The sequence below is a fragment of the Delphinapterus leucas genome, chromosome 11, assembly GCF_059928025.1.
Source record: "Delphinapterus leucas isolate spDelLeu-1000000601 "Yukka" chromosome 11, BTC_Dleu_Yukka2, whole genome shotgun sequence".
NCBI lineage: Eukaryota > Metazoa > Chordata > Mammalia > Artiodactyla > Monodontidae > Delphinapterus > Delphinapterus leucas.
The window spans coordinates 93,547,501-93,781,366 of NC_143139.1; the positions used below are offsets into that span (position 1 = coordinate 93,547,501).

The 233,866-nt window shown below is 56.0% G+C and overlaps 6 protein-coding genes across 12 annotated transcripts; 5 read left to right on the top strand and 1 right to left on the bottom strand.

The window, feature by feature from the left end:
- The first annotated feature begins 20,160 nt into the window (after positions 1-20,160).
- Positions 20,161-50,195, top strand: MGAT3 (beta-1,4-mannosyl-glycoprotein 4-beta-N-acetylglucosaminyltransferase). 3 transcript variants are annotated; one of them, XM_089921349.1, is made up of 3 exons: positions 20,161-20,552; positions 43,935-44,091; positions 45,351-50,195. In XM_089921349.1, the coding sequence occupies exon 3, from the start codon at positions 45,352-45,354 to the stop codon at positions 46,951-46,953; it is 1,602 nt and encodes a 533-aa protein (XP_089777475.1). In that variant the 5' UTR covers positions 20,161-20,552; positions 43,935-44,091; position 45,351; the 3' UTR covers positions 46,954-50,195. The 3 variants fall into 3 exon arrangements, with proteins under 3 accessions (XP_089777475.1, XP_022452574.1, XP_089777474.1); XM_022596866.3 differs by lacking the exon at positions 43,935-44,091 and having other exon boundaries at positions 20,162-20,552; XM_089921348.1 differs by lacking the exons at positions 20,161-20,552; positions 43,935-44,091 and adding an exon at positions 44,099-44,681.
- Positions 50,196-67,590: 17,395 nt separating this feature from the next.
- Positions 67,591-69,703, top strand: MIURF (mitochondrial elongation factor 1 upstream open reading frame). Of its 2 annotated transcripts, XM_089921352.1 has the most exons (2): positions 67,591-68,312; positions 69,463-69,703. In XM_089921352.1, the coding sequence occupies exons 1-2, from the start codon at positions 68,182-68,184 to the stop codon at positions 69,701-69,703; spliced, it is 372 nt and encodes a 123-aa protein (XP_089777478.1). In that variant the 5' UTR covers positions 67,591-68,181. The 2 variants fall into 2 exon arrangements, with proteins under 2 accessions (XP_089777478.1, XP_089777479.1); XM_089921353.1 differs by lacking the exon at positions 67,591-68,312 and having other exon boundaries at positions 69,491-69,703.
- On the top strand, positions 69,501-79,596 carry MIEF1 (mitochondrial elongation factor 1). Of its 3 annotated transcripts, XM_030760723.2 has the most exons (6): positions 69,772-69,819; positions 74,344-74,408; positions 75,545-75,695; positions 76,608-76,785; positions 76,985-77,247; positions 77,766-79,596. In XM_030760723.2, the coding sequence occupies exons 3-6, from the start codon at positions 75,552-75,554 to the stop codon at positions 78,570-78,572; spliced, it is 1,392 nt and encodes a 463-aa protein (XP_030616583.1). In that variant the 5' UTR covers positions 69,772-69,819; positions 74,344-74,408; positions 75,545-75,551; the 3' UTR covers positions 78,573-79,596. The 3 variants fall into 3 exon arrangements, with proteins under 3 accessions (XP_022452207.1, XP_089777477.1, XP_030616583.1); XM_022596499.3 differs by lacking the exons at positions 69,772-69,819; positions 74,344-74,408 and adding an exon at positions 69,501-69,599; XM_089921351.1 differs by lacking the exon at positions 74,344-74,408 and having other exon boundaries at positions 69,706-69,819.
- Positions 79,597-84,226: 4,630 nt separating this feature from the next.
- ATF4 (activating transcription factor 4) lies at positions 84,227-86,307 on the top strand. 2 transcript variants are annotated; one of them, XM_022596501.1, is made up of 3 exons: positions 84,227-84,431; positions 84,987-85,304; positions 85,395-86,307. In XM_022596501.1, the coding sequence occupies exons 2-3, from the start codon at positions 85,079-85,081 to the stop codon at positions 86,219-86,221; spliced, it is 1,053 nt and encodes a 350-aa protein (XP_022452209.1). In that variant the 5' UTR covers positions 84,227-84,431; positions 84,987-85,078; the 3' UTR covers positions 86,222-86,307. The 2 variants fall into 2 exon arrangements, with proteins under 2 accessions (XP_022452209.1, XP_022452211.1); XM_022596503.2 differs by having other exon boundaries at positions 84,229-84,431; positions 84,987-85,292.
- Positions 86,308-88,977: 2,670 nt separating this feature from the next.
- RPS19BP1 (ribosomal protein S19 binding protein 1) lies at positions 88,978-92,767 on the bottom strand. The gene is made up of 4 exons (XM_022596504.3): positions 92,658-92,767; positions 92,367-92,495; positions 90,147-90,244; positions 88,978-89,750 (listed from the first exon to the last, which is right to left on the bottom strand). The coding sequence occupies exons 1-4, from the start codon at positions 92,707-92,709 to the stop codon at positions 89,616-89,618; spliced, it is 414 nt and encodes a 137-aa protein (XP_022452212.1). The 5' UTR covers positions 92,710-92,767; the 3' UTR covers positions 88,978-89,615.
- Positions 92,768-124,603: 31,836 nt separating this feature from the next.
- Positions 124,604-233,630, top strand: CACNA1I (calcium voltage-gated channel subunit alpha1 I). The gene is made up of 36 exons (XM_022596536.2): positions 124,604-127,744; positions 145,584-145,695; positions 147,299-147,432; positions 166,211-166,308; positions 180,679-180,838; positions 185,404-185,719; positions 186,872-186,964; positions 190,217-190,523; positions 192,908-193,329; positions 200,916-201,067; positions 201,765-201,950; positions 202,262-202,379; positions 203,127-203,282; positions 203,773-203,866; positions 204,537-204,739; positions 205,407-205,898; positions 206,268-206,368; positions 207,111-207,234; positions 207,510-207,578; positions 208,097-208,281; positions 208,736-208,862; positions 210,162-210,287; positions 212,656-212,745; positions 214,143-214,335; positions 214,871-215,022; positions 216,270-216,379; positions 216,975-217,108; positions 218,187-218,257; positions 221,483-221,561; positions 222,260-222,381; positions 222,862-223,206; positions 223,455-223,601; positions 224,453-224,575; positions 226,210-226,375; positions 227,842-228,041; positions 229,359-233,630. The coding sequence occupies exons 1-36, from the start codon at positions 127,440-127,442 to the stop codon at positions 229,998-230,000; spliced, it is 6,654 nt and encodes a 2,217-aa protein (XP_022452244.2). The 5' UTR covers positions 124,604-127,439; the 3' UTR covers positions 230,001-233,630.
- Positions 233,631-233,866: the final 236 nt, after the last annotated feature.

Consider the following 233,866-nt stretch of genomic DNA (forward strand, 5'->3'; position numbering starts at 1 on the left):
TTGTACACTTTCACATGGTTGAGTGTATGTTATGTGAACTTTATCTGAATTAAAAACAAACAAGTAAGAGAGCCGGCCAAGGCTTCTGAGCTCCAAGTGGCTCCTCTAGACTCGCAAAGCACCTGGATTAACCCGCGAGGGTTATGTTTCCAACAGAGAGAGAATTCAAACCACAAACGCCATGCTAGATTCCGTAGTGGTCACACTCAAAAAGTGAAAAGATACAAGAGAAATTGATAAGGACAGAGTAAAGGGACAAAGTAGGTGATTAGTTAATCCCAATAGGGGACTGTAAGTAAAGGAAAAAAGTATGGGAGACCCCTGTAAGTTAATGATAACTCAAGAAAGCAGGCTTGCTTAACCACAAAACCAAGCAGGCTTGCTTAGCAACAAAACCATGCAACAGAAGCATGAGATGCCCCCAAACAATAAAACAATGGTGGCATGAGACCCACGTCCTGCCCAGTGAGCTCAGTGAGGTAATGATTCCCAGGACACACTCCTCTGTGTGCACTAACAAAAATCTAAGGAAAGGGTGACATTATACCTGAGATGATTCACCATATTTTAGTATATGTTATCACGTTTTGCCCATTTCTGTTGCACCACGACAGTCCCAGCTTGACCACGGAGGCACAAGAAAACTCCCCCACCTGACGTGGAGGAGGGGCTGATGATGGACGCTTGACATCTACTCAAGAGTGAGGAAGAAGGCGGTCTTCTCCCTCTCCCCACTTCTCCTTTGATTATAAAAGTGTAGCCCACTAAGTTCTCGGGGCAGCACCCTCTTGCCCGCCTGCTTTTAAGTCTTACAAGTGTCCTATTCTAATAAATCACTTCTTATCTGTCTCTTTGCCTCTTGCTGAATTCTTTCTGCCCTGAGACATAAAGAACCAGGCTCCTTGGAGCCCCCAAGACGCATTGCTGGGGTTTCCAAATTAATTTTAGTACTCTACTTCCTTTAACCCAGCATAGCCAAAATATTATCATTTCAACATGCAATCAATATAAAAACTACTAATGAGATGGCTCTTTCATGCTAAGTCTTTGAAACATGGGTGCCTTTACTCGCACAAAGCATCTCAAGTACAGGAAGGCTGGCCGAGTTCCTGCACTTCATAGCCACTCGTGGCACATGGTCACCCCAATAGGACGGCGTAGCTCTAGAGAGTCTCAAACTAGAGTCTCGGGACATAATTTGCAGAGCATGAGAGTTTTCAAATTAAAACTGAATTAGGGACTTTCCTGGTGGTGCAGTGGTTAAGAATCCGCCTGCCAATACAGGGGACACGGGTTAGATCCCTGGTCCAGGAAGATCCCACATGCCGCAGAGCAACTAAGCCCATGCGCGACAACTACTGAACCTGTGCTCTAGAGCCCGCGAGCTACAACTACTGAAGCCTGCGCGTCTAGAGCCCGTGCTCCACAACTACAGAAGCCACCACAATGAGAAGCCCACGCACCGAAACGAAGACCCAACGCAGCCAACAATAAATAAATTAATTAATTTTAAAAAGAACTATGAATTAAAAACAAATTGACGATAATCCTATTTAGGATCATCTGAGCAATCACCTAAAAATAAGTCCTAAATTAAACATAGAATTACCATATGATCCAGCAAGTCCGTTTCTGGGTACACACCCAGGAGAAGAGAAAGCAGGGACTTGAACAATTATTTATACACCGATGTCCATGGCAGCATTATTCACAGTAGGGAAAAGGTGGAAACAACCCATCGATGGATAAAATGCCTATTGACGATGAATGGATAAATGAAATGTATTCACACAGTGGGATATTATTCAACTGTAAAAAGGAAGGAAATTCTGACACAGGCTACAGCACAGGAACCTTGAGGATTACACTAAAGAGAAATAAGCCAGCCACAAAGACAAATACTGTGTGTCTCACTCCTATGCCGTACTTAGAGGAGTCAGATTCATGGAGACAGAAGGTAGAAGCATGGGTGCTGTGGCGTAGGGGAGGCGGGGATGGGGAGTTAGTGTTTAATAGGGACAGAGTTTCAGTTTGGGAAGATGAGAAAGTGCAGGAGATGGATGGTGGTGGCTCTGCAACAATGTGAATGTACTTAATGCCACTGAATTATACACTTAAAAGTGGCTTAAATGGTAGATTTTATGTTATGTATATTTTACCACAATTAAAAAAAATAGGTCCTGCCCCTCAGTGTGTTGGGTGGGTGCTGACCAGGGCAGTTGAGAGTTTACAGTCTCTGGTGGTTAATGAGAAAAGATGCGGGGAGACTTCGTGCCCAGCGAGGCCTGCCTGGCTGCCCAGGACGGCCAGGAGCTGTCCCAGCACTGTCCCTGCTGGGGCCTCGCAGGGTGGGTGGGAGAGGACAGAGGTGGTGCAAGGAGTGGGGAGGGCCCACACTGTGGCCAAGGCCCCCCGGCCCCAGAGAACCAGCTCTTCGTTGTGTCCCCTGGACTGTGGTGAGAGCTGGCAAGGTCCGTTCCTGTGGTCAACTTGGTTTTTTTTTTTTTTTTTTTTGGCTACGCCATGCGGGATCTTAGTTCCCTGACCAGGGATCGAACCCCTGCCCCCTGCAGTGGAAGCACAGAGTCCTAACCACTGGACCACCAGGGAACTCCCCTGTCACCTTGTACTTTTATTGGTTCTGCTAATATTCTTTATATTTGTTTGTACATTTGCTTTGGTTTTAATGTGGGAGGCAAACGTAAGCACAAGAGGTTTATACCTGGCTCTGAGTCTGTGCGCAGTTAAGAAACACTGTAATAAAAACCATCGAAGACAACCCCAGGGTCCCGGAACTAACTTTTTTCTTTTTTTTTTTTTTTTTTTTTTTGCGGCACACGGGCCTCTCACTGCTGTGGCCTCTCCCGCTGCGGAGCACAGGCTCTGGACGCGCAGGCTCAGAGGCCATGGCTCGCGGGTCCAGCCGCTCCGCGGCATGTGGGATCTCCCCGGACCGGGGCACGAACCCGCGTCCCCTGCATCGGCAGGCGGACTCTCAACCACTGCGCCACCAGGGAAGCCCCTAACTTTTTTCTTTAAGAGAGTGTCCACACGGCATCGCTTGGATGTTGGGGTAACGCTGTGCTTTGGCTTCTGGGTCTGTTTCCCTTGAAGCACAGTCATCTCTGTGTCCCTGCAGGGCCAGCGTCCGGGCTGGGCCAGCGAGGCAGCGGAGCTGGAGACTCAGGGAAGGCTGGGGTGGGGCTGCATCCTGGGTCTTGAAGAGGGAGTTTGAGGAGTAGGAGATGGGGCTGGGGAAGGGCCCATCTCGGGGGGAGGCACCCGCCCCAGCCCAGAGGGTGTCAGGGCGTCCAAACAAGCCCCTGCTTTGCCCGACTGTCAGGGGTGGGCGGCCAAGAGACCAGCCTTCCCCCTCAGACACCCCGCAGCTCCCTCCTCCCCCTACCCCGGACATTACCTTGTCCTGTTGGTCTCAGCTCCTCTCTCAGCGCCACCTCACCTGGCCCAGCCACCATCACTTCTTCCCTACATCCCTGCACCTTTAGCCTCCCCTGCCAGTAAGGGATGTACTGGGTCCAGCAGGCCTTCACTCATTCACTCAGTAAACATGCACTGACTAGGGCAGCACGGATTAGGAACCAAGCAAAGGCCCTGCCCAGTGGGAGACAGACAACAAACAAGGAAATGTAAGTGACATATGACAGCAAGGGGCCGCAAGAGCCAGAGGAAAACAAAAGGAATCGGGGGAGGGGTGTTGTGATACCTTCCCTGGGTCCTAAGGTGGGTCCGCACCTCCGGGCCCCTCCGGGGATGCCTGCCATGATCCAGCCCCCGCTCCTGGAGGATCTGATCATGTAGCCTGGCAGCCCCGGTGAGTGCCCCAGCCACAAGTGGTGAGAAAGCCGCCTTGGTGTGGCCTCAGGAAAGGGGGCCTCAGGGAAGCGACATGTCCAAGGCCGTGCAACTTAGGGGGTGTGCTCCTGGGGCTGGGCCCAGGCCTGACCCCACTTGGCCATCACATTACATGGTGTGGCTGTGTGACGTTGGGCGTGTTACCTTCCAGCTCCGAGCCTCAGCTTCTCCACCTGTAGGATGGGCATGGAATGGTAGGCAGAGACACTGCAGGGATCAGCAGGGCCTGGAATCCTCCAGGGAGGTTGAAGAGGAGCAGCCCAGGGAGGGAGGAGTGGCTGTCATCCCAGCCTCATTTACAGCAGCCCCTCTCCTGGCTCCAGGGCTGGAGACACCGGAATCTCACGGTTGTCTGCAAAGACAGATGTAGGAGGCCTGGCAGACTCCCAGCTCCCATCAGATCGCCCTGTGGGCCAGGAGTCCAGGTAACAGACGCCCCCACCAGCAGCCTCAGAGTCTGCCATGTGACCATCAACGCCTCCTCCTACCCCCAGGGCCCAAGTACTGATAAGCCGGGGAGGTGGAGGAAACCGGTTGGGAAAGCAGGAGCTCTAAAGCCCCCGTAACAACTCTGGGTTCAGGGCTTGCTCTGCACCGCGAGCCCTGGGACTTCCAAACCTCTCCCAGCCTCAGTTTCCATGTCTATAAAGTGAAGATGGTCGCTCCCGAGGTAGTAGGAAGAGTAGATCATGATAGGTAAACCATCCTCTACTGGGAACGAGCTTTTTTTGTTGTTTTTAATTTATTTATGGCTGCATTCGGCCTTCGTTGCTGCGCGCAGGCTTTCTCTAGTTGCGGCAAGCGGGGGCTACTCTTCGTTGCAGTGCGCGGGCTTCTCATTGCGGTGGCTTCTCTTGTTGCGGAGCACGGGCTCTAGGCTCCCGGGCTTCAGTAGTTGTGGCTCGCGGGCTCTAGAGCGCAGTCTCAGTAGTTGTGGCGCACGAGCTTAGTTGCTCCGCGGCATGTGGGATCTTCCCGGACCAGGGCTCGAATCTGTGTCCCCTGCATTGGCAGGCGGATTCTTAACCTCTGCGCCACCAGGGAAGTCCCAGGAACGAGCGTTTTTAAGTTGGTGATCATCTTGGTGGCAGTGGAGTGTTGGTCACAGGAAATGGGGTGGGGGGATCTGGGGTCACCTTAGTCCTCCCTTCAGCCGCAAAGGAGCCATTTCCCGTGAGCTGCTGAGAATTCACTCGGGAAGCTGGGGTCTGGGTGCAGGGCCAGGCCCAGCTCTGTCTCTTTCCTGCTGTGTGGTGTGGGCAGGTCACTCCCCCTCTCTGGGCCTCTGCTTTCTCTTTGGGGGCTGGTCTTGAAGGTAGCGAGGGTTGGCCCCCTAGGGGCTAGCCCCAGGACCCAGCTGCTTTGGACACCCTCCCCACCCCAGCCTGGGGCAAATGGCAAGGTCTGCTTAGGCGGCCCTGGCACCCACCCAGGCTCCTTCCTGCACAGAGATGACCCACAAGATAAAGTGGCGGGAGTGTGGAGACACGGCTTTCAGGAGACAGCAGGCAGTGGGCAGTGCGTGTGTCCAGGCCCACAGGAAGGAGGGTGGGGGATGGGGGAGGGCAAAGCTGGGCACAGGGGTGCAAGTGGACCCCCGGCTGGGGGACAGACACATACAGACAGATGGCCCCACGGTTGTCTTGGCAACCCCCAAACTCCATCAGCCCCAAGTAGACGTGCTTGCTCTGGGGAGCAGCTGAAGACACAGCTCTTCCTCAAGATTCCCCCTTGCACAAGCCTCTCCTGTGTAGAAATGTGGTCCTACAGTCCGTCTGGGGCAGACTGAGTGCCCTTCTTTCCATCGATTTCTCAAACAGGAGAGCCAGAAATGGGATGGTGGGCGGAGGGAAGAATGCGGCCCCCCCGGGGGAGCGCATGGGCCAAGCTGCTGCTCTCTTTCTGTGTGGACTCAAGGCCCTCCAAGGGCCCTTTCAGCCCAGCCCTTCCACACCTGGCCCCGCAAGAGGGACCCCGGTACCGCAGGGGCTTGGTGGGACTGACAGAGGTGTGGCAGTGGACGGCTGTCTGCTGCCCCTGAGTAGCCTGGCTGGGGCCACTGGCACGTCTCCATCTTCCCCAGAGCAGGAAAGGGTGGAGGTGGAGGGGAAGGTGGACAGGTGTGGAGACACAGGCCTAGGTGGTGTCAGGGAGTCACTTTGTCTTTTGGCCTCACCCTCCCCTTCTGTCACTTGGAGCTCCATCATACGTCTCACAGGATGGTCGGAGGCTCAGAAGGGGTGGTGTTCCTGTGCGGACATGGTGGCTAGTAGGTTCCTGTGGCAATAGCCCTGGAGAGCATCCTGGTATCTCTGGGTCCCAGGAGACTTTGGCCAGCTTGAGAGGAGTCTGCCTGATTCAGTCCTGGAGAACTTTTTTAATAAATTTATTTATTTATTTAGGCTCTGTTGGGTCTTAGTTGCTGCACGTGGGCTTTCTCTAGTTGTGGCAAGCAAGGGCTACTCTTTGTTGCGGTGCTCAGGCTTCTCATTGTGGTGGTTTCTCTTGTTGTGGAGCACAGGCTCTAGGGCCCACGGGGATCAGTAGTTGTGGCTCGCGGGCTCTAGAGCGCAGGCTTAGTAGTTGTGGCACACGGGCTTAGTTGCTTTGCGGCATGTGGGATCTTTCAGGACTAGGGCTCGAACCTGCATCCCCTGCACTTGCAGGCGGATTCTTAACCACTGCGCCGCCAGGGAAGTCCCAGTCCTGGAGAACTTTTTAATTCAAAAGACCCAAACTCCAGAAGCCTGATGACTTCCCTGGTATGGGGAAGGAGAATGACCCCCTTGGTCTCCCACAGCTGCCCCCTCAGCAGGTTGGGTGGAAGCAGCAGTTATCAGCCATGGTGCTGTCAGGAAGAGGTGGGGAGGGACCATCGTTCTGCGGGGAGGGCTGTTGGCCCAGGGACCCCCCAATCCCGGGAGCAGGAGTGGCCGGGCCTCCACACCTCTTATCTCTCCAACACAACCTCTGGGCCAGCTTCACTCTGCACCCTCACGCCAGGCCATGTGATGCTGTTGTTATCTCTGTTTGTGGGGGAAACCAAGTCCCAGAGAGGTGATGTTACTGGCCCAGGCCACCAGTGGAAGCAGGACTTGAACCCGGTCTGTCATGTTGCTGTGATCTTGAGATTTCAGGGCCTTAAGATTCATGACTTGAAGTGTATTGGTTAACTATTGCTGAGTAACAAACAAGCCTCAAACCTAGTGCCTCAGTTCAAACACCAGCATGGATTTGCTCACAACTCTGCAGTTTGGCAGGGCTGGGCAGGGACTGTTTGTCTCTGCTGGGTGCAGTGTGGCTGGGGCAGCCTGACCGGTCTCCCTCACCCATCCAATGCGCCGGTGGGAAGGGCAGGCTGGGTCACTCTCCTCCCTCCTGGCTCTAGGGCTTCTCTTCAGTGCAGAGTGGCCTCTCTCCAGCAAGGTAATCCAATTTCTTTCCGTGGTCTCTGGCTCCCAAGCCGAGAAAATGTATGCTGCAAGGCCTCTTAAGGCCTAAGCCTGGAATCTTATCCTATTAGTCACTTCTATCTTATCTTATTAGTCAAGGCAAGTTGCACACAGGCCACCCAGACTCCAGGGGAGAGGAGATGGTGGGCCTTGTGGCCGAGTTACAGGGTTGGGAGCAATTGCTGGCAGCCATCTTGGCAGACATACTTCCACCCAAGGGTCCTGGCCTTAGAGCCACTGTTGCCAGCTGACAGATTTCTGTGTGACGAGGGGTGGGAGAGTGGATGGTGACTCATGAGAATGCGGAGGAGGGAGCGCCCAGGAAGCTCAGAGGCCCAGCTGCAGGGAGACGAGGAGGGTAGACCAGTTCTGGCCAGGTCCAAGGGGACCCAAGGTCTCAGAGCCCTCTCTCTCCAGTCTCCTGGGTCTTTCCCCCTCCTAAGGCCCAGCGGCCCTGCTCCCTGCGCCCCCGCCCCCCAGGAGTGAGACAGCGAGCCCCAGTGGGGAATGAGGCCAGGCCTGCTCTTCCTGTTGATGACAGCACTCTTACAACTCCCTGCCTCGGCTTTGCTGGGGGTGCCTCGCTGGCAGGGAGAGATGCTGTGGCCTTGCCCGCCACCGGCCCTGCCCTGATCGGTCCTCCCTGATACTGAGAAACTTCCTTCCAGCAGTGCCACCTCGGCCCCACCCTAGCCTCACAGGTTCTGAGCAAATGCAGTCCTAGATAGTGATGTTCACGAGGGGGTCAGTGGGGAGGAGACCATGCGAACCCTTCCCCCACCTCCAGCCTCTGAGGACCTCAGAAACTTCACAGCGGCCCCTGAGTACAGGCTGTGGATTCAACCCTGGCTCTGCCACTCTTAGCTGTACCATCTTGGGAAAGTTACCTCTCTGTGCCTCAGTTGCCTCATCTAAAAAATGGGGAGAAGAGAGGGCAAATGTAACCACTCTGCACAGGCCCTGCTCTCAGCAGTTTACATCTAGCAGCTCATTTAATCCTCCCCAAAACTCTACGTGGGCCAGGGGCAGGGGGCTCTGTTATTAGTCTCACTTTACAGATGAGGAGATGAAAGCACAGAGAGGCCAAGTAACTAGCCTGGGCTCACACAGTTGGTCATCATTCCGGAGCCTATGCTCCATCCACTCCTGCAGTGTCTGCTCCCCATCTCCTAATTCCTTCCTTTTTTTTTTTATTATGGTAAAATATACATAACATAAAATTTACCATTTTAACCACTTTTAAATGTATAATTCAGTGGCATTAAGTACATTCACATTGTTGTAAAACCATGACCACCATCCATTTCCAGAACTCTTTTCATCTTCCCAAAGTGAAACTACCCATTAAACAATAATTCCCCAGGACTTCCCTGGTGGTCCAGCGGTTAAGACTGCACTTCCACTGCAGGGGGCACGGGTTCAAGCCCTGGTTGGGGAACCAAGATCCTGTATGCTGTGCAGCCAAAAAAAAAAAAAATACAAAACAACCCAATAACCCCCCATTTCCTGTCAACCACTGTCCTGTCTCTATGAATTTGGCTTCTCTGGGGACCTCATGGAGCTGGAATCATACACTATTTGTCCTTTTGTGACTCGCTTATTTCATTTATAATGCCTTCAAGTTTCACCCATGTTGTAGCATCTGTCAGAATTTCCTTCTCTTTTAAGGCCGAATAATATTCTGTTGCATGTTGACACCACATTTTGCTTATCCATTTATTCATCAATGGACACCTGGGTCGCTTCTACATTTGGCTATTGTGGTTAAAGAGACTGTGAACGTGGATGCGTAATTACCTGTTCAAGTCCGTGCTTTCCATTCTTTGGGGTATATACCCAGAAGTAACATTGCCGGATCACAGGCTAATTCTATGTTTAATTTTTTGAGGAAGTGCTGTACTGTTTTCCACAGTGGCTGCACCATTTTACATTCCCACCAGCAAAACACAAGGGTTCCTTCTTTCACCCAAGTGTGACTCCAAGCCCAGGGAATGCTGGCAGCCCTGGCAGGGCCAGGTAAGAAGCTGGCAGAGACTGTCCAGCAGCTCCTGAGTGAGGGGCATGCGGGGAGGGGCAGTGATGCTGGCCATCCTGGTGGGCACCAGAAAGCCTGTCCTGCCAACATCCCCATCTGTGGACACTGAGCTCTGGGCTCAGTCCTCTGGCTCTGACCTTTCCTGACCCCTCTCTGCCAGACCAGGCTGCCCCAGGGCAGAGGGAATGAGAGGGGCCCACGTGGGAGATGCTGGCAGGCTTAAGGCCATGGGACAGTCAGACCCTGGGGCAGGAGGGTCCCTGCTCAACCAGGCCTCACCCTGCCCTGCTGCATCCCTTTACCTTGTCATCCCCCTTCCCCAGCCTCGGTTACCTCCTCCCCCTTGTAGGGACAAGCCTGAGAATTGGCTTTGTGACCTGGGAGATGCAAAGCTCCTTTGAGGAACTGTCAAGGCCAAGGCCCTCACTGTGCATGTGCCTGTTGGTGAGTCAAGGGGTGTGGCTGTTCTAGAACCCTGGCTCCTGGCTCCCACCCTGGCTTTCTCTACACCCTGCCCAGGCTGCCAGCAGCCTCCCAAGAGGTGTAAGGCCAGCAGGCCCCCGAAAGTCTGGACTCATTGAAGGCCCTGGTCCCAGGCTGAGGGTGGGTGCTCTGCCCTCCAGAGAAGGTGCCAGAAACAGGGTGACTCTTCTGCATAGGCCCCAGTCCTGGCAGGAGGCAGGGGCCAAACATTCTGAAGGTGGCAGCGCAGAGCCCAGGGGAGTGGTCTGGGCTTCAGAGCCTTGGGGCCACACACATGCTCTAGGTTGAAGACCATGGTTATGGGGTCTTGTCCTAGCAGCTTCGTATGGTCTCGGACAGGCCCCAGCCTCTCTCTGAGCCCTGTCTCCTCACTGGTGTAATGGGGATAGGCTGGAACTCAGTGGTCTTCAAAGACCATTCCATGACCCTAAACTTTCAGAAAGGGAGGAGAAGTCAGGGGGGCTCTGAGTGGCTGGAGTTTCTGGACAGTAACCAGCTACAAGTAGTAGTAATAACGGCCCTTGCTATGTTCCAAGCATTTTTTTTTTTTTTCGGTACGCGGGCCTCTCACCGTTGTGGCCTCTCCCGTTGCGGAGCAGACTCCGGACGCGCAGGCTCAGCGGCCATAGCTCACGGGCCAAGCCACTCTGCGGCATGTGGGATCTTCCCGGACCGGGGCGCAAACCCGCGTCCCCTGCATCGGCAGGCGGACTTTCAACCACTGCGCCACCAGGGAAGCCCTGTTCCAAGCATTTTGACACGTGTAAACTTATTTCATCTTTACAACAACCTTATGCAGGAGATACGATTCTTTTTTTTTTTTTTGGCTGCACCCCGTGGCATGCGGGATCTTATTTCCCCGACCAGGGATCGAACCCGTGCCCCCTGCAGTGGAAGCGCAGAGTCCTAACCACTGGACCGCCAGGGAATTCCCAGTAGATACGATTCTTATTCCTACTGATAATTTACAAAAGAGGAAACTGAGGCACAGAGAGGTTCAATGACTGGCCCAAAAGTGCAACAATAGCAAAATTCAAAGCCTGCCTTGTTGACCCATATTCTAACCCACGATCCTATACCATAATGTGGCTGAGGATTTTTTTTAAACCAGAATTTTTATGAGCACCTGAGCCTTTCCAAGTGCCAAGTCCCTGAACTTCAGGTAGCAGCTGGCAGGAAGTGTACAAGAGTGGTCAGAAACCTGACCGCAAAGGCAGGTGGCGTAAACCGGAGGGTCGGCCCGTAGGGGGAGGGGAGAGGCCCTCGGCCTTTGTCTGTACTAGTCAGGCTGCATCTGGGGAAGGGCAGGGGCAAGTGGGAGAGTGGCTGGAATGGAAATTTCTAGAAACCCTGTCATAAGAGTAGCTGCTAAAGAACCTGGGAGGAGAAGTGGTGCAGGGACTCTTGCCAAATTTCTGAAGGACTGTGGCATTCATGAAGAAACTGACTTGCTCTAACCAGTTCCAGGTGGCGGGATCTAGGATTTCTAACAGCCAAATCTGTCCCACAATAAAGAGCTGCTGTGGGAGAGAGTGAGCGCCATGTCACAGGAAGCATGTAAGCAGAGCTGCCTGGGACGGGGGTCGGAGGAGTTGACCTTGAGCGTGAGGCTCAGTTGAGCCACATCTGCGCAGCCACAGTAGCCTCGGGGTGCACATGGATGAGAGGTTACCAGCTGAGCCCCTGCTGCCAGCTTGGGCCCCCAGGTGGAGACCCATCCCCACCTGGGGCCTTTCTCTGTGGCCGACCCACAGAAAGATTTCGGGATGAATTCCTCTTTTCTTCCACTCCCACCCGTCCACCCAGCTCCAGCTGGACAGCCAGGGCTCCCCACACGACCTCATTATTTACATTTCTGGTGTCAAAAGGACCAGAGAGCCTGCTGAGCCAAGGGACATCTGAGACCCCTGGAGGGCCACCTCTGGGCCCGGGGCTTTCAGGCTCAGACAAGTTAAAACAGTCTGGACGTTCCAAAGGTCGCCTTCCAGGCATGGGAAATGTGACCGAGGGGCTGTGGGCAAGGTCCTGGCTCAGCAGCTGTGAGGATAGAACCCCGCTGATGGGCCCCAGGAGCGCAAGCTGCCATCGGGTGGACAGGCCGTGCGTCAGCATCGTGGATTTGTGCCCCTACCTCTGTTCATGGCGTTTCAAGGCGCATTTGCTAAGGCAGGTGCTGGTGGCATGGATGGGAGCCGCGGCTGCAGGAGGAGGGGGCTCTGGGTGGGTGGGGCCCAGCCCTGCCCTCCCGTCTATGGCCCACAGGAATGTTGTCGGGTGAGTCTGTGGGGAGTGCCCAGCAGTGTTTTGTGGGTGCAGGGTGTGTATCCTGTGTGTGTGCACATGGGGTGTGTCTGTGGGTCTCTGTGTACAAGGCTGGTTGTGTATGTGTGAGTGTGTGAGTGACATTAGGGTGGGGAGTCTCCAGTGGGCACACCTGCTCCATGCATGTGCCCGGCATAGGCACGCAGGTGTGGTTGTGTGTACTTCTCTCTGTGGGCACGGCCACTGGTGTGACCCAGCGCGTTCCCCTTGGCGACCTGGCCCCCGAGCCTCACTCCAGCAGGCCCCCCTCCTGGCTGGCATCTGCCACAGTGGGGGTCACTAGCTCAGCTGGTGACAGTCCAGCTCTCAGCACGTTTGGTGTCCTTGGAGCCTGTGGGGGTCCTCAGGCAGAATCCCTCCCTCTGTGTCCCCTGCACACTTTCTGCCTCTAACCAGTCCCTTCCCTGTCCACCCTCAGCCTGGATGCCCTTTCTCCTCTTGCTAGTTTCCAAATCTACCCCACCCTTTGAGGCCTGGCTGAGATGCTGCTTCCACCTTCCCAGCCCCTCAGGGGGATGGCACGGCTGCCTCCTGTTGTGTTTCTGTCTCATCCCCTGCTCCCCATGTCCCAGGTTCTCCTGGGGGCAGGAAAGAGTCTGATTTGTCTAGCCCAGGGCCTGGCATACGGTAGGTGCTCAATCAATGAATAGATGTAACCTCAGCCCCGCCCAAATGTACTCTCCCTCCTCCCTCAATGGGGTCTGCAGATGTGGATGAGAGAACTTGCGGGGTGACCCGCCCCTGGTGGCTGGAGCTCTGCCCTCAGCTGTCGGGTGGGCTCTGTCAATCAGTTTCCTCACCTGGGGTTCCAGTGTGTGAGGCTTGGGGGGGCTCCGGGGAAGGCAGCGGGGTGGAGACGGAACAGGCTCCCGAGTTTCTAGGAGAGGTTGCTGGGGCCCAACTAAGTGTGCAGTTCATGGTACAAAAAGCGACTGGCTTCCTGGGTCACATCCGTTTACAACCACACAGCTGCCCTGGTCCTGATGGGAGGACTCTTCCATCTGAAGGTCTCCCTCGCCCCGCTCCCTCCGGAAGGCTGACACTTCCCTCTCTAGGCTCCCACCAGCCCTCAAGCCCCACACAGAAGACACTTACAGCTGAGGGATGTCCCCCAAACCCACACGGGGGTGAGGCTTCCTTCCTACAAAACAGAGCTTACTGAGCAGCTGCTATGTGCCAGGCTAGTGGGTACTGGGGAGACAACAGTGGGGTCAGGATAAAGATCGCTGCCTTGCTAGGGGTTATATTTAGTGGGGAGACAAGCAAAGAACAAGAAACATAGGAGGGGGTGTTCCCTGGTGGCCTGGTGTTTAGGATTCTGGGCTTTCACTGCCGTGGCCTGGGTTCAGTCCCTGTTCAGGGAACTGAGATCCTGCAAGCCGTGCAGCACAGCAAAGGAAGAAGGGAGGGAGGAAGGAAGGAAGGAAGGAAGGAAGAAAGAAAGAAAGAAAGAAAGAAGAATAGGAAATTACCTAGTGTGCCAGAAGGTGAACTACTGGGCATATACCCTGAGAAAACCATAATTCAAACAGAGCCATGTACCACAATGTTCACTGCAGCTCTATTTACAATAGCCAGGACATGGAAGCAACCTAAGTGTCCATCGACAGACGAATGGATAAAGAAGATGTGGCACATATATACAATGGAATATTATTCAGCCATGAAAAGAAAAGAAACTGAGTTATTTGTAGTGAGGTGGATGCACCTAGAGTCTGTCATACAGAGTGAAGTGAGTCAGAAAGAGAAAAACAAATACCGTATGCTAACACATATATATGGAATCTAAAAAAATGGTACTGATGAACCTAGGGGCAGGACAGGAATAAAGACGCAGATGTAGAGAATGGACTTGAGGACACAGGGAGGGGGAAGGGTAAGCTGGGACGAAGTGAGAGAGTGGCATGGACATATATACACTACCGAATGTAAAAAAGATAGCTAGTGGGAAGCAGCCGCATAGCACAGGGAGATCGGCTCGGTGCTGTGTGACCACCTAGAGGGGTGGGATAGGGAGGGTGGGAGGGAGATGCAGAGGGAGGAGATATGGGGATATATGTATATGTGTAGCTGATTCACTTTGTTATAAAGCAGAAACTAACACACCACTGTAGAGCAATTATACTCCAATAAAGATGTTAAAAAAAAAAAAAGTGCTAAGAAAAAAGAAGAGCAGCAGAGTGATCAGGAAGCCTGCACCTAACAGGGTGCTTGGGGAGTCCCCGCATTTGCACTGAGACTGGGAAGAGGAGGAACCGAGTGGCACCTGGGGAAGAGCATTCCAGAGGAGGGAACAGCCAGCCCGAAGGAAGTAGATGAGCTCAGGGAGCGCTGAGGGGAACGGGGCAGGGGGGCAGCAGCTCAGACCGGGCGGGCCCTTGTGGCTCCTGAAGGACTCTGGCCTCACGCTGGGTGAGATGGGAGCCACAGCAGGATTTGAGCAGAGGAGGGAGGGGGTCGGACTTGTGCTTTCCAGAAACACACTGACTGTTCTATGAGCCAGGAGCAGAAGCATCAGTGGAAAAGCTACGGCAAGAATACAGGTGAGAGCCATGGCAGGGTGAGAGGGCAATGTGGGAGCCCGCAGGATCCTCCACCGTGGGAGGAGAGTGGAAGAATTGGGGGAGGGGCCTCTGAAAAGCCAGGAGAGCCCAGGAGTCCCTCAGCTTGGTCCCCCACCCTTTGAGAATCCGATAACAGCTATGGACCCTCAGTAGCAGCAAAGGCCTTGAGGTGGGAACTCTCCACATAGGGCATGAGCAAGGCCTCTGGGAACCAGAGTGGCTTTCATGGGTAGGGGATATGTGGGTTGGGTCTTGAAGGATGAGTAGGAGTTTTTCCAGAAAGGCTCTCTGGGCAGGGCTAATATATGCCAAGGCACAGAGGTAAGAAACGTTGGAGAAACTACAAACTTTTCAGAGGGCTGCTTGCTGTACGCTTTGGGGCGGGGCTCAGTAATGAAGGAATGGATGAATGAATGAATGAATGAATGGAGAGCACGTGGGGGAGGGTAGGAGAGGATGCCAAGTTTGGTGACTTCATCTGGCAGGTGATGAGGAAGGAAGGGGACTAACATTTATGGAATCCTTCTGCTGCCAGCCCACACGCTGTCAGGCAGTCACCTCATGTCCATTCTGCAGATGAAGAAGCCAAAGCTTTATTTATTTATTTTTTGCCACACCACCAGGCGGCATGCGGGATCTTAGTTCCCTGACCAGGGATGGAAACGGTGGCATCGGCAGTGAAAGCGCAGAGTCCTAACCACTGGACCGCCAGGGAAGTCCTGAAGGCAAAGCTTTGAGGCAGCTCACTCTGCCCGTGGCGCTGCCGTGCTCCTGGCCCCCAAGGAACCTTGGCAGGGCAGGTGCTTGGCCCTCATCACGGGTCAGGGGACTCCTCAACTGGAGACCCAGGGCCAGGCGTGAGATGACCCAGGGAGGGGAGAATGTAGTTCCCACAGGCCAGGCAGCAGCTGCCAAAAGGGATAACAGACCTAGCGATTGTTCCCAGAACCAAACAGGTCCCGGGTGAAAGGGGACAGCAGATCTGTAAGGCAACACCTGCCTTGGGGTGGCTAATCTTGTATCTGGCCTCTCTCAGCTCCAGCCTCCCACAGCCTCCTTGTCAGGCAGCCTGGCCCCAGAGGAGGAGTGGAGAGGGAGGACCACCTACTGAGCCTCTGCCTCCCCACATCCCTCTGATGGCCTGGAGACACAGCAGGGAGTGAGTGAGGGGAAGGGAGAGGATGGGGACATCCAGGTTCCACACTAATATCAACGTGATGACTGGGCAGGGATCATCCCCATTTTCCAGATGGGGAAACGGAGGCTTAGCACAGTGAAATGAGTGGAACAGGCAGTGGAGGTGCATTATAACCCAGATCTTTTTTTAAAATTTTTTTATTTTATTGAAATATAGTTGATTTACAATGTTGTGATGTTGTGTTAGTTTCAGGTGTACAGCAAAGTGATTCAGATATATATATATATACTTCTTTAGATTCTTTTCCATTATAGGTTATTACAAGATTTTTTTAAAATAAATTTATTTATTTTTGGCTGTGTTGGGTCTTTGTTGCTGCGTGCAGGCTCCTCATTGTGGTGGCTTCTCTTGTTGTGGGGCATCGGCTTCAGTAGCTGTGGCTCACAGGCTCTAGAGCGCAGGCTCAGCGGCCATGGCTCACGGGCCTAGCCACTCCGTGGCATGTGGGATCTTCCCGGACCAGGGCTCGAACCCGTGTCCCCTGCATTGGCAGGCAGATTCTTAACCACTGTGCCACCAGACAAGCCCCTAGAACCCAGGTCTTAATCACGACAATACTTGGCTTCTCCCCCTGTCGAGCAGCTACTGGCAGCCAGCCCTCTATAAAAGCTGGAGGGGAAGAGACTGGGGAGGAAAGAACTGGGGGTTGTTTCCCTCCTGGCAGCTATCTCAGAGGTGGGCTCCTGGCGCTGCAGGGCCTGTACAGGGAGGGTGGAGAGGTGGGGCCTGGTGTGCCCAGCTCTGCCAGAGGCAGGTTGTGTGTGACTGGGCAAGTCACCTGTCATCTCTGTTGGGGTGGGTGGCAGGCATTTGCCACGTGCAGTTCCCAACACAATGGGCAGATGGAGGCCGACTGTGGTGTGGCCCCAACCAAGTCTGACTCCCCTGTGGTCTCCCAAGAAGCTTGGGAATCTGGAAAGTTCCGGAGAACAAGGACCCAAGTGGGGAGAGGACACAGCATGCTTGAGCAGGCCCCCAGAGTCTCCCTGTCCCGGCCAGCTCCGAGCAGGGAAGGCCAATCGCACTCTTGTTCCTCCACACAACTGCCCTCCCTGGGGGGTGCCTGCCTTTAGGTCCCTCTCCAGTGCATGGGCCTAAAAGCACCCACATGTGGGTGGAGGTGCCCCAGTGAGGGATGCAGGGTATAGCCTCCTGAAGCAGGACACTGGGGAAACAGCTTTCCCAAGTGGCCATTTTCAGACAGGTCAAAATGGCCAATCACTGTTTTTTTTAATGACAAGCAACACGCACACAGCATGAACTCATTTTTTTTTCTCTGCAAGTGTTGATTGAGTGCCTCCTGCATGTCAAGCCCTGTACTCAGGGCTCAGGAGAAGGCAGCCCTGAAGCTAAGATAGAGACTGGATGGCAGGCCCCGAGGAGGGCCTCGTGTACAGGGACCCATTTCACCCTCTGAGCAGCCTTATGAGGGAGGCTTCCTTATCCACATTTTACAGACAAGGAAACTGAGGATTAAGTCATTTGCACAAAAACCCAGACTGAAGCCAGATGTCTCTGGTTCCTGAACCCAGTTACCACCGTGCAAAGTGACCTGCCCACAAGCCTTACCTCTCACTCGGCTCCATGGGCAGGGCCTAGGGGCTCAGCGACAGGTGACCACATCTATTTTGTACCTTATTAAAAAAACCAGAAGGGAGTCAGGCTATAAGTGGAATGGATTGGTTTTTAGGTCACAACAAAATGGCTTCACATCAAACGAGCTGCATCACAAAAAATGTCATAAGGGTAAAATCCTTACATAGAGGGAAGCGTGCTTTCCACCTGCCACCCTTCAATAATTTTCAAATTTGCCCTGTGTGCAGCTATTCTCTCTTCACTCAAGTCAATTAAAAAATTTCAAAGGACAAAAAGGCATACTTGTGGCTCAGGCCTTGATCTGGACCTGCGGGGCTCGTAGTCTAGGGGGGGAGCCAGAGCTTGTCAGGGGCAGAAAGAGCACACACGAAGTGACAGATGAATACTACGGACCACCCACCATGAGCATCCTGGCAGAGTGAAGACCGAGAAAGCCCCACAAACTTGAACTTGAGCCCAGGGCATGTCATTTCACCACCTCCCCTTTGCCGGAAGCTGTGAAGACTGAGGGATACGATATTTTGTGCCCAGCTTGGTGCTGGGCCGGTGTCCAGGTTTCTTAGATGCCCAGAACAAGTCTGCTGGGGAAGCCAGACCTGAAACAGTGCTCCACTTCTGGGCCGAGGGATGCCCAAGCTACTGCAGGAGGCCGTGGGAGGAGATTCTCCTGGGGACGTGGGGGGCAAGGGGAGTGTCTCTGAGAGCACTCTTTCCAGGTGGCAGGAATCCCCAGGCAGAGGCACAGGGAGGGGCATGGCGAGGTGGAGGTGAGTGTGTGAGCAGTAGTGAGGATTCCGTGGGGGTGGAGAGACAAGGGCAGAGTCTGCTAGAGAGGCAGGTGGGGGAGAAGAGGAGGCTGACATTTTCGGGGTAGAATCGATGGGATTTGGGGGGCGTGACAGATTACCTGAAGCAGGTGAGTCATGGGGATGATACATAGGGCTCAGGGATCTATATACCTAGAGCAGTGCCAGCTAGGAATGGTTTTTACATTTTCAAATGGAAAAAAAAAAAAAATCAAAAGAATGTTTTACCTTGAGTGGTCATAAATAAAGTTTTATTGGAACACAGCCATGCTCATTCCTTTACACAGTATCTGTGGTTGGTTTTATGCTACAGTGGCAGAGTTGAGTAGTTGAGACAGAGGCCCTATGAGCAGCAAAGCCGAAAATATTTACTATCTGGGTCTTACAGACAATAGTTTGCTTATCTTTGGCTTAGAGGGAACTTTCAGGCAGAGATGAACAGTAGGGGGTGATGCTGAAAAACTGGATGGGTCCTGATCTCCGGGGCCTCCTTCTTCCCCGTCCAAGAACTGAGCTTAAGCTGAGAGCAAGTGGGAGCCATCTGGGGTTCAGGGAGGAGAGTGACCTGCTCAAATGAATGTTGAAGAAGGGTCCACCTGGCTGCTTAGCAAGAATGGATAAAGGTGGGCCCGGAGCACCTGGAGTAGGAAGACCAGCAGGAGGTGGCTCCAGAGGTCCGTGGGGCTGCCCTTGGGAACATGTGCTGGGACCTAGCCTTGAGGCATCTCCCCGTCCTGCCCTGCTCCCCTTTGCCGATGGTCTACAGTGGTGCTGCTGTATACCCAAGATGCCTTGCACACACGGGTGGAAGTGAATGCTCACCGGGACCCCCAGAGCGGAAGCTTGAAGCCCACCGCCCGCCCCGGAAGGGCAGGAAGCACATGGAGGGTGCCTCGAGCCCGGAGCAAGAGGGTTAGGGACCAAGGTGTGAAATGGTGGGCGCTTGGAGAGCTAATGTTGGCCGCGTAGCAGGAGAGGACGCCCAAAACGTGGGCAGGGCCAGTGGGCTTTGAGTGCCCGCTGCGAGGGGAGGGGAAGTTTCCGCCCGGAGTCAGTGGGCCATGCCTGGGGGAGAGGGAGCACACAGTTGTGTTGGTCATATGCATGGATGGAGGGGGTCAGAAGGATATAAGTAAGCCAAGGCCCAAGGCCTACAGGCCAGTGTACATCGGAGATCTTTACCAACACACAGACCTGTGTAGACGCAGTAACAGGCCCAGCGCTATGCGCGCACCACAATACAAAACCAGGCCTCTGCCCAGGGTGGTCGCAAATGCGTATATACATCATCACAGACGCCCAGGGCCTGGCATGCACACAGTACAAGACCTAGAGGCCTCTCTGCACACGGTCACAGATGTGTGCACACAATCACGATCCAGGTACACACAGGCACAGCGCCAGGGATCCACGCCCATGCACACACGGGAACAGACCCGGGTACACGCTGCAGGTCACACAGATCCATTCACACTGCAAAACAGACACACGCATCCAGGCGCACACAGAACCGGACACGCAGACGCATGCACATGCCAGACACACATACTCTCCGACCCGCTCCGCCTCCTATCGCACACACACAACCGCACAGGACGCACCGGGCCGTGGGCCGGCGCACGCACGGTCACAGGCAGGGGCGCGCGCGCGCACGCGCGCACACACACACACGCGCACACACACACACACACACACAGACACACACACACACAATTTGATCGCACGCGCGGGAGGCGCGGAGCGGCGGCGGCCCGAGACTGCGGTCCGAGGCACCCCCAGTCCCGGCGCTGCGAGCGGAGCCCGGCTGGCGGCGGAGGGGAGGGGGCGCCGGTGGGGGCGGGGCGGGGGCCGGAGCCGCCCGAGCCCGGAGGGAGCGGCACCTCTGCGCTCGGCGCTCGGGCCTCGGCTCCGCACCCCCCGCGCGCCTCCCGTGGGGCCCTCCCCGGCGCCGGTCTGCTCGTCGGGCCCCCGCCGCGGGCCCGTGGTGCAGGCAGGCGGCCGCGCCTGGCCCGCGGGACGGGGTGGAGGTGGGGGCGGGGATCGGGGCCGGGCCGGGGCCGCGCCGCCTGCGATGCCGGGCGCCCGCCGCAGCCGCCGCCGCCGGAGCCCGGGATGGGGCGAGAGGTTGCGGCGGACGCCAGCATCTCCCCGCCGGGGGCCCCGGGGGCCGCGGAGCCGCCGCCGCCGCTGATGCCGCCGCTGCTGAGACCCGGCGGGCGATGGGTGAGTTGACCCTGGCGTCCTGGGGGCCCGAGGCGCAGCCCCCTCCATCCCTGCACTCCGGCCCTCCGCCTCCATCTCCGCGCCTCCTCCTCCGCGCTCGCTGCGCCCCCAGTCACAGCTCCCACAGACCCTCTCCCTGAGCGTGACCTTTGGGGGCGGGGGCGGGAGAACTACGCTGGGGGGCCGGGGTGGGGGGCCGAGATGACGGGCGGATGCAGAGGCGGCTACTCAGTTCTGGCGCCCCCTCCCCCAACCCGGCTGCTCAGCGGAGCTTTCCGTGGCCCGGGAGGGCAAAGCCTCATCCCCTCGACCCCCCACCCCCGGCCTGGGCTGGGGGCGTCCCCGAGCCTCGGGGCTGGAGCCAGGCTTTGTGCGCTGCGCCCCCGACAAACCTCCCGCGCGGCGCGGGACTGGGGGTGGGAGGCCTCAGCGCCCGCCTTCCCCCATCCACCTCCCCCCACCCCGGGTTGCGGCGGCGGCGGCGGCGGCGGCGGCGGCAGGGGCCCAGGCGCTGTCTGGGTGCTGGGCGGGTGCGGAGGCCGGGACCAGGCAGAGGGGAGTGGGGGAAGAACCCCAACCCTTCCTGCTGAGGGGGCTCCCGCTCTTTCCACTTCACTGCCCAGGGCGGGGGAGGCAGCCAGGCTGGGGGAGGGCGCTATAAATACCTGCAAATAATGAGTTCTGGAACCGGGGTGGGGAGGGGAGTGCACCTGGGTTATACTGGGGGGTGTGCCTGAGCTGGGGTGCCAGAGAGGCAGAGATGGGTCTCAGCCAACCCTGGTGACCTGAGGTCGGGTGACTGTCTAGGCTCTAGAAGACTTCCTAGAAGGGGCGTGGGCAGGGACACTACCTCAATGAGCTCTCTCCAGGGTCCCCCAGCACTGCCACTCTCCACCCCAGAGCACTCCTCTTCACTCCTGGGCCACCAGGCCACACCTTCCTTGATGGGGGAGTTGCGGGCACTGTTGTGTCACCTCCTGGGCAGTTACTAAAAATCCAGGCAATGGGCCAAGCCTGAGGATGGAGGGAAGAAGAAGACAAGTGCCCCCCACCCCCCACCTGGAGGAGCTGGGAGTTCTGTGGGGTTATCAGTGCTAAAGAGATAGGCACAGGGTCCTAGGAAAGTTTGAAAAAGGGGCTGCCAGTCCAAGGGGGAGAGAGAACTTGCTGGGAAACATAAAAGGAAGCTGGAAGGGTTTGTTGGTGGAGAAAGTGGGAAGGGCATTCTGGGAGGAAGGATGGCATGAGCAAAGGCTCAGAGATGTGAGTCTGTGCTGGAGGTGGGGGGATGGTCAAGCACTGCGTCAGGCCAAAATCAGAAGCCAGATGAAGAGGGGGAGCCAGGGCTGGAGGGAAGGAGGGCCAGGTGGAGGCGAGATGGCGGGTCACACCAGGGAGCTGGCACGAGGACAGCACAGTGAGGGGCCGACTTGACTGGGATAGCGCCATCTGGCTCAGCTACCCCCCTTCCGAGGGTCTGCCCAGTGCCCTTGATGTGGTCAGGGCTGCTTGACCCACACTGGTGGTCCCTTTTACTGTGGAAGCTGGACCACCTCCGGCTGGGCAGCTTTCAGAACCTCAGTTTCCACATCTGTCACGTGGGGAGAATCCTCCACAGAGTTGTGGCGAGGACTGCATGAGATGCCGCATGCCGCACCTGGGAAGCACTCGGGAAGCGCTGGCTGCTGCATCCGTATTTTTACGTGTAAAACAGGGACATGGATACCAGCTGGCGGGCCACGTCCACTTCATGGGTGATGGTGAGGATCCTGTGAGGGCTGGATGTGACTAGGAGGTAGCCGAGGCCTGGGGGGGCTGTGTGTCCATGTCCTCCTTCTAGGAGGAGCAGTGAGGAGTGACCAGGGACAGGGTGGTCTGCACAGACAGCCTCCTCTTGCCCTCGTGGGCACCCATCACCTTCTGGCCCCCAGCCATGCCCATCAGGGGGCTCTGCTCTGCTCCCTAAGGCCAAAGCCTCTTTGTTCCCCATGCCGCATGGCGCACCCCACTCCCAGCTAGCTCTAGTCTACCACATGGGGACCAGGGCTCCCTTCCAGAAGTTTCTTCAGATATTCTGACCAACAGACATGATGTCCTCCTGTGAGGGGCACTGTGCCGGGCAGCCAGGTGGAGAGGACACAGGCCTTGCCCCCCGGAGATTGGAATCTAGTTGGCCAGCAGATATCCCTGGGCACCCACGGTCTGCCTAGCTCTGTGCTGGCTGCTTGGGGGTAGGGGGAGAGTCTCAGTAATTGTGCCATGAGGCAGCCAAGTGCAGACGTTAAAAAGCAAGGATTCCAGATCCAGTGACCCAGGTTCGAATCCCGATCCTGTCACTTCTTACTGTGTGACGGTGTACTAGTCAACTCTGCCTCCCTGTGCCTCTGTTTCCTTGTCTCTAAAATGGGGATGATGCACATTGCTGCTATTTGAGCGGCCTGGTTCAGTTTCCATCGGGCATTTGCTGCCCCCCTTCCTGAATGAGTCTCCCTCTTCGCCCCCACTTCCTCAGAGACTACACAGCCTGCCCCAGTAGATGTGTCGTCCACTTCCGCGTTGTCTTCCCCTCTGTCTGTGAGTCCCCATGGGCCACAGCCTGCCTTTCTGTACCCACTGCTTGAGCAGGGGGCAGTGGTATGCTGGCAACTGGGTCTCGAATGAGCTGGGGTGTAAATGATTCTCAGCCCAGGGGAACGGCCCTGCTCTTCCTTCCACCCGTTCCTCCCCCTTCTCCGTCCCTGATGGAGGACGCTGACCCTCCACAGGGCCGCCTCACTTGCCGCAGAGTGGTCACAGGGACCTTGCTTGTGCCCACCTTCCAGAAGGGGAAAGAGAGGCTTCAGGAGCGGGTGGGAACTTCCCAAGGGCTGGAAGCGGGCCTGGGGGGTGGGGGGTGGAAGGGTAGTGGCCCACGGTCCTGTGGCCTAGAATGGGCTGATGAGGGGGCCCAAGGTTTTGCCCATAATCCAAGAAGTTAACAGAGTCCCCAAATACTTTTCCTTGCACTGCTGAAATTCCCCCGTTGGCTCATTTATTTTCATCTTTTCCATAAAAATAAAACTGGAACAATAAGAATCATTCACACACCTAATTACTCTGTTGTTTCATGAATTTAGAGCTTGTTTGGCTAAGACTTTGGTTCCCACTGAAGTGGGACTCCTTGGGGTGGGGTGGGGTGCAGGGTGAAGGCCAGGACAGAAGGTAGGAGTCTGTGTGGACACTGGGGCCTCCTGAGGGCCCAGCCTCTGGCTACCTCTCTAGGCAGGCCAGGAACTTCCCAGAAGGAGCAGGCCTGACAGCGTCTGGTTGAGGGAGGGTGGCCAGAGGCAGTCTCTGAGACTCTGGTTGAGAGACCCATGATGGAGGACTTTCCAGTCATAATAATTTGCTGTTATTTATCGAGCGCTTACTATGTGCTGGGCACTGGGCCAAAGCACTTTGTCTGCGTTCAGAGATGCCTCTAACTTCCCTCGAGGTAGGTGCTATCAGTATTATTATCCCATTTGGCAGTTTGAGGCGGCCTGGGGCCCAGGGACGGGAAGTGGCAGGGCTAAGATTATATCTAGCCTGTAGGACCCCATAGCTTCATGGGGCTGCCTGTCTAGGCCCCCTCAATCACCCAGAGGTGGCTGCTGTCTGAGGCTTGGGTGCCTGAGACAGCTGCCTCACCCGTGTCCTGGCCTCCAGGCCACCCGCTTCAGGGTCCTGGTGCTACTTCCTTCCTTGCCATAGTCCCGGGGCCCTGCCTCACCTGGGCAGCTTGGGGAAAGTATGTATTTCCCAGGCCTCACCCTGCCCTGCTGTGTCAGAATCACACCATGGGAGGCAGGGCTGGAAACCCAGATTTGAATCCCCTGGGGATTCAGAGGCCTGTGGAATCCAAGAACCACTGCTTAGCCCCATGAATTCCAGGAGGAGACCCCCGCCCTCTGGGACCCAGATCCCTATGACTCAGCCCCCTCCTGTGTTCTCGGCCTCCGCTCCACCCCCAGCCTCAACCCAGCCCTGCACACATTATGCCACGCCCCCTGCCCGCTCCTCCCCTCCCCCTGCCCATTGCTCTTATCCCAGCACCTGCTACTGCCGCTTCCTCCAGGGAACAGGTCCTGGGCTGGCTGTGGAACCCCAGAGCTTGCTTAGTACTTTGGACAAATCCCTCGTCACCACTCTCCTCTTGTTACTGGGGACCAGCACACAGTCTGGGTGAACCGTGGTGGCCAGGGAAGGGGGACCAGGGAGAGCTGCCCATTAAGGCGGGGGACTCGTTCCTGGGCTGGGCACACAGGCACTCTCTGGGGGCTGGCACCATGCCTCACACAGAGGAGGCACACGAGAAGCATTTCTTTTTTTTTTTTTTTTTTAATTTATTTATTTATTTAATTTATTTTTGGCTGCGTTGGGTCTTCATTGCTGCGCGCGGGCTTTCTCTAGTTGCAGCGAGTGGGAGCTACTCTTCGTTGCTGTGCGTGGGCTTCTCATTGCGGTGGCTTCTCTCGTTGCGGAGCACGGGCTCTAGGCGCGCGGGCTTCCGTAGTTGTGGCACGTGGGCTTCCGTAGTTGTGGCTCGTGGGCTCTAGAGCACAGGCTCAGTAGTTGTGGCGCATGGGCTTCCTTGCTCCGTGGCATGTGGGAACTTCCTGGACCAGGGCTTGAACCCTTCTCCCCTGCATTGTCAGGCAGATTCTTAACCACTGTGCCACCAGGGGAGCCCGAGAAGTATTTATTTAGTACTTGTTGAATGGTAATTTTGAGAGTGGAAGGTGAGGGCCACTTCCGGAAGCAAGGCAGATTGGCTGGTTTAGGTGAAAGATAGAGAAGGTGCCTTCTCAACCCATCGCCCAGGACTGTGAATGTTAATGGTCGTAACTCATATTTATGGCAGAAATAGGAACGAGATGCTGGTGCTTTCTTGCGTGATTTCATTTCAATACCTCAGGGGCGATGCACCAGCTCCCCCACCCAGACTAGAAATCCAGCTTCCAGCTTTCCTCTCAAGCCTTTTCTGCTGCTGTCCCTCTGTCCAGAATGCCCTTCCCCTCCTCTCCTGACCCATCCTTTAAGACTCCTTCAGGAAGCCACGCCACACCCCTACCCCAATGGCAAGGCTGATCCTCCTCGCTGGGGATTTCTGCCTGTCCGTCCCCATGGGATGAGACCCGTGTGCAGGACAGGTCTATCGAGGGTCTGGCAGGGATGCCAGTGGAGTGAACAGAGAGGACTGGGTCAGGGGATTCGTGTGCAGGTCACCAGGGACAGCAGTGGGGTTGCTTTGCTGTTCCTTGTGTCTAGGTGGCAAAGGGAGGGGATTCTGGGAAAGACCAAGGGACCTCCCGGCGCAGCTCCTGAAGGCAACTGGAAAGTGCAGCCCAGTCGGTGACTGTCACCTCAGTCCAGAGAGGGGGCCATACTGGGGAGCTTGGGGCCACTGGGGAGCTGAACCGGCTCATTTCCCAGAGGGAAGATTGGATCCCGGGGTGCTTGGCACTGACCCAGACCTTTGTGGTCTGTAGGAGGAGAGCCCAGAACTGTGGGGCTGCACCCCACACCCGAGGGGTGTTTCTCAGTGGGGTCCAGGTTAGGGAGTGGATGAGAAGGAGTCAAGGAGAGCAGCGTCCCCAGGGCTCAGGTCTGCCCTCTGGTCCTCCGGTGTGGGAGACAAAGCTCCTTAGGAAAAATGTGTGTTGCCCCAAAGCTGGCAGGAAATCCATGTCAATAGCTCATTCCAGCAAAAATGTGCACAGGAAAAAACTCCGTAAGAACTTAAGCCAAAATGTTAGCCCAGGGGGTGGTGGGATGGTGGGTGGTATCATCCTGTTTCTTTCGCTGTGACGTCCAGATTCCCTAGAATGTATGAGAAACCTTTATAACCAGAGAGATGGAGTAATATTCTAAAAGAGAGAGGTAAGAAAAGGTGTCATGGGCTTCCCTGGTGGTGCAGTGGTTAAGAATCCGCCTGCCAATGCAGGGGACATGGGTTCGAGCCCTGGTCCGGGAAGATACCACATGCCACAGAGCAACTAAGCCTGTACGCCACAACTACTGAGCCCACGTGCCACAACTACTGAAGCCCATGCACCTAGAGCCCATGATCTGCAACGAGAGAAGCCACTGCAATGAGAAGCCTGCGCACCGCAACAAAGAGTAGCCCCCGCTCGCCACAACTAGAGAAAGCCCGCGCACAGCAATGAAGACCTAATGCAGCCAAAAATAAATAAATTAACTAACTTAAATTAAAAAAAAAAGAAAAGGTGCCGTGAGAACAGCCACCTCCCCATATTTTGGATTCTGGGGTCACTGCTTGTGGGCAGCCTCCAGGGGGACTGGCTGTGGAGTCTCAGGGTGGGAGTTGGCCCGTCCCAGGCACATGCCCCAGAACAGGTGCACCCGTGGCAAACAGCTTGCGTCTCTCTCATTCCTGGAAATCGGGTCAGTGAGAGTCCAGGCCTGGGGCTACTGGGATGCAGCGCCCCGAGAATTCCGTCCCAACCTCTGACTTCCTATGGCGCCAGTGCGGCCTTCGCTCCTCTTCTCCCATGTACCCCACTTTCCAGCCTCGGGGCTGTTGCTATGCTGGACCCTCCACCTGGAAAGCCAACCCACTCCACCCCAGGTGCTGCCACCCACCCAGGAAGCCATTCCTGCCCCTTCCAGCCAGGGGTGACCCCAGAGCTGTTGGCTTTACCCCCACACCCCTGTGCCCAGTGGGTGTGCATCGCCATTGACTGCCCTCCTGACGGACTCCTGCCTCGAAGTGCCTTTCCGCAGTCCAGCAACGTGGTCAAGTTCTCCCCTGTGGTAATAGTATTCCTAATCACAGCTCAGCCCTGAGGCCGGTGGGGACTCAATCTCTGACTCCTCCATGGCCCCTGACTCTGTCCCTGGTACAAAGCACTCATTCATTCATTCAGCACTTAATCACCGGGTGCCTACTATGTGCCAGGGGCTGGGCTAGGCGCCAGGGCACAGATCTGCCGACTGCAGGGTGTGAGCGTGTCTGTTTTTGTGCATTTTTGTGTGTGTGTGTGCACGTCACCAGCGCGTGCACACAGCAGGAGCACCTCCGTCATATGAATGCGCGTCCCTCAGTCTGTGCCCATGTGTAACCGTGCCAGTCTTGATCATGCCTAGCTAATTCATTCAGCAAGCGTTTATTGAGTGACCACAAGGGGGTGCCAGGCCATGACCCTGAAGATGAGTGTCCCAAGGTCTCTGCTCTTGGGAAGTGCCCATCTTGTCAGGCCATCCCAGTGCAGACTGGTGGGGACGGTGGCCAGCAGGGGTGGGGGTGGGCAGGATGGCGTCCTGGAAGGACGGGGAGAAGGGTGAGGAGGGGCACTCCTGCCCAGCTGTGGGTGTGCTCTGCGATCCCCCGATGGCCCTGGGGCCCCAAGCTGACCCTCCTTGCGGGTCTCACTGCTCTGAAGTGCTCCTGAAGGCTGATGGAGGTGGTGTTACCAGCCTCCCTTTAATGGCTCAGCAGACGGGCCTGGAGAGGGGAGGACTTTTGCTTGGGGCCACAGAGCTGTGGGTGGCAGCGCCAGGTCAAGCCCATGTCTTCATTCAGCAGTGGTTGCTTGAGGCCAGGCCTGGCTCTGGGCACTGAGCACACAGCGGTGAGCCTTGGTGCGGAGGATCCTGGCCTGCTCGAAGCCATTGCTTCATTTTCCACCTTCTTCCTTCCCGTACTGCCTCCCAACCGTCAGCCGTCACGTTGCTGAGCACCGAGGATGGAACCGTTCCCTTCAGCACCACCAGCCCGTTGGAAGGGACCCTTCGAATTCACATAGATGCGCCGCTTCACTGGGGCGTGCTGAGCCCGAGGTCACGTGGCAGGCAGGACTGGGACCTGCAGGCACTTTTCCAGGCCCCAGACCAGGCCTGAGAGCCCGGCGGTATTGACTGAAAAGTGCAGGTGTGTGGATGTGGGAGGAAGGTCTTTCATTCATTCGGCAAACCTCTGTGTCAGGTGCTGTGCTGGAGCTGGGGACCAGGGGAGTGGGGGGCAGGCCAGGGTTGAAACAGCTCGGCTCTTTCCATAGCCTGGGGTCAGGGAGACCTGGAGGAAGTCTAGTTCAGCTGAACCCTCCCCAGACCGGCATGGGGAGAGGGAGTGTAAGATTACACAGAAACATCGAGCCTCCTGGAAGATCTGGACTTTATCCTGAGGACACTGGTTCTAAGCTAGGAGGGGCAGCGTCAGATGGGGCTTTTGCTTGGCTTACAGGCACCTGGCTGGAGCCCTCTTGGGAAGGCCACTCCTGTTGTGCAGGTGAGCATTGGTGGCGGTACCACCAGTGAGGAACAGTGGCACAGAGAAAAGGGTGGGACTTGTGAGGTATCAGGGCATGGAATAGACAGGCCTAGTCATGCGGGGTCAGTGAGGGAGGTTTTAGGGTGGTTCCTGGGCTCCTGGCGTGGGCGGCTAGGTGGATGGTTACACCCCTGACGGGTTCCAGAAGGAGGAAAGTTGGTAATGCCCGAAGCTGTACAAGCATCCTAGGTGCCAGGCTCAGGTCACAGGTTATCAGCTCAGGTTGTTGGAACAACTGAGCAAGTTCTTTGCGCCCTGCCTTTTTTTTTTTTTTTTTTGCGGTATGCAGGCCTCTCACTGCTGTGGCCTCTCCCGCCGCGGAGCACAGGCTCAGCGGCCATGGCTCACGGGCCCAGCCGCTCCACAGCATGTGGGATTCTCCCGGACTGGGGCACGAAATGTGTCCCCTGCATCGGCAGGCGGACTCTCAACCACTGCGCCACCAGGGAAGCCCCCCCTTTTTTTAATATTGATTGATTGATTGATTTTTGGCTGCATTGGGTCTTTGTTCCTGCGCACGGGCTTTCTCTGTTTGCGGCGAGCGGGGGCTACTCTTCATTGCAGTGCGCGGGCTTCTCATTGCAGTGGCTTCTCTTGTTGCGGAGCACGGGCTCTAGGCGCGCCAGCTTCATAGTTGTGGCACGCGGGCTCAGTAGTTGTGGCGCACGGGCTTAGTTGCTCTGCGGCATGTGGGATCTCCCCAGACCAGGTCTTGAACTCGTGTCCCCTGCACTGGCAGGCGGATTCTTAACCACTGCGCCACCAGGGAAGTCCCTTGCGCCCTGTCTTGCAGTGGAGGGCCCCAGGCATGATGGGAACTGACTCTAAAGCCCAGGTCCCCACCCTCCCTGCAGCCTGGCCCAGATCCCACTGGCTCTGCTCTTCTCTTCCCTTACCCAGCCAGCACTCGGGCCTCCCGCATGCACAGGTGTACCCACCACCTGCCGCCCTGTACATGTGGGGAGGTGCCCGTGGGAGTCCTTCCACTCCTACTGCCTAGGAACACGGGGGCCAACCTCTGCCTCCACCCTGGGCATGGGCACCGCTCCGCCCCCCACGTGGGCACTCACCTACCCCTGCCCCCCAGGGGGCAGCACATGGGACAAAGTCTCTCCAGCTATCGCTTGATTCTGTCACCCACCCTGCATCCTGCCTGTGCTAGAGAAAGCTCCACGAGGACAGAGGAGGGGTGGGGTGTGCCCTCCCCTCTCTTCCCCCACGCTCAGGCCTGCTGGGCTGGAGATGGAGCTGAGGCTCCGAACTGAAGTGGCCCTTTGTACATTGTCCCTGGAGGATGGGCGAGCCTGGCAGGAGGGGCTGGCACTGCTGGGGCTGCCTGGGCAGGACGGCGCTGATCTCAGCAGGGCTGGGGGGGCTTCCTCTGGAGCAGTGGAGGGAGCCCTGCTAGGTGTGGCTGTGCACTGGCGGGCCTGCTGCCTCAGGCACCCCCAAACCAGATGATACTTGCCACCAGGGGTCTAGCATCACTTCTCATATGAGTTCCATCCTCATTCAACAGCTGTTTATGGAGCTCCTGCTCTGGGCCAGGCTTTGTCCTAGGGGGTGGGGAGTAGCAGTGACCGATGACTGGGGCCCATGGTGACCCTGCTCTCATGTTGTTGACATTCCAAGCGAGCAGGGTGTGGGTGGGGGAGACAGACCACTAACACATAAACAAGGAGACAGATAGCTTCAGCGGTGAGGAGTGTCGTGGAGCAGATGACCTGGGAGGGGACGGCCCCTTTAGCTGGCTGGTCAGGAAGGCCCCTCTGAGCAGGTGGCTGGCATGTGGAGATCTGAGGGAAGGGCATTCCAGGAGGAGGGAACAGCCAGTGCGAGGACCCTGAGACGGGTGAGCCTGGGGTGTGGAAGGGATGGGAAGGCAGGGACTGTGGCTGGAGTCAAGTGGACAAGGGAGGCGAGGTCAGCAAAGATGCAGGGACTGGGCCTGTGCGTGCAGAAAGGAGTTTGCATTTTATTCTGAGTGTGTTGAGGGGTTTGCGCAGAGGGATGTGGCCTGATGGGGATTCGCAGTGACAGAATTGGTGGGCTCAGTGCCAGATGAAAATGCAGGGCCCCTTGTTCAAAAATTAAGAATTTCAAGACAGAAAATAAAGGGAAGGCGGGGCCGGTGAGGAGGAGTAGAGGCATTTTGGAGGGAGGTGCCAGCAGGCCTAGCACCGCCCCCAGCCAGGCCATCCAGGCACGTGGTGAGGCTGTGTGGAGAGCCGGCATGAACTCAGCCTAGGAGATCAGAGGACTGGTCTCTGTCAAGGTGCTTTGGGCGTTACCCCGTTTAATTCTCCTGAGGTGAGGGGCTGGGATGATCCCACGTTGTTGACGGGGACTCCGAGGTCCAGGGATATTGAGTGACCTGCCCAGGATCACACAGGGGGTCGAGAAGGCGCAGGGGCCGGATTTGAGTACAGTTCCCCTGGAGTTTGGATTCCAGGGAGCTGCTGCCCCACTGCTCTGTCATTGAGGGCTCTCGCTCCTGAGAGATGGGGCTGGGGGCATCTCACATCGTGCCGGGCCCAGAAATGAGTTCTTGTAGAGGCACAAAGTGCTCAGCCCCGGCCTGACTGGCCTTGTTTTTCCTCACTGTGAGTCTGGGAGGTGTGGGTGCTCTGATTTCCATTCCACAGATGTGGAGACTGAGGCAGGGCAGGGCTGGCCTCGGCCCCTGGACTTGTCTGCTCTGGCCGCCCTCTCTTCCTGACGGGCCAGGGCGGGTCATTTGGGTCTGGAAGGCCGAGCGGCTGGGAGGTGGTCCAGGAGCTGCAAGCCCGAGGTGCAGGGGTCTCTGGGGGGGTTTCCTCCCCACTGGCCTCAGTGGGCTCCGTAAGGATGTGAGCAATAGGCCTGCGTGGGGCGGGGCTCCGTCCACATTCGCTGAAGGACTGGCAGTGTGTTACTGTCATGAACTGGAAGAAGCCGGGTTCTTCTCAGTCCTTCAGTCAGAAGCTCTATTAATGAGTAATAGTCTGCCCGAGTCATTACTGCAGCCTCCTGCTGCCTAGGCTCCACCTCGGCTGGACCCTGGCCTCCTCTCCCTTCCTGCTTTCTCTCCCTTCCGGCACCGGCACCGCACGCCACCCCGCCTCTCCCAGCCCTTTCCCTGCAGAGATGACCCAGCCCCTGGGCCCTTGGGACGTCCCCCTACTTGGGGGTGTCCTCTCACTCGGGCCTCCAGCCACCCTACTGGGTGGAGCTGATCCTATGTGACAGAGGGAGACACTGAGGCACAGGGGGGCTGCAGGGCAGGCAGACAGACCGATAGGAAGTTTCTCTCCCGAGCAAGCTGGGTGGAGGCGCCCCTGCAGCGCCGCACCCCCGGGAGGCGAGGGCTAAGCTGCATTGTGAGGAGGGGGGAGGAGGGGGGAGGAGGAGTCCCAGGGGTGTGGGGCAGTGTGTTTAAAGGGCTCTGATGCATCCCACCCTCCAGCAGCACGAATGCTGGCAGCTCTGCCGGCCAGCCCCCTTCTGCGCCAGGGCCCGATTTACGGCTTCACCCTCTCGGGAGGACCCCGGAGAGGGCCATTCCTAACACAGAGAACTAATGCCTTGCCAGTGGTGGACTTGGACGTGGAGCCAGGCAGTACGGTAGCTGTTTGGGGGTCTGCTCTGAGCCCTCTGATTTCTCATCCCTGGCCAGCCTCTTTTCCCACTCCCGGAGAACCTGGGCCCCCGTGCAGGTGAACAGCCCAGGTTCTCCTAATGGGCAGAGTCGGATTCAGACCCGGGTCCCCCAGCTCCTCTCCCCGCCCCCAGCCCCCGCTTTGTTTGAGCCACTGGGTCCCACCAGTGGGGCGAGTTTGCTTCTGAGTTCTTCTGCGTGGACCTCCGTGTCCCATCCGCGTCCCGCTGGATGTGCCCAGCAGCGCCTTGGGAGTCAGGGCACAGGTCACGGTGAACTTCTGCCCAGAGAGTGAGCAGGCAGAGACTCCAAGAGGAGTTGGGCTCGCGGTCTACTGAGTGCAGGGCACCGACAGGCCCCTCACCTGTGACACGGAAACGCCGGGTGCCCTCACCTCCTCGGCTCTTGGCTCTGGGGAGCGGCTCCCGCAGCGGGAGGCTGCCTTGCCCTGCCGCTCGGTTAGTGTTTGTACCTCGTAGATAGAGGTGAGGCCACCCGGCTGGGAAGAGGTGGAGCCAGGAAACCAGCCCTGATGAAGGGCAGAGCTGGTGTCAGGCCAGGCCAGAGTTGGCTCACCGCATCGCCACCTAAGTGTTGCCTGCGCTCAGCTTGGGGTGGGGGACAGCCTCCAGGGAGAAACAAGCCATATAGGCCGGGAGGGGGGCGGGAAGCATGGTGCAGCCGCCGGGATGGGACACTGCCTTACCTGTGGCGTGCCACGCCGGGACCCGAGGCAGGTACTGGGTCAGGTGAGGGGAGGGTGGGCCTGGGGGTTCCAGGGAGGTGCCAGGCAGAGATCAGGGTGGGGTGGTGGGTACCGCGAGGGCCCAGGGGCTGGTCGGCCACTCTGCTGCCGCCTAGAGGGTGAGTCAGGCTGGTCACTCAGACTCTGAACCCCTCTCCTCGCCTGTGACGGTGATGGGGGCTAATGGAAGGATCAGATCAGAGCTAAAGCACTTAGTGCACCTGCCAGAGAGTGGCTCTGGGATAGGCCTCAGGTGGGCGCTCTTCTTCCCCCCATATGGTGACAGGCTGGTAGGGGTGGCCACGGGCGTGGGGGTCTGTGTGTCCCCAGGCCATACGGCCAGGCCCAGCTGGCAAACTGCAAGCAAACAGAAACCCCCAAGTGGTGGGTGCAGTCGGTGTGGGGCCCTCCCTCACTGTCTGAGCTCCAGGCCAGCAGGGCTAGGGAAAAAGTAAAGGGCAAGGTGGGGATAGAAGTTGAAGAGAGGGAGGGTGTGGGCAGGAGGGCAGTACACATGGGCAGACGACGACCCCTGGCAGGGGTCTGCAGGAGTCAGGTCCCCTAAGGAGCTTCAGGCCGCCAGAGCTCCTGAAGTCCAGGCCTGGCCTCAGAGGTTTCTCGACTTTTTAGAGCACCAGACCCCCTTCAGGCTACTGGAGACCGCGACACGGGACCCTGTCCAGGGTGATCTGTTCCCATTGGAGTTGGTGGGGGATGGGAAAGGGCTCTGGGGCTCCTTCAGCCTTTCAGGGAACCCTGGGTTTTGTGAAATGCGGGTTTTTTTTTTTTTTTCTTTTCGGTACGCGGGCCTCTCACTGTTGTGGCTTCTCCCGTTGCAGAGCACAGGCTCCGGACGCGCAGGCTCAGCGGCCATGGCTCACGGGCCCAGCCGCTCCGCGGCATGTGGGATCTTCCCAGACCGGGACATGAACCCGCGTCCCCTGCATCGGCAGGCGGACTCTCAACCATTGCGCCACCAGGGAAGCCCTGAAATGCGGTTTTAAGTCAATGCAGCCCAGCCTTGAGAGTGCCACGGGGGAAGGGGGCGCTCACACTGTTCCAGGGGGAGTCGGGGTGGGGGGGGTGGGGCGGGGAAGCTGCCGGCAGAGGGGTTTTGGGAGGGTGCAGCTGTCCTGGGCACGGGGCTCTGGTGGCTGGTCTGGGCGTATGCCAGAGCCAGGAAGGACTGTGACCCACAAACGCAGGCCCACGGGCTCCTGCTGGGGGCCGGGGCAGACGTGCAGGGGACCCGGGCTAGGCTCAAGGCAGCAGCCTAGACTTTGTGCGGGAAAGCCTGAATGAGAAGCCGCAGCGGTGGCGTGTGGGTGTGAGTCCTGCTGCTGCCAGCTGAGTCTCAGGCAGGTCCCTCAGCCCCTGTGCCCCTCTCCTCCTGCCCAGTTGCCTTGAGGATAATGGAGTAAGGCCAGCTCACGCAGCGGCTGGCACCCGCGGCACTCAGTAAGTGCTAGCTGCCCTGAAGAAGGCGGTGGTGATGGAGGCGCCATCTCCTGGGAGGAATGTTCCAGGCTTGCTGCTCTCCAGCCCTGCCCAGCCCTGCCCAGCTAGAGGGTGTAGCTGTGTTGACCTCAGTAAAGAGGTAAACTGAGGCCAGCTCAAAGAGGTGAGGACTTGCAGTTTGGGACAAGCAAAGTGGAGCCAGCTATGAGCGAGTCTGTGGAGGGTTTGGGGCAGGTCGTATTTACGGGCAGGGACTGTAGAGGGGAGAGTTCAGTGAGGGTTTGTTAAGATCAGAAACAAAAGGAGACCAGCCTTAAAAACTTCTTGAGCAGACAGGATCAGTCTAGTCACACAAACAAAGCTCAGGGGTTCCCTGGTGGCGCAGTGGCTGAGAGTCCGCCTGCCGATGCAGGGGACGCGGGTTCGTGCCCCGGTCCGGGAGGATCCCACATGCTGCGGAGCGGCTGGGCCCGTGAGCCCGCGCGTCCGGAGCCTGTGCTCCTCAACGGGAGAGGCCACAACAGTGAGAGGCCCGCGTACCGCAGAAAAACAAACAAACAAACAAAAAAAACAAACAAGGCTCATCTGGTCCAGTTTGTGAGACCAACTCGACCTGGGTCATCTTCCATTCTGCCTCTGGCAAAACTTTCCAAGGGTTTTAGGAGACAACCTCTGATCAACCCTCCAATCCAAGAAAATCCCATCGCTATCAGTTTTCTGGAAATCCGGCATTTACGGGAAATCAAGTCTCCTGGTCTTTAAGTTTTGTCTCCCTGAGGGCACATGCGTGAGACTCTCCATTTTACGTCTTCTGGTTCTATTTTAGATTGAAAATCTTTCGCAGCAGCCTTAGGGTTGCTGACCCAAGAGGGTGCTGACCAAGATGGGGTGCCCAGGCTTCTGCCTAAGGAGCCCCTGAAGTGTGGGGAGTGTCCTTGCCACTCCTCGAGGCCCTACACCCCCTCACAAGACTTGGGGCCCCTGCTTTGCTGCCGCTGCACTGGGGTTGCCGACACACAGGCTTCTGTACCCTCGGCCCAATGCCTGGGCCGCTGTCCCTACTCTGCGTGGTGGCTCCCTCTTGACCTTGGGTCTCGGCTGAAGTGTCCTCTCCTCGGGAGGCCCTCCCTGATGCCTGGCATCCTCTGTTGGCCGGTTCTCTCATTTGTCCTCTGTCCCTCCACTGGACTGAGCTCTGTGAGGACCTCATCCCCCCATCTTGCTCCTGCTGCACCCCCAGCTCCACGCCCGGGGCCAGTCTGCTCTCTCCACCCACCCCAGGACAAGGCAGAAGCACCGGTGGCCCGACCTCGGTCCTCATATGCCCGCAAGGCCCTCTCACAGCCCCAGGGTGGCTTCCCTCCAGCCTGGCCCAGCGCCCCCAGATCCCTGTGCCTGAAATTCTGCCGTAGCGCTCCTTGCTCTGGCTTGTCCCGGACACTCACTGAACGTCTGTTTGTCTGGGCCCCGGGCCGGGCGTGGGGAGCGCGGGCCCCACCTGGCTTGGAGAATTCACATTGTGGGAGCGGAGGCTGGAGAGGCAGGGGACCAGCCCAGTTGCTGCTGAGGTTTGCCGTGGCAGGGCAGAAGCAGGGGCTGGAGGAGGCAGTCCGGTGGTGCCCGGTCACACGGAGGGGGGGGTTAGGGTTAGGGTTAGGGTTAGGGCTGGGGCGCCTTGGAGGGGTGCCGGATTTGGGACCACCTGTTTGCAGGGATGTTTGTATGTCTCTGCGTCTAGCCCCTCTCCTTGTCCCCAAGGCCACCCAGGAGTCCCTGCTTCCACCTCAGAGGCCTTGGTCTCCCTCCTCCTGTGACAGACATTCACCGTGTGCCCCTCACCAGCTGTTGTTTCACGCACACTTCCTGTTCCAGGCACTTTAGATATGCGGACCGCTCACCACAGCCCTGTGACATGGACGCCATTATAGCCCCATTACACTGATGCAGGGAAATGGCGAAGCCCTGCCGTCTGGCTGCAGGGTCTGGACACTGCCTCAGGTGGCCTCTGTGCAGATCCAGGCCTAGGCCCCGCCCCCAGGCTTGGGGCAGTGTGTGTCCCGGCCTCGCACTGACCACCGGCACCTGCCTGTCCTCCACGGCTCTGCTTCTACTCTTCTTCCTTCCCAGGCTCTCCCCAGGTCCCGCCTCCAGCCCCCATGCTCGGTCCCGGGATGTCTGGCCCCAGTGCCCCCGGGGCCGCATCCCTCCCGCTCCCTCCCTCAGTCACCGAGTATTTAGCAGGTACCTCATCGCCAGCTCACCGCTGCCCCCTCGCTTCAGCACCGCGGCTGTCCTGCCGTGTGTCCTCCCCGCCTCAGCTCCTCCACAGTCTGTCTAATGCTGGGCGGTCCAATGGAGTAGCCACTAGCACACGTGGCTATTAAAACTGAAAATTAAATTAAATTTTTAATTAGTTCCTCAGTCTCCCCTGTCAATTTCAAGGGCTCAGTAGCCACACGTGGCTAGTGGATGGTGCATGGACAGCGCAGGCCTAGACGTTTCCACCACTGCAGACCGTGCTGTTGGACAGCTCTGGAAGCAAACAGATTGATCACCCTGAGGCACAGGCTGTTGGGGTCGCTCCACTCAGAGCCTTCAGTGGCCTGGGGCTCAGGCCAGTGTCACCTCCCCCTGCCCCCTTTAAAAGTGGAGGCTGTGTGGGTCTCAGACCCTGGAGAGCACTGGGGTTGCACAGATGAGCGGAGGAATGCTCTACAAGTTGATTTACCCTCTGAGTCTCAGTTTCCTCATCTGTAAAATGGGGACAATGATTCCTACCTCCCAAGATGGTTGTGAGGGTCAAGTATAAGTAAAACCCCCAGCTGACAGCTGGCACAGGTTTAAGCACGTACTAGTGGTGACCATCGAGTTAACGTGAATAAGGTAAGGCGGAGGCAGCTTTCAAGACCGGGGTCACAACAGCTGTGAACTTCGGTTCTGGACGGTGGGAGCCACTGCAGGCTTCTGAACACAAACGCCCCACTGGCTGGTGCCTGAGGAAGACTCATCTGTTTAGCCTCCAGTGCTGTCCAACAGGACATTCTGGGATGGTGGAAATGTTCCATATCTTCACCGCCCATGGGCTTTTGGGGACCAGAGGCTGATGTCCTGGGTGGGCCAGTGACCGGTGGGAAGAGGGGAGGAAGCCCCAGGGAGCCGAGGGCAGGTCCCAGCCTTGGAGACTAACTTTCCCAGGCACGTGCTAGCCACTCTGTGGGAAAGTCCTCAGGCACCTGAAGGGGCTGGGGTCAGGCGGAGTGGGGAGGGGTTTGGAGGAAGGAGAGAGAGGGCCAGGGTGCACAGGGGCTTGCTGTGGGGTAGCAGGGAGGGGGTGGGCTTCAGCATGGGCATGGGACTGAGCCTTCAGCCAGGCTCCCACCCTGGAGCCGAGCCAGCAGAGAGAGTGGGGCCCAGACCATTGTGCCCAGGGAAGTGGCCTGGGTGCCCCGTCCGGCTAGTCCAAGAACTGGCTCCCAGTGTGGCTCTGCCTCGCCTCTCTCGGCCTTGGTGTCCTTATCTGTGGATGGGAAGAGCAGCAGCTGCCCCCACCCCCAGCCCATGGTAAATAGGTTTTGCCAGCACATTCTGGTCACCTGGGCAGAGGGAGTTCTTGGCAGGGGCTGGCCCCTTGAGCCGATTCCCTCTCTCCAGGGAGTGCCAGGGGAGCAGAATTCCTGGGGACTGAGGGTCATGATACACCAGACCCTCCCTTGGCCAAGACATTCATGCTTAGCCTGGGACAAGACTCCCAAATCTGCAGCCCCACTGGGCTCCAGGTCTACCTGTTGGCAGGTGCAGGATGCTTGGGGAGTCTCAGTTTCCATCTGCTTCATTCCCACAAGCCCTGGCTGGCTGAGCAAGTAGCTTAGCCTTCTATTTATTTATTTATTTAATTTATTTATGGCTGTGTTGGGTCTCCGTTGCTGCGTGCGGGCTTTTCTCTAGTTGCGGCGAGCGGGGGCTACTCTTCGTTGCGGCACGTGGGCTTCTCATTCCGGTGGCTTCTCTTGTTGCGGAGCACGGGCTCTAGGTGCACGGTCTTCAGTAGTCATGGCTCGCGGGCTCTAGAGTGCAGGCTCAGTAGTTGTGGCACACGGGCTTAGTTGCTCCACGGCATATGGGATCTTCCCGGACCAGGACTCAAACCCATGTCCCCTGCATTGGCAGGCGGATTCTCAAAAACTGCGCCACCAGGGAAGCCCCAGCTTAGCTTCTTGAAGCCTCCATTTCCTCATCTGCAGAATGGAGACACACATATGCCATCCTTCAGGGTTGGCCCCATGAATGTGCCCCTGATTTCTCTCCAGCCCTTGCATCGGCAGTGCCTGGCTCACGGCAGGTTCTTGGTAAATGTCCGCTAGCAGCCTGGATGATGTGCTGGTGTAGGCTTGTTTTTTGTGGAGCCTGCCTGATGGATATGAACCAAGGGAATGAATAAAACAAGGAGAGACGAAGGAATAAACACAGCGTCAGCTGTTTCTCCCATCTTGCCAGAACTCTGGAATCTATCATATCCTGTAGCCACCTCCTCTGCCTGTCTTCTCCGTGTGGGATTATGGAACCTCACGTTGGAAAGACCTTTATTTAGTTTCAGAGTCAGGTGGTGGTGGCCGTCTTCTGATCCCTGAGACGCTGATTGCTTCTGCTTAACTCCAAGGAAGAACCCAGAAGTGGTAGCGGAAGTTCCAGGGAGGCTGATTTAGGCCAATAGGAAGAACGATTTCTAGCAGCACAAATGTCCTGGGATGGGCGGTACTAAGGATTGGACAAGCAGAGGCCAGATGGGCACTTGGCAGGGACACTGGCCTAGGGTGAACGTTTGGGCAATATTCTTTTTCCAGGGTCCTTCAAACCTTGGGAGAGGAGTCTGGACCCTCCATGGGGCTCCAGATTTCCCAATTCTGGCCTTGGTTCTGAAAGCCAGATGAGTCACTGAGAATGCCCTGCAGGGTGGTGGGGGCCAGTCAGTAGTAAGCAGCCCCCCAGTTGGCCCAGTCCTTTAACAGAGCTGGCCAGGAGCAAGGCCTGGCACACGGAACTGGCAGAGCCCTTTGGTAACATGGGGCAGAACTGGGACTGGGTGGAAGTCAGCCTTCAGCTCAGAGTCAAGATGCCCTTTGAAGCAGATGGGTGGTGGTGAGGGTCCATCTGAAGGTACTTTTAGGTTGGGGGTTGTAGATGGGCCAATTCCTGCCAGGAGTGGAGACTGAGGGTGGGCTGTGCGACCTCCAGGATTCCCCCATGGATATTCCAGGAGCACCCTGAGCACCTACTAGGTGTCGGACCTGTTCCCTGCTGGCCCGTTCTCCCAGTTGGAGGAGTTGAGTGCCCTGCGGATCTCCCAGAGCTGAGGACCCAGGGATCACAGCTGTCACCAGGGTGTTGTAAGGCAGGTGGGGAAGGGGCCCAGAGGGTGGCAGACAGGGGAAGTGGCCATCAGGACAGAAGCTGCTGAACCACAGGGGAGGCTGGCAGGGGCCAGGGTGACGCTGGCCAAAGGCATCCCAGGGCCGAGCTAGGACCCTGGTCAGCGCATGTGAGCTCAGGACCACGGAGAGCTCCACAGGAGATTCCTGTCACCCGGTGACAGCTGTCAGGGTGCGTCTGTACCCGGGAGGCTGCTGCCCACCTGGCTAGCCCCGAAGTCACAGCCTGTGGCCTCCAGGGAGCACCTGTCTTCTCTCTGGCCAGGAGCCCCCACTGGATTCAGCCTGAGCCCAGACCCCAAGGTAGTGACTGGGTCGTGGGGTGAGGCTCATCTGCTCCGTCTCACCTCATAATCGTATCAAGCAGAGCCCAAGGAAAGAGGCCACAAGGAGAAGGGAGAAGTGGGAAGCGGGAGGGAAGGAAGAAAATCTGCCCAGCTAGAACCTTCTGGGCACGGGCACGGCTGCAAGTCAGTACAGAAAGAGGAGGCCCGGGGTGGGCTGGTCCTGCCACTATCCTGGGTCTGGATCAGCCTCCCGCATCCACGATTATCTAGCTACCAGGAAGCACCTGGCCCGTCCCCCATCCCCTTCACGCCGGAAACCCAGGCCCCTGGGGCTGGGAGCAACTCACGGAGCGTGTGTATGTGCGTGTGGGCTCTTCTAGGGAGGCTCCCAGAGAGCCTCACAGTTCTTCCCTCCTTTCCTTGGAGCCCCAGGACGCGGGTCACTCGTTTCCCAGCCCACCCCCCGTCAGGCTCAGGTTCTGTCCGGGCTCCACTTGGGCTCCCACTCTGCTCCTTGCTGCTCTTAAACAAGGCAGCACCTGCCAGGGCCCAGGCCCTGCCAGGGGCTTGGCTCCGAGCCTTTGCACCAGCTGCGCCCCCCCGCCTGAAGTCCCTCTCTACTCTTCTTCCAGGCGGGAGAATACCACTAATGATAAGAAGAGCTGAAGCTTATTGGGCTCTTACTATGTGCTAGGCTCTCTGCATGGATTATTATTCGACCCTCATTTTCTAGATGAGCCAAAGGAGGAATGTTACTCACCTGCTCCAGGCCACACAGATAGGAAATGGCAGGGTCGGGACTGGAGCTGGGCAGTCTGATTCTAGAGTCTGTGCGCGCGCGAGTGGCTGTGCGCGTGGAGGCGGCTCTGGAGGCCCCTGCCTCGGGGGCTCGTGTCCAGCTGGGGAGACAGACATCCGCGGAGATGGGCTGAGCATGGTGAGCGCTGGGAAAGGGGCAGGGGTGGGACTGTGGATTGGTCTCTCCGATTTGGTGTCTCATTTGAAGTGGGCAGGGCAGTGCTTAGGGAGAGGACCCTGCAGAGAGAGCTGCCTCCAGCCCCAGCTCCCCCATTGCCCATCTCCATGGTGGCTGTTGAGGGGTGGCCTCCGCCCCAGTCAAAAGCTGGTCCATCCTGCAGGTCCTGGATGCACCGAATGCGACTCCTCGCTCGCACTTCACATCCAGGTCATCGGCAATCCAGCAGAATCTAACCGCTTCCTGCGGCCCCGCCTCTTGCCCAGGCAGTGCAGGGTCCTCACCACTCCCCCTGCTCTGCCCTCGAGGCAACAGTCTGCTGTCGGCCAAGCAGCCCAAGTGAGGCTGTTCAGGCTGGAGGCTCCGCGCTGAATCCTCCCGTGAAAGCCGCACTTCTGGCCGCGGCCCCGGGCCCCGTGTGATCCAGCCTGTCCACCTCCCTCCGCTCTGCCCTCCGTGTGTTTCCTCGCTCGTGGGCGGCAGACGCTCTCCTGGGCGCTGGCTGTCCTGTTGCCCGGAGCCTGCTGCCCCTGCACCCTCGTCTTCTGGCCTCACTCTTCTCAGTGAGGCCCTCCCTGGCCACCTGATGACCACTGAACCTGCCCCCTCCTGTCCTTTACCCTGTTTCAGTTTTCTCCAGAGCACGACTCTTTGTAACATACCATATGATTGGCAGCGGTCCCTTGCCCTGCGCACGCCTGTGCCCGCTCCACGGGGCGGGGGTTCTTGTCACCCGCGTCCCCTGTGCTCCCAGGGCCAGCACAGCGCCTGGCACCCAGTGGGCTCTCAGTAAGTAGTCGCTGAGTGAATGGAGGAGACAGGTTGGGTGACACCCCACGGGGGGTCGTGTGGGTCAAATGCAATTGTGGCTGTTCCATCCACTGGGTTGTGTTCCCTGGTCACTGGTGGACTGTCCGTGGGACCCTTATCACCCCACTGGGGTTGATCTTGGCAGATGGAAGGGACCCAGGACAGCTTTACCACTGGATGAAATCCCATTATTGACCCCACAGAATTGAGTCTGACCCTTACTAATTGTGTGTCACTGAACAAGTTATACCATCTCTCTGGCCTCGGTCTCCTCGTCTGTATAATGGAGAGGACAAGGGTACCTGCTGCGTGTTGGGGGGGTCCAGTGAGGACTGCGTGTAATGTGCTCAGGACAGTAGCTGGCCTGTAAGGGTCAGCAATCTCGTTACACCTGATGGTTCTGGATGAAGCTTTACAACAGAGGGAGAAATGCTGGAGCTGGGGCCAAATTTGGTTCCATGGCTTTAGCCCACAGCCAGGCCAGCTGCTCCAGGGAGGGCTATGGTCTCAGCGGTCAGGAGGGAGAGGCTGGCTCAGGAACAGAACTTATGTTCAGGTCCTGTTCAGTCACCTTCTTAAGGTTTTTTGGGGAAAGTCTCATCATCTTTCTGAGTCTCAATTTCCCCACCTGTAAAAATGGGGCGTTCACAGTCCTCAGTCTCCCAGGGGTGGTGAGACTTACATGAGACCCCGGGTGCCAATGCTTATTTATTTATTTGGTTTCCTATTAATATGCCATTCAGTCTAAAAAATGTATCTGAAGCACTTATCAAAATACTTGAAGATAAGATAAAAAGGGATCGGGCCAAGAAGAGTAAGTTTAAAAAACACAGGCAGCTGTGTGTGAAGGTGTCCTGGAAAACTTGGCCTGTGACGCACTGACTTGCTCTGGGCCAACCACCGTGTGTCTGTGAGCCTCCTAGCAGCCTGAGCGATGAGGGAGACACACTCGGTTCCATGATTATTGGCAGCAAGCCAGGCTGGGGCCTATGTCAAACGGCCTCACCCTGAAGACCCCAGTGATTAAGAGGGGGATCCCAAGCACTGGTGAGTCTGTCCTCTGAAGCGCACAGCTGGCCAGGTGTAACTAGATCCTGAAAGCCAACCTGACCAGGGAGCCAAGGGGCAGCTGGGTCAGTGTGACCTCAGCAGGGCTGTAGGGGCCCCTTTGCTCTAAGCAGGGCGTTCACTTGCCTCCCTGAGTTTCACTGACCTTCCTAAGGCCTTTGTTCACTGCTGCCAGGGAATTTAGTCTGAGCGGCAGCCCCGGCCTTGCCCTTCACAGCTCACGGCCAGTTCAGTCCAGCAAGGGCTGGGATTGGGGTGCCCCACAGAGACACGCCCCAAGTGGGGACAAATAATCCGCCAGAAGGATCAGGGCTGCCTTGCCAGGTCCTACAAGCCCTCGGGTGGGTCACTCTGGAGGCTTCTGCAGTGTCGCCTTGTACCTAGTCCCTACCCCAGCAAGACCTCCTATCCGCCTGCCTCTGTTGGGCCTCAGCCCTTTGCCTCTCCACTCGCCCTGCTGGCCTGGCCTGCCTGGTCTCGCTTTGCCAGAGCAGGGCAGGAACCCATGGTGGGGAGAGGAACCTGGAAGACACACTTCAAAACATTGCCAAGGAGCAGCCCTCCCTCCTGCCTCCCAGTGGAGACCTGTCCCCCCTCTGCTCCTGGGGCAGCTGACATTTAGCAGAGGTCAGGCCCTCACCCCCGATTGTCCTGCCTCCTATAGTCAGCTGTGCCGGCCCCCCGATGGCAGGCTCCAGGGCGTCAGCATTTAAACTGGAGGAGGGGGGACATCTGGGTCCTGAGAGCACAAGTACCGCCCTGGCCAGCGGGATCGGCGACTCGACTGCTTCTCACTAGCATACTCAGGACTCCTCACCAAGGTGAGGCCGGGGAAGGCGGGCCTCCTCCACAGAATGAAAGGGTTGGTGCAGGTGGTCCTTAAAGTTTTGTCCTGGGTCCAACATTTCATGATTTTGTGACTTATGACCATGTAGCTTAGAGAAAATTTATGTTGGAGTCTTCCAGCCTCGAGCTTTGAAAGAAGTGAAAGCTTATCGAGCACCTGCTGCACAGCAGGAACTCTGTGCCCATTTCACAGATGTAGAAACTGAGGTTCAGAATGGTGAGGACCCTTGCTTAGGTTAGGATATGGAGGGGAGGGTATGGCAGGAAGGCACCCAAATGACCCAGAGGAAGAACCAGAGATGTTAAGGGGAAGCCACAGAAAGGAACATTTTAAGGGAAGGGACAGCGTCCCCTACACAGGGATCTATGGAAGGGGACATGAAAACACCAGGTGCCAAAGGCCGCTTTCTGTCCCAGCCCCTCCTGTGACTCTGTAGGTCATCCCAACCAAGTATGATAATAATTATAAAAAACTGAGAACAGAAAAATTGCACGTAAGACCGGTGATACACCTCAAACACATGAACTGTTTATGGCTGGATATCAATCTACTGCCTGGCATGGGGTAATGAAGGGGAACTTTTTCTTAATTTTGTTCTTTAAATATGTTAGAATTAGAAGTGTTCCCTTGAGACCTGGGAATTTTTTCAGTGAAAAAGGTTTGTAAATATAGCCACAGAAAATATAGATAAAGAGACAGAGAGATGGACAGATAGAACGAGAAAGCACCGTGGGTGGTGCAGGGAAGGGACCCCACCTCCGCAGCCTGCGACCCACTCTCCCCCTCCCTTGGGGCCTGGAAGCCCCCTGGGGCAGGTTCTGCACTGCAGGGTTGCGCTTTTCCCAGGATGCATCTTGTTCCTGGAGCAAAGCCTAACAATGCAGCTGGTACAGTCAGGGTGGGGCGGGCAGGTTGCCAGGGGTATGTGTGGTGACCTGGTGGTCTTGGAGGGGAGAGGTTGTGGGAGTGGAGGGGTCCTGAGCCTGGTGGGGTTTCCTTGATGCTGGGGCTTCCAGGGGTCCTTGGTGCAGTGAGTTGGACTCACAGGCTTGACTTCTAGAGGAGTCGCCTGGAGGTGACTTCCTGCAGGGTCACCAGGCGCTGGTCAGGACATGCACAAACACGGTGGCAACAAAGCCCTCCCCGTTCCCTCCCTTAGGAGAAGAGCCTCAGGCTCCCCTTGCCCGGGTCTGCAGACCCCTGACCCATCTGCTGTCTCCCTGTTTCCTGCAGGATGAAGATGAGACGCTACAAGCTCTTTCTCATGTTCTGTATGGCCGGTCTGTGCCTCATCTCCTTCCTGCACTTCTTTAAGACCCTGTCCTATGTCACCTTCCCCCGAGAACTGGCCTCCCTCAGCCCTAACCTGGTGTCCAGCTTCTTCTGGAACAATGCCCCGGTCACGCCCCAGGCCAGCCCCGAGCCGGGCAGCCCCGACCTGCTGCGTACCCCGCTCTATTCCCACTCGCCCCTGCTCCAGCCGCTGTCGCCAAGCAAGGCCACGGAGGAAATCCACCGGATGGACTTCGTGCTGCCCGAGGACACCACCGAGTACTTCCTCCGCACCAAAGCCGGGGGCGTCTGCTTCAAGCCAGGTACCAAGACGCTGGAGAAGCCGCCATCAGGGCGGCCAGAGGAGAAGGCAGAGGCGGGCGAAGGCGCGTCGGCGCGGGGCCCGGGCCGGCAGCTGCTGAGCGCCCGGGAGCGGCCGGGGGGGCGCGGCGCGCGGCGCAAGTGGGTGGAGTGCGTGTGCCTCCCGGGCTGGCACGGGCCGAGCTGCGGCGTGCCCACCGTGGTGCAGTACTCCAACCTGCCCACCAAGGAGCGCCTGGTGCCCCGCGAGGTGCCGCGGAGGGTCATCAACGCCATCAACATCAACCATGAGTTCGACCTGCTGGACGTGCGCTTCCACGAGCTGGGCGACGTGGTGGACGCCTTCGTGGTGTGCGAGTCCAACTTCACGGCCTACGGGGAGCCGCGGCCGCTCAAGTTCCGCGAGATGCTGACCAACGGCACCTTCGAGTACATCCGGCACAAGGTGCTCTACGTCTTCCTGGACCACTTCCCGCCGGGCGGGCGGCAGGACGGCTGGATCGCCGACGACTACCTGCGCACCTTCCTGACGCAGGATGGCGTGTCGCGGCTGCGCAACCTGCGGCCCGATGACGTCTTCATCATCGACGACGCCGACGAGATCCCCGCTCGCGACGGCGTGCTCTTCCTCAAGCTCTACGACGGCTGGACGGAGCCCTTCGCCTTCCACATGCGCAAGTCACTGTACGGCTTCTTCTGGAAGCAGCCGGGCACCCTAGAGGTGGTGTCGGGCTGCACGGTGGACATGCTGCAGACGGTGTACGGGCTGGACGGCATCCGTCTGCGCCGCCGCCAGTACTACACCATGCCCAACTTCCGCCAGTACGAGAACCGCACGGGCCACATCCTGGTGCAGTGGTCACTTGGCAGCCCCCTGCACTTCGCCGGCTGGCACTGTTCCTGGTGCTTCACACCCGAGGGCATCTACTTCAAGCTGGTGTCCGCCCAGAACGGCGACTTCCCCCGCTGGGGTGACTACGAGGACAAGCGGGACCTCAATTACATCCGGAGCTTGATCCGCACAGGGGGCTGGTTCGACGGCACGCAGCAGGAGTACCCGCCGGCCGACCCCAGCGAACACATGTATGCCCCTAAGTACCTGCTCAAGAACTACCACCAGTTCCGCTACCTGCTGGACAACCCCTATCAGGAGCCCAAGAGCACAGCAGACGGTGGGCGGCGGAGCAAGCGTCCGGAGGGAAGGCCGCCCGCCAGGAGCAAATTGGACGTGGTTGAAGGCTAAGGCTGCATGATCTTATAGGGCCGGTGGCCAGGGTGGGGGGTGGGCGGCTGCCCCCCTGTTACCTTCCTGTCTCCTTCCGCCGTCTGGGTGGCTCTTAAGAGAACCAGGAGTGGATAGGTGGGGGAGTCTTTCCTACTCAAGCCCCTGTGAATCCAGGGTCAGGCCTGTGAGCTCAGAAAACATCCTTCCTAGTCAGGAGAGGAGAGCAGGCCCTTTCACCCCTCCAAGAGTGCTGCAGCCAGGAGGTGCCAACGGAGAGTGCACGGTGGTTACTGGGGAGCAGGGGAGGGTGGGGAAGGGAGCCTGCAGGAACTCTCTAGGGCAGCCAAGTGGGAGCTATGGTCCCCTCTGGGGAGAAGCCCACCATTCGGCCTCCTGGGGCTTTGGACCTGCAGTGGGAAAGGGGGATGCCGGGAGATCCCAGGGCTCTGTAAATAGATGCATTTGGGCCCAGGAGGAAGAAGGGACACCAAGGTCGGAGGGGATGAAAGTGGCAGCTGGAAGGAAGCCCCGATGGATGCTTTGTAGTGTCCTCAGGAGTGCTGGGCCAGAGGGAGCAGGGACCTCCACCCCGCTGCCTCACAGGACACACTGCACGGATGGCCCTGTGCCCCCAGCCCCTCCGGACCTGACACAGATGTGGGGCCTGGGAAGCCTGGGAAGTCTTCCTTTTGGTTCCAAACCTGGCCTTGACATTCCTTCTTACTTTTGACATCGCTGTCTTGTGGGCTGCCCACCCAGTCCTTGCAAGACCAGGAGTCCAGTTCTCAGGGTGGGATGTGACTGTCAGCCAGCCTAGTAAGTCAGCCCTGGGGGAGGAGCCTCCTCCTCCCCCATCACCCCTTCCCACTGGAACCCACAGCCCCAGCTCTCCACCATCTCAGGTGGAGTCACCCATGTGCCCCTCCTTGGGGCTGGCTAGGGGCCAGGAAGGGGCCATGAGGTTGCCCTGGGCCCAAGAGGGACATTAAGGCCAGTTGTATGGCATCTCATTCCTTAGTTGCCTCGTGGGGGAGGGGGTGTATTGTTAGAGTAGATTCTAAGCTGCTGTGATTAAGAGACCCCCAAATACAGTGGCTTAAAGCAGACAGAAGCTTGTTTCTAACTTAACTCTCCAGAGGGAGGTTGTCTGGATCTGGTAGGGCAGCTCTGTTTTCCTTCATCCCACTTTCCAATTCTGGGTAGAGTGGTTGCTCGAGCTCCCACCATCACATGTGCATCCGTGTCTGAGGGAACCAGAAAAAGGCATGGAAGGGCACACCCTTCCTGTTAAGAGCATGAGCCAGAGGTGGCACAGTCACTTCCGATGGCATCTCACTGGCCAGGACTTAGTCACATGGCCACAAGTAGCTGCAAGGGAAGCGGGAAAAGTAGTCTTCAGCTGGGCTGCCCTGTTCATTTATTAAAGGAAGGAGGAGGAGAGGATGGATATGGGTACAGGATCATCTCTGGCACAAGGGGAGGAGGGGAGAGGGTAGAAATGACTGTTGTAGTTGTAGATCCTGCTCGCATGTACAGAGCTCCTGAAACCTGCCCCTGCCCCCCTCACTGCCAGCCCAGGGCCAGGGTGCAGTGAGAGCCTGCCGCTGTGGGCTGGGAGAGACGCCTCCTCCCCGAGGCCCCCTCAGATGTTTACCCAGTGATGCCGGGTCGCAGAGCCTGCCTGTGGAACTGTACGTGTTTGTGCGTGTGCGTGTGTGTGTGTGTGTGTGTGTGTGTGTGTATTTATGGGCATGGGTGCATGCTTGCTGTATACTTGTACGTGACTGTGTTGGTGCGCCCCTGTACATATATGCTTGTGTGTGGATGTGGAAGCAGGGCCCAGGCCACCCTTCCCGAGACCTGGAGCCTGGGGCCACACCTCCTGCAACTTCCCAAAATAACTGAGGCAGAAAGCAAGCTGGGGAGCCCGGAAAGCCAGGCTAAAGGGGATGTTGGGTCCGTCTGTCTGTCTGTCTGTCTTTCAGTCCAAGGAATGAGAATCCTCCCGACCAGAGTGCTGTAGGGCTGAGAGCCCACCACAACCCCCCGGCCCCTTCCCTCCATCCCAGCCCCTCCAGCCTCCAGCCGGGATTTTCTTGGGGTGTCTTATTGGGGGTTTCCTGATGGGTCGGGAGAGGAGGGCGTCTCCTTTGCCATAGCTCTGCCTGGGGAGGCGCCCACCGTGGGTGTGGCTCGGGGAGCTGGCCGCAGAGCAGCCTCGGGCGGGTGGGTGTGAAGCAGGTATGGGGGTCTCTGTTGCCCCCACTGTCCCTCCCATTGAGGGGGTGTCCCGAGGGAACCCTTCCCTTGGAGGTAGAGCAGCCCCCTTCTCTCTGGCCCCTCTTGCAGCTAAGGGGCTCAAGAGGTCAGGGTGTCCCTGTGACTCTGGGTCACCCAGGCCAGGGTGACCTGGCCTCACCTCCAGCCACCTCTGCTCCCCGCCGGGCGGGCAGTCCCTAGGGGCTTCTGACTCGTGCCTGAGCCCCAGCCCAGGGCCCCCCTCCCTGACAGCTTCCTCGCCCTACGCCCCTGGCACACTCTACTGCTGAAGGGATGCCCCTGTCCGGGCTGTCAGGGGTCCCTGGCCTCCAGTTCACCAGCTCAGGGGCAGGGGAAGGCAGAGGGGAGGAGCTCAGACCTGCCAGGCCCCACCTTCCCTCTCAGACCCAGGAGGGCCGGGCGCATTCACGGCCACCGCCAAGTGGAGGCCTGGCCACGGAGCGGAGCGCACGGCTTCCAGCAGGCTGTGGGGGCCAAGGCGTGGGGTTGAAGAGTTTCACTTATAGGCATGTCAGACACTGGGAATTTCGGGGGCAGGGGAGCCCTGGGCCACTCCCCCAGTATAAAGGGAAACCAAACTGTGAATGTGAGCGCCAGTGCACTGCTGGCCCTGGCGCCATAGCCAGCTTGCTTTCTCTGGGAACCACCCGCCCTATGGCCTCCAGACTCAAGGAGGCCCAGCACACCTCGGATCATGTTGGTTCCCATGGGCAGGCGTGGAAGAGTTTTGGGGACAAAGGTGACAGGGTGGGGAGGCAGGACTTGCCCAAGCAGCGGGCAGGGTCCTGGGAAATGTGTAATTTAAGGACACCAATAATAATAATAGTATTATTTTTTTTGTAAGGGAAAATCAATATGTACATTCTGAAATCATTTTCTCTGTAAATGGTTGGATTTCATTTCACCCTTAAAGGGATGCTTAAAGGAGAAGATAATATTAATAATAAAAACAGCTACAAAGTCTGCAGTGTGTGCTTGAGTGGCCAGTTTGGGGGTGCTCTGGGGCAGGGAGGGGTGCGAGTGGGTAGCTCTGGTCTTGCTGGGTCGGTGGGGTGTGAGCCTTCCTGGGGACTGGACAGCGGTGAGGGAGGGGCCGTTCTGAGCATCTTCATTTAGACATGCACTTACCCCCTCCCCTTGCCCCGACCAAGGGAGCATCTGTCCCTTCCACCAGTGGAAACGGGCCTGGAAAGGGAGGCGCTAACAGTCCTTCACAGAAGGACCTGGCCTGGCTATGCCCACCCTCCTGAGGTGGGTGGGGACCCCTTTGGGGATCTAGATGAAGACTTTTGTGCCTCTAGTGAGAGTGGGGCGATTCTCCCGCAATTGTGCTCTCAGCGGTCTTCCTCCCTACGCCTGTCAGGGGTCCTAAGGCCACACAGCCACTTGGTGGCAGACCAGGGCCAGATCTGAATTCCCAGGACTAGTCCTGTCACCAGCCCTCTGGGGCAGGTAAGGGCGACAGCCTCCAGGAAGGGTCATCTCCCCTATGGAGCTAATCTGGACTTGGGCTGTGATGGTGTCTGGGCTGTGGAATGTGGGGACTTCCCCGACAGCTTCCTCTAGGCCTTCCAGATCCTGGCATTGTCCTGGGGAGGGGAGCCTCTGGGTATATTCTAAGGACAGTGTCAGAGATGGTGGGAGTGGACACACTTTGAACTCTGCCTTGGTACCTCATGGGGTGGCTGTGAAGCAACTGTCTGTGGGGAGACTGAGGCTGGGGATAGGAAGAGAAGTGACAGAGTGTTGGTGGCTGGAGCAGGGGCTAATGCCTCCTGAGCCCCCGCAAATTGCCAGGCGCTGTACACACGTAACTCTGATGCCTGGACTCCCGGCCACACCCCCAAAGCCCAGGAAGGCGCCCACAGGTGCAGGATTGAGCAAGAGTGGAAGAGATGTAGATGTCGCATCTATCTGGAAGAGAGCGGTGGTGACCCACTTGCCACTTAAGATAAGCTTACAGCCCTTAAATCACACCTGAGGGAATTCCCTGGCAGTCCAGTGTTTAGGACTTGGCGTTCGCACTGCCGGGGCGGCAAGGCCGAAAAAAAAAAAAGTCTGAGAGTGAATCACGACCGTCATAAACATTTACAGACATTATTTATTAAATGCCTATTTTGTGCCAAACTCTGGGCTGAGTGTTCCCTCCCCATCATTCCCATTTTACAGATGTGGAAAGTGAGGCTTGGACATATTAAATAGGCAGTGAATGGCGGAGTCAGAGTTTGCCTAAACCCAGAAGCTGAGCTCTTAACTGCCAAAGTGCACTCCCTCTATCAGCATCCACTCGGGGAGGAGGAAGGGGAGAAGAGGTGAGGACAGGATGGCGGTGATGCCTGCGTCAATGTTCAGACATCATCCAGGCTCCTAACTGAGCCAGGCACGGTGCTGGGTCACGGGACACTGAGAGCGAGGACAGTCCCTGTTCGCAGAAGGACCACAGTCAGTGGGGGAACACAGACAGGTAAGCACGACCTCAGGACGGTGAGGTGAGGCTGGCGCAGAGTCCTCAGAGCCCAGGAACCGGCATGGTGCTCTGTCCGTGAGCATCAGGTACAGCACTCCCCCTCCGCTGGCCATCCAGGAGGGTGTGGGGTGCTGACAGGCTCCATGACCTTGGGAGGGACGCGTATTCCCTTCCAGACTCAGTCTTCTCTCTGTAAAAATGGCCCATAGAAAGCTTTACTGTGCATAGAGGGTAAAATGAAATAAAGGGAAATGCATGGCAACCTGTTAAGCGCCATCAGGATGGAAGAGACAAGAGCAAAAGTGACGACTACAGTCAACACCAGTCATTAACCACCGCCCTGCCCAGTTCGCTTTGCAAGTTGGAGCTTCAGCTGTGTGTACATAAAACCCCCAAATCCCGAAGGCCCATCATCCTGGATCCCATTGGAAGTCCCCACCCATGTGCCCCAAATCATGAAACATCCACAAATCTCTGGTTAAAGCTCAAAGGAGTGAAAGGCCTTGCCCAGGGCCAGTCTTCTGGCCAGCATCCTTGGCCCCTCACCTGCTGTTCTAGTGAATTTCCAGAGACTCCGTTATTGCAGGAAACTAACTCTTTCAAATTCATATAGTCTTTTAATAGTTTTTTTTTCTTACTCTATTGCTTATTTATTGCTGTAACACAAACCACCCTGAAATTTAGTAGATAAAACAACAATCTATCTGCTCACAGTTCTACCATTCAGGCTGGGTTCAGCCGAACAGTTCTTCTGCTCAGCAGCGGGCGGGCAGCTGCTACAGGGACGCACCCACGTGCTCAGACCTGACCTACACTGTTGGTGACAAAGGAAGGGATAACGCACAAAAGAATGAGCCTGTCAGCCAGTCAGCCATCACACACACAGACAGGACTCCCCCAACCTCACAGACCCACTGAAAAGACGCTCTGAGAAGGACCCACATCACCCACGAGGTCTACTGCCAAAAAAGCCATTGCCTGACGATGATCCCAAGGAGCATCACACAAACCCACATTAAGGAACAATCTACACAAAAAATGGCCCTTCATATATACACCCCCCTTATTGCCTGCAACCCTGTGCTGCCGTGTTTGCGAGAAAAGCCCAACCCTGTATCAGTATCACAGACCATCTTTATATATATATATATATATATAAAAATTTATTTGTTTATTTATTTATTTTTGGCTGCACGCGGGCTTTCTCTAGTTGCGGCAAGAGGGGGGCTACTCTTTGTTGTGGTACGCGGGCTTCTCATTGCGGTGGCTTCTCTTGTTGTGGAGCACGGGCTCTTGGTGCACGGGCTTCAGTAGTTGTGGCACACGGGCTCAGTAGTTGTGGCTTGTGGGCTCTAGAGCCCAGGCTCAGCAGTTCACAGACCACCTTTGAAGCACCTATCCTAGACTACTGAAAGCTTCCAGAGACAAAACGTCAACAGTGACACAGATCATTACTAGTGTGGCCTCGACATGTGGCCTGGTTGTCCCCATTATCCCAACTGGTCAAGGCCAGAGAATTTCCCAGTCAAGTCCAACCTAAAGATCAATCCAGTCTCAGCTGAACTGCTTTAGCCACTAAGCTGTGGGGTGATTTGTTACACAGCTAGTTGTGGCTCTACATAACTGATACAGTTTGCTTTCAGTTAATGACAGAAAAGCCAACCCAAACTAGAAAAGCAGAGAAGGAATTTATTGGCTTGCTGGGGGTAAAGTTCAGTAATGTCAAAGGCTTTGGATCCAGCTTGAGGCAGAGCTCAGTGTCACATTGTCATCCAGCTCTCTCTGTGGCTCAGCTCAGTTCCACATCCCAACCTGTGTTGTCCTTATTCTCAGATGGGTTTACCCCTCGTGCCTGCAAGATGGCTGTAGCAGCTGCAGGTCTCACAACATCTCATCTTGTGTATTCAGCACAGAAGAAGTAGAGCTCCTCCCCCTACAAGTCCTATGCCTGGATCTCACTGACTTGGATGTGGTCATGTGATCATGCCTTGAGCACTGAGACTGGAGGGGGGTTGGAATATACTGATCGCCTTATTGAAAAGGAGGGGGGATGGTCCCCCCAAAGTGGGGGCAAAGATGCCACCATTGGTACAACCTCAACTGCCTCCATCAGGCCTTTTACCAGCCCTTGGTAAACTCCCTCTCCTGGATCATCTGGGAAATGAGGCTCTTCATAGGACAGACTTCCAGAGTGGTTGTGAAGATGCTCAGAGCTTGGGACAAAGCCTGGAGCACTGTGGGAGTGTCAAAAGTGTGAGTTATCATCATCATGACTATGTTCTCCCGCTCCACTTCCTCACGTGGTGCATCTGACACACGGATCACACAGCCTGTCTCAACACCCCTTCCCTTAGCCTCTGTGACTACTTCTTCCTCCTCCCTGACATTCCTCCTTGGTTGCCTTTCTGGGCTCCTTTAACGCCATGCACCCCTTCAATAAGGGGGCTCCCCATGGCTTAGTCCTGGGCTCACTGCTCTGCTTACAGTATATGACTCTAGTCAAGGTGGCGTCAGCTCACTCTCTCCAGGGAGTCCTGTCTCCTGAGCATCTGGTCCATGGAACCCACTGTTAGATGAGTCCCCAAGGTGTCAAGGTCACCTCAAACACCAAGGAGCCACATGGAACTCAGCTTCCCCACAGGCTCTTCCTCCTGTTCTCTACTTTCCATCCCATTGATGACCCTTCATCCTCCCAATCACAACAGCTGGAAATCTGAGAGTCATTCTTGAATTCTCCCTAATAGTAGCTACCATTTATTGAGCACCTGCTGTATACCGGGGACTGTGTTATGATCTAACCATCCAGTGTCCAAATCCCAGATTCCCACTTGCTAATCACATGACCCTAGATGTGTTCATCTCAGCATTTGTAAAGTAGAGATGACTGGGCTTCCCTGGTGGCACAGTGGTTAAGAGTCCGCCTGCCAATGTAGGGGACAAGGGTTCGAGCCCTGGTCTGGGAAGATCCCACATGCCGTGGAGCAACTAAGCCCGTGCGCCACAACTACTGAGCTTGCACTCTAGAGCCCGCGAGCCACAGCTACTGACCTGCGTGCTTAGAGACCGTGCTCCACAACAAGAGAAGCCACCACAATGAGAAGCCCATGCACCACAATGAAGAGTAGTCCCCACTTGCCGCAACTAGAGAAAGCCGTGCACAGCAAAAGACCCAACACAGCCAAAAGTAAATAAATAAATAAATTTATTTTTTAAAAAAAGTAGAGATGACAACTCAAAGCGTTAGTTGTCATGGGTATTAAATGATGCCTGTGAAGCAGTTGACACAGAGCTGGGCACCCAGTAGGCACTCAGGCAGTGCTACCTGCCGTGGACATCTGCACTTGCTCTTTCCCATATCTCTTCCTCCCAGAATTTTTTTTGAATTTTATTTAATTTATATTTTTATACAGCAGGTTCTTGTTAGTCATCAATTTTATACACATCAGTGTATACATGTCAATCCCAATCGCTCAATTCATCACACCACCATCCCCAACCCCCTGCGGCTTTCCTCCTTTGGTGTCCATACGTTTGTTCTCTACATCTGTGTCTCAACTTCTGCCCTGCAAACTGGTTCACCTGTACCATTTTTCTAGGTTCCACATACATGCGTAATATACGATATTTGTTTTTCGCTTTCTGACTCACTTCACTCTGTATGACAGTCTCTAGGTCCATCCACGTCTCAACAAATGACCCAATTTCGTTCTTTTTATGGCTGAGTAATATTCCACTGTTTATATGTACCACATCTTCTTTATCCATTCGTCTGTCATTGGGCGTTTAGGTTGATTCCATGACCTGGCTATTGTAAATAGTGCTGCAATGAACATTGGGGTGCATGTGTCTTTTTGAATTATGGTTTTCTCTGGGTATATGCCCAGTAGTGGGATTGCTGGATCATATGGTAATTCTATTTTTAGTTTTTTAAGGAACCTCCATACTGTTCTCCCTAGTGGCTGTATCAATTAACATTCCCACCAACAGTGCAAGAGGGTTCCCTTTTCTCCACACCCTCTCCAGCATTTGTTGTTTGTAGATTTTCTGAAGATGCCCATTCTAACTGGTGTGAGGTGATACCTCACTGTAGTTTTGATTTGCATTTCTCTAATAATTAGTGATGTTGAGCAGCTTTTCATGTGCTTCTTGGCCATCTGTATGTCTTCTTTGGAGAAATGTCTATTTAGGTCTTCTGCCCATTTTTGGATTGGGTTGTTTGTTTCTTTAATATTGAGCTGCATGAGCTGTTTATATATTTTGGAGATTAATCCTTTGTCCATTGATTCGTTTGCAAATATTTTCTCCCATTCTGAGGGTTGTCTTTTCATCTTGTTTATGGTCTCCTTTGCTGTGTAAAAGCTTTTAAGTTTCATTAGGTCCCACTTGTTTATTTTTGTTTTTATTTCCATTACTCTAGGAGGTGGATCAAAAAAGATCTTGCTGTGATTTATGTCAAAGAGTGTTCTTCCTATGTTTTCCTCTAAGAGTTTTATAGTGTCCGGTCTTACATTTAGGTCTCTAATCTATTTTGAGTTTATTTTCATGTATGGTGTTAGGGAGTGTTCTAATTTCATTCTTTTACATGTAGCTGTCCAGTTTTCCCAACACCACTTATTGAAGAGACTGTATTTTCTCCATTGTATATCCTTGCCTCCTTTGTCATAGATTAGTTGACCATAGGTGTGTGGGTTTATCTCTGGGCTTTCTATCTTGTTCCATTGATCTATGTTTCTGTTTTTGTGCCAGTACTGTATTGTCTTGATTACTGTAGCTTTGTAGTATAGTCTGAAGTCAGGGAGTCTGATTCCTCCAGCTCCGTTTTTTTCCCCCTCAAGACTGCTTTGGCTATTTGGGGTCTTTTGTGTCTCCATACAAATTTTAAGATTTTTTTGTTCTAGTTCCGTAAAAAGTGCCATTGGTAATTTGATAGGGATTGCATTGAATGTGTAGATTGCTTTGGGTAGTATAGTCATTTTCACAATATTTATTCTTCCAATCCAAGAACATGGTATGTTGGTATCATCTTTGATTTCTTTCATCAGTGTCTTACAGTTTTCTGCATACAGGTCTTTTGTCTCCCTAGGTAGGTTTATTCCTAGGTATTTTATTCTTTTTGTTGCAGTGGTAAATGGGAGTGTTTCCTTAATTTCTCTTTCAGATTTTTCATCATTAGTGTATAGGAATGCAAGAGATTTCTGTGCATTAATTTTGTATCCTGCAACTTTACCAAATTCATTGATTAGTTCTAGTAGTTTTCTGGTGGCATCTTTAGGATTCTCTATGTATAGTATCATGTCATCTGCAAACAGTGCCAGTTTTACTTCTTCTTTTCCAATTTGGATTCCTTTTATTTCTTTTTCTTCTCTGATTGCTGTGGCTAGGACTTCCAAAACCGTGTTGAATAACAGTGGTGAGAGTGAAGATAGTGGTGAAGACAGAATCTTCACTATCATTATTCTGAATTCTTTTTCTGGAAGGTTGCCTATCTCCACTTCATTTAGTTGTTTTTCTGGGGTTTTATCTTGTTCCTCCATCTGGTACATAGCCCTCTGCCTTTTCATCTTGTCTATCTTTCTGTGAATGTGGTTTTTGTTCCACAGGCTGCAGGATTGTAGTTCTTCTTGCTTCTGCTGTCTGCCCTCTGGTGGATGAGGCTATCTAAGAGGCTTGTGCAAGTTTCCTGATCTTCCTCCCAGAATTTAACCATGCATTTTGGCATGGTTGACACACAAGCACATGTGCACACACACATGCCCACACATGCCCACACCAGCTCCTGAGGTAGCCCTGCATGGCTAAGCCAATTAGTGACATCCGCTGCCAGGTCAGGGCGATTGCTTCAGGGATGGACAAGTGGACCAGTTCAGGCTAGTGATACAGAAGAAATTGCCGGAAGCTCCTAGAAAAGAAGTTCTTCTCTCTTCTTCAAGAATAATAGAAAAGGAACTACCCCCCTTCCACTACCAGAAAAAATACAGGGGTGTGTGTAGAGCATATAGCTTATAGCACTGGCTGCTGTGTGGAGCCTCTGCTAAAACCCACATCTAGGACTTCTCAGCTATGTGAGCCCATAAATTCCCTTTTGTTAAAGACACTTTAAGGGACTTCCCTGGTGGTCCAGTGGTAAAGAGTCCCCTTTCCGATGCTGGGGACGCGGGTTCGATCCCTGATCAGGGAGGTAGGATCCCACACGCCGCGGTGCAGCTGGGCCCTCGCGCCACAACTATTGAGTGCCTCAACTAGAGAGAAGCCTATGAGCTGCAATGAAGAGTCTGCGCGCCGCAACGAAAGATCCCACATGACACAACAATGATCCTGCGTGCCGCAACTGAGACCCGATGAGGCCATAAAGAAAGTGGAATAAATAAATATTTTTAAAAAGATAAAAAATAAAGACACTTTGAGTTGGGTTTTCTGCTACTCACAGCCAAAAACATTTGAACTCATCTGATGGAACTCATCACTCCTCTGCCAGTTTGTACCCACTATTCTCTCCTCCCAGAACTTTCTGCCACCATTATGCACCCAACTTTTTCGCTCTTTTGGGCTCCACTCCGGTGTCAGGTTCTCCACACCCGGGTTAGGTGCTGACTTTCTGGGCTCCCGTTCTGTCTGAATGTCTCCAATGATGCCCTTTCCACATGGACTTAGAATTGTCTGCTTTTGTGTTTGTCTCCCAGAAACAGTTGTGGCACAACTCAATAGCTATCAGAGGAATGAATGACTAAATAACTCAACGCCACTAAACAGTGGAGGCGCCAGGATTCGAACCCGGGACTGTCTCCAGTGCTGTCTGATACCCCCACTTCCCTGACCCCCAGCTCCTTGGTCACCCCACGCTGCCAGCCCAAGGGCTGGCGTTCTGTCACAGACACCCTCCCTGCCCATCCGAGGGCAGTAGGTATTCTACGGCCCAAACGTCCTCCTCTGCAGGGCTTGCCCACAGGATCGGCTGCCCCGCAGTTATCCACCCAGCCTGGCCCAGACTTGCCACTTCTATTGAAGATCACACTGGATCAGCCTCTGTGGCGTAATTAGAACCTCCAGCCTGTCCTGCCAGGCTGCCTCTCTGAAGACCCAGCCTGCCTCACACAAGCCCCACTTTAGGGGGCTCTGCCTTCTAGAGGGTCACACAGGGCAAAGCCAGGCCTTCATCCACGTGACAGTCCATCAAGGAGGCAAAAATAACAATCCTCTCCCTCCCGTGATCTGCTCTGCCCACCACTCCCTTGCCCTTCCAGGAACGGGACTTCTAGACTTTCTCGCATTTGGTTCCACAAACATTGGTCAAGGCCTGGGGCGTAGGTTGAGGGGTGGGAGGAACAAGACACGACATTCTTGAGATTTGTACGAGGCAGCGAGTCTCCTGATTCACCCGTTCCAGTTAATGAGACCACTTCTTGGGACAGAAGGCTCTGCTGGGGGTGCTCAATTCAATAAAACTTTCAAAGAGGCCCCTTGATCGTTAGCATTTGAAGCAATCTGACTAACGCGCTTAGGAGGCAGTTACGTTCTTGCAAATCCCGTTCAGCCCTCAGGAAGCCCCATTGCTGATGCAGTCAGGCACGTGGCCCTGTGCCATGACCATCAGTCCTCTGGTCTGATGCCCGCTGGTCCTACCACCATATCCGGGCCACTACTTGCCTTTCAACTTGACCCTCCACTCAGTGACAGACTGCTGTGTGACAGGCCCTGAGGAAGATACAGAAATGGACAAGACACATTTTCTGCCTTCCAGGAGTTCAAAATCGATGAGGAGTAGACCGGGGTTTCCCGACCTCACCGCTACCAACATGGTGGGCCAGGTCGTTCTTTGCTGGGGGCGCTGTCCTGTGCATTGCAGAGGTTTAGCAGCATCCCTGAGCTCTACCCACTAGACGCCAGTAGAATCCACTCCCCCAAGTGTGACAACCAAACATGTCTCCAGACATTGTTAGAGGTAAGCAGGAGCACCCAACCACTGAGCTTCTGCTGTGTCCACGCCAGGCCCTTTGCATATGCGATCTCCTGTAATCTGAACAGTATTTGGGGGGGGCGGTCCTCCCACTTTCCAGCCTACGAGATTGGAGGTGGGGAGCCTAGGATTTAGGGACATTAAGGGTAGAATTTGCTCAATGGCACGCAGCTTCCCCAGCTGGGATTTAGGACCAGGGTTCCACCAGCCTTCTCGTGGTGCAGCACTGCCACCTGGTGGGAGAGCCGGGCATGTCCGTGACCCGCGGCGCAGCCTTCCCTTTTCTCCTTTCCTTCTTCTTTCTTCCTTCTCACTGGACACCACCCAGGATATGAGGTAGATTATACAAATACAGGCCACAGAATGGAAAAGCAAATGTATAAAAATCAGAACCGTGGAAAATGATAACGATAAAAGAAAACCAAACCTAGGATATAACTCAAAACGCTGAAGGCAGTGCTGGGGGAATGTCAAAGTGCTAGAGGCAGACAGAGGAAAGGGATCCTTTTCTCCCCTTTTACAGAGGAAATGAAGTTTCCAGAACTTGCATGGGAGGTGTCAGAGCTCTGAGGAGGAACACTGGTGGAGGACACACCTCTGGAACATTTGTCTTGTCTACCCAGCAGGGCTGGGCCTCACTTCTGGGTCCCCAGCACTCTGCCCAGGGCCTGGCCACGCTCACTAAATCCTTGTCGAATTCTACTGACCCGAGATGCACGTAGTAACTCACCCTTCCTTGGGTGACTGGTCTCCCAGGCCTCTAACTGGCGTTAGAATTAGTAGTAGTAGATGTTGCTATCTGCTCCACCGGCGTGTCCCCAGTCGGGCCCCAAGGACTCGATTACTGGCCTTGCCATACACCCCAGACCTTGACCTGGAAATGCAGAAATCATCCATTGTTCTTCCTTTTCCCTCTTCCAGTCTCCCCCTACTAGTCCATTCTCCATGCAGGGCTGCTGCCAGCCCATACAGGCTTTTGTGCAAAACTGGGAAGGGCATCTCTTCCTCAAGACATTTTACTTCCATCTATTAGAAAATTGCCATAATGTATTGATTTCATTAGAATGAGACAAATCACTGCCTTCTGCTAAAGAAATGTCATAAGAAACACACAACTCTACAAGGTCTAAGATGTGACAGGTGCTCCTTGGATGTGGTGTCCTTGTGCAGTACGTAACCTGAGCAACCCACCCAGCAGCCCTGCCTCTACATTCTAGATCTGATTCTATTACCACCCCTTCCCAACTTAAATATAGTCTATAGCTCCTCATAACCTACCGTGCCAAGTCAAAGTTCCTGATGCAGCTCCAGGGAGCCTTGCGGAGGGCACACTCACCCGGAAGTTGGAAAATGTAAAGTTGTCACAATATTCTGAAGAACTGGAGATGGGGTGCTTACCTACACACAAGAATTTAATATATGATAAAGGTGGCACTGGGGGAAAGAAGGATTATTTCATAAATATCTGACAGCCATTTAGAAAAAAAGGCTAATTACAATCCCTCCCTCACTCCTTACACTGAAGTGAATTCCAGGTGAATACACCACAGATATAAAAATTTTAAAAAGTACAACTTGGCCAGTATTTTCTGTCTCTGGGTGGCTGTACAGCTGAGCGTGTTTGTGGGGGGGGGGTCAGTAGGGAGGATTGAGCTGGATAAACTCCAGGGTCTAACAACGGTAAAAGCTGCCATTCATTCATTTCACCCCGACTCTAAGCCCAGAGACCTCAGCCCACCACACCCATCTGCCTCCTGTAACACTTCCTCCTTGACTGGAATATTCTCAGCTCTCTGGCACTCCTAGCCCCCGGGTGTGGGAGCCCTGCAGGTCCCAGCATCCCTCCGGAGCCCACCTCCCAGGCTGCACCCAGGCCTTCTGCTTCAGGTCCTTTCCGGGCTGTGGAAGTATTTACCTTGGACTTGAGCACAGCTGTGCTGTTTTGGTTTCCTTGTGCTATATTTTAAGGTTTGGTGCTTTTTTTTTTGTTTTTTTTTTTTTTTGCTGTGTGCGGGCCTCTCACCGTTGTGGCCTCTCCCGTTGCTTGCGGAGCACAGGCTCTGGACGCACAGGCTCAGTGGCCATGGCTCATGGGCCCAGCCGCTCCGCGGCATGTGGGATCCTCCCAGACCGGGGCACGAACCCGTGTCCCCTGCATCGGCAGGCGGACTCTCAACCACTGCGCCACCAGGGAGGCCCAGGTTTGGTGCTTTGTGATTGGAGCTGGGAAGACATGTCAGAGAGGGTATTCATCCTGACTCTGGTGGGCAGTCAGGCTTTCTCTCCGAATCCCTTTCCTTCCCATATCATATGAAAAATGCTCATGAGGCCTTGGCAGACTCAGCAGACCAGAGGAGCCCAACGGGTCATGCAAATGAGTGAACACCCATGGAGGAGACAAGAGGGAGCGGTGGGGATTGGAGTAAGCTGGGGAGCTCATACTCTGTCCAAAGGTGGTGGCTGCTCCTCAGCATAGGTGGGGAGTCCAGTGCTTCCAGATCTCCTAAACATTCAAGCAGGACTTCCCTGGTGGCGCAGTGGTTAAGAATCCGCCTGCCAATGCAGGGGACACGGGTTCGAGCCCTGGTCCGGGAAGATCCCACATGTCGCGGAGCAACTAAGCCCGTGTGCCACAGCTACTGAAACCCACCCGCCTAGAGCCCGTGCTCCGCAACAAGAGAAGCCACCACAATGAGAAGCCCACGTACCACAATGAAGAGTAGTCCCCACTCACCACAACCAGAGAAAGCCCGCGCGCAGCAAAAAAGACCCAACGCAGCCAAAAATAAAATAAATTTAAAAAAAAAAACATTCAAGCAAACCTGGAAAGCTGTCTTTTATAATTGTCTGCATCTTACAAAGTTCTTTGTGGAGCAAGGAGAACACTTCTCAGTCCAGTCCAGCACGTGGACCTCCAGTTTGCCCCTTGAGGAGGTGGAAGCTATAGTCAGCCTGAGTGGTGCTGCCTCATCTGTAAGATGGGCACATTGATACCCAGCCCTTGCAGGCTGTAGTAGTGATCCATGGGGATGAAGGGTGTAAAGGGAAACCAACTAGCATTCATTGAGCGATTGCTCTGGGCTGGGCACAATCCTTCTCCTAAGCCCTGAAATTCCCTGTGCAGAGGTGCACAGGTGGGAACTGGGGAGGTGGGATCTGGGCTCCGAGCCCACACATCTGCTGCCCTGGCCACCCACTCCTGCTGCCTGCCAAAGGGAGGTACTCCGTGAACAAGCCTACGTTCCCTTTGCCCATTGCAACAGTACCTGGCACAATGTGGGCAGCAGAGATTTCACAGGACAACAGGGGAGCCTCACTCCTGTCCAGGGATGTCAGGTTTTAGTTTGGTGAACGCAGGATCAATGACATCTGAGGACAGCAAAGCCCGTTAGGAGGGGGTTGGCTCTCTGAGAACGATTTCCAGGTCCCTGGCTGCTGAAACTCCAGAGCCTCACTGATCTGCCTACAGCCAACATCTCCGTCATCCTGGGTGATAAGAGCATCTGCACCTTCACTCCACCCTGGGTTCCCCTGGGAGGGCTGCGGAGGGCTGGTGGGCTGCACCGAGCCTTCTGTCTTGACATCCAATAGCAATTTCCCTCCACTTCAGAGCACCAAGCATTTACAGAGCGTCTCAATTTTATAAGGCATCCTCCTGGGCAAAGTAAAGGGAATGAGACTGGAAAGACCCAGGCCTCAGGGTTCTCTCTGCCTTCTTAGGGAAGCCTGGGGCTGCGCTGAGCCACTCCTCCTGCAGGTAAAGGGGTACCTGGCCCGCTCTCACTCTCCCCTCCTGCCCCTCTGTGACATCCCTCCAGGGAGGGCTTACTCACGATGGCATTTTCAGCTTCTCTCCCTCTACTGGCTCCTTCCCTCCCCTGCTTGAGGCTAGAACGGGCACCAGCCAACCCCAAGCCCAAGCCCACCCAACCCAATCTGCTTTTCTTCCCCTCTAACTGTCCTCTCATCTTGCTCTTTCCCTTCTCAGCAAAATCACTGTGTCTCTCTCTACTTTCCATTCACTCTTCAGCCCCTGGGCCTCTGCCCCCACCTCTTGCTGAGCCAGTCAGTCAGAGACCAGCTCCTAACAGGGGAAGGATGATATGGGACTTGCTGGGGCGCTGGCCTCTGTGAACACACCCTCCTCCCCCCAAGCCTGCAGGACACTCCTGTCTTCTGACTGGTCCTCTCCAGCATCCTTTGCTTCCGATCGGTGTCGCCAGGGCTGCTCCTCCTTTTCCTCTGCCTCCACCCTTGTCCTGAGTGATTTCATCTAGCCCTTGGATGGTTTGGAGCTCAGGCCCTAGTCCCACCGCTTATGGCTCTTCGAGATCCCGTCTCCTTGGATGCAGATGGGACAATGACAGTCTTATCCTCGCAGGACTCGGATGGCAGGTGGGGGTTGGTGCATGTGTCTTGGCACAGGCGGAGAGCTCAGGAACTGTTCACTCTTACTGCCCACTGATGACCCCTTCGAGGGACACCACAGTGGCCTGGGGACTGATCTCCTGCAGGTCTCAGCCTGCCCGTCCTGTCGAACCAGGTAGAGCCCTGAGATTTCGGGACCACGGACGCATGTGGGTGCCAGATGCCTGCCCCGCTACCCCACCTCCGTTGCCATGGGAGCATGGGGGGGGCAGGGAGGAGGCTTGTGAGTCTGGAAATAAAGAGAAGACCCTGAAGAGTAAGAAGAGTCCGGGGGAGCTGATCTGAAGGGCAGACCCCTCCCTGCCAAGGGACCTCCCTCCTTCCCTCCTAAAAATAATGTTCTGTAGGACAGGGGGATTAGGAGAGACATAAAAGGTTCCCCGGTCTTCCAGCTGGGAATGTCACCAATTAGATTTATTTGTGTCACAAAATTATTCTTTAAAGAGCAAAGTAGGGCAGCCTCGAAGAGCGGAAAGGACACACATTTTGGAGTGAGACAGACCTGGGCTCCACAGCGAGCTTTTTGTCTGCCTGGCTCAGTGTCTTCGAGAAATGCCTGAACCTCTCTCTGCTTTGGTTTTCATCATCAGGATAATCATGCTGACCAAACAGGGATGTTGGGATTAGACACAATACAGCATTTGTAAACTACTCAATCCAGCGTCTGACACACAAGAGACGCTTAATAAAAGCAGATGTAGAGTCTGGTGCCGTCCCAGTGTGCGTGTTTTTCCCACACCAAGCCAGCCCTGGGAGAATGATGCCTAAGATCACAGATGCCACACGCATTATTGCTCTTAAATCTTAAGCTTCCTCAAGGCCCCCATCTGGGCCCCTCCCTTTCCTAGAAGTTCCAGGGGTTCACGATCTCCCCAGTATTGATGGGGCTCCATATGCCATGGAAAGTCTTCCTTTACCTGAGTGGGGACCCTAGGGCCCTGGAAAACTGCCTTCTTTTAGCAGTTTGGGAGGCCTGGAAGATGCTCCTGGTTAGGCTGGAGCAGAGAGGCAGCAGGGCAATTGCTCAGGCAGGACGCTGAAGCCACTGTTGACCCTTCTATCTCACCCCCACATCAGCAACTTCTGTGGCTCTACCTCCAAATACTTCCTGGATCTGACCACTCCCCTCCACACTGCCACCTCCTGGTCTGAACCCCTGTCCTCTCTCCCCTGGGGCTTTGCAGCAGCCTCTTGACCAGTCTCCCTGCTTTAGCCCTTGCATCCTTCCGTTAGTCTCAAAGCCAGACTGATCCTGTGAAAAATGGAAGTCAGAGACCTTTTTCACAAAGATGGCGCCGAAAGTGAAGAAGGAAGCCCCTGTCCTCCCAAAGCTGAAGCCAAAGCAAAGACTCTGAAGGCCGAGAAGGCGGTGCTGAAGTGGATCCACAGACACACACACAAAAGATGCAGCGGCTCCAACGGCAGCCTAAATATCCTCGGATATGCGCCCCCAGGAGAAACAAGCTTGACCACTACACCGACACCACGTTCCCCAGACCACTGAGTCTGCCATGAAGAAGAGAGCAACACACTTGTGTTCACTGTGGAGGTCAAGGCCATCAACACGTATCAGACAGGCTGGGAAGACACTTTTATGACATCACATAGCCAAGGCCAACACCCTGATGGGGTCTGATGGAAAGAAGAAGGCATATGTTCAACTGGCCCTGACTATGATGCTTTGAGTGGTGCCAACAAAATTGGGATCATCTAAACTGCATCCAGCTGGCTAATTCTAAATATAAATTTTTTCACCATAAACAAACAAACAAATGGAAGTCAGGTCCCATCACTCCTTTGCTCCAGACTCTCTGGTGACTCCTGTCCCAGCAAGATTTCCCCTCCCCTGCCCCTGATAAGGACCCCCTGTCCTGCCTCTTCCCACCCCCCACCCCCCTAGCCCTTGCTCACGCTCTTACACTATTCCCCATGCACTGGCCTCCTCCTTGTTGCTCCTAGGACAGCCTGAGGGCCCACCTGTGGGCCAACACCTGGAATGCCCTTCCTGAAGGTCCTACTCAGGTCCCCTTAACAGACAGGCCTTCCAGCAACACACCAAGTAAAAAAGCAACTCCTGGGCTTCCCTGGTGGCGCAGTGGTTGAGAGTCCGCCTGCCGATGCAGGGGACACGAGTTCGTGCCCCGGTCCGGGAAGATCCCACATGCCGCGGAGCGGCTGGGCCCGTGAGCCGTGGCCGCTGAGCCTGCGCGTCCGGAGCCTGTGCTCCGCAACGGAAGAGGCCCCAACAGTGAGAGGCCCGCGTACCACAAAACAACAAAAAAAAAGCACCTCCTTTCTCTCCATCCTCTCACCCAGTATTCCTCCTCCAGTCCTTATCTCCTCCTCTCACATCAGGCCCACTAGAAGATGAGGACTTGATTTCTCTGTTCCCTGCAATGCCTGTGGCAGTGCTTTGCACATTAGACACCCCAAACAAGGATCTGTGCAAGAATAAATGGATGGGTGGGCAACTGCTCTGTGTAAGTGCCCACGCCTTCCTGATAGATGCCTTTTAAATCTTCACAAAAGCTGAGAGGTGCTGAGGAGGTTAGAAAAGTTGTCAGAGGGCAGGCAGCTGTCCTTAAGTGGTGGAGCTGCATCTGGAGCCGCCTGGGCCTGATTCCAAAGCCTGCCTCTTCCCCTCTCCCTCTATGGATTCCATAATGACATGGCTCCTGCCCTCAAATCTGATGAGAGACAGAAACTAATGCAGAAATTAAAAAACAGTGCCTGGCAAATAACAGGCGCCAATAAACACGTTTTGCTGTTGAAGGAGCGAAGCCCTAACGGCGGTGTGCAGACATTTCTGTGGGGCCCAAAGGAGATACCTAAGTGTGTTGGATGAGGGGCGAGGAAGGGTATCTAAAAGACTTCTAGAGGGGGACATTTGAGGGGGACCTTGAAAGGTAGGTCCTTGCCAGGGGTGCGGGAACAGCACGGAGGGATGAAAAGAAAGCAATCTGAGAAAATGGAAGACCTTTAAAAGCCACGATACGGAATACCCTTAGCGTGAAACCTCCCCCAGGCACCCCCATGGCTCCAGCCCGAGATCAGCAGACAGTGCTGGAGCCACACAGGCTACAGAGCTGGCAGCAGGTTGGGGGACTACGCCGCACAACGTCTGCACCCCGCCTTCCCCCGCTCTGCCCAACCCGGACTCCCGCTCCTCCGCCCTCCGACTGGGCGGGGCCCGAATGGGTGGGCGGGGCCCGAATGGCCTCGGCCGGCCCGTCCTTTGGTGACGTCACGTATGGAGGCGGGACTCCGGCCTGTGGGGCGGAGCCGCGCAAGGGGCGGAGCCTGACGCGGCTCCTGGCCCCACCCCGAGAGAAGCATAGGCCTGGAAGACCGGAAGTCCTCCAGCCCCCACCTGCCTCCAGGCTCCCTTCGGTCCCACTCCTCAGCTCCGTGCGCAAGGTCGTGTCCCGGAAGTGAAGTGGCCATGTTGGTGGGTGACCCCAGGAGAGTTACCGGGAGAGAGGCGAGTCCCGAGGAGTGGAAGTGTGCGCGGTCCGCAGGTGAGTGAGGGGTGGAGTGAGGGCCGGGGTCTGGGGCTCGCCACGCCTTCTCTCAGGGCCTCTGTCTGGGCCCCCCCCCATCCGGCCCGGGCCCGGGCTACCGGCCTGGTCGTCGGGGGTCTCGCCCCAGCCCGCCCTGGGCTTTCCCCTGGAGGCCGCTCCGGGGCCCCGCCTCAGCCTCCGGAGCCCTCCCGGGGCCCCTGAGCCGGCCTGCCCCAGCCTCGGGGCCTCTCCACCCCGGCTAGGTGCGACGACCCGCAGGGTAGGGGGAGGACCTGGGGACCTGACGGGGCCCAGCGGTGCACTCGCCGATCGACCTTGTAGTAACAGCCCTCGCGTGACAATCGCCTCCTACTTCATAAAGCATTTTTCCTGTTGATTTCTGGATTCATCTCCCACTCCGGGAGGCCCTTGGGGCCGAGGGGCGCTCTTCTACAGCTGAGGAAAAAGGGACGCGGACAGTGGCTTCCTCAAGCTCGCGCAGCAAGTTATGAAGGCCGGAGGCTGATGGCTAGCCGACTTTGGGCCCAAAGTCCAGACCTTTTTACCAGTCAAATACCTCTTCCACTCAGTCTCAGTTCTTTATTTCATAAAGAGGGATGATGCTTTTTTCCACACAGGGACGTTGTGAGGGTTCCCTCTTTCGTTCAGCTTCTTTTTTGAGCCCTTGGTGTGTGCCAGGCGGTGTGCTGGGAAAGTTTGTAAAGCACCTGGAAGTGCTGTACACATGGTAAGATCCCAGCAAATAGTAGTTATCATTACACAGGCAGTCAGAGTTGGGGTCGGGAGTGCCCCCCCTGCCCCTTTATAGCTGGGTGCCCCTGTGGGCAAGTTACTTCTCTCTGGGAGCGTCAGTTTCCTCCACTTAAAATGGGGATACTGACGGCACTGGGTTTGTTGATGGAGTGAGAAGAGTTGTCACGTGGGATCTGCTTATACCATGCGTGCTACATAGTCAACACTCCATAAGCGTTAACGCTTCTTGTTACGAACGTTGACTACTTCATAAATTCCTCAGTTTAAATGTGATAATGGATGACAAAGCACTTTACAGATGGTAACCCTCTGTGATTGTGTAAGGCTTTATTGTTACGGAAGGAAGATGGTGACAGTTTATGTGTATCTAATACTTACTGAGCACTTACAAACGAGGGTAGGTAGCGTTAATAATGTTGACACCTGTCCCTGATAGACTGCTTAGTATATGCCAGCGCTATTCTAACCACGTTTACATATATAAACTCATTTAATCCTCATATAAACCATAAGGAAAATACAATTTTAATCCTCATTTTACAGATGAGGAACTAAGGTAAGCCCAGAGAGGTTAAGAAACTTGCCCAAGGTAATGAATGAGCTCATAAGCGGTGGTGCCAGGATTCAAGTGTGACTGAGACCCCTCGTCTCCACCGGCTCTAGACCACCCCTTGCGGTGAACTTCAGTTACAGGTGCTTTACAAGTGATATCTCAGGCAATTCTCAAAATAACCCTATGTGGTAAGTACTGTTGGCGGATGTAGTATCGATGCGTAGCAGTACGTAAATGTAGATAGCATCATCTGTATTTGAAAAGTGAGGAAGCTGTTGCTCAGAGAGGTTATGTACTTTGCACTAAGCTATATGGCAGATAAGTGGCAGAGCCAAGATTCAAGCACACACAGTCCAGCTTCCAAGGCCTGGCCTTTCAGCGTAACTGGTAGTTTCCCACGAGCAGGAGTCGGTAGGCTGGGATATAGTCCCAGCCCCGCCGCTAAGTCATATTGTGACCTTGGGGAGGTCTCTAAGACCTAGATTAAGAACCACTGAATTAGATAGTCTCCACAGGCCCTTCCATCATTAATTCTGATTCTAGGCTTCTCTTTCTTCCCTTCTGCGTATAGCCTGACGCCCAGCCCCTGTCAGTCCCCCATGGCCCCATGGAGCCGAGAGGCGGTGCTGAGTCTCTACCGGGCTCTGCTGCGCCAAGGCCGAGAGCTTCGCTACACTGATCGAGACTTCTACTTTGCCTCCATTCGCCGTGAGTTCCGGAAAAATCAGAAGCTAGAGGATCCTGAGGCCCGGGAGAGGCAGCTGGAAAAGGGCCTGGTATTCCTCCACAGCAAACTGGGAGGGATTATTTAGGATCCTCTCCTTTCCCCTCCCATCCTAATTCCAAGGGAAAGAGGACAAAAGTGCCTTCCATAGACACGCCTGCCTCTCTCCCACCTCCACCTCACAGATGCAGTAAGAAGCCTCAGGTAGGTAGGCCCTTGTTCCTGTAGGTTTCATTTTTTCTGTTGCAGGGGTCCAGGAGAGGGAGAACCTTTCCTTTAGTGACCAGAGTCCTTTAGTCATAAATCAATGGAGGAAATACAAACATATTAACAGCAGTATGTTCCCTTGTTAAGAAAAAAAAGGCCCTGAGTTTCAGGCCCCACCAGGAGACCATTTTGTTTCATAAAACATTTTACATATGAAAATGCTAGAAAAGACATTGGTTAAAACTATTAGAGCTCAGTTCCTGGCTGCCTCATTCTTTGGTAGATTCACTTCTATTGAGGGCAAGATCATGTTTCCCCAAACATAACTAGACTCTGTTGCAACAGTCTCTAAAGCAAGCATAGTGTACAGACCTCGGAGGACGGTGCCTTCCTGACACTGCTACTAACAACTGTGGGATTTAGGGTAAATCACTAAATCTGTCTAGGCCTCCATTCCCTCATTTGTAAAATAACAGTACCTACCTCTTCAGCTTATCGCAAGAATTAAATGAGACAACTCGGGAATTCCCAGGCGGTCCAGTGGTTAGGACTCTGCGCTTTCACTGCTGAGGGCCCAGGTTCAGTCCCTGGTCTGGGTACTAAGATCCTGAGGGCCGCACGGCACGGCCAAAAAAAAAAAAAAGAAAAAAAGAGATAATGCACACAAAGTACTTGGAATAGTTCTTGGCCAGTGGTATGTTAGTTCTGTTTAGTTCCCATGCCAGTGTGATAGTCCCACTGTAACCAAATGATTGTATTTAATTCAGCAGCTTCCCAGAGGGCCTTCTCTGGCCCTGGCATTCTGGTAGGCTCTGAGGTAGAGGTGAATGATGTGGCCCATCAAGGGACGGGTCTCATGTGGAGATCGACGGGAGGTAATTCCAGGGTGAACAGCTCTGTGCTAGAGGTCGGGTAAAGGGCTTGGAGACAGGGATGATGCCAAAACTGTGCCTTGGGGGCGGGGTGGCAGTGGAGGAATCACAGGTGGCCATAGAAAAGAGGACATTTGAGGTCTGCCTCAAGTGAGAAATAGAAGCTTGCCGGGCAGACGGGCAATAAGCAAGTGTGGAGTTGAAAACAGAGACTACCACATTTTATAGTCTGGAAACCCGAGTCCGGAGTGGCTCGAGTGGTGCACCTGTAAGGCAGGTGACCAGAGTTGAGGCTGGACCAGGTCTGGAAGGACATCGAATCCCCTGTTGAGGAGGTTGTGATATCTGACAGAGGGGGACCATCAGAACTTTGTCAGCAGGGGAATGGCGTGGATGAGGGATCGTGGCGGTGGCAGCATGGAGAATACATTGGTAGGGGATACCAGAGGCCGCGGCTCCGACCAGGTGAGCTGGAGGGACTGTGGTGGCCGGGTGGCCCGTGAGCACACTGTGTGCAGCCGCGGACTTCACCAGGCGGACGCTGGCTGCAGCAGGAGGAGAGAGGAGCGAGCGATGACCGGGAGGTGTTAGGCGTGCCAGCTGGGTGGGCGGCGCTGTCTTTAACAGAGGGAAAGCAGGAGGAGGAGCCTGACGTAATGGCTTTGGGTCCTCCTCGGCCACTCTGGTTGCTGGGCAGACTGGCTTTGGGGAGTAAAGGGCCAGGTGAGAGATGATGCCCACAAGGGCCTGCCTGCCCAGGGAGAGTAGAAGTGAACACTGAAGGCTTTGTGTTCCTAGTATCTTGACTGAGTTGGGTTACAGGTGCTGCTACCACCTCCTCACTGCCCGCCCCCCCCCCCCCGCCCAGAAAAAAAAAAGCCATAGAATCAGTAGCTCATTCATGCAACAGATATTTGCTATGTGTCAAATACTGCTGGCCCTGAGGACACAGCAGGGAATGAGCCAAAACGCCCCTGGGAAGCGTATGGCCGAGTCCGAGTGGTTAGCAGAGAGGAGATGTGTACGAGGAGGGGCTGCAGGCTACTTGGACCCCTGTAAGCTACTCCCCAGCCCCGTGAGCTCCAGGTTCAACTCTTGGCTGCAGAACTTTCTGACACTTTACCTCTGCCTCAGTTTCTTCATCTGTAAGTTGGAGGTAACAATGTGACTGATCTCATGGGATTGTTGGAACTAAGGGAACTAATAGGTTTAAAATGCCCAGCACACGGTACACGCTCAGTATATGTTAGCTCTTCTCAAGTGTACTCAAGCCAGATGTTTAAGTCATATGCCCTTTTCAAGGAGAATAAGTTGGAATTTTCACAGTTCTGTGCTGTCCTCCTAGGAAGATACAGGGCCTCCATTACTCATCATTCCCACTGTAATGGGGTGATGAGTATTTCTATTCCCACTTTTGTATCTAAGGAGACAGGTTAAACAACTTGTCTGAAATGTTCCTAGAGTTCACATTCCCCATCCTCAGCCCTGCCCACCAGGTCAGTGTTCTGCCTCCTCTTTTTTTTTTTTTTTTCCAATATTTTAACTGTTTGTAAGTGTACAGTTCAGTGGTGTTAAGAATATTCATATTGTAGGGACTTCCCTGGTGGCGCAGTGGTTAAGAATCCGCCTGCCAATGCAGGGAACACGGGTTCGAGCCCTGGTCCGGGAAGATCCCACATGCCACGGAGCAACTAAGCCCGTGCGCCACACCTACTGAGCCTGTGCTCTAAAGCCCACGAGCCACAACTATTGAGACCACGTGCCACAACTGCTGAAGCCTGCGCGCCTAGAGCCCATGCTCCGCAACAAGGGAAGCCACAGCAATGAGAAGCCTGCGCACCGCAAAACAGAGTAGCCCCCGCTCGCCACAACTAGAGAAAGCTCACGCGCAGCAACGAAGACCCAACTCAGCCAAAAATAAATTAAAAACAACAAAAAAAAGGATATTCATATTGTTGCACAAGAGATCTCCAGAACTTTTTCATCTTGTAAAACTGGAACTAAACGCATTGAACAACAGGGCTCCTCCAGGCCCTCCTCCTTGCCAGGCAGAGCTCCCACCTCCTGCAGGCTCCCAGGTAGTGCGGCAGAGCCTGAGTGGAGGGTAGACTGTGGTTAAGTAGTTTCAACTGGAACAGATTGAGTTCAGTTTTAGAATAGAAACTTTGATCTCCCTGTGGGAGCTGTGGGTGTTCTTTCCTCTTCCAGGTCACCAGATCTTTGACATCACCTGGACCTTGGATGGGGCGGGGAGTATATTGCACTAGAGTAGAAAAGCCTTTTCCCAAGCCTGCTCAACTTCATAGTTCTGGTCTCAAGCCCAGGATAGCATCAGCTTGGGTTTCATAGGCCATTCCTGGCTTAGTCTCAGAAGGTAAGATGTAACTCACAGGACAGTCTGGATTGCTGCCGCCTTCTGGAAGTTGACCTTTTGTCCTGTGGATGGAGATCTTAAAAGACTTAATGATGGCCCACATTTGTAGAGTCCTTTTACGGTGTATAAAGTGTTCACATACGGTATTTTAGTAGATATGTTTTCCTCACTACAACCCTATGATTTAGGCCATGCAGGCATCATTATCCCCATTACATAGCTGAGGGGTTAACTCATTTGAGGGCACCCAGCTAATTAGTCAGGGCTCAAAGGCAAGTACTCAATCTCAAGATTTCCGACTCTAAAACCCAGGCTCTTCTATTACGCCACCTCAGTGCCTTGTTCTCCCCAGTCATCAGAGGGGCCGAGGGGCCAAGGAGCCAGAGAGGCTCCTTCCGGCTTCTGCGTGGAGGAAGAATGTGCCCTTCTTGCTCTGCTGCATCACATGCAAGGATCATTTAGAGCAGCGGTCCCCAACCTTTTTGGCACCAGGGACTGGTTGGAAGACAATTTTTCCCCGGGCCCAGGCGGGGCGGGGGATGGTGATGGCTCAGGTGGTGATGGGAGCGACGGGGAGCGGCAGATGAAGCTTTCCTCGTTCGCCCACCACCCACCTCCTGCTGTGTGGCCTGGTTCCTAACAGGCTGTGGACCACTACCGGCCCGGGGGTTGGGGTCCCCTGATGTAGAGGGTGGGCCTCCCTATTGTAAATACATCTCTAAAGGTTCTTTTGTTTTAAAAGCAATAAAACGGTGGTCATGGTTTTGTATCGGGAACTGTGTAATGATCACCTTTGTCCTGATTGGATTACTCTGCCTCAGATGAGTTTATGTCCCATCTCTGTCTCAGTGGCCACTGGAGGGAGGATGACTAGAGTTCTTGCCTGACCCCACCTGTAAATACAGAGTTTAACTCTTCTCCTCAGCCTTGTTGGCTCTGTGCATTTGAAGTGGGAGTATATTTCATTTGGCCAAGCAGTTTCTCATTATGTCCCTAAACCTGAAGCTCCTGTCGAGGGTAAAAGGTGGAGAAAAGAAAAGTGCCATGGTTGTGCACTCTAGTTGGGAAAAAAATAATTTTGGGATCGACAGCGACTCTTAGTTAACTCAATTGCTGGAATAAGTAGAGGCAGAAATATTTCTCTCGTTGACAGGGGAGGCCAGGGGCATGACATGCGACACTAGCAATACCCAGTTGTAAGGGTATTAGAAAGAATGCTACTTCGCACTGGAAGATGCACCAGTGATCTTGTCCCTCTCTGTCCTCCCGTTCTAGGTATATTGGTGAATGGTAAACAACTGTTTTTCCCTACGTGGTTCCTGGCGTACAGGACACGGGAGGTAGGAGGGGTAGCAGTGTTAAAAGCAGTGCTCAGATTTGAGCCACTTTGCCATCCTTTATCTGGGTCAGGCCCAGGGTTCTAACTGCCTGGGAAATGGGCTTACTGGGAGACCAGGGGAACTTCAGTCAGGATGACCCCGTCGTTGCCCAGGAGCAAAGGCGTGCTCGCCTCGCTCCAGCACTGTACGGAGGCCAGCCTCTTCTGCCTTGTGCCCATGATCTCCGCTTAGGTGACCACATTTTTAGTTCATTTTCCAAGCACACTTGAGCAGGTGGATATTTTGTTTTCCAGTTAACAGCTGAGTCTGCAGTGACCGTTTTGTTTATTCTCAGTCTCTGTCACAGTGCCAGGCTCACCTGAGCTTCTTGTGGTGCCCCTGCACACTTGCCCCAAGAAACAAAGCATTTGTCAAGTGGGCCTGTCCACAGAGTTCTCTTCTTCTTTGGATCTTTCTCACATGTGGACTTGTAGTTTTGTCTCCGTGTGCCAGGGTATTTAGTCTGTGTTTTTGTTGTTATTATTATTTTTCGCAGAAAATACATAGAATAGGAACAGTTTGACTTGGGTAAGGGGAAACATGATACAGTAGAAAAACCATCATGCTAGGAGTTGAGAGGCGGCCTGAGTTTTGCATATGGCTTTGTCATTCCTTTTCTCTGGGACCTCTGGCAAGTCACCTCCCTACATGTGAAGTGATGTGATGGGATTAGATGGGTCTCTAATTAATTTACACCTTCTCAGGTCTAACCTTCCATAAGCAGTGGTCAGAGGATCAAAATATGATCTGCATTGTAATGTTGGGAAGGGGTCCGGAGGGTTGTATTGCGTGGGGGTGGGGTACTTCACTGTCATACGAGAAAGGGTTGACAGTGAGCTTATTATCGCTCTCTGTAATCTCAATAGATTGGTGGGGAGGCTTTCCCATGACTAGCATGATCATTTCCTCTGCCTTGCATCCAGATACGTCAAGGGACACAATACCTCCCTCCTGACCCTAGAACATGGAGTGCTAGGGTTCCTGGAACTCACAGAGTACCCTGAAATTGTTGGGGACTGGCCTGATGGTGGAGGGAGGAGGAGGGCTGCTTCCCAAGGTCCAAGGTGGTGATGGCTGTGTTCTGCCTTCCTCCTCAGGTGAGCAATGGCAGGCGCTGGTGAGCGCAAAAGCAAGAAGGATGATAATGGCATCGGGACGGCCATTGATTTTGTGCTCTCCAATGCCCGGCTGGTGCTGGGGGTGGGTGGAGCAGCCATGCTGGGCATTGCTACACTGGCGGTTAAGCGGGTAAGTACACTCAGCCAGGGGTTGGAGAGGTGGTGAGGCTGCCGAGTGGAGCTGACTTAGAATAAGACTTTGATACTGCTAATGGAAATGTAACTTGGTAATTTGGCATTATTAGACAAGACCTTAAGAGGATTCAGTAAATCTACTTCTTAGGACTCCACCCTAAAGAAACTGTTGGAGATACAAATAAAAAGTTTATCCCAGCGAGTGAAAAATTGCAAATAATCAAAAAAGCCTTCCTTGACTACCTTATTTAAAATAGCAGGACTCCCACCACACATTTTTCCTATTTCTCCTTCCTGCTTTACTTTCCTTAACACCTATATCTGCATGGTTTAGCTTGTTGATTATGTATTGCCTGCATCCCTCTGCTAAACTGTAAACTCCAAGAGGGCAGGGATTGGGTCTCTTTGGGTTACTGCTTTATTCTGTGCACCTAGAACAACTCCTGGCACAGAGTAGCCATTCAGTGATGTATTTGTTAAATGGATCAGTGTTTGACATTACAGTACATTCATAAAATACAGTGTTGTATAGTTAGAAATTGTACCATAATGTTCAACACTGATTCATTTTTAGTGATATGGGGGAGTGATAAAAATGATATGTAAAAAAAATCAGTTTTCAAAAGTATATATAGAGGAGGATCCTAATTACACAAATATATATTTTCAGAAAGAAATATACCAAAATATTAACCATTATCTCTGGGTTATGACATTATGGATAAATTTGTTTCTTATTTATATCATTTAGTATTTCCTGAGATTTTCTGTGCGGAGCAAATGATTCCATAATCTAGAATAAAACAAAGTTATTGAAAAATAGTAGCTGAACTCATTAAGGCAAAGCTGCTGGGAAGGAGGGAAACAGGAAAGAAGGTCATGTGCTGGGTCCTCTCTGCTGTTTCAGATGTATGATAGGGCAATCAGTGCCCCTACCAGCCCCACCCGCCTGAGCCATTCAGGGAAAAGGAGCTGGGAAGAACCAAACTGGATGGGCTCCCCCCGATTGCTCAACAAGGACATGAAGACAGGCCTGAGCAGGTCCCTACAGGCCCTTCCCACAGGCTCCTCGGCCTTTGACACAGGTGAGGAAGGCTGGTACCCCTTCTGGGACTGACCTCGGGGCTCTCAGTGCTACTCATGCATTCAACACAGTTCTTAGGGACATATGTGCCAGGCACCATGCTAGCCTTTTGTGCCAAGCCCGTCTCCTTTGGGGCTGAGGCAGCCATGGATGAGCAAGCACGGGAAGAGCTCACGTGCCTCTCTCTCTTGCCTTGGCAGATACATTCTGCCTGCCCCGGCCCAAGCCATTGGCCAGGAAGGGCCAGGTAGACTTGAAGAAGTCACGACTCCGCATGTCCCTGCAGGAGAAACTTCTTACTTACTACCGGAACCGGGCGGCCATCCCTGCTGGCGAGCAGGCTCGGGCCAAGCAAGCTGCCGTGGACATATGTGCCGAGCTCCGGAGCTTCCTGCGGGCCAAGTTGCCTGACATGCCACTTCGGGACATGTACCTGAGTGGCAGCCTCTATGATGACCTGCAGGTAAGCAGGGGGTTCTTACGAAGGGCAGGGTTGTACTGACCAGGATGCTTCTCAGTAGGGCTGTTGGTACAGGAGATCAGTCTCCCAGGCTTGCCAGAAAGGTTAGTCCTACTGCGTCTGAATTCCACATACTGTGGTAGCATTTGGAGATCCCTGCCTTTAACGTTTTTTGTTTTTTAGTCATACTCACAACTTCTAGGAAGCTGTCAGAGGTCTCCTCCTTCCTATATTCTTGTCCCTATCTTTCCTTTCTGGCTTTCCTTCAAGCCGTCAAGGCCTGGGGGATGTCATGTGTACTTCTGTGTCCAGAGGCAACGTGGTGTGTGGAATGAGCACGGGCGCCAGTGTCCGACTGACCTGGGTTGAAATCCACACTCTGAATTGATATGGTCACGTGGAAGAATTCTTAGTTCCCCTTTTTGTTGGGGGGGATATAAGATGGTGGGACCTGTGTTTGGGGAAACTTGGCTCTTGAGCAGATTAAATCCCTCAAAACCTTTTTAATTCTTCTCCACCAGGTGGTGACAGCCGACCACATCCAACTCATCGTGCCCCTTGTGCTGGAGCAGAACCTGTGGTCGTGTATCCCCGGAGAGGACACCATCATGAACGTCCCCGGCTTCTTCCTGGTTCGCCGGGAGAACCCAGAGTACTTTCCTCGTGGTAGTAGTTACTGGGACCGCTGTGTAGTAGGGGGCTACCTCTCTCCAAAGACAGTGGCAGACACGTTCGAAAAGGTAGTGTCTGGCTCCATCAACTGGCCGGCCATCGGGTCCCTCTTGGACTATGTGATTCGACCGGCCCCACCCCCAGAGGCTCTGACTCTGGAAGTGCAGTATGAGCGTGACAGGCATCTCGTCATTGACTTCCTGCCATCGGTGACCCTTGGTGACACTGTCTTGGTGGCCAAACCACACCGGCTAGCCCAGTATGACAACCTGTGGCGGCTGAGCCTGCGTCCTGCCGAGACGGCGCGCTTGCGGGCTCTGGACCAGGCCGACTCTGGCTGCCGCTCTCTGTGCCTCAAGATCCTCAAGGCCGTGTGCAAGTCCACTCCGGCCCTGGGTCACCTCACTGCCAGCCAGCTCACCAACGTCATCCTCCATGTGGCCCAGGAGGAGGCTGACTGGTCTCCCGATGTGCTGGCTGACCGATTCCTGCAGGCCCTGAGGGGACTGATCAGCTACTTGGAGGCCGGAGTCCTGCCCAGTGCCCTAAACCCCAAGGTGAACTTATTTGCAGAGCTCACCCCTGAGGAAATAGACGAATTGGGATACACTCTCTATTGCTCACTGTCTGAGCCGGAGGTGCTGCTGCAGACGTAGGGCAGGTGAAGGCAGGTGTCGAGCGGTCAGGCCCTGGATTCTCTGTTAGAAACACTTGGTTCCATAGTTGATGCCTCACAGGGTCCCTAGGTGCCTCCCGTCTTTGCTGGTCATCGCCCTGGGCATTTCATGCTGATTAGAAAGGTATCCCTCTCTCCTCTTTTCTCACCAACCATTTCTATTTTTGTTACCAAACACTGTGCTCCCTACTCTTCCCCTCCCCCTCGCTCCAGGCTAGTTTTTCTTGGAATGAATTGAGAAGGTGGAGCAGTGGCCTGAACTGTGGAGACCACTTGGTGTTTTGCATTTCGGCACAGGTCTGCTGTGTCTGCCCTGCCACCTGCCCCTTTTCAGTGTCGTCTCTTTTTCCACCTGTTCACACCTGTTTTGCTTTTTTTTCTGGAGCACATCTGCCTAATCAAGATGCTGCCTTTTAGTTGACTGTCACTGAAGTTATGATTGCATGTTTCAAACTGAACTCTGCAGAGAGCGCCCAGACAGTATTTAGGGTTTCTAGGGGTAAAGCTGGTGGAAAAGCTGGCCTTTGACCCAGGTTCCTGGAAAAGAAGCCCATCCCCCCCCGCCACCCCCCCCCCCCGCCCCAACCTCTCGGCCAACTCATATCCAGAAGTGCTAAGAAGGTCTCTCATGGGAGCACTGTTGTTGCCGCACACGGGAGTGAGGGCTCAAGATAAACTGCATGCGTAGTTATTCGGAGACTGTGTTTCTTAGTGGCCATCAGTGAGTGTAGAGTGGGGGAACCTGGAGGTGGTGGAGAGGGTCTGCGTGCCTGATGTCTGTGCCTGGTCCAGCCCGGCACCACTGCGTGCGGGAGTCAGACAAAGACCGGGAGGGAAGGGGCTGTTGTTTGCCCCTTCCCCACCTTCTTGCCAATTAGGACAAGGCCTTCAAGGACACAGTCTTAGTGCTAGAGGTTCAGCTAGACAGGCGGCTGAACGTCAGTGACCATGTTTCTCCCACGTCAGGCCCTGCCTTTCTAGGATGTTGCCTTAGAGGAAGAACGGGCCCAGCAGCCAGCCCTCTGCTCCCCAGTGTCTGTCACAGGAACGTGATGGGGGTGTTTGCTGAGCTCTCCAGGCACCTCCAGAGGCCAGAGGACAGGCGTATATGCACAGACCTCTTCCCCCTGTCCTGTCTCTCACCCAGCACCTGGGAAACCGGTGCTACCTAGGAAGAGAGCGTATGGCTGAAACACATATGAGAGGGAGGTGGGTACTTGCCACGTTCCTTCTTGTTTCCTGCTGCTAGAATTGCACTATTTATTGCAATGTAAAAAGTATCCTGAGAGTGGGGAGGAAAGTTTAATATACAAGTCAGTGCATCTTCTTGTTCTGTGTTTATTTTTTCCTGTTTGTGCCAAGGGGCTGATGATAATTCTGTTTCTGATCTGCCCATCCAGTATTTTGTTCTCCTCCCATCAAATCCTATTATTATTTTTATTCTTACTACCTCTCCATCAGTGAGATTCTGGTGAAGCTCTCTGCAGCTGTCTCATTCCTTCCCAATGACCGCGACATGAAGTGACTCTTTAAATAGCATTGAAACCTTAGCTTCCCTTTGAATTTAAGGTAGAGCTTCTTGTCCCCTTTTTTGTCCTGGATTAGGAGGTTGAGAACTAGGGTTAACCTTGGCTATATTTGGAGACTCTTCCTGCCTCTTCTCTCATATACATGTGAAGCTTCCCTAAAATGGTTCAGTTGTTTCATTTGTATGAAGACATTGAGAGAGAATGAAAAATAGAAAGCCCAGAGCCCTGAGAGAGAGTCTCCATCCTGGCTGTTCATTACAATCAACTTGGAGTTTATAAAACACTCCATATGCCTGAGTGCTACCCTGGGGGATTGGTGTAGAGGGTGTCCACAGAGGGTGGAGCCTGGCACTGACTGTTCCATTGCGCCCATCTGGTGTCACTGGAAGGAAGGGAGAGGGGAGGGCTGAATGTGTTGGAAAAGCATGGGTTTGTCTTCATTCAGATAAAGGATTTGGTTTTCCCAATGTGAATATTATAAAACCTGTAATTTTCCCAAGCTGGAGTCTGACCAAATTCCATATAAAACATTGGAAGGAGAGCTCAAAAAAGAAAAGATTTTAAAGATCAAATCCCAAATTATCAAAGCCAAGTGTAATGGTGATTTGAGTTTATCTCCTCTTAAAGAGCATCTTTCTAAGGGCAGCTCTGTCTCTTACCTATGTTTCACAAAACCAAAAACCATAACTGCCATTTCACAAGCAAGAACCTCTTAGAAGTCCTCAGAACTAGAAGCGGTGGGAATCCTTGGCTCAGGTCCTGGTGGGTTTGCTGACTGAGATGGGGCAAGTCTCATCGTAATACCTGGATGACAGTCCAGTGCTTTGAGATTCTTGGTTGGAGGAGGGGACTACCCCCCGCCCCAACACACACACATTTTTTTTTTTTTTAATCTTTGGGGAAAGATGTAGGGCCTTTTCCTGCTTTTCTGCCTTTCTACTCAGTAACTCCCACGTTTGCCTGAAGTAACAGCATCTGCTCCTACTTCTCCATCTGGAAGTTTCTTGCACCATCTAGGTTAGCAAAGCACATAGCCTAATGCTTGAAGACAGACTCATCACCTTGAAAACCCAATCAATTCCAAAGTGTAATTTGCTTTTCCCTGTTGCCCCTTCCTAAAACGTGAGTTCAGGACAACAGTATTTTTCTTTATATGCTTGGTTGTGACTTTTTTTTTCAAATAAAAAAATAATTGAAGCTCATGTTTGGAAAAACTGTTGTGAGGCCTACAGTCTTTCCTCCTAGGCTCAGCCTTTGGTGGTCCTGTTCACACTCCAGATTAGCTGATTTTGCCCCCTTCTCCACTCAAGTTGAGAGCTCAAATGGTTTTGACAAGGAATCAGCTTCAGGATCAAAAGGTCCTGGAGAGGTGCCGGGGGGGCTGGGATCCCTGCATGTGTCCAGAGGCTCTGCCGTGGCACATCTTTGACACTATGACCCTGGCTGAGAACTTCTGCTCTCACAGGATTTGTGAGAACCCTGCTCTTCGTGCTGAAGCTCAAGGCCAAAGAGGACTTAGGACTAGAGCTGTGAGGCTGTAGCCCTTGTAGATACGCTTAGCTGATTCTAAGCGGCCAAAATACCAGAGATGTGAGTTCTGGGGTTACCTGCATATAGCGTGGTGTTTACCTTTTCATTCTGATCACGTTATGCTCTCTGTGCTTGGCCCCTGAGGCCAAGTCCACAACCTGCCTTCCAGTCACTTGCTTGCCCTTCAATAAGCAGCTGATGTGTTTAGCTGATAGATTTGGAATCAGTCACCAGTCTTTCTGTCCTGTCTTGGCTAGGTCCATATAGAAGCAGCTTAGCCCTGAGACCCAGAAAACTACTGTCCTTTTTCTCCTTGAGGGAGGAAATAAAGCTGGGGAACATGCTGTCCTTCCACAGCATGGGAAGAAGAAAATTAAAGTCTCCTTTCCAACAGCTTTGACTTGTGTGTGTGGTATGAAACATTTTCCTACAGGAGTGGGACTGGTTCTCCATTTGCAGCTAGGAGAACCTTTGAAGTGCCTGATCTGGGTCACCATAATAGAAAGGATGGGACAAGGTGCCACTGGAGTCATTCTCCCACCCCTCTGCAGTGTCAACCTGGGGCAGCATTGCTTTTAATTCTCAGCCATCTGCATGGTCATCTGACAGCCAAAGGAGGACATGCCCTGAGGATCCTTTTTAAGATTTGAGTAGTAGCTCAGGGATTCTTACTGCCTTTGCACTGAAAGACTAGATGCTTTATATATATCTAGATACTCGTGATTCCCCAAGGGGAGAAAAAAACCACATCAAGCATCCAGTATGCTTTGCATATACCAGTTGTTTATAGTTGTTGATTTCAGTTAATAATAGTCCTCTGAGGAAGCAGGACGATGTAATGAAGATGGGGAGGGGGCCTTGGGAGGTGTGTCAGAGACCTGAGTTCTAATAATAGTAGTAACAGCAACCATTTATCCAGCACTTATCAGATACCAGGCGCTAAGCTCAGTGCCTCTTATATTATCTTCATTCTAAGTGCAAGGATACTCACCATTAGCTTCATTTTACAGCTCAGGAAACTGAGACTCAGCGAGGATAAGTCACTCAACCAAAATGTCTCCGTTAATAAATGGAAGAGCCAAGTTTGGGGGGTTTGCCCCTAAAATCTCTTCTAACTCCTACCCCATACTGCCTTCACTGGGCAAGACCCTTCATCCCTTTAGTCCTCAGTTTACCACTGTAAAATTGCTGGGCTAGACTGAATCAAGTCAATGAATGGTCAGTAATGTAGGACAGTCCTTCCCAAATTTTTGACATCAGTCCTCAGAAATAATATTTGTAGGGCTTACTGAAAGGAATGGAAGCAGAAACTCAAGGTTTCCGCCCCTGCAGTGCCTGACGAGAGGGCTGGAGGGTGGGGGAGGGTTTTCTTGTTGCTCTTAACAGTTCCCCAGTAGAGAGAGCAAGTTGTTGGCCTGACCTGGACTGCGGCCTCCGAACACACAAACTCCGGCAATTGGGCATTAGGAGGACTTGCTGGGAAGCGGTTATGCCTGGGAGTTATACAGCGTTGGGAGCTAATTGGAACTACCCTAGAGTGAGAGAGAGCAGCTGAATAAAATCTCTCTTCTTAGAGGAACTGAAACTACATAAACTGAAAGAAGTTCCCCTGTGATAGGCTGCATTCTTCAATAAAATAGCAAACTTATATTTTAGCTAAACGGATATGTAAAAATACGATAGACTATAGGATTACGCATTTCCCCGACTCGCCTTTGATGGTAGGTGCGCATAGATCGGGTGATCTCGACTGAGGTCATCAGCCTCCCCTTTCAACTACTGAAGGGCTTGCACGTCCTCAGTATTTTGCAAGTGTTTGCGTGTGAAAACGCACACGAAATGACATTTCCTTTTGCCTAGTTTCATCTTTGGGCCTGAACCTGGTCGCTAGTTCGGAGCTTCACTGAGGACGGCAGGAAAGAAATGCAAGGGGCGGGGCCTAACGCCACTATTTGGGACGCACTGGGCCCGGGCTGCCTGGGGCAATCCTGACCGGCTGCGGGTGGGCAGGGCTGAGGAAGCCACTGCAAAGCGGCGTCACAGAGAAAACCAAGCAAACCGCGGAACCAGACGGCTGGAACCGTCGGCCGCTCCGCCCCTTCCCGCGCATATCAGCGGCCTGAGCCAGTAGAAACTCGAGATATATATGACTCACCATGTCTGACCAATCATCTTGATGCGCGCTCTCCTCCAGCATATCGCGCGAGAACTAGGAGACCTCGTACTTTACAGTAAAAACCTTTCTTGGGATGAAAGACTTCTCTCTCCGTCCTTCGTACCAACGCCGGAAATGAGTGTGGCGGATCCCTCCGCGCTCCCCGGCGGCGGACGGGAGTGACCCTTTTATCTTAAAAGCCTTGTAAAGTAGTGCGTCTTCTTCTTGAGGCCGTAAATAAAAACAATTCATTCTCTCTTCACAGCTACGCCCTAGAATTAAAAGTCGGAGATTGGAAACGATAGGGGCGTCGAATAGATGGCAATGCGTAGTTGGGAGGCGCGAGTCACGTGACCGAGGCGGAAGGATATGGTCTGTGATGCGTCCTCATAGGGGCAGAGTTTATAAAGGACCCGCGCTCGGCGTCTCGCCGCCATTTTTTCTCCTTCTGTCTACGTATGTGGTTTCTCCGTGCGAGTCCGCGCCTTTTTTTCTCCGCTCCCGCAGCGGCCGCGGCCACCATGGCGTATTAGAGGCAGCAGTGCCTGCGGCAGCATTGGCTTTTGCAGCGGCGGCAGCAGCACCAGGCTCTGCAGCGGCACCCCCCAGCGGCTTAAGCCATGGCGTAAGTACTGGGCCTGCGCTGCTCTGGCCGTGCACCCCTGGGTCGGTGAGGGGTTTCTGCCTGCTTGGGAGCGGCTGGGCGGCTTCGCGGAGGCGGGAGCGGTTTTACGAGCGCCCGGAACGCGTGGCCCCTGCTTGGGTGTCCCCAAAACGCCGGCGCCCTTGGGTCGGGAGCCCCCGGCAGCCCCGGCCCCCCGAACCCGCCGGCTTCCACCTGGTGCCCCGCGAAACGTGGCAGCAGCCAAGATGGCGGCGTGGTAGGGCGGCGGCGGCCGCCGCGTGAGTCACGGGGGGCGTGGGCGGGGCTGGGCGTCCAGAGGCGGATTTGGACGTGCGGGTGGGGCGGCTTCCTCTTCTGGCCGGTGGGGGAACGGCCGGGCGTCCATTTTGTGCAGCCTGAGGGACGCGGCGGTGACGCGATGGCCCTGGGGCCACGTGGTACCGATTCTCAACACCGAATGGAGTTCTATTTTGGCCATCTTGCCTCGTGGATGAAAAGATGAAATTCTTAGGCCAGCTGATCTTTAATGGGACTTGGTTTCTGATTTGTATTCAGGCTTTTCAAGGCATTCAGCAGCAGCGTTGCTGTAACCGACGAAGACACCTTCGAGTTAAGCACATTCCTCGATTCCACCAAAACCTCGCAACATGGCCGAGAAGAGCTTCCTGAGCAGCGAGGTGTTGGTGGTGGACTTCATGTCCCCCTTCGACCAGTCGGGTTTGGGGGCTGAAGAGAGCCTGGGTCTCCTAGATGACTACCTGGAGGTGGCCAAGCACTTCAAACCTCATGGGTTCTCTGGCGACAAGGCTAAGGCGGGCTTCTCCGAATGGCTGGCTATGGATGGGTTGGTCAGTGCCTCAGGTAACGGCAAGGGTGAGTGGGCTTCTTTTATCTGCTGGTGGGATCTGGTGACAGTCTTGTACATTTGACTCATTGGTTCCAACTCTCTCTAATTTTTTGCAGAGGATGCTTTCTCTGGGACAGATTGGATGGTGGAGAAAATGGATCTGAAGGAGTTCGATTTTAATGCTCTGTTGGGTATAGATGATCTGGAAACCATGCCAGATGAGCTTTTGGCCTCGTTGGATGACACGTGTGATCTCTTTGACCCCCTACTCCAGGAGGCTACTAAGGAGCCCCCCCAGATCGTGAACCCAATAGGCCATCTTCCAGAAAGTTTGCCAACAACTGACCAGGGTGCCCCTTTCACTTTCTTGCAGCCTCTTCCCCTCTCCCCAGGGGCCCTGTTCTCCACTCCAGATCATTCTTTTACTTTAGAGCTATGCAGTGAAGTGATGTCTGAAGAAGATAGGAAGCCAGACTCTACTGCTTACGTTATGCTGGTCCCTCAGTGCGTAAAGGAAGAGGATGCTCCCTCAGATAATGATAGTGGCGTCTGTATGAGCCCTGACTCCTATCTGGGCTCTCCCCAGCATAGCCCCCCTACCTCCAGGGGTTCTCCAAATAGAAGCCTGCTATCTCCAGGTGCCCCTGGTGGCTCTGTCCGCCCCAAGCCCTATGACCCTCCTGGAGAGAAGATGATAGCAAAAGTAAAGGGTGAGAAACTAGATAAAAAACTGAAGAAAATGGAGCAGAACAAGACAGCAGCCACTAGGTACCGCCAGAAGAAGAGGGCAGAGCAGGAGGCCCTCACTGGTGAATGTAAAGAGCTAGAAAAGAAGAATGAGGCTCTGAAAGAGAAGGCAGATTCCTTGGCCAAGGAGATCCAGTATCTGAAAGATTTAATAGAAGAGGTCCGCAAGGCAAGGGGGAAGAAGAGGAGCCCCTAGCTATAGGGTAGTCAGGGGGTGTGCTTGTACATAGGAGGCTAGTGCTGAAGCTGTGTGTTTTAATAAATTATTTTGTAGTGAAAGTACTTCTGCAGACTGCTGTGTCTGGTTTCTTGCCTCTGGTAAAGAGCCCAGTCAATCCCCAGAAGCAGCATTTTGCTTTGGGGTTGGCTATCGGGACTTGGAATTAAAGCCCAGAGTGAGATTTTTTTGTTGTTGTTCTGACACTGTTGGGCTGTATGTCAGGGTCATTGATGACCAGTTGGACCCCTGAGACAGGGAGTTGGGCTAGATACCCCCTAGTAGGTGGCTGGGTGATTTCCCCAGAACCGAAAACTGTTTGACTCGATGTTAACCACCCTTGGATGCGAGTGAGGCTGGGGAATTTTATTAAGGAGCAGGGTGGCAGAGAAGTGGAGCCTGGGCTCCACCTGTTCCCGCGTGATTGTTGCTTTGTGCCAACATTAAGTACCCAGATAAGGCCCCGAAGTCTTTGAGCTGGGCACAAGGGGTTTAGGTTTCACTGAGAAGCTGCTGCAGTTCTGTAGAGGCCTTCCCAGAAGGGTCTATTCAGGGAAAGAAGGCTTCTCAGTTTTTGCTGGAACAAATGGAAGAGCAGGGTGGCTGCTTCCCTGGCTGGCACCTTCAGCGAGCTGGAAAGCCTGCCATCCCTGATGTCGGGATGGAAGGGCACTGCAGTCCTGGCAGGTGAGTTATTGCAAGATAAGGGAGACGTCATCTTCTGTTGAGTACAGGAGTCAGCCCAGCCGGCGCAGGTTTCTTCTCTCCTTGGGTCCTTCAGGGCCTGCTGAGGGAGGGCCATTTTTCCATTGTGAAAGACAGTGTAGACGAGTGGCTGGGATGAGGGTGATGCAAATGGGGCACCAGGCACACAGGTCCTACAGCAGAGGGTATTTGGAGGAGTTGTAGAGCCTGTTTGAACCCAGGGTTATGGGTGTTTGCCTGTTTTGCCTGCTGTGGTGGGGCTGATATTTCCCTGACCTTCTTGATGCCTAACAGAGGGTAATGTGGGAGAAGTGATGGTGGTGGCCCAGATGGGAATGCTTCCCCAAGGCACCAAGGGAGGTGTCACATGTGGACCTTGGACCTGGTGATCTTCGAGGTCTTAACTGCCCTGAGCTGGGCTTCGAAGGACAGGGAAAGTTGTGGATGTAGAATGGGGAGAGCACCCTGAGAAAAAGCATTGGAGGAATGGGCACACGGTCCCACCCACCTCTCTAAGAGGGCTCCCTGGCCCCAGCTGTGTTAGATGGCACCTGATGGGGATCCGCCCAGCTCCTGCAGGAACTGTTAAGCCTCATACACACACACCCTGACTGAGGTCCCACGTGGCAGTCCTGCCCTCCTGGGTCTCCAGGCAAATGTGTCAGCTCCTCCAAACCACCAGTGATAGAGCCGCTCCATCAGGGAAGGCCTCTTCCTCCCAGCCCTCAATGTGGCACCACAGTGTCCTCTCACTTGGTTCCTGTCCCTTTCCCAAAAGATGGTCAGTCACCCGGTCCGCGGCTCATGGTCAGCACCCCCATGTGTGGCTTTTGCACCGGCACCCCTCCCCAGGGCCCCCACCCGCTGCCTTCTCACCACCTGCAACGGAGCAGTCCAGGGTGACTTAACAGCAGATTGAGGGGCCCCGCCCCGACCCATAGGACCAGTGTCTCTGGTGAACGCTAACATCAGTCATGCCTTGGGGTCACGGACACACACCCACTGGTGCTACTCGGCACAAACATTAAGACTTACTGGAAACTCACAGAGAAGCGCAGGACCCCTGCTCTCACCCTCCCGCAGAGGCAGGCCCCTCATTCTACACCTGGGGAGGGGGCAGGAACCTGTTCGTGATGACATAACAGCAGGTGCGTGCCCGTTAGAAAGGGGCCCTGGTCAGCCGGCTCTTCAGAAAACTGGTGAGAGAAAGCGAGAAGCTGAGGCTGCTGCTTGCTAAGCTGCTTAAAAGAGGAAAGAGCCTCCAAGGACACCGGAGTGTCTCTCCTCACAGGGGTCAGTGAAGCTCAGCAGGCAGGAGGAGAGCTTGGGAAAACACCCCCTCTCTCCCTTCTTGGAACAAGCCATCTGAGGATGGTGGCGCAATACCGGTTTGGAGTCACGACACCTCTTCTGCCCACCTTGACTTCCTGGATGGCTGGTCTGCTTCCTACTCTCGGAGGCCACCTGCACTGCAGACAGGACAGGCGCCAACTCTGCCTCAGGCAATTCTGTGGTCCCCTCCTGTCCCCACTTGGGATGGAAACCTGGATAGCAACCAGGAACAGCCCTGCTGGGGTCTGGCTGTGTGAGGGGTAAAACTTTCCCTCTTCTTGCACAGAAGAACCCACGGCAGGGTCCCTTCAGAAGTCCTCTACCAGACAACACGTGTCCCAAGGAGCCTTTAGGTGTGCGGGGGGTGGCACTAGGTGAGCCAGACGGAGCAGCCTGGAGGCCTCCAGGGCCCCCTCCCCAGAAGGGACCCCTGGGCTTCTAGGACTTGTCATCAGTGCCACACTGAAGACCCAGCTGGGCACCACCACCCGCTCACTCAGGCATCTGCTCAACAGCACCTGCCCTGCGCTGCCCCCTCCGGACGCGGCCCAGCCTCCACCTTCCCCTGGTGGTGCAGCTCTGGGCCCAGCACCACCCTTCTGCTCGGCAGACCTGCGCGTAAAACCCTGTTTCTTGAGCTCACCTCCTGAGTCGCCCCACTAGTCCCCACCTCCTGTGACAGAAGTAAGAGAAACAAAAAGTGGCCTTTCATCCCGCACCCCCCCCCCAAAAAAAACACACAAGGGCACAAGCCCTGGGCACTGGGCTGAGGCAGCCATGCTCCCTCCCTCAGCTTCCTCAAGAGCTGCCTTCTCAGCTGGGGCTGCCACCCCAGGGAGAGGAGGCCTGCAGGGTCTGCGGATGGGTGAACTGCTCTCTGGTGGTGCCTGCGCCGGGGCTGGGCTGCAGGACTTCTGACCTGGAGCCCTAAGAACCAGCTGGGAGGTGGGGGAGGGAGGGAAGGCTCCTCGGTGCCAGAGGAGGCGGGAGACACCCTGTTAGAGCAGCACACACAGCCCCTGGGCCACGTTTATTAGAACCTGGAAGCCCACCCAGCGGCCCTCGTCCTATCAGAGGTGTGGTCCCCAAGGGCCCAGTGACAGGCCTCTCCACAGCAAACAGCCCCGAGGCCCTCCCTGGGCCAAAGCAGACAAAACAGTCCAATGTGTTCCTTTCCAGCAGGCAGGTGGCACCTCCCGAGCCTGCAGATGTCAGTTCGGGTCTGAGCGAAGGTCCTCCCCTGGGCTTCCAGCTCGCCAGCTCCGTGCCAGCCTCCACTCCACGGCTTTCCTGAGCCAGGCTGAGAGGTCCGAGGCGGCTGTGCCCTCCCGGGAGCCTAACTGCCGAAGTACTCCTGCTGGAACTTCTGGAAGTCTTCCTCGGTGAACACGGTGCCCTCGGCCTTCTTCTTCTTCTTAGTCTTGCCCGCAGGCCGGTCACAGGCCTTGCGGCCCCGGTCCTGGCGCACAATCTTGGGGGGGGTGGTGAGAGTCAGGAGCCCTGGGTGGGGACTCCCAGCCACTTGCAGCCAAACATCCTGGTGCAGCTGACCAAGGGCCACCCTCTCACCTGGCCCTCACACCGTCCCGGGAGGCAGGGCATGTGGTTTCCATTTACAGAGGAGCCAGCGGAGGCCCACAGGGGTCCCAGGGGAGCAAGGCCAGGCCCAGCCTCCCACCTTCCCCACACTGCTCTCGGCCCTCCAGGGGGAGGCCCCTCACAGCACAGCGGGGTGTCCAGCTCTTAGGGGCCTGGAGGGGGCTCCACCCTCCAGCCTATGCTCAGGGCTGAGACTCTCACAGATACCAGGAACAGCCTCAGTTCTCACCCCGCAGGTTCCTTCCCACAACCCATCCCCCTGACGAACCTGCTGGGTGACGGATTCGGCCACTGTGCTTCTTGCACTAGTCATAAACCTCAGGTTTACTCCAAGGTAACCTCGACGCTCTCGCTTCTGGAACTCAGCTGTGGATGGCAGGCAGGGTGGCATCATTTCAGATTCACTCCCTGGAAGCCTTCTGGGTCCCTTCCTGACATCTCCCCACTCCACTCCCACCTCCCATGGCCCTGCCAAAGGCCCCGTTGTCCCTTCCCCAGGTTGCTGCAACAGCCTGGGCTCTTCTGTCAAAACCACACTCCACACAGATCCTGCTCAAAGTCCCCCTTGGTTCCACCTGCTCAAGTGATTTACTCAACAAAGGTGGCCTGGGCACTTACTCTGTGTGTGTCAGCCACTGTTCTAGGTGCAAGAGCACAGAGCAGGAAACAGAACAGACAAAAAGTCCTGCCCTCATGGAACTTCCATTCCGTGGGAAGAGAGATGGTACACAAGGTAAACGGTATTTCAGAGGGTGATCATTTTATGGAGAAAAAGAGAATAGTAAACAGAAATGAGAGATGCCGGGGGGAGGGTTGCAATTCCAAACAGGAGGCTCTGAGAAGGCCTCACTGAAATGAATTCTGAGCAAAGACTGGAGGGAGAGAGTGTGACACTGTGGGAGAAGAGCATTCTGGGTAGAGGGAACAGCCAGTGCAAAGGCTCTGAAGCAGAAGTGTGACTAATGTGCTTGAAGAACAGAAAGTGGTTGGACAGAGAGGGGAGAAGCCGAGGAGACGAAGCTGGAAGGAGCAGATCATGTGGGGCCTCAGCAGGCACCGACAGACTCAGGCTGTCACCCTGGTGGGTGCAGGGCAGAGGAGAGACAGGTCTGACTCAGGATTTTACGGGATCACTTCGGCAGCTATGGTGAGAACAAGATTACTGGGGGAGGGGGCAGTGGAAGGGAGACCAGTTAGGAGGCTTCTGCAATAATCCAGGCAAGAGATGGTGTGTAGCTCAGACCAAGGTGGCAGCCACAGAGGTGTTCTTTAGGTTGGCCACTGAGGTTTGAGAGAGTCCCCTCAGCCCTCAGTCATGTGCCATGACAGGGTGGTGGGGCGGGGGCTGGGATGGAGGAGTGACCTCCCTCGGGCCCCTTGTGTGCCTGTTCCACACCAGCACCACTGTGGCTCAACCCAGGCTCACTTTCCTGCCTCCACACTTTTGCTCATGCTGTATTTCCTCGGAATTCATAGTTCTTTTAACAAACAACTTGAACACCTTTTATGCACGAGGCCCTGGGGATTCAAAGACACACTAGGAGCTCACCAAGTCCTGCCACAGGTCAAAAACACCCTGCATTCCTGCCCACTCCAGCTCCTCAAGTCTGTAGGTGTCGTTAAGTGGCACCACATCCCCCAAGACATTCCGTACTCGCTGACTCCCTCTTCCTCCATCCTCACAGCCAATTCACCACTGACGCCATCAATGCCCCCTCCTCACCGCATGTTCCACCTGCACAATTCTCTTATCTCCGCACCATCACCACTGCCCAGACCATAGCATCTTGAAGCAGTAGGTGGGATCAGGGCTCTGGAGACAATCTGCCTGGTTTCTACCTGTACTATCTGGGCAGGTACTATCTGTTTCTGCTTCTGTAAAATGGAGGTAGTGATAGTGCCGACCTCACAGGGTTGCTGGGAGCAATTACATGAGCAAACATTTGTACGAGGCTTAGAACAGCACCTGGCACACGGAGTATTAATTTAATGCTCCGTCTCTGACCCTCGTTCCCTGTATGTCACTTTGACCAGGCTTCTTTTTTTTTTCAAGATTTCAAAGGCAATAAACTTCTTTCTGACTCCGCATATGCCTTTCTCCCTAGAATACTCTTCCCCCGGTTCACTCGTATACTTCCATCGGGTCTGGGCTTAACTGTTGCTTCCTCAGAGAAGCCCGATTTGGCCTTTCATTCTAAGTCCCTCTCAGAGCACCGCAGTCTTGATGCATAGACCCCATCACAGCAACCATACGCTGATTTTGAAACTCTTCGATGCTTCTCTCCCTACTAGGGCTGTAGACCTTGAAGGCCGGGACAATGTGATTCGTTCACCTCCGTGTTCCCAGGGTCCCGCCCCGCGCCCGTCGCACAGCAGGTATTCTAGAAACTCCTGGGTAACATTTCAAGCCCTCACTCTAGCGCCCCTTCCTCCCCGGCACCGCCCCCCGACCCCGGGAGCAGCGCGTCCAGCCCCTTCCCGAGCTCACCCAGCGCCGATTTGGGCACCTTTCCCTTGGCCGAGTTCCGCAGTTTCTGGGCCTGGGCCGCCTTTGCCTTCCGCGTCCGCTTCATCGGAGCCTCGCTCGTCTTGGTTTGGCCTGGCGCGTCCCTGGGGGCTGTAGGGGAAGAGAGGAACCGACTCGGTTCGGAGGGCGCTCAGGGTTCCCATCCCACCGAGGCTAAGCCCGGTCTGGATCGTTCGCACCCTCGGGGCTCCTGCCCCCAGCCCCTGCCGCCTTCCCGCCCAGGCTGGACGTCTCTGGGAAGAAGCTCCTCACCCTCAGGCACCCCCAAAAGCTCCAAACCTCGCCGCAGCAAGGAAACCGACATAGCGGTGTTTAGCTCCGCCCACACGCCTCAACTACTTCCGCCTTGGCCGCCCTTGTCGTTTCGGTGGAAACGCGAGCTAGAACAAAAGGTTCCGCAGTGGGCGGGCGGAAGTGCCCACCTTCCTTAGGACGCAGGCGTTAGGTTTACCACTGGGCGGGATCTGGAGGCGGGGCCAACGCGCCGAAGGACGCATTTGTCGTCCAATCGCAACCCCACCGACCCTTTGGGAGCCAGGCCCCGCCTTCTCCCGGAAGCCGTCCACCGCTAGCCCAGCCTGGTGGGTCAATCCTATCGCGTCAGGCGTCTCCGTAGTGGGCGAGGCCGGGCTCGGGACGGAATGTTAGTATTCTCAATTTTTACGAAAAAGGGGAATGTATTTTTGGAAGTATTATACTTCAGAGCAACATATCGCACAGATCTAGTTCGGCATGAGAATCCAGCTATCTTCCATTAAGAGACATTTGCAAAAATGCAAAACAATATCAGTGTTTTCCCACTATTTTGTTTTGTTTTCATTAAAATATGTCACTTATGTTAATATGTGGGCTTGTTATTGTTGTTTTAAATGAATTAATACGTATTTTTTAAATTCTGTTTTAGTTTCTAACATGGTAACTCTTGTTAGATAGTTACACATACAAAAGCTCTTTGGGATCCTGAATTTTTTTAAGAGTAAAGAGTTCTTAGACAAAATAGTTTGAGAACTTCTGGCTTAGAAATTAGTACTCTTCTTGCTGTGGGGAGGAAACCTGTCTTGTTCACTGCTCCATCTGCAGCTCCTAGCCCAATACTTGGCATGCAGAAGGCACTCAATAAATCAGTGGTGAATGAGGGGGAACCACTGAATTCACCGTACAAACATGTTCTGAGATCCTTTTGTATACATGACACTGTAGAGTGTAGGACATGGAGGTGACTCAGTTGGTCCTTTGTGAATGAACCTCACTAACCTCCATCAGCTAGTCCAGGAGGGAAAAACCTAAACAGATGTTAATAATAACAAACACTGCGTCAAGGTGCTGTCTTAAGTGTTTTGCATTTGTTAACTCACTTATACCACCACTGCCCTCCCCTCCTCTGGAGCAGGAACAACTGCTTTCCCCATTTTACAAATGAGGAAAGGGGCACAGAGAGGCCAAGGAACCTGTCCAGGTCACAAGGTGGTGTCAGAGCTGGGAATCAAGACAGACAGCCCGGCCTGAGCAGTTATGCACTGCTCCCCAGTGCCACCCACCCAGGAGAGCATTGCAGGGGCGCTGGGTGGGAGTCAGGAGGACTCTGGAGGAGAAGAGGAGCTGGCCATGTGGGAGGGGAGTATCTCAGGCAGGAGGATCCTGTAGTGAGGGGATGTCCCTTGGGACAGGAGTGGCCCCAGAGGAGCAAGGAGGGCTGCATGGTTTCATTGGCATCAGGCTCCACGGATTTGCCCTGAGGGTTGTGGGTCCCCTGGAGCTCAGTGATGCTGTCAGACAGGCTCTTTTTCTCCTGCTTCTGAAATAGCCAGATTGTTTTTTAATTTCTTTTATTATCTTCATTTATTGTTTTATTTTAATTTTTTTTTTTTTTTTTTGGCACCGAGTCCTAGATGTGGCAGGAGGGCTCCTTAGTTGTGGCATGCGAACTCTTAGTTGTGGTATGCATGTGGGATCTAGTTCCCTGAGCAGGGATCAAACCTGGGCCCCCTGAACGAGGAGCATGGAGTCTTAACCACTGCCCACAAGGGAAGTCCCACTCATTTATTGTTTATTGACTGTTTCCTCACCCATTCTCCACTGTAAACTCTACAAAGGCAGGGATCTTTCTTTGTTCACTAGCGCCTGGAACAGAGCCTGGCATACAGTAAGGGCTCCATAAATGCACGAATCAGATAGATGAAGACAGAGATGTCCAGGTGGGATGAGTGAGTCTGCCCCTCAGGAGGGCAAAGGACCAAACTCCACCGTACCTCTTTCTCCTCCCGACCTGGGGTGGTCAGAACACGGTCCCCAGGGTGGAGGGACATTTTGTGTTCCAATGTCCCAGCGAAGCCGTAGATTCCTGCAGCGTCTCTGCCAGACTCTGGAGGGGCCGAGCGGCCACTCTGGCCACTAGGTGGCGCCGCAGGACAGCTTTCTCGCGCGGCGCGGCACCGCGATCTGGTCCGCCGCCGTCCAGGCTGGGGTGTCCGAGAGTGGGGTCTGGACGCCCCTCGACGTCAGCTGGCTCTTTGCGGCCAGCCCTGCGTGGCCCTGGCTTCCGGCTGTCCCTGCCCCGCGGCCTTCCAAGACTGAATGGGGAAGCTGAGGCAGAACCACCAGGCTGGGCTGCCCAGCGGGGACATGAGGCTTTCTTCCGGAAAGGTGTGCACATGACAGCTGGGCACTCACTCGCTCAATCCCTTAATAGACAGTGCCTCAGTTTGTTCATCTGTTAAATGGGACTTAGCTCCGTAATAGAGTGGGTGTGAGGAGCAAGTAAGTTAATACGGGTAAAGCTCTTATTACCCGAATAGGGACTGGGTGGGTCAGTGATGTTACAGACGGGTCTGCCCCACTCTGAGCAAGAAAGAGGTGCCCGCATATGGGCACCTAAGAAGTGCCAGGCCTGTCTTGGACCCCTGATGGGACAGGCTCTGAAAGGGCAGCTCCCTCCTGCTCTGTCCCTGTCCCTGTGGGGGGTGGAGGGCGGGAGTCGTGAGGTCTTACAGGTGGGTTCCTGTCCTGGTTGCCTGGCTTCAGGGTGCTTTCCTGCCCTCAGCCTGTTTCCTCATCTACACGTGGAAACGCTGGGCCCTGGCCCTTCTCTGGATGCCCCTCGGTGCCCGCTCAGCCCAGGCCCTTGGCCACACAGAAGAAGCATCACAGTGAGGTGGCCACCTCCCTAGCCTCTGTCGCCCGCGTGCCCCATCCCGGTCTCCTTCCTGGCCTTTCTGGAACCAACTTAACCTCACTAGGCCTTGGTGGGGGGAACCCCAAGGCTCAGAGGGAGGTAGGGTCTTCTGCAGGGTCACGGGGTATTTCAAGAGCAGAGGGAAAACTAGAACCCAGGTCTCTGAGTCCTGAGCAATAGCGTGGGTGAGCATATGTGTGTGACCTTTTGAATTGTGTGTTGGGGGGGGACACCTGGGATCTTGTAATTTGCTTTTGCCTCCCCATCTTTCTGTGTGTCTCTGTCTCCTTATCTCTGACTCTTTCCTTCTCTGCCGCAGTCACCACCACCCCTCCCCACAAGTTCCTGGCCTTTCTCTACCTTCAAATTGAAAACCCAAATGGAATTTCCAATTGCCTCTTCTGACCGGTGACTGCCTGGCCCTCTCCCTTCTCTCTGCTGCCTGGCCCTGCGTTACTTCCAAGGCCCCTCTCCCTCCCTCCCTCTCACTTCCTACTCCCGCCATCAGTGGCTTTGAAGTGTGTTCACAAGAGCTCTCAAGAGAAAATCCATTTCTGTGCTGTCTGGTTCTAAATGGGCGAGGAATGGGCTCCTTTCGGCCTCTGGTTTCATCACATCCCTCTCAGGGTCTCTGGAGCTTTCTTTTCTGAGAGGTCTCATTTCCTCCTGCCCAGGCTGTCACCAGGCAATCACTCCTGCTCAGTCCTCCCGGGTGGGGGAGGGCACCGTGGGCAGAGGGAAGGGTTGGGAGATGGGCAGGGCTGGGGGAACCCCCAGGGGGCTGGGACTGATGCAGATGCTCTGGGCTTCCCAGCCTGCGCTCACACAGCTGTGTACCCCAAAGCGGGCCACCTTCTTTCTCCAGACCTGTCTCCTCCTCTGTGAATTGGGCTTTGAGAAATATTGTCCAGCCCTCCTCCCATGGCTGAGGGTGGTGGTGACCCAGAGCTCCTGGCTCCGGGGTCCTGAGGTCTGGAGGGAGCACGCGTTCTGGAGCCAGCCTGTGTAAGTTCCGATTCTGGCTTTTTCATTCACTCGCTGTGTGACTTTGGGCAAGTCACATAACCTCTCTGTGCCTTGGTTTCCTCATCTGTATGTTGATTATAATAACGGTCCCTACCTTGCAGGGTGGCTGTGAGGATTGAGTACAAAGTATATACTTGGAACAGCACGTTGGACACAGAGTAAGCACTATATGTTTGAAAATAAAGGATTGCCATGTGGGCCAGCAGTGTGCCCGTGGGACCCGTGTCCACGTTTGTGAGTGTGACCTGCACATGTATGTAGCTGCTGGACCTCCAGCAGTAATGCTCCAGAGCCTGGAGTGAGCGGGTCTGTGTTCAAATGTAGCCTTTGCCACCTACCAGCTGTGTGACCCGGGGAAGGGCTCTTGTGGGCGCTGGTGGTGTCTCCCTCAGGGGTGTGTGGAGGGGGAGGGTGCAGTGGGAGTTTGCATGGCATGTTCTCATCACCAGGCCTGGCACTTAATCTTCTATTCACTCAGTAAACACCTGCTGAGGCCACACTAGGAGCCAAGCCATGTGCAGGGAAGTGGATTTTAGGTGAACGAGGGATCTGGGTCCTGTGCTGCTCACACACTCGTGTTACACTCTCAGCAGGTGTGAGCCTTTTCTGCCTCTTGAGGGCCTGTGTTTGTGACCCCAGGGTTTGTGGAGTTTAGGGTGGTGCGCATAGACACTCCCCAGGGACAGCAGCCCGTCTGGGGGTGTCCAGGCAGAGTCAGAGTAGCTTCCTTTCAACGATTTGAAAAGACAAAATTGCTGGCATGACTGATTTTAAGAACTTAATAAAGACACAGGAAGAAGCTGCTAGAAATTCTCCACGGAGGTCTGGGGTCAGATAGTGACTCTGGGTGGGGGGTCAAGGGTAGAATATTTTTAAGGGCTCAATGCTGACCAGCCAAGGGCACAGCTCTGCCACTAAGCTGCTGTGTGACCGTGGCACATCCCTTGGGCCTCAGTTCCCCCTGGGGTGAGATGGGAGGAGTCCCCCAGCCCTGCCAGGCCCCCAGGGCCACCGAGAGGTTGTGAGATTACAGGGAGAGGAAGGGTGAGCTTGGAAGAGTTAGGGGAGGACTTGAGGGGCCCTCAGCAAGCCAACAACCCCGCCTCCAGCCAGCTCTTGCTCTGAGACCTCACCGCCACGGAGGGGGTCAATTTGGGAGTCCTTGGGCAGAGCAGACCTTGGGGACTTGTCCTCGCTGTGAGATCCTGAATAAGCCCCTTCTCTGCTCGGGGCCTCAGGGTCCCCATCTGGGCAGTGGGGACAGACGCCAGGAGTATAGCGGTTGTGAAAGTGTCAGAATAGGGCTCTGGGTGGAGCAGAGGGTGAGTAGTCGGAGGGGGGGTTCTGGCTCCCCAGGGACTGGGAAGGATTCGGTCCCTTCCAGCCTCAGCTTTTAAATTCTAATTACATCTCCATTAAAATGCAAATTTCCAACAAACACCCGGAATGGAGGCCCTGTTGTCATGGCAACTGGAGTCTGAGGTTGGGGAGAGGGGAGCTGGTCTCCATCTCCTGAACCTTCCTGACCAAGCTGGGGCCTGCCTGGGAACCCCACTCCTCCCCCTCTCAGAACTCTGAGCATTTCATCCACAGCTTGGGGGTCTCCTGCCCTGAGGCTCGGTCTTTAGGGGAAGCTGGGTAACATTGCTGAAGTCATTTCCCTTCTTGGCCTCAGTATCTCCATTTGCGAATTGGGGATATAGGCCTCTCTCGCAGGGTCATCCTGGGGATTCAGTGATTTAATGTGTAGGACGTCAGGGAAGGGGGCATCTGCCCTCCAGATGCAGTTCCAGGGTACTTGATGAAGCCATGGCCTGGACCCCTCCCCATGAAGAATAAGGTGTCTCTTGCCCTGGAGTTCTAGCCTCTGCTCCATCCCTTAACCAAGAGCCAAAAGAGTGAGAGTGACCTTCAAGTCCTGTGTACGCTCAGTTCTTCAGGTTGGAGCTTCCCTTACACTAATACTGTAGCCATTTGACTCTTTTTTTTTTTTAAAACATCTTTTTTGGAGTATAATTGCTTTACAATGGTGTGTTAGTTTCTGCTTTATAACAAAGTGAATCAGCTATACATATACATATATCCCCATATCTCCTCCCTCTTGCATCCCCCTCCGTCCCTCCCTATCCCATCCCTCTAGGTGGTCACAAAGCACCAGCTGATCTCCCTGTGCTATGCGGCTGCTTCCCACTAGCTATCTATTTCACGTTTGGTAGTGTATATATGTCCCTGCCACTCTCTCACTTCATCCCAGCTTACCCTTTCCCCTCCCCGTGTCCTCTATGTCTGCATCTTTATTCTTGTCCTGCCCAGAACCTTTTTTTCCAGTTTTTTTAAGATTCCATACATATGTGTTAGCACACGGTATTTGTTTTTATCTTTCTGACTTACTTCACTCTGTAGGACAGACTCTAGGTCCATCCACCTCGCTACAAATAACTGAATTTCGTTCCATTTTATGGCTGAGTAATATTCCATTGTGTATGTGTGCCACATCTTCCTTATCCATTCATCTGTCGACAGACACTTAGGTTGCTTCCATGTCCTTAGCCATTTGACTTTATGCTGTTCTTTCCTTGCAAGGGGGACATGGGTGCCTAAAAAGTGGTGGTGGGATCTCTCTATCCCCAGTGGATCTGAAAACAAGGGAGGATAAACAGAAAGAGCTTTGGGAAGGGAAAAGAGCGCTGGCCAAAGAAGCAGGAAGGGATGCCTATATGGAGAGAGAAGTTGTTTCTCTTTTTGCCTCTGTTGCTAGGAAGCTCCGCTTGGATAGCATTATTACTGTGCTGTAGTAATAAAGGTAACTGACTACATCATTGTATTACATTACTGTATTGTTCAACTGTAATGTGTCCATCTCAACTTTCTAATATATCTGGCTCATTCCTGTTCCCTAAATGATTTCTAATCTTTTATTTCACTTTCTAAGAAATCCTCTTTAGAAATAGCTGAGAGTATAAATGACAAATTAACAATTATGACAGCGAGAGAAAGGATGAGCACGGGCTGTTCTGTGCAAACCTTTCAGCCCCTGAACTTCTGGGTGATTGTGGCCTTATGCTAAGTGCTGGGAGGGGAAGACAGGGGTGGGGAGTAACGGCTGCAAAATGCAACTGATGGTTGATTTTGAGCTCTTGATGCTAAAGTGGTAAGATTACATCCCTGCAAGAACAAGGGTGGGGCTCTAGGGGCTGGTCTTGGAGGGGCCAGATATTGAACAAGACAGGGGCTCCGTTCTCAGAAGTGGCCAGAGAATGTGCATTAACTCTCTTACCAATCATGACTGGACAGTGCTGGTGCTTACATCAGCTCCCCTACCTCTACCGCTGCTTCCTCTGCAGTTAGGTAGGGTAGGAAATTAGTTCTGGCTGCTGGAGTGTTGGTGGAGGGGATGATGCCACTCTGGGCCTGGCCTGGCCCTTGAAAGCATCCCTTGCAAGCTTCAGCTCATGTTTCTTGCTACCATGACCTTGGTACGTTATACTGTGGATGGCAGAGGATGGTCCAGTTGAACTGTGACACAGATAAGCAATAAACTCTTTTTTTTAAAAAAATAAATTTATTTATTTATTTATGGCTGCGTTGGGTCTTCATTGCTGCATGTGGGCTTTCTCTAGTTGCGGTGAGCAGGGGCTACTCTTCATTGCGGTGTGGAGGCTTCTCACTGCGGTGGCTTCTCTTGTTGCGGAGCATGGGTTCTAGGCGCGCGGGCTTCAGTAGTTGTGGCGCGTGGGCTCAGTAGTTGTGGCGCATGGGCTTAGCTGCTGCTTGGCATGTGGGATCTTCCCGGACCAGGGCTCGAACCCGTGTCGCCTGCATTGGCAGGCCGATTCTTAACCACTGCACCACCAGGGAAGCCCAAGCAATAAACTTTTGTTGTTATAGTTTTTATAGCTCTGAGATTTCAGGATCGATTTGTTACCACAGCACAGCACATCCTGACTAATACACCTCCCAGTTTCCCTCCTGGCAGTCCCCAGGAGCCTCCAGGAGGTCAGGCTGGGGGTCTGGAATGACCTGTGTCATGTGAAGTTTATGAACAGAGGCAGAACGAGGAGGCTTTGTCATGGCTTCAGGGTCCTGTGTCTGCTCGGTGGTGAAAACCCTGGTCCCCTGCAGGTGCAGGCTTCAAGGATGCAGAGGACGAAGAAGCCTGGAGCTGGAGCTTCAGGCCTGGGGGTGTACTGAGACTTTGGCCAGGCCTCTGGGACTTCCTCAACCACAGAGGAGGAGGCCCCAGCGTCCTGAGATGCTCAGAGGGGGCACTTAGAGAGGAACAAGGGTCAGAGGCTGGGGCTCTCATCGCACTCCTGTGCGTCCTTGCTCTCAGCCCAGGAGAGGCAGCCCTCTTTGATCCTCTTTGCCAACCCGTGAAAAGAGAAGGTGTGAAATGTCTGACTCTCTTCACCCCACACAGGTGGAGCTGAGGGTACAGGGGCCAGGGGCTGGGCGGGTGGTGGGGATGTCCCTGGACCCCAGAGCCCCTAATTGGGTGTGTCCTGAGAGGATGCCTCCCAGTCAGGAGCCTGGCATCAAGAGTCAGATGTGGCCAGAGGGGAATCGCAGGATCTCGCAGAAGGAAGCAGAGTTGTTAGAGATTTGCACCAATAACTCCACCAAGGACCCGCAAGAGGGGCCAGTTCACTCCATCCCAACCCAGCTGGTCCAACCCAGCCAACAGTCCCAGAGGGTCTGCTTTTGCCCGCTGGGCTTTGGAGACACAGAGAAGGAATGCTCTGTCCCCACCACCGTCAAGGAGCCTGGTGGGGAAGATGGGTGACAGTGCCCCTTGGCTGTGTGATTAGGGCTGGCAGGCCTGAGGAAGAGGGGCTGGGAGTGAGGGGAGCATCTGTTAGAGGCCTTCTTCTCTGAGGGCAGGACTGGCTACCTATTTGTGGATCCCAGTGCAAAATAAAAGTGCGGGGCCCCTTGTTCAAAAATAATTGAGATGGGGGAACTTCCCTGGTGGTCCAGTGGTTAAGACTCCACGCTCCCAATGCAGGGGGCCCAGGCTCGATCCCTGGTCAGGGAACTAGATTCCACGTGCTGCAACTAAGGATTCGCATGCCGCAACTAAAAGATCCCACACACCGCAACGAAGATCCCGCGTACCACAGTTAAAGACCCGGCACAACCAAATAACTAACTAACTAACTAACTAAATATTAAAAAAATAATAACTATTAAAAAATAATTGAGATGGTGAGCTGAGAGCAGAGCATTAAACTAAGCATGAGGCCCTTCCGGGGGTGGGGGGAGGGGAGCCCTGTGGGACTGTGCCTGTCACACCCCAGTGATGTTGCCCTGCCCGAGGGCGAGGGCACACGGGTTGCCTGGAAGGGTTTTCTAAGACGCTCTCACCCCACCCTCCCAGCACAGGAACCAGACAGCCTGGTTCAGGTCCTGTGTGAGACCAGGGGCCAGAGACTCACCCTGCCTGTGCCTCGGTTTCCTCATCTGGAAAATGAAAAGAATGACACCCACCTTCTAGGGTCGTGAGGACTCAGGAGTGCTAGCGTGTAGAGCCTCGAGCCAGCGTGGCGCAGTAATGGATCCACAGGTGGATCACCCTGGGATCTTCAAATTACCGTGGCCTGCCCCCCAACACCCCACTCCCCGCACCCCTCCCTGCTGTTCCCTCCACAGCACTTACCATGGTCTGACCACCAGATATTTTCCTTCCACTTCTTTTTTTTTTGCGATACGCGGGCCTCTCACTGCTGTGGCCTCTCCCATTGCGGAGCACAGGCTCCGGACGCGCAGGCTCAGCGGCCATGGCTCACGGGCCCAGCCGCTCCGCGGCATGTGGGATCTTCCCGGACCGGGGCACAAACCCGTGTCCCCTGCATCGGCAGGCGGACTCTCAACCACGGCGCCACCAGGGAAGCCCTACTTCCACTTCTTATTCTTGTTTGTTGTCTGTCTTCTCAATCATGATGTGAGGGCCACAGAGCTTCTCTACACCCTTTTTTCCCCCGAGGCTTTTGATTGAAGCCTTTAGTCCATTTACACTTAAAAACTATTAAATGTAATAGGAGCGCACTTACTGCCATTTTGTTAATTACTTCTGGTTGTTCTGGTTGTTCTTCTCTGTTCCTTTCTTCTCTTCTCTCTTCCCTTGTGATTTGATGACTTTCTTTAGTGTTACGTTTGTCTTCCTTTCTCTATTTTTTGTGTCTGTTATTGGTTTGTGGTTACCATGAGGTTTTATGTAACAACCTATGTGTACGGCAGTCTCTTGTAAGCGGATGGTCGCTTAAGTTTGAGTGTGTTCTAAAAGCGCTACATTTTTACTCCCCCTCTCACATTTTATGTTGTTGATGTCATATTTTACATCTTTTCGTACTATGTATCCCTTAACTCATTATTGTAGAATAGACGGTTTCACTGCTTTTGTCTTTTAACCTTCGTACTAGCTGTATAGGTGGTTGTTCTACTGCCTTTATTATATGTTTGTCTTTACTGTGAGCTTTTCTCTTTCATAATATTTGTATTTCTAGTTATGGCCTTTTCTTTTCTTTTTAAAGGAACCCCTTTAACATTTCTTGTAAGGTTGGCTTAGTGGTGATGAACTCCTTTAGCTTTGCTTGTCTGGGAGACTGTTTATATCTCGCTCTTGCCTGTAGCCGCAGACCCTCAAGTGGTGCCTGGCAGATGTTTGTTGAATGAATGAGTGAATGTCAAGCCATTTGTTAGGTAAAAAATATTACTGAGCACTTACTATGTGCCGGAGACTGTTTCCTCATTCAGTATGGGCGAGGTTTGAGGCAGGAAGCGTGACAGGGGAGCAGGGTGAGTGTGAATGTGAGATGCTAGAGCCTGGTGTGATGGGTGGGGTACAAATGGTGTCCACAGACTCAAAGACAGGGAGATGGGTGGGAAGGCTTGGTTGGGAGGAGGGAGCATTCATTAGTTGTGTGGCTGTAACCTGTTATGGGGAGCTCACTCCTTAGTGGGCAGCCTGTTCCCTGGCAGGATGGCTCTCAGACTTGGAGAAGCTGCAGTAAAGTCAGCCCTTGGTGCCCACACTGTCTGCCGGCGTCTGTGCTTGGGGTCCTGTCTCTTGAATCGCCTGGATGGGAGGCAAAGCCCAGCCTGAGGACAGCGCAACTTGCAGCCTCAGTCTAGGAGGGAGTCCTGGGTGACAGCCCCCCCGGCCCCCCAACTGGGGCCCTGGCTTGGTGGACAGGGGCAGGAGATGTCCCCAGAGGGTCCTGGCAGCTCCATTCAACTCCTCTCCTGAGAAACAGGTAAAAGGAGGCTGGTGATGGGCTTCCCTGGTGGCGCAGTGGTTGAGAGTCCGCCTGCCGATGCAGGGGACGCGGGTTCGTGCCCCGGTCCGGGAAGATCCCACCTGCCGTGGGGCGGCTGGGCCCGTGAGCCATGGCCGCTGAGCCTGCGCGTCCGGAGCCTGTGCTCCGCAACGGGGGAGGCTGGTGAGTCCACCAGCCCTTGGCTGAGCCATCCCAGGCTGTGCGGCTTCTGTATGAGCTCAGACCTCTCTCTAGGGCCCCAGACTCACGTCTCCATGGCCTCCTGGGCATGTCCTCTGCTCTTGCATGTTGCATAAACCTCTCAGCCTCAACTTGTCCCAACTGGAGTTTGCTTTCCTCTCCCAAACCTGCTTCTCCTCTCCTCTGTCTCACGCCAGCCAGAAACTGGGGTGCCACTCTCCCCTTGTCCTTTACCCCCCATGAGAGGAGTCACCCATCCTGTCCATTCAACTTTCTAAATCACCTCAGACTCTCCTGTCTCTCCACCTCCAGGACTACGCCCCAGCCCAGGTCATCAGCCCCTCTGGACAGCCTCTCATCTGCCCCCAGGCCTGTCCCCCTTCAGATGCTTCCTAGTGGCAGGAGTTGCTGGGCAACTTTTGCCCGTCCAGCTGGTGGCCCATGTGGCCCTTAGGGCTGCTGTTGCCCCATCTGCTGGCCCCTGGGTTGGCAACACACCCCCTCCCCACCATACAAACCTTTGTGCCTGGGGCCCCATGGCTTTGGCTTCTACACAAATGGCTCCTAAGACCCCTCGGTCCTCGGGGTGGGGCGCTAGGCTGTGTCCCCGCCCCAGGTCTGGTCCCAGAATTGTCCCCTCTTCTGCTTCTGCTCTCCCCTCTTCTCTGCCAGATGACCTCCTTCTGTGTCCTCCCAGGTCTCATCACTGGCTCCCATCCCTTCCCCACCCTCCCTGATGCTCCCAGGTGGAGGGAGCAGAGCATGGTGGTTAAGGGCATGACTCTGGAGTCAGCTGCCTGGGTTCAAATCTTAGCTCCACCATCTATGGGCTGTGTGACCTTAGGCAAATTACTTAAACTCTCTGTGCTTTAGTTTCCTCATCATAAATTGTGCTTAACCATAATGTCAACCCTGTAGGTTCTTGTGGGGATTAAATGAACACATTCTAAGTGCCTTAGGAACGTAGCTATCATGTTTTTGGTGCCTATCCATTTACAGAGTGCTTTCCCAGTTAACATCTGGTCCTCCCAGTTAATCTGTGACACAGATGTCTGACCTACTTGACAAATGAGGAAATTGAGGTTCCCACCTACTCAGTGCAATGGAGAGTCTGGAACTTGGTCAGACCTGGGTGTGAGTTTAAGTTAGGTCATTTCCTGTGTGTCTTTGAGAGATGCCCTGCCCCTTCTAAGCCTGTTTCCTGAGCTTTAGAGTCAGGATTATAAACCTTTCTCTGCAGGACTCTAAGAACCCACTACTTCCCAGGTATGTGACCTTTAGCCAGGTTGCTTGCCTCTCAGTGCCTCAGTCTCCTCATCTGTAAAATGGGGGTGATAATACTAGCACCTACCTCATAGGACTGATGTGAAGGTTAAATGAGGTAATACGTGAAAGTGCTTAGAATAGTGCCTAGCTCACAGTAAAGACTGTATAAATGTCTGCCCTTATTATTATAAGTTGATGAAATTTGCAATAGGCACAAGATTTCCCAAATACTTCCAAGAGGTTCATCCCTGGAGTGTCAGCATCCTTGGATTAGACATCTCCTGGGATTCCTTGTCCGAGATGCGGCAGGTGGGGGTGGGGGTGGAGGTAGAGTTTTTGGGCAGCGGCTTCGAGCCAGAAAGAAAACTGTTGAGTGCTGGTTGTGCCTCTTACCTACCTTATGGTCTCGGGCAAGTCATTTCCTCTCCTCGGAGCCTTGGTTTCCTCTTTTGCAAAACACAGATGGTAATATTGAGAGGTAAACGTTAAGTTGGATGCAGTGCCTGACAACAGAAGACCCTCAAGAAATGATTGCAGTGATTATGATGCTCCAGCCACAGAAGGGAGTCCACAACCAATTCCCTGCTGTGTGAGTGAGCACTGTGTCTTTTAAAATAGTGTGTGGGGGGGTCCCCAATACCCCCTGCTTCCTCCACCAGCTGCTACCCTGCCCTCTGCCAGCACCTTGTTTGTCTCAAAGTCCAAGTCTGATGGAGGGATTCCCTTCAGGGAAAGTAGGGGGCACACACAGTCCCAGAGGAAAAGGGGGCCACGGCCTCTCTTTCTCCCTTCTCTGAAACAGGAAAGGAAATCCTCCCTCCCTCTCGGAAACTATTGAGCATTTCCTCAGACTCCAGCTCAAAGCTCCTCAGAGACCCAAATGAATTAAAGATGTAATTAAATTAGGAATCGTTCATTATTTGAAGGCTGGGATTCTCTGGCAGGTGGGGTGGTGGAGGAGAGGGGGTGGGGCCATCTTTCTGCCAGGGCTGATAGATTCTCTCCTAAGGGATACGTATGGTCAAGCTGGGGCCCAGCGGCCTGGAAGAGAGAGCCAGCCCCCTCCCCGCCTGCTCCATTCAGAAGGACATTCCTGTCATCTCGGGCAGCTTCGGGATGCCCACTATCTCCCTGGACAACCATGCACCAAGGCCCTTCCTCTCTCAGCCTCAGTTTTCTCATCTGCAAAATGAGACAAAGCAGGGAGGGAGGATTGTATTAAACTTCCCTTAAGGTTGCTTTATGCAGTAAGTTTCTGTCTAAGAACGTGGAGACCTCTCCCTTTGAACATCTGCACCACTCTCCTTGCTAGAAAAGTCAATTTGCACCCCTCCCCCCCAACCCTAGAATATTTAGTCAAGTGTTTCTTCAGTTCAGCTCACTCATCTAAATGGAAGGGAAACCCAGTAAGTGGGTATGACAGCCTCTATGCTGGCTGCTGGGGATACTGAGATGAGTGTGGTACTTCCTGCCCTGCAGAGTCCAGCAGAGGAGACAGAGAAGCTAGGCCTAGAAGGAGAAAAGGGGGAAGGAAGACACTTCAGGTGTGTGTGTGGAAACAGCATGTGCAAAGGCCTTGGAGGCATGAGACAGCATAGGGAGGGGGCAAGTGTAATTAGAGCATTGCGGGGGGGGCAGGTGTGTGCCAGGGAACGGGGCTCCTGAGCCTGGCGTGTAATGGGGAAAGGGAGGGTTAGCATGCTTCTATGTTCCCAGAGGAAAACAAAAATTTTCGAAACTGTCAGGAATGTGTTGGAGCTGTGAGGAGTACGTGAACCAGCCACGTACCCTGGGAAACGGAAGTCACGGCTCTGTTTGCTCTGTGACAGTGTGAAAACGCACAATCTTTTCATCAAGATGGGTAATAAAAACACAGGAAAACTAGAAGCGTTTTGGTTCAAGTCTGCTGAGGACGTTACTCTCAGGCTGCCCAGTTTCCGCCCTCCGGCCTGGATTCATTTGTGCGTGTCAACACTCGCCCAGATTTGCAGACGTCTCGCTCTGCCTTGGTTCCGCGACTTGTCAGCCATCTTTGCTGTGGTGTTCCTGGTCACTGTGGTTATTTGAAAACTATGTCAAAGGAGAAATCGCTCTCTCTCCCTGAAAATCTTTGGCTGAGGCCACCTCCTTCACAATCCCTGTCCTTCGTCTCCATCTCCCCCTTCCTTCCCACCACTATCTCATGCCTCAACCCTGCTGAACTGCTGGGAGAGGTTTGGGTGGGAATGGACCCTGTCCAGGCCTGGGAGAGGCCATGGAGAGGTTCAGCACCACGGACAGCGACACGGCCCGCGATCTACGGGACGGGATTCTACAGGCTTGTGACCGGGTTGGGGGGCTGGCCATGCATGCGGACTCAGGAGGTCTGGGTGCAGGGAGCGGGGTTGGGGGCTCATGATGACAGAAGAGCTCCCTGTGGGTCCAGAGATGATTTCGCCAATGGAATCCTCTTTCTCCTTCTCTCCCAAGACCCTCCGTCACCACCCCCTACCATCAGCCCCAGTTCCATTTCTTCCTTGTTCTGCGGGAGTTGGCTCGCGCTTTCTCTCCCTCCAAGCTCCACTCTCCCTTCTCCAGGCCCCAGCCTGCCTGCCCCTGGGCACTCAGTCCCACCACCTCAGACCCTCACCTCTGTCTCCTGCGGGAGCTTCTGGCTTGGCAGTCACAGGAGGCTCTGGTGGGGCTCATCTACTTGCATGCTGTGTGACCTTGGACAAGTGTCAACCCCTCCCACCTGACCTCCTGAAATCAGAAAGGGGCAGTTTGGACCATGTTATTCCTGAGCTTGGAGCCAAGCTCCATGGTCAGCTCCTGGCAGCCAATACACTGGTGGGGAGAGCTGTAGGCAAGGGCAGGATGTGTGCTGGTGGCTGCAGGAGGGCACAGGCAGGGCCCTGTGGGCTTGGGGGAGGGAGAGGCAGGGGCTCTGAGTGTGTGTGTGTGTGTGTGTGTGTGTGCGCGCGCGCGCGCGTGTGTGTGCCTGTGTGTGCTAGGGAGGGGAGGTGAGGGCGGGAGGAAGAATGCAGAGGAGCTGCTGGACCAGAACAGAAGAACCCCTTAGCCTGTATATTTAGCTCATCGAGGTATATAAACAGAAGCCTGGAGCCAACCCAACGCTCCCCCCCCCCACCCCCCGTGTGAGTCATCAAGCTGCTGCAGCTAAAGTTAGGCTCCAATCACAGGCTCCTCCCTCCTTCCCGCCTTCGTCCTCCGTCCCCTTACTGCCTCCTTGTCTCCTTATTTTTCCTCCCCAACATTCCCCTCTCCTCTCCTATCTTTCTCCCTAAATCTCTCTCCTCCTGGATGTTCTAAACTCGCTCCCTCCCTGTTCTGCCCGTTCCCTCACTCTCTCTCTCTCCCTCGATTTTTCCACCTTCCTCCTCTTTCTCGTCCTTCCCTTTCCCTCTGTCTCTCTAACACTTAACTATGCCTTTCTCCCTTCATGAGTGCCTTTGAGAAAGGGTATTTTTGCTCTGTGTTTGTGTTTGTGTGAACCTAATAACAGTAACGCTCAAGTGGCTGTGTGTACTTGAGAGGGAGTGTGAACGTATCTGTGCGAATCCGTGTCTTGCTGTGAGGGTGTATTTAATAAAAATTCTATCTGTTTGGGTGTATGTGTGAGGCTGTCTGTGGTGTTTGTGGTGTACACACAGGAGTGTGGGGATTGTGTGTCTCTGTGTGTTTCTTCTTCTCTGGGGGCGTGCAGCTCTATACCCCGGAAGTGAAAGTAGTGGAGAACCCCTCTCCAGTTTTACCCAGAGGCTTGGGGTGCGGGGGGATGGCAAGGTCCCCAAAGACTGGGAGCAGGGTGGCTGCAAGCCCCAGACTATCTAGAGAGTGGACCCAGGCTGGGCTTTTGAGCTCTGTTGCTTTCTGCTGTGTGACCTCGGCCAGTCTGTTGGCCTCTCTGGTCCTTGCTTCTGCATCTGCCAGAGGAACATGATGACCCTGCTCACCTTGAAAAGCTGGGGGTGGGGAGCAAGGGAATTCACGGATGTGGAGGTGGTGAGGTCATGCTGGTTACCAGAACACCTGAGGCCTCTCCATCAGGTGTGCGCTTTTCTGCCTCAGCGGGTTAGCTCATACTGCTTCCCCAACTGTGTATATATAATTTGACATTCAAACAGAATTGGAGGCTGGGTTCTGCGACCCCCCCCCCGCCCCCCACTGGAAGTGTCCCTCCACCTTAATCTGTGGATGGCTACTCTCACCTTCAAGGTGCATCTTGAAAGCTACTCTCTGCAGGAAGCCTCCCAGATCTCCACTGAGGATGTGCACCTGTGTCCTCCATTCCCCCGTGGACCCCTCAAACACCCTGACCATGGTCTGTGTCTCCGCCCTAGATGGAAGGATTCCTGGAAGGGTTTTATAAAGGGAATGTGTGTGCCCTAGGGATGGTGGAAGAGAATGGAAGATGAGAGATGGACGGAGGGGCTGAGATAAAGTGGGGCAGCTTGAGCCCCAGGCTCTGCTCACCCACAGGGAGAAGAGTCTGGGCCCTCAGCTGGGTAGGTGGGCCCAGGTGTCAGGGGCCATTTGCCTCAGGGACCAGGGACTTGCTGAGAAAGCATCAGCCCTCTGGCCCTAGAGCGTGCGGAGACCAATGAGCAATGCCGCCTCCCAGCCTGGTCGCTATGTAGCAGCCAGGATGATGTTTTAGGATCTGAGTCTGATCACGTCCCTGACTACCTCGCTTAAAATGACCCCATCCTCACTGTCTATCTTTCTCCCCAGCTTTATTTTTCTCTACAGGCTGATCATATATGATGTACTATATATTGCACATTTTTATCTTATGTATTTTCTGACTCGCTGACTACAATATAAGCTCCACGACAGGGCAAGGACTTCATTTTGTTCATTGCTGTACCCCCAGGGCCTAAAACTGTGCCTGGCACATAGTCGGGGCTCAGAGAGGAGGTGCTAAACGGATAAAGTGGCCCTGTTACACCCTCCTGTGTGATAATCATTCATTCATTCATTCATCCATTCATTCATTCAGCAAGCCCCTGCCACCTGCTCTATGCCCAGCTCTGCCCTTCTTTGCAGGGGTCCCAGTCTGGCAGGGGCAGGACAAAGTGCTAGGCTGTCAATTCAGGGTGGGGGTGAGGGATGAGGACCACACTCGTCTGGTGTGATGGGGGGAAGAGACTGAGCTGGCCTTGAGGACGCAAAGGCACTCTCTAGGTGGAGACATTTGATTATGGCTTTTCATCCCCTCCTCTCAACCCCCAAGACCAAGGCCAAACAGAGGGCAGGACTGGGGATTATTCTCCAAAACCCAGAGCTGGCATAGGTACAGACCTGGCCCCAGGGCTGGGGAACTGGGCTCCATGATTCTTCCCGGGGCCAGGGGTGGGGCGGGTAGGGGAGTGGGAGGTGGGGTGAGGTGGGTTCCAGTTTTAACAAAGATCAGAACCTTAAAGGAAAGGAAGAATTTCAACCACGCAGGGAGCTCCAGGAGCTGCTCCCTCGAATGCCTATCCTGAGCCAGCAGGGGTCCCGGGGTTGCAGGGTGAGGACTGAGGGCAACCTGGAGTAGCCTCTGCAGCCCAGGGCCCCTCTCCCACCCGCACAGCCCCCAATCATCTCTCCTTGAGGGCGACATTGAAGGTGGCTTCCCGGAGGCCTGACTGCAGGGGTGCCAGCGTTTGTTTGTCCAGCGGAGGATAAAGGGAAGAGTTGCCTGCTCCATTATTCTTTCTCCAAACAGCAGGAAGGGCAGAGAGAAAAAGACAGTGAGAGCATGTGTGCAGGGAGACTTACACACAGAGGATGAAGACAGATGGAGAGGGAGTGGCCCCCCGAGTTAGGGAGACAGGGGAATACTGGGAGGAGAGGTGGACATGGACAGAGGGGGATGGAGGGAGAAAGATGGACAGAGTCAGAGAAAGGAGGAAGGGAGATGGGAAACAGGAACAGGAAAAAGGAGAAGCGCTCCCACAGAGACAGAGACAGAGACAGAGAGAAGAAAGCAGAGGCTGATTTCCCTTGGTTCCTCCCGTCGCTCTCCCCTCCGGCTCCACTGTGTCTCTGGTCTCTCCCTTCACCTCTCTCTTCCCATGTCCTTTATCTCATACTCTCCCATCTCTCTCGTTTGCTGTGTCTCCCTCACTGTGCCTGTCTCACCCCCCATCCCACTGTCTGCCTTCCCAGGCTGGGGGAGATGTCAGGCACCACCGTCCACCTGGGGAAGGACCAGAAACCAGGGCCCTCCCTCCTTAAGTTTCTAAGTCCTGTCCCTCTGACTCCAAAGCATCCCTCAAGTCTGTCCGCATCCCTCCTGTCAGCAATACAGCCCAGGCTAGTTAGGTCTCTGGGCCCTCATCCTGCCTCCTGCGATGGGCTCTCACATGGCACCCAGGTCCGGGCTTCCACAACAAACCTGACCTTGCCACTCCTCCCTTGCATCCCCTTGGCCTGGCATTCAAAGCAGGTTTTTTCCCAAAACAAGCTCTGCTCCTTCACAGCCCCAGGCCTTTCTCCTCCTGACCCCTGCCTGAGATGACCTTCCTGCAATGTTCTGCCAGGAAAGCCCTTGCCCACCCGCTGCCCACTGCGCCCACCCCCCAGCCAAGCCTTCAGAGGGTTGCTCTGCATGTGAAGCCTGCTTTGACCCTCCCCCACCAGAAAAGACGGTTTCCTTGCGGGCCCCCTTCTCCACTGCGCTTACCACCGGTTATCTGAACATGGCCATCCCCCTGCTGGGCTGGGTTTCATTCGTCTCCGTACATCCAATACCTGACACATAGTAGGTGGTTCATAAATGTCACTGAGTGGCCACCTGGAGTGACTGTCCGCATGCCACATCACCTCAATTCCCTGATCAGTAACATGGACCTAGAAATGACTGAGTGCTGGCATTCAAGGAATGCACTGAGCAAATGCTGAGCACCTACTGCATGCCGGGTTATGCGCGCCGGATGCTGTGAGGCACAGAGGGGGTGATTTGCCAATGGTCAAGCGCTAGTTGGCTGTTAGGGGGTTTCTGGTGTCCTGTCTGGGCTGGGGGTCTGGGCAGGGCTGCCGTTCTCTTCTCGGACGTTCACCCTGGAATAAAGCTGCTGACTCTCCTTGCCCCTGCCCCCGCCCCCACCCACTGCAGACTTCTGGGGCATACAGCAGCCCTGTCCACTGCGCCCAGACTAGGTTCTTCAAGCCCCATCTGGGAAGCTTCTAGGGCAACAAAGCCTTCTTTTGGCTGTGAGTCAGGGCTCTCCCACCTGGCAGGAAACTGGGGGTCCTGAGATCTGTCCCCTCTCCCTCTGCCCATCTCCAGCCTCCTTCCTGGGCAGTTGGAGATGGATCTCTATCCTCCCTCTTCTTGTCTCTCTCTCTCTCTCTCTCTCTCTCTCTCACACACACACACACACACACACACACACACTCACTGTGGCATAGAATCCTGTTTCTGCCGCTCACTAGCTATGTGACCCTGGGCAATTGACTTAATTTCTCTGGATCTTGGTTCTCTCATCTGTAAAATGAGCTCCATGATCCCTCTCACCGGGTTAAGTGGGGTGATAGAGGATATGGGCCCCTGTCTCGGGGAGGGGGCTGCCTCTCCTCAGCTGGGTAAGATGCTGGACCACCACCCTTCCAGCCTGGGAAGGATTCCTGTGGCTGCAGCGACCCTGAAGGGGTGCCAGTGTCCTCCTGGGCCCCTCTGGCTCTGACCTTTGCTTCCGCCAGCTTAGTCCAATTGGCGGATGGACTGGCTGACCTGCCCAGGGCTGGCCTTGTGCACAGCAGCTCCCAGGGGGTTTCATCCTTTCTTGACATTCCCACACTGAAAACCCCACCCTCACAAAGCCTGTGTGCATCTAGCAACTTTCTGGGGGAGAGGGGACGGGCACATCAGGGTCCTCCTCTCTGGGGGCCCCTCCCAGGGGCTCTCCTGCCCTGTGGTCCAGGCTTCTCATCTTCTCTCCTCTCCTTTCACTCTCTGCTCTTTCCCCTCTGAAACTTCGGGTTCTTCTCTCCCCTGCCCAATCCAGCCACGACCCTCCAGACTGGGCTCTGGGTCCATCTTGGCCTCTCTGAACCCATCAAGCACCTGCCTCTGGGGGGACCAGCTTTGGCCCACCTTCCCTCTGAGTCTGACTCCAAATCTCCACCTTGTTTCATCCACAGTCAGCATTTCTGTTACCCTTCTATCTTGTCACGTCCTTCAGCCCTGGCACAGGCCCGGTACCCAGTAGATGCTTAATAAAAGCTCTTGGAATGTTGAAGTTCGTTTTCTGCCATTGGTTTTCTTCTATCCCTAGCTCTGATCATGGTGGGCTGCTCCCAGGGCCTGGTTCTTAGCCATCCAGGGTACCGGGCTGAGAGCAGTCCCTCTCCATGCCCTGGCGGAATGTGCTCGAAGCGGCACGGGGTGGCCCATGTGAGGGTATCTCAGGCCGTCCCCTCCCTGCTCTAGTAGGTGGGGTTATTCTGCCTGTTGGGAATCCTGGAAACCTTAGAGTTTTTGAACCTTTTTTTTTTTTTAATTAATTAATTAATTAAATTTATTTATTTTTGGCTGTGTTGGGTCTTCGTTGCTGCATGCGGGCTTTCTCTAGCTGTGGTGAGCGGGGGCTACTCTTCATTGCGGTGCATGGGCTTCTCATTGCGGTGGCTTCTCTTGTTGCAGAGCACGGGCTCTAGGCGCGCGGGCTTCAGTAGTTGTGGCACGTGGGCTCAGTAGTTGTGGCTCACTGGCTCTAGAGCGCAGGCTCAGTAGTTGTGGCACACGGGCTTAGTTGCTCCGCGGCATGTGGGAATCTTCCTGGACCAGGGCTCGAACTCGTGCCTCCTGCATCGACAGGCGGATTCTTAACTACTGCGTCACCAGGGAAGCCTCAGAGTTTTTGAATCTTAGAATCCAGAATCCTCGTTAAGAACACAGACTCTGGAGCCTGGTCCCCTGAATTCAAATACCAGCTCTGCCATTTATTAGCTGTGTGACCTTGAGCAAGTCACCTAACTTCTCTCTGCCACTGGTTCCTCATCTGTAAAATAGTAGTGACAATTTACAAGACTGCGGAAAGGATTAAACGTGTTAATAATATTTGTCAAGGGCTTAGACCAGGGCCTGACACAGAAAAATGCTTTGTAAGTGTTTGAGAAATAAATCCGTGTGGATTCTGAGGATATTGGAATCTTTGTCTCTGTACTCTTTGGATCTTTAGGCCTGGAAGGGACCTATCTCATGTCCTAGGGCAGGAATCCTGCCCCAGCTTCCTTTAGTCCCAGCTTGCTTATCCCCATTGACAGGTGTTCCCTACCCTTCCAGCCGCTACAATTGCTAGAAAGTTCTCCTCGGGGACGGGCAGCCCAGCAGCTGCTGGAATAGGGAGTGAGGGTCCAACAAGGATTGGGTCTTGTCCCTGGGGGAGGGGATAGGGAGCCTGGCCCAGCTGTCAGGTGGGTGCACTAGGGGACTCCGGGCTGGGGCCCATCACACCTACCTCCTGGCAGGGCCCTGGCCGGCTCCCGCTCCCAGGGCACGGCGGGGCCTAATGAGTGTGCACGGCTGCTGCAGCCTTCTGCAAATACCAGGCCCAATATAAATAGCAATAATGAATAAATGAAGCTCCTGCAGCCAGCGAGGGCCTCCAGGAGAGACTGCCACAGCCTTGCTTCTTGCGGAGACCTGGAATTGCACTCCCATTCACCAGCAGCTTTGAGGGTTGCCCCTCGTCAACAGTCCTTCCATGACCTTTAGTCTATGTGCGCCCTCCATGTCCACAGAGCCCATCCCAGTGATGAGCGGTGGGGTGGGCAGAAGAGTGAAGGACTGGACAATGAAGGTTTTAGTTGAAGCATAAAGCATTTAGGTTGGACATAAAGCAGGACTTCCTGCCAGTGTGGATGCTTGAAGGAGGCTGGGAGGGGTTGCTAGTCCTGTCGGGACAGGAAAGGGACTTGGATCATGGAGGGGGGCACAAATTTCTCCTTAAATCTGAAACAGAACTTGAATGATCAGAGATGCACAGAGAACAAAGGAGCTGCCCCATGAGATGGTGAGATTTATGTCACTCCAGGTATGCAACTGGGGTGGGGGCAGCTGAGCAGTCACTTTGGGAGACTGTGACTGAAAAGCCCCAGTCCTGAGAACTCACCATCTGGTGGCTTCTCAGGGTCCCGTCCAGCCTTTGAACTTAATGTAAGTGTTGCCAGAGGAGAATGGAGAGGAAGCGAGCAATAGTCGGCATCTTCTCCCTGCCTTGCTGCCTGATCTCTTTCACTCTCGCAGGCCTGGGGCTGTCCAGCTGGGCACTCAGCCGGTCAGGGCATGGAGTGCCTGCTCTCACCACCTCATTCCTACCTCCATGTCTTTGCGCATGTCCTTTCTCCCTTCTCGATGCCATTTCTCCACCCACCCCGTCTCCTCTTATCTCAATCCTGCACAAGCCTTCGAGGCCCGGTGCAAGCCTCTGGCCTTTGATGAGGTCTTCCCCGAGACTCCTGATCTGAAGCCCACTCTATTCTGAAATAAATCCATCCCACCGGTGGACACCTTCTGGCTTGCTCAGTTCATGCCTGTGAGACACCGCCTACCCTGGTGTGTGCTTGTAAGACCTTGCACTGTGGTCTGGTGACAAAGGTTTGTTTTGTTTTCCTGGACAGACGAAAAGGTAAGAAGTGGTGAATATTTATTGAGCACCTACTATGCGCCAGGCACGGTGCTAAAACCTTTTTAGACTCCTCTCATTCTGCAAAGTGTAAACTTTTACCCGCATTTCACAAATGAGGAACCTGAGGCTCAGAGACCTTAAGGGGCTTGCCCAAGGCCCTCAGTCAGGAAGGGGCCAAGCTGGGATCAAGCCTGAAGGCACCTTCCCCCAACATTCTGTCCATCTGCCAGACCAAGCGGTATCAGGGCAGGCTTCAGTATCCCCCCACCACAGCCCCCAGCTCAGCAGGATGCCCCCACTCACCAACCTCCAAGAAGATGAAGTGGGGGTGGGAGAGCTGAGCTGAGGTTCCTGACCCCTCAGGCACCTGTGGCCTGGGCTGCCCAGGGGAATTGGCAAGGCTGGGGCATTTGCAGTTGGAGAGAGGCATCTGTTCCACTTGGGAGCCCTCTTGGAAGCCTTCCTGGAGGAGGTGGCTTTTCAGCCAAGCCTTGAAGGGTGGGAAGAAGCTGGATGTGGATGAGAAGAGGGGAGGCTGCCTGGGCTGTGGAGTGACCTTTGGAGCTGAGTTCTAGCCACGCTCCACCTTGTAAAAGCTGGTGGTCTTAGATGGGCAGCCCCTCACTGGGGCAGTGAAGGACCCTCTCCCCACCCTTCTCACAGCATCTCGGTGAGAATCCGGACTGTAATGTGGCCAAACCAGGCACCTGGGACTTGGGAGTGGTCGGTAATAGGGTCCCTCCCTTTTTATGCATGACGCAGCCCCCATGTTGAGGGGATAGGACCCTCCCCCGGGCACGACCCTGAATTTTAAGGAGTAGCCTCAAGGCTGGGGGCTACCTGTCCGCTTGGGAGAAGTGGGGACTCACCAGCCGTCGCCGTCAGTCTGTCTGTCGCCTCCACGCCTCCCCCCTCCAGCGTCCCGCGCCTGCAGCTTTCCCCGAAGACATTTGGTGTCAGTATAAGGACGGCTTTGCCTCGCACGCGACGCGGCTCGGTCTCGCCGCTGCCGCACGTCCCCGCACAGCCGGGCGCTCGGGCTCCTCCGCAGCCCCCGCCGCGCGCAGACCCCGCGCCTCGAGCCCGGGGCCGGAGGCGCGAGCCCAGCCGAGCCGGGCGAACCCCGCGCCCCGGCCCTGAGCCGCCGCCCGCGCGACTCCCATCGGGCACTTGCCCGCCGCTCGGTCCCAGCAGCGCCCCCGCCCCCGCCCCCGGCCCCGGCCCCGGCCCCGGAGCGCCGCGCTCCCGCCCGCCTGCCGCCTGCCGCGCGCTCCAACTCCGGCTCGGTCCGCGGCTCGTCCGCGCTGCCGGCTTCTCGCCGCTCGCCGGAGCCGCGCGACACTCCAGCCAGCCCGCCGCCTCCTCCCGCCATGGCCCGGGCCCCTGGGCCCGCCGCCCACTGCCCGCCGCCCCTCGCGCCCCGGGGGCTCAGCTGATCCTGAATTGGCGGGGGGAAGCTGGCGGGGCTGCAGGTCCCCCTCGATTTCTGGCTTCGGGGGGCCGCGTCACCCCTGCGGCTCTAACGTGGACGACCCCCCGCTGCCCGGCCAAGTCCATGCCAAGGTAGGTGGGGTGGGGGTGGGGATGGGGGGAAGGGGAAGCAAAGGAGGGCTCCGCTCCATGCCAGTTTCTTGGCGCGTCGGGTTCTTTCTTTATTGAGGCGTTTATTTATTTATTTCTGGGGACCGGTCCCCCACCCGCGCGTGCCCATCAGGCCGGCCGCCCACCCCGTACCTTCGGGGTAGGTGCCTTGGGAGGAAGGACGGGAAACTTTGACCGGTCCCTTCTCCAAGGCCACGAAAGTTCTCTCGGTGCCAATGCTGAAGCCGGCTGAGCCAGCGCTGCAGAAATTTACTCAACAAGTCAGGCTGCCGGCCGGGGGCTGTCAGTTCCGCGGCCCCTAAGCTGCTGCGGCTCTGCGGCCAGCGGGACTATAGCTGGTGCCAGTGTCCAGGGGGCTGAGCTGGGAGTGCTGGTGGAGGGAGAGCCGCAGCAGGGGATGGAATGGGGGAAATCCCAGTCAGCCTTTAACTTTCCTCGAGGCCCGGGTAGAGGGGAGAGCCGGCCCCCTCTCTGGTCAGCACCCAGGGGGTGCCCAATTCCTAGCTGTAGGAAGCCAGGAGGGGGGTTGGAGCTGGGACTCTAGGGGGTAAAAGGAATCCTCAGCAGGTCGGGGCTGGTTATATAATGAGTGTTCATGATGATCGGGTTTTAACTGTCTGCTGGGTGGTGTGTGTGTGGGATGTGGGGGGCAAGAGGCCTTGGCAGGGAGTGGGAGGGCCTCTGGGGGAGGTCATGATGCCTGGGGGAGGGGCTCTTGGATGGGCCCAGGCGGAGGCGTCAGTCAGCTGCTCTGCTTGTGTCTTTCTTTCCCTTTAGGGTCCTGGGGGCTCCCGAGCCATGGGTGAGACTGGCATTTGGAGAGAACCCTGAGCCGTATTCTGGCCCTAGGAGTCTATGTTCTGGGCCCAGGTGTATGCATGTGTGCGTGTGTCCCTATTTGCGTGTGTGTGTGTGTGTGTGTGTGTGTGTGTGTATGAGAAAGAGAGAGAGAGAGAGGGAGAGAGAGAGAGAGAGAGAGGGAGGGGGAGAGAGAGAGAGAGAGAGAGAGAGAGGGAGAGAGAGAGAGAGGGAGAGAGAGAAAGAGGGAGATAGGAAGCTTGCTTGCGTCTGCCGTGCAGTGTGATGGGGTCTGACACGCCATGTGAGCAGCGTCCTAGGGGCTGGGGTGCTCAGGCTGGCCTGACCAGGGAGCCAGTCTGTCCTTCTGTCTCTCGCCGCCTGTGGGATTTACCCAGCAGATACTGGCACTGCCTAGGGCTAGGGTGCTGTGCAGATGGAGCTGTGGGTCTGTGGGCTAGGCCCCGCGGGAGAGGGTATCGTTGAGGAGTTTGGGCTTGCTTCCCCACGGTCTCAATCCTCAGGCCCTGCCCGTGCTGTGAGGCCGCCTCTCGGATCAGTGTCTCCCTCAGCCCCAAGGACTGGCTTTGGAAACTCTTGTCCACCCTTGAGGACAAACTTTCTGTTCAGGCTCCAGGACCCCGGCCTGGGATGGGGGGGGACTGGGCGGGGGAGTCTAGAGACCTCCCTGTCCCCTTTCCACCTCCACCATCCGTGCTGAGACCAGAGGAAGAGGACTCAGTAGATGTCAGGGCAGGTGGCACTGAGTGGGACAGATTCTGGGGCTGCAGTCTGGTGGGGAGGAGGAGGAAAAGGGAAGAGCACATCCTGGGGGGATTGCTGAGCTGGCTGGCACCAAACTCGCTCCCGCCTCCCCAACACCGCCCCCCCCCCCCCCCTGCCGGGGGCCTGGGTACCACACCAGGACCTCTGAGCTCCGTGCCTGGCTTCTCAGAGCTGCCCAGGCCTGCTTCTGGAGCACTGTGGAGGGCAGCTTGGGGGAGGGGCTACCTCTGCCCCCTTCCCCCCCACCCCTGTTCCAGGCGCTTCTGAGAGGGCATCTTCTAGGCCCACCAGGGGGCACCAAGCAGCAGTTCCATATCCCTGTGCCCTGACTCCCCTTGACCTTGGGTGGGGAGGTGGCTGCCAGAAGCCCTCCTCTCCCACTCGCTGTCGCTGGCTCCAGACAGCCTGACCCTCGTGAGCCCGCAGCCAAGCTGGGAGCAGCTTCAAGGACCGGAATGGCTGCAGCCTCCCTGTGGTCCTGGACCCAGACCCACATCCTGACCCCGTGGGGGGTCACCTCCGACTCTCCTGCCCTTGTCCCCCTCCACTGCCATCTCTGCCACCCTCACCCTGTGCCCCGAGTGGGGCTCCCCAGGAAAGTCCGCTTCTGGGCACTGCTCTGTCCCACCCCCAGCAGCTTCTGAACATGGTCCAAGTTGGTAACAGGCTCTTGAGGGGCTCCTTGAGTGGCGCCTGTCTCCCCCTCGGCTGCCTTGTTCTCTGGGCGCCCAGCCCCCAGCTCAGGGTGCTCAAAAACCATGTCTGGAAAGAGAGGCTGCTGGGCTGGGTTGGGGCTGCAGGGGGAGCAGCGCCCTCCTCCCCTCTCCCCCATCCTCTCTCCCCCTCTTCTCTTCTGTCCTCCCTTCTCCTTGTTCCTTTCCGGCCCCTCCGCTCTCTCTCGTTCTTTGCTGCAGAATGTTTTCTTCCCGCACGTTCCCAGGATGTGCTCTTGCCTTGTGCCCTCAATCCTTATGCCCCCAGGAGTGCTACGGCTGGGTTGGGGGCTCAGAGACAGCCCAGGGAGCTGGGAGCATGGTCTGTGGGCCCATGCTCCATGATCCGTGGTCTGTGGATCTCTGAATGTGTGAGTGTGTAGGTCTGTGAGTCTTTAGGTCCGTGGGTCTGTGGATCTATAGATCTGTGGGTATATGTTTCTGTGAACCTGTGGGTGTGTGGATTCATGGGCCTGTGGGCATAGGTTCGTGGGTCTGTGGCTCCTGATATCCAGAAAGATGTGGGCTGAGTCTCTCCCCCTCGTGGCTGCCAGTCTAAGGAGGGAAGAAAACAAATCTGATTTCCTGATTGCCTTCTCTCTCTTTCTCTTTTGTATTTGTTAAGCACCTACTATGTGCCAAGCTCTGTTCTAGTCACTGGGGGACATAGCAGTGAACAGAAGGGAACAGACAAAGTCTTGGTGCTTCTGTGCCCCTGGGAGCGGCCTGGGGTATCCCCTGTGCCAGGTGCCGTGTGGGCACATGGCCATAGGGCCTGATTTCTTCTTGTGCTCTCAGAAAGGAGAACCAGGGCTGTGTTTGATGCATGTGGGGAGGGGTGCTTTGGAAGCACGAGGTGTTTGGATACCCTTGGAGCAAGTGCTGGGAGCTTCTGGGGCTCCTTGTGCAGGAGAGGATGAGAGGGAAGTGGTTTCTCCAGGGTGGAAGCCACAGTCTTTTGGGGCCGAGGTCAGCACAGGCCTGGCCCTGCCTTGCAGGCCTTCTTCTTTCATCTTGGAGGCCCTCCCTCTACCGAATCCCCCTTTCCTGCTCTGGCCTGGGCAGGCTCGCTGATGATGCTATTGGAGAAGAGCGTCAGGGTTTTCTCTCTCCTCAGCCCTGACCACCGGCCCTGATGAGCAGTCAGGGCTGTGTTTCACTCATCGTTGGTCCAGGGGCTTAGGCCTCCACCCTGGATCACTCAGCTCTTGTCCTGGCCGGGAGGCACATGAGCCAGTCCATGGTCACAGGCCTGGCCCCGAGGGGCAAGGCACTTAGCATCAGGGGAGCATCGGCTTCTCGTAAAATTGGGATAATAACTTGCACCTTAAGGGATTTTTGTGAGGCTTAGAAATGTCTCTACAGTGCCTAGCATGGGGCCTGGTACAGGGAGGCCGTTTTTCTTGCATTAAGGTGCTTTCTGAATCTCTTTTCCCATCTGCTGCCCCTTTTGTGAGGTCGAGAAAGGATCCTGCTCTACATTTTGTACAAGAGGAAATGAAGCTTTGCTGAGACTCTACGGTGCAGAGAGGGTAGAGCTGGGACTCGAACCTGGGCCCTGAGGCTCCTGGCCCAGTGCTCTTCCTGCTAGAATACTCTCCCTCCGTCAGGGGCCATGTTCACCCTGATTTGTTCGCTGAAGTAAGACCCAAGGTCCTAATTGCTGCAGAGCGAGTGAAAAATGGTCAGCAGAGTCGCCTGCTGGGAAATTTTCAAACACACTGATCAGGATTCAGACACAGCCTCACTTGCTGGTACTTGTCATGAGGCGGAGGGCCAACAAACAAATGATGATGTCTAGTGACAGACACACGGACAGATACTGGGGGAGGGGGAGGGGGCTGCAACCTTCTGTATACAGCCCGGCCTGGACAACCCTTTAACGGGGAACCTTGGATTTGGACCTCCGAGATCCAAATCCCAGCTCTTTGACTAAGTAGCTCTTGACCTTGGGAAAATCCCTTAATCTCTCTGTGCCTCAGTTTCTTCACCTATAAATCGGAAAGGGCAAAAGTGCTTACTTCACTGGGTTGTAATGAGGTGCCTGGCAGATAGTAAGTGCTCAACAAATAATGTTGGCTATGAGTCTTGTTAGCCATCATGGGAGGGGTTGCTGATCCAATTCATTTAACACTGCAAAGCTGGGAGGGTGAGCTGTTGATTTTGGTGACAGAACCAAGGTGGCTGCAATATGTGGACAGGCTTAGCTGGCCAGACCAGAGCAAGTTTTGTGTCAGGTTCTGCACTTAGAGGCCAGATTTCAGCCATTCCTCTTTAGGCTAGAGGAGCCTTGACTTGGCTGCAGCTCCTCTGAAGAAGATCAGAGGGGACCAGCGGACCACATGCCCCATAGTTGCTTCAGTCTGACTGGGATGCCAGCTGGGCTCTGGGGCTCCCAGACTGCATCAAGAGAGATCCATCTCTGTCCCTGCAGAATCAGGCAGGTGACCTGTCTGCTCTACTCTGGGTGACTTGGTGCAAACCTGTCCCAGTCCTTGCGGAGGTAAGAAGGCAAACTTGCACATGACTGATGAGGGGCCCCAAGGAGCAGATGATCTGGAAATTGCCACCCAAGGAGTGGATGAGGGAGCTGGTGGCAAGAGGCCTGGGGAAGATGAGGCTTGGGGGTGGGCGGGCTGTCGTCACGCATCTGCAGGGCTGTCATGCAGAAGAGGGAGCAGACAGAGGGTTCCAGGGGCTCTGAGACACCGGCTGGAAGATTCTGGGAGGCAGGTTTCCTGCAGCGTCATAGAGACTTTTCTCCAGGCCTCTAGATGCGGGCTCTGCATTGGTGTGTGTGGTGTGTGAGTGGGTGCTGTGGTGTGTGTCTGTGATAATGAGCGTGTGAGGTGTGTGAGTGCATATCTATGTGAGTAAACGTATGTGTGTGAGTGTGTGTCATTGTGTGTGTCTGTGTGTGAGTTTGATCGTGTCTGTGAGTGTGATAGTAAGATGGATGTCTGTGTGACTGGGTGTCGTGTGAGTGTGTAATTGTATGTATGTCTCTGTGTGTGCTTGTGTGTGTGAGGGTGTGTGTGAGTGTGACTGTGTGATCTTTGTGCTGGTGAATGTGTGTGGTGATGACTAGGCCACTTCAGGGGTCCCAGTCTTTTCAGAGATTCCCTGTGTAAAGATCTGGAGCCCACAGGGTCTAAAAGCAGACGCTGTGTTTCTGGGATGCCTACGTTCCAGGGTTCTGGAATTCTGTGGCTGACGGCGCTCACAAGCGTGGGGGACCATCACAGGCTTATTGTATGCTGGCCTAGTGGCTGGTGGCGTGGCCAGGTGCTGATGTGTTACCCCAGTTCATCCTCCCAGCGAGCCTGCCACGGGACAGCCGCCACCCTCATTTTATAGACAGGGTATCTGAGGTCCCTGCCAGGCTGAGCCATGTGCCAAGGTGGGCTGGTGTCAGAGCCGGGACTCTGACACAGGTCTCGGTTTCCAGTGCCTGTGCTCTGAAACGTACACTATAGAGTGTAAGGTGACTGTAATTAATATCTTGGGCCTCTAAGGTGCTGGGTGATTCTAAGATATTCTGATTCTGAGATTCCTGGATTCTAGAATTCCCGGATTGAATGTGTAGCTTGTTCTTTGAGCTGTGACATTAGCTGATGTGTGGTTGTTGACAAAGGGATAAACAAGTTGCTTATTGCCTGTGTGCACCTGTGAACACACACACACGCACACACATGCACACGGCCTGGGGTGACCAGGCCAGGCCTCAGCAGACACAAGCCTTCCCCATACCACACTCTAAAGGCTCTGGAAACTCTGGGAGGCAGATTTCCCCATAGACTCGGGAAGACTTGGAGGGTCTTTGCCCACACTGGGGGTCTTGGCTGGACCAGCAGCTATATCTGTACTGCCTGGTGACTTAAGTGGGAGGGAAGGACTGGTTCCAGGGCACCTTTCCTTGTCCCAAAGTGGTGCCTGTGATGGTTCAGCGCTTGGGCTCAGGGGTTGCAGACCTGGACTGGGACCTTGACCCTGCCCTATACTAGTTGCATGGTCTCGGGCACTGTGGACTTCTCTGGTCCCCAGTCTCCTCCATGAAGTAGGAATAAGCATGGTCTGTACGTCATGGGACTGTGTTGGGAATCGACATAAACAATGCATAGAAAGCCCTCTGCCCATTGCCTGGTACAGTGTCAGACTCAATCAGAGCCTCTGTGATGCTGTGATGATGGTGGCGGTGGTGGTGATGGTGGAGATGACGGTGACGGTGGTGATGGCGGTTCTGGTGCTGGTGACGGTGGTGATAGCAAAGAGAGGGCTGGGTGGCAGCCCCTGGGGAAGGCACAGCTGGCCCCATACACGCTTGGACAGCCACCTTCGTGGGTCCTAGAGAGCCTTTCCATCGAGGTTACGTCACCCCTTCACAGGGGCCTGCAGAGGGAGGCAGGAGAGGAAGGCTGAGGCTCCAGGAGGCCAGTGGAGTCAGGAGTGGGGGTGGGTCCCTGCTCGTGGAGGCCAGTCGAGTTACGACACCACTGCCTGCGGGGCCCCCCTGGGACCATCTAGAGGGAGGAGGCTCTGGCTGTGGAAGCAGCTGAGACTCTGGGGCCAGATGGGCCTGAGTTGGAATCCACCAATGCTGCCACCTAAGGCACGTCCTCTGCTCTCTCTGAGGCTCCATCTGCAGACAGGTTGGAGCCCAGGGGGCCCCAGCTGCCAAATGCCCAAGAGCCTTCCGCTGTAGGCACATGGGCAGCTGGGGCCAGGAGCTGGGTTGCAGGCGTGGAGCAGAGGGAACTGGGAATGGGGAGCAGGCCCGAAGGCTGTCGCCTGGGCTGCTGTGAGGGAGCAGGTCAGCGGTAGAGGCTGGCTGGGCCCTGGGGAGTGGGTTGGTGGCTTTGGCAGTCGTGGTCTCTAGGAGCCCCGCAGCGTGTGGGGAGAGGTGTGAGGGCAAAGGACAACACAGTGTGACAGCTTTAAACAGGGCCGAACGAGGCAAAGAGCAAGTTAGTACAACGTGGATGGAGCTTAGAGGGAGGAGAGGAAGCGGCTCTGTGTGGTCCCAGAGGCCACAGCAGCTCTTTCCACCTCTGCGGTCGCAGGCAGGACTTCGGCAGAGCTAGGTGCGGTGGCACGGGGGCCCAGGCGAGGCCAGGCTCTTCTGCCCGTAAAACATACCTCAAATCCACCGCCTTCCTTTCACCTCCACCAGCATCCCAGGCCAGCCCAGCCCATCTCTCCCGTCTCCTTCCGGCTGTCCTTGCTCCAGCCCTGCCCCTCCACCCTGTCTCCCTTCAGCCCACAGAGGGACAGCTTAAAACCAGAGACCAGAGCAAAGCACTCCCTGAGTAAAAACCCTTCTGTGGCTTCCTGTTGCGCTTGAACTAAAACCCGAGCTCCTTCCGTGGGCTCACAGTGGGCCCTGCCAAACTCTTCAGTTTCATCCCCCCCCTTGCCCCTTGCTCAGCCACACTGGTCTCGTTTCCGTTCCTTAAATGCACTGAACGTTCCAGCCTCCCAGCCGTTCCTGGTACCTGGAGGGCTCTTGCCCGAGACCACCCATGGCTGGTGACTGCTGATTCTTGTTTTTATCTTAAAAGGTCTTTCTTTAGAGAGGGCGAGGTGGGTTCTCCCCACTCCCATCTTTCTTCCTTGTTTATTTACTTCCCAGCACTTTTTATTTATTCACCAAATATTTATTGAGCGCCTAGTACGTTCCAGGCACTGTTTCAGGCTCTGGGGGATACAGCAGTGAATGAAACAGACCACAGTCCCTGCTCTCTTACAGCCTCCTTTCAGGTCGGGAGACAGACACTGAATCATAAATACATAAATTATACGGCATGTTCGGTGGTGATAAGAGCTATGGAAACCCAGAGAGAAAAATGAATTGACCCGTGTGCCTCTTTCCCTTGCTGGAGTGAAGGCTGAATGAGGGCTGGCGCCCAGTCTGGCTTCTTCACCAGCCTAACCCCAGAGCCCTCACAGTGCCTGCACACAGTAGGTGCTCAGGAAATAATTGTTGGACAAATGAATGAATCGTCAGGGCCTGGGAGAACGGTGGATGGGAGATGGGGAGAGGGTGCTCCCGGCAGAGGGAGCCGTGTGAGCAGAGACCTAGGGGAGGCAGCCGCTGCCCTGGGACCTGACGAGGTGGAGCTTGGCGGGAGCGAGGGCCGGTGCGGGGAGCGGTGGACTTGGGCTGGCACAGCGGTGAGCACACCTGCAGCCATTCCGGGGAGGATGTTTTCCCTCCTAGTGGTTGACACGTGGAGGGCCGGGGTGCCTGGGAGCTTATGTAAGGACCGTGCTGTTTTTCTAGAACCAAGAGCAAAGCCCTGAGCTCAGGAGAAAACTCTGCCTGTCTGACCAGCCGGGCGAAGTGGCAGGAGGCACCAACTCCCGCCTGTTGCCCCCAGGAGCCAGAGAAATGTCCAAATGTATCAGCTCTGGGCAGCTCAGCTGACTGCCCAGCGGCCGCGGGCAGCAGCCGGGTGGGTACCAGGGATCTCTTACTCTTAGTGCCCAGCCTGGCACTGCCAGGGTGCCAGGGCCCAGGAGACCCCAGTGGGTGAGGATTCAGGGATTGGTAACCTCTTGGGTGAGGTGCGGAGGGGTGGGCCCTGCCGTTGGCTGGCTGAGGAGGGGGCTAAGCAAGGTCACAGTCGGTCATCACTGAATCTGGTGGGCTGGTGCTGGGTTCTGGCCCCTAGACATGCCGTAGTTCAGTGTGTAGCCTTGGCATGCCCCTCCCTTCTCAGTTTCTCCATCTGCTAAATGGGCCTAATAAGGCTTCTGGGGTTGTAATGAGCATTAGACGAGGCCAGGATGTCAGAGTACCTCTGTGTTCAAGTCACGACCAGCCACGTGATTTGCAGGGCCCAGCGCAAAATGAGAATGTGGGACCCTCGGTCAAAAAGTATTAAGGATTTCAAGTCGGTGACAGCCGGGCTTTAAACCAAGCACAGGGCCCTTCTGAGTGCTGCCGTGGGTGGGTGCCCAGGTGACACACCCAGGAATCCAGCCTTGGTGGAGCTCTGTCTCTGCTGTTACCTGGCTGTGTGTCCATCCTGTCCCTTCTCTGAGCCTCAGCTTCTCCATCTGTAAAGCAGAGAGGTTGGTGTGTGAGGGCTCTGGGTTCCCAGCTTTGTGGGGCAATGGGTGGGGGTGCCTCTGGGCTCAGCTGTAAGTCTCGTCTCAGATGTCACTTCCTCGGGGAAGTCTGCCCTGATTCCATCCTGGCTTGCCCAGGCACGCTGGTATCTGGTCCCACGGCACCCCAACCTCTGCTTTGTAACACACATCACCCTGGCAGTAATGTCTGTCTTTACGATCACTTTCACCTTTTTCCTGCAAGTTTTCTTTACTTCGATGATGCAATAAATACACAACTCTAGTCTCATTGAAAAAAACCAACCAACCAACCAACAACTCACAACAATATCACAAGTACACTCTAAGAATGTTTTGTTCTCTCCACTTTTCATCTCCCCAAACTGAGGCTCAGCAAGGTTGACCAGACCTGCCCCAGGACCACCAGCTCTTTCCTAATCCTCACAGCCAGAGTGAGGCCGAGGGGCCTGAGGCTGGGCTGTCTGAGCCGTGTCCCCTTGTCGGGGGAGGAGGGTCGCGGAATGGGTGCCAAGCTTGTCCCCCGCCAAGTGCCATCTCTTTTTCTTCCGCAGGGCTCCCTGCTCAGTGCCGACATGGCCGAGAGCTCCCCACTGCCCTCCTCCCCTGCCGCAGCCCCGGCAGCTGAGCCAGGAGTCACGGAGCAGCCCGGGCCCCAGAGCCCCCTTCCCTCCCCTCCAGGCCCGGAGGAGCCCCTGGACGGAGTCGATCCAGACGTCCCTCACCCAGACCTGGCGCCCGTTGCCTTCTTCTGCCTGCGACAGACCACCAGCCCCCGGAACTGGTGCATCAAGATGGTGTGTAACCCATATCCTTTGTACGGCCTGGGTTTGTCTGGGTCCTGCCCCGGGCCCCGCTGCTCCCTCTGGTCAGGAGGCCTGAGGCTGCAGGGCTCTGGTGGTGGTGAGCCAGCTCTCGTGCTGGGTCCGGGGACACCTTGCTCAGGCCGTGGAGCTCGGATGGGTGAGGACTGGGCGTCCTGCTGATGTGAATGTTCTGGAAGTTGCTGATGACGGTGGGGGTCAGTGCAGTGTCTCGCTGGCTCAGGAAGCCCTCAGGTGTGAACCTCAGGTCTGCACCAGGACTGAGGAGGCAGAGTTTAGTCAGACCCTGGCCCGTGACCCAGCTCCCAGTGGCTGAGCCATTTGGTGGGTGGTGACTACAGGGGTTATGAGAGCCTGATGGGGAGCCCAGGGGCCTGGACCGGAGACAGTTGACCCCAGCACGCAGGGCGAGGCTCCACCCACCTTGCCTCCTACAGTTCTTCCTGCATCCACCTGCTGCCTCTCATCTGCTCGGGTCACCCCTGCTCAAGACCCTTTCCTGTTTCTATTGCCCTGCAGGAGCAGAGCAAAGTCCTAACCAGCCCCCTAAGCACGGCCTCGCTTACCTCACTCTGCTTCCCGAGCTCTTCCAGGCCTCAGGGCCTTCTCACATGCTCTTCCTCTCGAAATGCTTTCCTTTCCTCTTCACCTGGCTAGGTCCTTTGTTGCATCCTTCAAATCACAGTTAAGTGCCACCTCCTCAGGGCAGCCCTCTGTGATTCCCCCTTAGCCCCTCTGTTTTATTAGTCCTTCCGTTTTAGCCAGTATGTGATTCTGAATCTAACGCTTGCCTCCTCCAGGGTGCTATCAGGTGACCAGGACACAGACCAAGCCTGTCTTGTTCATTGCGGGACCCCAGCACCCAGCACAGTGCCTGGCGCACCACGGGTGCTCCTGTAGTGTCCGCTGGGGGCGTGTTGGCAGTGTCCTCACTGGTTCTCCAGTAGTGAATGGAGCGGAGGCTTAATCATGGGGCACTCAGGCTGGGCTTTCAGGTCTTGGGGTCGGGGGGGAGGGGGATGTCATTGATCAGGTGCTGAGGGTTCCAGGGTTCTTCCTTGGCCAGAAACCTCCCTCCCGCCCCTCGTCCTTGGTAGGGAGCTCAGGGAGGGGGCAGTAGTACTCCTCAGTGCGGGCACGGTTGGCACTTTGGGTGTGACAGTGCTTTGTGGTCTGAGCTGTCTTGCACAGTACAGGACACTTGGTGTTCTGTCCTGGTCCCTAAATATTGGTAGGTAGTGGCCCTCAATCATTGTGACAACCAAAAATGACCCTTCGCATTTCCAGATGTTGCAGGATTCTGCTCCCCATCAAGAACCCGAAGGAACATGGGTGGACATGTAGGCATCGGGGTCAGGCCAGCGGGAATGGCTACCCGGACCAGCAGGCCTGGGAGGGGGCAGGGCAGTGTGGGAGGTCTGCCCCAGACAGACTGTCCTGAGCACCAGTGTCCCTGCAGCTGAGGGGCCCTGGCTCAGAGGTAGGCCCTGAGTCACCACCTGACTCACTGGAGAGCCAGGAGGCTGCTGGGGCCCTCTACCACCTGGTGAGCTGGGGTGGGAAAGGTCCACTCACCCAAATGTCAGCACCACTCCCTGCCTGCCCGCCCTGGCCCTTGAGCATTGCACTGTCAGCAGGGTTTCAGCAGGGAGGACACTGGGTCTGAAATGTCAAGGGGTCCATGGTGCTCTTTGTTTTTTTTTCCCGTGGTGCTGGCTCATGGGTAGGTGGCGTGTGGAAAGCATTGGGAACCAGGGTGAGACAGTCCCATGGGCTGGTTCTGCCTGTTGTTTGCTGTGTGACCATAAGCCAGTTTCTTAGCCTCACTGATCCCCAGTTTCTCCACCTGTCAAACGGCGGTGGTATTTACCCATTTCACAGGATTGCACTGCAGACCAAAGCAGTACGTAATGCGAAAATGGATCTTTGTAAACTCGAAAAACTGCCACACATGTGGTTATCACTCTTATTACCTGTGCCCAAAAGGTGAACAGAGCCCTCACTTACAGCTGAGTAAACACTGCTCGTGGTAGATTCAATAAGACATTGGGCATCAAGTCTTTAGGTAGAACATAATGCCTTCAGAGGACATTGTTTCCAGGGAAAATCAGATTCTATCTCTGTGATTTAGGTACATTTGTGCCAGTTACGCTGCTAGTACCCATGCCCTCATCCGTGCAGACATTGCTAATCGATAACAGCATCCTCCAGCAGGGCACCCGTGGCAGCATGACCAATCCGTTGGAAACCTATTTTCCACCCTAGGTTAGACTTTGAGAGCCTTTCTTAGGCGTGTAACTGGCTGCATGTGGGAGAAGGGCCAGTGGGCTGCACTCATTCTAGCTTCCCTTCCCCGAGCTTTAGTTTTCTCATCTCTATAATGGGACGATTAAAGATGATTAGAGATGATTCCTGCAAAGCACCCAGCCGTGTGTCCAGCACAGAGGAGGGCTCAGGAGCGATAATAACAAGAGCTGGTGCTTACTGTGCTGAACGCTTTGCCTGAGGTGTCACCTTTTAACCCTTATAACCACCTCAACAGGTAGGTGCTGTCAGAGGCTCAGAGAGGCTGAGTAACTTTATTTATTTATTTATTTAGGGCTGTGTAGGGTCTTCGTTTCTGTGCGAGGGCTTTCTCTAGTTGTGGCAAGCGGGGGCCACTCTTCATCGCGGTCCGCAGGCCTCTCACTATCGCGGCCTCTCTTGTTGCGGAGCACAGTCTCCAGACGCACAGGCTCAGTAATTGTGGCTCACGGGGCTAGTTGCTCCGCGGCATGTGGGATCCTCCCAGACCAGGGCTTGAACCCGCGTCCCCTGCATTAGCAGGCAGATTCTCAACCACTGCGCTACCAGGGAAGCCCGAGGCTGAGTAACTTTTATCCAGGTTGTGCAGCCAGGATGTGGTAAAGCTGCCGTGAAATCCTCAATTTCTCTGAATCCCCAGGCTCAGCTTTTATCCAGGACACGGCTGCCCCCTGCGGAGCCTGGAGACGAGGTTCTCCCCCCTCCACCGGAGCAGGGACGTTTGCTTTGCAGTCCCAGGTGGCCGGGCAAGGGTCTTCCTGGGTTCCAGTGTCTACCTTAGGGAGCCACCTCACTGTGCCCTGCCAGGGGCTGCCCCCTGGAGTAGTTCACAGCCCCCTGCCTTCCGGCATGCTCCTGGCTGCTGTCTCCCCCGCGCCAGCCAGCGCTGAGTCAGCGCTTCTGCTGAGGCGCGAACCAGCCATGCACGGTGGAAGCCGGCGGGCTGTGAAGGCTGCCTTTCTGCTGGGCATGGGGAGGGCGCCAGCCTGGGCTGGGAGCAAGGAGCCGCCAGCTGCCAGTGACCTTGGATAAGTCACTTCCCCTCTCTTGCCCTCAGTCTCCCTGTCTGCAGGTTGGGGATACTTGGGCAGTGAAGTCAGGAGAGGCTGCCTGGGGTGCCCATTTCCCGGCCGCCTTTGTCAGGAAGCATGGCAGTGGTGTCTGTGGAGGCGGGGCTCCGTGTTCCTTGTGGGCGGGGCTCCGTCGCTCTGTGCTTTCATGGCTGTGGTCCTGGTTCTCATCTGCCGCCCTGTCCCACTTCTGTTCGCTTCTGGTCCCCTGCCGGGGGACCCTCTGCTGCTAGGATGGGGTCTGTGGGTGCTCTTGCTTTGAAGCCCACCTGGCTTGCAGACCTTCTGACCTGGGTCATCACTGGGCAGGAAGAAGGCAGGGCCCAGGGTCTCATCATAGCCCTGCGGTGCCAAGCCTTGTGCTGTTCATTGTGAGGGTTCAGTGTGTTGGTTCTGGGGGTGAAAGGGATCTTGTTCATCCATCCTTCACTCACGCATTCATGAGCTCGGTCAACAAGCCTTTACTGAGTGTGTGCTGTGTACCAGGCACGTGCAGAGGACAGCTATGGCCATTTGGGGCAGGAGAGGGTCACTCTGGCTCCCTTGGAGAGATGTCAGCCAGGAGACCATCATTGGAGGGGACCTGTGGGATGGTGACAAGGGATGATGGTGGCCCAAGGTGCTGCTGGGGCCTGGAGAGCGGGGTCCGAGTGGAGGTGTGGCTGCTTTGGGGTTGGTGTTGGAAGGAGAGGACTTTGAGGTGACCGCCGGGACTGTGGCTTGGTTGAGTGTGAATGATGACCTGTTCCTGGCTCCTTGGCCGAGAGGCCTTTGTCTTTGCTGACCCTCTGTTTGCTCATCTGTGAAATGGGAGCCTCTGTGACACCCCCCACCCCCCCCCACCAGTTGGGAATGTCAGGGGGTCCACTGAGAATTCCAGGGCAAGCATTGACCGACTGGGCAAACTGTTAAGTGCAGAGCGACAGCTCTGTGCACACTGGAGCTGATGGTGGAGCTTTCAGAGTTAGGGTGGCTTGGGTGCCCTGGCTCAGGACAAGCGTCCTGAAGGCTGGCGGGGACCTGGGCCCTGTGTCTTTGACGATGGTCTGAGAAGTTTGTGGGCTGGGCTGCCAGGGAGAGCAGTGTTGGCGGGGGTGGGAATGTGCGGGCTCCTGCAGGGTGGAGGTGGGGAGAGGGCATGATGGCCGGGGAGTGAGAGGGGGGAAAACCTGCAAAGCCCTAACCATGGGGAGAGAAACGGGCCCGTCACCAGCAGGAAGTCCCCTCTCCCATCGCCCTGCTCCCCTGCCCTGGTCATTTAGTCCATCCCCCTGCCTCTGGCGGGCTACCTCTCAGTCCTGCTGCACCAGACGGGACCTTGGGCCTCCTGATAAGGACCTTTAGGGCCTCTGAGGGCTCTTGACTATCAGGAAGTCCTCCTTAATCTAACCCCCACCCCTCCTGTCCTGAGCCCTTTCCTGGTGTCTGGGCCCTTGGGAAATCTGGCCTTGCGTTCCTCCACCTCTTCCTGTCTAAGCAGGTGGCTCCGGGGATCTCACCCCTCCTGCCCCACTGACAGCTGGCGTCACCCTCCCTTTTCTTCCCTGCTCAGTGGAAAGAACACCCAACCAGGAGCCTAAAGCTCGGCAGCCTCGGATGAGAGCCTCTCCCCTGGACCCCCTCTCTCCTCCCCACTCGCCTTCACCATCAGGGGGTCCTGGGGCTCCCAGCATGGAAGTGGTTTGTCATTTGTCAGGTACTGTTTCCTCCCTCCCCGCCTGCCTGCTTCCATTTGTTTGCTTATTCATTCCTCACTCAAAAACCTTCAGCAGCTCCCTGTCACCCCCAGAATAGTTTCACTTAGCTTGGATTCAGGGCCTTCCATGATCCACCTGGTTGGCCTCCAGCTGCCTTTCTGCTATTTCCCTTCACGCACTCTGCCCTGAAGCCCAAACAAGCTGCTGGTGTTTCCTGACACCCCTGCTTCCCTGACTTCACTTCTGCTGGGTCTGCCCCCACAGTGCCCTCTCCCCCATCTCCATGGTGCCAAATCCTGCCAGCTCCACCAGCCCCAGCTTCTTGGCCGCCACCTACAGGAAGTTTTCCTGGATCTCAGCTTTTTCCTCTCTAGGCTCCCTTAGCCTTTTATCAGTCCTTCCCTATCTTAGTTTCCTCCTGCCTCAGGGAATTGTTTGTTGCTGGCCTTGTCTCCTCCTCCAGGCGTGAGGCCCCCGAGGGCTGGACCTGTGGCTCTCACTTTACTCTGTGCCTCCAATGCCCAGGCCTGGCACAGATGGGCTTGCTCATCACTTTCCGGTTTACAAAGTACTTTCCCACTCGCCATGACCTCTCAGATACTCTCAGCTCCTCCCATGCAGTGGCAGGGCTGGGAGTGTGCTAACTCCCCATTCTACAGCTGGGGAGACTGAGGCCAAGGAAGGGAGCGTGAACTGCCCGAGGTCACATGTTGAGTAGTCGGCAAAGCCAGGGCAGACCGGAGCCCAGGACTCTCAGGCCAGGGGCTGCTCGCAGCCAGGGAAGGGGTTCTTTCGGAGAAGGTGTCCCCTTCTCCTTCAGCCCTGGCCCAAGCGGAATGCCCAGACAGACGGCAAGTGTTGCTGGAAGAAGCAACACATGTCTGGGAAATTGTCCGTTTCCCTCCATCTGGTGTAGAGAAGGTTGTTTTTCTCAGAACTAAAAGTCAGCATCAAATTATGCCCTGGGGATGTTCACGGTAGTCAGAGTGGATGCTGCACGCTCATTGGTCAGCAGGTAGACTGGACGGCCAGTTAGAGGAACCTGGCTGGGCCAGGGAGAGCCTGACTCACAGGGCAATCTCAGATACTGTCACCTGGAGATTCATATATAAAGAGAGCTACAGGGGGCTTCCCTGGTGGCGCAGTGGTTAAGAATACGCCTGCCAGGGCAGGGGACATGATCCTGGTCCGGGAAGATCTCACATGCCGCAGAGCAACTAAGCCCGTGCGCCACAACTACTGAGCCTGTGCTCTAGAGCCCGCGAGCCACAACTACTGAGCCCGCGTGCCACAACTACTGAAGCCCACGAGCCTAGAGTCTGTGCTCTGCAACAAGAGAAGCCACTGCAATGAGAACCTCACGCACCGCAATGGAGAGTAGCCTCCGCTCACCGCAATTAGAGAAAGCCTGTGAGCAGCAACGAAGACCCAATGCAGCCAAAAACAAAACAAAACAAAAACAAAGAGAGCTACAGGTGCAGAAGCTGCCCCTGATCCAGCCTGGGAGCATTAGTGAAGCCTACCTGGAGGGGGGACATTTGGCCTGGGTCTTGCTGCATGAGTAGGAGTTTTCCAGGAGAACAGTTGAGGGATGGTATTTTAGGCAGAGGGAATAGTGTAGAGAACAGTGAGGAGTTTAGTGTGGCTGTAACAGTGTGAGGCAGGGGCTGGATAGCCGGGTATGAAGTGTCAGGTTAGAGCTTGCTCTCCGTCTTGTGGGCACTGGGGAGCCATTTAAGGGGGTCCAGCAGGGATAGGACATGAGTAATTTCATTTATTAGAATGGTCCCTCCTGGAGCAGAATGGAGGATGCTTGAGGGAGAGAGACTAAGGTCTGCAGACCAAGCAGGAGGCACCTATAATGAAGATTGATTGATTGATTGATTGATTCAGCAAGTGTTTATCGAAGCCCAGCTTCAGTAGTGTTGGACACTGTTCCAGACTTGAGCGGAGGTGCCCCCAGGGCTGTTGAGCCATGTTGGGTGGGACCATGGTGTACCAGGCCTGGAACCCAGCAGTGACCCCTAGGAGTCCCCAGCCTGATGGGAGAGGCAGAGCCGCACCCGAATCATACTCCAGTGAAGAAAAATGGGGTAAAGACCGGGCAGAGGGACCCTGAGGGGCTGAGGGCACCAGGAGGCTGCAGCGGTCAGCCCGTCCTGACCGGGGATGCAGCAGGTGCCGTCAGTGGAGAAAAAGCAGGGCAGGAGAGACTTTGATGGGAAGTGGGCAGAGGAGCATGGCAGCCCAGTTGTGGAAACGGCCTGGTCAAACGCTCCAAGCCAAGCTGGGGTCGCCAGGGGTGCTGATTATAGCCTGGGGTGTGGGTAGGGAGAAGACAGGAGTGGAAGCTGAGCATGCAAGGACGCTTCTGGAAGGCTGTGCTGGAGCGGGCGCTGCGTCCCCTCAGGGCCTCCCCCGCGCTGGGTGCAGCTCAGTGCCTTCCTCGAGATCGCCCGTTTGCTGGCCGAGGCCAGCTCGTGCGGGCCGCCCAGGCTGGCGGTGGCGGCGGCGGGTTGGGGGGCAGCCTGTGCGCCGGCCCTGTGAAGCCCGAGAGCCCGGACCAGGCGAAGCCCCCTCGTGACTGGTGCGCGGCAGGAGGATTGGAAAGAGGGCCGGCTGATGCAGAGCCAGCCCCTCCTGGGGCAGTTAAAACGCGATTGGATTCTGACCGTCCGTCCTGCCTGGGCTGCAGCTTCGTGTCAGAAGCCAGCTTTGACCTGTCGCCTCCCTCAGACCGCGTCATGGTCCCGTGGGGAGACAACTGGCCCTGTTTGTTTCCCTTGGAGAGAAATCGATATGTCTTTTTAATCAGCCAGAATGTCTTCCTGCTCAGCTCCCCTCCCTCCAGCCCTCCTATAGGGCTGCCTTCCACATTTCCGCCCCCAGCTGCCCTGTGGAGCTGTGCTCTGCTCCCCCCGTCTCCCTCGTCTCCCCCCAAGTTCAAATCCTGACACTGGTGCTTACTGCTGTGTGATGCTGAGCAAACAGCTGGACCTCTCTGGGCGCCGGTTTCCATCTGGCTTATCTAGATGAGAAAGCAGGAGGAGAAGGCTCGGCTGATGGTGAAGTGCTGTGTGAATGTGGAGGCGCTGGGCTTGGGAGAGAGGCCGAGCCCATGTGCAAGCCCCGTGACCTCAGGCCGGCCACTCCTCCTGTCTGCGTCTCAGTTTTCTCATCCCTAAAATTGTTGGTGAGGGAAGGTGGAGCTGTATCAACTGTGATTTTTCAGTCGGGAGTGATTTTGCCCTCGGGCCACATTTGGCAATGTCTGGAGATGCTTTTGGCTGTCACGGCTTGGGGAGGGTGTGCTACTGATTTCCAGTGGATAAAGGTCAAACATCCTACAACGCACAGGACAGCCTCCCACAGCAAAGAATTATCCAGCCCCAAATGTCAATAATGCTGAGGCTCAGAAGCGCTGGCCTAGGCGGTCCCTGAGATCTCTTGAAGCTCCAAGAAAGAACGGAGTTGAGCGTTTTGTGAGGAGGAGTGCTGAGACTGAGGGTGGGAATCCCTCAAAGAGGAGTGGAAGATGGTGCTGAGTCCCAACCAGAAGGGTTTCCTGTGGTCCCGTAGACTTGGGTTTGAGTCCTGGAGCTGCCATTTACTAAAGAGTCACATTCCCAGTCACCCTCCCATATGCCCACCCATCCATCTGTCCCCCATTCACCCATGCACCCACCCACCCATCTCCCCACCCACCTTTCTTTACTTCATCCATCCATCCATCCATCCACCCATCCATGCATCCATCTTTTCATCTCTGCATCCATTTATCTGCCCACCCACCCCCCATCCATCCAACTCTTACATCCGTGCATTCATTCACCCATCTTCCCAACCATCTACTCATTCAATCATCCATTCGTCCAGCTACCCAAAGGCCGCACCCCACCCTCCCACCTACCCATCTGTCAGTCCATTCACCCATCCATCCATTCACTTGTTTGGCAAATGCTGGATCCCCAGCTCAACCCTGTGTTGAGGGTTGACCCGGACCCTGTCAGGGTCCCTGACCAGGACCAGACAGGACCTGGTCAGCCCAGGGACGGTTGTCAAGGCTCTGGGAGAGGGTGTGGGGTCAGAGGATGGAGAAGGGACATCGGGGACTGGGGAGCCTGAGAAGGGCCAGCATTCAAGGGGTGGAGTCCACGAAGCAGGAAGGGCATCTGCTCAGGGGCTTGTGGTGTCCCCAGCGCCCAGGAGGAGAAAGTTTCTAGAAGGAGGGTCTTAAACTAAGGTTTGTGAACTTGGATGGGGACAAGTTGCATGTTTGTTTTCGCTGACTTCTGACTGAAATGGAGCATTTCTATCTATTATGAATGGAGACAACCAAGCACGGTGGGGTTACTGGCAGTTCCTGCGACTGTCACCAGTAGCAGTCACCGATATTCAATGTTTCCGTGCCACATCGTGGTCGTTGTAGAGCTCTCGGAATGTCATTGACATTCATCCCTGCTTCCCAGGCAGACGGCATCAGACCCGCCCCAGCTCTGTTTATCCGTTGTGTTGATAACGAAACACACCCCCATCACAAATTTGTTTTTCTAAAAAATATTTTGACAACTATTTTAACAGAGCTGGCTTCCTTCCTTTCTAATACTAAGCATTCTTTTAAGAACAATTTTGCACTTAAAAACATTATTCTGATAAAGGGCTCATGAGCTTCCCCAGGGAAAGAGTAGGTCGCTGTGCCCAGGGCTGCAGCCTGGGGGGCGTGGAGGATGGTGTGCACGCGAGTTAGCGCGTGTACGTGCGGGAGGGGCTACGGGGCTCCATGGGAGTGCACACGTGAACGTGTGTACGTGGGTGGTCAGGGGCAGGCAGGGGAGATGTGTGGTGGGAACAGGCCCCCAGGAGGCTGAGGGAGATTGTCATCACCCTCTGTCCAGCCCTCACCTTCTCCGTCTGTGTCTCCACGGAGTGTTTGCTCATGGTTTCTGGAGGGCAGGGACCATGTCTTCTTTATTTGGGGTTCCCGGAGCCACTGTGGGCCAGACAGAGGGGACCCTCAGTGAAGAGGGGCTGAATATATGAATAGTGAGTGATGGATGTTAGAAAGGAGAGGAGGGGGAGTTCAGGGTGGGGAGGGAGGCTGCAGATCCCTCTGGTGTAGAAGTCCCTCCTTAGCCTCCTTGATGCCTCCAAGTGACGGGGACCTCACTCCCTCCTGAGGCTGCAGATACCCCTGAGCTGCTGCTCCAGGTGGGCCTCTGGGCACAGAGAGGGTCGGATATGCTCTGCCCTTGGAGAGCACAGCCTGGTTGGGGGCGGGAGGCTAGGACAGACCACACCGTCATCAGGGGGACGTCCAAGCTGCCGGGAGGGCCCGGGGAGGCATCCACACCCACTGCCTAGGACTCCAGGAGCCTCCCCTGCAGTGCACCTTCTTTGTGGATGGGCTCCTGAGGCTGGGGCAGCTCACAGACAGTGGGACCCTGGACCGCCAGGGGCCTTCCCTGCCCTTCTCTTCAGCGATGGCTGAGGTGTGACGTCTGGAGAGGGTACTTGGCTGGAGCTTCTTTCCTGTGGACCATCCATCCCAGGTTTTCTTCCAAGCTGACGGCCCCAGTTCCCTCACCATTGCCTCCCCCACTCCAGCTGTCTGCACTGGGCACGGAGGCCTGCTGGGCATCTGGGAATCAGAGACTTTGGCCAAATTCAATGAGTTGTCAAATTACAGGGACTCTAAGAAGTGGGCTTGGGGGCAGGGACAAGGAAGGGAGAGCTCACTCCTTCTAAGGGATCTCAGCCCACTGAGGCTCCATAGCTTATAACCAGAACCAATCAGCCTGGGCAGGGCTGTGTGTCATGTGCGGAGCTCCCTGTTGCTAGAGGCATGTAAGTGGAGAGAGGCCTAGGACCATCTGCCCAGCGGGTCTCTTCACTTTGTGGAACAATATTCTGCTTCAGCTCAACAACTGTGACACCTTGGGCAAGTCCTGCAGTCTCTGGACCTTCATTTTCATATCTGTTAAGTGGGTGTGTTGATGTCTGCCGTGCCTGTCTCCCAAGGCTGCCGTGGATTTGGACAGAGCAAATCTTTAAACAAAGACGGAATGGAGTGAGGTTCAAATCTGGTTCTGTCCCTTGTTGTGGCCTTGGGCAAGTCTGTGAAACAAGGATGGCACCCTTCTCTTGCAGGGCTGTGGTGAAGGTGCCCTGGGGGTCCATCACAGCTGGTGCCCCAGCGGGTGCTTGTGTTTTTTTAATTGTTGCATTTTATTTTTCCTTATAGCTGTGGTTCTTTATCACTTTTTGTTACACTTTTTATTGAGATAAAGTGTGCTTGCAGTAGAGCTCACAAATCTTAATGTCCAGCTCAAGGCATTTTTCCATATACACACACTCCTGGGACCCCACTCAGGCCAAGAAGAACATCTCCAGCCCCGCAAGCTCCCTCACCCCCACCTGCGATGGACTCTCCCCCAGAGTTACTGCCGTTCTGACCTCCTTCCCTATCGGTTTGCTTTGCCTGGGTTTTCACTTCGTGTAATTGGATTCGGACACTCTCTGCTCTTCGGCATCTGGCTCCCGTTGCCAGCGTTACGCCTGGCGGCTCCGTCCATGCCGCTGCAGCAGTGTGCTCTTTTTCATCACTGGGTAGTATTCCACCAAAAGGACGTACCACAGGGTTTCTCAGCCTCGGCACAGTTGACATTTTGGGCTGGATAATTCTTTGCAGTGGGGCTGCCCTGTGCATTGTAGGGTTTTGAACAGCGTTCCTGGAATCCACCCACCGGGTGCCAAGAGCATCCTTCAAACCCCAGTTGTGACAACCAAAAATGTCTCCAGACATGGCCACATGTCCACTGGGGGCCAAAATCATCCCCAGTTGAAATCTCCTGCCCGACTCATTCTCCTGTTGACGGACACTTGGGTTGTTCCCAGGTTGGGGCTGTTAAGAATCGCACGTGCCTTTTTGTGGACTTATTTGGGCATTTCTCTGGGGTATGGACCGAGGAGTGGCACAGCTGGATACTAGCATAGGCTTATGTTTAGTTTTTTTTTTTTGCGGTACGCGGGCCTCTCACTGTTGTGGCCTCTCCCGTTGCGGAGCACAGGCTCCTGACGTGCAGGCTCAGCGGCCATGGCTCACGGGGACAGCCGCTCCGCGGCACGTGGGATCTTAGCGGACCGGGGCATGAATCCGTGTCCCCTGCATAGGCAGGCGGACTCTCAACCACTGCACCATCAGGGAAGCCCCCAATGTTTAGTTTTAATAAATGCTGCCAAGCAGCTTTCCAGAGTGGTTGCTGCTCATAAAGACCAGTCGAATGAATGAATGAATGAGTGAATGGATATCCTCTTTAAAGCCCAGGACCTGGAGCATAGTTGACATTCAAAATGGTAACCACTTTTACGACGTGGCCTCACACCACGGCGGGTCCTGGAACATGGAAGCACTCTGGACATCTCCTGGGCAGGAGTGAGCCTGGTTCATCTCAGTACAATGATGCACAGGCCAGGTATACAGCAGGTGCTCCATGGATGCTTGTGAACCTGGCCTCGGAGGATCAAAGAGCTGGCCCAGGAACAGGGATCTGGAACCTCAGGCCCTGGTCTATGAAGGGCCGAGGCCTGCGTGCCCATCCCTGGACTCCCTGGGGATGTATATGGGAGGGATCCTGTATAAGGGCTGGCCCACTTTCGCTGCCTCCCTGGTCCAGGAGGATGCAGTTCCCGGCCCCCTTCCTCCACTTGATTTATTTAGACAACTGAGGTGCACCCTGGGAAATGGATCTGATTTCAGATTTGACAAAAATTAAAACAAACTTGGCTGCCCCAGCCAAACCCAGCACTCCCACCCCCCACCCACCTTCCCAGAGCCCCCCAAATTACGGAAACCATGACTGTCAGCTGGGCCTACAGGATGGAGGGTGGTGGTTGCCATGGTAACTGTGCAGGCCTTGGCTCTGGCTCCTGGAGAGGGAGGCTGCCCTGAGGGGCCTGCTGGGGCTTTGGACACTGCCCAGCTGGTCGTTCTTCTCTTTGGGAAGTGGCAGGTTTGAGGGGGCCCCCGGCATTGTGGCTTCCCTGGTGACCCTGTCCTCCCAGATCACACCCCGGCCTTCTTAAGACAGCAGCCAGGGCATGGGGTGGAGATGGTACTGATCTAGCTCGGCTCTTACTGGGGGCCTTGAGGCCAGCACCCTCTCCTCACTGGCTTCCCCTCCTGCCATCTCCTGCACACAGGTCCTTCCTTCCCAGCCATGGCGGGGGTGGACTGTCCCCCTTCCTGACCCTGCACTGCTGACCCAGGCCCAGTCGGGAGGAGCCAGTGTGGGCGAGAAGGGAAAAGCAAATACTCCACAGAGGACATGCCAGTCCAGGCCCTGTGCTTGGGGCCAGAGAGCATGTGGCCGAGAACAGGGGGTTTGGAGTCAACAGAAGCAGGTTCAAATCCTGCCCTTGCCACGTACCAGCCACGTGACCCTGGGTGGCTGTGGCTGGAGCCCTGGAGCCAGCACTGGTGCCTCAGTTTCCTTATCTGTAAAATGGGGGTAACAATAGTACCTGCCAGCTGGGGGGAGTTGGCTGAAGTTGCAGGGCGACTCTCCACGTTGCCAGGCCTGAATTGATTGATTGTATTTAAAGGCTGTGCGTGAACGTTCAGCACTTGGAAGACAGCCATTGTCTCAAGGGTTTGGGATGGAATCTCTTATTCTTACTCAAGGTCATGTTAAGTACACTGCAGATAACAGCAGCCTGGGATTTTCAGTCCTTTGCTGGTGAGGTGGCTTTTTAAATTTTCCCCCCAAAGCCAAAGAATGGGAAACTCTGGACCCTGTTATAGAAGAGGTTGACAAGGACCGGGGCTTCCTCTGTTGCACACAGATGACAAGCCCCAGTCCTCAGTCCATGGCTACATGGGCTCTGTGTTCTGGGGCCCTGGGAAGAGGGCCTGGACTGGCATGTAAGGTTTAAATGAGATAATACATGCTGTTTGATTAGAAAGCTCCTTGGCAGACAAACACTCAAGAACACTTGAGATGTGTTTGCCATTGTTACCATGATCGCTGTTGTTAACCTGGTGCTGGGCACACAGCAGGCGCTCAGTAGGTGCACATTAATTCACTGCTGGGCTCTGAGGCCCCAGTTCTGAGGGCCATAGGAGGCACTGAGAGCAGAGCAGGGGGTGCGGGGAGATGGGCCTGGTCCTAAGGCGGGGCTGGCAAGAGGTGGGGCTGAGATGGGGGCAGGGGTGGAGCTGGGAGGGGAGTGGGGACCTGTGCCTAGTGGCTGCTACACACGCAGATTTTTTGGTAGGGTTTGGAATCCAGCCGTGACTCACGGACCCCTGTGGGCGGGGAGTCTCTTGTCAGAGGGTCACTTCTGATCCAGGCTCGCTGTGTTGCTGGATGCTCTCTGCCCCTCTGTGCCCCCTCTGTGCAGTGGGGGATGGGATCAGGGGCTCTCTGAGGACCTGGATGGGGTTGTTCTGTGACAAAGGTCACCCAGAGAGGGATGCAAGTCTGGGTGACGAAGTGGGCAAGGGGGCAGGGTCCTAACTGCAGAGCCTCAGGTGCCAGACAGGGGCCCTGAGCCTCGCTGTGGGAGGTAACGCAGGGCCGTTGACAAGCCACTGCCCTCATGGAGCTGGCACTCAGGCCCCCTGCCTGCCCTGTTCCCCGGAAATCCCTTACCACCCTCTCTGGGCCTCTGTCCTCCCTCACATCGTCCCAGAGCCCCGGAGCTTTGCCTGATGGCTTTTGGAGCTCCTCAGTGCTTGTGACTAATGATGGCAACATTGGGCGTTGGGCCAGGCCACCAAGTTGCTCAGCCCGCGACCTTCACTCCCTCTGACGTTCTCCGATCCCGCACCATGCGGTCTGGTTTAACTTCAAGGAGGGCTGGTGCCTTTGATCCCCAAGCCAGTGGGGAGCGTGTCAGGAACCACGGGCAGCGATGCCAGCTCTGGCCTGACTTCTGAGCCTCATGGGCTCCTGGAAAGGGCCCAGGCTGTGCCATCTGGGATTTCCCCCAGCGCCTCGGGGCAGGGCTGAGACTGTCCATCTCTGAGTGTCTGAAGCTGAGCAATCTAGAGGTGAAAGCCGTTCCATCTGCCCCTTCGAGGGATGAGCCACAGAGGCACCCCCGTGGCGGCGGCTCCCGCACCACTAAGTCAGACCGTTTGGGCCACTTACTGACTGTGTGACCTTGGACAGGTCACTCCAGCTCTCCAGACCGTTTCTCCACCTGCCCCCAGTGGGCTGTGATGAGCGTTGGGGCTATGCCCCTAGGGGCCTGGCATGCAGTAGTCGCGATTACTGCCAAGTTCATTACTGTGATACGAGCTAGACCAGGTGGGTGTGAGCACTTCCGGAGAGGGTGCTGAGCCACCGCTATGTGCGTGGGGAAAGGTGCTTCAAGGGAAGCTTCAAGAAGAGGTGACAAATGACCTGGGCTGTCACCTGAAGGTTGAGTAGGAGTTTGCCTAGTAAAGATGGTAGAAGAAAATACACGCAAAGCGTATGCTTGGGGACAGCAAGAAGTTCAATGCATGCAAAGGCTGGTGGGAGGTAAGGCCAGAAGAGTTCAGTGAGGTCAGAAAGTAGGAGGCCTTGAGTGTCAGACCAGGGAAGGTGATGGAGAGCCATGGAAGCTTTCTGAACAGGGGAGAGGTAGCATCAGAGTTGTGCTTCAGCCACATTAATCTGGCAGAGATGAAATAGCTTGGGGGCAAGAAAAGCAGGCTCTGGTTTTGTATCCCAGCTCTGCCTTTTCCCAGCTGGGGTCCTTGGGCAAATTGTGTTCCCTTTTGTGACTCAGTTTCCTCACTTGTAAATGGGGCTTATAACAGTGCTGGAGGATTAAATGAGGTGACACTTGCAAAGAGCTCAGATAGTGTTGGCCACACAGCAAGTGCCTGGGGATTGTGTGCAGGGCAGATTGGAGGGGCAGAGACCAGAGCTGGAAGCTATCGGGGACACTGTGCAGGGTCCAGGTGAGAGACGCTGAGGATGGGCTGAGGCCTCAGGGAGGGGTGGTGAAGACACAGGCAGAGATGGGCCCTCCGTTACAGAGGAGAGCAGGCCTGGTGTGAATCTCAGCACCGGTGCTTTCCAGCTGTGTGACCTAGGAGAGGCCCCTTGTTTCTCTAAGTCTCAGTTTTCCTCATCTGTAAAATGGGCCTGCTGACCTCCACTGCTCAGGGCCTTGGTGAGGAAGAAGTGGGAGTGCCAGGAAGACACCTGCCAAGTGCACTTTGAACATGAAACTGGTGGGAAGGGCAGAGGGAGCAGAAGAGTTGGCTGGAAGGAGAGCGAGCACAACAGGCAGGGGGGAAAGGCAAGGGGGTGGGGGACGTTCGCTGGTAATTAGAACTTTTGAACTTCAAAAAATTTAATTAATGATGAAGCTGCTGCTGGAGCGATGCTCAGGCTAGAAGGGGGCCTGGCAGCGACTGAAGTTAATTACAGGCTGTGGCAGGAGAGTGACAGAGGTTTGGGTGGGGCAGGAAGGAGCAGGGCTGGGGCGAGGAGGGTCTGAGGGGAAGGCGGGAGGGAAGGCAGCATCCCAAGGTGAGCAAGGGCTGGGGATGGGAGGGAGTTCGTTGCCAAGGAAACCAGGTCAGTCTTCCATCAGGCAAGAGGTACTCCCCGCCCCCTGCACTGGATGGGGTCTGGCTAAGGGTCTGGCCTCCATAGCTACATCTGAGCTCAGGGCAAGGGCTTTGAAATTGAGGGTCCAGGGCTTTCATTTGAGGACTCTCAAGAATCTTGGGTGTCAGAGTGGGCAGTGCCTAGAGAGATTGACTTAATCACAACAGACATTTACTGAACTCCTCCTAGATGCCTGTCCCTGTCAGGGCTGTGAATGTAACCCCCCGTCCCCCTGGAATGTCGGTTCTAGTAGTCGATAAAGACCATGAGCATGTCAGCAAGATAACTTATGAATGCCCCAGGCCCTCAGGTCCCTTCGAGCTCTGGCCCCCCCGGTTCTAGGACTCTAGGTGGACCGGGAGGGGTGGGGCTGAACATCAGTGGGCTGTGTTCTAAGACTGGGCAGGAGCCAGTCAGGAAGGAGGAGGGTGTTAGTGAGGAGAGCAGCCTGGCCTGGGAAGCCCACTCATCTGGGTCCAAGCACGTGCCCCTGAGGCCCTGCCCAAGGCTGGCGGCTGCAGGAGACCTTCTGCCCGGACTGGCCCGAGGTGGCTGAGCCCCACCCCGCCTGGTGCAGGGACTGGGGAGGGCCTAGGCACAGACGTGCCTGAGTCTGGTCATGAGTTGTCACACAGCCACAGGAGAGGAGAGAAGGACAGGGTGTCCAGCCAATCTCAGCCACACTGGGCGGGCCCTCCGCAGGCTTCAGCTCCAGGGGTCAGGCAGAGATGGCGGGGCCGTGGGTTGTGGAGATGAAGGATGGTCAGAGAAGGGAGGCAAAGACAGTCAGAGGGAGGTGGTCAGAGACAGAGCGGCTGGGGTAGTCCGGAGATGGCTCGCCAGCTGGGCCTCTGGGGACCTCTCCCTTTCTGGGTCTGAGGGGAACTCTCAGGCTGGGGCAAGGCGGTGGGGGCGTCCTGGCAGGCGGTTGCTTGGTGGGGTTTGGGTTCCCTGGTGGATTTGGCACATGTGGCCCTGTATGTTGTGAGAGGGGTAGGCTGGCTCCAAGGCCTCCAAGGTCTTTGAAAATGTGGGCATTGGTCCATCACGGGAGGCACCTGTAGGGAAATGGGGTGGCCCTGTGTTTGTGGTGGGTGGTGCACCACGGCCCCCCAGCTGTTTTGTCCTTGACTTGGTGCGCACGTGGTTTGAATGTATCAGCATGCTGGTGATCCTGCTGAACTGCGTGACACTTGGCATGTACCAGCCGTGCGACGACATGGACTGCCTGTCAGAACGCTGCAAGATCCTACAGGTGAGGCCGGCTGCCATGCCCCGCCCCTCCTGCCATGCCCCGCCCATTCTTGCCATGCCCCGCCCCACCCTGCCCAGCCACATCTTCACCACATGGCCTGCCCTCTCTCTTGTCTTCTTCTTCCTCACTCCCAGCTGGTCTTACCCGTTTCCCTTCCATCCTCTCTATCTCGAGGTCTCTGCCCTAGTCCACGTGCCCTTTATCTCCCACCATCAGCTTCCTCCTGTTCTCCCCACCCCTACCCCCCATCCAGTAAAGCACAAGTGACTGGACTCTCCCTGCAGAAAGCCTGCCCTTTGCTCCCAGTGCTCATGGAATAAAGGCCAAGCTCCATAACTCTGTCTATGCCTTTAGGAGTGGCCTCCTGGACCTCTCCTGTTCTCATCTCACCGAGGTTCCAGATGAAGGCCTGACGTTTGGTCCCTGTGGCACACGTACACCCATAGTTCCAGGTGGAAGCCTGACGTTTGGTCCCTGTGGCACATGTATACCCATAGTGCAGGGTGTTAGGTTTATACCCATTTTACAGATGTGTAAACATCCAATTCTGCCTCCCTGAGAAAGTCAGATTCCTCCTGGGAGGAATTGCCCTCTGCTTCCTGTGTTCCCACAGGACTCAGTGGTTCCCAAGCAGCCCAAAGCCTCAGGTTCCCTTGGGGCACTAGTCAAAGATCCAGACCCCTGACCCATCCCAAACCTGCAGAATTAGAATTTCTGTGGTGGGTCTGGGGTCCAAGTGGGTAACATGCTCCTCAGCGAGCCCCAGGGCCCTGGGTAGAGTGAGAACCAGTTAGCCTCGGTGGATACTAGGCTGGCTTCCCTACCAGGTGGTGAGTTTGCCGAGCACTCACCTCTGTGTCCCCAGCACCCAGCCTGTGTGCTGCCCACAGAAGGTGCTCAGCACCCATTTGTTGAATTGACTGTAGCCCTCATTGATCTTGGGAAGAGGAATTCCACCCAGGCCCCGTCCTCAGGAAATACACACTCACCTGAGCCCATGACTAGGGACATATTGGGGGCCTCCTTTCTGAGCGGAAGAAGGCAGCACTGAGACCTGTGCCCACTGGGGTGTCAGGCCTGTTTTGAGAAAGCTCCTTCCATGTAGGTTTTGGAGTCAGATAGACCTGAGTGTCATTTCTGGTCTGCCATTCACTGCTGTGTGACCTGTGGCAAGTCGCTTAAACAATCTGGCCTCCAGTTTCCTCATCTGTAAAATGGGAGCATTCATGGGGTCATTGTGAGAATTGAAGAGGTCAAGTGTCTAGCCCAGGGCATGGCGATTATCAGGGAGACCCCCTTTGCCCCACTCCCATCTGGGTCCCTTGTCATTACGCTTGTGTTTAGGGAACAAATAGAGTGGGCTGGATGACCCTGGGCAAGCTCATTCCCCATTCTGGGCCTCAGTCTCCTCGTCTGTGAAATGACTCCATTGGACGAGGATCTCTGAGGTTCTCTCCCTGCCTAGGAGAAGAAGTTTCCAGGTCTTTCCCTGGCCCCTCGTGTCCGTGCCCATGTTCCCACCTCGCAGCATGGCTCTGACCCTGGGTCCTGCTCCAGAGCCTCATGCTGTCCCTTGCTTCTTCCCTTCCTCCTGCCCCTGCAGGTCTTTGATGACTTCATCTTTGTCTTCTTTGCCATGGAAATGGTGCTCAAGATGGTGGCCCTGGGCATTTTTGGCAAGAAGTGCTACCTTGGGGACACATGGAACCGACTGGATTTCTTCATTGTCATGGCAGGGTAGGTCCTAGCCTCTGGTACATGCCAGACATAATTTGAATAAACCCTGGGGCTTCTTGGTAATATTGATGAAGCTGTGTGGTATTGTCTGGGTCCTTCCTGGACGCCTGCAAAGAAAGGAATTATGTCCCTTCCCTGAATGGCCTGGACAGACAGACATTCATACCTCCCCACTCGGGTAAATCATGCGTCTTCCTGCACTGTCAGCTGTTACTGGGTCTGTTTTATACTAACTATGACCTTGAGAAAGCCACTTAACCTCTCTAAGCCTCAGTTTCCTCATCTGTGAAATGGAGATAATATAATGAATAGTAGCTACATCAAAGTGAACACCCAATAAATGTTAGCTATTATTATTTAAAATATTTATTTGTTTATTTGGCCGTGCACACGGGAGCTCCGTTGCCGCGTGCAGGATCTTTAGTTGCGGCATGCGGGATCTTTAGTTGCGGCATGCAGGATCTAGTTCCCTGACCAGGGATCGAACCTGGGACCCCTGCACTGGGAGCATGGAGTCTTAACCACTGGACCACCAGGGAAATCCCAGCTATTATTATTATTATATCAATCTAGATCACTTGGCAAGTCAGAGATCCAGCACAGCCTCAAGTACTGTCTGACTCCAAACTGTGGTTATTTCTGCCAAGACTTAAGCTACAGTCAGAGAGAGGCCAGGTGACAAATCAGCTTGTTTGGAGCATTTTGGACTCTGCTCTGTGCCTTGTCCTTGCTTTCCTGGGTCAAACCAGGCTGGTGGCCCATTCACACATTCATCCAACAGCCAGGGGTTGACTGAGCTCCTACTAAGTGTCAGCGCTGTCCTTGATGTGGGGTATGGAGGATGGCAAACCCAGACATAGGCCTTGTCCTTCCCAACTACCGTCTGGAAAGAGGCATCCAGCAGCCACATGGGTGAACGTGCCACACGCTGAGACCAGAGCTCTGGGAAAATGTTATGATTTTCTGAGAGCATTTCTGGGCCAGGCTGCAGGCTTGGGAGCTTGAGGACTTGCCTGAGGAGGTGACACACACATAAGAGCTGAAGGATGAGCAGGTGTTAACCATGCCCAGTAATGGTCAATATGGCAGAGGTGAGAAGGGGGGAGGCAAAAAGGCTGGAGGCCCACGAGTGTGTGTGTGTGAATGTATACACGTGTCAGTATCTGTGAGAGCATGTACATTTGCATATGTGTGCATGCCAGCATACGTGTGTGATGCCCTTGAGAAGGGGCAGGGAGGGTGGCCAGGCACATGGCTGAGATGGGGAGTTGCTATCACCAAGTATATGCTGAATTCCACAGATGAGTCCTGAAGGGCAGTGGTCCACTCACTGGTGTTCTTTACAATGTGGCAGCTCTTCTGAGTATCCTTTCCTCAGAGCTGTATTCAGTTTCACAACCACATTATCAGCGATGATTTAGACCAAACTAGAGGTTAATGCTGGGGTTCCTATGCTGGGAGATGTGTCACCCCTTTGTCAAATTCTTCATTCTCATTCTCATTTTGGTTTGGCTGGAGGACATCCTTAAGTAGTTTTTTTTAAAAAGAAAAGGTGTTTGGATAGTGTCAGTTTTCAGTCTTGCCTGTCCGAACATATATTCCTTTGATCTTTGTGGGTGAAGGGCAGTTTTTGTCTGCACTGTTCTAGAGTCATAGTTTTTCTCCCTCAGAACCCTGCCCATGATACCAGCCAAATCAACACCATAGTATTGCAGCTGAGGCCACTATAGATCTGGTTCTTTTTTCTTGGGAGACAGCCTGATTTTTCCTTGCTAGAAGCTTGTAGGTTTTCTCCTCACCTTCAGAATTCAGAGATTTCACAAGGGCAGGTGTAAGTGAAGAACTGCTCCCTGTGGGGCCTTTTGGAACTCAAGACTCATGTATTCCTTCAAGTCAGAAAAAAAAATCTTCTGTATCTTCTTTGGTGATTGCCCATCCTTCTCTGCTCTCTCCTGGAATTCCCAGTAAGCGGTTATTTCCCTCCTCTATTCTCTGCATTTTTCCTCATTTCTCTCACAGATTTCATCTGTACTTGGAGAGAATTCCTTGACTCGGCCTTCTGAATCACTAACGATGTCCTTTTCTCCATTTACTGCCCCTAATGGAAGCGTTCCTCTCCTCTGTGTCTTTTTAATTCCCAGGATTGCTTCTGGCTCTTGAATTTATTTTTCAGAGCAGCTTATTTTAATGGATGCATTATTCGCTCGTATCTCTTTATAGATACAAGTCAGCCTTCTTAAAAGTCCTTTCCTGATCCTAAAGTCAAGTGTAATTTCCAAAAAGTTAAAAAAAAATTACCCTCACACAAATCTTAGAAGGAACATGTATCACAGATTTATTCAACTCATTAATGAGGAACAAGCAGGATGGTAATCAGCAGAATTAGGAAGACAGGCACTGGAGAAAAAATGTGGGGATAAGAGGCAGTTAGAATCAAAGCTGGTTAACAGCCTTATAAGGTCATAAAACATAACCTTTGGGGTTATCTTTCATATTGGGCAGAAATCGCTTACATGTTTGATAGAATTCACCTGTGAAGCTATCTGGTCCTGGACTTTTGTTTGTTGGAAGCTTTTTAATCACAGTTTCAATTTCATTACTTGTGATTGGTCTGTTCATATTTTCTATTTCTTCCTGGTTCAGTCTTGGAAGGTTATACCTTTCTAAGAATTTGTCCAATTCTTCCAGGTTGTCTATATTATTGGCATAGTGGCGCTTGTGGTAGTCTCTTAGGATGCTTTGTATTTCTGCGGTGTCTGTTGTAACTTCTCCTTTTTCATTTCTAAGTTTATTGATTTGAGTCCTCTCCGTCTTTTTCTTGATGAGTCTGGCAAATGGTTTATCAATTTTGTTTATCTTCTCAAAGAACCAGCTTTTAGTTTTATTGATCTTTGCTATTGTTTTCTTTGTTTCTATTTCATTTATTTCTGCTCTGATCTTTATGATTTCTTTCCTTCTGCTAACTTTGGGTTTTGTTTGTTCTTCTTTCTCTAGTTCCTTTAGGTGTAAGGTTAGATTGTTTATTTGAGATTTTTCTTGTTTCTTGAGGTAGGCTTGTATAGCTATAAACTTCCCTCTTAGAACTGCTTTTGCTGCATCCCATAGGTTTTGGATCGTCATGTTTTCATTGTCATTTGTCTCTAGGTAGTTTTTGACTTCCTCTTTGATTTCTTCAGTGATCTCTTGGTTATTTAGTAACGTATTGTTTGGCCTCCATGTGTTTGTGTTTTTTACATTTTTTTCCCTGTAATTCATTTCTGATCTCATAGCGTTGTGGCCAGAAAAGATGCTTGATATGATTTCAATTTTCTTAAATTTACTGAGGCTTGATTTGTGACCCAAGATGTGATCTATCCTGGAGAATGTTCTGTGCACGTTTGAGAAGAAAGTGTAACCTGCTGTTTTTGGATGGAATGTCCCATAAATATCAATTAAATCTATCTGGTCTATTGTGTCATTTAAAGCTTCTGTTTCCTTATTTATTTTCATTTTGGATGATCTGTCCATTGGTGTAAGTGAGGTGTTAAAGTCCCCCACTATTATTGTGTTACTGTCAATTTCCTCTTTTATAGCTCTGAGCAGTTGCCTTATGTATTGAGGTGCTACTATGTTGGGTGCATATATATTTATAATTGTTTTATCTTCTTCTTGGATCAATCCCTTGATCATTATGTAGTGTCCTTCTTTGTCTCTTGTAACATTCTTTATTTTAAAGTCTATTTTATCTGATATGAGTATTGCTACTCCAGCTTTCTTTTGATTTCCATTTGCATGGAATATCTTTTTCCATCCCCTCACTTTCAGTCTGTATGTGTCCCTAGGTCTGAAGTGGGTCTCTTGTAGACAGCATATATATGAATCTTGTTTTTATATCCATTCAGCAAGCCTGTGTCTTTTGGTTGGAGCATTTAATCCATTCACGTTTAAGGTAATTATCAATATGTATGTTCCTATGACCATTTTCTTAATTGTTTTGGGCTTGTTTTTGTAGGTCCTTTTCTTCTCTTGTGTTTCCCACTTAGAGAATTCCTTTAGCATTTGTTGTAGAGCTGGTTCGGTGGTACTGAATTCTCTTAGCTTCTGCTTGTCTGTAAAGCTGTTGATTTCTCCATTGAATCTGAATGAGATCCTTGCCGGGTAGAGTAATCTTGGTTGTAGGTTCTTCCCTTTCATCACTTTAAGTATATCATGTCACTCCCTTCTGGCTTGTAGAGTTTCTGCTGAGAAATCAGCTGTTAACCTTATGGGAGTTCCCTTGTATGTTATTTGTCATTTTTCCCTTGCTGCTTTCAATACTTTGTCTTTAATTTTCGCCAATTTGATTACTATGTGTCTCGGCGTGTTTCTCCTTGGGTTTATCCTGTATGGGACTCGCTGCGCTTCCTGGACTTGGGTGGCTATTTCCTTTTCCATGTTAGGGGAGTTTTTGACTATAATCTCTTCAAATATTTTCTCTCGTCCTTTCTCTCTCTCTCTCCTTCTGGGACCCCTATAATGCAAACGTTGTTGCGTTTAATGTTGTCCCAGAGGTCTCTTAGGCTGTCTTCATTTCTTTTCATTCTTTTTTCTTTATTCTGTTCTGCAGCAGTGAATTCCACCATTCTGTCTTCCAGGTCACTTATCCGTTCTTCTGCCTCAGTTATTCTGCTATTGATTCCCTCTAGTGTAGTTTTCATTTCAGTTATTGTATTGTTCATCTCTATTTGTTTGTTCTTTAATTCTTCTAGGTCTTTGTTAAACATTTCTTGCATCTTCTCGATCTTTGCCTCTATTCTTTTTCTGAGGTCCTGGATCATCTTCACTATCATTATTCTGAATTCTTTTTCTGGAAGGTTGCCTATCTCCACTTCATTTAGTTGTTTTTTGGGGTTTTATCTTGTTCCTTCATCTGGTACATAGCCCTCTGCCTTTTCATCTTGTCTATCTTTCTGTGAATGTGGTTTTTGTTCCACAGTCTGCAGGATTGTAGTTCTTCTTGCTTCTGCTGTCTTCCCTCTCAGAAATAACTTACAAATATTTCTGAGTTTACATGTAATTGCACAGCAGCCAAATTGTTAATTAATGGTAAAGAGTGAATCAAACAAAGGTATATTCCCCTAGATGATGAAATAATCCTTAGACAGGTCTGTTAAATAATGCTCTAAATGACATTGTGAGAAATACTGCCCTCCCTTTGCTGTATTTCCATGTTTTAGGATAATTTTTCTTAACTCCTGTTTCAGGGAAGTCATTTTTTTTTTTTAAGTCAGTACTGCATGAGTTATTTATTTTGGCTTTGCTGGGTCTTCGTTGCTGTGCACGGGCTTTCTCTAGTTGCAGTGAGCAGGGGCTACTCTCCTTCGCAGTGCGCAGTCTTCTCATTGCGGTGGCTTCTCTTGTTGCGGAGCACGGGCTCTAGGCACATGGGCTTCAGTAGTTGCAGCATGTGGGCTCAGTAGTTGTGGCACACGGGCCCCAGAGCACACGGGCTTCAGTAGTTGTGGCACGTGGGCTCAGTAATTGTGGCTTGTGGGCTCTAGAGCTTGGGCTCAGTTGCCCCGCGGCATGTGGGATCTTCCCGGACCAGGAATTGAACCGGCGTCCCCTGCGTTGGAAGGCAGATTCTTAACCATTGGACCGCCAAGGAGGTGCCCCCACTCCGCCCTTTTGACTTGAAGAGTCTCCTCTATTGCTTAGTGACTCCCCCTCGCCGTCTGCTCATATTTATAAATAAAGACAAGGAAGATCTAAGCTGAGCAGAGTGAGGAGCTGGCCTGGCTTCAGCATTGTGGCGAGGTCTCCGTCTGATGTCTTCTCTTGGTCCTTGGGGTGGGGGTGGGATGGGGTGGGGTCCACAGGCCAGCATCCTCCTGGGAGTCAGGGAGGGCTGGGTGCATATGGAGTCCCCTAGGGCCCCATGCTTGCTTTAATGCTCTGCTTTCACCATTTTGAAATTCTTAATACGTTTTGAACAAGCGGCCCTACGTTTTCACTTAGCACTGGGCCCTGCAAATTATGTAGCCAGTCCTGGCTTAGGGGGCGGGTTCAGTGAAGACATTTTGTGAGTCATGAACAGCCCCGTGTGGGATGCTGGGAACTCTGGTGACCCAGACCTACCCCTGTCCTGGGTCCTTCCTGTCCTTTGTGCCTAGGGATGGTGTGGGTGCAGAGGGCAGGATGGGAAGCCACAAGCCTGGACTCCAGAGCCCAACCCCCCTCCCCAGTCCCACCCAAGCTCGCAGCTATAAATGTCCTGTTTCCCGAGTAACCGGCCTGTCATCCTGAGGCTGATTTCTTCCTTCCTGCTCCTCCTCTTCCCCAAATTACTGGCTCCTTCTTCAAGTGATGGAGGTTCTGTACCCCTGTACTGGAAGGTTCCTTAGAGGTCAGAGCCTTCACCTCCACATCCATTCAGCCCCTGCTTGTGTGCTGCCACTGGGGGCAACTCACAAGGCAGCCGATTGCAAACTGGGACAGCCTAATGTGCTAGGAAGTTCTTTCACGAAGCTGAAATTTGTCTTCCGGTAGCTCCCACCTGATGGGACCATTCATTCACTTACTCATTCACAAAAATCAGCATTTATTGAGCACCTACTACACGCCAGGTGCTGTGCAGCGGGGACATGAGAGGAACAAGACAGATGCTGCTGTGATTTCATGGACCTCCCGATTTAGAAAATGGATACAAAACAGATAATAAAGTTCTAAATAACTTCGAAATTGGGACCAATGTTGTTGCAAAGAAGTATAGAAGGGCCATGAGGGTGTGGAATGGGGGCCTGATTTAGATGGCGGGGGAGGGTTAGTGTACGGCTTCCTGAGGAAGAGAGGCCGGGCCGGGGGCGGGGTGGGGAGGGGTGTGTGCAAGAGCTGACCAGGCAGGGGGTGGGGGAGGGTGTCTGTCAGAGCCCAGGAATCTGGGGCATGGGTGGGTGCTGAGAGATGAAGCCAGAGACGGGGGCAGTGGCCTGATCACACAGAGGGGTCTGGAGCGCGTGGGCAGGTGCCTCCCTGCAGACTCATGACAGCCTTCACTAATTGGAAAGCGGCTCATATCCTCCCTGAGTCTCCCCAGCATCTCCCATCATTTGTCAAAGGACAGGTGGGTGGCCTCACCTGCTGGACATACTTCAGGCTGTCTTGGTCCCTGGCTGGGGAGCAGGACCCCAACTTTCCAATGATGACTTATGGGGGGAGAGAAGGGACTGCCCTTGCCCCAGGGTCATGTGGGATCATGGTGACCTGTGAGGGGCTGTGCTACCTACCACCCCTGGGTCGTGCTCACTTTCCAAGCCAGGTCTCTCCCACCCTGGAACTAAACACAGTTGATCTTTTTTTTAAACCACAAATACTAAACTTTGCATTTATTGTTATTAATTTCATCTTATAGTGATATCTTGGAGTCTTGATTCAGTCACTCATTACATTTATTTCCTGTGTTTGATCAGCCCAGGACAGTGAGCCCTGTGGCACCTCACTAGAGACTCTCTTCCAGTGTGTGACAAAGTCCCACTAATCCATGGGTAATAGGTGAACCTACCTCACTGTCTTGTTTAAGCTACGCTTTTCTGCCTTATAGTCCATGAGGAGGCAGTGAAATATTCAATGACGTTCTTGTTGAACTTGAGGTTTTCTTTATCTGTATATCTCCCTTGCTGCGTCAAGCTGGTAATACTACCGCCTCCCCTAACCAACAACACGAAGTGGCCGTTGACGTCTGTGGGGAGGGGCCTGGGTGCGTCTGTTAAAACCTTCCCCAAGAATTCTGATGACTGGTGTCTGTGGTGGGGTTGAGCCAGGGCTCTAGGGCTGGGCTGTAGGGACCTTTCCAGAATGAGGCTGAGCCAGAGCCCTTGCCAAGGGCATGGCTGGTGTGGGCCCCGCCTTGGAAGAGTGCAGGGAACAGTAATGGCCTTGAGTCTGATGTCCCTTGAAAGCTTCTGACTATGATGGTATCCTGGAAAGGACCTCGGTGTAGAAAATGGAGCAGCTGAGGGATGCGCAACCTCCCCAATCCTCAAACATACGTTCAGCCTTGTACCCCTTCTTAGTGCTCCTCAAAATTCAGAGAGTGACAGGATTACTGGGGCACATGTTAAAATATAGATTCTTGGGCCTCACCCAAGGGATCTAGACCCAGCAGGTACGGAGGGCCTAGGAATCTGCATGCAAATGCGCAGGTGGCCCTGATGCAAGTGGGTCTAGTTCATTTGACCCTCACAGAGCCCCTCATTGGGAGTGCTTCAAGTGAAGAGCATGACTCCCACTTCTGGAAGCCGCAGGAAAGGGGAGAGGCATGGGGAGGGCTCCATCTCTGATCTGTGTCCAGGATCTGAATTAATGCTCATGACAAGCAGATGTGCTGTGTCAATGGAACAGTGGGGACTCCTTGTAAGACTTTCTATCATCGTTAATAATATTAACACAAATAGCAGTAATGTCTGGAACTCTGCACCTTGGCCAGGGAGGGAGAAGGAGAGGCTGGACCAGGATCTATCCCACCCTGGAAACAGCTTTTCCCGAGAGTACGTGGGGAACAGCTTCTCCAGCCTGACTCTTCCAGGCTCTCGGGAAACAAAATGTCAGTAAGAATTGTTCCTTATCCCTGGACTAGAGCTTTCTAGGAAGATCAGGCAGACGTGTCCCCTCTGTGGCTGCTTGCTGACAGTTCCTATTGTCCAAAGTGCCCCATCAGTGGGACTTTAAAAAGCAAAGGGAATTGAATCCTCTTAGGCATTATCCAGGTGATAAAAATAAGAGCATCTACTGTTTGCTGAGTACTCACCTTGGGCCCAATGCTGTGCATTATCTGGCTTAATCTTCAGACCAGCAGCTCTGCAAGGGAGGGACTGTGGTCAGTTCCATTTCACAGATGAGGCACAGGGACAGGGAGTGACCTGCCTGAGGTCATGGACTGGCAAGGGGCAGAGTCAGGAGTTGAATCCAGGCAGCTTGGCTCCATGGGCTGGGACCAAATCCTGGTTCTCTGTAACTTGCTGGGTGTATTTGTCAGGGATGCATTTGGCTGCAAGTAACAGAACATATGACCAACAGTGACTTGTGCAAATCCTGGGGTGTTTTGTCTGACATAACGTGATGTTCTGAGGTCAGTGGTTACCAGTGATGGCTCTGTGATGTGGGGGCTGACATCCTTGTGATTTTCCAGGTCTTTCTCTCATGGTCACAAGGTGGCTGTTGAAGCTGTGGGCATCGTGTCTGCACTGAAGGCAGAAAGGATGAAGGGAGACAGGGCTATGCCAGCCGCACCTGTCTACTTGGATCTGGAAAACAGCATTTTCTTTTCTAGATCCTTCCCCTGTCCCAGCATACTTGGCCAGAGCTGGATCTCATGGCCATCCTTAGCTGCAAGGGAAGCTAGGAAAATAGAAAACATCATTGAATTTGGGTAAATCAACCAAGAATCGTTCCCTGGGGCCAGGCAAGATTGGAAGACGAGAGAATGCGTATTGGGTGGGCAGCTCTCCGGGTCTGCCACACGCCTCTCCTAGGGCCTGAGTTTCTTTGTCTGCTCTTGGCCAAAGCTGTGGCCCTACCATGTCTCCAAGTCCTGGTTGGAGCCTTGGGAGCACTACCTGGGCTGACTGTGGGTGCACATGATCTGTTGAGAAATCTAAAGTCAATTACCAACCTGTGCAATCTCCACAGAGGCCCATGCCTGCCAGCAGACCTGCTGTGGTTACCAGCATCAGAGAGTCACCACTGGGCTGTTTCCAGAAGCCTTTGCTGCTGGCCTCCCTCCTGCATGGCTCTGTGTGCATGATCTCTGGGTCAGGGAAGCACTCCACGTGCCAGCAGGCCCAGGGCATCCTCCTGGCTCTGCTGCTGACTTTACACCCTGCTTTATCCTGGGCTCTACAGGTCTGTCTGCTCCAAGGCCTGCATGCTGTGGGGCAGGGCTGAGGCTGAGCCATCGACCTGGAGTCCCTGGAGCCTGGCCCTGAGCCAGCGTGGTGGAGAGGCTCCATGACATGTTTGTTTTGTATCTTTGTGTCCAGTCACTGCAGAGCTGGGGGATCTGGGGTCATTTTCTTGTAGCCGAAATGGCCCTTGGGTGGGTGTGGACCTGGGAAGGTTCCAGGGAGAATCCTGGTGTGGATTTTTCATCTGCATATGGAGAAAAGTGGGAGGGAGGGAGACAGTGATGATCACTGCTCTGGTCCGTTTCCATGGAAACAGGATGCTAGATGTCATGGGGGGCGGGGTAGGGGGTAAATCACTAGAGATTCTCAGGCTACAGGTTGACAAGCCAGACACCAGTCGATCATATATCATTCAGAATTCTCTCAGTTATATGGACAGGAGCCTGCCGAACCTTGTTTAAGGGAGTTTATCATCTCCTTTACTGAAAGTCGAGGGGTCTCTGACTTCAGGGCACGCTTAATCCAGAATCCTGAAAGATGTCACCAGGCAGTGTGTCCTCCCGTCCCACAGCTCTTCTCACTCCTCTGTGTTGACCTCCATCCCTGGCAGCTTTCCTCTCAGTGGGGGGATGGCGGCGGACAGCCCTGAGTGCCCAGCCTCCTCCCTCTGATTCAACAGAAAGACACCTTTGCTTTCTCAGCCACTCCAACGAGGGCGGAACAGAGCCTCCTTGGCTTGGATTGGCATGTGCTCATCCCTGAACCAATCACTGTAGCCTAAATGCGGGAGCACTCTGATTGGCCAGACCTAGGTCAAGACCCATCCCCTGGCGCTGGGTGTGGGGTCGACGTCTCTCATACCACGTGGCCTAAGAGTGGGGAGGATGGACTTGGAAAATCCCAGGACTGCTACCCTACAAGCAGAGAAGGGTGCTCTAGGTCGGCACAAACCACTGCTACTTAGGTGAGTTACCAGAACTAAAGTTTCCTGACTAGGCTGGGCTCTCTTACATCCCCACAGTCCAGAGAACTTGGGGTTGTTAACCTCATTTCCCAGATGGGGAAATGGAGGCTCAGAGAGATTAACAGCCTGCCTCAGGTCACACAGCCCGTATGGACCAGATCTGGGATGTGCTCAGGTACAATCGTCCCCAGAGCCCATGCTCACTCACAATATGAAGGGTTTTACCTTTTCAGAGGCCAAAATATTCTAGTTGATCTCCCCTGGAGGACTTGGGCAGCCTCACCGGCTCTCAGAAGGATGTGGGGTGAGTCTCGGAAGAGGGACCTTTCCCTCAAGCTGTGGTAGAGCCGAAAGAATCTCTGTCTGGTTTCCAGCAGCTGCGCCCAACTACCGTGGTGCCAAGACTACCCTGGAGTAAGGGAGCTGAATTTTGTGGGAGACATATTTGGGATGTATGCTAAAAAATTTTATATCGTTGTTTGCCTGAAGTTCAAACTTAACTGGGCATCCTGTATGTATCCGGCAATTCTACCCAGAGATAAAGTCACTGGAGTGTTGCCACCTGAGTGGAGCCTTGTCGAGAGATGGTCCAGGGTCTCCTACTGCTGAGGTCCCCAAATTCTTTTGTGGTCCCCAGTTCCCCCTTTACTCTGAACTTGGCCTGAGTTGGTTTCAGTGCATCAGTTTCTTTGTCCAGCGGGCTAAAGAAACCCTGTTCTTCTGGTCTCATAGGATTTGTGTGAGGATATATGGGTAAAAATGACCCATAAATCATAACACGCTGGCCAGAGTCAAGGGTTAATGTTATCACTCCCTAATTCTCTCTTTCCATTATTTCCTTCCTCTCTCCCTCCACTGAACACCTACTATGTGCTGGGTACCAGCACAGTAGCATAGGCTGGTGGTCTAGTTATCAAGCAACACAAGCCCGAGTCATCACAGAACTGCCTCCTGACAGATGATCTGCCATTTCCAGCATCTCAGCTTCCTTTCCATTAGCTACATCTTACGTTACATTTTAAGAAAGCCCCTGTGGGTCCCTTGTAGAGATTGAGGAAACACCCTATTTTTATCAGCAACACATAAGAATCATCTCCCGGGAGGGGTATTTCCTGGAAATATGTGCAGTCTCCGTCATTTTATGGTGCTTCTTGTCAGCTCCAAGCTTCTTTCTTTTTCTTTTCTGATCTTGTCCCTCAAGTTATCTGTTTGACAAGCTGGCAAGGGAGCCGCCTCCAAGCCAGGCCCTGGGCGGGGGGCTGGGGACTCGGCTAGGACTCTGAGCTAGCCCCTGAGGAACAGGGGCAACGACAGCACCCCTCAGGGCCAGAGCTGCCCTAGTAGAGGCACAGTGGGCCACAGAGCAGGAGAGTTCAGTTCTGCCTGGGGGTGGGATCTGGACAGCCGGGAAGGGCGCTCCAGGTAGAGGGACTGGCGAGTGAAAAGGCGTGTCAGCTGGAAACAGCATGGTGCACTCTGGGAAACTGAGATGGTGGGTGTCTCTGGACTGCAGGGCAAACGGTGGGCAGTGCTGGGGTCATGGTCAGAGAACTTCCGGAGGCCCTTACTGCCTGGGCTTTCCCCGGCAGGAGGTGGGATCCAGGGAAGGGTTTAAGCAGGCATCATGCGATTCGTGGGCCAGTGTGAACCGAAGCAGCAAATGAGGCTGTGATATAATAATAGCTGGCTCTTTCTTGTGCCAGGCCCTGTCCCAGGCACTGAACCCATATGTGAACGCATTTCACCCTCCCCACACCCCCATGAGGTCAATTCAGTGACTTGCCCAAGGTCACATGGCGCGCTAGCAGCAGAGCTGGGATTGGAAGCCAGGCTCCATGCTCTAACCATGGGGCAACAGTGCCCCATGGATGTTGGCTCCACTCCACGTGCTGCTGATCCAGTTTACTGGTACTTACTGGCCACCTGGCCAGCTGTGGGAGGTGCTCACGCCTGGCCTGATGACCGATGAGGTGGGGAGGGGTCATGCAGAGCTCTTGGGTCCCCCACTACTCAGCTGGGTGACCTGGGTTCTGTCTGAGCCTCAGCTTCTTCATCTGCATTGGGCGCCGTCATCCCGCCGTGGGAAGGGGTGGGAAGTGCTTGGCGCATGGCGAGTGCTCCAGAAACCCCTCTGAATCAGCAGGACTCTGAGTTGCCAGTGACAGAAACCCAACTCAAATGACCCCCAAGGCCCGAAGGGCAGGTACTGGCTCCCGTGCCTGGGAAGACTAGAGGGCAGCTCTTGGATTCGGGGGCAGCTGCAGGGAGCGCTCGAACCGTACGGTCAGGATCCTGCTTCTCTCCAGTTCTGGCCTCGGCCTTCCTTTGTGTTGGCAGAACTCTCGGGCCACCACGGAGGCAAGATGGTCATTAGTGTCTCCTGGTTTCCTGGCGGTGGCTTAGCCAGGAAGAGCACCTCTTCCCTGCAGTCCCAGCTCAAGGACTGGCTGCCCCTCATGGCCCATCCTGAGCCAGTCGTGGTGGCCGGGGAATGGTTGTCCACTGGTTGACCAGGCCTGGGTCTCCGGGCCTGTCCCGGGAGCCAGGGGAGCTGGCAGTGGGGCAGGGTGGCCTCTCAGCAGGAATCCATGGGGAGGGCCCTGGAGAGCAGATGTCCGCCCTGCCTGCCCACCCTGGCACGGTCCCCACCTCAGCACGGCCACATCCGAGCCCCTCTCTCCAGATGACATGCCACCCGGGAGCTGGGTGCAGTCAGCCTCCTCCTGGGGTGATGTCAGGACGAAAGTGCTCGCTTTAAAGCAAAATTACTTACCTAATTAGGCACTTGGGAGCTGGCAGGAGGCAGTGGGGGTTTTTGTTGATTTTGTTTTTAGACTTTTAGCACTGAAGCTGCACCATAAAGTAACTGTGTAATTAGGGATTAATTTCTCGCTCCCGCAAGTGATGTCTTACTTGGGGCCTAAGGGAAGTCAGCCGGGTGGTTATTCACCCGCAGAGCGGCCCTCTTCACTCTCTTTTTTTTTTGGAGGTGGGGGATGCTCCCTTAGCTTTCATCCAGCGGGGAGGAGGAGGAAGGAGGTGGAAGGTGGATGCTTCTGTCACAGGCGTTCTTCATGCTGCACAGATTCCCGGGGCGCCGGCTCTGCGTGGCGGGCCTGGAGCGGGGTGCGTCTGAGGAGAGAGGAGCTGGTCAGCATCCAGCATCCAGCCAATCAGGCGATGGATAATGCTGCAGCCCCACCCTCGCCGGTCCACGTCTGAGGCACACAGCCCATTGGGGCCCGTGCTGGGACTGCAGCCCAGTTGCAGGGTAACCTGCCCATGACCAGCCCCTCGCTGGCTTTTCCCTCTCTGCTCTCTCTCTCTGTGCCTCCTGGGATCACCCCCCAAATAAGCGGCTGCTCCCAAGCCCTTGGCTGAGTCTGCTTTGGGGGAACCCAAACTAGACAGGAGGTGTGAACAGAGTGTGGAAGGAGCCAGAGCAGAGAGGGTTGAATTCAGCCTGCTGTGCAGGGAGGACGTGAGCAGGGCTTCATGGAGGAGGGCGTCTTGAAGGATGAGAGCGAGGAGAACAGGCAACGCGCAAAGCAAAGGGGGCAGAGAATCGCATGTTTGCTGAGCTCGGCGGGCCTGGCCTGGTGCCCGAGGTGCATGGAGTAGGGGCAAGGGGTTGGGGGAGGGGGCCGAGGCCAGACTGAAGGGCCTTGAAGGGCAATGGGGAGCCATTGAGGGCTTAAGGCCAGGAGTGACACAGCTAGATTCGAGGGTTTTTTTTTGGCTGCGTTGGGTCTTCATTGCTGTGCGCGGGCTTTCTCTAGTTGTGGCGAGCGGGGGCTACTCTTCATTGTGGTGCGTGGGCTTCTCATTGCGGTGGCTTCTCTTGTGGAGCACGGGCTCTAGAGCACGTGGGCTTCAGTAGTTGTGGCTCGCGGGCTCTAGAGCTTGGGCTCAGTAGTTGTGGCGCACGGGCTTAGTTGCTCCGCGGCACGTGGGATCTTCCAGGACCAGGGCTCGAATCTGTGTCCCCTGGATTGGCAGGCAGATTCTTAACGAGTGCACCACCAAGGAAGTCCCTAGATTCGAGTTTTAGGAGGTTTGGACTAACGGAGGATGGACCATGTGGAGAGGAAGCAGGGGGCTGCTGTAGCTGTCAGCAGAGAGGGCTGGGTGCTGGAGCTGTCAGCGACTGTCCCGCATTGGGCTTGTCGGTGCACGGTCACCGTCAGGACAGCGTGATCCCAGGGCAGAGACTTAAACCTGCAATTCCTACCTCCCGGCTACTCGCTCAGCCCCTCTTTCCCCGGCCTTGTCCAATGTCCAGTTTTCTATCCTCTTCCTCTCAGGGAACGAGAACTACTGGATTCCTCACTGCGCACCTGCTATTTGCTCGTTTCTTTTTTTTTTTTTTTTTTTTGCGGTATGCGGGCCTCTCACTGCTGTGGCCTCTCCCGTTGCGGAGCACAGGCTCCGGACGCGCAGGCTCAGCGACCATGACTCACGGGCCCAGCCGCTGTGCAGCGTGTGGAATCTTCCCGGACCGGGGCACAAATCCGTGTCCCCTGCATCGGCAGGCAGACTGTCAACCACTGCGCCACCAGGGAAGCCCCTATTTGCTCTTTATCACTGAAAGTATTTACAGCTGGTCTCGCTCCCCCAGATGGGAGACGCGGCTGCAGCAGGACACCCTCCCCCGCCACCCAGATAGGTTCATGAAGTATAGAAGAGAGAGTTAGGACCTGGGAGAAACGTTTAGGAACTGAGATCCTGCCAGCTGCGTGGTGCAGCCAAACAAACAAACAAACAAACAAAACCCCCCAAAGCCAAGATCCTTCATGCTGCTAAGAACTTAGTGACTCATCACATTTCTCTTTTTGACTCAACTGCCAGGAAGCTCAGAGCTAAGATCTTGACACTAAATTCTCCCAGAAATTTCTCTTGAGGGCTTTTCAGTGGGGACCCTGAGGGCTGATTAATTCTTAGGGGAATTTTTGTAGTAGAGGATCAGGTCAGAGGTGAAGGGAAGGGACTGGGTCACTGTGTCGCTCTGGGTCTGTCAGGCTGTGGCTGCTTCGTCCCCTTCAGAGATGGGGACAAGAGTCAGATCAGCCTCCCATGAGGTGGGGTCTAGGAGGCGTTCAGACCCTAAAGCTTACTAACTCTGGGTAACTGTGGGCCTCGGTGACACCCAGCCATAAGTTGTATCTCACTCAGGACCCAGAGGCCGGCCCCCCGCCCCACTTATTTTAGAGAAAGGAAGGTGAACCTGAATCCTCACCACGGGACCTGACTACACAGCGCATCTGTAGTTTCCCATTCTTGCCTCCCAGCCTATCCTGGGGCAGGGGCCATGGTGGGTGCCCCCAACTTAATTAAGAACCAGTAGTCCCAGACGGTGGGCTATGGGTTCCTTGAGGGGGGATGGAGGGGCACAGAGCCCGTGTGGCTGAGTGGGGCGGGAGAGTCAGGGACCAGGCAGGGTTGGCCTGAGGGCTCCTGCAGCAGGCAGGCCCTGGTGTGGCTTGTAGCCGTGGGCCCAGCCTGGTCCAGGGCAGCAGAGAGAGGGATGAGGTGGGATCTGAGAAATGTAGAGGGAGCTCGAGCAGGTTAACGCAGGTAACACACACAAGAGGCCCTAAAAAACCATTCGCTTTTCTGTCTACCCATCGTCTGTGAGGCATCTGTTTATCTCTGTGGTGAGACTTCACGGGATGGGAAGAAATCCTGGGCTGGGATTTGATGGATCTCGGCAGGTGTGCTCAGGGGCTCCTGGGACGCAGTACCTGGGTGGGTTCAGTCTGGCGTGGGCTGGGATCTCCCACCTCCAGCACACCCAGCAAAGTATAAAGCGAGCCCACTGGCAGGAGGGAGAGAACCAGGCAGAGAAGGAAGAGGGTCTGTGCTTGAGAGGCTGGGGCCTGGGGGAGGGGCTGCCTGCCATGGGGTGGCTCTCCTAGGCCTGGTGTGTGTGTGTGTGTGCGCACGTGCGCGTGTGCGCGCCAGTGTGAGAGCCTGTTTGTGTGCCCGTGTGTGCTGCCCCCGCAGTGCCTCCATCACGCACATCTCCCTGGCTGCCTGGAGAGCTCTTTCTACCAAATACGAACATGACGGTGTGGCTCACCCACGCGCGGAATCCTTACGCCGCCCCACGCCTTCGGCGCCCCCTTCCCAGATCACCCACTACCCCTGGGCGCCTCAGCCCTCACCCTGTCTGCCTGGCTGCTGCCCCCACTGACCCCCCTCCTGCCCCCTCCTCGGGACCCCTGGTCTCTGTCTCCAGTTCTTAGGTCTCTGTCACTTTTTTTGTCATGTCCCTTCATCTGAATTTAGGCCCTGGTAGGAGTGAGTGTGGCTGAGGGTGTCCAAGGAGTGAGTGTGTACGTGTGTGCGCACCAATGGTTGTGTGCAGGTGTTTGATTCCGTGTTGCATTTGTGTGTGTGTGTGTGTGTGTGTGTGTGTGTGTGTGTGAAAAAGGAGAGAGAGAGAGAGCACACAAGCATGGGAGCCGGAGCCTGTGCCCCAGAAAGCTGGGAGATGGATGGAGGCATTGCAGGGAGACGGAGCTTTCACTCAATTACTCTTCAAGCAGCGGGAGGGGGCGATGGCTCCACAACAATCGGACAGGTTTGCATGGTGTGTAGGAAAAGCCTTCACTTCCCGCTGATGGCGGCGACAGGTGGAGCTGGTGGCAGTGCCGGAGTCTCAGGGTGGGGGGCCCAGGTCCGGTGACTGGGATGTCTGGGGTCAGGCTGGGGCTGCAGGCCCCTGGGACCTGTCTTTCAGAGGGGGAAACGGGGGGCAAGAAGCAACTGAGCAGGAAGGGTCTGACGGACGTGCAGGAAACTATAGAGGGGACACCAGAGATCTGCCTCCCCTGGAGATCTGGGGAGGCCTCCTGGAGGAGGCAGACTGGAAGGGGAGGGGGACCTGTTTGGTGAGGCCCCGAGGATGAGAACTGAGGCAGTGGTGAGGGCTCCCGTGCTGTCTTTGCTTTTCGGTCTCTCCACTGCCTGAGTGCGGACGCCTGAGGGTAGGGGCCGGTCTGAGTCAGCACCTAGACTGGCCTGGTTCATCATGGACACAGGTGTGGAGAAACTTCCAGGACTCCAGGGGCATCTGCACAGAACCTGAGGAAGGTTTCAATGGACAGAGATGATGGAGGTGTTGCAGGCAGAAGGGACAGTGGGAGAAAGGCCGGGAGTGGGCCCCGCGAGGCTGGAGCCGGCCGCCTTGCGTGCCCAGGAGAGGGGTTATTCCTGCAGACCAAGTACAGTTTGCGCCTGGCCTCGTTGAGCCGGCAGCGGAGCTGGGAGTTGGGGAGTGGGGGATGGGTGTGAGGGGGTTGGAGGGGGGCAGAACTGGTGTGACTCCTGGCTTGAGCCTCTACCCGTTTGCTGGGTGACCTGGGACACGTGATGTCACCTCTCTTACAGCCTCATCTCTTCATAAATCTGGGCGTCTAACCCTGGCTTGGGGGGCCCCTGGGGGCTTGGGGAGACGGAGGGACTGGGGCTCCACTCCGGCCTCTGCCCTCAGCAAAATCTTCGCAGACGCTGCTGCTGCTGTGACTGTGATGTCCAGTCACCGTCTGGGCTCAGCCTGGGGGCCTCTCGGCAGTTCCTCCATTCTCCCCTCTGAGGAATGGGGCGAATCCTCCCTGTTTCAGAGGGTGCCCTGGAAGCGGGGGCAGGAGCCGCCTGGCACAGTGCTGGGCATGCGGTGGGGCCGCAGGGTCTCTGCCCCTCCATTCCCTCTGCCCCTGGCCGCATCTACCGGGACCCTCAGGGCAGTCCACGAGGTGGATGTCACCTGCTCTGCTTACAGAGAAGGAGACGGGCCCAAGGAGACAACCCAAGGCCAGAGGGCTGACTGGGGCTTAGCCGGGTTTCTGACCGCTTTTCTTACCCTGTCCAGGCAGGCGTGGGCGTGGTTGGCCCGGCCGTGGCCCTGCTGTCCCCGTGCTCTGGGCCTCACTCTTCTCCCCTCTCTTCGCAGGATGGTGGAGTACTCCCTGGATCTCCAGAACATCAACCTGTCAGCCATCCGCACCGTGCGTGTCCTGAGGCCCCTCAAAGCCATCAACCGTGTGCCCAGTGAGTTGGTGCCCCCTGCCCTGCCCCAGGGCACTCACTCACTCAGCAGAGACTGACCGGCATCTCCCCATGCCAGGCCTGTGCTGGGCACGGGATCCTTCAGTGACTGGACAGATGTGGGCCCTGCTGCCAGGGGTTCACGGGGCACTATTTGGGCCTGAAGATGCTGGAAGGTGGCCCTGGCGCCTCTGGGTCCCAGAAGGACTCAGACTGAAGCAAATACTGGCTTTTTGGGGACAGGGTTCCTTGTGGGAGGGCTGTCAAGGTGGCAGGTGTGTGAAAAGAAGCTGCTTGGTTTGAGGGAGGGCGTCGTGCAGCATTCCACTGGGGAGGGGCTCCCAGACCCCCCACTTGTGCTGACTTGGAGCTCAAGCTCCCGACCCACCCACTGACCCCCTCCATAGGTTCATCCCCCACAGGTCCATCCACTCACTCCCCCATCTGACCGGCTGCCGTCCATCTGTCCGCCCACCTAGTATTGAGAGAGGTTATCTGATAACAAAAAACCCTGACACCTGCCCAGAATCATACAGCTTTCAAAGCTTTTCATCTCTGTGATTTCTTCGGAGCTTACAGTCCCCCTGGCGGGAGGTGGGTTAGTCTCATGAAAAACTGAGATGAAAAAACTGAGACTTGGAGACTTGAGGTTACTTGCCCAGGAGGTCTCCTGACTCTTTCCACTGCCCTGTGTCTCGAATGGGATGGGGATCTAGGGAAGGAGAGGGGGAGGGCCCTGCCTGCAGGGAGCTTCAGGCCTGATGGGGAAGGTCAGGAACTTTTATGAGCATCTACTCACCTCCTGTGTGCCAGGCTCTTGACATGCCGCTGGCTGACTTAGCCCTCTGAACAACCTATGTGAGGCTCAGAGAGGTTAAGTGGCTTGCATAAGGTCACACAGCAATTCAGGGGCAAGGCAGGGATCTGAGCAGAGTTATGTCTGTCCTAAGCCCAGCTCTTTCCCTGGCTCTGTCTGACCCCTTGCTTCTCTTCCCTGCCTGAGCCTCAGTTTCCCAATCTGCAGAAGGTGAGAGGGCTCCTGGCACCTCGTCCTCCTCCACAGTCACCACTGACCCCACTCTGCCAATACCCAGGCTTGGGGCCTTGGGGGTCCCTGCCACTCGCCCTGCCCGCCTCTCTGCAGCCATCCACTGTGAGTGCCTGCGGGGCCAGCCTGACTCTGGGCTCGCAGAGCGTGTTGGTCAGCCCGGACAGGCCTGGCTGGGCAGTGGAGGCTGTGCTCTGGAATATTCGTGGAGCAAGGTGACCTGGGAGGGCAGGTTGGCACAGGTTGGGTGAATTACATAGGGGGTCCTGGAGTGCTGGAGTCTCAAGCTCGCATATACAAGGCCACCTCCCCACACATGAGCCTTGACGTGATGGGAAACTCCAGGGGCCCCTGAGAGTTGCTGTGAAGGTCCTGAGGGGGGCCGTTGAGAGATGGGGGTGGGGCTGGGGGTGAGCGGTGAGAACCAAAGCTGTGGGAGAGGGGGGAGGGGCCGTTCAGCTATATCACCTTTGCCCCTCCCACTGTCCTGGGGAGACTCCCTTGGGGGCAGGGAAGGGACATCCAGAGAGGCCATCCTAGGTGGCAGACTGTCGCTGTTCTTCCCACTTGCCACCAAGCCTAGAAGTCTCCTTAAAGATTAACTTGTTCAAAACCATCTTTACCCTTTTTAACACATGTGGAGAATGAGACCCAGAGAGGGCCGTGACCAGCACAAGGTCACACAGCAGGTTAGTGGGAGGGACTAAACTGGAGCCTGTTTCTAACCAGCCCACCTTGCCCAGGGGTGCATGTTCCTCTCTCTCAGGTGCCACCTCCTACTGGGAAACTGACCACAAGGCAGACTTTGTTCCCTCAGCGCCCAGAATTATGCCTGGCGTGTGGAAAGCGCTCAGTAAATAGGTGTGAAGTGGACCCGCTGGCCAAGTTCATCGAGTGGCTGTTCTGTGCAGTCAGTGCTCAGACGGAGGGGTGCCAGGCACGTGGAGCTTATGGGGGTGCAGGGAGGGGCAGAGTGGGGGGCACTGGGGGTCTGAGGTGGAGTCAGCTGAGACCCAGCGGAGCGTGGGGATTGACCTGGCAAGGGAGTGTTTTAGAAACGCCTGGCAGAAGTGGAGGAGTGGACACAGAGGATTGCTCTGGTAGTGTGGGTGAGCCGTGCCCGGGCCAGGCAGGGTGGAGAGGAGCAGGTGGGCAGAAGCCCTGGTCCCCACCCTGGAGAGTCACGGAGGAAGCCCAGCGTCTGGCCTGGGCAACCTCAGCAGGGAAGGCACCGGGCAGGGGTCGCATCATTCCTGGGCGCCCCCTTTGTGCTCCCCATTTCTGTTCCAGGGGAAGGCAGGGGTTGCCCTCAGGAAGCAGCCACCGTGTGGCCACTGTCACGCTCCTAGCCACGCAGCCCACAGGCCCGGTACCCTTTCCAGAGAGGCGGGTGCATGTGCCGGGGTCACACAGGGGCGTTTGTACACGATCCTGCATTCTGCATCCCCCGTCAGGTCTCGGGATCTGACAGGCATGGGAGCAGCGATGTGACAGGACATTTCAGAAGAGATGGTCTGGGTGGGGGGCAGACAGAATACACACACAGGGTATGGGCCTCTCTCTCTGGGTGGGTTTCTGTATACCTGTGCGCGTGTGTGTGCGCATGTGGGTGTTAGGGTCTCTGTATCTATGAGAGCCCATGTGCTGTATGTATATGTGTGTGCACGTGTGCGGGGTGTGGGGCCATGTGCCTCTCCTCCCTGCCCTTTTCGCCCTCTCTCGCTGCCTGCGTGAGGAGCTCATTTGCAGCTCCTGGCTGTAGGGGTCACTTCCAAGTCCCCAGAGCCAGTCCGTTCACTTCTCTGGAGAAGGGCAGGGTTGGGCCCTGCGCTCCTGGAGGTTCCGATTTTGGAGGCTGGGTAGCCCCAAGGACCCAGAGAGGAGTTCGGGTCTTTCCTTAGGGGCCTCTTTCCTTCTAATAGGCTTCGCTGGGAGGTCCAGGGTGGCCTGAGGTGGGCAGTTCTGTTTCCACTCTGAGCTGATTCTGCCTCTCAGCTGACAAATGAATCTCGAATCTTGCTTTCTCAGAGCCTGGAGGCACAACGCTCCAGGATCCAAAATATAACCGATGCGCCCCCCTGGAAAGGGACCTTACGATAAATCCATCTTCATGAACCACTTGATTAACAGGAGCCTCAGGCTGTTGGAGCAGGTCCTCTGATCCAGACCCTCATTTACAGAAGGGGCAGCGTCCTTCCCAGGTGCCAGGAGTTCTGCCCAGGGTCACTGGGGAATGAGTGGCATGGGGGGCGGGGCACAGAGTCTTAGAAGTGTCTCTTTGAGAAGTTTGGTTGGTTGCCTTCTTTTTTCTTAGATGTTTCCATGAACATTCCAGGTCCTCCCATTTATTTATCTTTAGAGCTGCTTCTGCCCTGGGACTCCTTCAACAATAGCCTGTAGCTTTCAATTTGGCCACTAGATGGCAGGCTAGAGAATTGGGACTAGGCAAAGTGAAATTATGGGTTATTAATTGCAAAGCTGTGGAGAGAGGGGTGGCTGCCTGTAGTTTAAAAAGTAGTTTAAAAACACGACCAACGAGGAAGACTCAGTTGGGTTGTCAGGGAATGTAATTTCTACTTCTTAGCTCTGCAGGGAGCCTGCTGTGTGACCTGGGAAACCCCTGGGTGTCTCTGGGCCTCAGTTTCCCTATTTGCACAAAGGAGGAGGAGGGACTGATTAGATGTGTGGTTCTGACTTTGTCCAGGGTGGTTGGGGCACCTGGGAGTCGTGGTGCTCTTTACAGAACCTCGTTAAAAATATGTCCCTCCACCCTACTCCTGCCAGGTCTGTCCTGGCCACTGAACCATTGGTGGATAAAGGGCAAGAGATAGTGCATGGGAGGAGGTTAGGGAGGGAGGGAAGAAGCACTAGACTGCCAGTCAGGAGGCTGGGTTCTGGTTCCTCGCTGTGTGACCTTTCATAAGTTGCTATCCCTTTCTGGGCCTTGGCAAGATGGGGCTGGATTATCTCTGAAAGCGCCCCCTCCTGGCACCAGCGGACCCCAGGCCTCACGCAGCCTATACACCCCTCAGTCAGCTGCAGTGCCTCCCAAAGCCCATTGGCCAAGCCATCTAAATATGAAAAGTGCTTTTTTTCTCCAGTAAGAAACTAGGACAGTTACTGCTAAAGCCTGAGCCGGCTGAGTCTGAGCTGCTGGCCCACATCTGCACCCTGCCACTGCACACCCCTGCCCAGTCTGTGGAGGGGGTTGGGAGGGAGGCCTGGGGAGCTCAGGGGCAGCTGCTGGGGATGCTGATCCTCGCCTCGGCCCCTGCCCCCTTCCTGGAGCCCAGTCCAACTAACAACCCCTGGGTCAGCAGGAAGCCACCTCTGTGCAGGGGCCTCTGGGATGGGGCTGGGCTGGGCAGGGCCCAGGGACAGGGAGGCAGAGCTGACAGTGCTGTGGGTGAGGCTCCTGTCCGGCCCCAGCTGCAGGCAGGACTGGAGACTTTGTGCTGACAGGCCCCGGCTCTAGTTCTTTCACCTGCCTGTTGTGGGACGCTGGGCCTCTATTTCTCCAACGATAAGATGGGGTTAATAATAGCAATTTCCATATGGTTTTGTAAGGATGAAATGCCCTCAGGTGTGTAGAGAGCTTAGCACGGAGCCGTGTATGCAGTAAGTGGCCAACAGGTGCTACTATTATGAAGAAGGTGCTGGGAGCATTGGGGGTGGGAGGTGGGGGCGTCAGGACCTCTTTGCAGAGACTGGTTTTGGAAGATGCTCAACAAGGACACAGAGGGCTGGGGAGGGTGGTCCCTGCGGATGGAGTGGAATTGCATGTGCCAAGGTGGAGAGCAGGAGCTGTCCTGGGAACAGTGGGTCTGGGCAGAGGACTGCGTGTCATGGGGAGGTGGAAGGTGAGCATTCCACATCTTCTAGGGATTTCCTAATAATGATAAATGGCTAAAATTTATCAGATGCTTTACATGGGCTGTATCATTTCACCTTCATAACAGCCCTAGGATGTTGGTACCATTGTGATGCCCACTTTACAAATGGGGAAACTGAGTGAGAGAGAGGTTGAGTAACCTGCCCAAGGCCACACAGCTGACTAGAGCTTTTTGCTCCTTTTCACAACCTCCTTCCTTTCCTTTTAGTGTGTAGCCATCTCAGCTGCCCACTCCATCTGCAGGGCATCAGGAAAGACCCCTGCCCACATCCAAGGTCAAAGTAGAAAGGCCTCGTGGGCTGAAGTAATGCCCTCAAGGCCCCTTCTCTTCCCATCTACCCCCAAGTTTGGTGTGCCCCAGACCTCCGAACGCCTTTCACTGTCAGGGTGCAGAGTTCTTGTGGTGCCAGGCCCCAAGCAGCCCGAGGGGGATGAGTCAGGGCAGGAAGGAGGATGGCGCAATGGTTAGTGCAGAGCATGGTGTCTGAGTCACCCTGCCAGCATTCAAAGCTTGGTCCTGTGTTAATTAGCTGCAGGACCTGGGGGAAGATTCTTCTTTTGTTTTGGACCCCTGTCTGCACAAGGGGGATGGCACACAGCACCATCATGTGGGTTAATCTGCTGTGCCAGGTGTAGAACATGTGCCCTGTGAGCTGCCCCATCCCTGCCCTTTTCACAGAGGGAGGGTCCCAGTGTTGAGGCTACAGACTGCTGCATCCAGAGCAGTTAGACCAGGGCTTGTGCCTGGGATCTTGGCCAGTGGCTCCCTCTCGGACCTCAGTTTCTCCATCCATAAAATGGGGTCCCAGCCCTTCCTCGCTAGGCTGTGGGGCAGCAAAACATCCTTATGACATCTGCTCCTAGAAGGTGCCCAGTGAAGGTGCCAACACCGTACGTTGATCATGTGGGGGCCTCATACTCCGCATCTATTGGCAGTGGGGCTGGGGGACTTTGAAACAGAGCTTGCATGAGAATCTCAGCACTTCCACTCTGTACGTGTGTTTAATGGGACTTGGGGTGCAGGACCTTGGACTTCAGACTGTCTGTCCTTGGATCCCACAAGGGTCCCCCAGCTGCCCTGAGGAAGAAAGGTCTGGCAGCCCCCAAGGAAGGAAGGGAAGGGAGGAGGAAGGTGGGGAGAGAAGAGAGAAGAGGCAGTGGAGGGGCCCAATTTCCCCAGGGCTGCTGCCTTTCAGAAGAGGTGGGGGTGGGCGGGAGAGCATCTGGCCAGAACATCTGATGAGAACCTGGCTTGCGAACAGTAAAGAGCAGCCAGGACTGTGAGAGGAGAGATGCTTGGGGTGGGGGTGGGGTGAAGGTACCCCCACCCTCCCCACTGCCACCTCCTCCGCCGGGGTCAAGTTCTGTTCTACAAATCAGGAAGGAGTGATTCGTGGACAGGACACAAGATGAAGGGAGAGAGGCACTGTGTATGCATTCATTCATCCACTCATCCAATCATCCATTCACCCAAAGTAGCATCCACTAAGTGGTAGTGGGGTCATAGAGAAGACTCAGATGCAGCCCCGTCTCTGTAGGCAGACAGTCAAGCCAGGAGCTCTGGACCGGGGGACGTGTGCTCTAATGGAAGCATCAGGGCCGAGGGGAAGGGCCACCGACGACATACTTTGAGGAGGCTTCAGACAGGAGGGGGCACAGGACGTTTGAAGAATGAGTAAAAGGGCAGGAAGGTACCCAGTGGGGGGGTACCTTCAGTGGCACAGGACCAGGCCCACCCTCTAGGGGGTGAGCCCTGACAGCCTTGGGGAGGAAACCAAGGCCTCCCCTGAGGTGGAGGGTGCAGGGCTGCAGACTCCTTGCCTGGGGATTGTTTCTTATCTCAGGAGTGGGCGCTGAGGGCCCTCTTCAGCCCACAGGCCCCTCCCAGGCTGGGCTGGGGCCAGTAGCTGTGTCCTCGGCAGCCCAGCCATATGCTGCCTGGCCCGGCCTCCCGGTACCCACTGTGCCCCTGATTAGTTGGCACTGGCCATGGCAGGGGCAGCACACGGCCTCTCCCGGCTGCTCAGCGCCCTCCGCTGACCTGGCCAGACCAGGGAGAGAGGGGAGCCCCCAGGCCAAGCACAGCCTCGGCGCCCCTTGCCCCGGGCCTGGCAGAGCGGCCCCGCTAATGTGGGCTGACAGTTCCTGTCTGCAGAGAGCACCCCGGACCGCCAGGGGAGATGCCTGTCAGGAAGCACACCCCCGTCTTCCTCCTGGCCCCCTACTGCCACCAGGGCCCTCTGCCTCGCTGCTGCCCAGCTTTCCTTAGGGCGGAGGGTCTGGTCTGGGGGGTCCCCGGCGAGAAGGGGTGAAAAGGTTGAGCAGCTCCATCAGTTTGCCCACCTGTCATCCATCTCCCCCAGCTCCTGGCTTTAAATGCCACCTAGAGACCATTTCTACCCTGATGCCACCCACGTGACGCTCCAGGCCATACTTCTCTCTCCTGAACCCCGGACCCTGAGATCTTACGAAGCAACTTCACATGGGTGTACACCACGCACCCCAGACCCCACCCATCCCCGCAGACCCCCATCTTTACTGAGGGCTGCTCCGTGCCTCTAGTCTCAGGCCCCCAACCTCGGAGATGCCTGGGTTCCTCTCTACCGCCCGCATCCACATCCCACCCCTCGGCTCAACCTTCAAGAGGTCTCCTGAGCCCAGCCACGACCCCCTCCACTGCCATGTCAGGACCAGCCACTTGTGCATTATCAGGATGGCAGGTGAGCAATGGCTTGGCCGGGCCAGGCAGGGTGGAGAGGACAGGTGGGCAGAAGCCCTGGTCCCCACCCTGGAGAGTCACGGAGGAAGCCCAGCGTCTGGCCCAGGCAATCTCAGCAGGGAGGGCACCAGGCAGAGGCTGCATCTCTCCTGGGCGCCCCCTCAGTGCTCCCCATTTCTGTCCCAGGGGAAGGCAGGGGCTGCCCTCGGGAAGCAGCCACCATGTGGCCACTGTCACCCTCCTGGCCATGCAGCCCACAGGCCCGGTACCCTTTCCAGAGATGCGTCCTCATGTGCCAGGGTCACACAGGTGTGTTTGTAGACCATCTTGCAGGCTGGCGCCTCCTAACGGGCCTCCTTCCTCCTCTCTGGCCCACACCGTCCATTTTCTCCCCAGCAGCTGGGAGACCATGTCTCTCTTCTACCCACAACACTCAGAGTGAGTCGAAGCCAGAGTTTCTCATTCACCTGCAGGCGGCCCCGTTTCCCTCCCGTCTTTGCCCTGGCTGTTCCCTCTGCCTGGAGAGCTCTTCCCCCAGCTGTGCACACAGTTGCTCTATGCATCTTGCTGGCGTGGCCTTTCCTGGCCCCCATTTTATACCAGCCTGACCCCTGGCCCCAGCCTGGCCCTCCCCATCTCCTCCCCCATTCTACTTTTTGTGTTCGTAGCACTTACCACCCAACAAATGAGGAAATGTACTTACTTATTATGTTTGCTGTTTCTCTGTCTCTCCCTACCCCTACCTAGAATGTGTGCTTCACAAGGGCAGGGGATTTGGGGTGTGTGTGCGTGTGTGTGTGTGTGTGTGTATTTCTGTGTTTTAGGCCGTGCCGCGTGGTGTGCGGGATCCTAGTTCCAGGACCAGGGATGGAACCCTTGCCCCCGGCAGTGGAAGCTAGGAGTCTTAACCACTGGACTTCCAGGGAAGTCCCTTTTGTGTGTTTTTTTAAACTGATGTATCCTTAGAGCTTAAAACAGTGCCTGGCACGTAGTAGGCCCTCACTAAACATTTGTTGAAATGATCCATCCACTCAGCCATCACTCCTACATTCGTTCAAGCTGCCCTCCTCGGAGGGGCCGCTCTGTGCCAGGCCCTGGGCTGGGTTGGAGGATGCGGAACACCCCGGTGGGCCTTGCCCTCCTGGTTTCCGGCGGGGAGAGGAGGGCAGAACTGCGATGAAGGCCGACAGCGTAACAAGTGCTGTGACGGAGGGAGGACGGGGCTGTGGCAGCTCATTGCGGGAGCACGAGCTCAGCCTGGGGACCAGAAGAGGCAACCACGCAGCTGAGTTTTAAAAATGGAGGAGAGATGGACTTCTGGGCGACTTTGAGGGCCCGGCGGTGACCCAGAACCTGGGCTTTCCAGGGACTGGAAGTGGGTCAGTCTGGCTCCAGCGTGGACCCCGTCCTGCCGTGGGAAGTGCCCCCGGCATTGCAATAGCAAAGGAACCCCTGTGGCAGAGACGGGGGGGGCGGTGTGAGTGGGGGCAGAGTGTGTGCGGAGGTGGGGAGTCAGGGTGCCGGGCGCGTCTGCTGTCTGGCTGGAGCAGCAGGTTCAGGTGTGGTGTGGAGGGCGTGGGGGACGAGGCTTGGGAGATAGACTGGAGCCAGGTTGTGGGGGCCTGTGAAGGGGGGATGGGGGGCAGTTGGGATGAAGATTTACACTTTCCCCATGGGGGTGGCTGGGCTGCTGGAGGCTTCTAACTTTGGGGGCACCCCACTCTGAGGTGTCCTGGCCTTGGGGTGTTTCTGAGGCTGGACAGGAACCACCGTCCTCTTCTGTAGATGAGGCCTCTGGGCCCCAGAGAGGGCAAACTCTGTTTCAAGGACGCCCAGCCAGGACTGGGACCCACATGTCCTGTTGTGGGTTGATGCTCTGGGTGCTCATCAGGGTAGGGGCTACATTGAATGTTCTGAGGACTCCGGGGTCCTCTTTCCCTTCTTAACTAGGGAAGCAGGGCCCTCAACCATGCTCGTGGGTTGCCTGCAGCCTGCCCTCACCAAGGCACACCTGGTCCCCACCCCAGGCTGAAGGCCTCAAAAGTCACACTAAGAGAGCAGAACCAGGTAAGCTCATCCTGAGAGAGGAGAAAGGAGAGCCATGGGGGAATTAGATGCAGGAAGCCTTCCTAAGTATCTGGGAGTCAGAATCAGAGAAGACTGCCTGGAGGAGGAGGCTTTGGCTGGGGGGCGGTTTGGAGGGAGACAAGCAGGAAGGATGGCCCGAGGCAGATGGTGATGGGTCTTAAAGGCAGTCTCTCTCTGTCTCTCTTTCTCTCCATCTCTGTTCTGTCTACAGTTCTCTCTCTGTTTCACTTTCTGTCTGTCTCTCTCTCTCTCCTGTACACAGTGCCAGGGGAAATGAGGGCAGAGTGGAACCATCGGATTTGCCTTAGCTAATTACTTACTTGACCGTGGGCATAAAAGGAGGATTAGCTGGGCTCTCACGGGGTCCTCCCTGGCTCCCTAATCGCGTAGCCCCTGTTTCCTGGCACGGAAGTGATGAACTCGTTCTGAGCCCCTAATTAGCTAATTATGTGGTGGCTCTGTGGCCCTGGGACTCCCTGGGCCCCAGGGGGGCTGTGAAGTGAGCTGCGGCCCAGCTCAGCAGAGGGTGGCAGGAGGGGAGGAGGGACCAGGCTGCCATTCAGGGAAGCCAGCCTGGCAGGTTCTCAGGAGCATTTCAGAATTTCAATGTCCTGGAGAACTGAGAAATGTAATTAACTGAGCAACACAGGCTGGGCCCGGGGGAGTAGACATGGAGAAGAGGGGCTGGGATGGTGCGGAGCTGCCTCCTGCAGGCCTTTCTGATCTCACCCCTTCTCACAGCTGCCACCTGGCCCTCCGTGCTTGCCTCCTGCCTCTGTCCTGTCCTCTGTCCTGTCCTCCAGGATTACTCCTTCCCCTTTAAAGCCCAGAGCTGACCAAGCGCTCGCCCTGTTTAGAAATCTGCCCATGGACCACCCTGACCAGCCACCTAACAGAGAGCCCCGCCCTCCTTAGACCCCCAAGCACAGTCTGGATGCCCTCTCTGAATGGTCACCCCTCTGCAACTTTGCCACAGCTCCGGCATCCTGCAGGGCCCAGCTCGAGTCAGCCCCTCCAGGAATGGGCCTGGAGCTGCCCTCACTGCCCAGGCATGGTCCGTTTCCCCAACACTGTGGTCCCCTGACCCCCTGCTGGTAGACTGCAAGCTCTACCAGCAGGGGTAAAAAATGAGGGCGTAAAAAAATGAGGATTTTGGTTTCCCCATGTGCCCAGCACTGTGCCTGGTATACAACAGTATTTATAAGTGTTTGATGAATGAATGAATGATGGGGCATCAGAAAGGCCTGCAACTGAATTAACATTTGGATGGATTGCAGGGTGCTTGCTCTGTTTTCTCGCTTCCCTCTTCTGCACACCCGCTGGCTACCCTGCAGTGGCGGGGGGCAGACGTGGCGAGGTGGGGTATTGAGCCTTCACTCACCCTGGCTTGCTCTCAATTGGAGAGCAGGAGCTTACAAAGGAGCCCCACTGCCTTTCCCAAGAGGAGGCTGACCTAGTTTTGTGGGGAGGGAGGATGGGGGTGGGCATTAATTATTGATTGGAAATCACTCCATACAGAGCTTGTGATGCAAATCCCAAATAACTACCCTCATGAATAACCACCTCAGGGGCTTCCCTGGTGGCGCAGTGGTTGAGAGTCCTCCTGCCGATGCGGGGAACGCGGGTTCGTGCCCCGGTCCGGGAAGATCCCACATGCCGTGGAGCGGCTGGGCCCGTGAACCATGGCCGCTGAGCCTGCGCGTCTGGAGCCTGTGCTCCGCGACGGGAGAGGCCCGCGTACCGCAAAAAAAAAAAACCCCCAAAAACAAAAAAAAACACTACCTCAGCCATCACCCCTGGAATAAATAAAAATCTGGACAGGGCCACTGTTCTCCTTGTGGCCATCCTTCCATCCTCCCCTCTCCAATATTCCACTCCCTCCCTATGACTTAGCACATCATTCATTCACAAGCAGTCATTCAATAAATATTGGCTGAGCCTCTGCTCTGGGCCAGGACCTGCTGGGTTCCAAGAACACTGAGGTGACATAGACACAGGCCCTGCCCCCAGGAGGTTAGAGCCAAGTGGAAGAGACAGGAGGGTAAACAGATGACTACACACTAGGGTTAGAAGAAGATTGGATGTTGGTGTAAATGGTGCCTCCAAGGTTGTGCAACCTGCACAACAACTGTACATCCTAGGCTGGGTCAGAGGTGCTGAGGTTGCCCAGAACAGAAGAGAGGGAGACGGGGTAGAAAGGGTATGGGAAGTCTTCACAGAGAGAAAGCAGATCCTTAACTGAGCTGTGGTGGCTGAATAGAGGTTTGCCAGGCACAAGAGAGACAGAAGAGTGTTCTAGAAAGAGGCAGCAGCATGAATAAAAAAGCATGGAGGTGTGAAATCCCATGGTAGCTTTATGGAACTTTAAATAATTTGATATTGCTAGACATAGGATGCACACTGGGGACGGAGGGAGGCGGAGAGGAAGATGAGGCTACAGAGGTAGGCAGGGTTCACAGGAATCACAGGATCTTGGGGGGGGGGTGTGCGCTCAAGGGTGACCCAGCAGCTCTTGACACTCTTTGGGGCCACAGACACTTGCGTGGACCTTCTTCCCAGAAAAATTCATGGCATCATACTTGCATACTTTACAGCAATTCCATAAGGTTCATGGACCTTCCGTAGTCCTTCCACAGACCTCCCCCAACCTGCCAGGGGTCCACAAACCACAGCTTCTGTAACTGATAAGAATGCCAGCACTTTTCATACATAGTGATGACATGCCCAGATTTGTGTTGTAGATTGTGTTATCAGGAATCACTCCCTCTCTGTCCTGGGCTCTGCCTTCCTTGGGCTGGCTTCAACCCCAGGCAGGCATTATTCCCGGGAGGCAAATGGCCCCAGCAGCTCCAGGCTTAACTCCTCCCAGCTTGTAACCTCTGCAGAAAGAGAGCATCTCTTTTCCTGTAGTTCCAGCGGAAGTCTCAGTGCAGACTCTCATTGGTCCTGGATGGAGTCACGTGCCCATCCCGGACCAATCATTGAGGCTAGAGGAACAGGCTATGCTGATTGGCCAGGCCTAGGTCATGTGATCTCCATGTCAGCCCACCCAAACCACAGGACTGGAATGGGGGAATTGATGCTGTTTTCATAGGACTGGGAAAGGGAGCTGGGCAAAACTACAGAGGTGACCCACCCGTCTGGGGCGTGCATTCCTGCGGATTCTCCAGTGACTGGGTTGGCTGGGTCTTCCTGAGGAGTCAGGAGGGAGTGGGTGACATGTAGACAGTTACTGAAGCTGCACAGATGATGTCGCCCAGACTTGGGAGAGCTGGGTCCTTTCCACAGCCCGCGGGGAGAGAGAGGGCATGGAGGGTGCAGATGGGTCAGCCCAGGCCAGGAGGGGCAGAAGGGAAGGATGGGGAGACAGACGTGAAGGGTGGTAAGTGTGTGGAGCAGTGCCGGAAGCTGAGCATCTTCACTTCCTCTGGGGGGCGGGAGCCCCGGAGTTTGCTGGGAGTTGGGTGTGGGCCCTGAGCTGGGGAATCTTCGTAGAGCGGTTGCTGTCTTCTTGGGCCCGTCTGCTGAGGGGCCTTATCCTCCAAGAGGGGAAGGGACTGGTTCAGGTCCCACAGGTCCCAGAGGCTAGCAGGTGAGGATTTGAACCCGAATCTCTCTAAATCTCTCTCTAAATCTCTCTAAAGCTCTCTAAAGCTCTATGTGCTTTCCACAGGCTTTGCCTACCTGAGGCATTTCAGGATGTCAGACCTCCCCAGGAGCACACGTTCTGCCCCCCTTCCCATGCCTGCCTGAAGCCCGCTTCAGGTCACCCCCTCGCCCTCCCTGGGGATGTCTGTCTCCACTCCCATTTCCCCACCTTCTGTTTTGCCTCTGCCTTGGGTTGTTCATTACAGCTATTTCTTAGGAAAGGAAAAGTCCTCTTCCTCTGGCATCAGGCCAGGTCTGAGTCCCTCGGCTGGCCAGGGTTCTTCTGTAGGTGACTCTGAGAGGTCTGCCTGGTTCCATCATGCAGTGGGCGGGTCAGCAGGGTGGTTTTGGCTGGTACTGATGTGTCCTGGCAAGGTCGGGGAACCACTGACTGCCCCGGAGATGAAGGGCACTTATTAGGCTCCTACTGTGCCCATTCTGGGTGGGTGCTGGGCATAGGGAGATGAGCTGGCCTCAGTCCTAGGCCTCCGGGTACTTGGGGGTTGTGGAAAGAGTGCTAACTTGGTGTCAGGACACCTGGTTTAAATCCAGACCCTGCTGCTTCCTATCTGTGTGACCTTGGGCGAGTAGCTTCAGTTCTAGGAACCTCCAGTTGCCTCTTCTATAAAATAGGGATAATATTACCACCCTCACGAAGGAGATCATATTTGTGCATTACCCAGAAAGGCGATGGCACATAAAAGGTGCTCCATAAACGCCTACCTATTCACCCAGAATCTAGTGTAAGTGTCGTGGGGCCCAGAGCCATTTCCATGGCCTCTGGGAGGAGGGGCAGGTACCAAGGAGGAAGTCTGTCTGGTGGCCACTGAGCAGGCTGAGGACAGTAAGGAGCCCCTGCCCACATGTCCCACCTCTCCTTTCACTGCCCCTTCTCTGTTCCTCTAACCCTGCTCTCCCTCTGTCCTCTCTGGGACCTCTGCCCCTGTCTGCCCATCCCTCCACCCTTCCCTCTCTCAGGTATGCGGATCCTGGTGAACCTGCTCCTGGACACGCTGCCCATGCTGGGGAATGTCCTCCTGCTCTGCTTCTTTGTCTTCTTCATCTTTGGCATCATCGGCGTGCAGCTCTGGGCGGGCCTGCTGCGCAACCGCTGCTTCCTGGAGGAGAACTTCACAGTGTGAGTGCCGTCCCACCCCCACCCTGTACCCGCCTGCCCCGGGCTCCTGGCCAGCTTTAGCTGGGGGATCAGTGGCGCTGAATGTTTCAGGGCTAGGAAGGTCTCCACATTGAGACCTGGTCCCGATCCTTATTTCCAGTGGTGCAGGGAGATTAAGGGATGTGCCCAGGTGAGTTGGTGGTAGGTCTCTCATGAATGGCTGGACACCAGAATGAGCACAGAAGTCCTCTGGGCTCTCAAAATTGGTATCAAAAAGTCCCAGTCCAAGATAGGCCCTTAGATGCTAATTCAGTACCTAGTGACTCTTACTTAACACATAGTTTTAACTTACTTGGGAATTGGGACCAAAAGAGTGGAAGCAGCAAACGAGAAGGAGGTTGGGTAAGAGGAAAAAGGGCAGTTAAGATCCAAGCAGAAGTGAGGACAACAAGGAATAAAGAGACAGAAAACCTTCAAAGCAGACATGGAAACTGGCTTTCTAATTACAGCACAGACGTTCCTATCAGTGACTCTGAGTCATCAGGGAAAGGTCAGCTCGCATTCGGCCCACTTGTGTCTAAAAGCAGTGGGGTGAGCAACTCCTCAGAGAGATGATTGTCCAAAGCTATGTAAACAGAAATCAAGCTTTCGCTCTTGGAGGAGTTGCGTTGAGTTATCTGAGAAATGTGACATCTGCAGAATCTCAGCGACGAGGGATAAGCAGTGTCTCTGAGTGTACATACATGCCCATATGTATTTGGACATGGCTATACTTTCATTTTGTTTCACTAATATGCGTTAGTGCACTCCTGCTGTGTGCCAGGCCCCAGGGAGACTGAAGTAAAAAAGCATTTTCATTCATCCTGTCACTCGACAAACTCATCCAAGTGGCAGCTCTTGCCCAGCCCGTGCTCGGGCCGAGGACACAGCAGAAGGTGGAGTTCCTGCCCCTGGGGAGCGAGGACTGCAGGAGGGACAGTTCTTGTCCCTGGGGACACTGCACAGGCGTGGGCTGGGCCTCCCTCTTGGCCTGACTGTTGGTTGTGGGGATGGAGCTAAGCTGGAGAGCCAGGGGGAAGCCTGGGGAAGGGACTGACCCGCCTATCACTGTGGGGGAACAGTAGGGTACCTGGGTAGATCAGGGACGGGGCACCCTTGTGGGTAAGAGCCCTGTGGGGGGCAGGGGTGCCCTCACTGTGTCAGTCATTTGGAAGAGGTAGCCCCTGAGTCAGGGCCTGGGGCAGCAGGAGAGGAGGACCCTGCTTCTCCTGGTCTGGCCTTCAAAGATGGGGACGGGTAGGTATGAGCTCTCAGCTTTGGGTTCAGGTCTCATCCAGGCCCCTCCGTGCCATATGGATCTTTCTCTAGGTCATTCCAACATGGCCCCCTTCTCATTATCCCAGCTCAGCCCCGATGTCACCTCGTCCTGGAGGCCTTCCCTCACCACCCCCCTCCCCCAGACCCTCTATTGTCTTATCCTGCTTGATTTTCTTGGCACTATCTCTGTCTGAAATTATGTCACTTGTGAGTTTATTTTCTTGGTTGTTGGGTATCTCTAGACCAGTTTATTTACTTGGTTAGCAAGGATGACGCGCTTCTGTGTGACAGGGGCCGTGGAGGTGATGCTTGACTTTTGATCCCTTGTGGAGGCCAGGAAACGGAGGCTGAGAGAGGAGAATCTTGCTCCAGGGCACCCAGCTTGGCAAAGTGAGAGATAGAATTAGAACCTGGGTTCCCCTGACTCTAAAGCCTGCTGTGACTGCTCCCCAGGGAGTGTGCGCGAAGCATCCCTCCAGGCACATGAGCCCCTCAGGAGACCCCAGATGGTCATTTGGAGTGTTCTTGATGAGCACAGAATCAGGACGATGTCACGCAGCTAGGAAGTGGCAGGGCCCGGAACCTGAGTCCTGGTCTTGTGTCCTCTGCAAAGCATCTGGTCCCTTCTTGCCGATTCTGTGTAGGCGTTAATGCACACACACGACTGTTTACACCCCAGACAGGTTTTAAAAATGAGAATGGCTCTGGCAGCGTGTCTTGAGTGTGTTTTTCATCAGTGTTTCTTATTCCACGAATGAATAAGAAGCTGGCGAGCCAGCTTCTGTTGATGGACCTTGCGAGGTTTCCAAGTTTTTGCTCTTACATAGAAGCCTGCAGGGAGCATCGTGTATGCTTGCAATCTTTGTGATCAATGGCTAGACTCATAATGTCTAGTCAAAATGTAAGGCATTCCTCAGAGATATCGCGGGTTTGGCTCCAGACCACCACGATAAAGCGAGTCATAGACTTTCTTGGTTTCTCAGTGCATATTATGTTTACACGATACTGTAGTCTATCGATTGTGCAATAATATTAAAAAGAGAGCATACCCCAATTAAAAAGTACTTTATTACCAAAAAAGGCTAGCCGTCATCTGAGCCTTCAGTGAGTTGTAATAGTAACAACAAAGATCACTGATCACAGATCACCACGACAAATATAATAATAAAAGTTTGAAATATTACAAGAATAATCAAAACGTGACAGACACACAAAGTGAGCAAATGCCGTTGGAACAATGGCGCCGACAGACGTGCTCAATACAGGGTTGCCACCAACCTTCAATTTGTAAGAAGTGCAATAAAGAAAAGCTCAAAAAAACCGAGGTATGCTCCTGTGTCCATTTTTTTTAAATACTTGTTTTGGTTAAGGTATAGATTACACTCAGTAGCAGGCACAGCTATTAAGTGCTCAGTGAGGTTTTAACCTGGGTTGCACATCACTGTAAATCTACCCTGAGAAACTCACTGTCCCCAGCAAGGCTCCCTCCTGCCCTTTCCCAGTCACCTTCCCCCTCACCCCAAAGTAGCAGCTGTTCTGATCTCTATCACCATAGATTCCCTTTGCCTGTTTCTGAGGTTTCTTTAGATGGAATCATATAGGCCGTTACCTTTTGTGTCTTCATCTTTGTCTCAGTGTCTGTGAGGTTCATCCAAGTTGTTGCTTGTGTATTTCCTTTTTCATCCTTTTAAAAAAAATCATCTCTAGATTACTTATTTTTTTAAAAAAAATATTTATTTATTTAGGCTGTGCCAGGTCTTAGTTGTGGCATGGGGGATCTTTGTTGTGGCATGCAGACTCTTAGTTGCAGCATGCATGCAGGATCTAGTTCCTTGACCAGGGGTCAAACCCGGCCCCATGCTTTGGGAGTGTGGAGTCTTACCCACTGGACCACCAGAGAAGTCCCTCCTTCTTTTTCACTGCTGTGAGGATTCTGCTGAGTGAATATACCACTATGTGTTTTTCCATTCTCCTGTTGATCTGGGCAGTTTCTGGTTCTTTGGCTCTATGACTGACGAATACTCTTGTCCATGTCTTTGGGTGGATATTGCCATTCCTTCTCTTGGGTAAATTCTCAGGGGTGGAATTGCTGGGTTAAGGGAGTGCATATGTTTATTGGCTTTAGTAGATTTTTTTTTTTTTTTTTTGAGGTACGCGGGCCTCTCACTGTTGTGGCCTCTCCCGTTGCGGAGCACAGGCTCTGGACGCGCAGGCTCAGCGGCCATGGCTCACGGGCCCAGCCGCTCGGCGGCATGTGGGATCTTCTCGGACCGGGGCACGAACCCGTGTCCCCTGCATCGGCAGGCGGACTCTCAACCACTGCGCCACCAGGGAAGCCCAGGATCTAACTTTTTTATTTTCCACATGGATAGAAAATGTCTTAACACCATTTACTGACTAGTCCTTCCATTCCCCATGGACCTCAAAAGGTGTCTCTATAATATACTAAGTTCTCTTTTATACCTGGGTTTGTCCCTGTGCTCTGTGATGTTCCACAATTCTTTCTGTTCCTGTTGCAATACCACACTCTAATAATAATCATACTTGTAGAGTATTTCGTTCTTCTGTAGGGCTGTGCTCCACTCATCTTTATTCTTTTAAAAACTTGTATTGACTGTTCTCCCGTTCATATAAATCCTAGAACCATCTGGCCAGGTTTCATAGACAAAAACATGTTGAGATTTTGATTGGGATTGCAGTGAATCATAGATTAGCTCTACAGGATGGGCAGGGCAGGCATTGTCATCTCTGTTTTACAGATGAAGAAATTGAGGTCCAGAGAGGGGAAGTGACCAGCCCAAGGTCACACAGATGGGAGAGGGTGGGGCAGGAAGGTATCTTACCTTCATCTGTTGAATCAGTAAAATTTAGCATTTGTATGTTAAGCACCTACTCTGCTCCGACCATAGTGTGTGGGTGCTAGGGATGCTGAGACCCAGTCCTTTCCCTAAAAGAGCTCCAGCCTCCCAGGGGAGTTGGGTGCATTTTTCCCCAAGAGCAATAACTGGGGTGAGTGCAGGGCCCAGTCTTCCCTGAGGCTCCCCCAGGGAAGGCTCCCTCTTGGTGGTGGTGGGGGACCCCAGAACTGCCCACAGTGGGCAGGTGGGAGTTTTGGTGACCATGGCAGAGGTGGGGAAGGGTGTCCCAGGCAGGGGGAACAGCATGTGCGAAGGCCTGGAGGCGATGATGGCATGTTGGGCCAGTCTTGCCATGCTGTGTGGCAGTGACCCCTCCCCTTCTCCTCTTTCCCCACCATCGCCTGTGGACAGACAAGGGGATGTGGCCCTGCCCCCCTACTACCAGCCAGAGGAGGATGACGAGATGCCCTTCATCTGCTCCCTGTCGGGGGACAACGGCATCATGGGCTGCCACGAGATCCCCCCGCTCAAGGAGCAGGGCCGCGAGTGCTGCCTGTCCAAGGATGACGTCTATGACTTTGGGGCGGGGCGCCAGGACCTCAACGCCAGTGGGCTCTGTGTCAACTGGAACCGCTACTACAATGTGTGCCGCACAGGCAGCGCCAACCCCCACAAGGGCGCCATCAACTTTGACAACATCGGCTATGCCTGGATCGTCATCTTCCAGGTGGGGCCCTCGGGCCTGGCACCGGACCCCATGCTGGGTGGGGTGAGCAGCTTCACCTGGCAGGCGGGGCTCTGTGCTGGGGGTTTGCCACCCGTGTCATTGAAATCTACCCATCCTGCCGGCACAACAGGCGCTATCAGCCCCTGTCAGAGCAACTGAGATTCGAAGAAAGGGCTGTAGGCCCTCGGGTGTATTGCCTGATGCCTCTGTGCCTCAGTTTTCTTATCTCTAAAATGGGGGTAATAACAGGTCCCCCCCCCGCCTTGAGTGGCTGAGAAGAATAAACCAGATGATGCCAGCCGAGCCTAGTGTGCAGTGAATGCTCAGTCAAGGTTGCCTTCCTGCTGTCGTCAGAAGGAAGGATGGGGCAGGTGCAGAGGGTGGTGGCTGAGAAGCCGCTGAGGGGTCTGCTTGGCACGCTTTGCTCTGGGGAGCAACAGGATCACAGAATTCAGAGCTGCAAGGTGTGATGGTGTGATGTGATCACAGCCCAGCAGCTGCGTTTTGGGACCCTTCGGCCCCGAGAGGGTGGGTGGCAGTGACCTGGCAAACGCTCTGTGCATTTGCCAGAAGCGAAGAAGACCGCGGTGCTGGGGGCGCCGGGCGTTTGTCTCGCCCAAGGCTCCTCTGCTTTCCTCTCTGGGAAAGCGCATGGGCGACAGAGTCACTCCAGGCTTCTCACAGCCCCCATCCCGGGCTCACCTGAGCTGCGCCCCGACCCTGCCAGGAGGGCTCTGTTGATCCCACACACTGAAGAAGCAGCCGAGGCTCAGAGAGTGGCCCAGGGGTGAGCTGGAGCCGCAGCCCAGGGCCCCCTGCTTCCAGTCCTTCTGCCTTGGTGTGGAAGACTGGAAGGTGAGGGGCTCTGGAGCGAGAGGCACCAGGTTAAGCCCCTGGTCCATTCCTTCCTGGCTGTGTGACATTGGGCAAGTGTCCTAACCTTCTGAGCCTCCGTTTTCTCACTTGCATGTTGGGGATGAGGATGGCTGCCCCGTGGAGCCCTTGGGAGAAGTACGAGAGGGGACATGTGTAGAGTGTCCCGGCACGCAGTGGGGCTTCTGTCTGGGGCAGCTTCCCCTTTGCTGCCTGCCTTCCTGGAGGCTCAGCCGTCTCAGGCTCTCTCTCTCCTCTTCTGCTCTGTCCTGGCTGCAGGTGATTACCCTGGAAGGCTGGGTGGAGATCATGTACTACGTGATGGATGCTCACTCCTTCTACAACTTCATCTATTTTATCCTGCTTATCATAGTAAGTGTCAGGGGAGCTGGGGCTCTCTGGGCAAAAGCTCAGGGACCCATGGGCCAGGGGACCCCAGAGTGGGGGCGGGGCTCTTTGGGAGTCCCCAGGGTGCCCCTGCAGAGCCCGAGTGCTGAGTGGGAGAGAGCAGGAGGGGCAGTTTGTAAATGCAGCCGAGCAGCAGGTGGCTGAGGGAGCTCGTCGGGGTGGCTGTGGAGGCATCCATCACTTCCGATTGCCTTCAGGTCTCATTTCTGGGCATTTAAGTCCACCCGCTGCTCCTGCCTGTGTTTCTCTGCCTCGTAGTCTCTGGGAATACATCCTTTTATGACCATAGCAGGGATGCAGCCTCAGGACGGAAGCGTCTCAAGGGCTCTAGCACCTCCCTCGTTTCCTGGGGCAGGAAGATGAGATGCTGTGAAACAGAAGCCCAGGGCTGCTTCCCGGGCAGGGTCTGGAGGGGAGGCTGAGCCTGGTTGTGAACTGGTAGAACTTCCTGAAATTCTCGGAGGGACTCCCAGCTCTCGGGCAGCTCTGTCTTGTGGGGGAGACCTAGAGATGAAGGGGTGTTCTCTCTGCCCCCAGAGAGGGCCCGCTGTCTGGCCGGCCCCTCCCGCCTTCCCCTGCACAGTCTCCCCAGAACGAGCTCATCCACCTTGTCACGCCTGGGTGCAGCTTCAGCCACAGCACAGTCCCCAGATGTCAAGGTGATTCACTCCTGGGAGAGTCGCTGCTGGCTCCCTGCTGCTGCAGGGCTGGGATCTCTGGTTTCCTGGCTGTGGGAGAGAGCACGCTTGGGACTCCGGGGCAGCACCCCATCCTGGGCTGCTGGGACTTTGACCTGGGGGCTCAGAAGCCGACCTGAGACACCCCCGCTGTTGGCTTAGCTTCGATGCCTTCCTGGGGGTGCTGGGGCCTTGGACCCATGAGGAGACACCCTAGATAGAAAGAGAGGGACCCAGGCTTTGTTCAGCATTGCCGTCCATCCACTGGCTTGTTCATTCCCTAGCACATTCAGGGAAGCCTGCTCTGCGCCAGGCCCTGAGCCGAGTGCTGGGTACTGAGCAGTGAGTCAGGCCCTCCCTGCCCACTGGGAGCTCACAGTCTTGTGGGGGAAGATGGGCTACAGCAGACAGGTACCAGACTGCATCTTAGGAGCCACCACCGAAGGAAGTCCAAGAGGCTGAGGGAGCCCACAGGAGGCCTCTCACCCGGCTTGGAGAAGGGATAGGGGAAGTGAGAGGCTTCCTGGAGGAGGTGATGCCAGAATTGAGCCTTAAAGGCTGGAGGGGGAAGAGCCAGAGGAAGAGCCTTCTGGGCAGGGGACGCCTCACAGAGACCCTGAGGCCAGACGGAATCCTGCAGTGGGGGGACTGTGAACCACTGAGGTTGCGAGAGGAGCCTTGAGTTCCAGAGGCTGGAGGACGCTTCCTCTGCTTCTGATGGACTTAGGGGTGGAGTCTGGGGTTGGTAACTCCCAGCATGACCCTGGGCAGGACGCTTAGCCCCCTGAGCTCACAGTGAAGCGGGGAACAGTGACGGCACCTGGCTCACGGGCCCTGGGGAGGGTTAGAGGAGACACAGCCTGCGGCTGCACAGCCCCTGGCACACAGTACATGCTCAATAAACGTGTCCTGCTGCTATGATTGCTGCGATTATTGGGCCCCGGGGGGCCCTGTCACAGGAGAGAGGGTGAGGATGCTGAGTTTTCCAGGTGCTGGGAAGCATCCAGCGAGCAGAGGCTGAGTGACCATGCCGTTCTTTTACCCTCACAACCCTGGCCACGCAGGGTCACCTGCTTGTTTCCCAGCTGTGGACCCTGAGCCCCAGAGAGGTGAGGTGCCTGGCCTGGGCCACACAGCCGGTGAGGGGTCCTCAGCCTTTGCACGCAGGTCCCCAGTACTCCTTCTGAGTGCAGAAGTCCTAAGCTCATCCGAGCCTTATGTTTTTGATGGGGAAATGGAGGTCCAGAGGGAATGGGGAGCTGCCTGGTCACCCAGGGACAGCAGCCACAGAGGCGGGCTGGGTAGAGGCTGCCAGGTGTGAGCTCCCAGCGGACGGGGTCCGTGCCCCTCACACAGGCCTGCCGAGCGGGTCTCCAGGAAATGCGGAGAGAGCAAATGAGTGAGGCATCTTCTTACTTTAGAGGCAGGGGGTTTTCCCAGAGTCCTCTGGGCCAGGAAGCCCCCCCGCTCCCGCAACCCCTCCTGAGCCCCAGCTCCCCAGCTATGCTGTGGGGGAGAGGAAGGAAGGGAGATCAGTGACTGGGGCTGCGGCCTACAGGAACCTTCTGGCAGGCAGCCTGGAGGAGGGTGAAACGCACACTGCCCCCTCCCTCTGGCAGGTGAGAGTCTGCCGCTGAGTCTATTCAAAGGCTTAGCATGCGCCTGGGAGGCGCCTGCCTCTGGAAACTGGGGCTCTTCTGCCTGCGGTGGCCCCTGGAGCTGGGCCCTGGGACTTGAGGTGGCAGAATTCCTAGCACTAGCCAGGTAGCCTTTCCCCATCCAAGCCCAGATAAAGATGCCCAGCTAAGCCCTTTCTGAGGGAAGCTTGTCTTTTCTTGTCTGGAGGCCCAAAGTCAGGGCCGTAGTGAGGGAAGGGCTGGGGTGCGACTCAGGGCTCAGGTAGCTTGAGGGGGGCTGTGGCTCCCTCCCTGCCCTCAGCGCTGATGTCCCAGGTGGGAGGGCAGCCGTGGCCAAGGCCTAGGGGCCTGAGGGGAGAGGGCTTGGAAGCAGGCCTCAGGGGGGCCTGGGGAGCTGCCTGGGCCACCGCTGTCCTGAGCCCCGGCCTCCTCCCAGAGCAAGGCCTCAGCGCTCTTTTCCTGTCCCTATTTGTGCCCGTGCCTCTCCGTCTCTCTGGGCGCTCCGCCCTCCCCTCCTCTCTCCCTGTCCCCACCTGCCCCTGTCACTTTGTGCTTCCCACACCCTCCGTTTCTGTCCTCTCTGAGCCTGTCTCACTCTCCCCTGGTGCCCCTCCTTGCCCTTGTCTGTCTGTACCCCCCTGTCTCTGGCTGTCTCTTTCCCTGTTGCATGTCTGGGATCTGCCCCTGCCCATCCTCCGGTCTTCCTTTCGGCCTCTGTATCCCTCTGCTTCTCGCCCTGCCTCCATCCCTCCATCTCCATCGCCGTCTCCCCGTCTCCGTCGCCGTCTCCCCGTCTCTCTGTCTCCTTCTCCGTCTCCCTCTCGCACCCTCCCGCCCCTGCTCCCACCTGCTCTCACCCCACCGTCCCCTCTGTCCCTGTCCTCTCCTCCCGTTGGTCACAGGTGGGCTCCTTCTTCATGATCAACCTGTGCCTCGTTGTCATAGCGACCCAGTTCTCGGAGACCAAGCAGCGGGAACACCGTCTGATGTTGGAGCAGCGGCAGCGTTACCTGTCCTCCAGCACGGTGGCCAGCTACGCCGAGCCCGGCGACTGCTACGAGGAGATCTTCCAGTACGTCTGCCACATCCTGCGCAAGGCCAAGCGCCGGGCCCTGGGCCTCTACCAGGCCCTGCAGAGGCGGCGCCAGGCCCCGGGGGCACCCGGCTCCACCAAGCCCAAGCCCCACGTCAAGGAGCCCAGGCACTACAGTAAGTGGCCCACCTCCCCTGACCTCCAGGGTGCCCCGCGCAGGCCTCGTGTGCCTCTAGCTGGGGACTCAGAAACAGCACTGTTTGCAAACGTGCCCTTTCTTCCCAGCACAAGCAGAGGTATCCAGCAAGTTCAGAACCCGGACCTTCCCCTGGTAGCTGCAGTCCACATCCCCGGGTTCCCTGCCCCCTTTCCTGACCACCTGCTGGTGCCTGGCCTGGGCTAGCCCTGCGCTTGGGGGACCTAGCCCTGCCCTGGAGGAATTTTCTTCGGATCCCATGTGTGCACAGGGACTCGGGCTCCGCCCTGGGAACCACGTTTGAAAGAATGAACAATAGTCTGCCCTTAGTCTTGTGAAACTATAAAATCCCTCCACCACTGTAGCCTGTCTCCATTCTCACCCCGCTGATCCCCCATGGGTTCCTGTGGCCGCCCGCCTGCTTGCTAGCACACCTGAGCAGCGATGTCGGGCACCTGGAATGAAAGGGCCGTGGCCAGCCCTGCAGAGAGAGGCAGGGCATGCTGGGGACACACGAACACTGTGATCTGCTCCTGCCTTGGGGCCATTTCTCCTGCTCGACTGTGCACGGTTCCAGAGAGTTAGCGGCGTAGGCTTAAAAAGGGGTTTCCATTTGTTTTCTCATCTGTTCTAGAAAACAGTCCTGCGAAGGGAGCAGACTGAGTAACATTAGCCTCAGTGTTCAGATGGAAAAACTAACGTCCAGAGGGATGAAGGGAGTCGCTTAAGGTCACAGTGTCAGTGACCAAAGCTCGGCATTGGGGACGTCAGAGTTGCAGGCTCTGCGGAGCCCACCTCTAGCGGGACGTGAACCGCTCCCGTAGGAGGAGGCAAAGGGCCACGGGAGGTGGGCCCCACCCCAGGCCCAGTCCTGCCCCCAGGCGGTGCCCACAAGGAAGCCAGCCAGCGTCAGCCCAGAGTAGGCGCAGCTGTGACGGTGGACGGCCCGGCTCCTCGCCGGCCACCCCCAGGCCCTGCCCCTGCAGGTCTCACGTTCTGGGAACCTGAGGTTCTCGGAGGCAAGCTGAAGAATTCATCCTCAGAGCTGCCGCCCAGCTGCCCCTGGGGGCCAGCCGTCCAGGCGTGGTCTTGGAGGCTCCAGGTGGCCCGTGGGCTGGCCCAGCACGTGGACAGGGGAGCTGGGGTCGGGCAAGGCTGGCACCCCGTGTTCCTGGATGACGCGGGGAGGGGTGTTTACAGCTCAGGGCTTCCTGCTGCCGCCCATCGCCCTCTCCGTGGAAACCTCGTGGAGAGAAGCCCTAGACAGGCTTCTGGAGGGAGGCCGTGCCCCCTGCCCTGGGCCTTCGTGCTTCCCCCATCTCCCTTCCTTGGGAAACAAGTGTCAGGGGGCCCAGCCCCATGTACAGTCAGGCTGGGAAGGGCTTTGCCGTGACCTCCAGCACTGAGGTGGCCCACCCTTGGGCTTCTGGCTGCCCCACCGGTCTAGAGGGTGACTGAGTCAGAGAGCCTTGTCCAGACACAGGGAGGTGTTTGGAAGCAAGTGTGGAAATGGACGGTAGACATTACAGGTTTTTCTTTCCCTTTAACGTCGTTTATTTATTTATTTATTTTTTGCTCCGCAAGCCAAACCTGTGTATTCTAGGAAAACACAGACAAATATAAAGAAGGAACCAAACTATCCAGAAAGAGCCTCTCTGACACCCCTTTTGAAATGGCTCACAGATCACAGAACGTGGGTCCAAGACCGGCCCAGCTTCTCGCACTCTCCCTGGGCAGCTGGGGGGATGACAGCTCCTGCCCCCTCCCAGGGTTAACCCCGACTCAGCTGTGTCGGGGGGAGTCGTAGGGGTGGTGCTTCTAGAGCAAGGGCTTGCCCCTGCCCCGGCTCCACGCTTCCTCCTTGGTGATAGGCCCCCCACACGGGGGCGGGAGAATTGAGGAATGCCGAGGCCACCTTGGCTTCCTCTGAGGGGTGTCTACCCTCCACAATGGCCTTTTCAGCCGTTTTCCAAGCTCCATGATATCATGAAGCAGGACGGTGGGGAGGGGCTGGGGTTCCTGGAGGGTCTTTCAGTGACCAGACTGGGGCCACGGGGCGGGAAGTGACAGGGCGAGGACACAGCTCTGGGTTTATCCCCCGTATTAACCACAGGATCCGCCCCGTGGCCCCGGTGTGTGGGTGTTCCTGGTGCAGCTTTTCCTCGGGGGCCAACAAAGCCCAGAGGGTGAAGCTGTTTCCCCAGGACCCACGAGCCCCTTGGCCTCCAGGCAGGGCTGGCGGCTTCCAGGCAGATCCTGTGGGCACACGCGAGTGGTAACCCAGGTTGGGCCGGGCCTAGTGCGCGCGGGGGCCGTCTCCTGCGGGACCCGAGGCACCAACCCCGGCCTCGGCTTCTTTTCCAGAGCTGTGCCCCCGACACAGCCCCCCGGACTCGACGCTCCACACGCTGGTGCAGCCCGTCTCTGCCATTCTGGCCTCCGACCCCACCAGCTGCCCCCGCTGCCAGCACGAGGCGGGCCGGCCGCCCTCAGGCCTGGGCAGCAGCAACTCGGGCCAGGAGGGCTCGGGCTCCGGGGGCTCGGACGACAGCGAGGACGAGGCCGGTGGGCACGGGGCCCGGAGCGGTGAGGATGGGGCCTCCTTGGAGCTGGAGAAGGAGGACGAGGAGGGGCAGGCGGACGGGGCTGCCTGGCTGTGCGGAGACGTGTGGCGGGAGACGCGAGCCAAGCTGCGGGGCATCGTGGAGAGCAAGTACTTCAACCGGGGCATCATGATGGCCATCCTGGTCAACACCGTCAGCATGGGCATTGAGCACCACCAGCAGGCGAGTGTCGGGAGGCGGGGCCCACGGGGGCCTGTCGAACGCCCGCCGTCTGTCTGTCTTCCCCTGACCTGCGTCCCCTTCATCCACGTGACCTCAGTGCCCAGCCCAGGGCCAGGCACAGAGGGGGCGGAGCTCAGGGTCAACAAGTGACCGAATGACCCCTTGGGGCGTGGACAGGGGGATGTGGTTCTTTTCCCTCTGAGCCTCCCAGCGTGGACACCAGGTCCCCCACAACCCATCCCCCGCCAGTCCCTGCAGACTCCTAACTTCCATTTGTCGCCTCTCCATGTGACCCTCCCGTCTCTTCTCTCCAAAACGGCTGGAGTGGTCTTTCCAGAGGCTGGGAGCGCCCCTGCCCCCAAACTTCCAGAGCCCCCGCTGACCTTGGCACAAAATTCAGACTTTTCCACTGATATTCAAGGCCCTTTGTGCTCCACCTGCGGCATATTGATACCTTCCGCAGGTGGGACGCCCTCCTGCCCCTCACGCCCCCCACTTACTCCCCGCCTCACCACAGCCCCACGGCACTGAGGGGCCCCAGGGGTGCCCTGCGAAGACTGTCCCCCATCTCCCTTCTTGGCCAAACCTGTGGTTTCTTCTGTCTTCAGCTCTGGGTGCGTGGGGCGCAGGGAGGGTGTTGGCTGCGTTGATTGGTGTGTCCCAGGCCCCGTAGGCCATCGGGGGTACTGCTGGGGGTTCACAGGTGAGATGAGTTCAGAGAAAGGGTCCCCAATGGGGGATAGCACATGGAGGAGGGCATGGCTTCTGGGAAGTAGCAGGAGCACAGGGAGGATGTGTACAAGAAGGTCTTTGTGGGGAATGGAGGGCTCTGGGGGGTTCGCACAGATGTCCCCAATCCATAGGTCACACCCCGGGTGACAGCCTGGACAAGTCCAGCCCTGGATCCATTTGGAAAAACATCATTTTCTGCCTCCCACTGTCCCCCAGCTGCTAGGTGGGGTCCCTCCCTTAAGCTGCACCCCTTTCCTATGAGGCACTCCACCTGGCAGTTGGCGACCCTGAGGCCCAGGGAGGGGATGTCACTGGCCCAAGGTCCCATAGCCAGTCAGGGGCCGAATTTGAACCCACATCTTTGTGTGGCAAGACTGACACCACCGCAGAGTTTAGGGTTTCGGCGCCTCCTTGGCTTCCCCGTGGCCCTCTTTCTGCAGCCCCTCCCCCACTGTGCCCCGTGTGGGCCACACTCTCACTTCCCTCTTCATTCGCTCACCAGGCACAGGCGTCATTCAGTTTACTTAAATGCGGCCCCTGGGGCTGCCGCCACACTCTGCGTGGAGCTGCCTGTTTGCCAGTTATTCCGGCTTAACTAAGTGTCTCTGGGGAGGGCTGGGGAGGCTTTCTGCAGGGTAAAGCTGGTGAGAGAGGCAGGCTGGACCCCCTCGCCTAGGGTCCAGCCTTCTGGCCTTTGCCTGGCCCAGCATCCCCGGGGAAGGCCCCACAGGGAACCTGCACTGTTGGGGTGCTGGCTCTAGCTTCTGGGTGGGGCAGCACCAAGGGCGCCTGTCACAGTCCTGCTACACCAGGACCTGAGCACCATCCCTGCCAGTGGCTTGTGGAACCAGCTGGCAAGAGCCAATTTTCTCATACTCAAGGATTTTGCAAGCCCATCGTTATAAACAGTTGGTAGCTTGAAATTGGCCATGGTGGGAGTATTTACACCATGGAAATTGACATATGCTGCAAATCAGGGCTATATTTTTCAGAGGCCCGTTTGCCAGTGTACTGCTGGTTCCTGCCTTCCCAGCCGTCCCTCCATGGCCAAACACGGTGGCCAGGGTGGCTCCATCCTCTGGGTCCAGCTTCTCCCTCTCTCCGCAGCCCCAGCCTCAGGCCAGGCTATGGTCCCTGCCCAAGCCTCCTCAGGGTCTTCCTGCCTGGCCTGTCCCCCCTCACTCCTTCTGCCGTGACCTCTCCCGTTGTGGGGCACAGGCTCCGGACGCACAGGCTCAGCGGCCATGGCTCACGGGCCCAGCCGCTCTGCAGCATGTGGGATCTTCCCGGACTGGGGCACGAACCCGTGTCCCCTGCATCGGCAGGTGGACTCTCAACCACTGCGCCACCAGGGAAGAGGGCAAACTTTCTAGCCTCCAGACGGGGGAGCCTCTTCTCTCTGGCACCGTAGGACCCCTCTTGGTCCCCCCACTGGGTTGCCTTCAGCAGGTGCTCTCTGCCCCTTCAAAGGATCCTCCCTGGCCTTCTCATCCACAAGCAGGTGCCCTAACTTCGTGCCCTTTCCGTCACAGGGATTGGCTCCCTGGCACCAAGTGCCAGGCCGCGAGCCAGCCTGGTGTATTGAGTCCTGACAACCATCCTCAAGACAGGTATTAACAACCCCCCTCCGCCCCCCACCCCCAATCCCGGCCGCACTCTGAAGACCACCGCCAGAGAGCTGCAATTTGCCGCTCCAGGTCTGGGCTCCATCCCTGGTTCTGCTGTCGACTGGTAGGGTGGCCTTGGGCAAGTCACTTGGCCTCCTTCGGCCAGTGTCCGCCATCTGGAAATGGGCACACAGACCCCCTACTCCCAGAGTAGCTGGGAGGGTTCGATGCATTAAGAAGCCTGGCGCATAGTGGGCGCCCGCTCGTTAAGCAGGATTTGTGAATCTTTTGTTGGAGCCTTACACCGCCGCCCTTGGGGTAAGTTTACCAGCTGGCGTCTGGAGCCTCAAAAAATTATTAATTAAGGAAAAAGTGAGGGGAGGGAGAATTTAAAAATACTCTCTTTAACGCAGCTCTGAGCGGCAGCCATTGTTTGGCCAAGCTCTGCGCAGGGCCTGCTTGTGGGGGGCGCAGGAAGTTCTGCTCCACGCCCCTGGCTCCCAGACGCTGCTGGCAGGAAGCCCTCCGCCCCTGAGGTTGTTCTGAGCAGCCCCTGAGGTGCTGCCTGCAGAGAGAGGCGGCCCAGGACTGCCAGGGGGCAGGGAGAAAGGGGGGAGCTGGAGGAGAGGCCGGTGAACGCTCGCAGCCCCTCTCCCGCAGAGCAAGTGACCGCAGAGGGAGGCATCGTGGCGGCCCCTGCCGGCAGGGAGGTTGGTGTGGCCACCGGGTGGGGGCCCGGGGGGGCCGGTGGTGAGGGCAGGACAGAGCCTGGGCATTGCTTTCCGGCTCCATCTGTGAAGTGGGGCCACCCCGGCCTCTGTGGTCACAGGTGCTTGAATGAGAGGTGAGACTGTGGGTGCCTGTGGTCTTTAGGTGGCCACTGCTGCTAAAATCACAAGGGAGTGTCACCAGGTTCCTCATGGCCACAGCTACTCCTTGCAGGGACTGGCCTAGGAGGAGGTGACAGGGGAAAGTGGGGGTCAGCCAGGCAGTGGCCTGTGTGTGACCCATGAGGTGGTCAGATGGTGCAGAAGTCAGCATCGCCCTGGAGGGGAGTGGGCCCGGAACAGTCGGTGACTGAGGCTGCGTGACAGGCAGGTGGGCGGGGTCGGCTTGGGCAGCCAGATTTCTGTCATCATTTGCTGTCACATATCTTACCGGTGTGATCCCCTCAGCAGCCCCCAGGGCAGGCGGGGTGAGTGTCTTGTCCCCACTGGGCAGATGGGGAAACCGAGGCTCAGAGAGGCGGACTGGCTTGCCCAGCGTGATGCGGTGAGAAGCTGAGATGCTGAGGTTGAATTGGAGGTTCCAGGAAGCCGACGGGAGGGTGTGGGGAGGCACTGCTCCTGGGAGCAGCCTCTCTCAGCCCCTCCCTCTCCCAGCATTCGCCCGTCCCGGCCCATGACTCCTCCGGAGCTGTACCAGGCTGTCCTGGAGCTAGAGGATGCTCACCACGTCGGACAGCAAAGAGAGGGTCAGGCTTTATTCTCTTTTCAGCAGTCTCAGCAAGTCACTACCAAGCCAGATCTGGGGTGACTCTGGGAAGAGGAAGATGGAGTGGCTCAGTACCTGACATTCCAGCTCTGTGAGGACTTAGGGGAGAGAGACACCAACATGAACTGCAGTTGGGGAAGGCTTCCTGGAGGTGATGGCACTGGAGATGGATCCTGAAGGACGACTGGGATTTCATTAGACAAAGAAGGGACAGATGCAGGAGCATGGGCATTCCTACGAAAGACCCTGAGCCCTCAAGGAGGATGTGCACATGGGGCAGGGCAGACAGACCAAGAGGCCAGGGGCTGTCAAACCATGAAGGGTCTTGAGACTGGCTTTATCCTTAGGGCAGTGGGGAGCCATGGAAGGCTTGTAAGCAGGGCAGTGACCTGTCCGTGCTGAACTGGAGCCTGAAGTCAGAAGAGTGGTGCAGGTGAGGGCACCTGGGCCGTGGGGAGGTGGGGCGGGCCAGAGGGAGGAGACCTGGGTTTGAGGTCGGATTTTACCACTGCCTGGCTGTGGCCAGGGACAGTCACTTCTCTCTGAGCCTCAGGTTTCCTGGCTGTAAAATGTGGATACTATAGGGTAATATTTGAGCTTAGACAGGATAATCCGTGGAAAGTGCTCAGCACCGCCTGGCACATGGGAGGTGTTTCAACACCAGCTGCCATTGTTATCATGAGGATGATGTTGGACTCAAGGGGTTCCTGGGGGCAGCTTAGAGACCCCTGTCCAGCTGGGCCCTTATCTGGCCCTGCAGAAGTGGCCAGAGGCTGGGCAGCTGGGCCTCCCAAGCCTGGCGTCCAGCAGGGATGAGCTGGCCCTGCCCCTGCCCCGTCTCCCTCTGCTTCTGGCCTCACCTTCAGGTTGCAGCCCCTCCTCAACGGCCCTCTATCCTCCTGCCTCTGGCTTAACCTGGTTTTTCTGCCCTTCGGCACCTCCTCTTCCATGGGGTGGGCCTTTGCCATCTCCAGCCACCTCTCTGCAGTCTCTGCCTGTCCGTCTGTCTGTCTGTCTGCCTGCTCTCTCTCACTTTCTGGCTCTGTCTCTGACTCACAGTGTCATGATCTTGGTCTTTCATTATGTGTTTATCTCTGTTTTTCTCTCTCTGTCTTGTCTCTCCACACCCTGCATTTGCTTCTCACTCCCTGGGTCTATATTTGTCTGTCTATCAGTCCACCTCTCTTTCGAGTCTCTCTTTCTCCATCTCTCTCGTGGCTGCCCTGTCCCTCTCCACATACCACCCCCTTTGGTCTCTCACTCACTATGTATTTGTCAGTCTCTCTCTCCTGCTCGCTGTCTCTCTCAGAAAAATGCTCGTAGGAGTGATGGATGGTCCATTAGAAAAAGATTAACAGGTGTGCGCTCGACTAGAGAAACAGCTCTTGCGAGGGAGGAGGGGAGCAAGTGGGTGACCTACCTTTCGGGAAGAGCAGAGCTGCAGGCTCCGCATCTGTTTCAGGTGGGTGGGAGTGTGTGTGCAGTGCGTGTGGCCCTGAGCAGGGTTACTGCCATTACGGCCTGTCAGCGTCCAAATCTTTCACCTCTGTTTTGGGGGGCTAGGAAATTGGTAGCTCTGAGGAGCGTCTGGGCCCCGGCTCGGCCGGGGATGCCGGGCCGCAGCCCCTCCCCCACTGGGGGCCTCTCTCAGGGTCCCACTCCCCTTTTGGGACCATTTTGTGAGTCAGATGTAATTACAGATGGAAATGGTGCCTTCTCCTTTTATCTGGCCTTGAGAGGAGCCGGCAGTATTATATTTCCCAGGCACCAGGCGGGAAGCGGGAGGGCTGGGTTGTTATTTTTTTCTCTTCTCCTTTTGGCCCAAGTGGAATCAAAGTCAGGTGCCTGAGGCCCTGTTGCTCGGTGCGGGGTGGGGCGTTGGGGGCGGGTGGCTGGGCTGGGGTGGGCGGTGCTGATGCTGGGAACTCTCCCGCCTCCCAGCCCGAGTTCGGGCTGGTCTCTTTGCCTGGACAACCTTCTCTTCTCCCTGTCACCCACTCCCCCTCTCGGCTTTGAGGTCTCCCTGAGATGTCACTTTCTATAGGAAGCTGCTCCTGACTCCACTGCCCTGTTCCCCCAAACCACCCTCAAGTTCCCCGTTTTTATCACCGCCGAGTGGTTTGTTGACTTGCACGATGGGCTTTGCCAGCGGAGCCTGCACTTCTCAAGGGCAGGAAGGATGTGCTGATTCATTCACCACCGCCCGCCCTGGGTAGCACAAGCCCAGCCCCTGACGGATGCTTGGGAGGCCTGTGGAGTGCACGCAGTGATGAACTAGTGGATGATGGACGGACGAGTTTGGGGAGGTGTGGGTGTGGATACCAGGAGAGCAGTTTGGAGTCTGACTTGGTGGCTCTGCCACAGCCTTGCCGGGTGGCTCTGAGCAAGGCAGTTCCCTTCTCTGAGCCTCAGTTTCCTCATCTGTAAAATGGAGTTGCTAACAGTGGCCTCACAGATTGACTGTCAGTAACTGTGTTGGGGTCGAGCTCAACACGGGCACATGTTCAGGCCTAACAAATGGCCCTTCCCTTCTCTGTGATTCAGGCGGGAACAAGCTGGCTCAGGGTGAGCAGAGACCAGGCACTTCACCAGTCCTGGCGGGGCCAGGGCTGGGGGAGGGGCAGGGAGAGAAGGGGCTGGAGCCTTGTATGGCCCTCATCTTACTCCATTCCCTCGTTTTATGGATGAGGAAACTGAGGCCCGGGCTGTTGGGGGGAGGACCTGTAACCCCACCCCCAGTCGTGGCCAACAGGGTGGCCTGTTTCATACACTGGGGTTCCTTGGGTGGTCCCACTTGCAGGGGTGTCACCTACTGCTAATAACCAGCAAGTAAACAGCTCCAGGGGCAGAGGTTGGGTCTGCGGCCAGAGGGGCCAGTCTCCCTCTGAGCAGCTGGTGACTTTGACCCTTAACCTCTCTGGGCCTTCGTGTCCTCCTCTGAGAAGTGGGAGAAGTAAGCCCCACTGACCAGGTGGTCAGGTGGTTTGACAGCCGTGGTGGCACACAGTAGGTACACGGTCTCTGTCCTCCCTTCCCAGGGCAGATGGTCTCCAGCCACCCACAATCCTGAGATGGCCATTGCTAAGGAAGGAAGGAGGTGAGGGGAAGGCTGTGTAGGGAGGTCTGCACAGGCAGGGGTTAAGGGTGGAGACTTGGAGCCAGGCTGCCTGGGTTCAAACCCTGGCTCTGCCCCTTACTAACTGTGCAGTCTCAGGCAGGGGACTGGCCCTTCTCTGAACCTGCTTCTTCATATGCATAATGGGCTCTCGTGAGGGACTAAGTTACATGATGCCTATGAAGTGCACAGGGCAGGTCCTGCACGTGCTCCCAAAATGGGTTAGGGTCGTGGGCAAACGGGGTTTCCGCAGCCACTGGTTTGCCTTCTTGCCTTGCTCTGTGTCTAGCCATGTAACCTCTGGCTTGTTTCTGAGCCTTAGTTTCCTTATCTGTAAAATGGGTATCATAATGTGGCCCTTAGTGTGCAGTACCAGCATCATTGCCAACTTGGTGGAAGGTTAGCCCCATGTGTTCCCATCTCAGTGGACCTCTCAAGACAGCAGAGATGAGGCAGAGTTGTAGGTTTCTTGAGGCCAAGTGCAGGGGGAAGATGGAGCTCTGGCAAGGACACTGACCTGCAGGTCGTGGAGCCGGGGTGGCAGAGCCGGGCCTTCCCGGAGGTTCTAGAGCTGATGGGTATCCCGGCAGCCCTCTGGCCTGACCGGGTCCCCGTTCCCTTCCCCAACACCCCCATAGCCCGAGGAGCTGACCAACATCCTGGAGATCTGCAACGTGGTCTTCACCAGCATGTTCGCCCTGGAGATGCTGCTGAAGCTGGCTGCCTTCGGGCTCTTTGACTACCTGCGGAACCCCTACAACATCTTCGACAGCATCATTGTCATCATCAGGTGTCAACTCTCCCCCAGTCCCGCCCCCATAGCCTGTGGCCTAGAAACAGAGCAGGGCGGGAGGGGGGCTTAATGCATTGACCCCAGCCGGTAAATGAGGTACATAAGATCAAAGGAAGCCAATTACACTGAAATACAGTTATCAAAATATTTGAAAAATTGTAATTTAGCAGTGTATGTGCTTCTGGATTAATTCATTAAATAGCAAGATCCAGCAGTGGGTCTGTGACTACCATCATTCCAAAGAGAGGATGAGTATAAGTAATATCTGGAAACACGTGTATCGGCTGTCATGTGGTAGAAAAGTGTCAGTGATTTCGATTGGCCACGAGGCCACAGGAAGTGCTAATTCTCTGCCACGAGGTCGCAGGAAGTGCTAATTCTCTGCTGTTTGTTGCTGACGTTCATAATCAAAAGAACGTTAAATCTCAAAAAAGAGGTCAGTGATACTTATGCGCCATAGACTTCTTGCGGGGGGTGGTCCATGGAATCCAGGTTCAGAGCCCCGGCTTCAGGGTGCCGCGAGCCGCAGTGACCTGTGAAACAATACCCATTGGATGAATGAGTGAACGAATGGAAGCCGTCCGTCTCTCCGCCCACCTGGCCTCTCCTTCTTCCTCTGCCCTCGTCTCCTGCCGGCCTCGCTCTGACCCTTCCTGCCTTTCTCCCCCGCCCACCCCCGCCCGGCGGGCTGCAGCGTCTGGGAGATCGTGGGGCAGGCGGACGGCGGGCTGTCGGTGCTGCGGACCTTCCGGCTGCTGCGGGTGCTCAAGCTCGTGCGCTTCATGCCTGCGCTGCGGCGGCAGCTCGTGGTGCTCATGAAGACCATGGACAACGTGGCCACCTTCTGCATGCTGCTCATGCTGTTCATCTTCATCTTCAGGTGAGTCCCGCCCACCCTGGGGCCACACCTGCGGGGCCTGCCAGGCCCGTGGGCAGAAACCTGGGGGAGTGTGGCTGGTTGAGCTTCTCCGGGCAACACCCCAAACCTGGATACGAATCCTGGCACCATCACTTAATCCCCTATGGCTCCGGGCGAGTACTGCCCCTCTGAGCCTCTATGTTCACGTCTGTAAAATGGGACCAACACCGGCCCCTCCCATCTTAGTGGGTTGTTCTGAGAATGAAACAAGGTGGGTGGGCAGAGAGCTCTGTGTGTGTGAGTCCCTTGAGCCACCTCTGTCTCTCCCCCAGCATCCTTGGGATGCACATCTTTGGCTGCAAATTCAGCCTCCGCACGGACACGGGAGACACAGTCCCTGACCGGAAGAACTTCGACTCCCTGCTGTGGGCCATTGTCACGGTGTTCCAGGTGAGCCCCAGCATGTGTCCATGGGTGTCTGGGGAAGGGAGTTCTCCCAGGATCACTTTTTGGAGGTGCCCCCAGCCTCAGAGAATCCAGGGGAGAGCAGTGGCCTGACAAGGAGGCCCCTCAACCCCGGCCTCCAGTGGCCAGGCTGGCGCAGCGCTGGCTCTGGGAGCTGAACTGACTGCCCGGTGCCCGTCCCCACCCCCTCGCTCCTGCCCTGAGACTGTGGGGTTAGGATTCTTCCCTGAGACTGTTTCCTCACGTGTACTGTGGCCATGGTTGAGTGGGTGTGTACACACAGGTGTGGTGGGGGCAGAAGGAACAAGGGGAGAAGGCAGGGTGGGCTTGTGCCCTGGGTGGTGGGATACGGTGCTGAGAGGGTGGGGCTGGGGAGCAGCCAGGAGGGAGCACCGGTCCGTGGGGCGCACGTGTCGCGCACGTGTCAGGGCAGGAGTGTGTGACATAGGCCTCGAGGGTATGGGCGGGCCGGGCAGCAGGAAGAGGTGTGTGTGTGTGTGTGTGTGTGTGTGTGTGCGCGCGCGCACGCACACACACATGCACGTGCATGATTCTGCGGCTCTGCCCCCAGCTAGGGCCATGGTTTTCGAGGACCCTGGGTGTGCCCGAGTGTGTGTGAGAGGATGCTGTAGGTGCTCATGGGCTGCGGCGTGCCTGCACCTAGGGCACCCAGTGGGCTGGGGGGCCTGGAGATACTCAGGGGCTGAGCTGTCATCCCCCTTCCCTGCACAGATCCTTACCCAGGAGGACTGGAACGTCGTCCTCTACAATGGCATGGCCTCCACCTCCCCCTGGGCCTCCCTCTACTTCGTTGCCCTCATGACCTTCGGCAACTATGTGCTCTTCAACCTGCTGGTGGCCATCCTGGTGGAGGGCTTCCAGGCGGAGGTGACTGTGGCCCTGGTGGAGGAAGCACCCCTTTGGGGCCTGCACAAGACTGGGCGGGGGGTGGTCTGGATGGAGGAGGACTGCGATTCAAACATCTAGCGGGCAACAGGTCTCCAGAGGAGGGGGTTGCCAGTGAGGTGATGAGCTTCCCATCACAGGAGGCATGCAAGTGGGGGGGGAATCTGCATCTAGGATCCCTGCCTCTCCCCCAGGGGTGTAGGCCTAGGCTTCTCCATCTGTGAGATCCTAAAGTCCCCAAGATCTGGGATTCTGGATCCTGCCTCCTTCATTTTCTGAGGCTTTGGGGACACTTACAATCAGGCAGATGTGGGTTGGTGGCCTAGGTCCTCGTTAGCTTCTCACTTCCATTTTCTGAGCCTCAGTTTCCCCATCTGTAAAATGGGGGGTGGTGAAAACACCCATTGAAAAATTCAGGAGGGAGGGAAGGGCTAAGCTGACTTTTGTTCCAATGTGAGGGACGGTCTCCCAGGGCGACGCCAATCGCTCCTACTCGGACGAGGACCAGAGCTCATCCAACATGGAGGAGTTTGACAAGCTCCAGGAGGGCCTGGACAGTGGCGGAGGTAAACGGACCTCCACTCGTCACCTAGGAGGCCAGGACTCTTCCCCAGATCTAGTTGGGCAGAGGGCGCAGCATCTGGTTTCCCCTCAAGCCAAGGCTCAGGACTGCTAATTCTCTATGGCTTGTTGTTTACATTTATAATTGAAAGAATTGCTAAATCTCCAAAGGTCAGTGACATTCATGGCTCTCCTGAATTCTAGCCACAGGGGTGGCTGCAGCCCACCCTCACCCCTCCATACAGCTGGCCTGTAGCGAAGAGCCTTGGGCCTCAGGATGCCTGGGTTTTGTTTAGCACCACTGCGCAGCTTGGAAGAAACCTCCCAGCCCATGCTGTGTCCTTCTCAGTAACAGGGCTAAGCAGGCTCTGCCTTCTTCCTGCACTGGGCATGGGAGTGAGGTTCCTATGTTGGGTGAAGCTCGGAGCTGGCCCTGAACACAGAAGGCAAGGGATCCACTCATCCAAAAATAAAGCTGAGAGCCTTGCAAATGGGGCAGAGGGGAGGCACATGTGACGGGGTCCAAGCAGGAGGACTTCCTGGTGGAGGAGGTCTCTCCAGAAAAACTCTTCATTTCTGTTACTGTCCCTGTCTGTTTCTTTGTCTCATGGCTTCTTTTGCTCTTGTTCTGTCCTCTTGTCTGCTCCTCCCTCTGTCTCTATCTGAACCCTCCAGATCCCAAGCTCTGCCCAATCCCCATGACCCCCAATGGGCACCTGGACCCCAATCTCCCACTGGGTGGACATCTGGGCCCCACTGGGGCTGCAGCATCCGCCCCCCGCCTCTCGCTGCAGCCAGACCCCGTGCTAATGGCCTTGGGCTCCCGCAAGAGCAGTGTCATGTCACTGGGGAGGGTGAGCTACGACCAGCGCTCCCTGGTGAGTCCTCATGGGGTGCTCTGGTTGGCTACTCCCTGCTGGGTGTGTGCTGAGGGACCCTGAGAAGTGTCTGCCAGTCCAGCCTCAGACTGGTACCTAGGCTTAGGGCACCAGACTGCCCAGCCAGAAACAGGCAGGGACCATGTCTGTTGCATTCCTGGGTGCCCAGGGACAGAGCAGGACCTGGCAACAAGGAATGAGTGAGTGAATGAATGAATAGTGCCAGTGGGTCTGGTGTAGAGAGGTGGGTTTTTGTTTTAGCAGCAATGTGTAGGGTTAAGAGCTGGACCTTGGGGTTGGGCAGACCTGAGCTTGTATCTGGCCTCTGCCACTGCCAAACTTTGTGCCCATGACCAAGTTACAGCCCTTCTTGAGCCTCAGTTTCCCTTCCTGTAAAATGGGAAGATGCCTTGACTTACTGTACTGTTTTCAAGGGAAGGGAGGTGGCAGGAGGGACATAGCCACACAGTGGAGGTGCCCATGTGTCTGTAGATGTGGATGGAGTGAGAGGCAGAGCAAGGAGAGGACCTCTGGGGTCTAGCCCCTTCTGTCACCCACTGGCCAGGTGGGCAGCCCTCTTTGGGCCTCAGCGGGTGTGCAGGCTCCCTTCAGTCACAACCGTGGGTGTGTGTGGTGGCGCTGACTGGAGCCCCGGGCTTCCTCCCAGTCCAGCTCTCGGAGTTCCTATCACGGGCCGTGGGGCCGCAGTGGGGCCTGGGCCAGCCGTCGCTCCAGCTGGAACAGCCAAAAGCACAAGCCACCATCGGCGGAGCACGAGTCCCTGCTCTCGGCGGCGGAGCGCAGCAGCGGCGCCCGGGCCTACGAAGGTGCCCGGGAGGAGGGGCCCCTGCGGGCCGTGCCCCCGCACGCCCTGCACGCCCCGCACGCCCCGCACGCCCACCAAGCGCAGCATGGTCCCCACCTGGCGCACCGTCACTGCCACCACCGCCGGACGCTGTCCCTCGACACCAGAGATTCGGTGGACCTGGCCGAGCTGGTGCCCGCCGTGGGCACCCACCCACGGACTGCCTGGAGGGCGGCAGGCCCGGTCCCCGGGCACGAGGACTGCAATGGCAGGATGCCCAGCATCGCCAAGGACGTCTTCACCAAGATGGACGACCGCCGGGATCCCGGGGAGGACGAAGAGGAGATGGACTACGTGAGTGCGCGAGGCTCTGGGGGCCACGGAGGGGACCACGAGGAGGTCAGCTGGGATGCAACGGGGAGTGGTCGAGGGGTGGCGCTGGAGTGGGAGGCACCGACAGGGTTCCCGCCTAAGGGGGACCCTGGCCATGGGGAGAGGGCTTCAGGTGGGTGAACAGGGGAAGGGGCCGGAACACCTCTGAGCTGGGCCCGCCCCTGTGAGAGAAGCCCTCCCTGACCGCCCTGGGTGGGGTGAGGGTTCTGGTCTTGCTGGGAGAGTTCGGAGGTCATCCAGTGGCCCCACTTTGCTGGATGGTCAGGGTGGGTGGATATGAGCGGCTCTGGGCAGCGCTGACCCGCCAGCACCCCGTCCTCCCCTTGCCAGACTCTGTGCTTCCGCGTCCGCAAGATGATTGACGTCTACAAGCCTGACTGGTGCGAAGTCCGCGAGGACTGGTCTGTGTACCTCTTCTCCCCCGAGAACAGGTGGGCAGGGCCAGGCTCAGGGTGGCGTTAGAGTAGGGGGTTGACAGGTTTGGGAGGGAGAGATTTCTGCCAAGCCAAGCAGGGCCATTGGCAGGGCGCGGTGGGGAGGTAGGGGGCGGGCGGGTGGTTTCCCATACCCCAGAGGGCCTTCCCGGCCCTGTAGTGGAGGGTCTGCTGGGGAGGAAGGGGTTCGTGTGGGGGCTTTCCTGGGCATCTCCTCTAGTCTAGGCCATCCTGTGCTGGGCACCAGGTTGCATAAATCTTCCGGTAACCTGGGGTGCTTCCATCTGGAGGGGGGCATCCGAAGGCTTCCTGGGGGAGGAGGCCTTTGTGCTGGGCTTTGGAGGCAGATAGCGTTCTGTAGATGAAGAAGGGGTGGTAAGGAGGGGCAGGCTGGTCCAGGTGGAGGGAGCAGCCCGAGGGAAGGCCTGGGGGCAGAAGCTGAGGGTATCAGACAACGTGTCCATGCAGCCAGAGGACAAGGCTTAGAGATTCGGGCCAGTGTTTGGAAAGCTTTGCCAGGGCTAGGCGGGTGCCAGGAGCTTGCAGTGTGGTCAGCAGAGGTGGCTTCAGGTGGGCATCCTGAGCAGAGACCTAAAGCCGCCACCTGTTGTGTGGCCAGAGAAAAGAAGGGTCAGCTTCCTCCAGGCCACTCTGGTTCTCATGTGTTCCTGGGGCCTTCCTCCTGGCCAGGGTAAGGGGCAAACTGACACTCACGTGGCCCCCTGCCCACCCTGCCCAGGTTCCGCGTCCTGTGTCAGACCATCATCGCCCACAAGCTCTTCGACTATGTCGTCCTGGCCTTCATCTTCCTCAACTGCATCACCATCGCCCTGGAGCGGCCCCAGATTGAGGCCGGCAGCACCGTGAGTGGCTGGGGCTTTTGGGCGGTGGAAGGATATGCGGCAGAGGGACAGGTCCCCAGGGCCTGCTGAGGGACAGCATGCTGGGCTGAGAGGGTTGGAGAGCCCAGCAAGACCGGATGCCATGGAGGGAGATGTGGCCGGGAGCTTGCCTCTGGAGAGGGGGCCGCCTCCTTGGACTGTGAAGTGGCGGCCTCTCCTGGGTGCCCCTTGGCTGAAGGCAGAGGCTGACCAATCCTGGGAGACCCTGGATCCATGGCATCTCCTGGTTCTTTCAGGAACGCATCTTCCTCACTGTGTCCAACTACATCTTCACAGCCATCTTTGTGGGCGAGATGACACTGAAGGTACCTGGCTTCACCTGGGACCTCTCCTCCCCCTGGCCCAGCCCCGCTCAGCTTGTCACTCACCTGCCCCTCAACAGCATTCCACAGATGGCCTTGGAGGCTCACCCCCACTTGGTCCCAGCCACTGGGTTGGGCTCCTAGGACTGGGGAAGGCGGGATGCGGTCAGCTTCGTGCCCGCTGCCCAGGAGCTCACAACCCATTTCCAGTGTCGTGGAGGTACCTGCTGGAGGTGCAGGGCACAGCGGTAGGGTTCTATCTAGGATGCTTCCCAGAGCACGTGGCTTCAAATTGGGTTAACCAGATGTGCAGGGAGAAGGGAATGGGGTGCTTCAGGGAGTGGCTCCCTGGGTAGAGGGAGACCTATAGCCCGCCTTCAGAGGGGGCGGCAGGGCACGTGTCCACTCCAGCCCACTGCTCCCGGCTCTCCCACGCCCACCTGGCTCTGCCCCTCGCCCATCTGATCTCGCTCCACCCTCCCGAGGAGTCTGGCTGACCCCACCCATCGCCCCTGCCCCAGGTGGTCTCGCTGGGCCTGTACTTCGGTGAGCAGGCGTACCTGCACAGCAGCTGGAATGTGCTGGATGGCTTCCTTGTCTTCGTGTCAGTCATCGACATTGTGGTGTCCCTGGCCTCGGCCGGGGGGGCCAAGATCCTGGGGGTCCTCCGGGTCCTGAGGCTGCTGCGCACCCTACGACCCCTGCGGTGAGGACCCTCGCATCCGAGGATGGGGGAACCCTGCACTGTCCAAGGAAGCCCCCAGGGTCTAAGTGAACCCCTCAGTCTGGCCACCCACACCCACTCAGTCCTCCATAGCATGTGCCCAACACCAGCTGAGCAGGGCCAGGGTCACACCTGTGGGCCCCGCTCCTGGGGGAGGAGCCTGGAACAGGTGCTGGAAGGCGGGGGCTGAAGGTGGCCCCCAGGGCTGCTACCCACTCCCTGTGTGTCCTTGGTGGCTCACTGCCATCTCTGGGCGTTAATATCTAGAGGAGGGTGTGGTGTGGATCCCAAGGGCTTGGGGTGAAAGCACAGAGCCTTGCTGTTCATATAGATCTGGAGCCTGGGAGCCTCTGCTCTGGTGGCTCTGGGCCTAGCAGGGGTTGTCTTCAGGCCTGGCTGGCGGCTAACGGTGCCCTTGCCCCCTTCTTGCCCGCAGTGTCATCAGCCGGGCACCTGGCCTGAAGCTGGTGGTGGAGACGCTCATCTCCTCCCTCAAGCCCATCGGCAACATCGTCCTCATCTGCTGTGCGTTCTTCGTCATCTTCGGCATCCTGGGGGTGCAGGTGAGGGGCACCCAGGCTGGGCAGGGCGTGGCGGGGGCTCTGCAGTCGGGGAAGAGGTTCCACACTCCTGCCCAGCTCTCCAGACCTTGTGCCAGGCGGCCCTAGTGGAGCAGCCATGGTCCCTGCCAGCAGTTAGCTCCCATTCCAGGGAGGGAGACAGACACGGCCCAAATGGCTGACTGCAAGGCAGGCTGGGTAAATGGGAGCACAGGGGTGGGCTGGGGACAGTGGGGAAAACGCCTGAAGGAGGTGGCCTTGGCACTGGGCCTTGAAAGACGGGAGGTTTGGGCAGGTCACGGTGGGGGGAAGGTGTGTCAGGGGCAGATGGGCAACGTGTGGGGAGGCGGGACCAAGCAGGGCACGTGTGGAGAGAGAGCCCCGGGGCTACGGCTGGCACGGAGAGATGAGCCGGGCCGAGTGCGGAGAGACCTGGAATGGCAGCTAAGGAGTTGGGGCTCGGCTCCTCTGGGGTGGGGTCATGGAGGGTCTCTGACCCCGGCAGGGCCTTGAGCTGACTCAGATGTGGGGCTGGGGCCCAGCCCGGGTATAGAATGAGGCCTCAGGGAGGGACTGCGCGTAGTGGAGCAGATCACACAGTGTGTGTTGGGGGGTGGCCAGAGTGACCTGGGCCTTCTGCGGTCTGAGCTGCTGCTGAGACCCTATTTCTTGAGGGTCTGAACCCTGTGCTGAGGCCCCCAGGCTCCCCACCTGGTCCTGTGTTTGGGGCTGTAGGTTTGGAGGAACCCCGTGCACAGGTGTCCTTTGGGGTTGCTGAGAGAGTCACAGCGTGGCCTCCTGGGCAGAACGGGCTTGGTGTGGACTCTGTGTGGATAGTGGCCTTGTCCCAGTTGACATGGAGAGGGCTTGGGTCCCTAGGGAGGGTCCCTTTACGTCTCTGTCTCTCGGGGATGTACAGGCAACTTTCTCGCGTGGAGTCACTGCCCGAATCCCCAGTGTGGGTACTGGTGTCTGATCTCTGGGGTCTGTGGAAGAGCTAAGAATCAGACAGACCAGGGTGTGAAGCTTGGCTCTGCTCCTTCTTAAACCTCAAATGACTTTGGGAAAATCGCCTGACACCACTGGGCCTCAGTTTCCTCACTTGTGAGATGGGATGCGAGCAGCCCCGCTTCCTGCTGGGGGACTTGGAGAGACGGTGGGATGGAGTGGTTGGCTCAGGCCGTACAAGGAGGAAGTGACCCCGAGGGGCGGGGCCCTCTTCTGATTTGCACTCCCCTCCCCACCCCTTGGGAGTACTGGCAAGATGGTCACTAACCCTGTGACCCGTGTCCCTGCCCCCAGCTCTTCAAGGGCAAGTTCTACCACTGTCTGGGCATAGACACCCGCAACATCACCAACCGCTCCGACTGTGTGGCCGCCAACTACCGCTGGGTCCACCACAAGTACAACTTCGACAATCTGGGCCAGGTGAGTGCCCCCTTCTGCTCTTGACCGGACCCATCCCCGGTGGCTGGGGTGACAGTTCTTTGGTGCCGACAGCCCTGGGATTACAGACCAGGCTCCAGTAACCCCCTGCCACGGCTTCTGCTTTGCAAGCCTTGATTTCCTTTTCTGCAGAATGGGTAGGGGTAGAACTCACTTCGCAGGTAGCGTGAGGCTGAGGGACCGTGAATACAGAGTGTCCAGCAGGTGCCTGGCATTTAGGAAGTGCTTTAGTGGACATTGGTTCCTGGCCCCCACCCCCTACCCAGGGGGGCCCTGACAGGCATTTTTGGAGTCAGCCAGACCAGGTGTGAATCCTGGCTCTGCCACTTACTGTAGGTGTGGCCCCTCTGAGCCTCAGTTTCCCTGTTGGTAAAATGGGAATGTTACAGGCCACCATACAGGCTGTGGCAGAGACTAAAGTGTATCAAGCCCCTGGCCCAGGGTGGGTTTCTTCTCCCATCACCCATCTCCTCTGGTCCCTGCTCCAGCTGGCAGGCCGGCCCCTGCCCAGTTCCTGCTTTGCCCTTGGTCCCCTCTCCTGGGGGCCTTCCAGGCTCGGCCACCTGGGTCGTGTCCCAGATGAGAGCCTCCAGCTGGTTGCCTCCAAAGAGCTCCCCCCACCCCCAAACTGCTCCTGTTTCTTGAGGGCCCACCTAGGTGACTGGGTATGACCAGCCTGGGAGTGCCTTCCCCAATTCACACAGGAAGGGAGCAAGGATCCAACTCTGGGTGGCCCAGGGCCCGGGCCTCTCTGCTGAGGACCGTGCAACTGTATCCACTGAAGCGCTCATCCCCATGACCAGGGATTCCACTCCTCGAACCCCCTGGGAAAGGAGCTGTGGGGCCTCAGAGGGGCAGTGAGTGGCCGGGAAATGGGGCCAGAAACTGGGTCCCAGTTACCCCGCCCCTCCAGATTCTCCAGAAGTAGTACATTTTCAAGTTCTTAACAACTCAGTTGTTGGTAAGACAATGTTTTATTTTTTTAATTTAAAAGATTTTTATTTTGTTCTAAGTTTTAATTATTCATTTGGCCGCACCACACAGTATGTGGGATCTTAGTTCCCTGACCAAGGATCGAACACGCGCCCCCTGAATTGGAAACGCAGAGTCTTAACCACTGGACTGCCAGGGAAGTCCCGAGACAATGTTTTAAAAGAGATGTTCCAGGAGCTGAGGGAAAGCCACTGGGGGCCCTTTATGATCGTGCTCCTGACTCCCTGACCTCAGCGCCAGGCCCAGGCCTGGCTACTGTGGAGCATCCCCAGCTCTTTCCCGTTCTGGGCATGCTTGATGCCAGGCTGATGCCCGGGGACACCTGAGTAGGGTGTTCTCAGCCTGCAGAGCCACGTGGGAGGTTACGGCATGGCCTGAAACCTTGGATTCCTTGTTGGGCCACTTATCAGCAATGTGTCCTCAGGCCAGTATTGACCCTCTCTGTGCTTCAGTGCCCTCATCTGTAAATTGGGATCAGTGACAGCTGGTCTGTGATTCCAAGGTCCCAGGCTGTCTGTACTTCAGGCCTCTGTGATCCAGGGGCTCACGGGGACGTTTGCTCCTTGGTGTGTGAGGGCTCCGTGTGCCTCCCTGGCCTGTCCCCCGCCCTGCCCTCCTCCTGGGCCTGAGCCCTTTCCGGGCAGCCCTCAGCACCATTCCCGCCTGGAAGGGAAGAGGATGGGTCTGTGCCCTGGGTGGGCAGGAAGGAGGGGCCGGTTCAGGGCAGGAGACCTATCCTGAGGATGCTTCGGCCTGCCGTCTGTGTAGGAGCCTTGGCTGGCTGTCTCCTGGGCATCATCTCTGTTTCTAAAATCTGTTAGTTGGAGCAATTATTGCCATTTACAGGCAAAGAAGCCAGGGCCCAGAGACATTAAGTCACACAGCCAGTGAGTGGCAGAGCTTGGGCTGGTCCTGATTTCTCTCACGAGCTCCTGTTTTCAGGTGCCAGAGGCAAGCTTGGCGTGATGGTGGCAGGGCCCCACATGTTTGTCAGGAACCTTCCAGTTTAAAGTCTCCGCTGACCCTCCCAGCCAGCATGGCAGGCAGTCACTGAAGTGTTAGCGCCGTTCCGTGGGTGAGAGGAAAAGGCCTCGTGAATTTTCTTGTGCAGTTAATTTCAGAGCTGAGACTGGAGCCCAGGACTCCCCGCCCAGTCTCACTCTCTTGCAGCAGTGCCTGCAGGGCTTATGGCAGGCCCACAGGGCACCCTCAGAAAAGGTTTTTTGGTTGAGGACACAGCTCTGCCCTGGACTTGGGGAAGGTCTTGTCCCTCTGCCTCCGAGAGCTATGGAGGGGGCAGACGCAGCCCGAACTGCCCGCGCCCATTGCCCCTGTACCCTTTCCTCCCGGGTTCCAGGCCCTGATGTCCCTCTTTGTGCTGGCCTCCAAGGACGGCTGGGTGAACATCATGTACAATGGACTGGACGCCGTCGCTGTGGACCAGCAGGTGGGCGCGGCTGGGCCAGGTCCGGCCCGGGCAGTCGGGGAGGGACACGGTGTCTTTGGGGCCCCGGGGTCTGAAGCTGGGGTTTCCCACTGTCAGCCACAGCCCGCCCCTCCTCGTCCTGGCCTGCGCCCTGCCCCACGAGGGCCGCTCCCTGGCTGGTGTAAGTCACTGCTCTGTCTGCCTCGCTCTGTGTCGGGCGAGCGCTGCAAGCTGGCCCCGCCAGGAGGGCTGCAGAGCCCGTGTGTGGAGAACTGAGGGTGTGGGAGGAGGCGGCTGGCGCGGGAAGCGGGGTGGGAAGGTCAGGAAGACCTGCGCACGCCTCCGGGGGTGGAGCGTAGCTGAGCACAGTGGGTGTCAGTGAAGGGGTTAGAGCGAGGTGAGCTTGCGGGAGCTTCCCGGGGCTGCTGGGTGAGGATGGATTTAGGAGTGGGAGGGTGGAAGGGGTCAGGGAGGAGGCTGGGCCCGAGAGGAGGCCTGAGCCCTCGCTCCCAAGATCCCCCTGAGAGTGGGGATCCCCTCTGGGGCTAGGCTGGGACTTTAGGCAAGACACGCGGCTGACCAGGGTCGGCAGTGTCATGGCTGTGGGGGCCACGGGAGAAGGAGCAGGGAGATGCTCTTGGTCACGACAGGGCCCATTCAGTGAAGGAATCAGGGCTGGGGGCAGCGCCTAGGCCTGTAAGCAGGCTCGGGCTCTTGGCCTCTCGGGCCTCACCCCGTAGACTCTAGAGCTGGAGGTAGAGGTGGGACTTGGGGATGTGGGGGGAATAGAGCACGTGGAGACATCCTCCTCCACTTCTTAGTCTGTACCCTCCTGCCTGCCACCCCTACCAACACACACACACACACACACACACACACACACAGACTCCATCAGGGTTGCGCTCTCTCCTCTGCTGGCTGCTTTGCTTCCTGCCTTGTTTCTAGATGGATGAATAAATGGGTGAATGGTTGGATAAATGGACGGATGGTGAGTGGATGGATGGGTAGATGGAGGAATGAGTGTATGGATGGAGAGGTGGGTGGGTGGATAAATGGACGGATGGTGAGTGGATGGATGGGTAGATGGAGGAATGAGTGTATGGATGGAGAGGTGGGTGGGTGGATAAATGGACGGATGGTGAGTGGATGGATGAATAAGTGGATGGGGGACGGATGGATGGTGGGTGAGAGGAAGAAGACAGATGGCGGGGAAGGGGAGGGCTCTCTTTGCTGAGCACCATACTTGTGCCAAGCAGGGTGGGCACTTCCTACCTCTGCCTCCTTCAAATCTCCCAGCTGCCCAGGAGGCTGCTGCCGGTGCCCCCACCGCACGGAGGCTCGGCGAGGTGGGGCGCGCCCCGCACGGTGGGCCCCCCGGTGCCCGAGCAGCCTCCCTCAGCCCCATCTGGTCCCCGCAGCCGGTGCCCAACCACAACCCCTGGATGCTGCTCTACTTCATCTCCTTCCTGCTCATCGTCAGCTTCTTCGTGCTCAACATGTTCGTGGGCGTCGTGGTGGAGAACTTCCACAAGTGCCGGCAGCACCAGGAGGCCGAGGAGGCGCGGCGGCGCGAGGAGAAGCGGCTGCGGCGCCTGGAGAAGAAACGCCGGAGTGAGTGGGTGACGCGGGGGGCGGGGCTCAGGGGCCAAGCCCGGGGCGTGACCCCAGCCACTGGGCCTTTGCAGCCAGAAGGGAACAGAGAATATGGCCCCCAGGCCCCTGGCCTTGCCCTTCCCCCAGCATCCACCTGTCCAGGTGACCTGACTCCTCTTGGTGTCCGCCCGGAGTCTGATGGTGACCCCACTGCCCACCTGCACGAGACCCTGGCAGCTCAGTCCAGGAAGAGGGCAAGGGCGGAGCCTTGATGCCCCGCCCCCAGCAGACCGGACCCCCCACATGGGCACGATGGGGAGAATCAGCGCCCTGTCTGCCACCTTCCCTCACGTCCTACCCCTTTCCCTCAAGGCGCCCTGGCTTGGGGGAAGAGACCTAACTCTGATTCCCAGGGCCTGGGGCGGACTGGCACCTCTCCCCCTTGCTTCCTCCTGCCCCTCCACCTCTCGCTCCGTGTGCTCTGCCTCCACCTTGGCCCCAACCCTCTGTGGTCTGAGCCGCTCTCCCCGCTGCCGCCCCACACCCCCTGCAGAGGCCCAGCGGCTGCCCTACTATGCCACCTACTGTCGCACGCGGCTGCTCATCCATTCCATGTGCACCAGCCACTACCTGGACATCTTCGTCACCGCCGTCATCTGCCTCAATGTGGTCACCATGTCCCTGGAGCACTACGGTCAGCCCACGGTGAGCCTGGCCTGGCCTCTGGCCTGGGATCGCGTGCTGGGCTTGGACCCTCAGCAAGACCCCACCCCAGGGACCCACTGGCGGTCCTATGCTCAGGAGGCGCAGGGCCTGGTAGGACAGAGGAGTGAGAGGGAGAGGTCACTCGGTCCTGGTGAGCGAGGTGGGGCGGGGGTGAGGGTAGGAGGGATGGCATTTGGACCCAGCCTTGAACATGGGTGACGGTAGCTGTGGTATGCTCAGTGTGGCTCTGCAGGGCACACTGCAGGTATTCACTCTCTAATCCTCACAGCGATCCTAAGGTGTGTCTGGGGGAGGTTTTTGTAGATGAGGAAACCGAGGCTCAGAGAGGTAAAATGTGCTCAAGTTACTCAGCCAGTGAGCGGTGGAAGCAGGACTGGAGCTTTGATTTGCATTCAGGGCCTGCCAGCTGGCTCCACCACTGGCTCCACCACTACGGGGCATATGGAGCCTGGGGGAGGGGCAGGACCGCTGGAGGCAAACACTGCGGTAGGAGAGGTGACCAGTTCCCAGCTAGTTGCAGGCAGTGTGCCTGAGGGACACATGAGGGGTACGTAAGGGCAAGTCTTCTTAAAGACTTACTGGAGTGGGGGAAGGAGGGGAGAGCAGAGCCTCCAGATGAGGAATTAGTATCTTATTTTAAATGGTAGGAGAGGAATATTATGAGTGCAGGGAAAAGGAAGGCAACCACTGGTGGAATGGAACAGCAATTGTAGAACTTCTAAATTAACATGAAGAAATGGAATAATAATAGCTCACATTTACCAAGTATTTATTCTGTCCGGTCTTGGGCTATTACCTCATTTAATTTTTATAGCAACTTTCTGAGGGGGGTGCTATTATCATCCCCAATTCGTAGATCAGAAAACTAAGTCCCAGAGAGGTCAAGTGACTTGCCAAGGTTACACAGTGAATAAGGAGTAAGTGCTGAGTCTGGATTCAAATCTAGGCAGTCTGGTTCTTAACCACAACCCTTAACCATTACCCCATACTGCCTCCATAGAGTGGCAGTTGGACCAAGCCAGCAGAAATAAGGAAAAGAAAACAGCAATGTAAAGTAAATCGTACACATTAAGTAAGGTGGAAAGCATGAAAGTAGATATGTAAATCATTGCATTAAATGTGAATGGAGTAAATTTTCCCCTTAAAAGGCAGAGATTTTCTGGCTGGAATAAAGCGGGGGACAGGTCATGGGGCCTGGATCATGCTTCTCTTTGCTGCCCCTGCAGTCTCTGGAGACAGCCCTCAAGTACTGCAACTACATGTTCACCACTGTCTTTGTGCTGGAGGCTGTGCTGAAGCTGGTGGCATTTGGTCTGAGGCGCTTCTTCAAGGACCGGTGAGCAGCTGGGCTGGGGCAGCAGAAAGTGGACTGCAGGATGGGGAAGCAGTCCTGACCTCTGGGGAAGCCTGGAGCAGCTGGAGGAGGGGAACCAATAAGTGGCTGGCCACTGATGGCCAGGGACCCCAGGTGTGTGCTGCCTACAGCCCTGATGGGTGCAGGGCATTCTGCCAAGCCCTCCTCAGCTCATCTCTTGTGGGTCTTCCATACCCCACAGGCAGAGCAGGCCATATCTCATGCTAGTCCTTTTCAGAGGGAACACATTGGGCTCAGAGAGGTTGATGGACTAGCCCAAGGCCACACAGGGGGAGCATCTGGCTCAAGATTCAGACCTAGGAGTCAGAGCCCATTCCTCTTTCCCCACAGAGGCCAGAGATGTTCATTTAGCCTGGTCAGCCTCTTGAGGGATCAGAGGCTGTGGGGGGCAGAGAAGGATCTGGAACCATTGGGGTCTGGAGGGGCTGTTAGGGATCCCCTTGGGCCACGGCAGGAGGGTGGAGAGCTGGGAAGTTCCTCCCAGCTGGGGCGTATCTAACCTCGAGTGCCTCTCACCCTGCTTCTCACTCCTGCCCTCCTCTGCCCGGCCGTGAAGGTGGAACCAGCTGGACCTGGCCATCGTGCTGCTGTCGGTAATGGGCATCACGCTGGAGGAGATCGAGATCAACGCGGCGCTGCCCATCAACCCCACCATCATCCGCATCATGCGGGTCCTGCGCATTGCCCGGGGTGAGGGGCGGGCGGGGCACCGGGTGGGGGAGCCCACGTGGGGGAGGGCTGCGGGGCAGCACGGGCCTCCTGCTGAGCAGGGGGAACAGGAGCCAGGAGGAGCCCATACCTGATACACACTCAACCCACCGTCCCGTGGGCACACACGCACCCTTGTCCTGACAGCTCTGTACTGCACCCTGCACGCCCCCTCCATATAACACCCTGGTCCTTGTGGTCCAGTCTCAGGTTCGGTTGAAAGGAACCCAGTGCAGCTGGGAAGACACTGGGTCCTCACCAGCATTTCTCCAACACTGCCTGGGACGCGCTGTCCTTGAAATCCTCTTCCTTCTCCCAGAAGCCTCCCTTTCTCCCCAAGGCTGTCCTCACACTTCTTTCAAAAACCTCCTGCCTCAATGCTCACCCTTCCACCTGCCCTGCCTGTTGCCCCCAGATTCTGAAGTCGTGAGGGGGCAGGTGGAGAAACTCAGCAGTGACACTGGGGCCCTCTCCAGCCAGAGGAAAAGGGAGAGACCCCAGGGCCACTCACGCGTCGGTCATTGTGGCCTCATCGCGGTGAATTACGCACTCACTCACACGCCTAATGCCCCTCCATTCCCACTGTGCCTGCCCCCCTTCTCTTGGACTTTTTTATTTTTATCTATTTTATTTTATTTTTTTTGCGGTACGCGGGCCTCTCACTGTTGTGGCCTCTCCCGTTGCGGAGCACAGGCTCCGGACGCGCAGGCTCAGCGGCCGTGGCTCACAGGCCTAGCCGCTCCGCGGCATGTGGGATCTTCCCGGACCGGGGCACGAACCCGCGTCCCCTGCATCGGCAGGCGGACTCTCAACCACTGCGCCACCAGGGAAGCCCTCTTGGACTTTTTTACACCAACGCCCTGACCTTGGGCACACATGTTTTTGTGCACCGCCCTGTTCAGCTGAACCCACGTGCTTGTAGTACGGCATCGCAGAGCTGTCATCCTTGATTGCGCGCTCCTCCACTCTCTCACTCTCCTGCACTCACACATGAGCGCGTGCGTGCACACGCCTGTCCGCTGGCCCGGGCTGAGTGCGCCGGGCTGGGTGTCGCCCACAGTGCTGAAGCTCCTGAAGATGGCCACGGGGATGCGGGCCCTGCTGGACACCGTGGTGCAAGCGCTGCCCCAGGTAAGAGCTGCTCCTGTGGCCCCTCTCTGGGGCCCTGGGGGGCATGGGCCCTGACTTCCCTTCTCTCCAGAGCTGCCCGGAGCCAGGGCAGAGTCCCACCTCCAGAGAAGCAAATGTGAGCCAGGGGCTGTGAGATGGGCGGGGTCCCCTCTGCTTCTTTCTCCCTGACTTGCCAAGCGCTTGCCCACGCCTGCTGTGTACCGGACCCTGGGCTGCCGCTGAGCGCCCATGTTCTGCCCTCAGGAGTCACCAGCCTGGAGGGGAAGACAGAGGCCTCAGGGCGGTGTGGGGAGAGGCCCTCACACTGGGGAATCAGGGAAGGCGTCAGGGCACTTTGAGCTTGACCTTGTAAGGTGGCTTGGTAGGAGAGGTAGTGATGTGGATGGAGAGGTGACAGATATGACATTCTAGGAGGAGACAGCATGAAACCCTGACCTGGGTGAGAACCCTGGGAAGTTAGGAAAGCCCCCCACGTTGGTGACCGGAGGGGAGATGGGTCAGGGCCACAGAGGGTGCATCTTTCATCCTCCTCGGAATTCTGCAGTCCCAGGCTCCCCCTCCCCGACTGTCCTGACTACTGATGGCTCCCCTTCTCCCTCCCCTCAGTGTGGTCTCACCTCACTCTGAGGTGAACCTCATATACATTCATTTATTCATTATGACTCACCTAGTCTTAAGGAACTTTAAGTGTCTTAAAGTAAAAGGCACGGATACAGCGTGCTAAAAATGAGGATAAAAGATTAACAGCCCAGGGCAGGTGAAAGCAAAGCTAACTCTCTCAGGAACCTGGCTAGCGATGTTAATGAGTTCCGTCCTTGAGTTTGGTGTGAGCTTCCCAGCAGCCTAGCTGCAAAGGGAAAGTGACACAGCTTACAGCAGGTCTGAGTGGAAAGCAAGGGCCTTCATTCAGAGAGCTGTGGTCTTTCCTAACATGAAATCCCTTCAGAGGAATTTGTCTCATGGGAGATGGGGGGTGAGTGCTGGGCTGGGGGGTTAGGGTGTAGACAGGAAGTGGGTTGGAGCCCAGACTCAAGCCCTTTTGACCTGTGGTCAAAGCCTCCTATCCGGCGAGAGCCTGGGTGTGTGACTCAATCTCTCGTGCCTTGGTTTTCTTGCCTGTGAAATGGGGGATGATATCAGCGCTTACCTCAAAGGGGTGTTGTGAGGTTTAAAATAGTTAAAGCTTATAAAGCACTGAACGGTACCTGGATCATAGGAAGTGCCAGGTAAGAGTCTGCTAAGGATGGAAATGGGGGCGGCAAGTGTGTGCCCCCAGCCTGCCTGGCCTCCTTGCCCCTTCCCCTACCCCTTTCCCCTTGTTCTGACCCCTGGGCATGCTAGGGTGGCTCCCAGGCCAGCACTGAGTTGGCCTAGGGCACGTGGAGATGCCTAGGAGGTCCCAGCCTCGAGTAGGAGACACGTGACAGTAATTATACTTTAAGAGATGCATGTGCCAAGAACCATGTGGTATTGGGGTGAGGGGCTTACCCCTCACCATCTGCTAGCTGACCCTGGACATTTCCTCGGTTCTATGTAAAGTGATATGAAAATGAAACTTCAGCCCCATCCTTCCAGGCTTTGCCTCAGGCACTCAGAGGGAGGAGGCATCAGGGAAGGCTTCTCAGAGGAGGTGACCCATGATCTGGGTATTGGGGGTGGGGAGGAGGCATTTAACAGGCAAAGACAGAGAGAGGGTCTTCCCTGCAGAGGAAACAGAATATGCAAATGGAGTCTGTTTTCTGTGTGGTTGGAGTCGGGGTGGAGAATCAGGCTGGGAGAGGGTCCGCAGGGCTGGATCACACAGGCCTTAGATGTCAAGACAGCAAACCTGGGCTTTGTCCTGTGGGCAATGAGAGCCACGGGAGGGTCTGGATAAGGAAGGCCTCGAGCAGAGCTGCCTTTAAGGAGGTTGCTCTGGTGACCGTGAGGAGAATGGATCGAGGGAGAGGCTGGAGGGAGGGAGGCCGTTGAGGAGGCTGCTGTAGCCGTGCAGACTCGGAGATGCTGAGGGCAGGGAAGAGGGGGAGCTGGTAGGAAAGGTGAGGTTGAAGAAACGCTGACCTGGACCCGCACAGGGTGGGAAGCTGCGCTGAGGCTCAGGCCCTGCCGGATTCCTTCCGGCAGTCGGGGCCTCGCATCTGGCCTCAGAGGTACTCAGTGAGTGCTTGTTTCATTAATGAATGAGAATCATTTAATTAGTCAGACACTGTTGGTGTGATTGTAGCACAGATTGGAAGGAAACCCTTGTCTGCAGCAGAGAAGCATTAAGAGTCTGTGATTAACGTGGTTTATTTTTCAGCAATTAATGCAAACATCCTCGGATTCTACTCATGCAGGTCTTCTGAGGGTTCTTGGAGATACTTCATTTCTAGGGCAGGAACATTTTTGAACCTTATCTCATCCATAACGCGAATTAAAGGCGGTCTCTGGACTATGGATAGATTTGAAATAGGTTTGGAATCTGCGATGTTTTTCTCCCACAGGAGCTGTGGGATGGGGGTGGCTGCGTTTGCAGGAGGCTTCTGGGGCCCCCAGTCTTGCATGATTCCTATGTTCACTCCGCTCTGTGGCCGGGGCCCATGCTGGCCTGAGGAAGCAGATCTGAATTAATCCAGCCATGTCTCTGCTCTCAAGGACTTCCCAGACTGGCAGAGACAGTGACAGGGACACACCAGTTACTCTCATGCTGTCAGACTGCATCCTGGTCTGCCTGAAGACATCCAGGCAGGCTTCGTGGAGGGGGTGGCATTATTGCTGCACCTTCCTTTCCTCTCTCTCTCCATTCATCTGTGGGATGGTACTAACCACACACAGGTGTAGCGACTGTGTGCATGGACCATGGGGCCAGCCTGCTGGGCTTGATCCCGGTCCTACCACTTATTAGCGATGTGGCCCTGGGCAAGTACTTCACCTCTCAGTACATCTGTTTCTTCACCTAAAGAATGCGGGTAAAAGAGAGTTCATAGATCCCTGTGTGCAGTAATGAACGTGGAGTGCTTGAAACTGGGCCTCTCACAGCAAAGGCTCCACACGTGTTTTATTATTGTCCTGTGCTCTGTGCCGGACCTGGCCTGCCCTCCAGGAGGTCGCGCAGGGGTGACAGACACAGACACAGAGTCTGGTGAAATGTTACAGCTGCCCCGACCCTCAGGCTGGTCCTTTGCCTGGAGCCTGCCGCCCGCCACCTCCCCAGGCCCTGCCCAGTCCCACCTGCTGTCTCCACAGGTGGGCAACCTGGGCCTCCTCTTCATGCTGCTCTTCTTCATCTACGCTGCCCTGGGAGTGGAGCTCTTCGGGAAGCTGGGTGCGTGACGCCTGAAGCAGGCCTGGGCTTGGGGGCTTCGTGGAACAGGTCTGGTGGAGGACCTCAGCAGGGGTGGGGAGGCCTGAGATACACTCCCCCACCAGACTGTCCCGTCAAGGTCTTTGTACTGGGGAGATGCCCCCAGAGCAGGCCTGTGGGGGGGATGGATGGGCGACCCTCAGCCATCCACGTGCCCCTCCCAGAGTGAATAGCAGCTTTTGAGAGACGCTAGCCTGGGTCCGCAGGCACACCCAGGCCTGTGCAGTGGACCGCCGACTTGGGCCCCCCCAACTGTCTGGCCTCTCAGGGATGCATGCCCCTTCCGGCTCCACCTGCCGGTGCCCATCCAGAGCCAGTGCCACCCCAGCAGGCAGAGTGGCCAGGGCACAGACCAAGGGCAACACAGCCCACATCCAGCCCAGCCCTGCACAGGGCTGGCTCCAGAAAGTGGGGCTCCCTTGGGCATTGGCCCTTACCCACCCCATCGTCTCTCTCAGGAATTGATACCTGGGTGGAGGGAGGAGCCAGGCTCACCGGAATTTGAGTCCCAGCTTGTGTGGCACCTCCTCGAGCCTCAGTTTCTCCATCTGTGGGCTGGGCACAGTCCGCACGCACCTCTGAGGTTGTCGTGGGATTCTGAGATGAGGCCGAGAGGCAGCAGTGCAGGGCAGCCCGGGCTGACCCCACTCTCCTTCCAGTCTGCAATGACGAGAACCCATGTGAGGGCATGAGCCGGCATGCCACCTTCGAGAACTTCGGCATGGCCTTCCTCACGCTCTTCCAGGTCTCCACTGGCGACAACTGGAACGGGATCATGAAGGTACACGTGGGTGGGCTGGGGAGGGAGAGTTGGGCTGGGTTCCGGGTCCTGACAGCCAGGGCTCCCGGGCCCTCTGCCTGCCCAGTGCCCCGTCACACACGGGAGGGGGGTGCAGGGCACAGAGAAGCAGAGAGACCTGCCCGGGACCCTGAAGCACAGTGAGGTGGAGATGAGGCCAGGGTCTCTGTCTGCCCCTAAGTGCTGCTCTGGGGTCAGTGCTCAGATTCTAGGGGACAGGACTCCGCCCAGGGCCAGAGGGTCCTGGGGGCCCACGGCCAGGGCCAGGGGCTCCGGGCACCGCTCCTCCGGGTGCCAGGCCCTCGGCGTTGGCCTCACTGCCCATCACCCAGCGCAGGCTCCTCGGCCCTGGCCCGCAGTCTGGCCTGGACTGGGTGGGGAGGGACTCGTGAGGACAGAGGTGAGGCCTGCGCCTGGAGGCCCCCGGGCCTCACCACTGCCTCCCCGCCCCGCCGGGTGCAGGACACCCTGCGGGACTGCACCCATGACGAGCGCAGCTGCCTGAGCAGCCTGCAGTTCGTGTCGCCGCTGTACTTCGTCAGCTTCGTGCTCACGGCCCAGTTCGTGCTCATCAACGTGGTGGTGGCCGTGCTCATGAAGCACCTGGACGACAGCAACAAGGAGGCCCAGGAGGACGCTGAGATGGACGCCGAGCTGGAGCTGGAGATTGCCCACGGCCTGGGCCCCAGCCCGCGGCCACCTGCCGGCTCCCCGGGGGCACACGTGCCTGGCTGCGGGCCAGGAGGGGCGGGTAGCGCGGGCGACGCCGAGGGCCACCTGATCCGAAACTGCTATTCGCCAGCCCAGGTGGGCGGGGCCCGGAGAGGGCAGCGGGGTCGCAGAGGGCTGGGAGGGCAGCTGGGCGGGGGCCTCGGGCAGAAAGCTCTGTCGTTTCGGGCCCCACTTGCTCGGCTCCACTGAAGGAGCGACCCTGTGATGAGGGGTCGGGCCCAGGCCACGGGCAGAGAACCAGAAGGGCAGCTGTGCCCACCCGCCCCGCCATCCCGACCCGGCCGATAATCCCGCCTGTCCCCACCCCGTCCCCGTCCGCCTAGGAGAACCTGTGGCTGGACAGCGTCTCTTTAATCATCAAGGACTCCTTGGAGGGGGAGCTGACCATCATCGACAACCTGTCCGGCTCCATCTTCCACCACTACTCCTCGCCGGCCAGCTGCGAGAAGTGTCACCACGACAAGCAGGAGGTAGTGGCAGCCCCGGAGGGAGCTGGGGCCTCGGGGTGGGGGACCAGCCGGAGGGGAGAGCGGCTCTGGGCGGAGGCCTGGCTGGGCCGACTTGGCCGATGCTGCCCGGGGGCTGTGGCAGACCTGCCTCGCCGAGCCCGGGCTGGCCTGTCCGTCCGCTCAGTGCAGGCCTGTGGCGTGGCCTCAGGAGCTGCGAGGCCCCTCTCTGTGTCTGTACACAGTGGGTGCTCAGAAAGGGCCCACCTTGGTGGTGGGCTGCTGGGGCCAGCAGGAAGCCCATGTGTCACCTCTGGTGCAGTTTGCCTTTTCTGTGACAAACTCCAGGTGGAGTTTCCCGGATGGGCATCCCAGGGCATCCAGTGGCCTTTGGCCTGTCTTGTGCAGGCTCAGGAGGGCCCTCTCCCCTCTCCCCAGTGGGGCCCTGAGCTCCTCCCCAGGGGTGTTCCAGCCCCTGGGAACCCCCCTAACCTGAAGTGGCTTCAAATTCCCCAGGGTCCTCCGGGCTTGCAAACACCTCTGCATGTGCGGTTAGCCTGCACAGGGCCACGGGTGAGTTAGACCCAGCCAGCCTCGAGTGGCACTTGGCCTGGGGGCAAGCAGACCAGCTTTGGTTCACAGCTCACGGCAGCTCACCTGCCCTCCAGCCCAGCCCAGGCGTGGCACTCTGCTGGCTGTGACACCCTCGTGTCATCTCCCACCCCCTGCCCAGGCTGGGTTCCTGCACAAGGTGGACATGCTGTCTGTGCTCAGATCTCTGGTCCTCTCTGACCACTGCCCTGCATCTTTCTGGAGGACCGGACTGCCCCATCCCAGCCCCAGGGGGGACCCGACGCTGCTGCCTCTCCCTGCAGGTGCAGCTGGCCGAGACAGAGGCCTTCTCCCTGAACTCAGACAGGTCCTCGTCCATCCTGCTTGGCGATGACCTGAGTCTGGAGGACCCCGCAGCCTGCCCACCCGGCCCCGGAGACAGCAAGGTGAGCGCCCAGTGGGCTCCGGGGCAGGCGGATCTGTCCTTGAGCCTGGCCTCTGCCTGCTGTGCCAGAACACTCTTCCTTCCTGGCTCACCACTTAAGTGGCACCCACTGTGTGCTGGGCCTTCATCTCCTGTTGATCAGATGAGGGCTGGGAACAGAGAGGTGGAGTGATTTACCTGAAGTCACACAGCAATGAGGCCAGCCAGGGCTCCAATCACAGCATCCAAGTGGCCTTGGCCACTCACTGTAGCTTGGATGTGTTTGATCCATTTAATGGGAGTTGTCCCTGGTGGGCCAAACTTACAAGGGGGCCTTAAGGCTGAAGAGTTGAAACAGGTGCAAGCACCTACTGTGTGCCAGACTTTACTTGCACTCAGTGTGTCCATTCCCCAGCTCTGTGTGGCAGGGATAATGTGGCTCCATTTCACATGTGAGGACATGAGAGCTCTGAGAAGTGAGTTAGCTTGTCCTGTCACACAGCCGGGCAAGGCAGAGCAGGGAAGCCAGCCCTGGGGCTGGTCCCCAACCTCTGCCCTAGAGGTGGTCAGTCTGAGGAGGCCAGGAGGGCTGGAAGGGCCACTATGTTGATCCTGAAGACTCGGGCAGGGGAGGTCTGCCACCTGGCTTGTGACCTCAAGGCCAAGTCGTTCTTGCCCCAGCTCAGGGATGAGAGAGGGAGCCCCTGGCCTGAGGTTGGGGTGCAGTGGCCCTGCCCTAAGAGAGCCTCGGTCCCCCTGACCCCTGACTCCTGGGGCAGCCTGGGTTTGGCACCACTGCCCCCCAGGGCTGTCCTCCATCAGCTCCAGGAAGGCTGGGATGGGGGGAGTGGATCTTCCCAGCCCCTCCCTGCCCCCCGTCCCCTCCCTGAGAGCTGACAGCTCCTACAGCTCCTGGCACCCATCCCCAGCCCCTTCCTGTATCTCCTGCACCCCTGCACTGTTTTCCACACAGGATGTTGGGGTGCACAGTTTCTAGGGCCTCATTGGGCTTAGATGGGTGCTGTTTTATTAGGACTCAAAGGACAGTTCGTAGGGGGCTCATCCGCCTTGGAGGGGACATTGAGGCAGCTTTTGAGGAGCTTACTGTGCAGAGGTCGCCTTGGGCTGCAGGGTTGAGAAGGGTTAGGGCCCAGGGAGTGCCAGGAAGGAAGGCTGGCAGCTTCTGGGTGCCAGGCCCCAGAAGGAGGGGTTACTCTCTTGTTTATGGCTGTAAGAACGGAGGCTCAGCCACAGGAAGGGACCTGCCCAGGGTCATGCTCACAGGGAGGCCCTGCAGCCGCTTGGCCAATCTTCTGACGCCTTCACCCGCCTAGACTTGGCTTTTTTACTGACCAGGGTCTGAACTAGGCACTTGGCTACAGAGACAAGGAAGACCCTCAAGGATCTCAGAGTCATGAGGGGAGTGAGTGGGAAACTGCTACCTGCCTGGGACATCAGAGAGGGCTTCCTGGAGGTGGGGTCCTTTCACCCAGGATTTGGAAGATGATGATTGCTGGCCAGGTAGCCGAGGCGAGAAGGCCATCCCAGGCAGTGAGAGCAACCAAGCAAAGGGCTGAAGAGCAGGGGCATGAAAGCAGCTGTGGCAGGCTGTCCCCCCTCCACCATCCTGCCCCTTTCACCTCCCTTTTCCTGTAGGGTGAGCAGGACCCGCCTGAGCCGATGCGGGTAGGGGACCTGGGTGAATGCTTCTTCCCCTTATCCAACACGGCTGTCTCGTCGGATCCGGAGAACTTCCTGTGTGAGCTGGAGTCGATCCCATTCAACCCCGTCCGGTCCTGGCTGAAACACGAGAGCAACCAAGGTGAGGGGTGGGAGCCCCGTCAGCTCCCCACAGCCCTGATCTCGGGTGTTGGCTTCAGAGGGGCCGGGCTGAGTTTTTTCCTTGGTGTTTTTGCCTAGACTATTATATTGAGTCCAGAAAGAACCAGGTGGATAACTGATAATAAAAGATAGGAATCTCAGGCCTGATAGAAATGAGATCATAATTATACCAGAAGTCTAGGCTAGTGGAAGATTCACGCTGAGTGTCCTAGGAGCTGTGGTGAAAGAGGAAACATGTTGGCACACAGAGCTCGTCAAGCAGAATGAAAGCTGCCTGATTATTGAAGGGTTTTTCTAGAGCTGAATTCGAGAGGTGTTTATCCCACAGATCGTCACACAAGGTGACGCTGAACAACAGAAAGCCTGTTGTCCTCAACAGTCCTTTCGTGCAAAGCCCCACCCTCAGCATCCTCTGTCTGCGCTTTGGGCTTGTGGCTGGGCTCTGGGCGGGAGGACGGAGGACTCAGTTGATGGGTCCATCACGGACTTACCTTCACTTCCAGTCCCGTTGGAGGGTGATGGGATCTGGCTTCACAGCACTGGCTGGGGAAGGGGGCAGAGGGGTGAGCTCAGCAGAAGAGGGGCCCCCAGACCCTGAGCTCACCCCAAGTGCTATTCTGGGAGGCCTGGCCCTGAGCGCTTTCCAGGAGCTGGGGGTGGAGTGACTTCCGAGGACCTTCCCTAAAGCTGACGGCCTCTGGACTGGACGTGATGGCTGAGGGGCCAAGACCCCAGACTTCCTGAACCAAAAGTTGGGGCACAGGCCCCAAGAGCCGTTCTGATCCAACGAAATCCCATCTTCTTTACCTAACCGTTCATTAGCATTTTCCTTACATAATAAGACATAGATTAGGAATCCCCCTACCTGGGGACATTCAGGCTTCCATCTTCATTCATCCTGGAAGGCACTGAGGGGACCGTGGACAGAGGTTGCCCCCGAAGACTGGCCCCAGCTCTCATTTCCCCCTCGCCCTCTCCTTGCCCCTCTCCATCCCCAGCACTCTGTCTGCTCTGCCATCCTGCCTGCTGTCCTAGGGGGGCCCCCAGGCCTGGCCAGACCTCCTGGGTGTCAGGACCTGGGGGGGGTGACCGTCACAGTGAGCAGTGCTCTGCACGGGGCTGGGAGCTCCACAGCTGCCTCTTGCTCTTATAGCCTTCTCTCCACTCCTCGAGGTGGGCAGCTGGTCCCCATTTCACAGAGGAAGGAACCCAGGGGGCCTTGAGCCTGGGTCTGCTTGGCTCCAGAAACTGTGCCTTTGCCAAGTGCCCATCCTCCCAGGACTCACACGGGCAGGCTCAGTGTTCCTCTCTTGCTTTCACAAAGGGGACACCGAGGCTCAGAGGGGGAGCCCGCGGTCTCACAGCCAGTTTGTTAGGTGGCCCTTTCCTGCCAACCCCTCTCAGGGGCCTGAGCCTGCTCCCCAGCTCCCTCTTCTCCCTCCCCAGCAGCGCCCCCGAGCCCCTTCTCCCCGGATGCCTCCAACCCACTCCTGCCCATGCCGGCTGAGTTCTTCCACCCTGCTGTGGCCGCCAGCCAGAAAGGACAGGAGAAGACCGCTGGTGCCGGGACACTCCCCAAGATTGCCCTGCAGGGCTCCTGGGCGTCCCTGCGGTTGCCAAGCGTCAACTGCACCCTCCGTCAGCAAGTATGGCACCTCCCAGCTCTGAGAGCTCTCCTGTCAGGGGACATCTGAGGGGGCCCTTAAGTCCAAGGTGGAGGAGGAGAGGGTGGGCCCAGCCGAAGGCACGGGGCACGGCAGTACTGGGGGCACTTGGGAAAGTGAGGGGGTAGTGCTGAGACTTGAGGGAGGAGGTGGCCCTAGAGGCTGATAAAATGGGCAGAGCTGGGTCCCAGGGCATCTGGGGACAGAAGAGGGTGGGGCAGGCCCTGAAGGATGGCCATGGGGTGTAGCTTGAGGGGATGGGGAGGAGGGGGCGTTGGGAGGCTTTGCAGGGGGTGGTGGAGCTCTGAGGGTGTTGGGGTGTGATTACTAGGAATGGAGATGGGGGGGGCAGGTCTGGGCCATGGCAGGTCTTGGTCTGCAGGGCCACCTGTATTGGATTGGCCAGGGCCATCACCTGGGCACCCACAGGGCCCAGAGCGCAGAGCAGAAGGGTCTGCGGACGTGACGTCCCTCTTCTGTGGGCGGGTGCTGGGGGAAGGGACCAGGTCCCCGGGAGAGGCACCCTGCGGCGGAGGGAGGGCGGTGGGAGGGCGGGGCCCAGGGCCCCAGCAGGTAGTCGTTTGCTCACTCGGTGGCTGCTGACCCCAGCTGTGTGCTAGGCTTGCAGGCTACAGCGGGTGGCACGATGACAGAGTCCCTGCCTCCTGGGGTTTACAGTTTAGTGTTTAGTGCGTTGCAGGGATGTGGGAGGAGAGAAGATACACCAAAAGAAATGCATGGAAGGTACAGTCTGTTTGATAGTGATACGGGCCAGGGAGAACGCTGCACAGGGAAGGGGGCTGTGCGGGGAGCCAGGGCGCGGAGGGGCTGGGAAGGCTGTGAGGGGTGAAGCGGGTGGGTATCAGGTGGCAGCCAGAGCAGAGGTGCGGGTGGGGGTAGGGCAGTGGGGTGGGGCCGGGAGGATCCCGGTGAGCAAGGGGGAGGGTGGCGGGAAGTGAGGTCCCAGAGGGGTGTGGTGGGGCCCAAGGGTTTTACCCCCTGTGAGCACAGAGCCTACGCCACCCGCGGGGGGGGGGCAGGGTCTGATGGGGTCCGAGAAGTATGACGCCGACTGTCCCCCGAGGGTCGGGGAGTGGGGTGGGGCAGGGGGCCGGGTCGGAGGGCCACCCAGGAGCTCAGACCGGTGGTGGTTGGGTGAAGGGGAAGCCCGGGATGCCGCGTGTGATCCGAGGGAGTTCCTGAGGGCTTGGAAGGAGGGCTGGACGTGCCCGCGTGTCACCGGGAGGGGCGGGCTGCGGGACACCGGGCGGCCCCCCATCCCCTGTGACCTCCCCGCAGGCCACGGGGAGCAACACGTCGCTGGAGGGCAGCCGCAGCAGCTCGGCGGGCAGCCTGCAGACCACGCTGGAGGACAGCCTGACCCTGAGCGACAGCCCGCGACGCGCCCTGGGGCCACCCGCGCCCGCCTCGGGGCTCCGTGCCGGCCCGTCGCCAGCCGCCCGCCGTCGCCCGAGCCTGCGGGGCCGGGGCCAGTTCAGCCTGAGCGGGCTGCGGGCGCATCAGCGCAGCCACAGCAGCGGGGGCTCCACCAGCCCGGGCTGCACCCAGCACGACTCCATGGACCCGTCGGACGAGGAGGGCGCGGGCGGCCGGGCCGGCGGGGGCGCGGGCAGCGAGCACTCGGAGACGCTCAGCAGCCTTTCGCTCACCTCCCTCTTCGGGCCGCCGCCCCCGCCGCCCGGCCTCCCGCCCGCGCGCAGGTTCAGCAGTACCAGCAGCCTGGCCGCCGGCCCCGGCCGCCCCCGTGCCGCCGCCCGGCCCCAAGGCCTGGCCCGCAGCCCCTCCTGGGCCGCCGATCGCCGCAAGGACCCGCCGTGCCAGGCCGATCCGGCCGCCGCCCGGGGCCCCTGGGCGCCCGAGCCGCAGCCGCCGCCGGGGGAGCCACAGCCCGGGGACGCCGCGAGCCAGGGGAGGAGATGAGGGCCGCCGCCCGCCCGCCCCGTCTCACCTTCTTTACCTCAGGAGCCAGGGGCAGACAGCAATACTTCGTCCGCGACCTGGCCGCCGCGCCGAGCCGCCGGGGCTGGGGGAGGAGCAGGGTCCGGGTTGCCGAGGCTCAGATGGGCTCAGCGTGGTCCTGCCCGTGCATATACGTGTATACATATGCATATACATAGAGACAGACATATATATTTATTTATTTTTTCTACTGAGAGCTTATGACTTCCAGAAAGTGCTAAAGTTGGGGAGTGTGGGTCCGGGCCCAGACGGGGCTTTCGCCTGATGTTTGGGACCCAGGCCAGACCCACTCCAGGGCAGAAGGTCCTGCCGGGGCGTTGGCAGCCGTGATTTCTGGCGTCTCCCCTGGGCTGAGAGTAGCTTGGAGAGGGCTCTCAGGCCTCCGAGGGCCCCGTGGCCAGGGAGACAGGCCCAGAAGAAGAGGTGGGATTCAGGGTGCATTTTTTTTCCTTTAAAGAAGAAACGCTGCTAAGATCCCGCCCGTCCACGTGTTGGGGTGTCTGTCTTGTTCCCGAGTGTCTAGTTGTGACAGTCTTTTGTAGATGCCCCAGAGCACACAAACTCTCTTAGTCAACCAGTTAGGTGTCTTTCTTTAGAAAAACCAGGGGTGAGTAGTCGTATTTTTTTAGGGCAGGGGTGGGGGGAAGGGCATCTCCAAGGCTGGGCAGGGGCCTCTGCCTCAGGTGAGGTCCTTGGCCTGGGTGGCTTTGCCCCAAGGAGGCTGAGGGCAGCAAGGCTGCAGGAGGGAGAGGAAAGGTGGAGGCATTAAGTAGATGAGATGCTTGAAGGTCAAGGGAACCCGCCTGGTCTGTGCTGGTCGGGCTGCCCCTGGGGCTCTTGGGCTCGGGCAGTCAGTGGCTGGTTACTTATTGCCTTTTATCCCCCAGGTGGTCCCTGAGCCACGGCCATTCCAGGAGGTTGTACCGCCCCCTCCCCTCACAACCCCCTGTCCCCTGAGCTACTCTGCTGCCCCTCTCCCCACCCTCCGTGGAGTTCAGGGTGAAGCAGATCTGACAGGATTCTAAGCAGGGGTGACGCCCAGTCTGACACCTGGAGACCACATCCTCCCTCCTCCCGCTGCTTGTCTCTGGGTCTCTGTCTCATACCCATCACCCCCACTTTCCCAAAGCTGCAGTGCTTCCCAAATGGGTCACGGACGGGTATTTTTTTATTTGACTAGTTATGCATTTTAGTATTAGAAAAAAAACAGTACACTGACCCCATGGTTTCACAGACATATTGCTGAGGTCAAGGCTAGTTTCTGAGCAGTGAACGGACTTGAAGTCAGTCTGAAGAAGGTTGGGAAGTGGTGGTGGAACGGTCTGCGGACACGCAGGGGTCATGGGGTGGGAAAGGCTGGGACCCACTGTGCTTCAGGAATAACCAGGCCCTTTGCCTGTGTGAGATCGTCTCAGTGGCTTCAGCTGGGCCCCGCTGAGGAGCCCTTGACCTTGTTCCCAAACCCTGACCTTAAAGAGTCTGGCTTTGGGCCGGGCTGCAAGTTGTGGGGAGGGTCTGTTTGACGGGCTCTGGGTGTCTTCTGGGCAGCGTCGGGCCCCTTGGGGCCTGGGCATCGTGCACAGGGAGAGGGCAATGTGGCCTGCAAAGCCTTTCCCCCAGAGCTGGTGGGGGGAAGGGTTGCCAGGCCCACTTTACACCTGAGGAAACCAAGGCCCAGGGAGGTGAAGGGGCCACCCCAGGATCCCCTGGGGCCTCGGGCACCTGAGTACCTGGAACGTGAAACAGTGACCCTGAGCTTCAGAGCAGGTGGATTCAGAAGCCATAGCCTGGCCACGGGCCTCTTGCGGGGGGGCGCGTTGAGCCCTGGCTTTGCCCCTGAGCTTCTGGAGCCCCCCTCTCCTCGCCCAGAAGGGCGGTGGTGGGCAGTCCTCTTCGAGGGGTCGCTATGAGGACACACAAGGCGATGCCCAGACGCTGTGCTCCCTCCCAGGACGGGAGCCTCCAGGGTGGGAGGCTGGCTGGGCCTGGGGTCGTGTCCCCTCCTGCCCCCAGTGGCCTGTTGGCTGGTGAGGGAGGCCGGGCCCAAGTCCCAAGCCGCCTGCCTGCCCCAGAGAGCCTTGCGCTGGCTGCCTTTGCCACGCCCATGGCTTCATCACGGGGCGGGGGCGGGGGGGGGGGGCGCTCGCTCGTCTGGGGAAGAGGAGGGCCCCGGGCAGCCTGCCCGGCTCTGCCTCGCCCTCCCTCCCAGCTCCATGCTGGCCCCAGCCATCGAGGTGGAGGAGAGGCCACGCACACAGTGGCTGCGCACGGCAGCGTGTTCCTGGAGGGACGTGTGTGCTGGGGGCCGGAAGGTGGCCAGTGGGACCTGAGAGGACCGTGTGGAGGGTGGGTTGGCGTCCAAGGGGATGGCATGTGACACTGGTCAGAGGCTTCCGTCTTCTGGGCTCAGGTGTCATCCTGTTTACTCTGCACGGTGGCCCTGAGCCGTGTGCACTGCTGCTCCATGCACAGACCAGGGAAGTGACTTTCTTGGTGACTTTCTTGGTGTCACCGGGTTATAAGTGGCTGGGCAGGGAACACATCCCGGGCGAGTCTGACACAGAGCCATCCTTTTACCCTGAACTGAGTGACCCCAGAACCAGCAGACACGTGGGAAGAGTGACCCAGGCATCGCCTGAGCGATGGTGTGAGGGCTGGACAGAGCAGGGTGTGTCTGGAGGTGGGCATAGCTGAACACGAAGCATAGAAGTTTTGCCTGAGGGAGTTGTGGGAGATGGGGCTGGCTCCTGGAGGGTCCCAAATGCTGACCCCAGGCACTTGGCCTTTTTCCTGGGAGCTACAGGCGATGGGGGACCAGGGAGGCTGTGATTGGCCAGGAAAAACCCAAATGGCTAAGGGTTGGGTGAATAGCCCCTCGGCCCTCCCTGATCCTGTGGCCTGTCCATCACAAAAGCACACACCTACCCTAACCCACATGGCCTGGCCCTACGGAGAGTGGGGACCCTGGTGCTGGACACCCCAAGCTGTCTGTTTGCAGGCTTCCGCAGCGTGGTGGCTGGTGGGCCCCTCAACACCTGTACAAAGGGACCCAAGACCAGATGTGGCATAGTCTGCCCAGCCAAACCCTTTTCCTGTCCCCTGCCGGGCCTCCTCCTACACCAGGCAGCCCCCTAAAAGTGGACTAAGTGTGCACAGTATCAGCCTGTCTGCCTGTCTTCCCCCCAAATCTTCCCACTGGAGCTTTCTGTTCCAGGGCCACCTCTGGCCCCCTTTGCTGCGCTGTGTAAGGGCTTGGGTTCTTAGAAGCCGCTGTTTAGCCCAGGTACACATACTCTTTTTGTCTCTGTGCAATAATCAGTGTTCCTGGCAGAGCCCGGGCCGTGCTGGGGTTTAGGGAGGAGACAGAGGCCACCTCCTCCTGGAAGCCCTCGACCCAGCCCTGCTGCTGTGACTATCGCACTCCCAGTCGCTGTACAGTTTCTATGGTGTGAATAAACTTCCCTCCTAGTTGCTGATGGCGCTGGTACCTGCTGGCCCAGATGGCCCGGGATAGAGAAACCAAGCGGCAGCCGCCAGCAGTGCTGTTTTGAATAAAACCCAGAAGCTTATTTCAGAATTTCTCCATGTGTCTGCGCTGTTCTTTCCCCAGTGGGGTGGGTGTAGAGTTGGGGGGCTTCCCAGTGGGTGGGGTGATGATGTGTTCATCATGCCCAGGTTGTGGGGCCTGGGGTGTCTGTGACTTAGAGACACCCATGAAAGTGTCCTCTCATGGCCGGGGTAAGGGTTGGGGACTTGCTGGGCTGGGGAGGAAGCAGGGCCTGGCTCTCACACTCTGGTTCTGTAGCTAAGATGCTGGACCTGGGTGA

Bases quoted from the DNA above. Each gene is read 5' to 3' on its own strand.
- ATF4 (XM_022596501.1), top strand. From the start codon at position 85,079: ATGGCCGAGAAGAGCTTCCTGAGCAGCGAGGTGTTGGTGGTGGACTTC. The intron at 85,305-85,394 runs GTGAGTGGGCTT...AATTTTTTGCAG, and splicing joins TGCCTCAGGTAACGGCAAGG to AGGATGCTTTCTCTGGGACA.
- MIURF (XM_089921352.1), top strand. From the start codon at position 68,182: ATGATGCTTTTTTCCACACAGGGACGTTGTGAGGGTTCCCTCTTTCGT. The intron at 68,313-69,462 runs GTAAGATCCCAG...TTCTGCGTATAG, and splicing joins CTGGAAGTGCTGTACACATG to CCTGACGCCCAGCCCCTGTC.
- RPS19BP1 (XM_022596504.3), bottom strand. From the start codon at position 92,709: ATGTCGGTTTCCTTGCTGCGGCGAGGTTTGGAGCTTTTGGGGGTGCCT. The intron at 92,496-92,657 runs GTGAGGAGCTTC...CTTCCCCTACAG, and splicing joins GCTTTTGGGGGTGCCTGAGG to CCCCCAGGGACGCGCCAGGC. The intron at 90,245-92,366 runs GTGAGCTCGGGA...TGCCATCCACAG, and splicing joins GGTGCCCAAATCGGCGCTGG to CTGAGTTCCAGAAGCGAGAG.
- MIEF1 (XM_022596499.3), top strand. From the start codon at position 75,552: ATGGCAGGCGCTGGTGAGCGCAAAAGCAAGAAGGATGATAATGGCATC. The intron at 76,786-76,984 runs GTGAGGAAGGCT...TTGCCTTGGCAG, and splicing joins CTCCTCGGCCTTTGACACAG to ATACATTCTGCCTGCCCCGG. The intron at 77,248-77,765 runs GTAAGCAGGGGG...CTTCTCCACCAG, and splicing joins GCCTCTATGATGACCTGCAG to GTGGTGACAGCCGACCACAT.
- CACNA1I (XM_022596536.2), top strand. From the start codon at position 127,440: ATGGGTGCCAAGCTTGTCCCCCGCCAAGTGCCATCTCTTTTTCTTCCG. The intron at 202,380-203,126 runs GTGAGCCCCAGC...TTCCCTGCACAG, and splicing joins CCATTGTCACGGTGTTCCAG to ATCCTTACCCAGGAGGACTG. The intron at 203,283-203,772 runs GTGACTGTGGCC...ACGGTCTCCCAG, and splicing joins TGGAGGGCTTCCAGGCGGAG to GGCGACGCCAATCGCTCCTA.
- MGAT3 (XM_089921348.1), top strand. From the start codon at position 44,638: ATGAACTGTTTATGGCTGGATATCAATCTACTGCCTGGCATGGG. The intron at 44,682-45,350 runs GTAATGAAGGGG...TGTTTCCTGCAG, and splicing joins AATCTACTGCCTGGCATGGG to GATGAAGATGAGACGCTACA.